At 42.8% G+C, this 288,358-nt stretch overlaps 1 protein-coding gene and 1 pseudogene across 2 annotated transcripts; one reads left to right on the top strand and one right to left on the bottom strand.

The window, feature by feature from the left end:
• Positions 1-78,694: 78,694 nt before the first annotated feature.
• Positions 78,695-218,874, bottom strand: LOC124801103. 2 transcript variants are annotated; one of them, XM_047263050.1, is made up of 8 exons: positions 218,778-218,874; positions 184,504-184,778; positions 183,417-183,767; positions 172,700-172,915; positions 167,226-167,492; positions 151,993-152,172; positions 130,161-130,338; positions 78,695-79,999 (listed from the first exon to the last, which is right to left on the bottom strand). In XM_047263050.1, the coding sequence occupies exons 2-8, from the start codon at positions 184,759-184,761 to the stop codon at positions 79,857-79,859; spliced, it is 1,593 nt and encodes a 530-aa protein (XP_047119006.1). In that variant the 5' UTR covers positions 184,762-184,778; positions 218,778-218,874; the 3' UTR covers positions 78,695-79,856. The 2 variants fall into 2 exon arrangements, with proteins under 2 accessions (XP_047119006.1, XP_047119007.1); XM_047263051.1 differs by lacking the exon at positions 172,700-172,915.
• A 42,116-nt stretch (positions 218,875-260,990) lies between these two features.
• On the top strand, positions 260,991-261,108 carry LOC124725040 (annotated as a pseudogene).
• The last annotated feature ends 27,250 nt before the right edge of the window (positions 261,109-288,358 follow it).

Genomic DNA, 288,358 nt, shown 5'->3' with positions numbered 1-288,358 from the left:
TCTGGCTTTTCAACAGACACGCCTCCGTTGTGGTTGCACCTAGGCTACGGCTATATATATCGCTGAGGCACACAAGCCTCCCCGCCAATGGCAAGATCCATGATTCATGGGGGAGGACTTGAATGTTGAATGTTAATAAATAATATTTTCGACATGATCTCTGTGCATTTCAATGCATAATTTGGTGCGCTTTGCAAGATTAAAGTGAACTCGATGGAAAAGATCTGAATTGCAGTAGATTTTAGCACACTGACTGGTGACGTATTCTGTCAGGTGGTTTAAATTTGTAATCTTCACCGAGAAAAGTTTTTCTTTCAGCATACTGCAGAAAAAGAAATCAAGGGCAGAAAGGTCTAGCGAACCAGGGGACCACTCCACATGACCTCTTCTCCCAGTCCAGTGAGAAAAATTGCATTCAACCAATTTCTAACAGCTGCAGCAAAATGGGTGGGGGCACCATCCCCTTGAAACCAGTCTGGAAGTCCCTCACTCAAACGCTCAATTTGAGGCATCAATTGCGCTCTCAGCATGTTCAGAGAAGTCTAACTCTTTACATGTTCACCAGAGAAGAAAGGTTCTAGCACATGAACTTTCCACAAATCACACCTTCTGATAGCCGTGCTGTTTGGATGGACTCACCCAGTATGGAGTACCTCGAGACCAGTGTAAAATATTTTGACTGTTCACTTCACCATTGACATAAAAACCAGATTCATCACAGTCTTTAGTAAAATTGAAATATTCATCCACCTTATCTGTAAACCATTCACACATCTGCATGCATCTATCGGGGTCATCTTCCTTTAAGTGATGCAATGTCTGTAACTTGTACCGATGAAACGTCTCCTCTGCCAGGATTTTATGGAAGGTTGACCTTGGATTTCCGACGAAGCAATTTCTTTGGGTTAGCATAAACCTTCACCAAGACATGCTCTTTCGTTTCGTCTGAAGTCTTTGGTCGACCAGAACGCTTCTTGTCCAACATACTGCCTGTTTCTTTAAACTTGGTGATTAATTTCCCGACGGCAGGAAAACAAACAGGTTGACAATGAGAGTGTCGAAGGTTAAATTCTTCCGAAATTCTGCGATACGACCATCCTTCTCTTCCACTTAGGAGTATGAACGCCATTTATTCTTCTTTTCACAGAGCCATCATTCAATCTGAAAAGAACAAAATTTATTAACATTATTAGAATTTATTTCATTATTATTTATTTATAAATATTTATGGAATATAGAATATTTATTATATTTCCCTACGTACCCAGACTGTGTGCATGTTTTTCTGAAGTTGGTCTTCACAGAAGGCAGACTGGGCGGCAGTAGAGATGCCACGCCGTGCAAACTCTGGCATCCCAAGAAATGCAAACCATTCCTAATTATCTGTGTTTGATTAGTTAGATTATGACGCCTGTTGCAATTTTAAATTGATATCTTCGTGGAGCAACCAGTTTTGGCCTAAGTGGAAACGGGGAGGCATTTTGTGAGTAGCTTTCGTTATCGAAAATGGCAGAGCCGACCAAGAAAACTTAGGGCCGACATGAGTTTGGTGTCCCCAAGTCTTTTTCTGAAGGTCCACGTGGGGAAGACAAGAAAACGATACTGCATAACCAAAACATCATCAGAAGAAGAAATGGGATACTTCCAAGAAAATAAAGAAACCATGGGTAACAACAAAGTGATAAAGAAAATGGAAAAAAGAAGAAAATATTAATTCGAAGGAGATGTTAATAGTCAGACAATGCAAAAAAGACTACATACAGGGTGGTCCACTGATCATGACCGGGCCAAATATCTCACGAAATAAGCGTCAAACGCAAGATAGCGCTATGGTTGGTCCGCTAGATAGCGCTGCCATAGGTCAAACGGATGTCAACTGCGTTTTTTAAAATAGGAATCCCCAATTTTAGACGAACGGTTGGTAACAGGTAGCTTTTTTAAATTAAAATACAGAACGTAGGTACGTTTGAACATTTTATTTCGGTTGTTTCAATGTGATACATGTACCTTTGTGAGCTTATCATTTCTGAGAACGCATGCTGTTACAGCGTCATTACCTCTAAATACCACATTAATGCAATACATGCTCAAAATGATGTTCGTCAACCTCAATGCATTTAGCAATGCGTGTAACGACATTCCTCTCAACAGCGAGTAGTTCGCCTTCCGTAATGTTCGCACATGCATTGACAATGCACTGACGCATGTTATCAGGCGTTGTCGCTGGATCACGATAGCGAATATCCTTCAACTTTCCCCACAGAAGGAAATCCGGGGACGTCAGATCCGGTGCACGTGCTGGCCATGGTATTATGCTTCGACGACCAATCCACCTGTCATGAAATACGCTATTCAATACCGCTTCAGCCGCACGCGAGCTATGTGCCGGACATCCATCATGTCGGAAGCACATCGCCATTGTGTCATGCAGTGTAACATCTTGTAGTAACATCGGTAGAACATTACGTAGGAAATGAGCATACATTGCACCATTTAGATTGCCATCCATAAAATGGAGGCCAATTATCCTTCCTCCCATAATGCTGCACCATAATTAACCCACCAAGGTCGCTGATGTTCCACTTGTCGCAGCCATCGTGGATTTTCCGTAGCTCAATAGTGCATATTATGCCGGTTTACGTTACCGCTGTTGGTGAATGACGCTTCGTCGCTAAATAGAACGCGTGCAAAAAATCTGTCATCGTCCAGTAATTTCTCTTGTGCCCAGTAGGAGAACTGTACACGACGTTCAGAGTCGTCGCAATGCATTTCCTGGTGCATAGAAATGTGGTACGGGTGCAATCGATGTTGATGTAGAATTTTCAACATCGATGTTTTCGAGATACCCGATTCTCGCGCCATTTGTCTGCTACTGATGTGCGGATTAGCCGCGACAGCAGCTAAAACACCTACTTGGGCATCATCTTTTGTTGCAGGTCGTGGTTGACGTTTCACATATCTCTGAACACTTCCTGTTTCCTTGAATAACGTAACTATCCGGCGAACGGTCCGGACACTTGGATGATGTCGTCCAGGATACCGAGCAGCATGCATAGCACACGCCCGTTGGGCATTTAGATCACAATAGCCGTACATCAACACGATATTGACCCCTTTCCGCAATTGGTAAACGGTCAATTTTAACATGGGTAATGTATCACGAAGCAAATACCGTCCGCACTGGCGGAATGCTACGTGATACCACGTACTTACATGTTTGTGACTATTACAGCACCATCTATCACAAAGCGAAAAAAGTGGTCCAACTAAAACATTCATATTTATTTACGTACTACCCGAATACGTAATAAAAATGGAGGTTCCTATTTTAAAAAAAACGCAGTTGATATCCGTTTGACCTATGGCAGCGCCATCTAGTGGGCCAACCACAGCACCATCCGGTTTCCCCTTTCAAGCTAGACAAGTTTCGTTCTTTGTAGTTTTTTCATTTGACGCTTATTTCGTGAGATATTTGGCCCGCTCACTATCAATGGACCACCCTGTATACATTTAGAAAGGACGCAGAGAAGTGAATAGTGTGATGATGTGGAGGACCTAGTGAGTAAAGGGCAATTTTACAGGATAGTGCAGAGGGTTAGTTTTGTCCGTATATACCACCTGTGGACGTGACTATATTTAATGCCGGGGCGTTAAACACTAATAAGGATACGGATCCTGTACACCTCCCGTAAACTCGACCCTCCTCACCTGCTCGTCTCCCCGATCCTCTCCCACCCCCGCCCGCTGCCGCGCCTGTATTCCCACATCCCTACCGGTCTCCATCTCTCCACACTCCTTACCCTCTCCCAAGGTGGCTTCCGCCAGCTCCCTCTCCCTGATAATGTCCTCCTCCCCTCCATCTACCCATCCTATCAACTTTGACCCTGCCCCACCCCCCACTTCCGGTATCCCTTCCTTTAGGCACCCTCCCTCCCTTCTTTTCCCTTCCCTTCTCTTTCCTTTTCCCCCATCCCCTCCCTCCACCCCTCTTCCCCCGGGCTTCCCCTCCCCCTTCCTCCCTCCCCCTTTCTCCCCTGCCCGTGGCATCTCTGCTCTCCCCTCTCGCTCTCCCACTCCCCTTCTTCCTCCTCCTCTCTTGGCAGGTCCCCGGACTCGCACACGCATAGTGAACATTCGCGCGCCGGAGATCATCACCGTCAGTGTCTCGTGTGTGTGCTTCGTTTTGTGTTTCGTGTTCTTTCGCAGTTACAACTCTACTGTTCACATGTGCCATCGCCGTTCTCCGTGTTTTGTGCGCCATGTCAACAAGTGTTAGTGTTTTTATCGTCCAGCTTGAATGGCTTCATGTTTAGTGTTTTTTGTATCTCCATTTTTTGCCCGCCGTTTTTTGCACTGTCTGTATCACCTCTATGTCATGTTATTGTTCCACTTAAGGCTGAAGAGCAGTGTAATATGCTGCTGCCAGCCCGGCTGTATAGGTGATTAAAATTACAATAAAGGGAAAAAAAACAAAAAAAACAATAATATTCCTTGCCTTCTTTCTTTGTATTCATTACACACAAAGTATGAGTAATAACGCCTCCAATCATAATCTTTTTCGTATTTTATTGTATTCCGAACGTGTGCGTCCGTCATTGGTGCAAATCGTTTTGATACGTCATTCATCCCTTGAGTGAGGTGATGCGAACTGTATGTTCCAGTTCTGAGCAGGTAAGATGTTCAGTTTCGAAATTCGAGAATCATATAACGGAAAATATGATAAACAATGAAAAACTTACCGAGAAATCCTGGAAGAACCTTTTTAACGTTTTATTGTCAGCAAACGTTGCTTTATCCGTTATGTGATTAGACATCACTACACTAAAGTGGCACATTTATTTATACATGTCAAAACACTCCACAGATGTAGTAGTTCAATATGAGATGACCGAAAATGATGTTTATTATGTAGCGTCAGAGGTACCAGCAGAATTTTAAATAAATTGACATGTGCAAGGAAATAAATTTAAAATTAGTCTTTAAAATTACAATGAGGATGACACGGCAGTCGGATGGTCCTGATGGGCCACTTGTGGCCTGAAGGCGGAGTGCTTTAAAATTGCTATAAAACGTAAAGCTAGCGAAATCCATCTTTTCATTTAAGATAGATTCAGGCTTTGTGGCTTTATGGAGTTATGCTTCCTGTTGTCCTAACAAATCTAGGTTCTTATCACTGGCTTCATTGTGTGGTGTTAGCAAATTGTTTTCTTTCTTACTGCTAATTTGTTTATTTTCCAGCATATGCTACACAATGATTTTTCATAGTGGTAATATCTGAAGGCATTCATGTGACCTTGGAAATGGATTTTGAAACTTCTGCCTGTTTTCCCTGGATATTAGACAGGACAACAGCGGCTTGATACTTTACACACCCCTCTATTGTTGAATTTTTTTGAATCTGTTTTTATTTTGTGGACCAATGAATGTCCTATCTTATTATTAGAGGAGAATGCAATTCTTATATGCATTTTTAAAATAAATTTGCAATTTTTTTGTAAAACGGGGCCTAGGTATGGGACACTAACAAATATTTTTTCTTCTTTCTTAGTAAGGCAATTTTGTCGTATAGTTGTTTTGGCAGTGTAGCCATTGTTTATAGTAATGCCTTCTATTGTGTCCAACTCTGCCTTAAAGCTGTTTGTTCTACTTTAAATAAATGTGTTCTGTGTAGCATGACTGTATGTGTGTGTGCTTTGGCATAGCATAATGAATGCTGAACTTACGTTTTTGTTGGACGTTAGTGAATGTAAGATCCACGAAGTTTATGCTTTAGTTGTCCTCATGTTATTCAGTGAATGTTATGTTTTTGTAGAAACAGTTGAATAATGTAAGCAATTCTTTAATCTCCTCTTTTCCACCATCATATTAGCAGCAGGCTGTCAACATATCACCAGTAATATAGTAATGATTATAAAGAATCCGCCTCGACTGCAAATTGAAACCTAGGTCAACATCCAGTTTCAATTTGCAATCGAAGCGGATTCTTTATAATCATTAAATTATTCACGATTGCTCACGCGCTGGGATGTTAAAAGTTCTCAGTAATATAGTACTTCACTTTTAGGCTTATTGTTTTCTTTACAAAAATTATTTTCCAAATAACTGAGAAATTTATCTGTCTGGAATCTTCATATATTACTGTCCACGGTAAGATCGTCTCTCTCTTCACAAACTTTCCCATTATAGGTAAATTAATTATTTGACATTTTTAGTTGCAACTTATCAGTGGCTTCTGATATTGCTGAAATGGACAACATTTTATGTTTTACTAAGTTAAACAGGTTAACTACGTCAACAGTATCAAAACCCAGAGTCTACAGGAATTTTTGTGTCTTCAATTTTAGTTCCTAAATCATTTGTGTTCTTTACTCAGTATGACTTATCGGAAGTGTAGAACTTTTTCCGAATTTTATTCAGTAGATGGAAATTTTGTGCTTCATAGATCCAGACTGGTTTCAGATTGGAAGAGGTGTAAAACGGGGTTGTTGTCTTTCACAAATTTGTTAATCATATACTGGGTAATTCAACTGCTCTTACTAATGGGTTTTATGCAACTTACAATGCCTTCTAATACCACATGCAAGATTTTTCATATTCCCTAGCTCGCTACGAACAAACTATTAGTCCTACAGAAAAAAGTACATTTTTGTAGTACAATGAATGAGGTTGAATTTTGTACTGGGATACATTCTCGCTAGACACAGTACTTTTTGAGTTATTAAAAAAAAACATACAAAATTCACCTTGAAGCTCACCATCACTGCCACACCCAGGCCCCACCAGTCAGGGTTTGTAGTATGTTGTTCACGGCATCCTCCCATCGCTGCACAAAAATTTGCGACTACGCGAATTAATTCACACATTCGACCTTTTTTGGTTTCGTTAACCGACCGTATTACGCTACCGGCTTTTTCGACCACTTACAAATGGTAAATTTGACGTTTGTGTAAATTTTACATAACAATTTTGTGTATTTTAGTGGTATAAAATGAACAGTTACATCGTTCTATTCGTCATGTCTTCTCACTACGAAACTACTGTGCTTGTGAGGTTATGTTTGTATCGAATTGTCAACGTGATTAGTTTTAGTGTAACGTTAATAAATGCGGTTTTTCGTTCATTATCTTCACAGGCACATTTAAATTAATAATGTTAACGAAATAGCCGACTATGTTGGTGGCGTAACAGGCCAATCAATAGATATCAAAATAGGATGAGTATCAGAAATAAGTCGTGTATCGGAAATTTTTGTACAGTGACAGGAGGGAATGCCACGAACAAGATATTAAAAGTCCTAACTGGTGAGGGATGAGTGTTTTAGTGAGAAAAAAAATATTTATTACGTAAAAATGAATGGATGAAAATGGGGAAGAAATGGCTTTAAATATTTTTGCTATTTACTCTTTCAGTACGAACTTTGTTGTAGAACCCCTTTTTTTTACGTGTGGTAATAAAAATTCATTTAGACAGACTTAAGCACATTTAAAATTACGTGAACTTTAGCAACCCTCTCATGCTGATAAATTCAAACTAACTGATTAATAACATTTATGACTTTGAAAATTATTTAAATTAAATTTTTTTACGTATTTCGGCATTGGCACATATTTTCTAGATGCAGTGGGTTTTTTAAATATTTACTGAATTCTTCTCGGCGTTAGCTATGGAACACAAGACTGTCTCTGTTAGCATAAAATGGTTAAATATTGCCAAGATGACCTGAACGTTTAATTATCATTGACAAAACACACTTCACTATACGTTTAAGTTATTTGCTTTAGAAATTGAAAGAACCAACAGATTAACAACTTCAACGTTAATTATCCGCCTATGAATGCACAAATGTAAAACCAGTAATAAATTCAGTCAGCCTCAGGATCGCTGTAAAAGAAAAATATTTCGTAATTCACTGCTAATTTTACCTGCTCCCGATTTACGGGTTTGGTTAATTTTTAGCGGAACAATTTTTTAAATGTGCCGCTTCTGCAAATCTTTCGGTCGCGGCACAGCCCAGCAACACCAACGATAATCGCTAAAAGTGCTGAAAATTCTTTAAAGAAATATTATAGATGACATGGGCAAGCTAATTTACATCAGTAATACACAATTTTGATAAATTATAATGTATTAGACCATAACAATAATTAAAATCACACACCTTTATAATTTCTCCTCTAATGGCGGCTAAAGATAGATACAGACAAAAGAAGTCTACTCATTCATATAATGCTAAGTCACAGGTTCCTCTCTCTCTCAGCTCTCGAGGAAGACGACAAAGAATGCACATTATGTAGTGCTTTTTATAGTATTGCTGATAATAAATATCTCTTTGTAATCTTACAACATTATTTTCCTCTGTGGCTATATTTTACATTTTTTCATCGCAGATATTAACATATTTCGTAATTACATTATGAGTAAAGAAATATTACAATCATAAATACATCGAGAATATTATTACAGAAAATATTACAATAATAAACAATTACAGTACATACGAATTGATTTTTGTTGGTATGAACTGTACGTAGTGTTCTCATTACCGTACACGTTCCTAACAGTCATGCCACAGTTGTTGTTAAGCATTTGCAAATGTGCACGCTCGAGTTCAGCAATTCTGTGTGCCATTTCATTTTATTAATAGTGTGTGTGCTGCCAGGGAACGTTACAGCGTGGGGGTAGAGATGTATTTGAAGATCCCTTTTGTGTATGTTTCTTAAATAATTCGAAAACCGTGACGGCCAACGTAAACGTGTCCCAGTACAAAATTTAATTAAATTAAATTTTCTAGTAAAAGGTCCTGTCCTTCTTTCTATAGGACTAAAAGTTTTGTGTAGAGAGCGACAGAATATGAAAATCTAGCGCATAGTTTTGTAGACGTTGCCGGTTGCACAAAACCCATCGGTAAGGGCAGCTGTGTGTAGAAGACCTCATAATGAAGAGCCTAAAAGTGTAAAAGGACGGAGTAGGAATAGGAGGCCAGACAATCAGCTGCAGATTTGCTGATGACATGGAACTGGTTGTAGATAAAACATATCTTCAAATAAGATTACTGAGACTTGAAGGAGGACTGCAAGGGCACAGAATGAAACTAAACAAAAAAATATATCTAATATGATGAGAGTACATGAGAAAGAAGAGATGAAAAAGAAAACTACAAAATGTTAAACTGAACACTTTATTATAGCACAGACTTTTCGGGAGTATGGGAATCATAACTAGAAAGGTGAAAGAGAAATAAGCAAGAACTGCATTCACAAAACAAGCTTTAAATAAGCAAGAACTGCATTCACAGAGCAAGCTTTCCAAAATAGAAACGCTTTTTATGCACCACATTGGGGTAGGACTTAAGACAATGGTTGGTTAAATGTTTCATTTGGAATGTTTTCTGCACAGCTGTGAAAGTTGGACGCTGAAGAACAGAGAACGTGACAGAACTGAAGCATGTATGATGTGGGTTTGAAGGAGAATGGAGAAAATAAAATGGGTGGATAAAGTGAAGAACTGTGAATTAGTGGAAGGATAAAGGAACAAACTGGTTAGGAAAAGGTTAGCAGGCGAGGAAAGGGTATTCTGACGGCAGCTACTGAATGTACAGTAGAACGATAGGAGAAAATAGGAAGAAAAAGAATAAAAATTCTGGATGGATTGAAAAGAGGAAGATACCAGACAACGAAGCTCTTGGCCTCGGACAGCGGCAGATGGAGACAGCAAACGTGTCAGGAATCTGCCAATAGGCAGTCTGATTTACAAAATAGCTTTTTAGATACAGGGTAATAAGATATTCAGTTTTCTTAGACGTCATCAAAACAACGAACTAATAGGAAGCAACTGTACCGGTTATCTGCCTCCTGATGAAGTAATTATCAGGGCGAAACGTGTACTACAACGCTTCTCATTTCACCACACGACGTGACATGCTGATCAACCTGCACAGTGTATTTTTCTAAAACGGCGAATGAGGATGCGTTGTACCTGCAAGTGGCGCTGACTTGGAGACCTTGCAAATAACCAGGACAGCAGCCCATTTTCCAGAGACCCTGGCGGGCAGACCAGGAAATGAACAGCTGCAGCTACCGCTCCAGCAGCTGTCTTGCACCTGCAATTACGTGCCAGCTGCGAGGAGAGACAGTGTTCCTGTCTCGCCGTTTGCCACTTGTAAATACACTACTGGCCATTAAAATTGCTACACCACGAAGATGACGTGCTACACACGCAAAATTTAACAGACAGGAAGAAGATGCTATGATATGCAAATGATTAGCTTTTCAGAGCATTCACAAAAGGTTGGCGCCGATGGCGACACCTACAACGTGCTGACATGAGGAAAGTTTCCAACCGATTTATCATACACAAACAGCACTTGACAGGCGTTGCCTGGTGAAACGTTGTTGTGATGCCTCGTGTAAGAATGGAAAATGCGTACCATCACGTTTCCGACTTTGATAAAGGTCGGATTGTAGCCTGTCGCGATTGTGGTTTATCGTATCGCGACATTGCTGCTCGCGTTGGTCGAGATTCAATGACTGTTAGCAGAATATGGAATCGGTGGGTTCAGGAGGGTAATACGGAACTCCTTGGTGGATCCCAACGGCCTCGTATCACTAGCAGTCGAGATGACAGGCATCTTAACCGCATGGCTGTAACGGATCGTACAGCCACGTCTCGATCCCTGAGTCAACAGATGGAGACGTTTGCAAGACAACAACCATCTGCACGAACAGTTCGACGACGTTTACAGCCGCATGGACTATCAGCTCGGAGACCGTGGCTGCGGTTGCCCTTAACACTGCTTCACAGACAGGAGCGCCGGCGATGGCGTACTCAACGACGAACCTGGGTGCACGAATGGCAAAATGTCATTTTTTCGGATGAATCCAGGTTCTGTTTACAGCATCATGATGGTCGCATCCGTGTTTGACGACATCGCTGTGAACGCACATTGAAAGCGCGTATTCGTCATCGCCATACTGGCGTATCACCCGGCGTGATGGTATGGGGTGCCATTGGTTACACCTCTCGGTCACCTCTTGTTCGCATTGACGACACTTTGAACAATGGACGTTACGTTTCAGATGTGTTACGACACGTGGCTCTACCCTTCATTCGATCCCTGCGAAACCCTACATTTGAGCAGGATAATGCACGACCGCATGTTGCAGGTCCTGTACGGGCCTTTCTGGATACAGAAAATGTTCGACTGCTGCCCTGGCCAGCACATTCTCCAGATCTCTCACCAATTGAAAACGTCTGGTCAATGGTGGCCGAGCAACTGGCTCGTCACAATACGCCAGTCACTACTCTTGATGAACTGTGGTATCGTATTGAAGCTACGTGGGCAGCTGTACCTGTGCACGCCATCCAAGCTCTGTTTGACTCAATGCCCAGGCGTATCAAGGCCGTTATTACGGCCAGAGGTGGTTGTTCAGGGTACTGATTTCTCAGGATCTATGCACCCAAATTGCGCGAAAATGCAATCACATGTCAGTTCTAGTATAATATATTTGTCCAATGAATACCCGTTTATCATCTCCATTTGTTCTTGGTGTAGCAATTTTAATGGCCAGTAGTGTAGGTGGAGACGGGATACCAGAAAAAAGTGCAGTCTGAGGCACCAGATGGACAAGGTGCAACATGATTATGTGCGTGCTTAGGTACGTTTCACATACATTTTGCTAAAAACGACGATGTCCCATCTCACGCTCGTCAAGTTGTAAGTAGCAGGTGCTGCAATTGAAGGATGAGGAATGGCGGGAATTCTTAGGCTACAGTTATTCTTGATGTCTGACAATGAATCAGACTGACAGGAATTGCGTACTTTCTGCATCACTCTCCTCGAAAGAGCTTCATCGGTCGCTTGAGAAGAATGATGTGAGCCGCCCGTTCAACGTACTCCTCATGCACGGGCAGTTTGTACACATCAAAATAAGTCAGAAAGACGTCCTTGTCAACTACCGTCCGACATCTTTACTTAATAGTTTTCAAAGGTATTTGAGGAGAACATTAAGAAAATACTGCGAACACTTCGCAGAGTTTCAGTTTTGGAGTGCTCATTTTGCGCAAGTTTTGGATTTTGTGGTCAATTACCTGCTGGCGTAAGATAGTATCTGCATGCAGTAATTCAGGGTTCCGTGCTGCTCGCCAGCTTCGAGATGGTTGAAAAAGATTGACTTCATGGCTACCTTTGGATCTCAATTCTGATCGGACAATAGCCGACATCTGATAAGTCTGCACATTTCTCTTGAGAAGTATTTGTGTTGGTATTTGTCGCCAGGCGAACTGTAAAACGTGTATTCAATGAATAATAAATGTAGAGCAAAAGTAATTCCTCACGTATGTGTACCTGATTGCATAAAATTCTGATACTTCATTTCAAACCACATCATGTTTTCATATTTAACGGAACATTGATTTACATATCCTGCGCTGTCAGTGCTATCGGGTGGAATTAATTTTCAGAAAAATTTTCGGTTATTAGCTTCTCTTACACTATGGAACCTGCACTTTGTCGACGAAACCTCATTTTCAAAGATTAAATTTATCGGCCATATCAGTATAAATGAAAATTTTTTTAAATTGTTACCATCTAAAAATTCAAGAAGTGTTAATCGTACTAGAGTATCCTGCTGAATAAATGAGTGATCTATTACAACTTCTCAATACACAGAACTCATTGTTACCATTTGACTTCAAGGAACGAACATGGACGTGAAATACAGTTTATTCTTTTGTTTGTGAGGGACTTACAGAAGTAAATGAGATGTTTGGAGCAGTAGGTGTGGTCTTCAACAACACGAATGTGGCTGTTTGGATCCTACTGCAGCCTTGTATTAGATGTGTAATGCATTCAGTCGATCTAATTTTTTTATCTAAAATGCACATAAATCGTTTTATACTTTTCGTTACTTAGAGTGGAATAGGTTCTGTCAAAGTGGCAAACTGTGTGTAGTTACCGCTGGTAGAATCATTTTTCAGCTGATAATCAATGTGAACTGTAGTGAAGGTAGAAAATCGTCTTTTGCTGTAGAACACAACACAATTTCATACGAAGAAAGGGGATATCAGGAGATTCGCTTGCAAAAATTGTCGCACAAGAGTAGTGTATCGCCGCGCGGGATTAGCCGAGCGGTCGGAGGCGCTGCAGTCATGGACTGTGCGGCTGGTCCCGACGGAGGTTTGAGTCCTCCCTCGGGCATGGGTCTGTGTGTTTGTCCTTAGGATAATTTAGGTTAAGTAGTGTGTAAGCTTAGGGACTGATGACCTTAGCAGTTAAGTCCCATAAGATTTCACACACATTTGAACAGTAGTGTCTCATATTACCACACATATAATTCTCTAACTTTTGTGCATCTCTTATCGTCAGCGTTCTGCTAAATAAAATTAAACTGGTGAATTTTGGTTCTGTTTGGATACATATTTTGAAAGAAGCTGTGCGGTAGCGTTCTCGCTTCCCGCGCCCGGGTTCCCGGGTTCGATTCCCGGCCGGTTCAGGGATTTTCTCTGCCTCGTGATGACTGGGTGTTGTGTGATGTCCTTAGGTTAGTTAGGTTTAAGTAGTTCTAAGTTCTAGGGGACTGATGACCATAGATGTTAAGTCCCATAGTGCTCAGAGCCATTTGAACCATTCTGAAAGAAGCTAACAGCGCTTCTGAAATGATGGTAAACAGAAATGTCGAAAAATTTAGAAATACTTGATCTCACCATCTAAATAATTTTGTTGAAAGTCATGTAACGTCATTTTGTTAACCTAGTTACAAAACAAGAAGTGGATGTTTTTTACACCTAAAAGTGGCGTAGTCTGATCAGCATTATGACACAAAAAATTTAGGAATTTGTGGTAAGGTCTTATGGGACCAAACTGCTGAGGTCATCGGTCCCTAAGCCTACACGCTACGTAATCTAACTTAAACTAACTTACGCTAAGGACATCACACACACCCATGGCGGAGGGAGGACTCGAACCTCGGACGGAGGGAGCCGCGTGAACCTTGGCAAGATGCCTTGGACCGCACGGCTACTCCGCGCAGCCTGACACACTATGGAGTCAAATAACACAATAAAATAAAATATAAACCAAATAACAGCTGGTAATACACTTCACTGAGGCATCAAGGGATCACCAATTTAGTATAGGAGGGCAGCGTGGAGGGTAAAAATCGTAGAGGGAGACCAAGGGATGAATACACGAAGCAGATTCAGAAGGATGTAGGTTGCAGTAGGTACTGGGAGATGAAGAAGCTTGCACAGGATAGAGTAGGATGGAGAGCTGCATCAAACCAGTCTCAGGACTGAAGACCACAACAACAACAACAATACACTTCACAGATGTTTAGAACAAACTTTACAAGGCTGTCCCATGCCAGCAGTGATATTGAAAATATACATAAATATTAGTCTGAGAAAATTGTCTGATAAATCTAAGAGAATGGCGTTAGAGCTTGCAGGTGCAACATATCTGCACCACTTACTATTTGCTGAATACCAAGTCATCATAGAACAACATCTGAAGGACGTAACTATCAATGCAATATAAAAACTGGTGATTTTAGATCAATTATCAAACATTAGAGTATCTTACTACTGATCTCGATGATCTGTACATGTAGGGGGAAAATTCAAAAAGGGCAACAATTTTTAATGCCTGGGGTTCATTTTGGGAAAAGAGAGAAATTCAAATTTAGAAAGTAATAAAACTCATTAGCCTGCTCAGTTCACTCTTATGGGACAGAAATGAGATGAGTAGAACAAAAAGACTCAGATTCAAGTCGAGACTAAAGAGTATAGTCCTGAATGGAGCAGAGTCCTGGACAACTAATCAGACATACTGGGTGGTTACAATTAAATAGTTGGTGATCTGAATGCAGCCGTGCGGGCTGTATACATCGCAGGATGCTGAAATATCGTTTAAGTATGTTCATTAATCGGCGCGCTCGTGGAGTGAGCTTAAGTCCTGGGAGTATGGTGGATGGTACAGTACTTCCCAGTCCCATCGACCGAACAGAGCAGCCACAGCTTGCGCCGTATGCGCCCGCGCATTGTCGTGCAGAATGATGGGTGGGTTGCGCAGAAGTGTCGCCGCTTCTTACGCAAAGCTGGTGGCAGGTGATGCTCCGAAAACGAACAATAGTATGACTTAAGTCCTTGTGACTTTGATTTGATGCCGAAGATGAAGGAGCCACTTCGTCACATTCGCTTCAGAACTGTTCCAGAGATTCGACAGGCAGTAGACCACTCCATTCGCACCATCAATAGAACAGGCTCTGCTAACGGTATACGACGCCTTCCACATCGCTGGCAACGGGTTCTACACAACGCTGGTGACTAATTTGAAGTACAGTAACAGGTGCAGACATGTAACTCTTTTGTATCGGTTGTGAATAAATAGTTGCCACTATTTAAGTTCCATCCCTCGTAATAAAAATTCTTCAGACTGAGAGCCTTATGTCCATGTATCAGGATGGTTTTAAAGAGCATCGTCACTGCGGAATACAGCTTCCCTTTTCTCACGTGTTCTACTGCGAACTACTGATGAAGGGCAACGGGCACATGTCATATTTCCAGATTTCCGGAAGGTGTTTGACGCGGTGCCCCATTGTAGGATGTTAACGAAGGTGCGAGCGTATGGAACAAATTCGCAGATATGTGAGTGGCTCGAAGACTTCTTAAGCAATGCAGTGCATTGCCCTCGACGGCGAGCGTTTATCAGAGACATGAGTATCGCCAGGAGTGTCCCAGAGAAGTGTGATACGACCGCTATTACTTCCTGTATACATACATGATTTGGCAGGCAGGATGGGCAGGAATCTACTGTTGTTTACTGATGATGTTGTGGTATATGATAAGGTGTCGAAACTAAGTGACTGTAGGAAGATACAAGACGATTTAGACAGAATTTCTAGTTGGTGAGGTGAATGGCAGTTAGCCCTAAACGTGGAAAAATACAGGGTGATTCAAAAAGAATACCACAACTTTAGGAATTTAAAACTCTGCAACGACAAAAGGCAGAGCTAAGCACTATCTGTCGGCGAATTAAGGGAGCTATAAAGTTTCATTTAGTTGTACATTTGTTCGCTTGAGGCGCTGTTGACTAGGCGTCAGCGTCAGTTGATGCTAAGATGGCGACCGCTCATCAGAAAGCTTTTTGTGTTATTGAGTACGGCAGAAGTGAATCGACGACAGTTGTTGAGCGTGCATTTCGAACGAAGTATGGTGTTAAACCTCCTGATAGGTGGTGTATTAAACGTTGGTATAAACAGTTTACAGAAATGGGTGTTTGTGCAAAGGGAAAAGTTCTGGACGGCCGAGAACGAGTGATGAAAATGTAGCACGCATCCAGCAAGCATTTGTTTGCAGCCCAGGAAAATCGACTCGCAGAGCTAGCAGAGAGCTGCAAATTCCACAATCAACTGTATGGAGAGTCCACATTGGCACTTATCTGTCCGTAACTACCTGAACGTCAACTACCCGAGGCGATGGATCGGCCACCAGGCAGCCCGTGACAGAGCACTTCATCACTGGCCTCCAAGAAGCCCTGATCTTACCGCCTGCGATTTTTTCTTATGGGGGTATGTTAAGGATATGGTGTTTCGGCCACCTCTCCCAGCCACCATTGATGATTTGAAACGAGAAATAACAGCAGCTATCCAAACTGTTACGCCTGATATGCTACAGAGAGTGTGGAACGAGTTGGAGTATCAGGTTGATATTGCTCGAGTGTCTGGAGGGGGCCATATTGAACATCTCTGAACTTGTTTTTGAGTGAAAAAAAACCTTTTTAAATACTCTTTGTAATGATGTATAACAGAAGGTTATATTATGTTTCTTTCATCAAATACACATTTTTAAAGTTGTGGTATTCTTTTTGAATCACCCTGTATAAGTTAATATGGATGAGTGAGAAGAACAAACCCGTAACATTCGGATGCAGTGTTACCAGTGTCGTTTAAACATCTGGTCACAACGTTGCAAAGCGATATGAAATAGACCGAACACGTGAGAGTTGTGGTGGGAAAGGCGGATGATCGACCTCGGTTTATTGGGAAAATTTTACGAAAGAATAGTTCGCCTGTAAAGGAGACCGTTTACTGGACGCAGGTACGACCTATTCTTGATTGCTGGTCGAGTGTTTGCGATCCGTACCAGGTCGGACTGAAAGAATACATTGAAGCAATTCAGAGGTGGGCTGCTAGATTTGTTACCGGTAGGTTCGAACAACACGTAAGTATTGTGGAGATGCTTCGGGAACTCAAATGAGAATCCTTGGGAGGAAGGCGACATTCTTTCTGCGAAACACTATTGAGAAAATTCAGAGAAAACGCATTTGAAGCTGACTCCCGTACGACTGATTCTACTGCTGCAAACATAAATTGCGCATAAGGACCAAGACGGTAAGATACGAAAAATTAGGGCTCATACGACCATAGAGGCTGTTGTTTTTTCCTCCCTCTATTTGCGAGTGGAACATGAAAGGAAATGACTAACAGTGGTACGCACCGTACGGTGGCTGGCGGAGTATCTATGTACACTCTTTGACATAAAACTCGACCGGCGGCCGGCCGGTTCAGAGGCTAAGTCCGCGCCGATCGCGACATGGGACAATAAAACTGGCCAACTCGCTAATTCTGTAAGTCCATTTATCTGCATAATCTGGCAACACTGCAGACTGCGGCACTTCCTGGAGGAAAACTTGTCCCATGATAGAGAAACACTAGGCTGATTACGCCTGTGGTCTAGCGGTAGCGTGCGTTGTTTCTGTTCGTAATGTCAGTGGATCGAGAGCAGCTGGCATAAAATATTTTTATAGCCTCTTCTGTCTGAATGCTGAAGACGTGAATGTAATGGTACCGCAGATTCAATCTATTTCGCTTTCTGACACACCGATACCAAAATTTTATCCAGTAACGATTTTGCGGCAGATTTCCTGCAGACTGTCCTCCTCTGGACGCCGTATGCGGCAAAGCTCCGGGATCCATTTGCTGGCTACCGGCAGCGGCCGTGTCGACAGCAGCGGCGCTGCACTCCCCCGTTCTTTATCGAAAGCACCTGCTCCCGCTCATCGCTTTTGATGATTTAAAACGCTTTATTATTAAATGTTGCTCCACAGAAAATTTCTACGATTTCCATTCACGCTCAAAAGCAACGGAGACAGACGCCCTGATTAGTAGGCGGGTATTATATTACATTAATCGGCAAGAGCTGAGTATGGCCCGAAATTAATTTTATAGACTGGAACGAAATTAAACCACCTCGCTACATTCGATGAATTTATAAATGCTTCATACCTCGTTTCTTTTCCTTTCAAACTCAATTATTTGTGCATCTTTTGGTCAATGTTCGGATGTTTTCGTCAAGCCGGGGTGAGTGTCTGTGGTGTAAAGTGTATTACAGTTCTTGTTTCATTCCTTATGGTAACTCTATGCGATAAACTGTGTGAATACCTTGCAATGCATGCTCTGTAGCAGTGCAGGAACACTGCACATTTGGAGTTCCATGTATGGGTTCATGAAGTATTTAATATTGATCGGAAGTGATAGTTAAGGTCATCAGATTTAGACCAGAAAAATTTGTCGTTTTGGAGGTTTTAGAGAACGGAAAGGAATTGCTAACGCCGGTGTTAGAAAACGTCTACAGTTAAATGCTATTGCAAAAATTTAGGAGAGGGGAGCTATATTAATCAACATGTGCACTTCATAAACAACCTTCTGACATGTTAGACCTATATGACGAACAAAACTCAAATTTATATCGTTGACAGTCGCTTTGAATCTTTTCAGGATCTATTTTACAGTGAAGCACCTTGGCATTTGCAAAGCAGACATCCATGATATTAACTTAATTTACTAAGTCGAATCGGACAAAGATTGATGTTTAAAGGCATTCTTCAGATTTCGTATAAAGAATTTTTACTAGCCGTTTGCAACTCCATTAATTAAAATGGAATATAAAAGGTTGTAGTCAACGGCTTCCACCGAGATTGGAACTGCTTTGTCATACAGTACGACCACCTCTTTTTTTTTTCTTTTGCTTTTTTTCTTTTACTTTGTTTGACGATTACCCCTTTTTTTCTCTCTTATTTTAAAGACCCTTAGGAAAATGGCAATAAAAAAAGAAACTAAGTGCCACCGCCACTTTCCATCCTATAACAACAAAAAAAAAATCTGGTCCACTTTAGGCGTTGGCTTCTGACTAAACCTACCCCAAGAGCTGCCTGCCTATATACCAGGGGAAATATGGGAATTCAAGGTTAGGGCTATCATTACAAACAAAACAAAATCTTCCTTTTCCTGAATTTTATTTTGATTTTGATTTTTGTTTTGTTTATTTTTGTTGTGTAATTGATCAGACGCCTTCTGCGCCCCACTGGTAATATGTTGAGTCACGTCTTCTCGAAATTGGTGTGTTCCGTTCAGTAGTTCAGAAATGTTCATTGGTTCAAACTGGAAACCTTCTTCACTCTTGGCTTAACACATTCCAGCTGCGAGGCGGGTCGTGGAAAGCACTCCCAAGGAAGTTCGAGAAAAATTGTCTGTATTTTGGATGGCGGACAACGACATAATGACGGTCGTTGAGGTATGTCCAAAAATCGAGTACAGAGTCTACAGTTTGTCCAACTATGTAGTGAATGGCATGTCCGCGAATCCAATTCACAGCACTGGTCTTTGTCCGAGGAAAATAGTCACGTCTCGGAACTAATAATGGAAGGGGAGTAGTCCGATTCAGAATGTCCCGCGTTAGAAAAGCCACAATACGACGAATAACCTCTGAGCTATCGACACACTGGCGACCACAGACGGACTATAGTCACCGCGATGTTGCCTGAGCCTCAAAACGCAACCTTAAAACACGCAAACAGGTGTTACTTATGTGAAGAACGCCGTTCTTGGAGTCCAGAAATTAATTATACTTTCTAAGTGTCTCATCTTACAGTGGATTCTATCGCACGAGTCTTCGATGTGGAAAACGAATGTCAAGTGAATTTAGCGAGGTAACGCCGGCCTACACCCGGAAGCAAATGCACTATCAGAGTGTTGACAAATACTTGCTACGACGCTGCCATTTCTCGGTTCTCTTACGAGGCAGCTCTTCAGCGAAATGCTTGCCGTGATTCTCCGATACGGTCCTTCAGAGTGGAGACGCGCGCGCACGTTTGGTTTTTATGCGGCGTTCTCCCCTGATGGTTTCTGACGTCGCCTTGTGGGCTATGTCTACATTTGAGACATTCAATTATCATTAATCCAGAATGATACAACTTTCAGCTTCCGGCGTGGAAGAAGGCTGTTGACGCCGACATTATATCATTTCAACGTAGGGAAAGCAAAACGGATCATTCAATGTTTCTCATTCAACATAAAGCATGTGAGATAATTTTCCGTAACGTTCATAATCATCTAGAAATACAAACGAAGTAAAAATACATCTGAAGCTTATTCGAATTGAATATAATGTAAGATACCAAACGCTTTGCACCTCGATGTCGAATTTGTCCACGTGCAATCTTTTGCAGCATACAAAAAGAATGTCATGATTACCACGAGAATGAAGAAATATGTTGGTACGGATGGAAGCAAGGAGAGACGCAGTCAACAAATATTCGATTCCTCAAGGCATTCATTTCATTTGAGACGTAAGAAGAGTTAAAGCGGGATATTACTTTCGTTAACACGAAAGATATGCCGCACATATTGATAACGAGGAAGTCTGCGTCTTCATACGTTTCCTCCCTGAAATCTGTATGCTCTCTTACGTATATACTAAGTAGCCTGATTATTGTTTCAGTAATGTTACCCTCTTGTTTGACCCCGTAACGATGAACAGATTCCAAATGCATGTCTCTGCATGAAAGTAGCTGTTCGAACCCTTCCTGGGTTGCTTTTTGTGTTTTATTGCTTGGAATTCCTGAAGCAGACCACTGTGCCTTCTCCCCTTGTGGGTTAGGTCTCAAAACTAAACCGCTTTTTATCCAATGGCATAATTTATTCAGACAGCATCAGCACAAGACTGTCAAACAAAGCCTTCCATTTACAGTTGCAACACTCTAACCAGCACTGACCGAAGTGTAATCCACGGTCATGGTCCGAAATTAGCAGGTGTCTGCTACTGTGCCAAAGTCCGTACTACACTTCCGATTCCGCAGCACCATTTTATCTGGTAACACTGTGTAGTTGCAGAGTTGTGCCAGCATGTCTGTCCTCACACTGTCAACTTTATGTATCTCACTTCTCCTGCAGCGTTGATCACGAGGAGCAGAAGTAAATGAGTGTATTCTGCATGACGTAACATTCAGTATTCCCTTCTTTCATAGCCACTCTTCATGTGCGTCGATACCAAATAGGAATGTGAAAACTCTTGCGAGTGAGAGGATGACAATAACAATCGTAACAAGAACAATCAAACAATGAATGATGTTTATTCCAACGCAGAACGTGGCTTTAAATATAAAAATCTGTCTCTATATCCATATCTATTGATCTTTGAGTTGGCACACTGCAAATATATTCTTAGCATTTAGTTACCGAATTTAGTTTGGGATATTTGCAGAAAAAAGGAAAAGTCGGTACTTCTCGCTAGTGTGAACCAGCAACTACCCTTTCCTTAGAACACGACTCAAGCAGGTCCCCAAGTAGGTACCAAGGCACTGCTGCATTCTGTTCCCTGACATTGCTCTGATGACGGTTAATGCAGATAGTTCCGATTATGAAATACAAAACGTATTGCATGTTAGTTCCTAGGTTGGTAACATTAAATTTGCGTTGTAGACGGCACATGAACGTGACGACTATCCATATTACTCATCAATATAAAAAGACAATATTATGGGAATTTAGCAGGATTACTCAACATGAATTCTGAAATTGGTTGACTGACCGCACAGGTGCTAAACGTCGTCAAGAGTATACGATGTCCTAATCGCAGTAGGAATATGAAAATCGTCTTCGACAGCTCGCAACTTTCACATTGCTATCTCCACCCTACTCCAGACAGCCCTCGGTGGAGTTGCACTAAGTTGCCGATGCAATGTAAGGCCTTCAAACCGACAACAGACCACATATTGAAAATTACAAGCGAGTTCTCTTGCAGCGTAAGCTTATTGTGACTAATCTAAAAATTATTGGACAGGAACATTGTCCTATTCAAAAAAAGCTGTCCAGCAGGTCCTCTAATCGCTCCTTGGTACAGTCGTTTGACTATTGAAAATGGTTCCAACAAGTCACCACTAGAAAACATTGCTCTGTACCGCAATAACTCAAGATGTAAAGTAATACCACGGTACTACAAATATCAGGGAACACTTTATCACAGATAAGACTGTCCTTAAGGCTTGTAAGCTCACATTTATTACAATAAATGACATACCTGAAATGTTACCACTCTCATTATTACGTCAGATTGGTAATGCACGTAGTAAGTTCGTCGTATTCATGATTTCCTCTTCAAAGTAACATACCGTACTTATTATTTAACACAAAATGACATTAAAAATTTAAGTTATTCACGAGCAGCTAGTTGAGAATATGTATGAACTTCAAATGACACGACGAACCGTCTTGTTCCGCATATGGATTCAAACCCAGCTCATGCAGACTAAGCAAAGATTTCGTTACTGACGGAAACTAACAGTCATTCCTGATTAAGCATACAGAGAGTGATATACCTCGATTTTAGACAGTATCAGTTAGCAAATATCAACTTTAAATTACATAACGCAAACATGTTTAACAGACGCGAATTCCTACCCGTCATCTATTGTCCCTGTTAACGAACTACGAGAGATGTTAAATATTGCTTCTTCACAAGTAACTTACTTGAAATGCCGTGACGTAAAGCTTTGTGTTGGACACGGATTCGAACCCAGAACCTAACCGGATTGCTATCGAAGCACAGTCAAATGTGACATATCGGATTCTCGCGGCAGTAGCTAGATGTTTTAACTGAAATGACGAGACGAAACATTAATTTCTTCCTTCCCAGGCACCAACCCGGCACCTATCGCTGTTATATTCTAGAGAAAACGAACGTTAAATATGGGTTTGTTGCACCAGCAGTGACATGTGAGCATGTTTGAACTAGAAATAATATGACGAAGAGTTCAGCGCTCACTGGGAATAGAGCCCCACATATATCGTTGTTGACTACACACAAAGAGACGTCAGCTACCGAATTTTTCTCCACCAGCTGCTCAGAATAACATCTTGAACTTACAGTCATCTCGCAAATAGTTCTGTGTCTCACTGGGAGTTAAAAACGTCAGATATCGTTAGAGTTGACAACGAATGAAAACACATTAAAAATCAAAATTCTTATCCACCAGCAGATAGGTGTTCTCATGCTAGAGCTTGATAATACATAATTAAATCTTTAGTGCGGGGCCAGGATTCGATCCCATTCACGCGTAATATGTGGAGACGTCAGCTACCGAATTTTTCTCCACCAGCTGCTCAGAATAACATCTTGAACTTACAGTCATCTCGCAAATAGTTCTGTGTCTCACTGGGAGTTAAAAACGTCAGATATCGTTAGAGTTGACAACGAATGAAAACACATTAAAAATCAAAATTCTTATCCACCAGCAGATAGGTGTTCTCATGCTAGAGCTTGATAATACATAATTAAATCTTTAGTGCCGGGCCAGGATTCGATCCCATTCACGCGTAATATGTGGAGATGTGGAGGAATCTGCAGTTATGAACAAACAACAAATTGTAGCCGAGCTGCATTGTCATGAAGGGATCAAATTCCGCTTTAAGGGCGGTCTGAGTTGCATTCCCAGTTCAGAACGAATCTTATCGACATACAGAAGCTCAGATAAAAGATGGAATAAGTGTCCTGTGACCATACATAGCGTTTGTTTCGTCACTTGAAATAAATAACTAGTATAAGAAAGGTTACTGGTGATAGAGTTTCTACATGTCGCCACTCCAGACTTTATTGTGGTTCAACCTACCGTCTACTTGGTAGAGAAGGAAAATCATCTATAATGTGAATTTTCAGACCACGCTGCCATTACACCTTCTTCACATGGTGTAGCCAGGAGAGAATGGACTCTGCCTCTCCCTCTCTAAAATCATTGACAGAAGTGGGAATCCAACCCAGACCATAGGTATAACAACCTACCATCCGTCCAAGAGATCACGAAATCCTCTTCTCTCATTTTTCTATCGTAACGCCGTTGCGCCACACTGGATGAGAATTCTGACACACAGGCGTCCTGTAGTAATTTGCACCATGTTCAGTAAATTCATTTACTTGGTTGACCGAATCACCATGAACTAGCTGCCTCGGCTACCCAGTGCATACATTCCACTCTATATTTTGTAATCACCGAAATAAAATCACGTAACTGCCACCTACACAGAACTGCCAACAGTGTAGGATGCAGAAGTTTAAATAGGAAGTGTTCCTTTCCACTTGAGCTATTCTATTGCGCTATCAGTTTGTAGAAAACGTCGTTCAGTAAAAAAAAAAAGAATAGCTGTAACTGTTTGTCTCTCAGAAGTCAAGACCTGGCCATATGCCTAATCTCACAGTGCTGTGGAATCAAAAAGTTCTGGAGGAATAGTTGTCGAGCTCTGGAGCTGTTGTAGCTACGTGTCAGCTAGTAGCGTAGATAAGATGTCGCGAGCTCGAATACATTCAGTGCTACATTTTTTAAAACGCAATTCTGCAGTCTGCTGAAGTTGTCAATCTAATGGAACTTTGAACATACTTCCCTTCACTTCTCAACCCAAAGTAGTCGCATGTGGAAAAAGGGCTAACTACTGTGACATTTTGTTCTGTTCAGGTTTAATAGACAGCAGGCAGCAGATGCATCTCGAAGATGTGTAGGGAGAGCGCATCATGCTATAATATGTCAGAAAAGTATTTTCTACATTAGCTGTCGTGTGGTAGTGAGATTTTATTCTTCTTCAAACTTTGTTTGACAGCTTTAACTCAGAACAAGTTTTCTACATGCTTGTAATCAATAAACTGCACGTGCATTGTCATACTGTCATAGATAACATCACAGAATTCGCATATATGGTTGATGATTAATTTCTCTCTCATGTTTACTATTGTTTTAACAACACTAAAGGAAACCTTACGAAAATTGTGCACTATATTATAAGAAATGAAATAAAACTAACCACGATAACCTTACGACGAAAGTATGTTTTAATAAAACCGAGTATCTGTACACAAATGTGCCTCTATCGACACGAATTAGTAAAATACTACTCACTTAGATTTTGATTGGGTCTGTGTTTCATTGGTATGCTGTGTCGTACTCAAGAGGTATGCTAATGTGGCATTTCATAAATATAGTTACGTATTCCTAGAAACCCAAAATTCGCTTGTCAGCAGCGGAAAGAGGCGTTGCCTGTTGTGCAGCATTGTAAGTTTTTCAACATTGCACTATGAGCCGAAAGTATTTTCTTGCGATTTCCTTATTGATTTTTGATCCGACTCCTTGTAGCTCTTTCACAGAAGGGATAAAAACGCTGCAGTCAGTGAGACTGGAACTGCAAACCATAACAGACGCTTTTCCACAGGTCAGCACGTTACCACAGAGCTGCTGAACAGGTATGGGTCTGAGCTTCCTCTAACGGGGGCAATAGTGCCTAGAACTCGTAAACCGCTATTTAATGGTCGAGATTAGTTGAGATTTCCACCTGCAACGACTTTCCTTGGCTGAAAAACGTAAATTTACAATCTTTTGTTACCCTTCAAGCGATAATAACTCAGATTATTCAATGGAAATGACAGGTAAAATCAAGTGAACTTTGAGGCTTAATTCCGTGCACACCAGGAAGTAACTCGTCGATCACAGAGTTGCCAAACATACGTTGCCTTGTTGCCAAATCTCAGTTACAGTACCAGCAGGAAGAAGACGAACCGATCTGATCCTACAGCGGGCTGGGAAGTGGCCATAGCTGGTGTCTCCAAGTAGCGGCTGCTACGGCCTGGAATACGTAATGCGTCTGACTCGCTTACTGTAACTAGGTTTAGGGACTGGAGCGTAGTTACTAATAATACTCAGAACTGACTGCAAACGAAGCATCATAAATCAGTAACTCTCATTGTTGTTTTTATATTTCTTTAGTAAGTGAACTCAAAACCAAGAAACTCATTCACAGGCGTTTTCGTGCCTCGCCGATAGTCGAGCACAACAAACAAATAAAAATAAAAAAGAATGTTTATGTGTGTGTGTGTGTGTGTGTGTGTGTGTGTGTGTCTGTGAGAGAGAGAGAGAGAGAGAGAGAGATAAAAAAGAATGAGAGTGTAAAAAATTGTTGTAAAGAAATTGAATCATGGTATTTAAGGAAATCTTCCTTTGTAATGACACGTTCCACATCATTACGAAATGTCGTATTCATGATCTATGGAACAAGAAGTAATCTAATGTAATGTAATCTAATCTAAATACATCATATTGATGACTAGCCATAAAGAGTCATGAATTACCGAAATTTTTGCCAATACCAGTAACTAAATATAAACTTGAAAATAAAAGACGACAAGTTTTGTAATAAACCGTGACTCCTATCAAGACCCTTTCGTCCCTGTTATCTAACCACGAAAGATGTCTGATATACCTCCATTCTGAAGTAACAAAGTGTGCATGCATTTAAAGATGAAGTGCATGATGTGAAGTTCTGTGACGGAGGTACAAACCCAACACGTAATCGGATTGTTAAGTAAGAAAAATGAAATGTTACGTATCGGTTTTTCTTACGAGCCGCTAGGTGTCTGAATCTAAAATAAGGATACAAACTTTTGTGCCTAAGAGACAATCGAACTGCACACCTACCGTGCATCCACGAATGTACCTTAAGTATCTGTTTCTTACTCACGAACAGTAAGATGTGTGCGTGTTTGACCAGAAATAACGACACCTGTTGCGATTGTTGGCAACACATGAACAGACATTAAAAATGCGCGTTAATTTTCACTAGCAGGTGGGTGTGCACTTGATAGAGCTGGAAATGAAATTATGAATATTTTTGCACTGGATCAGGATTCGGACCCACATATTTACCTTTGGAGGAGACCTAGAGAAGACTGCAGTCTTGGGAAAAGGAACGAAATGATTGAACTATACTGTTCCGAGAGATTCAGATCCTCGAAAGAGGAGATACGAATGCGAATCACAGTTCAGCACCAAATTTTTCAACGTCTCTAGTTCAATCAAGTACAAGTAAACTAAGAGCCCTGTCCCTTTAAATGGCTATCGGTTCATCAAATAAAATAAAATTTGCTAATCTAAGTAAGCTTACTGGCGACTGTATTTCTGTTTACAATGACTTCCGCTATGTCTTTTCCCAATGTAAACTGGCTCTGCCCAGTTGGTAATGAAGGAACGTGATGCTTAATGCTGATTCTGGATTATAACGTCTTTCTCTTGAGGTTACCAGAGGTAAAATAAATCTGTTTGTGCCTCTTAAAAGCAAATGCCTGAACCCACGAATTGCACCTGTGATAGTTCGTTCCACCAGACCATTGTGGCCACATTTCCCAGCCCCTGGAGTGTGCTGTAACGGGTGATGTGCTTAGCTTACAAAATTAATCACGGTGGAAAAAATGCGAGTCTATTAAATGGTTAAGTAGAAGCATGCTTCTGACGCAGAGATTATGCTATTCACATGTCAGCAGGATGTAAAGACTCTTCTAGGCATCATAGGCTGGATGTGAAGCCCTTTTTGATTTTTCACAAATTCAGCAAATTTCTTAGTTCGAGAAAATCCACTGTGAAGTGTGAAGTTGCCGGATAATTCGATTATTACTGTTATTAATACAATCATTTAATTCATACCGCTGCTGGAACACGACCGTAGTCTTGAGGTAAAACGCGAGACCAGCTAATATGACGTCTGGCGACCGAAAGCACATATCGACAAAATTTTTATCGCCCCTTTCCTCTCGGTGCTGAAGCTATGAGTGTAATTCAAGCGAATCTACTATATAATATTATCTGGTCTCCCGTTTTACCTCAAGACTACGGTCGTAGTGAAGAGTAATGTACTAAGACTGGAGTCAAGACTTCCTCTGGGAAGTGCCGCAGTCTACATGCTGCCAGATCGAGCATGTTGCCAGACATAGAATTCTGAGAGGAGCACGACTTTATTGTCCACCTTACGTGAACGACTCGGCGGTCAATTTTTTGGTCTAAGACTGTATCTACAACACATATTGCACGCTGGAGACCCAGAAGAATTAAAAAAACAAAAGTAGTTTACGAGAGCAACGTTAACCATAGCGTTCGAAGTATTCATAGTATTGTATACGTGTGTGTAAACGCCTTCCAATGACCACTCAAGGAAGACAAGGATACACAGTCTAGCTTCAATATTATAAATACGCCTCAGTTTGTGGATGAACTCAGACTTAGGTTGATAATAATTTTGAATATTTAGCAGTACTGTACCAGTTGGTGTTAAACTCGTTTTCAACCAATGATTCCCACAGCTACAGGAACAATACTTGTGAAACCTCTTAGACAAAATACTTAAGCAGTGTTATCAGACGAAAAGATCAACCTGACACAAACTGTGGGAAGTTTGTTTCACAACCTTCGTACCTAGGTAATGAGCTTTTTCCTATTTGAGATATCTGTGAACGTTGCTGCTTAAGACGACTTAAGCAGAAACTAAATTCCCTCAGCTTCGATAATGTTTAAAGAAATCGTCTTATCGGCACTAACTCGTGGTTTGTGAATTGTTTACCGGCCGCACTCTGGCGTATTTCGCCGGTTGGAAGGCAAAAGGTTACTGACAAATTTCAGACAGAAATTACTGTTACAGTGTACTTATGGAGCCAAATGAGTGGATTGCGTATTTTCCGGTGAGAAAGAGCACTGGCAAACAGTCTTCGCTACATGAGGTTATTTAAATTGGTGTCACTCTGAGCTAGAATTTATGGTCAGGTCAATGTTTGGGATGCGAGTTTTGCAACTGTAAAATACTTTCCTACATTATAGAAGCGAATATTAAATTTGAACTAATATTGCGAAAATTTTGTACTTGGACAGCTTAGAATGAAAATACTTCTGTTTATTTCAAAGGGAAACAATAGATTTTCTAAAACATTGTCTGACATACACAACTTGAAACAGGTCATGTCGACCAAATCATGTGGAAGAACTGACAGCGACGTATATCGGAAGGCAGTAAGATCTCTTGCCTTTTGGTTTGTCAGTACTCGATAGCCATTTCTAGGTGCAAGTAAATGACGAAAGGCAGCGCGTTTTTGTCATCAAGTAACGTCTTCGTCAATTACTTTAGTTTTAATGTAATCTAAGAGTAATTGCTGATGTTTGATATTAACATGAAAAGGATTCCGTAGACAGGGAAAGAACCTGTTCTTGGGAAACTACCTCTATAGTAACCAAAAGGCATTAAATGATCTTCAAGCACTTGTGTTCCAGCAGCGGTATGAATTAAATGATTGTAATAATAACAGTAATAATCGAATTATCCGGCAACTTCACACTTCACAGTGGATTTTCTCGAACTAAGAAATTTGCTGAATTTGTGAAAAATCAAAAAGGGCTTCACATCCAGCCTATGATGCCTAGAAGAGTCTTTACATCCTGCTGACATGTGAATAGCATAATCTCTGCGTCAGAAGCATGCTTCTACTTAACCATTTAATAGACTCGCATTTTTTCCACCGTGATTAATTTTGTAAGCTAAGCACATCACCCGTTACAGCACACTCCAGGGGCTGGGAAATGTGGCCACAATGGTCTGGTGGAACGAACTATCACAGGTGCAATTCGTGGGTTCAGGCATTTGCTTTTAAGAGGCACAAACAGATTTATTTTACCTCTGGTAACCTCAAGAGAAAGACGTTATAATCCAGAATCAGCATTAAGCATCACGTTCCTTCATTACCAACTGGGCAGAGCCAGTTTACATTGGGAAAAGACATAGCGGAAGTCATTGTAAACAGAAATACAGTCGCCAGTAAGCTTACTTAGATTAGCAAATTTTATTTTATTTGATGAACCGATAGCCATTTAAAGGGACAGGGCTCTTAGTTTACTTGTACTTGATTGAACTAGAGACGTTGAAAAATTTGGTGCTGGACTGTGATTCGCATTCGTATCTCCTCTTTCGAGGATCTGAATCTCTCGGAACAGTATAGTTCAATCATTTCGTTCCTTTTCCCAAGACTGCAGTCTTCTCTAGGTCTCCACCAAAGGTAAATATGTGGGTCCGAATCCTGATCCAGTGCAAAAATATTCATAATTTCATTTCCAGCTCTATCAAGTGCACACCCACCTGCTAGTGAAAATTAACGCGCATTTTTAATGTCTGTTCATGTGTTGCCAACAATCGCAACAGGTGTCGTTATTTCTGGTCAAACACGCACACATCTTACTGTTCGTGAGTAAGAAACTGATACTTAAGCTACATTCGTGGATGCACGGTAGGTGTGCAGTTCGATTGTCTCTTAGGCACAAAAGTTTGTATCCTTATTTTAGATTCAGACACCTAGCGGCTCGTAAGAAAAACCGATACGTAACATTTGATTTTTCTTAGTTAACAATCCGATTACGTGTTGGGTTTGTATCTCCGTCACAGAACTTCACATCATGCACTTCATCTTTAAATGCATGCACACTTTGTTACTTCAGAATGGAGGTATATCAGACATCTTTCGTGGTTAGATAACAGGGACGAAAGGGTCTTGATAGGAGTCACGGTTTATTACAAAACTTGTCGTCTTTTATTTTCAAGTTTATATTTAGTTACTGGTATTGGCAAAAATTTCGGTAATTCATGACTCTTTATGGCTAGTCATCAATATGATGTATTTAGATTACATTACATTACATTAGATTACTTCTTGTTCCATAGATCATGAATACGACATTTCGTAATGATGTGGAACGTGTCATTACAAAGAAAGATTTCCTTAAATACCATGATTCAATTTCTTTACAACAATTTTTTACACTCTCATTCTTTTTTATCTCTCTCTCTCTCTCTCTCTCACAGACACACACACACACACACACACACACACACACATAAACATTCTTTTTTTATTTTTATTTGTTTGTTGTGCTCGACTATCGGCGAGGCACGAAAACGCCTGTGAATGAGTTTCTTAGTTTTGAGTACACTTACTAAAGAAATATAAAAACAACAATGAGAGTTACTGATTTATGATGCTTCGTTTGCAGTCAGTTCTGAGTATTATTAGTAACTACGCTCCAGTCCCTAAACCTAGTTACAGTAAGCGAGTCAGACGCATTACGTATTCCAGGCCGTAGCAGCCGCTACTTGGAGACACCAGCTATGGTCACTTCCCAGCCCGCTGTAGGATCAGATCGGTTCGTCTTCTTCCTGCTGGTACTGTAACTGAGATTTGGCAACAAGGCAACGTATGTTTGGCAACTCTGTGATCGACGAGTTACTTCCTGGTGTGCACGGAATTAAGCCTCAAAGTTCACTTGATTTTACCTGTCATTTCCATTGAATAATCTGAGTTATTATCGCTTGAAGGGTAACAAAAGATTGTAAATTTACGTTTTTCAGCCCAGGAAAGTCGTTGCAGGTGGAAATCTCAACTAATCTCGACCGTTAAATAGCGGTTTACGAGTTCTAGGCACTATTGCCCCCGTTAGAGGAAGCTCAGACCCATACCTGTTCAGCAGCTCTGTGGTAACGTGCTGACCTGTGGAAAAGCGTCTGTTATGGTTTGCAGTTCCAGTCTCACTGACTGCAACGTTTTTATCCCTTCTGTGAAAGAGCTACAAGGAGTCGGATCAAAAATCAATAAGGAAATCGCAAGAAAATACTTTCGGCTCATAGTGCAATGTTGAAAAACTTACAATGCTGCACAACAGGCAACGCCTCTTTCCGCTGCTGACAAGCGAATTTTGGGTTTCTAGGAATACGTAACTATATTTATGAAATGCCACATTAGCATACCTCTTGAGTACGACACAGCATACCAATGAAACACAGACCCAATCAAAATCTAAGTGAGTAGTATTTTACTAATTCGTGTCGATAGAGGCACATTTGTGTACAGATACTCGGTTTTATTAAAACATACTTTCGTCGTAAGGTTATCGTGGTTAGTTTTATTTCATTTCTTATAATATAGTGCACAATTTTCGTAAGGTTTCCTTTAGTGTTGTTAAAACAATAGTAAACATGAGAGAGAAATTAATCATCAACCATATATGCGAATTCTCTGATGTTATCTATGACAGTATGACAATGCACGTGCAGTTTATTGATTACAAGCATGTAGAAAACTTGTTCTGAGTTAAAGCTGTCAAACAAAGTTTGAAGAAGAATAAAATCTCACTACCACACGACAGCTAATGTAGAAAATACTTTTCTGACATTTTATGGCATGATGCGCTCGCCCTACACATCTCGAGATGCATCAGCTGCCTGCTGTCTATTAAACCTGAACAGAACAAAATGTCACAGTAGTTAGCCCTTTTTCCACATGCGACTACTTTGGGTTGAGAAGTGAAGGGAAGTATGTTCAAAGTTCCATTAGATTGACAACTTCAGCAGACAGCAGAATTGCGTTTTAAAAAATGTAGCACTGAATGTATTCGAGCTCGCGACATCTTATCTACGCTACTAGCTGACACGTAGCTACAACAGCTCCAGAGCTCGACAACTATTCCTCCAGAACTTTTTGATTCCACAGCACTGTGAGATTAGGCATATGGCCAGGTCTTGACTTCTGAGAGACAAACAGTTACAGCTATTCTTTTTTTTTTTTTTTTTTACTGAACGACGTTTTCTACAAACAGATAGCGCAATATAATAGCTCAAGTGGAAAGGAACACTTCCTATTTAAACTTCTGCATCCTACACTGTTGGTAGTTCTGTGTAGGTGGCAGTTACGTGATTTTATTTCGGTGATTACAAAATATAGAGTGGAATGTATGCACTGGGTAGCCGAGGCAGCTAGTTCATGGTGATTCGGTCAACCAAGTAAATGAATTTACTGAACATGGTGCAAATTACTACAGGACGCCTGTGTGTCAGAATTCTCATCCAGTGTGGCGCAACGGCGTTACGATAGAAAAATGAGAGAAGAGGATTTCGTGATCTCTTGGACGGATGGTAGGTTGTTATACCTATGGTCTGGGTTGGATTCCCACTTCTGTCAATGATTTTAGAGAGGGAGAGGCAGAGTCCATTCTCTCCTGGCTACACCATGTGAAGAAGGTGTAATGGCAGCGTGGTCTGAAAATTCACATTATAGATGATTTTCCTTCTCTACCAAGTAGACGGTAGGTTGAACCACAATAAAGTCTGGAGTGGCGACATGTAGAAACTCTATCACCAGTAACCTTTCTTATACTAGTTATTTATTTCAAGTGACGAAACAAACGCTATGTATGGTCACAGGACACTTATTCCATCTTTTATCTGAGCTTCTGTATGTCGATAAGATTCGTTCTGAACTGGGAATGCAACTCAGACCGCCCTTAAAGCGGAATTTGATCCCTTCATGACAATGCAGCTCGGCTACAATTTGTTGTTTGTTCATAACTGCAGATTCCTCCACATCTCCACATATTACGCGTGAATGGGATCGAATCCTGGCCCGGCACTAAAGATTTAATTATGTATTATCAAGCTCTAGCATGAGAACACCTATCTGCTGGTGGATAAGAATTTTGATTTTTAATGTGTTTTCATTCGTTGTCAACTCTAACGATATCTGACGTTTTTAACTCCCAGTGAGACACAGAACTATTTGCGAGATGACTGTAAGTTCAAGATGTTATTCTGAGCAGCTGGTGGAGAAAAATTCGGTAGCTGACGTCTCTTTGTGTGTAGTCAACAACGATATATGTGGGGCTCTATTCCCAGTGAGCGCTGAACTCTTCGTCATATTATTTCTAGTTCAAACATGCTCACATGTCACTGCTGGTGCAACAAACCCATATTTAACGTTCGTTTTCTCTAGAATATAACAGCGATAGGTGCCGGGTTGGTGCCTGGGAAGGAAGAAATTAATGTTTCGTCTCGTCATTTCAGTTAAAACATCTAGCTACTGCCGCGAGAATCCGATATGTCACATTTGACTGTGCTTCGATAGCAATCCGGTTAGGTTCTGGGTTCGAATCCGTGTCCAACACAAAGCTTTACGTCACGGCATTTCAAGTAAGTTACTTGTGAAGAAGCAATATTTAACATCTCTCGTAGTTCGTTAACAGGGACAATAGATGACGGGTAGGAATTCGCGTCTGTTAAACATGTTTGCGTTATGTAATTTAAAGTTGATATTTGCTAACTGATACTGTCTAAAATCGAGGTATATCACTCTCTGTATGCTTAATCAGGAATGACTGTTAGTTTCCGTCAGTAACGAAATCTTTGCTTAGTCTGCATGAGCTGGGTTTGAATCCATATGCGGAACAAGACGGTTCGTCGTGTCATTTGAAGTTCATACATATTCTCAACTAGCTGCTCGTGAATAACTTAAATTTTTAATGTCATTTTGTGTTAAATAATAAGTACGGTATGTTACTTTGAAGAGGAAATCATGAATACGACGAACTTACTACGTGCATTACCAATCTGACGTAATAATGAGAGTGGTAACATTTCAGGTATGTCATTTATTGTAATAAATGTGAGCTTACAAGCCTTAAGGACAGTCTTATCTGTGATAAAGTGTTCCCTGATATTTGTAGTACCGTGGTATTACTTTACATCTTGAGTTATTGCGGTACAGAGCAATGTTTTCTAGTGGTGACTTGTTGGAACCATTTTCAATAGTCAAACGACTGTACCAAGGAGCGATTAGAGGACCTGCTGGACAGCTTGTTTTGAATAGGACAATGTTCCTGTCCAATAATTTTTAGATTAGTTACAATAAGCTTACGCTGCAAGAGAACTCGCTTGTAATTTTCAATATGTGGTCTGTTGTCGGTTTGAAGGCCTTATATTGCATCGGCAACTTAGTGCAACTCCACCGAGGGCTGTCTGGAGTAGGATGGAGATAGCAATGTGAAAGTTGCGAGCTGTCGAAGACGATCTTCATATTCCTACTGCGATTAGGACATCGTATACTCTTGACGACGTTTAGCACCTGTGCGGTCAGTCAACCAATTTCAGAATTCATGTTGAGTAATCCTGCTAAATTCCCATAATATTGTCTTTTTATATTGATGAGTAATATGGATAGTCGTCACGTTCATGTGCCGTCTACAACGCAAATTTAATGTTACTATCCTAGGAACTGACCTGCAATACGTTTTGTATTTCATAATCGGAACTATCTGCATTAACCGTCATCAGAGCAATGTCAGGGAACAGAATGCAGCAGTGCCTTGGTACCTACTTGGGGACCTGCTTGAGTCGTGTTCTAAGGAAAGGGTAGTTGCTGGTTCACACTAGCGAGAAGTACCGACTTTTCCTTTTTTCTGCAAATATCCCAAACTAAATTCGGTAACTAAATGCTAAGAATATATTTGCATTGTGCCAACTCAAAGATCAATAGATATGGATATAGATACAGATTTTTATATTTAAAGCCACGTTCTGCGTTGGAATAAACATCATTCATTGTTTGATTGTTCTTGTTACGATTGTTATTGTCATCCTCTCACTCGCAAGAGTTTTCACATTCCTATTTGGTATCGATGCACATGAAGAGTGGCTATGAAAGAAGGGAATACTGAATGTTACGTCATGCAGAATACACTCATTTACTTCTGCTCCTCGTGATCAACGCTGCAGGAGAAGTGAGATACATAAAGTTGACAGTGTGAGGACAGACATGCTGGCACAACTCTGCAACTACACAGTGTTACCAGATAAAATGGTGCTGCGGAATCGAAAGTGTAGTACGGACTTTGGCACAGTAGCAGACACCTGCTAATTTCGGACCATGACCGTGGATTACACTTCGGTCAGTGCTGGTTAGAGTGTTGCAACTGTAAATGGAAGGCTTTGTTTGACAGTCTTGTGCTGATGCTGTCTGAATAAATTATGCCATTGGATAAAAAGCGTTTTAGTTTTGAGACCTAACCCACAAGGGGAGAAGGCACAGTGGTCTGCTTCAGGAATTCCAAGCAATAAACCACAAAAAGCAACCCAGGAAGGGTTCGAACAGCTACTTTCATGCAGAGACATGCATTTGGAATCTGTTCATCGTTACGGGGTCAAACAAGAGGGTAACATTACTGAAACAATGATCAGGCTACTTAGTATATACGTAAGAGAGCATACAGATTTCAAGGAGGAAACGTATGAAGACGCAGACTTCCTCGTTATCAATATGTGCGGCATATCTTTCGTGTTAACGAAAGTAATATCCCGCTTTAACTCTTCTTACGTCTCAAATGAAATGAATGCCATGAGGAATCGAATATTTGTTGACTGCGTCTCTCCTTGCTTCCATCCGTACCAACATATTTCTTCATTCTCGTGGTAATCATGACATTCTTTTTCTATGCTGCAAAAGATTGCACGTGGACAAATTCGACATCGAGGTGCAAAGCGTTTGGTATCTTACATTATATTCAATTCGAATAAGCTTCAGATGTATTTTTACTTCGTTTGTATTTCTAGATGATTATGAACGTTACGGAAAATTATCTCACATGCTTTATGTTGAATGAGAAACATTGAATGATCCGTTTTGCTTTCCCTACGTTGAAATGATATAATGTCGGCGTCAACAGCCTTCTTCCACGCCGGAAGCTGAAAGTTGTATCATTCTGGATTAATGATAATTGAATGTCTCAAATGTAGACATAGCCCACAAGGCGACGTCAGAAACCATCAGGGGAGAACGCCGCATAAAAACCAAACGTGCGCGCGCGTCTCCACTCTGAAGGACCGTATCGGAGAATCACGGCAAGCATTTCGCTGAAGAGCTGCCTCGTAAGAGAACCGAGAAATGGCAGCGTCGTAGCAAGTATTTGTCAACACTCTGATAGTGCATTTGCTTCCGGGTGTAGGCCGGCGTTACCTCGCTAAATTCACTTGACATTCGTTTTCCACATCGAAGACTCGTGCGATAGAATCCACTGTAAGATGAGACACTTAGAAAGTATAATTAATTTCTGGACTCCAAGAACGGCGTTCTTCACATAAGTAACACCTGTTTGCGTGTTTTAAGGTTGCGTTTTGAGGCTCAGGCAACATCGCGGTGACTATAGTCCGTCTGTGGTCGCCAGTGTGTCGATAGCTCAGAGGTTATTCGTCGTATTGTGGCTTTTCTAACGCGGGACATTCTGAATCGGACTACTCCCCTTCCATTATTAGTTCCGAGACGTGACTATTTTCCTCGGACAAAGACCAGTGCTGTGAATTGGATTCGCGGACATGCCATTCACTACATAGTTGGACAAACTGTAGACTCTGTACTCGATTTTTGGACATACCTCAACGACCGTCATTATGTCGTTGTCCGCCATCCAAAATACAGACAATTTTTCTCGAACTTCCTTGGGAGTGCTTTCCACGACCCGCCTCGCAGCTGGAATGTGTTAAGCCAAGAGTGAAGAAGGTTTCCAGTTTGAACCAATGAACATTTCTGAACTACTGAACGGAACACACCAATTTCGAGAAGACGTGACTCAACATATTACCAGTGGGGCGCAGAAGGCGTCTGATCAATTACACAACAAAAATAAACAAAACAAAAATCAAAATCAAAATAAAATTCAGGAAAAGGAAGATTTTGTTTTGTTTGTAATGATAGCCCTAACCTTGAATTCCCATATTTCCCCTGGTATATAGGCAGGCAGCTCTTGGGGTAGGTTTAGTCAGAAGCCAACGCCTAAAGTGGACCAGATTTTTTTTTTTTTTGTTATAGGATGGAAAGTGGCGGTGGCACTTAGTTTCTTTTTTTATTGCCATTTTCCTAAGGGTCTTTAAAATAAGAGAGAAAAAAAGGGGTAATCGTCAAACAAAGTAAAAGAAAAAAAGCAAAAGAAAAAAAAAAGAGGTGGTCGTACTGTATGACAAAGCAGTTCCAATCTCGGTGGAAGCCGTTGACTACAACCTTTTATATTCCATTTTAATTAATGGAGTTGCAAACGGCTAGTAAAAATTCTTTATACGAAATCTGAAGAATGCCTTTAAACATCAATCTTTGTCCGATTCGACTTAGTAAATTAAGTTAATATCATGGATGTCTGCTTTGCAAATGCCAAGGTGCTTCACTGTAAAATAGATCCTGAAAAGATTCAAAGCGACTGTCAACGATATAAATTTGAGTTTTGTTCGTCATATAGGTCTAACATGTCAGAAGGTTGTTTATGAAGTGCACATGTTGATTAATATAGCTCCCCTCTCCTAAATTTTTGCAATAGCATTTAACTGTAGACGTTTTCTAACACCGGCGTTAGCAATTCCTTTCCGTTCTCTAAAACCTCCAAAACGACAAATTTTTCTGGTCTAAATCTGATGACCTTAACTATCACTTCCGATCAATATTAAATACTTCATGAACCCATACATGGAACTCCAAATGTGCAGTGTTCCTGCACTGCTACAGAGCATGCATTGCAAGGTATTCACACAGTTTATCGCATAGAGTTACCATAAGGAATGAAACAAGAACTGTAATACACTTTACACCACAGACACTCACCCCGGCTTGACGAAAACATCCGAACATTGACCAAAAGATGCACAAATAATTGAGTTTGAAAGGAAAAGAAACGAGGTATGAAGCATTTATAAATTCATCGAATGTAGCGAGGTGGTTTAATTTCGTTCCAGTCTATAAAATTAATTTCGGGCCATACTCAGCTCTTGCCGATTAATGTAATATAATACCCGCCTACTAATCAGGGCGTCTGTCTCCGTTGCTTTTGAGCGTGAATGGAAATCGTAGAAATTTTCTGTGGAGCAACATTTAATAATAAAGCGTTTTAAATCATCAAAAGCGATGAGCGGGAGCAGGTGCTTTCGATAAAGAACGGGGGAGTGCAGCGCCGCTGCTGTCGACACGGCTGCTGCCGGTAGCCAGCAAATGGATCCCGGAGCTTTGCCGCATACGGCGTCCAGAGGAGGACAGTCTGCAGGAAATCTGCCGCAAAATCGTTACTGGATAAAATTTTGGTATCGGTGTGTCAGAAAGCGAAATAGATTGAATCTGCGGTACCATTACATTCACGTCTTCAGCATTCAGACAGAAGAGGCTATAAAAATATTTTATGCCAGCTGCTCTCGATCCACTGACATTACGAACAGAAACAACGCACGTTACCGCTAGACCACAGGCGTAATCAGCCTAGTGTTTCTCTATCATGGGACAACTTTTCCTCCAGGAAGTGCCGCAGTCTGCAGTGTTGCCAGATTGTGCAGATAAATGGACTTAGAGAATTAGCGAGTTGGCCAGTTTTATTGTCCCATGTCGCGATCGGCGCGGACTTAGCCTCTGAAGCGGCCGGCCGCCGGTCGAGTTTTATGTCAAAGAGTGTACATGTAGATGTAGATCTCGCGGCGCATTTTACACAGGTATACCTACAATGTTCAGAATTTGCACCAAATGAAGCCCAAAGATATGCTACAACGCTGGTTTTTTTTTTTTTTTTTTTTTTTTTTTTTTTTTTTTTTTTTTCCACGCATGATGGAAATGGATGCCATGTGGCCGGGGAATATTTTTCGGCCGGATGAGACACATTTTACTCTGCACCATACCGTGAATCCACAGAACTGTCTTATATGGGGTTCTGTTTCACCACACGTAGTGCTGGAACATCCACTGTCCTCAGCTTATGTGACTGTGTGGTGTGGTTTCACAAGCTCCTTCATTCCCTGTCCGTTTTTCTTCAAGGAGATGGCGCCTAGCGGGCCTGTTGGGTGTACGGTAGCACCTACACGTTATAAGGGTCTGCTTGTGCGACACGTGATACCAGCTTTGCAAGAACTCAACTGTGTGCACGCCACGATTTTCACGCATTTTGAAACATATACTGTTTCAATATTATGGAATACCTCGACGGAAACGGTCTACTGACGCACAGTCAGCACAGATTCAGAAAACATCATTATAGTGAAACCGCAACTGGCGCTTTATTCACACGAAATATTGACTACTGTCGAGAGGGGATGTGAAGATGATTCAATTTTTCTAGGTATTCAAGGCTATCGACACAGTTCCTCAAAAGAGACGTCTAATGAAATTAAGTGACTATGGAGTACCGTCACAAATGTGCGACTGGATTTGTTATTTCCTGTCAGAAAGGTCACAGTTCGCAGCAATTGACGAAAAGTTGTCGAGTGAAACAGAAGTGACATCTGACGTTCCTAATCTATGTAAATGGTTTAAGAGATAATCTAAGCAGCTCTCTTCGATTGTTTGCAGATGATGCTGTCGTTTAACGTCTAGTAAAGTCATCTTAATATCAAAATAAATTGCAAAATAAATTAGGCAAGATATTTGTATGTTGGCGATGGTGCCAATTGACTCTAAATAACGAAAAGTGTGTGGTGCTCCGCAAGAGTACTAAAGGGAATCTGTTAAATTTCGGTTACACAGTAAATTATACAACTTTAAAGGTTGTCGGTTGTGGAAGAACCTATCGCTGGATACCTAAAATCAATCAAACTCTGAGTCCCTATAATGTAACGACACAACAAATGGATCTTATCGGTTAAAACGATGATTTATGTTGGCTGCGGTCCAGTCTAGGAGATTGATTCCTGGGTTCAGTTGTGCTAAAGGTGCTATGTTTTACATATTAATAAATTCAGAGCATGTGCTTTAATAATAAACACATTTCACATAAATCACAATTCACAATATCCGCAATAACAAACTTTGGTCATTTAGTTTTACTGTTGCCAACTTAATTTTGATAGTCACGAAAAATACACGAATTTTAGATCACAGGACCCACCCCAATGGTATCTCCTCTGCAAGCGCATTTGGAATCTTTGAAAAATAAGGGTGTTAGGAGAATAAGTGCAGATATGTTTACTGGTGACTAAGGACAGTGTACTGAACAATATTATATCTGAATTTGCCTCATTTGCAGACTGGTAATTTGTAACTGTTAGGAGTAGTATGTCTTTCTTTAGGCTAGTTAGCACCTCCGCATACATGTGGCGAGAGCAAGCCATTAATGTTGATTTTCCCCTGGGCAGCAGATCAGGTATTGAAATGTGGACACATGAACGCAAAGTGGTTAGTCTATACTGACACGTGTAGCCTACTTAGCGATGCGGTTACGACTGTGCAGAAAACATCAGGTAGTAAATTATGTGACTTGTTCGCCAGAAGACTGTTAGGTGGAGAGAAAACGCAACTAACATACTGAAGTGTGTACATGTTACGGCACCAATTATCACAATATCTGCACCTATACCCTAACATTCTGTGTATTTACAGAGCTGCCTCTCCCCACGAGGTTAGAGGACATGAAACCACAAGAATAAAGTATATTTACTACTTTGTAGTAGAAGTTAGCTGTCTGGTGGCAAGCAATATGTTGATTTATTATACTTTTAGCACAAAACAGGCTGTCAATTACATATTAAGCGAGGTAACACATACAAATGTGGTAGCATTTATCCTCTTCTCAAATCTTTCTGCCATTGCAGCAAAATAAAATAAATGTAATTTTTATGAAATATAAAAGACTGCAAAATGTTGCTTGAAATGTCTCGTCTTAAAGCTTTTCTTATGCTGATTTCAAAACTAGTCTTAGATTTTGCCTGACAGCCATATTTTAAAAGTTATGGTAATTTAATATTGAGGTTAATATTTTGTTAATATTAATTCACCTGGTGTGTTTGGGATCAAGTCGCATTATCCTTTGCCCTCTAAGATTAGTTGAATGATCTACACTTTTGAAAACATCGTTTAATTAGTGTCACATCGCGGATTCCTTTGTCGCTACGTAATACAATTTTGTAATTAGACAAATAATAGGTCCCCCATGTAACCTGTAACCCTGTCGTGGTCTTTAGTTGTTATAAATCCTTAATTTAGGCTAGCAAAATATGTGGTAACGCATTTAACTGATTTCAATATTCGAGCATGGATTTCTTACAGGGGTCAGAAAGTACAATTTCAGAATGTTTGTTTGATATCTACGGAATCAGCAAGCAATCAGCGATGATGTGTTGCCGTCAAAATCATGTCCTGTGTATAACAAAAATATAATTTACCCAATATCAAGTTAAGTTAGCATCAAAGAATCTTTTGCACGGTCTTGCTATCGTCTTTACTACTACAATCGGTAATCAGTTACATAATTATATCTCTAAATACCTAGGGGTCACAATTACAAACAACTTAAACTGAAACAGCTACAATGAAACTGTTTTAGGGAATGCGAACCAAAGACTGCCTTCTTTTGCCAGAATACTTACAAGATGCAACAAGTCTGCTAATGATACTGCGTACACTATGCTTGCCCAGCCTGTTCTGGAGTACTGGTGCACGTTATAGGTTCCTTGCCAGATACGATTGTCGGAGGACATCCAAAAGTTCAAGAAGTGGAGCTCGTTTCACATTAAACTGAAAAAGGGCAGAGAATTCACGTATATGCTACCTAGTTGGCGTGGCAATGAATAAAGCAAAGGCGTTTTTCGACGCGGCGAGATCATTTACGAAATTTCAAATACCAATACTCATCTTTTGTATTTTCAGATCTTGTATTTTTTCCGTGTTTGCAGGTAAAATTATTGTATGTAGGTTCCACCTTTTACGCAAAACACTGTTTTTTCTTGTTACCCAAACAAGTTATGGTACCTCTGGCGGGTCATCAGTGTGGTTAGGATGCACAACAACAACGTGCACACTGCGTTTGGCGACGCGAAAAAGCGTCTGTAAAAGCGAAATTACACAACGTACATAAAAATGTGTGTGTGCCCCCTCAGACACTATAGAAGAAGGATCAAACATACACAACAAATTTGATAGCTAATAGTAAAGGACATGAAACAGATGGTCCTGCAAAGCCATGTAATGTAAAAGCAAGTTTTTCAATAAACAAAACCCACTGATGATGATGGCCCAGAGGTGCCGGAACATGTTTGGGTAAGAAGAAAAAACAGTGCTTTGCATAACAGGCGGAACATTTGTCCAATAATTCAAATACCAAGTTCCTTCTCCGAATGTGAAACCATTTTGTTGACTCCCACGTATATAGGTAGTAATGACAATCGTAATAAAATAAGAGAAATGAGAGCTCGCGCGGAAAGATTTAGGTGTTCGTTTTGCCACGTGCTATTCCATAGTGGAGAAATAGTCCAGAAGTGGTTCGATGAAATCCCTGCCAAGCACTTCAGTGTGAATTGCGAAGTAGTCGTGTAGATGCAGATGTAGGTATTAATCAAAGCCGAGTGCTCTCTGAAAAATTTTAAACGAGTGGTCGTAGACATCTACTTCCTGAATATCTTAGATTTAACACGAGACAGCTATTGTTTACCTCTTTTCGCAGAAATTAGCATAGTCAGATGATTACTTTCCGATACGTCTTGTGATCCTAGTACTAGCCTACTGAGGGAGAAAAGGTTCCAAAAGACGCAAGCAACGAAAGAAAATTTTAGACGTTTCTATACACAACCACAGATCGCTAAATCTAATAGAGAAGATATTGTGACGTACTCGGTGGCTGACGTTGCTCAACCCGCAAACGGCTGTCGCTGTTCCCTCGTACCTGACCAGGACATCTGCTTTGAACAGATGGCATCGATGCTTCTATCCAGTTGTGACCTGTTTGTCACGCAGCTGCGCCACACCTGTGTCGCAGATGTCGACAAAGTAATGCTGCGCATCACGGAACAGACAACAGAAATCTAGAACTGCGCAATTGGTAAGCTCTACTTGAGGAAACGGTGTCACCGTAAATCCTCCATAATCACTTCTGGACTCCTACATCTAATTATGTACCTCATGCTTAAAACTATTTCAACAAATCAATATTTTCGTGTGTTTTTCTCATATTAAAGTTGACATTGATATCGAAGCGATATCATTAAAACAACCCTCACTGTCTGACAGTGACACCTACAGAATTTTTTTGTTAGCTTGATTCTATCAATGTGTTACGTCCCTGATTTTGTGATTCAATTTATGTGCGGATATAAACATATAGCATTGTAATAAAATAGGACCCATATCTTTGATAAAGCGTCATCTCTGATCGTAATGTAATTTCATTAATTGTGTAAAGGAAAAAAAAATCCTTCTCTAATCTGTTTTCACATGCTACGTATGTTTAGGTCCCCCATTAACTTATCCAGACACAGATGTATCAAATTTATCTGGGAAAGAGTTTTAATGTGCAAGAACAAATGACACGCTGCTGAATTACAATCATGAAAAGCTCATGCTAAACAGCGTTTTCGGAAAAAATTGCAGTTATTTGTGGCACAGCTATTGCGTGGAGAATAACTCGCCGACTTTACTCTCCTATACACACGTACAGATGTATCCAAACATGCACCTAACTTTCATATTTTTAGCGGGGGCATGTTGTCAGGAATAAATTCAACATAGCTTACATTACCCGTTCAGAGCAATGCTTTCAGGAGGTTTTCGTTGGTCGTAAGGCAAATGCGGAAACTGGGAAGTTCCTCACGGACAGTCGCAAAGGGATTCACACTGCAGGCATGTCTGATATTTGCCTGAGGAGAACAGAACCCTGTAACGAACCGAATCTCAAACAAATAGAAAAACGATATATTATTATGTCCATTGTGAAAACGGAATATTTTCAGTCATAAAAAACCCTTGGACACTCGTACCACCTCACCGTGGCGTTAAGAGCGGTTTTTTTGCTACGCAGTTGTTTTCATAAAGCACAGTGGTTGGTTCAGCAACGTGTTGCTGGCAGGTTGCCGTGTAGAGGTTGGGCCTAGTGAGTGAGCGGCCGTTGATCAGCGTTCAGAACCAGTGCAGCGAGCTGTGGCAAGAGATGGACCAGCTGTTTGGCTGGCCACAGTCCGCTCGCTACTCGGAAAACCAGTGGCGGTTGCGTTAAACTGTGCCGCCGCACTCAAAGAAAGTTGACGTGGATCTGACTGCTCAAGAATTGAAACTTCAAATATTCGGTATGAGGCATGGCGCCTTGGAACGAGTCTATGTAACTAGAAGGCAGCAGCGGGCAGCCACCTTCACACATGAGTCATGTCTCGCATGACAGATGCGCTCGGATCAGCATCTGCATCTCCGTAACACTTACGTGTTGTTCGAACCCACCGGTAACAAATCTAGCAGCCCGACTCTGAACTGCTTCGGTGCCTTCCTTCAGTCCGACCGGGTAAGGGTGTAGTATTACTTTTTAATTAGTATTATTTGTTCTGTTTTTAAAATTATTTCCGACGTTTACGGAGTTAGAGATTCCATATTACATCATGTCTTATAGTTTCATCTGTGTGTACTTATCGATGTATCTGCTGACGTACGACCTCTGTTTAATTTCGTTAGTAATTTTTATGTCTAATTATTTTATCTAGCGTCCGCTTATTTTTGTTCTGTTCTGTTCCTGCTCTGATTAGTACGTTGTACTTCTAACTTCCCACGCCAGATGGTGGGTATTATGTTTTTTAAAAACCTGTGTTATACCTCATTTCATGTTATTCATATATTATTCTTTTTCATTGTCTTTTTCTCTTTTACCTGTCCTGCACTCTGACAACTTATTATCGATCTGTTTTATGTTTTGTAAGTTTGTTTTAAAAACAATACGCCAATGTATTTAGGATGTTTCCTTCCCCTTTCGTCTGCTATGTGTTTTACGTACATTTTAAATTTGAATTACTTCATGATTCACAAAGGCACATGACTTATTTTATGTGAATATCTCGCAAACCCAGTAATATTAAGTCTTCACGTGACACATGTCACATAGAGGGCGTTCCAAGCCCTGTCACATCGAGGTCTGCTGAACAGGTGCATGTAAACAGCGGCCTCAGTTTATGTGATCGCTATAAGCTTGTTGATACCAGTGCCTACTAATTTTAATTGTATATTACAGGTATGTTCCTACCAACTGTTACGTTCATACGCAGTTGTAGTTGTGATTTTCTGTTTTATACTCTGATCGTTATGTGAGAAAATTTTAACTTCTAGCACTGAGGAAACCGATTTTGCGGATAATAAAACAAAAAAATACGACCAATGCTGTTTCTCCTTGCAATTATATCCATTATCTGATCGTGGTGCACAGAACACTCCATGGAGTCACCAATCAATAACTTCTCAGTATGTTACAAATGGTTAACAGACCATTCTAAAATAAATCTCTGCATTTTCGGCGAAATTCTTTTTAGATGCTAACCAAACAAGAGGAGACATATTTTGGAATGATCACCTTGTAAGTGTGGGCGTGAAGGGGCCCTCCTTAATACTTACAGAAAATGTGAGTGTAGGCTTTATTTTAGACGGCACTTCCCCTTCAGCGCCTCGACACTTCCCCTACAGCACCTGCCCACAGCCCCCACCAATACTGTTCTCCCCACTCTACCAGCCATGTATTCTGCGTGCACTATAAACGTCCCTTAACATCAAGAGATCTGAATGGCAGGTGAGCTTCTCGAAAACGTATGATACATGTGAGAAATAGCAAGGCCACACTACAGTTTGCTAAGAAGTACACGTTATGGACCTCTGAAGACTGGTCAAAAACTTTGTGGAATGATGAAAGCAAGTATAAGCTCTTCTGCTCAGATGGGATATTGTACAGTCAATGCCCCAAAGAGAAGAGGAATGACAAGAAGTACAAAGTACCCACCAAGAAGCACGTACGAGGAAGTGTCATGGTGGGGGCTATTTCTTACAAAGTGTTATAGGCCCTCTCATCGAAATTAATGTGCTACTGTAGAGTCTGAAGTATGGTGAAACGTTAACAGGCCACATGATACCGCTTGGAAGACGAAATGTGCCTCGTAACTGCCAACAGCAGTATAACAACGATCCAAAGCACACTTCTAGCCACATGTAGGCAGTTCTGAAGCAGCGCAAAGTAAAGATATTGGAATGGCCAATCCAAACTCCAAACTTAAACCGCCTAAAACATCTTTAGGCCGAGCTGGGTAGAAGCTATCGACAACAAAACCGGACCAACAAGGAGGCTTTCTACAAAGAATTGTGAGAGCAATGGAAAAAGTTTTCTCAGGTGAGGTTTTTGTATGTCCATCTTTCTGACTGAAGGTTTGTGGGACTTCGGCCGTTTACTTACGTAATAAAATGAAACACCAGCATCCATCCTTTCGATGGTATTTATTACATAGCAACCTATTTCGGTGACTCAATACGCCATCTTCAGCCTTAACTGACGCTGAGGTGTTGAACTACAATCATACACACGATCACATCGCGTATACGATTGGTGTTCAGCCCTCAGCGTCAGTTAAGGCCTGAGGATGGTGTACTGAGTCACCGAAACTGGTTGCTGTATAATAAATACCATCGAAAGAACGGATGCAAGCGTTTCATTTTATTACCTCAGGCGAGACTGGCCAAACCTGTGGATTCTATGCCATCCAAGTGTGCTACCGTAATAAGCGCAAAGGGCTATGAAAGCAAGTAGTAAGCCAAGAACATCACGGGTCAAGACTTCGTTGTTTGTTTTTAACAAAATACTTTTGAGTCTATTTAATTTGTTTATTTGTGTGTTACTACTGATGTAAATATTAGAAATGTGTAATATGTGTAAGAAAAGAAAGTACACATTGTAAATCGTTCGTAATTAAGATATTCCATTTGATGTTTCTCCTAAAGAATCACTTTTGAGTGATACTGTATGTAAATCTACCTGTGTCTACGGCTATCACTTGGCACTTGTCGTGTACTGTCCGTGCATCACTTGTTTACTGTGTCAATTGTTGACTTGGGTGTGTGCATGATAACTGCAGATTGGAACTGTTGCTAACGAACTCATCAGCCAGAAATTCTGCGAAATTGAAACTGCGCGAACGTGTCCGTGCGTCTCCGTTTACCTGCGATCAATGGAATTATCCCCATCTGCGCTCCACTTTGCGGAAGAGGAATGTAGTCCAGTTGTCAGCGCTCTATGTGGAGGCTGACGTCACTAGCAGCGGACGGATCTGACGCTCTAAAGGACCTGCGGCGGAAGCATAAATTAGTTCCAGTCTGAGGGCGCCATCCGAGTGGCGACAGATCAGGACTCACCGGCGCCTGCTGTGAATAGCCTCATGATGATGACGCCGTCTCGTGATACTCCTGTGTACCATTCGGCTGTGTACACAGCAGACACATTGCGACTGCATTTACCCGGTGCATACTCTGATGTCACACAAAACGTAGTCAGTGCAATGTGTTGTGACTGACAATCCGCAATTTTTCACAAAAACAAATTTTATTGATGTAAGTTCACAAGGTTGATGACTGAACAACAAACGAAAGGTAACAATAACGATGCCAGTAAGAGTCACCTAATTGAGGCAAACAGAAGTTCACTTCCAATTTTCGCAAAGGTTCGTGGTAACACACACACACACACTAGTAACAGTCCAATGCAGAGACGAAGACGTAATCTTCAACGGTTGCAGTACATGGCGTCGGCATCCGGCGTGAACTGAACTTCAGGGCTGGTTCTAGCCCCTAAAGAGCTGTCTCCAGCCAATCAGGTTTTGGCGTAGTGATACTTCCTGCTGGCCGTGGTTCGAGCTCCCCCTGCAGGAAGTAGTGCTCAGAATGTCTGTTTCCATTATCTTGTATGTAAATAGCTAGTGTTTACCATGGTGCTTTTGGTACACCTTGGGCATAGACAGCCTCGTCCTCTGTGGTGTAATATGGGTTTCTAGCTCTCAGGGGCTACCTTGGCTCCGGTATAACATAGTGTATGATGAATTCTGAACAGAAAATAAATTCCCAACAGACACATCTCCAGAATTTCTGTCTGGGCTGGGTCAATCTTTTCAGCCATGCATCTCACAAATAGAGCTTGCCAGCATCCTCACTTTTAACATACCGCTTTTCCATAAATTCAATATAATAATAACAATATATGTATGGACAAAAGTTCAGATCCATACATATTATATAAATGAAATTTTATTTGTATGTTCCACATCGCCTCCTAAGCCACTGGACCGCTTTCAACCAATCTCGGTCCACATATTACTTGCTGTCTGGAAGTAATCGCTGCGGAGACAGGACTCAACCTTGGCAAACTTTTTCTCGTTGGCAACCGCCACAAGAAAAGGAAAAAATTCATCGCTTACTACATTTTCACAGTTTGTGCAGAAAAAAATGACTCATCAGGCATGACGATTACTTCCTGACTACTAATTCTTTGCTATACATTTTGCAGACAGTATCCACATACAGTACTGAATGTACCTGTAAAATATGCTATCAAACATTGAAATGTGTAAAAATAAAACTATAGGGTGAGATTCGCTAGAGATGAAATGTCTGTGCAAATATGTGTCAAATAGCATAAACATATGAAGGGCTTATTTCAATAGTGGTACAAGTCCATTATTTATTTATTTATTTATCGTATGGCAATACAGACACATAAGAAAGAAACAGACAAATCGCTAATATAACAAACGTTAATAATTGCAAACAAACATTACTAATATCACAAAGTTTAAGGATTACAAACAAACATCAAGTCTATTAATATTATCTATCGACTCTGGAGTTGAGAGCAGGAAGTCGTCGGGGCTCCCATTACAGGCTCTTCTGGAACACTCTTCAACAATGTGGCTGATGGTCTGACTTTCTCCGCAGTCACACTGAGGGGATAGTATTTGCCCCATTTATACAGGGAGTCCATTATCTCCACTTTTCTGTCTATAATGCTTCTGAAATTGAGCCAAACAAACAGACAGAAAGGTTCATCTCTAGCAAGAAGCCATATGCGTGAATATTTCTGGTATCTCAACTGCAGATTTTTCAGCGCTCATTTAACTTTAGGACTCTGTATCTCAATATGAACAAAAATGGACTTGCACCACAATTGAAATATGCCCTTCATATGAGAACTATACGTAACCACTGTGTATGTTCGCACAGCTGTGGGTACAAAACTCCGCCTGAACTCCTGGATAGATGTCAGCAAAAATTGGTACAAATATTACTTACTATCTGGAAATAAATATCGTGAGGATAAAAACTGGCAATTTTGTATTAGGGTGGGGGGGGGGGGGAGTGATAAAAGGGAGAGAGGAAAGGAGAGGAAGAAATGAGTTGACAGAGAGAATGAAGGAGGAGATGTGCACAGATATGGTGGCGGAGGAAACTGCCAGAGAGAGAGAGAGAGGTGGGGGGGGGGGGGGGGGGGAGCAGAAAATGGCGGGCCGCAGTGGCCGAGCGGTTCTAGGCGCTTCAGTCTGGAACCGCGCAACCGCTACGGTCGCAGGTTCGAATCCTGCCTCGGGCATGGATGTGTATGTTGCCCTTAGTTAGGTTTAAGTAGTTCTAAGTTCTAGAGGACTGATGACCTCAGATGTTATGTCCCATAGTGCTCAGAGCCACTTGAACCATTTTTAACTTAAATATATTCACGCGCAGATGAGTCCGACAGAGTTTGATGGGCTACGAGTTTTTTATAAAAGTCCTGCAGCGATGGAGTACTGACGGTGAGGCAAGAGTCTGGTGTGCCCGAACCTTAGTTGGTGCTCTGTACGTTCGGCGGTCAGACGGTGATGGTTGTTCTGGAACTCGACAGGGACGGGAGGACTGGTTCGGCAGCTCGTCAGACGATAGAACAACCTTGTTTAGGATCGCTCTGCTTTCTCTAATCCAGGGAGGGGCCTAGAAAAGGTGGCCTAAACATAGCCCAATTCAACTCAGTACCGGTGGTAAACCGCGGTCACTTGTTCACCAAAATCTGCGGTCGAAAAAATAATAAAGGAAATACTCGCATTAAACACTTTATGTCTGGAACATGGAACGTCCGTACTTTACTGGATAGTGATCATAATCAATGTCCAGAGAGAAAGACTGCACTTATTACTAGAGAGTTGGCTAGATATAACATCGACATCGCCGCCCTAAGTGAAACACATCTTAGTGACTCCGGAGAGCTGTGTGAACAGCTCGGAGGTTACACCTACTACTGGAGTGGGAAACCATCTTCCGAAAGGGCGGAAAGTAGCGTAGGCTTTGCCACACGCAGTAAACTGGCGTGTTCATTGACGGAACTTCCAAAAGGCATCAGCGACAGAATCATAACGCTCAGACTTCAACTAACATCTAAGAAATACATTCACCTGATCAGTGTCTACGCACCTATACTGCCATCTCCCGATGAAGAGAAGTACAAGTTCTACCAAGATCTCCGATACGTACTTCAGGGCATTCCTTCTGCGGATAAAGTCCTGTTGTTCGATTTCAATGCTAGGGTTGGGAGTGATTTCAATGTCTGAAATGGAATCATTTGTCGCCATGGAATTGGAAAATGCAACTCAAATGGTCTTGATCTTTTAACTTTAAGTGCCGAATTTGAACTCTGTTTGACAAATACATATTTTCGGATGCCCGATAAATATAAAACGACGTGCATGCACCCAAGATCTAAGCACTGGCACCTTCTAGATTATGTGATAGTACGGAAAAAAATGAGGGGCGCTCATCCGGCCGCTGTGACCGAGCGGTTCTAGGCGCTTCAGTCTGGAGCCGCGTGACCGCTACGGTCGCAGGTTCGAATCCTGCCTCGGGCATGGATGTGTGTGATGTCCTTAGGTTAGTTAGATTTAAGTAGTTCTAAGTTCTAGGGGACTGATGACCACATAGTGCTCAGAGCCATTTGGACCATTTGAACCAATCATTTGAAGAGGCGCTCAGGGTTGGACAAACCATCGACTTGTGAGGTCCAAATTAAACAAAACTTTGAAAGCACTACGCCGAGTGTCACACAAAATACCATCAAAATTATCCTGCAAAATCTTGGTCCACGATCAGACTATGAGAGCAAAACTGGACGATGCATTCGGTTCTGATGGGCTTTTGATACCCGAGTCTGCCTATGTAGATGAGCACTGGAATGTATATGCTACCAAAATGCGCAGATGTGCCACATAAGTTTTGGGAAAACCTCAGAAAAAGAACCAAGATTGGTTTGACGATTCAGATGCAGAGATCAAAAAGCTTGTTAATGATTTCAGAGCACCTCTTCGCAGTCCTTATCTTGACAAGAGTGAAGTAGCACATGACAACCTGAAAGTGAAGGCGCGCGCCCTCAAAGACAAATGGTGGCTGAATAGAGGCAATGAAATGCAATCATACGCTGACACTAACCGAACAGGCAGATTCTTCGAGTGCCTGAAAACTATCTTTGGTCAAAAATCAAGGAAGATAGCACCTGTTTATGACAATGATAAAACCTGTCGGCTGAGCAACAGATTGATATCCTTGCTCGGTGGGCAGAACATTTTGATGACGTTCTTAATCCCAACCATCAGACGATTTATATTCCATACATAGAATCACTTGAAGGCCTGCCTGTCGCTGAACAACTTGTTGATGCCCCTTCGTTCAGTGAATTCGTTTCAGCATTGGCTAAACTGAAAATAACAAATCAGCAGGATTAGACAACTTACCATCAGATCTTTATAAATATGGTGGACCAAACATTACAAACCCACTGTTTGTTCTAATTTCAAGGATTTGGGAGTGCGAAATAATTTCATAAGGTTGGAAAGATGCCTGCATTTGCAAGATTTTCAAAGGCAAAGGTGACATTTCTGACTGCAGTTCTCACAGGGGAATCTCTCTTCTCTCAGCAGCAGGGAAAGTTCTGGCTCACATACTCAACAACCGGCTAGCGCACCTTGCAGAAAAAGTGCTACCAGAGACCCAGTGTCGCTTTCGCCCGAACAGAGGCACAATGGATGCCATATCTGTGGTCAAACAAATGCAAGAGAAAAGCTTAGAGCAACATCAGCCTCTGTTCGTGTGCTTTGTAGAGCTGGAAAAGCATTCGACTGAGTCCCACGGGAAGCTCTCTGGATTATACTAAAGAAAACCGGCTGCCCTGACAAAATTATTAACTTGATTAGACAGTTTCATGACAACATGATGGCAAAAATTCGCTATGAAAACGAGCTTTCAAACCAGTTTCCCGAGACATGCGGTGTAAAACAAGGCTGTGTACTGGCTCCCACACTCTTCTCACTTTGTTTTGCAGCTGTTATGAGAGACGCGACCAAAGCCTGCAGTGGTCAAATGGGTCTTGACTCGAGAACAGACGAAAGTGTCTTCAACATCTCTCGCCTCAGAGCAAAAAGTCGGGTGAATAAAATATCTATCTTAGAAATTCTCTACGCAGACGACGTATGCATGATGGCTAATTCTCCTGAATCTCTCCAAACATACATGAACCTGCTAAATGACTCCTGCAGAAGATTTGGTTTAGTCATAGGCATCACCAAGACGCAAGTCCTTCAACAACCACTTAGGGGTTCCAATACAGACGATTGCAGTACTAAGTTGGACAACAAACATTTCGAAAACGTCGTCATATAAATGATCCAGGTGATAATCTGAGCAGCCCCCTTACATTGTTTGCAGATGATGCTGTAATTTACCGTCTAGTAAAATCAACAGATGATTCATTCCAATTACAAAATGATCTAAAGAATATTTCTGTATGGTGCGAAAAGTGGCAAGTAGCACTAAACAAAGAAAAGTGAGAGGTCATCCACATGGCTACGAAAAGAAATCCGATAAATTTTGGCTATACGATAAATCAAACAAATCTAAGGGCTGTCAGTTCGACTAAATACCTAGGAATTACTATTACGAGCAACTTAAATTGGTAAGACCACATAGATAATATTGTGGGGAAGACGAAACGCCGGCCGGTATGGCCGAGCGGTTCTAGGTGCTTCAGTCTGGAACCGCGCGACCGCTACGGTCGCAGGTTCTAATCCTGCCTCGGGCATGGATGTGTATGATGTCCTTAGGTTAGATGGGTTTAAGTAGTTCTAGAGGACTGATGACCTCAGGTGTTAAGTCCCATAGTGCTCACAGCCATTTTTTTTTCTTTGAAGGCGAAACAAAGACTGCACTTTGTTGCCAGAACACTTATAAAATGCGACAAACCCACTAAAGAGACATCCTACATTACACTTGTCCGTCCTCTGCTGGAATATTGCAGGTAGGATTGACGGAGGACATCGAAAAAGTGCAAAGAAGGGTAGCTCGTTTCGTGTTATCGCGCAATAGGGATGAGAGTGTCACTGATATGATACGCGAGATGGGGTGGCAGTCACTGAAACAAAGGCTGTTTTCTTCGCGGCGAAATCTATTACGAAATTTCAATCACCAACTTTCTCTTCCGAATGTGTAAAGATTTTGTTGACACTCACCTACGTAGGGAGAAATGATCATCATAATGAAATAAGTGAAATCAGAAAGGAAAGATTTATGTGTTCCTTTTTCCCACGCGCCATTCGAGAGTGGAATGGCAGAGAAGTAGTATCAAAATGGTTCGATGAACCCTCTGCCAGGCACTTAAGTGTGAATTGCATAGTAACCATGTAGATGTAGATGTAGATGTAGAACTACCCAAACTATATTCATCCAGTATTTGAGAGTGCGAGCAGTTAAGACACTTCCAAAAACTTTACACATAATCGCAAACATTTTCGAAACTTTTTGTCGCTGGCAGCCCCGATAAAGTAATGAAATGAAAAAGATTTGTCTCGTACTATAATTTTGCTATTCTTGCAGTGAAACTTAAGTGTAAGGAATGAGCTTTAATTTATTACTGCTTTACTTCTAACTGTATTGGCAAAACATTTTGCAGGCAGTCTCCACATGTACCACTGAATGTACCTGCAAAATTGTATCATTGTATTCGGGGTACATAACTACATAAACTTAAGATATGTGAGAACTGTCTTAACACAGTAACTCGTCTGTGAAATAATCAGACGTGGTAGTAAACAATTGTGGGCGGAGGGAGTTGGGTACTTGGTTTGGAAAGAATTCGTCAGAAAATTTGAGAAGTATGAGTATGTTATGCAACTGATTTAAGACCCATGACACTCCCCCTACCCCAACCCCTTCGAATCTGCACAAATTTCTAAAAATTTGGTTTTCTAAAAGTGTGTCTGAAATGTTCCATCATACAGCCGAAGAAGTTCCTCAGTATTCCACTGTCTTTCCGTGAACGCCGGTGAAATTGTAGCAATTGTGGCACTCCGAGCCACAGAAACACACTCTGTGTATAAGCTTCTGAACAAGCTTACACAGGCGTCACTCACGTTTAACGAAGCCTTGCGCTATGCAAACTAGCCCAGCCTTTTCTCTTTTCACGTGCAGACATGCCGACAGTCTACATTGTTTGTAGTCACTCTTCCATACCAGCTGTCGTCTCAGAGTACGACTACGTGGTCCTCTCAGTTGCCTGACGAATTTTTGATTCAAATGACTCTAAGCACTATGGGACTTAGACATCTGAGGTCATCAGTCCCCTAGACTTAGAACCGCCTAAACCTAACTAATCTAACGACATCACACACATCCATGCCCGAGGCACGATTCGAACCTGCGACCGTAGTAGCAGCGCAGTTCTGGACTGAAGCGCCCAGAACCGACCGGCCACAGCGGCCTGCCGAATTTTTGAATGTAATTTGTTTACATACACTGAGGAACCAAAGAAACTGGTACACCAGGCTAAAATCGTGTACGTCCACCACGAGACGCAGAATGCCCCCAAAACGACGTGACATGGACTCAACTAATGCTTGAAGTAATGCTAGAGGGAACTGACGCTATGAATCCTGCAGGGCTGTCCATAAATCCGCCGGAGTACGAGGGAGTGGAGCCCTCTTCTGAACAGCATGTTCCAAGGCATCCCAGCTATGCTCAATAATGTTCATGTCTGGGGAGTTTGATGGCCAGTGGAAGTGTCACTCAGTAGCAATTCTGGACGTGTGGAGTGTCGCATTGTACTGCTGGAATTTCCCAAGTCCGTCGGAATGCACAATGGACATGAATGGATACAGGTGATCAGACATGATGCTTACGTACGTGTCACCTGTCAGAGTAGGATTTAGATGTATCAGAGCTCCTATATCACTCTAAATACCTCTCGGATCAATTTGGAACTAGACTCGTCCGACCAGGCAACATGTTTCCAGTCATCAACAGCCCAATGTCGGTGTAGGTGGGCCCAGGCGAGGCGTAAAGCTTTGTGTCGTGCAGCCATCAAGGGCATACAAGTGAGTATTTGGTTCCGAATGCCGATATTCATGATGTTTCGTTGAATGGTTCATACGCTGACACTTGTTGATGGCCCAGCATTGAAATCTGTAGCAATTTTCGGAACGTCTGCACTTCTGTCACGTTGAACGATTCTCTTCAGCCGTTGTTCGTCCCGTTATTGCAGGATCTTTTTCCGGCCGTAGTGATGTCGGAGATTTGATGTTTTACCGGATTCCTGATATTCACGGTACACTCGTGAAATGGTCGTACGGGAAAATCCCCACTTCATCGCTACATCGGAGATGCTGTGTCCCACCTATCATGCGCCGACTATTATACCAAGTTCAAACTCCTTTAAATCTTGATAACCTGCAATTGTAGCAGCAATAACCGATCTAACAACTGCGCCAGTTACTTGTCTTATATAGACGTTGCCTAGTGTAGCGCCTGTGGCGCTTCAGTGTGTAGTGCCCGTTCAAATTTTTTTGCTTTTCAATATTTCTCATGTAAATAACCTCGACAGTTTATCTGCAACGATTTTATGTATGCTGGATCGTTCGTCCTCCTTGCCGTCCCGTTATCTCCATTCGGGATTGAGCAGTTCATTTCCCTCCTCGCAGTAGAACTCTCTTAACGGCACCTGAGGGACTCATGAATTAGCTGCACTACTGCCTCCTCTTGTCAGGGTTAATGCGGACATATCCTCTTCCAACAGACAGCGACTAATGCCGAACCCATGAAGGAAGCATGACTTCTTAAGTGTAGTTAAATTTAACCAGATACTAGGGAAATGAACAATGGAAGGCAGAAGGATGAGATGTAATTTCCATTGAAAATGATCAAGTAATAGATAACAATAACATCAACAGTTATTTTAAGTAACAACATTAATAATGTAAGTGGTATGTTAATTTCACAAGAATGTTATGACTCAGTTCCAAAGAAAAGTATAGCTAAATATATCTTTCAAATGCAGTTCTGTCAATCTGTCACAGCTATCCAGACAGTAGCAACTGTAATGATATAAGAAAAGTATTAAAGTAGTTAATGCAGTTCCATTAGGAAAGTCTTCAAACCTTTGTATTATACATGTACAGGGTGGTCCATTGATCGTAACTGGCCGGCCGGGGTGGCCGAGCGGTTCTAGGTGCTACAGTCTGGAACCGCGCGACCGCTACGGTCGCAGGTTCGAATCCTGCCTCGGGCATGGATGTGTGTGCCGTCCTTACGTTAGTTAGGTTTAAGTAGTTCTAAGTTCTAGGGGACTAATGACCTCAGCGGTTAAGTCCCATAGTGCTCAGAGCTATTTGATCGTAACTGGGCCAAATATCTCACGAAATAAGCGTCAAACGAAAAAACTACAAGAACAAAACTTGTGTAGCTTGAAGGGGGAAACAAGATGGCGCTATGGTTGGCCCGCTGGATAGCGCTGCCATAGGTCAAACGGATATCAAATGCGTTTTTTTAAATAGGAAACCCCATTTTTTATTACATATTCCTTGTAGTACGTAAAGAAATATGAATGTTTTAGTTGGACCACTTTTTTCACTTTGTAATAGATGGCGCTGTAATAGTCACAAACATATGGCTCACAATTTTAGACGAACAGTTGGTAACAGGTAGGTTTTTTAAATTAAAATACAGTACGTAGGTACGTTTGGACATTTTATTTCGGTTGTTCCAAAGTGATACATGTGCCTTTGTGAACTTATCATTTCTGAAAACGCATGCTGTTACAGCGTGATTACCTGTAAATACCACATTAATGCAACAAATGCTCAAAATGATGTCTGTCAACCTCAATGCATTTCGCAATACGTGTAACGACATTCCTCTCAACGGCGAGTAGTTCGCCTTCCGTAATGTGCATATAAATATGGTACGGGTGCAATCGATGTTGATGTAGCATTCTCAACACCATCGTTTTTGAGATTCCCGATTCTCGCGCAATTTGTCTGCTACTGATGTGCGGATTAGCTACTTGGGCATCATCATTTGTTGCAGGTCCTGGTTGACGTTTCACATGTGGCTGAATACTTCCTGTTTCCTTAAATAACGTAACTATCCGGCGAACGGTCCAGACACTTGGATGATGTCGTCCAGGATAGCGAACAGCATACATAGCACACGCCCGTTGGGCATTTTGATCACAATAGCCCTACATCAACACGATATCTAGCTTTTCCGCAATTAGTAAACGGTCCATTTTAACACGGGTAATGTATCACAAAGCAAATGCCGTCCGCACTGGCGGAATGTTACGTGATACTACGTACTTATACGTTTGTGACTATTACAGCGCCATCTATCACAAAGCGAAAAAAGTGCTCCAACTAAAACATTCATATTTCTTTACGTACTACAAGAGTATGTAATAAAAAATGGGGATTTCTACTTAAAAAAACGCAGTTGATATCTGTTTGACTTATGGCAGCGCCATCTAGCGGGCCAAACATAGCACCATCTGGTTTCCCCCTTAAAGCCAGACAAGTTTCATTGTAAGATGGCAAGAACTATGCCCCTTACATGAAGTCATCAAAGATCACCGAACTCACATTGAGCTAACAGTAGGGCTGAACAAAAATGACTGACAAGGCACAGTGCATCTTGTAGAGCGCATAGTATGGACGTATTGGAATAATTTATGTTTGGAGATGGTTTTAAAGTAATTCAAGCGACGTGAAAACTTTGTGGAAACGCGTCGATTTACTGGAGGCTAGTTTATCCCAGAGAAGTATTCAGAGTTGACTGGCGGCGCGCGGCTGGGGAGCAGCGAAGGGAAGCGACAATAGGCAGCTTAGGGCATTGGTCGGCGCTGGGAAGCGACGCATAATTAACGCGACTTGCGCTGCAATTGGCGTAAGTGATTTTGCTGGAGGGGAAACCGAGGCGAAGAGCGGACTGGCAGAAGTCTCCGTAGAGGTTTTTTCCGTTCCCAGCTTGCCTAGAGTGCGAACGTGGCATTCTTTACTTAGCTTGCCCGAGAGAGAGTGAGCATCTCTGCAGTTTATGACTTAGCAAACGGAACGATTGAGCTTGGAGATAGAAAGTTTTCGTTCAGCTATGTACTGAGCAAGATAGCTAGGAGCGAATAGACGAGTGCAGCCTTGCAGTACCATGAGGCCGGCCGAAGTCCGCACAACGACGCCGCCACGCCATGCTGAATTCGGTGATATTGGGCCCGCTCCGGCTTGAGTTAGGTCTCATTAATTTGTTGGATCACATCGGCAAAGTTTTCATGAGGGTTTCATGGGCCGTGTATTGCATAATTCTTCTCGCACTTCGCATTACACCTGGGTCAGTCGATAGGAATTAATTATGATTTATCGCGCTTTACTCCACGTAAACGCATATTATTACCACTGCCTGTTAGGAGAGTCATGTAATGTCATGATTGAAGGTCGTGAGTTAAAATAAATTTGTGCTAATCGACTGCATCAGTTTTCAATCAAGTAGTTGAAATCCCAAATCACTTTCTTAATTAATTTTATGTTCAACATTTGCATCTAGTGTTCAATAGTTGAATATAACATCAATGTGCACCCCTTTTTTGATTAACATAGATCAATTCTGAACCAATTAATGTCAACACTGCCACTGCAGTTCAATCAGGAGTCACAGAGCCTTATTACTTTCTTGCGTTATCCGATATTGTGGCAGTTTTGCACTCACTGTTGATCTGTTAGTCAACTAGCTGGGGTGAACACACACCAAAACCAGATAAGTGACGGGTGGGGTGTTACATATGGCTGACCCATACTTCGCGATTTGCTAGGAGGTAGTCTTGAAAAAGGAAATGTTTCCATGTGATCCATTGCTTAGCCATTTTTAACTGAAAAACGGGAAGCATTAATTACAATAAGTTACATTGTCTTCTTCCTGTGCTGTCCTTTCAAATTGACATTTATAGGTGCCTCTGCATTGTATTTGTGATTTGTTGGAGTACTTATGATGCGCAGTGCCGTAATCAGCCGATGCTGAACACACAGAACACAATCATTGGTACTAGCCTTTTTGCCTTTTTGGAGGAATTCTTCATGAACTGTTTGTCGGGTCACTGCTCACACCCAGTGTATCAGTTTGTGTCCTGATATATGTTTTGTGTTATCTAATTATTGAGTGTAAGGGGTACCTGGGTTTTGAGTTTTCGTGTAACATAAAAGTGCAAATGATAACAAGGGGAAAAGCCAAGACAACGGCAGAATATAATCAGATTGTTACTCGGGAGAACATGGGTGATAGTAGGGAAAGCTCTACTGATGAGCGTGACGAACGCGAGTTGCAACTTCCTGAAACTGGGTCTCACGACCGGTTTAGTCCGCTGAATAGCAAGGACATTGATTCAGGCAGTGATACTGAGGGCTCGGGGGACGCAGGGAGTACAGGATTAATCCATAAGTATGAACGATCCAGCCTAAGAAGCCAGAGTGTGTTGGAACAAAACGGTGTCCGACCATTATCAAACGATTCATTCACAAGTGATCCGACGGGGGCGCAGAGACGGTACTTGTCTAGACATCGAAGGGTTCCTCAGAACAGAGGAGAAGAGTCCCATTTTCAACCACGAAAGAACGAGGATAAAATGCGGCTACTCTCAAAAATATTGCGGACCTGTTGCAACAGATGCAATCGGTGAACTTAGAGCAGAGCGCCAACCTTAATGCCGAAATTCAAAAGGCGAATTCGGAACTGAAAGACAACCTTAATGCCGAAATTAAAAAGGCGAATTCGGAGCTGAACTATAGCCTCACAGAAGTTCAAAGGGAAGTGAAAGAGGAGGTAAAGAATCTCGGCGTCAAAATAGAGAAAGAGATTGCCATCATCAAACGAACAGCAATTGAAGCCAAATTAATTGCGAAAGGTGCAAGGAAAATAGCGAGAGAAACTCGGGACTCAACGCAAAGCACGGCAAAGGTAGGAAAGGCTACAAAGCCGGATAAAACGTGTCGAAGAAAAGCAACAAGAGCAACCGGACATAGGGCCTAACGAGATGTTGAAAGAGGAGGTGGCGATATTAAAAAGAAATTTAGAGGACGAAGTAAAACGTCTCATTACAGAGACATCAGGAAAGGAGAAGGGTGTAATTACTGCGTCGACTGAACCGTCACTTGCCGGAACGCAGATAACTGCTTCACGGTGTGACAAAGTTGACACTATAAGCAACGGGAGTCACGCCTTGATTCACAGCTCTGAGGCAACGACCGAGGTAAACACGACCGGCGTGCAGCAGTCCAGTGAGCACAACTGCTGTCGGCTGATTAGATGTACCGAACAACTGTCGAACATACAGAGGGGGAGAGATGACGATAGCGTGTCGGAACGAATTAGTCCACGTCCCGAAGTTCATACGAATCGTAAGAACGGTCGTAATGATAACTGGAATGAAGACCGGTTTGACTACAAGCATTTTCTATCAGTCCGAAAGTTCCATCACTACAAGGACGAAGGTAATAGCTTGCATCCAAAAGCTTTTATGGGACAATTCGAGTTTTCTTTGCCCCCACACTGGCCATTGATGTAATAGCTGGTTTTTGTGTGCTCCCATATGGAGGGCGCGACAGCTGAGTACATGAGAAATGTAGCGAAGATGAGCGTCTCGTTCGGAGAATTCAAAAATGCCTTCTTGGGCAAGTATTGGTCTAAAGAATGTTACGTGATACCACGTACTTACACGTCTCTGACTATTACAGCGCCATCTATCACAAAGCGAAAAAAGCGGTCCAACTAAAACATTCATATTTCCTTACGTACTACACGAACATGTAATAAAAAATTGGGGTTCCTACTTTAAAACACGCAGTTGATATCCGTTTGACCTATGGCAGCGCCATCTAGCGGGCGGACCATAGCGCCATCTTGTTTCCCCTTTCAAGCTAGACAAGTTTCGTTCTTTGTAGTTTTTTCGTTTGACGCTTATTTCGTGAGATATTTGGCCCGGTCACGATCAGTGGACCACACTATATATATATATATATATATATATATATATATATATATGTGTGTGTGTGTGTGTGTGTGTGTGTGTGTGTGTTTTCCACTTCTCTCCATAAATCACTCGATCTGTTTCAACCAAAGTTGAGCACATACTATTTATTATGTGGAAAGAAGTACTGTGGGGGTAATAACCATCTGGCTCCCATAAGTATGAAGAATGGAGGTAAAAGAGTGCTGGTAATCCCTTACATCTAAGCTGCCCTGTGTGACAGGCATCTTGTGCAGGTAGAATTGGAATGTGTTCCAGGGCCTATATATGCAGTTAGACGTGGCTGATGAGAGACATGGGGGACAAGGAGATGGACTCTGAGAGGGATGGGTATGAGATCGAAACAGAAAGGAGCAGGAGGACACTCAGAGGTGGGAGAAGGAAACAGAAAGAGAGAGATGAAGGAGGAGATGGACAGACGTATAGGGAGGAGAATGAGCTGAACAGATAGATTTGGGAGGCTGAGATAGGCAACTATAGGGAGGAGGAGTATAAGGACATAGTGAGAGAAAAGGAGGAGGTGACAAAGAGAGGGAGGTGGAAGATGAGAGGGACAGAGATGGAATGGATAAGAACATGGACAGAGGGGGTGGGGGGGGGGGGGAGAACGAAAAGAAAGGGGGAGGGGGAGGTGTTGTGCAATACATGGGACATGCACATCTGAGAGTAAAAGGATATCTTAGCATATTGACAAGTTTCATATGCTTCAGAATCTGCCACCTGGGAGTTTTGGAACCCAAGACGGAAAGAACTTGTGGTTCCATCATTTTTCAGTCACGATCTCAAACAAAACAAATAGCTGGCTCTGAGCACTATGCGACTTAACATCTGAGGTCATCAGTCCCCTAGAACTCAGAACTACTTAAACCTAACTAACCTAAGGACATCACACACATCCATCCCTGAGGCAGGATTCGAACCTGCGACCGTAGCAATCGCGCGGTTCCGGACTGAAGCACATAGAACTGTTCGGCCACCGCGGCCGGCTCAAGCAAAACACCCCGAACAACCTAAGGGAAGTCGCCCAACAGTTGCTATTACACGAAACTCTGGTATTTACGGATTTTTTTTATAAGCTTTCTGCATCTGTCTCGCTTCTGACTATAAAACCATCACGAAGTTTTTCGCTCTTTCACTCTTAAGCAAACGACAACATAAACGTGCAAGACCTTGATTCAGCACATTCGCTCCATACTTAGCAGAAATTTCGCGCTCACTGTCAATAGCTATCCAGCTTTCACCACTAAAAACTGTTACGGAACGGATTTAACGTTCGTCGGGATTTTCATGTGTAACGCCAATTTTGAACAGCTAGTGTAGGCGAATGAGGAGCAATATCGTTTACCGCTATCGCAGCTCTGAGCACGTTGACCTACTGCGTGTGTTTGCCGAGTGACTTTTCGTCCTCTCCAAAACTTCCCATACTACCTGAAAATGGCCGACTTTCCAAATAGCCCTCGTAACAAACGTAAAGCAGTGCTAGGAATCGTCTGTGGACGTATATAGGTAAAATACTGGAAAACAACTGGCGTCATAATAGTTTACATAAAAAAGGCTCATTTTGTTTCCTAAGATGGAGTGCTAAAGCTGAGAAAGTCTTGACTGTGTGAATAATACACTGGAAAGTTATCGATTCCACATACGTTCTGATTCTTCATCTCCTTCAGCCCCGTTTTTAAATCTGTTTCCGAGATGCTGCACCCCTTTCATCTTCCATGGCATATTCCTCTGCAAGTTTGATTTCACTTGGCATTTGAACCATCTTATGTAGACATTCTATGTATTCTTGCCATCTTCTCAAATCCTCCTGTGGTTCTTCAGCTAATATACCGGCTGTTCTTTTTATTTCCATGTTAGTTTTCCTTCTTTTACTTTCAAAGTCTGTAAATTACTTCATACTTCTCCCCTCTTTCTATATTCTCTATTTCTTCACATTTCTCATTCATCTATGTCTCTCTTGCTTTTCTTGCTTCTCTTCTTAATTCATTGTTCAGTTTCTTGTAGCTCTTTGTGACTTCTTTATTTTCCACACTTTTCCACTTTTACACTCTTCCTACTTTGTTTTCGTTACTCATTCTTTCGCGATACTTGTGGATGCTGTAACTCCTAGTATATCTTTGGCGGAATCCATGAGCCCTTCCCTCATGTTTATCCATTTGTTATTTACACCTTCTTTATTTCTGCCTACTTCCCATTTTGATAAACCTGTATTCCAAATCTGAAGCTTTACCTACCTCCTTGAGTATCTCCATGCTTAATCAGTCTTTTCCTTCACCTCTCCACAATTTCTTCAATTTCACTTGTATTTCCCCAACAATGAGGTTGAGGACTGAATTTATGTCTATTCCTTAACATGCTTTGGTATTCCTCAGACACCGCGAGGAGTGGCGGCGCTGTTTGAGGTGCCATGTAACGGACTGCGTGGCTTCTCCTGCCGGAGATTCGAGACCTCCCTCAGGCATGAGTGTGTGTTGTTCTCAGCATCAGTTAGTTTAAGTTAGTTTAGGTAGTGTGTAAGTCTAGGGACTCATGAGTTCAGCAACTTGGTCCCTTAGGAATTTACAAACTTTTTTTTTCCTCAGACAGTTACAGTTCCTTAACCTCTTCTGTAATCCAACTGATAACTTTCTCTATTCCAATTAGGGTTCCATGTGTAAGTCCTTCTTTCAAAAAACGTTGTACCCACTGAAAGTGAGATCTAGCTACGTAGTTTTGCGTTTACCATAGCCTTAGGTATACTTAGGATAAGTTCCAATCCAACAAATGGACTCTACGAAACTGGCCTGGCCTACCTATCAGCTTGTTCATTGCCACTGATTCCTGAGTGAGCAGCGACCCACAGCAGGTTGCTGCTGCTGTCCCATAGCCGCAAAAGGGCTTCAGGACATTCTACAGCGACATCTGACCTTACTGCAGGGGCTGATACAGAGCCACTTGGCTGTCTGATGAGTGTAGGTACCACAATCCTTGTAGCGCCTACACAGATTGTCTTCCTCACATACTCTGATAGCAGATATTTCCGCCTGAAAGACCACAACCAGCTTCCCTTGAAAATCTGTTCTTTGTATCTATGCTGGACCTCATATGTCCTGGACCTGGCTCCTTGATCTGGTTTTGATCCATCAGTAAACCAGAGCAGTACTGAGGTTCGCTCTTTCACTGCTGCCCATTTTCAATTACACTACTGGCCATTAAAATTGCTACACCAAGAAGAAATGCAGATGATAAATGGGTATTCTTTGGACAAATATATTATACTAGAAATGACATGTGATTACATTTTCACGCAATCTGGGTGCATAGATCCTGAGAAATCAGTACCCAGAACGATCACCTCTGGTCATAATAACGGCCTTGATACGCCTGGCGTGTACAGGTACAGCCGCCCATGCAGCTTCAACACGATACCACAGTTCATCAAGAGTAGTGAGTGACTGGCGTATTGTGACGAGCCAGTTGCTCGGCCTCCATTGACCAGACGTTTTCAGTTGGTGAGAGATCTGGAGAATGTGCTGACCAGGGCAGCAGTCGAACATTTTCTGTATTCAGAAAGGCCCATACAGGACATGCAACATGCGGTCGTGCATTATACTGCTGAAATATAGGGTTTCGAAGGTGTCAAATGAATGGTAGAGCCACGGGTCGTAACACATCTGAAATGTAACGTCCACTTTTCAAAGTGCCATCAATGCGAACAAGAGTTGACCGAGACGTTTAACCAATGGCACCCCATACCATCACGCCGGGCAATACGCCATTATAGCGATGACAAATACACGCTTCCAATGTGTGTTCACCGCGATGTCGCCAAACACGGATGCGACTATCATGATGCTATAAACAGAACCTGGATTCATCCGAAAAAATGAGGTTTGGCCGTTCGTGCACCCAGGTTCGTCGATGAGTACACCATCGCAGGCGCTCCTGTCTGTGATGCAGCGTCAAGGGTAACTGCAAAAAAGGCTCTGAGCACTATGGGACTTAACATCTGCGGTCATCAGTCCCCTAGAACTTAGAACTACTTAAACCTAACTAACCTAAGGGCATCACACACATCCATGCCCGAGGAAGGATTCGAACCTGCGACCGTAGCGGTTGCGCGGTTCCAGACTGAAGCGCCTAGAACCGCTCGGCCACCAACGGCCGGCGGGTAACTGCAGCCATGGTCTCCGAGTTGATAGTCCATGCTGCTGCAAACGTCGTGGAACTGTTCGTACAGGTGGTTGTTGTCTTACAAACGTCCCCATCTGTTGACTCAGGGATCGAGACGTGGCTGCACGATCCGTTACAGCCATGCGGATAAGATGCTTGTCATCTCGACTGGGATCCAGCACGGCGTTCCGTATTACACTCCTGAACGCACCGATTCCATATTCTGCTAACAGTCATTGTATCTTGATCAACGCGAGCAGCTATGTTGCGATACGGTAAACCGAAATCGCGATAGGCCACAATCCGACCTTTATCAAAGTCGGAGACGTGATGGTACGCGTTTCTCCTCCTTACACGAGGCATCATAACAACGTTTCAGCAGGCAACGCCGGTCAACTGTTGTTTGTGTATGAGAAATCGGTTAGAAACGTTCCTCATGTCAGCACGTTGTAGGTGTCGCCACTGGCGCCAACCTTGTGTGAATGCTCTGAAAAGCTAATCATTTGCATATCGCAGCATCTTCTTCCTGTCGGTTAAATTTTGCGTCTGTAGCACGTCATCTTCGTGGTGTAGCAATTTTAATGGCCAGAAGTGTAGATATTAGTGCAGTACTATGTACCCAAATATGCTCCTGGAGCATAGGCCCTCGTTATAACAAAAGGCTCTTCTAGGCACACAAAAGCAACTCTCGCCTTGGAGTATATACTCTATGTGTCGAGTCCAAGATAGTTTCGTATAGAGGAGTACCGCTACAGACTTCGCAACCCCTTTTCCGGTAGAGTTTTATCAAAGAACTTGAGATTCCAATATGTGGCTTGGACGCGCTTCCTCATGAGCGATAATATAACAGTCTTCTTGGGACTGACCCTTAGAGTCTGTCTCCTGCACCAGTTCTGAACAAATGTTCGATTGCATTGTGCTGTTGTTTAACGATAATAGCAAGTTTGCCACGTGTTACTATGACTAAGTCATCTCTGTATCCTTGGCAAAAGTAACTTCCAGTATTGAACTGTTCGGTAAATTCGTTCACCACTAGGTTCCACTATAGCGGGGACAAAACCCCTGCTCGCGGACGCGCTCTGGTGGTGTTTATCACCTTTCCTCATTCAAATGGTATCTCTTTCCACCGTCCTAACAAGTTGATGAAGTGTTCTTCCATATGATTTGTGTGGTTATCATCTAGAGGAACCTCAGTTAACCTGCGTTCCCTAGCATGCATATTAAGCAATTTTTGTAATGATTTTAGGAGAAAGGAGGACAGACTGAATAGCTTCAAATCCTTAGCTTTGGTATGATCAGTTCTACCGCGCTTTGGAATGATAACAACATTCACTGTCTCCCTAGCACTGGAAATGACTCTTGATTCTACGCTCGCTCTAAGCAGTCTGCATAGCAATCTAGTTAATCCCTCTCCTGCTTGTTGCAATAGAGCCAAAACATTTCCATCAGGGCCTGGTGACTCAAACACTTGAGACGTTCCCAATGCCCACTACATTTTTTTGAAATCAGCCTTTTATCTGACAGGTTACCAGTTCTCCCTTTGGTTACCTCTAAATCAGTGCCTCTCAGGGACTGAATCTAGGTCAACGTTATGTGCCCGAGTGCACTGACAGAAGCGAATCTTGAGGGGCACGTGCTGTGTCTCACATTCTGCCCTTGTGTACTCATCATCCTTCGACTGCCTCCTGGATTGGATGGTACTCTAGTGAGGATCTAATGAAGTATGGTGCATGTGGCTGTACTTTCCACCTTCTCACAGAATACCTTTCAGGATGATAGTTTCGCTTTCGTAATCGTAAGGTTGTGTCTAGCAAAGGTTTCCCGTTTTTCGCCCATTGCCCTTCCCTCCTTAGAGCATTAAGCAGTTTTCTTACCTGTTACCTTTGCAATTCCAGGTTATTGTTCCTCCAAGGTACATTCGTGTTCGTGCACTTATTGGTGACAGGCCAGTTTGCTAATTAAAGGGTCATAATAGCAGACATCACTTCGTTTGACATGTCTCCCATGATCTATTTGATTCCTTATTGATGATCTGACTTCAGAAATGCGTGAGCGTACATCTTCCCTATACCAGCACCAGTCTTTCTTAAGATTCCTATAGGCCATAGCCTGTTTAGCACTCATTTCAACCTCAAACGTGTTATACATGCGGTTAGGTAAGGGTGGCTCCACCGCCACTTGCCATTGTTTGACATAACTACCCATTAAGATAGACCCAAAAGTTATGCCGATTACTTCTTCCTTTCTTATGTTCCTGAAGATAGGTTCTTTGCCTCTGTTCACGATCTCCAGGTTACACCTTTTCTCTCTGTCTTCTTTCATCACTGCCTTTCATTGTGAATTGACGTATATAAACATAACAGAAGTTCTGCCGGTGGATTGTGAAAACACACAGTTTAAGTGACACATCGAAATAAAATTTCATCAAAACACGTCCTCCTTTCCTCCCTAAAATAGTGTATCGCCAGGTTGTTTGTCTGTTGTCTATGTTATTATTAGACGCTGGTGTTATTTAGTAGCTGATTATGAAAATACAGCCTTGGTACCATAGTTCATATTGGTAAATATTGCAGCATTCTTCGAACTTGTTTTTGTACATAACCCATACTAGGCCCAATCAATTGTAATGAAAAGCAGTAACTGCCGATCAGTGTCATCAGTTATATTGTTCTAGTGCAGAAAACGATATATGGTCCACTTCAGCTATAGACTGGTGCTTGAGAAGGTGATTCGTTCTATGAACCATCACTAACATACCTCACATTGAAAGGACAACACGCTTTACGTATTTTAAGTGTGGACAGACCACTGTACCACTTGGCAAGCATCGCGGAACAGTTTAGAATGGAAATATGTAATTTGAAGGCCAAGCGTAGTCATATATATTACCTGCTTAGGATGTTATTTTGTACCCCCATTGTGTTTCATAACTATTTTAGGCGTGAAAACAGAACTGAGAGTTTATAATCACATTAGAAATTTGACAGGGGTGTGTGTGTGTGTGTGTGTGTGTGAGTGTGTGTGTTTAGACTTTGAATTAACACTGTAACACTTGACAAGCATCATAGAACAATTTCTATGTGGAAATTTCAGGTACAGTTGTGTCTTACATCAAGTGTCAGTCTAAAGAATGGGATTAAATACATTGTTCCACTAGCTGCCAGTAATTCAGATCGTCTATTTGTAAGTTTGTCTGCTTAGTATATTATTTTAACCAAAATGTTTTTTCTGTAGTTATAAGACTGGTCAGGTTAGCTTTGCTACATTGTTCTTTTGGGCATAACTTCGAATGTCAAAACAAGTTATTTCTAACTAAACATGGAAGTATCAATAGTGTGTGGGGGGGGGGGGGGGGGGTTGTGTGTGTGTTTGTGTTTTGCTGACGTATTTTAGTTGTAGAACAACTACAAGATATATGTTGTTGTTGTTGTGGTCTTCAGGTTCAAATGGTTCAAATGGCTCTGAGCACTATGGGACTCAACTGCTGAGGTCATTAGTCCCCTAGAACTTAGAACTAGTTAAACCTAACTAACCTAAGGACATCACAAACATCCATGCCCGAGGCAGGATTCGAACCTGCGACCGTAGCGGTCGCGCGGTTCCAGACTGAAGCGCCTAGAACCGCTCGGCCACCAACGGGCGGCGGGTAACTGCAACCATGGTCTCCGAGTTGATAGTCCATGCTGCTGCAAACGTCGTGGAACTGTTCGTACAGATGGTTGTTGTCTTATAAACGTCCCCATCTGTTGACTCAGGGATCGAGACGTGGCTGCACGATCCGTTACAGCCATGCGGATAAGATGCTTGTCATCTCGACCGCTAGTGATACGAGGCCGTTGGGATCCAGCACGGCGTTCCGTATTACACTCCTGAACGCACCGATTCCATATTCTGCTAACAGTCATTGTATCTCGATCAACGCGAGCAGCTATGTCGCGATACGATAAACCGCAATCGCGATAGGCTACAATCCGACCTTTATCAAAGTCGGAGACGTGATGTTACGCATTTCTCCTCCTTACACGAGGCATCATAACAACGTTTCAGCAGGAAACGCCGGTCAACTGCTGTTTGTGTGTGAGAAATCGGTTAGAAACTTTCCTCATGTCAGCACGTTGTAGGTGTCGCCACCGGCGCCAACCTTGTGTGAATGCTCTGCAAAGCTAATCATTTGCATATCACAGCATCTTTTTCCTGTCGGTTAAATTTCCCGTCTGTAGCACGTCATCTTCGTGGTGCAGCAATTTTAATGGCCAGTAGTGTAGATATTAGTGCAGTACTGTGTACCCAAATATGCTCCTGGAGCATAGGCCCTCGTTATAACAAAAGGCTCTTCTAGGCAACTCTCGCCTTGGAATATATACTCTATGTGCCGAGTCCAAGATAGTTCCGTATAGAGGAGTACCGCTACAGACTTCGCAACCCCTCTTCCGGTAGAGTTTTATCAAAGAGCTTGAGATTCCAATATGTGTCTTGGACATGCTTCCTCATGAGCGATAAGATAACAGTCTTCTTGGGACTGACTCTTAGAGTCTGTCTCCTGCACCAGTTCTGAACAATGTTCGATTGCATTAGCTGTTGTTAAACGATAATAGCAAGGTTGCCACGTGTTACTATGACTAAGTCATCTCTGTATCCTTGGCAAAAGTAACTTCCAGTACTGAACTGTTCGATAAATTCGTTCCACAGTAGTGGGGACAAAACCCCTACTTGCGGACACGCTCTGGTGGTGTTTATCGCCTTTCCTCATTCAAATGGTATCTTTTTCCACCGTCCTAACAAGTTGATGAAGTGTTCTTCCATATGATTTGTCTGGTTTTCATGTAGAGGAACCTCAGTTAACCTCCACTCCCTAGCATGCATATTAAGCAATTTTTCTAATGATTTTAGGAGAAAGGAGAACAGACTGAATAGCTTCAAATCCTTAGCTTTGGTGTGGTCATTTCTCCCTGGCTTTGGAATGATAACAACATTCACTGTCTCCCTAGCGCTGGGAATGACTCTTGATTCTACGCTCGCTCTTAGTAGTCTGCATAGCAATCTAGTTAATCCCTCTCCTGCTTGTTGCAATAGAGGCAAAACATTTCCATCAAGGTCAAGTGACTTGAGACGTTCCCAATGCCCACTACCTTTTTTTGAAATCAACACGTTATCTGACAGATTACGAATTCTCCCTTTGATTACCTCTAAATCAGTGCCTCTCAGGGACTGAATCTTGGTCTAAGTTATGTGCCAGAGTGCATTGAGAGAAGTGAGTCTTGAGGGGGCACGTCCAGTGTCTCACATTCTGCCCTTATGTATTCACAATCCTTCGACTGCCTCCTGAATTGGATGGTATTCCAGCGAGGATCTAATGAAGTATGGGGCATGAGGCTGTACTTTCCACTTTCTCACAGAATACCTTTCAGGATGATAGTTTCGCTTTCGTAATCGTAAGGTTGTGTCTAGCAAAGGTTTCCCGTTTTTCGCCCATTGCCCTTCCCTTCTTAGAGCATTATGCAGTCTTCTTACCTGTTTCCTTTGCAATTCCAGGTTATTGTTCCTCCAAGCTACATTCGTGTTTGTGCACTTATTGGTGACAGGCCCAGTTTGCTAATTAAAGGGTCATAATAGCAGACATCACTTCGTTTGACATGTCTCCCATGATCTATTTGATTCCTTATTGATGATCTGACTTCAGAAATGCATGAGCTTACATCTTCCCTATACCAGCACCAGTCTTTCTTAAGATTCCTATAGGCCATAGCCTGTTTAGCACTCATTTCAACCTCAAACGTGTTATACATGCGGTTAGGTAAGGGTGACTCCACCGCCACTTGCCATTGTTTGACATAACTACCCATTAAGATAGACCCAAAAGTTATGCCGATTACATCTTCCTTTCTTATGTTCCTGAAGGTAGGTTCTTTGCCTCTGTTCACGATCTCCAGGTTACACCTTTTCTCTCTGTCTTCTTTCATCACTGCCTTTCATTGTGAATTGACGTATATAAACATAACAGAAGTTCTGCTGGTGGATTGTGAAAACACACAGTTTAAGTGACACATCGAAATAAAATTTCATCAAAACACGTCCTTCTTTCCTCCCTAAAATAGTGTATCGCCAGGTTGTTTGTCTGTTGTCTATGTTATTATTAGACGCTGGTGTTATTTAGTAGCTGATTATAAAAATACAGCCTTGGTACCATAGTTCATATTGGTAAATATTGCAGCATTCTTCGAACTTGTTTTTGTACATAACCCCTACTAGGCCCAATCAATTGTAATGAAAAGCAGTAACTGCCGATCAGTGTCATCAGTTATAATGTTCTAGTGCAGAAAACGATATATGGTCCACTTCAGCTATAGACTGGTGCTTGAGAAGGTGATTCGTTCTATGAACCATCACTAACATACCTCACATTGAAAGGACAACACGCTTTACGTATTTTAAGTGTGGACAGACCACTGTACCACTTGGCAAGCATCGCGGAACAGTTTAGAATGGAAATATTTAATTTGAAGGCCCACTGTGGCTTACGCCAAGCGTAGTCGTATGTATTACCTGCTTAGGATGTTATTTTGTACCCCCGTGTGTTTCATAACTATTTTAGGGCGTGAAAACAGAACTGAGAGTTCATAATCACATTAGCAATTTGACAGGGGTGTGTGTGTGTGTGTGTGTGTGAGTGTGTGTGTGTGTGTCTTTAGACTTTGAATTAACACTGTAACACTTGACAAGCATCATAGAACAATTTATATGTGGAAATTTCAGGTACAGTTGTGTCTTACATCAAGTGTCAGTCTAAAGAATGGGATTAAAAACATTGTTCCACTAGCTGCCAGTAATTCAGATCGTCTATTTGTGTGTTTGTCTGCATAGTATATTATTTTAACCAAAATGTTTTTTCTGTAGTTATAAGACTGGTCAGGTTAGCTTTGCTACATTGTTCTTTTAGGCATAACTTCGAATGTCATCTGCCTGCATAACAAGTTATTTCTAACTAAACATGGAAGTATCAATAGTGTGTGTGTGTGTGGGGGGGGGGGGGGGGGGGGGGGCGGGGGGGGGGGGGCGTGTGTATGTGTGTGTGTGTGTGTGTTTGCGTTTTGCTGACGTATTTTAGTTGTAGAACAACTACAAGATATATACTTTTCGTAATTTTTTGTATAAATATTTTTGAACATGGTGCAAAAATTCAGATCATTCAAATACTTTTAACCACAACCATAAAGCCTCCGATAGGACTACATTGTGATTTCATTTTAATTGTCACTAAAATACTGCACTGAGATTGTTCACATTAATACTACACCGTTATTGGGTAAATAGGGTAGGGGAGAGGATGGGGATAAAGAGGGGAAGGCTTGCAAACCACAGCTAGCTTAGTTCCGCCATCTTGGATTTCTGAAGTTTTTTCTAACTTTACTTTTTAAATTTGTTTCTCAGTTTACCGCCACCTTGAATTTTCAAATTTCCCTCAAGGCCAACTGGATGACATTATGCACACAATTTCATTACCACTACCTCTGCATATGGGCAACTGGCGCTAACACTTGCACTATTCAAGGACATTGAGTTTAAAATATGTCAGAGTCCTCATACATACACTACTCATAATGCCACTTGATATTATATTCCTTGTAAATAAAACCGTTTCGTAACAAATTAAACGCACTCTTTCTTTGTTTAATTCAGTAAATAAATACTGATTTGTTCATCAGACTTGAAATGATGTGCCTTGCGTCGAAACTATTCTTTTCTTCTTACTATATTCAGAAGTCGTAATCACTTCAGTTTTACCCAGACTTGAAGAGAGCTGGAAAACCAAACAATGCATAGCTTATCACTATTAGACAGTAATCATAGACTGAAAGCTACTTTGTCAGTATTGTTGTTGTGGTCTTCAGCTCAAAGACTGATCTCATAGTGCTATCCACACCAGTCTATCCTCTGCATGCTTCTTCATATCTGAATAACTACTGCAGACTACAGCCATTTCACACAGCTTACTTTATGCATGCCCAGTCTCAGCCCTCAATATTTACCCCCCCACGCCCCCCTCTAACACACACACACACACACACACACACACACACACATTCATACACACGCTTCCTTTGTCGCCAAATTGACTATTCCTTGATATCTCAGGATGTGTTCTATCGATGAATCCCACCTTTCAGTCAAATTGTGCCATAAAATTATCTTTCCAACAATTCGCTTTAGTACTTCCTCATTAGTTAATCTATCTATCCATCTAATCTTCAGCATTCTTATGTAGCGACAAGTGATGTTATTCAGTAGGTGATAAAAATTTTGTGAAAATTGGTCAGTCTAAATATTTGTAAGAAGAAGCAAGTATTTATCAGAGCAACATAACTGTGCTTTTATTCAACAAACACAGTATAATCATTGAAAATGTCATAAATCATTACTAGAAGGAAAAAGTGATTCCTTACGATCATTTTTTGTTACCTTTCCGAAATGGTTCTCTTCTCTTGTTCTGACGAAACGGGTGCGAGCTGTACAAACCTCTTGATTTGTACGAGAAAACGGAACAGTATTTTGTACAGTTCACATGCAAAATATAAAGTACGAAATATACAACTGTTTGTGAGTTAGTTAGTCGCCGAGTGTTTCAGTCCAAGGCAGTCCCAAACCAAGAAGACTTACCAACATTAATGTCCTACTCTTCTCCATTACGGCTAATACAGGAACCACTATTGAAAGGAATGGCGACATAAGAGACTTCACAGGGATCACAGAAAACCAAAAGGTAAAAAGTCGAGCTTTTAGACTGTGTGAGTGCGTCAACGAATTAATATACAGTGCCTCTCAAAATAGACGATTCATAATAGCTCCGTAGTGTTACGTAAACTTGACACTCCAGTTTTTTTCCTTGTAATGCTGTCCATCAACCTTTTTATTATTTCATTAATTTGTTATAACCACAATTCAAATTTTCTACCCTCTTCTCTTCTGAACTGCTTACCATTTCAGAAGAAACTGCCTTACCCTCAAATTTATAGTAGATGTTAACAAATTCATCTTTTTCAGAAACTCTTTTCTTGCTGTTTTCCGTCTATATTTTGCATCACCTTTACATCGGCCATCATCAGTTATCTTACTGCCCAAATATCAAAACGAATCTACTAGCTTTAGTATTTCTTTTCCTAGTATAATTCCCTCAGCATCGATTGATTTAATTTCATTAAAATAGATGCCCTTTTATTTTTATTGATATTCATCTTACAGTCTCTTTCAAGACAGTATCTATTACATTCAATTGCTGTTTAAAACCGTTTGCTGACTCTAACTGAATTACAATGACATCTGCAAACCTCAATATTTTAATTTATTCATCCTGAACTTCATTTAATTCCCTTTACAATTTCTCCTTTTTTCCTTTGCTGTATTAATGTACAGATTGAATAACATCAAGAAGAAGCTACAACCCTGTCTCACGTCCCTCTCAATCATTGCTTCCCCGTCATGTCCTTCGACTTTCATAACTGCATTCTGGTTTCTGTATATGTTATAAATGACCTTTCGATCCCTGTATTTTACACCGACTTCTTCAAAATTTCTCAGAATGTAGCTGAGTCAACATTATAAAAAACTTTTAGTAACTAACACATGCTAGAAATGTGACTTTTGCCTTCCTTCAACCTCTCTCTAAGATAACACACAGGGATCAGTATTGTCTCATGTGCTCCTAAATTTCTCCAGTACCCAAATCTCGTCTTCCTCAAGGTCACCTTCTACCAGATATTTCCATTCTTCTGTAAGTAACTTGCGTCAGTATTTCGCAAAAATGACTTCTTAAACTGATGGTTCGGTAATATTCACTCCTGTCAGCATCTGTCTTCTTTGTAATTGGAATTATTACATTCTTCTTGATGTCTGAGGGTATTCTCCCTGTCTCATATGTCTTGCACATCATGTGGAATAGTCCTGTTATGATTGACTCTCGCATGGATTCTGTGGGAGTGTCGTCTGCCCCAGGGACCTTGTTTCTTCTAAGGTGTTTGAGTACTTTGTCAAAATCTTCTCAGAGCATCAAATCTCCAATCTCATATTTATCTGCTTCCTCTTTTCTGTCGGCACTATTGCCCTGAAATTTGTTTCCCTCATACAGATTTCCCTTACACAGCCTCTTGACAATGGTCGTCAAACTGTGGTCCGTATCAAGTATTTGTGCGGCCCACAGTTCTCAGCCATATTTTATAGCAATAAGCGTCTAGCAATAAAAGCCGAATCCAAAAGGTAAACTAAAATTACGAGATTCTGCTGAGTAGTAAAAAAAAAAAAAAAAAAAAAAAAGCACTTACAGAGATAGTTATATTTTCAATATGTGCTTAATTTGACTTCGGCCGCCGGCCGGTGTGGCCGAGTAGTTCTAGGCGCTTCAGTCTGGAACTGCGCGACCGCTACGGTTACAGGTTCGAATCCTGCCTCGGGCATGGATGTGTGTGATGTCCTTAGGTTAGTTAGGTTTAAGTAGTTCTAAGTTCTAGGGGACTAATGACCTCAGAAGTTAAGTCCCATAGTGTTCAGAGCCATTTGAACCATTTTTTTTTTTTTACTTCGGCCCTGGGCTAAGGAACACTGACTGCTTGCATCTGGGGCCACTGTGCAGTTTAGCAAGGCCACTGTGTGTTTAGCGGATGTGGGGGGTGGAGGGGATGTTTTAATTTTCTTCTGCTAGTACTAAAAACTCACGGGCGTTTGCGACTCGTGCCTATGAGCTGCTATGGTACAAATTTTGACACGGAAGGAAGACGAATTGCTTGTCCTGGATTTGTCCTCTAGCCATTTTCCATTAACTATATTTTCTGTCACACTCAGTTTTTGGCGATTATATTCGTTTTCGCCTGGTTCATTTGCTTCATTTTTATATTCCCTCTTTTCGTCGGTAAAATTCAGCATTTCCTGAGTTATCCAAGGATTTCTACTAGACCTTGTCTTTTCGTCTATGTGTTTTGCTGCCTTCACTATTTCATCTCTCGGAGCTACCCATTCGTCTTTTTATTGTATTCATTTCCCCTGTTTCTGTCAAACGTTGTATAATGCTCGTTCTGAAACTCTCAACAACCACTGATTCCCTTTTCTTAGTTTCCAAACTTTGTGCGATTTTTTCAGTTTTAATCTGCAGTTCATAACAAATAAATTATGGTCCGAGTTCGTATCTGCCGTTGGAAATGTCTTACAGCTTAAAATCTTCTTTAGACATCTCTATTTTATCACCATTATACAATCTGCCTGAAACCTTTTGGTTTCCCCGAGTCTCTTCCACATATACAAGCTTCTTTCATGATTCATAACCTAAATGTTGGAGATATTTAAATTATGCTTGTGCAAAATTCCACTAGGTGGCTTCCTCTTTCGTTCCTATCCCCCCAGCCTATGTTCTACAACTATTTTTCGTTCTCTTCCATTTCCTGCTGTCGAATTCCAGTATCCTTTCACAATCAAATTTTCGTCTCCCTTAACGACCTGAATAACTTCCTTTAACTCATCATATATTTTTTCACTCTCTTCATCACCTTGTGGGACTATAGTGGGTGTAGGATTCCTATCTATCTTGACAACGATGATGCATTTATTATGCTGTCCATAGTAGTTTACCTGCATTCCTCCGGCCCGTAGAACGGAAGTTTTGTTTTTTCCTTATGAAAACATCGTCCTGGGTAGTCTCGGCGTGGAGGCCTATTTTACCTCGGGAATATTTCACTCAAGAGGATGGCATCATCATTAAGTCATACAGTAGAGCTGCATATCCTCGGGAGGAGAAGCAAAACAGCTGCAGTTTCCCCTTGCTTTCAACTGTTTCCACCACCATCCCAGCAAGATCATGTTGACTAATGATAAAATGTCTGATTACTGAGTTGTCCAGACTGTTGCCCCCGCAAGTACTGAAGAATTTGCAGCCCCTCTGCAGGTTTGGTCAGGCTTCTTCACAGCTACCCCTCCGTTATCTTGCTTCTATGGCATGAAACATCCAAACATTATTTAAGATTGAGAAACCAGACCACTTTATGTTGAAAAGCTATCGAGCATTCAACAGTGAACGGAAATATGAAGAACTAGCGACTTTTACTGAACATGTCGGTGCTTTGCAAATTCAAAGCAGGTCCTATAAGCACCTAGTTTTCCTTTGTTCATAATTTAAAGTTCTTAAACCTTTTGGTTAGACGCAGTTTTGGATTTATGGAAAAATCCTCTGTGTTACATTTTATGATCCTGGAAACTTCTGATGGCCTCAAATGACCTTTATGCAAGCCACATGTGGGCTATGTATTGGACATGCCTGCTGTGCAATGTACAAATCGTTTAGTATGTGAATGAAACATGGTTTATGTGTGATAATGGCTTCAGGGGTTTTCATTTGTGTTCCTTGCATTACTGGTATAAGAGGGGAATGGAAATGGAGTTTGTTTTCTTTTTAATCTCATGTTCTATAAGACACACGGACATACGTACAATAAAAACACAACATTCAAAAATAGTATTTTTTACTTTAAAATATGTTTACGATGACATTTCGCTACTACACTTTGTACAAACACTATTGAAATACAAAGTTTGGCTGCAATGTGACTAAAAGCTCCTAGGACATCATCTTAGGATACAAGAATGTTTACAATCTTTTACTGGTTACTTTAGTGTCTTTTTTGTTACTTTTCCCATATTGAAAAACAACGTGCTTTAATAATTATCTGATTACGGAAGTCTTTGGCACTTAATGGACAAACAGAATGTTGCCTATTCATCTTTAACCATTTTTTTCTTAGTTTTAAGAAGTACCGACACTTTCACCACTTAATCCGAATCAGCTTTAGCTTTTCACAATCACTGTCTCAAGTGAGACAAAAACTGATCATACGATTCAACACGGGTAACTACTTCCCCACATCTCCTACATAAAACACACTAAATTACCAGTTACTGTGCGAGGTATGAAGAACGGACGTTCAGATTCTCAGCCACTGCATTCCGTAGTTCACAGTCAATTTCCATGGCACTTTAGCTTTAGCAGCACCAAACGTGACGTAAGACGAATCTCGTCAAAAACTGTCGAATTACGCATGATTAGCACTCAGTATAAAAATATATTCCTTTGCGAAAGTTACACGAACAATATGTTCATTATGTCAAATACTGACTTGCTAGAACTCAATATAATTTGGTTCCAAGATATCACATATGTAACAGTCACCTGGTCATTAATCAGGTACAGCGTATAAAAAACTAGCTCTTTGGTATAAGGCACAGTAATGCCAATGTCCTTCGTTGATCGAAGGCAGTCGAGTAACACACGCTATTTGCACAGTCCTCCCACGTTCTGGGGTCAGACGTTCTACTGCTGATGATGACAATGACGTCTCCGGCAGCAGGATACTTTTAAATTTGACGAAAATAAAACAGCAAAAATAACACCGACGTGAGTGCATCGAAGTGACTGTCCAAACCGAAAAATGTCCACAGGAACGAGCCGATGAACTCGTCGACTCTGTCTGCCTACTTCCAATGGCACGGTAGCGATTCGAGCGATCACAGCAAGAACTGTCCACAAGATCGATCCACTAGACACGCCCTGAAACTGATCGATTGGAGTCGACGGCGACGATGCCGCCTACGTAGGAGAAACAGCGACAGGTCAGCGAGCGATCACTAGGCTGGTAACGGCGTCAGTGATGGCGGAGAAGGCCGCGGTGGCAGCGGTCGTGACCGCCTCCTCGTGCTCCTCGTCGTGGTCGTGGTCGTGGCCGTGGCTGTGTCCGTGGTCGTGCTCTTCAGAAGCTGCAACACAAGACAGGGAAGAAAGCTATTTAGTCCAAGTCCGTACAAATGGCAACTTCATACATCACACCGCATTCTTCCCAATGTGCAGTTTTTGTCACGAAAGTATCATGAATTTACCAAGAGAGAGGCTGTGGCTGTTATGAAAACTCTCCATTTCGTCGGGTCACCACGACTGAACGACTTCTTGGTCGCATCTAACACGGTGCTCAGCGCCTCAGCAACACCGAAAGGCGACAACGTTCGTCTTGTTAACATAAGGCAGAAGTTGGATGAGCAACAGCAGAATGATTTTCGGTGCTGGCTACTTGCGCACCAAAGCGTTCAACAAAATTAGCATGTGAACCTCCTCACAAATAGTGCATTGTATTATCCACGATTTCACCGCAATTTTCCACATCCCACATATTAAAGTTAAAGCGAGGGCAAATCCACCTTCGCAACTATGCGGTCACCTTATCCTGGCAGTCAGGCAGGGAACCCGGGTTCAAGTCACAGCACCGTCACAAACATTTTAGTTGGTGGAAATAGTATAATGTGGTTCAGTCAGCCTACCGAATCCACCTGAGGAGTTACGTTCCAAGGTATGGAAAGCAGAGAAAGGCCGGAATTGCTCTGTGTTGACACGACGCCCCTCGATACTGCATCCACATTATGCCATATGGCAGGGGATGACACGGCGGCCGGTCGGCCCCGCCTTGCCCTCTGAGTCTCATCTGGCCCAACCAGCCAATCGGGGCCATCAACCGCCATGTTACCCTCTGCCAGTGGTGTTATTCAGATGCAGTATGGAGGGTCGTGGGGTCAGCAAACGGCCCTCCAGCCCGTTGTCTGCTTTCACGACGCTGGAGCCACTACTTCTCACTGAAGCGGCTCCTCATTTGGCATCATGAGGCTCAGTGATCCCCGATCCATTCCTCCCACCTAGAAAAAATCGTTGGCAGTACCAGGAATCGCTCTCGGGTCCTTCGTATAACAGCCAGACAAGCTGACCACCAACCTCTATCCATCTCCCTTTTCTTCTCCCCTCCCCGTAAACGCCCTCCCCACCACCACCACCACCTCTCTTCTCTCCTCTCCTATTCATTCGCCAGAAAATCGTGGTTTACTGAGATTTTGTACATGAAACCTGACATCCATCATAATGATGCCCACCCACAACGGCAACTAATAACTGAATCACTTCCACAGGATGTCTCAGATACTCCCCCCCTCCCCCCCCCCTCCCCCGTTTGGACCAGTAAATCACCTTTTGCAAGACACCGAGCATGACGAAACACTAATTTCCCACTAGTGTCACCCCTACCCTCGCAAGGAAATAGACAACAAGTTACAGAATCATCATGGACTAAAGATATAAAAAAGGGCACATATAACTGAGTGTCTGTTCCCACAGAGAACTTCTAATTAATTGTCAGGCGCTAGTGCTATATGAGGGGCTTATTTTAACAGTGGTACAAGTCCAATTATGCTCATTCTGAGATATAGAGTCCTAAAGGTAAATGAGCGCTGAAAAATATGCAGCTGAGATACCAGAAATATTCAATTATATATATACTCAATATTTTTGGTATCTCAACAGCAGATTTTTCAGCGCTCATTTAACTTTAGGAGTCTGTATCTCAGAATAAACAAAAATGGACTTGTACCACTATTGAAATAAGCCCTTCATATGCAAGTTGCGGTAATCCTGTCGTCTAGGGCGTAACACGAATCCTCGCATAAAGTCCAGTCATACCATCCGATATCTTCCATTGTTTGTAACATAAAGTAGATGAAACAGCTACAGGCGGGCACAGCTAACAAATCACAGACGAGTGCTAGCTTCTGATTTTAAACACTCGTTTATTCACATTCAAAAATCAGTTTTAATGTATCATCGGTTGGAACATCCCTCAAAGCTTTCAAACTCGTGCAGCCACTACATAACAACAACGCTGAAGTCCACCCGTGTGTTAACAGTTTGAACGACACCTTCCACAAACACTGAGTTATTGAACAAACACTCCATGAAAATGTCAGCCGTTCTAACCGCAAGCATTCATGTCAGAACGTATTCTTTAATCTTTACCTCGAGAAATCCATCGCGTAAAGAAAGAATTATATGTTAATATCATATCACTACATACGCATATTTATACTATTCTTCACTTCTTTCCCTCAATAATTAAACACCTGTATTTTTTTGCCAGTTACCACCATGTTAGCTATTTAGCTATTATATGCTCCGTATGCACACAGTTTCTTTATTCATCCGCATTCGGGAGGACGACAGTTCAATCCCGCGTCCGGGCATCCTGATTTAGGTTTCCTGTGACTAAATCACTCCAGGCAAATGCCGGGATGGTTCCTTTGAAAGGGCACGGCCGACTTCCTTCCCCTTGTTTGCCTAATCCAATGAGACCGATGACCTCGCTGTCTAGTCTCCTTCCCCAAACACCCCAACCCAACCCTTCATTCATCGGATGTACCATCTATGTCACAAATGGTGTGTATACCAGCAGCTAATCAACCAAAAAAGTTAAATAACGTTATAACTTGTCATTCTCGGTTGTTACCGACTGATATTTAAGTACGGTACATTCAACAAATCTCGGGAAACCTTAAACCTGTAAGTCGATTAAAATAACTTTCTAACTGGCGTTCCAGCAAGCGGAGTGAAAGGGTCGGACGTCACCCATCCGCAGCTCTTTCTCGAATGCCACGTGCTCGCCGTGTCGGCGCTTCTCCAGGTTCGTGCAGACCACTGGCAAGTGTGGTGGTCTGTATGCCGGCAAAACTGCCAACCACAAAGTGGTTGTATTCGAGCCACTGCGAGGCAGTACTTGCAACAAAAATATAAGTAAGTGAGATACTTCCAAAAGCATACAATTTATCTAACAGATTTGAAAGAAAAGATACGAAACAAACATATTTTGAAAACCAGAAAAAGTTACTGGGGATTATAAAGATAATGCTATGAATAAAAATGGCCACCATTCTACATAACTTAATCGGGCACAAGGAGGTTGTGACAGGCCCCAGTCATATTTCTCTCTCTCTCTCTCTCTCTCTCTCAATTTTTAGCACTCAGCGGGGCGTACTGCTAAAGGAGTTTTGTCGGAGGATGGGCTGTAAGCTTGAGGCTCTTGGTGGAAGAAGAGTTTAGCGGAACTCTTCGGCCTAGCTTGCTCATAATACCATAGAGTGTAGCACCGAACCAAACGGTTACACGTTAAGACAGTTCACATTAATTCTTAAACCAAGATGCTAATAAAAATCTGCTGAAGAAGTGGGTTGCTGTAATACTTAGTGTAGTACTTAGTAGTAGTTAGTGGAAGGCAACCAAAGCTTTAAAGAAACGTGACAGTTCTAACAGGTGGGGATTGCACGTTATATGAATATATACTTTCACTGGGGAAATACATCATTTACGGAAACCATTTTCCACGTTCCACATCGCAGCGACTTGAACACAATCCATTAACACTATTACAGCTAACTAACTAATATTAACGATCAGTCGACGTCAAGAACGATAGGGACGGAGGATGGTGGGAAAGGTCTTTTATGAGAAACCATGCCGGCATACTCTTCCAAATATTTTATGGTGATCATAAAGACCCTATGTGAGAGTGGTCGAATGAGGATATGGAACTTGTCCTGTCAAATACGTGCCCTGTGCTTTAAATATTGACCTCTTCTACATCTACATCTACATTTATACTCCGCAAGCCGCCCAACGGTGTGTGGCGGAGGGCACTTTACGTGCCACTGTCATTACCTCCCTTTCCTGTTCCAGTCGCGTATGGTTCGCGGGAAGAACGACTGTCTGAAAGCCTCCGTGCGCGCTCGAATCTCACTAATTTTACATTCGTGATCTCCTCGGGAGGTATAAGTAGGGGGGAGCAATATATTCGATACCTCATCCAGAAACGCACCCTCTCGAAACCTGGCGAGCAAGCTACACCGCGATGCAGAGCGCCTCTCTTGCAGAGTCTGCCACTTGAGTTTGCCAAACATCTCCGTAACGCTATCACGGTTACCAAATAACCCTGTGACGAAACGCGCCGCTCTTCTTTGGATCTTCTCTATCTCCTCCGCCAACCCGATCTGGTACGGATCCCACACTGATGAGCAATACTCAAGTATAGGTCGAACGAGTGTTTTGTAAGCCACCTCCTTTGTTGATGGACTACATTTTCTAAGGACTCTCCCAATGAATCTCAACCTGGTACCCGCTTTACCAACAATTAATTTTATATGATCGTTCCACTTCAAATCGTTCCGCACGCATACTCCCAGATATTTTACAGAAGTAACTGCTACCAGTGTTTGTTCCGCTATCATATAATCATACAATAAAGGATCCTTCTTTCTATGTATTCGCAATATATTACATTTGTCTATGTTAAGGGTCAGTTTCCACTCCCTGCACCAAGTGCCTATCCGCTGCAGATCTTCCTGCATTTCGCTACAATTTTCTAATGCTGCAACTTCTCTGTATACTACAGCATCATCCTCGAAAAGCCGCATGGGACTTCCGACACTATCTACTAGGTTATTTATATATATTGTGAAAAGCAATGGTCCCATAACACTCCCCTGTGGCACGCCAGAGGTTACTTTAACGTCTGTAGACGTCTCTCCATTGATAACAACATGCTGTGTTCTGTTTGCTAACCTCTTGCGGCCGACAGTATAGCGGTAAATACTTCAGACTTTTTATTACTTCTCCACGAAGCCCCAATCCAATGAAAACGACGAATTACATTTTCCAGAGTCCAAAAATTATCCCGCTGAACTTACTTGCCGCCAACAAGCACTTTTCTAGTCTTCCAGTGCCGCAGAACTAACAGTAAACTTCCAGTCCTAAAGGTGAACTAAGGTTTCTCATTGAAGCGGCACGACAACTCAGCGTGTTCGGTCAGGGGACTGGCCACCTTCTGCAATTAAAATAAATAAATAAATAAAATATAAAAAATCCTGAGTAAAATTCCTCATCGATGTAATTGGAAAGATGTCATGCGACTTCTGTGCACGACAGCTGACTGAAAAAGACAAAAGATAGATAAAATAAATACGCGGGTGATTGCCGATTGGGGGACCAGGGTTCGATTCCCTGTGCTACTAACGATTGTTCCTTCGTAGGAAGATTTGATCGGGGGCGCATTCAGCCTCGTGATGCCAATTTTTGGATCTATATGAGCGAGTCATAGCAGCACCAGATCTGCTAGACGGGCATCGGCTGGGAATGCTGTGGGCTGACCCCCACCGCTCCATTACCGCATCCAAATGAGGCCATTGACGGTGGTCGGTCGGGCCCGATTGGTTCGTCGGTGGCCATTGCTCCATAAGGTAGCTAGAAAGGCAATAATATACTTTTTCCTGCAAATATTTTTAGAGATTAAAATAGCCAAGATCTATCTTTTCGCGTTGCTGCCATTTAAAACGGTAACCGATCTGACGATAACGGTTCTTGAATGAACATTAGAAATTATTTACTATCAAAATAACATGCTTCAAAAGGGTTTATAATTTTCCAGTAAATTAGGTGATTTATATCTCGTAACGTATCTTCTAATGTCATAACCAACCTTCCTGGTGAATACGAAACCCATCGAAACGTCGTAAAATATTGACGAATGTTCCTACTAGATTTGGGAAGGAAGAACATACTGTTAGTTCCTCACGATGTTCAGATGCTTATAGGTTACGCGAAATACACAAACAAGCATTATCTGAAACTTGCTCTCCATTCAGCGCCACGATGCTAATCAGTCTCAATCCCCGGCGATAACAAGTACTGAGCCAGAGAGGCTATGACGTAGCAACGACGTCCTGCTCCGTCCGTGGCCAATCCGCAGGAAGGCCCTCCTTGTCCGGAAGAGCTGAAGCAGACCGGTACAAGCGAAGGCACTCCGCTTGCGCCAAGGACCGAGTCGCCCACGAGGATCCTCCAAGTCGTGTTCCGCCGGCTTTGTGTACCTGAGGTGTCTCAAGCACTTGCGAGGACCTGACCTCGGCGGTGATCCTGTACACTCTGCGTTTCGCTTGTACAACTGCTTCTTACCAGCTCACAGAAGAGAATATGGTGGAACGGTAAGCACTACGTCTTTTTTTTTTTTTTTTTTTTTTTTTTGTCATCAGTCTACTGACTGGTTTGATGCGGCCCGCCACGAATTCCTTTCCTGTTCCAACCTCTTCATCTCAGAGTAGCACATGCAACCTACGTCCTCAATTATTTGCTTGACCTATTCCAATCTCTGTCTTCCTCTAGTTTTTGCCCGCTACAGCTCCCTCTAGTACCATGGAAGTCATTCCCTCATGTCTTAGCAGATGTCCTATCATCCTGTCCCTCCTCCTTATCAGTGTTTTCCACATGTTCCTTTCCTCTCCGATTCTGCGTAGAACCTCCTCATTCCTTACCTTATCAGTCCACCTAATTTTCAACATTCGTCTATAGCACCACATCTCAAATGCTTCGATTGTCTTCTGTTCCGGTTTTCCCACAGTCCATGTTTCACTACCATACAATACTGTACTCCAGACGTACATCCTCAGAAGTTTCTTCCTCAAATTAAGGCCGGTATTTGATATTAGTAGACTTCTCTTGGCCAGAAATGCCTTTTTTTCCGTAGCTTTTGATGTCCTCCTTGCTCCGTCCGTCATTGATTATTTTACTGCCTAGGTAGCAGAATTCCTTAACTTCACTGACTTCGTGACCATCAATCCTAATGTTAAGTTTCTCGCTGTTCTCATTTCTACTACTTCTCATTACCTTTGTCTTTCTCCGATTTACTCTCAAACCATACTGTGTACTCATTAGACTGTTCAATCCGTTCAGCAGATCATTTAATTCTTCTTCACTTTCACTCAGAATAGCAATGTCATCAGCGAATCGTATCATTGATATCCTTTCACCTTGTATTTTAATTCCACTCCTGAACCTTTCTTTTATTTCCATCATTGCTTCCTCGATGTACAGATTGAAGAGTAGGGGTGAAAGGCTACAGCCTTGTCTTACACCCTTCTTAATACGAGCACTTCGTTCTTGATCATCCACTCTTATTATTCCCTCTTGCTTGTTGTACATATTGTATATGACCCGTCTCTCCCTATAGCTTACCCCTACTTTTTTCAGAATCTCGAACAGCTTGCACCATTTTATATTGTCGAACGCTTTTTCCAGGTCGACAAATCCTATGAAAGTGTCTTGATTTTTCTTTAGCCTTGCTTCCATTATTAGCCGTAACGTCAGAATTGCCTCTCTTGTCCCTTTACTTCTCCTAAAGCCAAACTGATCGTCACCTAGCGCATTCTCAATTTTCTTTTCCAGTCTTCTGTATATTATTCTTGTAAGCAGCTTCGATGCATGAGCTGTTAAGCTGATTGTGCGATAATTCTCGCACTTGTCAGCTCTTGCCGTCTTCGGAATTGTGTGGATGATGCTTTTCCGAAAGTCAGATGGTATATCGCCAGACTCATATATTCTACACACCAATGTGAATAGTCGTTTTGTTGCCACTTCCCCCAAAGATTTTAGAAATTCTGATGGAATGTTATCTATCCCTTCTGCCTTATTTGACGTCCTCTTACTTACAGTATAAAAAACTGTTGGCTGTACACCAGAATCTGTAACTACTTAATTTACTGATCTACGAGAGCAAGTAAAACATAATTAAAACACGCTTTTTATTGGGAAAATAACATTCCAGTTTACAGCATTCCTCTACATAATCCCCCTCAACCCTACGCACTTAGTCCAACTCTTTTCAAGCTCCCTAATTCCATATTAGAAGAATCTTTGAGGCACCAGGCGCATCTACTGTTGCACTGCCTCCAGAATCTCGTCATCCGACAAAAACTCGAGTTCACGCAGTGTTCCCGCCTCCGCAACGAAAAGGTAAAAACGATTCGGAGGTAGATCTGTGCAGCGCGGTAGGTGCTCCAGCGGGTCAGAACCAAGATTTTGAACGCGTTAGATAGCCTTCCCAGCTGCGTGAGAGCGAGCATTATCTGAAGCAAAGTCCCACTTTTCAAAAGTTCCCTTCTATTCTTCGTTTATACGAGGGTGTGTCAAATGAAAACCTTATATATTTTTTAAATATTATTTATTGTGCAGAAGTGGTACAAAGCTGTATCACTTTTCAACATAAACTCTCCCACGCTCAATGCAAGTCCTCGAGCGCTTACGAAGTGCATAAGTTCCTTAAGAAAAAAATTATTTTGGTAGTCCGCGCAACCACTCATGCACTGCGTGGCGTATCTCTTCATCAGAACGGAACTTCTTTCCTCCCATTGCGTCTTTGAGTGGTCCAAACATATGGAAATCACTTGGGGCAAGGTCTAGTGAGTATGGTGGATGAGGAAGACACTCAAAATGCAGGTCTGTGATTGTTGCAACTGTTGTACGGGCAGTGTGGGGCCTTGCATTGTCATGTTGCAAAAGGACACCTGCTGACAACAATTCACGTCGCTTTGATTTGATTGCAGGCCGCAGACGTATCTGTGTATGATGCACTGGTGACTGTGGTCCGTCTAGGCATGTAATGCTCCAAAATGACGCCTTTTTCGTCCCAAAAGAGAGTCAGCATAATCTTCCCTGCTGATGGTTCTTTCGAAACTTCTTTGGTTTTGGTGATGAGGAATGGCGCCATTTCTTACTCGCTCTCTTCGTTTCCGGTTGGTGGAAGTGAACCAAGATTTCGTACCCAGTAACAATTCCTGCAAGGAAGCCTTCACCTTCTCGTTCAAAGCGCCGAAGAAGTTCTTCACAAGCATCAACCCGTCGTTATCTCATTTCAGGAGTCAGCTGCCGTGGCACCCATCTTGCAGACACTTTGTGAAACTGGAGCACATCATGTACAATGTGGTGTGCTGACCCATGACTAATCTGTAAACATGCTGCAACGTCATTCAGTGTCACTCGGCGGTTTTCCTTCACTATGGCTTCAACTGCTGCAATGTTCTGTGTAGTCACAACTCGTTGTGCCTGACCTGGACGAGGGGCATCCTCCACTGAAGTCACACCATTTGAGAACGTCCTACTCCATTTGTAGACTTGCTGCTGTGACAAACATGCATCACCGTACTGAACCTTCATTCGTCGATGAATTTCAATAGGTTTCACACCTTTACTACGTAAAAACCGAATAACAGAACTCTGTTCTTCCCTGGTGCAAGTCGCAAGTGGGACGGCCATCTTTATACTGATACTGCGACGGTATGTGTGCATCTGCACTATGCTGCCAGCTACAGGCCATTCTGCACGCTATTTGTAGCACGCTTAACAATTTAGAGGATAACGGCACGAAATTTCGATTTTTTATTACAGATTTAAAGTTTTCATTTGACTCACCCTCGTATTTTGTGTTTCAGCTCTCGCAGCAGCTGTCACTGTTGGCTTTAGCAGTGTAACACATCACCAGTGGACTTTCACATCTCGGAATACTGTGATTATCAACAGTCATTCAGCTTAGCGTTCGACCTTTTTGTGCAGTAGGCGCGAATGTATGTTTCCAAACTATGCTCTGTCGTTTACTCTGTGGTGCATAGTGATGGACTCACATCTTATCAACTGTTATGAGACAGAGAAAATATTCCCTTTGGTCTTCCACACACCTGAAATGTTATTTCGAAATTTCGAAACGTCCTTGTTCTTGTTATCAGTCTGCGTTACTTCAGAAATTCGTGGACAACTGCAGATACTTAACTGCTACAATGTCGGGCCCATGAGCATCACGAATCATTCGCTAAGTTGTCTCGCTGTCCCGGTCCGTTTTCGAAATGGATATCCTACTCCAGCCGGGCGCGGTGGTCTCGCAGTTCTAGGCGCGCAGTCCGGAACCGCGCGGCTACTACGGTCGCAGGTTCGAATCCTGCCTCGGGCATGGATGTGTGTGATGTCCTTAGGTTAGTTAGGTTTAAGTAGTTCTAAGTTCTAGGGGACTGATGACCACAGCTGTTAAGTCCCATAGTGCTCAGAGCCATTTGAACCAGCCTCCTACTCCAGTGCTCTGCGACACAGACAGACTCCCCTCCTTCTTTTTTAAAGCGATTTGTTCACTCGTAAATATTTCGTTCATTGAGGCAGTTATCACCATTCTGCAGCTGCAGTCTGCGAATAACCTTCGCAGTTTTAGACCATTCAGACACAGAAAATGATTCACCTCTACCGTTTCCTCCTTGGCGCTTACAGAGAGCAAGTCACTCATGGTAAAATGCTATGAAATCACAATGAATAGAGTTGCTCACTGAACCATCATACCTAACGCACAGGAACAACAGTGAGATTAAGTAGTGTCATTGTGCTATAAGTGCTGCTAACCTGTTGAGCAGGAAAAATTCCCTGTACTTATTGCCTTGCCTTCTTACATCTGTACTTTGCTTGTCGTGCTTCCGGTACGACTATCGCTTGTCCCCTTTCCTGTTCGATTCACGAATGGTGCATGGGAAAGCGTCCGTACGAGCTCTATGCTCTCTATCTTCTCGTCGCGATGATTTATGTGGGAGGAACCGATACGTTGCCCGAATCTTCTTGACACTAACGCCCCCGGGCGCTTTACGCCATGTCTTCCAGTTACAGGGTGCCTCAGGGAAAAGGGAACTAATATTGGGAATGCTGCAGCGACAGCAGAAGAGGAGGAAAATGCGCCAAACTGTGAAGCAGTAGCGAACACGTTGTCTCTGAGCTGTGGACCGCAGCACAAAATGCTGGTGCAGATCCCGCCCTCCGATGGAACTCCATCGTTACACGCAGACTAAAAGTGTGTTCAGAATTTCGAAAAAACGCGTTCAGCTTCGAAGAGAAATAATAATGGCCGTGTACGATGTTTAGGTACTCCTGAATACACTAACGCTGCGTGAGCTGCCGTGTTAAGGGAGGCCTTGTCATAAGGTGCAAATAATTTCTGCACCACTGCAACATCCAATCGCGTCGTTATTAATAAATTTTAATTTTATTGACTAGTTATGGAGTGGTTTTTTATTCATTTAATGAGGAAACATGTATTAACTCTTTATAATGAACGTCAGAAACTCTGTTGATAGAGTAGGTAATTTTCTTATACTGGTGGTACAGATCAGACAATGTTACACAAGAACCTTGGTTCAAGTATTGCAATCTCGAAATTCTGCTGCTAACGGAATTCATCACACTAACGTAACTATCTGTGAGCCGGGGAATGCCACGAAAATATAGATAGAATGAGGTGTTACAGTGATTCAGCTACCAGACCCGCATAAAAGAGGATCAGGCTTCAAATCAATGTGGTTTCCATAAATCGATGAAATAAAGACTGAGATGTTTTCTTTGTAAAGGACATAGGCCATTTCCTTCCTCAGCTTTGTTCTAGTCGAGCTTGTGCTCCGTCTCTAATTGCCTCGTTGTCATCGAAATATTAAACCCTGACCTGCCTTCTCTTTGTTTTCAATACTATATTCATATGGAGGGAAATTGGCTATGACTAATATGTGGGTCGCATGACCAATCGACACACGCAGAGTGTGTGATTGCATTCTGTACCCTTTAACCCACTGCATAAACAAGTGCTTACTTGAGGGATATTTTCCTGATGAGTTAAAACTGTCTAGGATCGTCCCAGTATACAAAAAGGGAGATAAAGACTCTCCATCTAGCTACAGGCCTATTTCAATAGTACCCACATTCTCCAAGGTAATAAAATGTACCAACAATTATCACCACACTTTGAGAATCTAGGAATAATTAATGCTACACAATACGGGTTTAGGAAGAATCTGTCGACCATTGATGCAATCAACACGGTAGTCAGTTACATCCTCAAAGTTTTTGAGAACAGGTCTCATTCTGTGATCTAAGCAAGGCCTTCGACTGTGTTGAGCACACGCCACAACTAGAGAAACTAGAATTCTACGGCATCAAAGGAAACAGTCTCAGACTATTAAAAGCTTATCTCAACAACCGTTAACAGATAGTTTGTGTTGCTAAGGAAATGTCAAACATAGAAAATGTTAAAGTAGGTGTGCCTCAGAGATCTGTACTGGGCCCCTTCCTGTTTCTGATAATGATCAATGACCTCCCCTCGTTTATTAGATCCACCACTGTATTGTATGCAGATGATACGACTTTTCTCCATAGCAGTAACAATCTTAATGATCTTAAAACCTGTGCTGAAAATACACTCACTCATGCAGCATATTGGTTCAGAGCAAATGGTTTCCTGCTAAATGAAAATAAAACTCAGCAGATAATCTTCACTCTAAGAGACAAGCCATTATCTGATGACCCTAGTTCTGTTAAATTCCTAGGAGTTTACTTAGACGAAAATTTATCCTCGGACCAACATGTAAATTATATCAGTAGTAAGCTATCTAGAGCAATTTATTTATTAAGACAACTCAGAAATTGTGTATCTGAAACATACATCAGATCATCTTATTTTGCATTTTTCCAAAGTATAATATCCTATGGCATTATCTTGTGGGCTAACTGTAGTCACATACATGACATCTTATTATTGCAGAAGAAAGCCATTAGGATAATTACAAATTCTTCACATAAGGCTCACTGCAAACCCTTATTTACTAAACAAAAAATTATGACAGTAATAAACCTCTATATACACAATGTCTTAATCTTTACGAAGAAGAACCTACAAGATGTGAAACGTATAGAAAATGTACATTGTTACAACACAAGAAGCATCAAACACATATACACGCCTTACCACAGATTATCAAAATCAATAAATAGCCATGAAGTCACAGGGTACAAACTATTTAAAAGCTGCCACATGCTATACAGGATCTTCCTGAACATACATTCAAAGAAAGACTGCATGAATGGTTTACTGCCCACCCGTTCTATGATATCAATTGATTCTTCAACTGTAAAATGCAGTAATCCAACAGATGACCCACTGTACATTTATTGTAATATAAGCTTAAATATTTCAGTAGTTAATACCTTATCACACTGTATTATAAATTGTATCTTCATTTGACGTTGACAATTGCTGTAATGGCCTAAAGACAATAAAATCTTTATTATTATTACCATTTACGCCCACTTCGTATCGGGTACCAGTTATTACTGTGCATGCAAACCTATCACAAATATAATATTGTGAGGTACGGTCAATCGGCGCTATATGCGAGAGGTAAGGTAAGACTAATACAACCTCAATGAGGAACCGTTAAACAATCTGCTTGGGATGGCTTATTCGAACTATACGGCGTGAGTCTCGGCCATTGGTGGTCTCTTGCCATGAGGCTTCCCTGCGAGTGGGCCAATTATTTGTGCCGCCTTTCGAGGATACAGCAAGCATATCACCTGCTGAACTGGGACTGCAGACGCACCGGTGGGAACGCTGCGTCAGCCAACAGGCAGCTCCGCTCCAAGGACGCCCGCACGCATCGAGCGAACATGCGGGTCAGCCGAGCGTCACTCTCTCACACACACACGCACTTACACACGTCCTCCAGATATCTCTCGCTACGAGAGGCCACAGGCGTGCGTCACGTGTTTTGTTGTACTCCTGGGAACGGGGGAATGTCCTAGCTTTGTTCCACGCGGTGTCGCAATTCACTTTGTCGGGAGCGTGGAGAAAAATAACTTCAGAGTGAATCCCTCGCCGGTAAAAGGGCATCGCCCCACTTGGCAACTGAGTTCCCTGCAGGCCAGTCTCTACAGCGGGTATTACGAGGACGTCAACGGTACTAACAAGGGAACCTCCCCATCGCACCCCCCTTAGATTTAGTTACAAGTTGGCACAGTGGATAGGCCTTGAGAAACTGAACACAGATCAGTCGAGAAAACAGGAAGAAATTGTGTGGAACTATGAAAAAAATAAGCAAAATATACTAACTGAGTAGTCCATGCACAAGATAGGCAACATCAAGGACAATGTGAGCTCAGGAGCGCCGTGGCCCCGTGTTTAGTGTGAGCAGCTGCCGAACGAGAAGTCCTTGGTTCACGTCTTTCCTCGAGTGAAAAGTTTTATTTTTTATTCTCAGACAATCATCAAAGTTCAGGCACTCACACATAAACAACTTCGCTCTCCAAAATTCCAGAACATGTTCACATTTGCTTGGACATACGCAGGATTTGACGGTCTACACACGGAAAAATTTGAAAACGTTAAAAACATATGTTTTGACAGAGCACAGGGAAAACTGTGCGACTGTGAATCTGTTGCATTCATTTTTTGCAGTTTATGTGACAAACTCTTATGTTTTCATCACTTCTTTGGGAGTGATTATCACATCCACAACAAAACCTAAACCGGGCAAGGTAGAAGAATCTTTTTACCCATTCGCCAAGTGTACAAGTTAGGTGGGTCGACCACATATTCCTGTCATGCGACGCACATGCCGTCACCAGTGTCGTATAGAATATATCAGACGTGTTTTCCTGCGGAGGAATCGGTTGACCTATGACCTTGCGGTCAAATGTTTTCGGTTCCCATTGGAGAGGCACGTCCTTTCGTCTACTAATCGAACGGTTTTGCGGTGCGGTCGCAAAACAGAGACACTAAACTTATTACAGTGAACAGAGACATCAATGAACGAACGGACAGATCATAACTTTGCGGAAACGAAGAAAGTAAACTTTTCACTCGAGGGAAGACCTCTCGTTCCGCAGCTGCTCACGCTAACCACGAGACCACGGCGCAGCTGAGCGCAGATTGGCCTTGATGTTGCCTATCTTGCGCATGGATTACTCAGTTTGTATATTTTGCTTATTTATTTCATAGTTACACACAACTTCTTCCCGTTTTCTCGATTGATCTGTGTTCAGTTCTTCAACACCTGTCCACTGTGCCAACTTATAACTAAATCTGAGGGGGGTGCGATGGGGAGGTTCCCTTGTAAGCAGCACGGAAAACCTTCTTGTCCCCTCCCCCCCCCCCCCTGACCACACCGACACCACTTTCCGCGTTCCCACAGCATCACCGCCCTAGTCCCGCGGTAGCTAATTTCTAATTAAACGCTGGCAAGAACTCATTTCGCAGGGACATATCACGCGCGAGTCGCGAGAGCGTGCGAAATGAGAAAATTATTTTTTTTCCTGCGTCAGGTCTCTCGAGCTTCAGATGTAGAAGGTATCCATCACGTTTCTCCAACATATATCTAGCAACCTAAATTCTTGCTCTTTTACCACGACTCAGGCGCTGTTTTAGTCCAGGAAGATTTTTCAAAGAAAGGACGCCAGTTTAAAACTTGAAAATCACACTTCATTTGTGAATTATTTTGCGGCTGTAACACACTTCTTTTTACATCAACGTCACCATGCTGCGAACCGGTGCCGACTGCATGCCCGGTCGCACATTTTCACTCTGCTATTAAAGATTCCCTCTATACTTCAATAAAAGTGACTGTTTATGTGCCGTAACGCACTACAGTAATTAATCTTACTTTTGCACACAATGTACCGGGTGACTATAATTAAAGTATAGCGGAGGTGCAGTGTGGACTGTAACAATCGTATGCCAGCGAAACTTGGCAATCATATATAACAGCTCACTTGACGAAAGGTCTGTCCCTAAAGACTGGAAAATAGCACAGGTCAAACCAATATTCAAGAAAGGAAATAGGAGCAACCCATTGAATTACAGGCCCATATCACTGACTTCAATTTGAAGTAGGATTTTGGAGCATATACTGTACTCGAACATTATGAATCACCTCGGAGAAAATGACTTATTGATACATAACCAACACGGATTCAGAAAATATCGTTCTTGTGCAACACAGTTAGCTCCTTATTCCCATGAAGTAATGAGTGCTGTCGACAAGGGATCTCAGATCCATTCTATAATCCTAGATTTCCAGAAGGCCTTTCATACCGTTCCTCACAAGCGATTATTAATCAAATTTCGTGCATATGGAGTATCATCTCAGTTGTGTGGCTGTATTCGTGATTTCATCCCAGAGAGGTCACAGTTCGTAGTGATAGACGGTAAATCATCGAGTAGAACGGAAGTGATATCTATCGTTCCGTAAGGTAGTGTCATAGGCCCTCTGCTGTTCCTGATTTACATAAATGATCTAGGTGATAATCTGAGCAGCCCCCTTGGATTGTTTGCAGATGACGCTGTAATTTACGGTCTAGTAAAATCATCAGACGATCAATTCCAATTATAAAATGATCTAGAAAGAATGTCTGTATGGTGCGAAAAGTGCCCTTTAGCGCTAAACAAAGAAAAGTGCGAGGTCATCCACATGGGTACTAAAAGAAGTCCGATAAATTTTGGGTATACAATAAATCGTACAAATCTAAGGGCTGTCAATTCAACTAAATACGTAAGAATTACAATTACGAGCAACTTAACTGGAAAGACCACATAGATAATATTGTGGGGAAGGCGAAACAAAGACTGCGCTTTGTTGGCAGAACACTTAGAAGACGCGACAAACCCATTAAAGACACAGCCTACATTACACTTGTCCGTCCTCTGCTGGAATATTGCTGCGCGGTATGGGATCCTCACCACGTAGGATTGACGGAGGACATCGAAAAAGTGCAAAGAAGGGCAGTCGTTTCGTGTTATCGCGCAATAGGGGTGAGAGTGTCACTGATATGATACGCGAGTTGGGGTGGCAGTCACTGAAACGAAGGCGGTTGTCTTTGCGGCGAGATCTGTTTACCAAATTTCAATCACCAACTTTCTCTTCCGAATGTGAAAGTATTTTGTTGACACCCACCTACGTCAAGACAAAAGATCATCATAATAAAATAAGAGAAATCAGAGCTCGGACGGAAAGATTTAGGTGTTTCTTTTTCCCAAGCGCCGTTCGAGAGTGTAATGGTAGAGAAGCGGTAAGAAAATGGTTCGATGAACCCTCTGCCAGGCAGGGTAACCATGTAGACGTACATGTAGAACTGCAAAACCGATTTACGCTGGAAAAATTGGCCCCAATCTGCAAATCTGGCGCTATGCAGCATCTCGTCGATGTCCTCGATGCTCATATTGAACAAATTGTGTAAGCGGCAGTTGACAATAAACTTTATACTTTTTGCAATTGTTTGACCTTTTCTGCCCACGTCCCGTTCCTAATTCATTACATATGTAAACGTTTCTATACGTCTTTTTTGCATACATAGCGTCACTTTTGCCCTTGGTGGCCAAAACTGGAACCAATTGTTTTACATTGCAAACCGGTTCCGCATTAATGCACTATAATATCTACCAAGCTTCGCTGCCATACGAAAATTACAGCCCAACTTGGACCTCTGTGAGAAGCTGCACTTAAACTATAACCACCCGCTACAAATGGCATACGGGAATTCGTGATATATAACCAGACAAGTATTTGAAATAGTCTAACTAGACTCATAGCAGATTGGGTAATAGCAGGAGCTTACGCCTTGCTGCTGAATTTATTGCGTGAAACAAAGTTTGCTTTCAGCTGTATTCTTTATTTCGTTGTTCAGTATAAAACGACTCTTACCTCAGCCTTCTGCCACAATCGTAAAACCGCTTCAACCTATCATGGGTTCAACTGCGCAAGCACAGATTAATATGCCTACGAGAAACTTAAAACTTCAGCCTTGTCGAATCGAACCACCCAAGAGGTTTCTATGCCGTAATAGGCACCTTGTTTATAGTCCCTATCATTTCAGATTTTTCAACATTTCTGGCCACTATACTCTCCAGTTAGTTTTCTTTCATAGTCTCTAAGTCCAGTCAGAGGTTCAGAGGTACACGACGTCACGTCAGCAGTAACCCAGTATCCCAAAAACGAATAGTGACTGCTGCTTCCTTCATCACAACCTACTTGATCGCTCCATTTTGTTTCCACAATTACTGTAAATTATTATCATAAATTTATATGGTGCCTTGAACTACAAGTACAACGCATTAGACGTGAAGATAAAAGTTACTTCAGTTGGACGTTTCGTAGGGGCATAGCCTCCATTAATCTTCTTTTAGGAGAACTCTTGTGACTAGATTGAGAGCCTGTTAGGATGGTTCAAGTGGCTCTGAGCACTATGGGACTCAACATCTGAGGTCATCAGTCCCCTAGAACTTAGAACTACTTAAACCTAACTAACCTACGGACATCACACACATCCATGCCTAAGGCAGGATTCGAACCTGCGACCGTAGTGATCGCGCGGTTCCAAACTAAAGCGCCTAGAACCGCTCGGCCACGCCGGCCGGCGCCTGTTAGCATCCAGTTATATTTTGGAGATGTTTTCCGAATAATACAACCGTGTCAACTATGAACAGGTTGACGTGACATGTAATATAGACTGCGTCTAAATACAGATCTTCGACCTACGCCGGCCGCGGTGGTCTAGCGGTTCTAGGCGCTCAGTCCGGAACCGCGCGACTGCTACGGTCGCAGGTTCGAATCCTGCCTCGGGCATGGATGTGTGTGATGTCCTTAGGTTAGTTAGGTTTAAGTAGTTCTAAGTTCTAGGGGACTGATGACCACAGCAGTTAAGTCCCATAGTGCTCAGAGCCATTTGAACCTACGGTCGTTTTGACTTTTTTTCTGACGTTTTGCCAGCACGAGTGCCTAGCACTGTCAAGATTCACACTATCGACTGGTGTCGTGTCGGCGGCCGGGGCTCATATGTAGTCTGACGGCTTTTCACTGCTTATTACCTCGGTAATTTCCCTCTTATTACCTGCGACGGTCGTTTGCTGCTGCGGGGGAATCCAGGTTTCGTTTGTCTTCAGACTTTCCTCTTTCCTGCTTACTCAGTTATATTTGTGAATTCCGTAGAGTTCCCTGAACAAACGGACGTGGCAGTTCTTTTCCACAGTGAGAACGTGTCTCGGCAAATTTTATAAGGTGGTTGGTCTCACACAGGGCGTGTTACGCCATGGCCGATTTCTTCGTCTGTCCCAGCCTGTAAGGCCGTTTATGTTCAGTGATCCTGGTTTTGATGGGTCGTCCGGTTGTCCCATCATGCACTTATGTGCTTTTACTCGGTATGTGGTACACTCCCAACACTGCGACGTGGTGCTCGGCCGGTCAGAGACACACTGTGATCTTCTTGGTCCGTTTGAATACAGTGTTTTCGTCATGTTTGTATGATGTACGCCCGATTCTCTCTATCGCTCTGGGGATATACGCCAGAAACACCGTGCTCGACAGTACTTCTTTTCAAGTGTCTCTTCGCCAGGTCACAGGTTTTTAATACTAGCCGCTCTTGCTGGCAAAGCGTCAGAGAAATCACCAAACGGCTGTCCGCTGAAGATCCCGACACGATCACGAACAGGCAACACGTCAAGAGGACCGCACAATCTTTTGCAACTAAATTGCTTAGACTCTGAATGGAAACTCATAAAAATCAGCGCCTACCCATAGAGAGAAACACAGAGAAGCTCGGTGTAGCCCCGAATATGTGAAGCAGACTTATTTACTGCAGCCATTCGAGAGTAGTGATCGTGAAGGCAGGCCAGTCTCATACTACAACAGAGCATATTACGAAAAACGACGAATTAGACCCATGCAGTGTTGGTGCAAATATACTGCCTGACAAAAAACTTGAGTCCCCCAGACGGAGAGGAGAAATGTTTCAATCAGCCAATAAATATTCCAAAGGACGACTGATAGCTGAAATCTATTATTTACAACAGATGTTGCTGGTGAAACTAATTCAGTCGCTGCTGATTGCTCCTCCTTGCTGGAGACGCAATGCTAGAATGCTGCTTCCTCGCGTGGGTCAGCGGCGTGGCGTGCAGACGCGGGCGGGCGATTGCGACACAAAGGCAGGCGCGTCCTTCACCCGGTGAACCGGCCGCAGGCCGCGGTCCTCTCTGAGCCTCGTATTGTCCTTGGACGCCGATGCCGCCCCCCCCCTCCCCCCCCCCCCCACCACACCCCCAGGAATGCGGCTCGCGGCAGAATCTCCTCCGCAGACTGGTTCTGCCCCCTCCGCTGCGAGCGCCAGTAGCTCCTTCCACAATATACTGCAGCGCGCCCAATGCGCCAAGAGCGGTACTCCAACCCAATAAAACGTCACCGCAATACAACGACCCCATTTTCTTACAGCGGCAAGTCCATATTTGGACTCTACCCTGAAGCGCCAAGGCATGCATATTTAAATGCAGAGATATATGAACAAACAGAATACGGTGCAGCGGTCGGCAACACCTCTGTAAGACAAGTGTCTGGCGCAGTTGTTCGATTAGTTACTGCTGCTACAATGACGCGTTATTAAGATTTAAGTGAGTTTGAACTTTGTGTTATAGTCGGCGCACGAGCTACGGGACGCAGCACCTCCGAGGTAGCGATGAAGTGGCGATTTTCGCGTACGAGTGTACCGTGAATATCAAGAATCCGGTAAAACATCAAATTTTCAACCTCATTGCGGCCCGAAAAAGATCCTGCAAGAACGAGGCAAACGACGACTGAAGAGATGGTTCAAAATGGCTCTGAGTACCAAGGGACATCTGAGGTCATCAGACCCCTAGAACTTTGACCGTAGCGGTCGCGCGGTTCCTGACTGAAGCGCCTAGAACCGCTCGGCCACTCCGGCCGGCCGATGAAGAGAATCGTTCAGCGTGACAGAAGTGCAATGCTTACGCAAACTGTTGCAGATTTGAATGCTGGGGTATCAACAAGTGTCAGCGTGCGAACCATTCAACGAAACATCATCAGTATGGGCTTTCGGATCCGAAGGCCTACTCGTATACCCTTGATGACTGCACGACACAAAGCTTTACGCCTCGCCTGGGCCCGTCAACATCGACACTGGATTGCTGATGGTTGGAAACATGTTGCCTGGTCGGACGAGTCTTGTTTCAAATTGCATCGAGCGGATGGACGTGTATGCGTATGTAGACAACCTGATGAATCCATGGACCCTGCATGTCAGCAGGCGACTGTTCAAACTGGTAGAGGCTCTGTAATGGGGTGTATTGATGGTGACGACGAACGAATCGTCGCCAATGTGAATGACTGGTGGCCAATGCTAAATAGAAACATACAAATCTCTTCTTGGCATATACAGCAGGTTTGTCAGTGAAATCGATAAGGAGCTGGCTGCATGGTCTGGGTCTGCAACGACTAAAATAATTACAAGTCGTTGGTAAAAAATAATACATTGTACTTAACTGGTGGTACAGGAGTCATTATAGTCTGGAGGAATATAATTACAAACAGAGAGCTATAGAGGCATCACATAGGCCATAGCAGTGGTTAGCACACTGGACTCGCATTCGGGAGGACGACGGTTCAATCCCGTCTCCAGCCATCCTGACTTAGGTTTCCCGTGATTTCCCTAAATCGTTTCAGGCAAATGCCGGGATGGTTCCTTTGAAAGGGCACGGCCGATTTCCTTCCCAATCCTTCCCTAACCCGAGCTTGCGCTCCGTCTCTAATGTCCTCGTTGTCGACGGGACGTTAAACACTAACCACCACCACATAAGCCATACTTTAACTAAGCGCCTTGTTAGATGTTACGTCCTATCAGCTGAAGGCTATACTACTTTCTTACTTGACGTCCCAAACAAGAGTGGCCGAGCGCACGCTAGAGACTTGTTGCAAGCCGCGGGGCGGCGTTAGGATTGCGGGTCCAGCGATACTAGCACGGACCGCGGTCGATAACTGCAACCTCTAACAAGTGTGGTATCAAACATTGATACCACATGGGGCATGTGCAGTTGGAGTGATAGGGGACCCCTTATACGTCTAGATACAACTCTGACGGACGACACGTCGAGACGTACGTAAGCGTCCTGTCTAATCACCTGCATCCATTCATGTCTACTGTGCATTCCGACGGACTTCGGCAATTCCAGCAGGACAATGTAACACCCCACACGCCCAGAATTGCTACAGAGTGGCTCCAGGAACACTCTTCGAGTTTAAACACTTCCACTGACCATCATACTCCCCAGATATGAACATTATTGAGCATATCTGGGATGCCTTGCAAGCTATTCAGAAGAGATATCCACCCTCTCGTACTCTTACGGATTTATGGACAGCTCTGCAGGATTCATGGTGTCAGTTCCCTCCAGCGCTACTTCAGGCATTAGTCGAGTCCATACCACGTCGTGTTGCGGCACTTCTGTGTGCTCGCGGGGGCCCTACACGTTATTAGGTAGGTATACTAGTTTCTTTGTCTCTTCAGTGTATACTGTGAAGCAGTGAAAGTGTTGTGCTAGTATAGTTACGCGAGAACGACGTCTTTGGTGACGGCACTGTTGCATAAAACATTCTGGGACTTCTTGCCGCGTCAATTCAGGGTGAAACCTCGAGCTTTCGACAATTACCACCATCGTCTTCGTCAGGAGCAACTGACTGTCAAAATCGCTCATGTGGTGGCCTTATGTAGCCCATAGACGCCTTCTGCTTTGTCGATAATTAAGCACTGTTGTCGCAGATTGTGTCAACGTCTGCGTTGGTGGTGCCATGGACGTTATGCTAAAGCGATGTACAGTGTACTAACGTAAAAAAATATAATTATATTAAAACATGTATATTTTATTGTAATTATTATTAAAAACGTAGGCATCTGTAACACATTAAAAGTGGGACACGGTAAGTTACGTCTAGAGGCGCTGATCAATACACTGTGATCAAGTTACCTTCCATTAGGAACGTGGAATGCACTCAACGACTGTGATATGACTTTCAAAACGATGGAGCAACAAGTTACCTTCCATTAGGAACGTGGAATACACTCAACGACTGTGATATGACTTTCAAAACGATGGAGCAGAGCAATCAGTCGTCCTTTCCTTTCAGGCTTTATTAAAGCAAATCTACATTTCGGCTTCTACCTTGCCATTGTCAGTGCACTATTTTGTGTTTTCAACACATGTCCTAGTACTTTAGTCTCCTAGTTTTTGGGCTTCTGTCACAGTTCATTCAAGACCACTCTTGGATGAACTTTGACAGAAGCTCGAAAAACAGGGGACTGGAGTACTAGGGCATCATTGAAAACATGTAATAGTCCACTGATAATGGCTAGGCACTAGCCGAAATCTAGATTAGCTTTAATAAAGCCTGAAAGGGAAGGACGACGGATTGCTGTGCTCCATCATCTTGAAATAAACTGTGACTTAATTTCAACAAACGCTGTTTTAACTGCCATTGAGACACAGTGCATTCATTCTACTTACGTTAGCGTACTGAAGAGTATATACATCAGTACTATAACTTCCACAAGAAACCAACAAGACAGCAAGATATTCAGAATTGAAGGAGTCAGAGTCGTAATTAGCAGTGCTAGACAAAGTTTTGGTGCCCCTGAAGGGGGAACACGAGGAAAAAATACGTGTTAGCTAGCTTGCTGTTCAGATGACGTTGTAATATCTACGTCTGGTGCTGAAAACTTCGACAACTTAACGGAACACATTTGAAAGTAGTCCTGAAAATCACTTACAACGGGGCTAAAATAATGAACACCCAACATATCAAAAACAAAACAGCACAAATTAACAATAAAAGTGTACAATCTGTTGGGGAGTTTTTAAGTTTTGGATATTTATATACAGTATAAATATAACAGTTTTGAGAATGAGTTTCATAACAGTTTTGACTTACAGCACTGAGATATGGGCTGTTAAAGTGAAATCCTGTCGAAAGCTATGGTTTCTCGGTGAAGAATGCAGAGGTGCATATTGAAGATTAGTAGTAGTAGTCTTATTCGATCGCGGATCACTTTTATAAGGATTCTGGACGTGTCCTGCCATTGCCGGTCTATCCGCCTTTCCGCCTTCCCGGAGACGACCGTTCCAGGGCGGGTTGCAGCCCAGTCATTTGTCAGGGTTAAACAGCTGACGCACGCGTGACGCACACACGGCACCTTTGCGGCCGGCAGCCGGCGTGTGTCAGGATGGAAATCTCGCTTTCTACCGCGGCCGACTCATTCATAAGGGAGGCCGTTGCTGTGAGCCACGGAGAGACTCATGTCTCCGCCTAGTGAGGCTGCTGTGGTTAGGAAACGTCCAGGTAACGGTGGGAAAGACCATCCGGTGGAATTCGGATACTTAACACTCGCCAGTTTGGGAATACTTAACTCAAAATTCCGCAAGTAAGTCGTAACAAAGATACAGGCGAGACGAATGCGTCATCAGCTAACCCCTCAGTGCGTATGTGTTTACGATGGTAGGATTTCACAACTACATCTGCTTGCAGCGAGTTTCAAGAGGGAATGGACATACATAACAGTGGATAGTATGAGCAATTTTAAAATTGTCCATACCATCCACTGTTATGTATGTCCGTCAAATACACATTTCCTCTATTCTTTTTATTGTTTTCAAAGATTTCATCATTGAAAATTTCAGGTATAAAGACAGTTCAGGTGTTTTTAAATTAACTGGTTGTTGTTTTTCTTTTTCTTTTGATTTTAAAAAATAACGAGCCCGCTATAACCTATTTTGTAGATCGTGGTCAACATATGTTCCTTTTTCCGCTTGTGCAAAAGCATTTTGTATAACGTTTTCCTTTTATAATGTCCTGCACTATTTTCCTATTAAAAGAACCTTTCTACACATTGCAAGCGCTATGGAGGGTGCTTCTTTGCACCATTAATCTCTCCCTTTCCTCTTTCATTCGCGAACAGAGCGAGCAGAAAACCACTTTTGTCCGCACTTTAATATCTGTTATCTCGTCCTCATTGCGCGGATGCGAAATAAATGAAGAAAGCTGTTTTGCTATCTACACGAAACAACGGTTCTCTAAATTTATCCAACAGTGTTGCTCGAGAGGACTGTCGCCTTTCACATTGCAATTCTTAGTTATGTTTAGAGCATGTATTAACTTGCCTTGGAATGTAGTGTATTAGCAGCATCTCTCCGCATTTTTCTACCTTTTCTTTCTGTCTCACTTGGTGAGGATCTCAAACACTTCAGAAGAACTTAAAAATATGTCAAACGTCTTACACTTTTCTAGAGTTCACCGAACAATCTAAGTCATCATTTCATCTTTCTCATAGTTTTAGTACTTGCTCCACGTAATATCTCCTCCAAATGGTATCTATGTCAAAACACATATTCCGCAAGCCGATACATAGTGCACTGGGGAGGCGCAGTCATTTCATTCACATATGGAACAAGGGAAAATCTACTGTCTGTATGTCTCTGTACTAGCCCTAATCTGTCATTTTTTAATCGTACAATCTCTTCCCAAAATACAAAAACGGAGGCTACGTAATTGATAAATTGTTCACCTCGGAGAGCGGCCCTCTAAATTTACGTAAAAGAGTTTGAGGAGAATAATGTTTTCTTTCCCCCGAAGATACCCATAGCACCATTTTTACAGCGCTGTATGAGTTATGTCGACATCACGATCGCAGGAGCTCGTTATAAATTTCGTCGATGTTTGCTGACATGTGTACAGGATAATGAATCGAAAAGCTAGAGCAAACTCCAGCATCGATTGTATTAGTGTCTCGTAGGCTATTTTCGTAAGTGACACACTGCACTTTTCTAGAATTCTTCCAAATAAAGCTAAGACTTCCATTCGCCTTCCCTAATACCGAATTTACAGATTCGTTCTTTTAGTTTAAATGACATGACAAATTCCAGAAGTTCATCTCCATTTTTGCCATCAGATACTACTGATTTCATAACTTCACTGTAGAATGTTCGCCGAATTCATTTCTCCACCTCGTCAGGGAAAAAACTTAGTGGTACTTCGAGGTGGCATTGGTGTCGTAGCTCCAATAGACCCATTGCTAGGGAACAAAGGACATTTGCAAGTGATTTCTCTGTGGAAAAGAAGTGACACAGTACACAGTATAAATCTTGGACGCATGCGACATTTTCGCTCAAGTGCTCAGGGAGGAAGGCTATACGCTCTGTTAAAGCACAAGGTCAATGTGATTTGTATTTGACTCTGTAGGATCAAGGAAATGTGTGGAAGGAGACATATGACGGCATATTTTGGAACCATTCGCTACTCAGTCAACCAGGTACAAGTTTTCCATGATTTCCGTAAGCACTTAAGGTACTTTGTTCTTTACCGTGGTACAAGGTGCCGCTGCGCCAAGTTCGGGACTGGGCGACAGTTGTTTGGTGAAACGCACCGATAGAGATATCGAACGCATACAACCGTTATAAAATCAAGCTCTTAAACTCGGTTTTCACCCGTCCTCATTGGAGGAACTTCATCAGGTAGCCGGAATATCTTATCATTGGTTGAGCGATAGGCAATTGATGAATGAATTTTGCGAGAATTATCGAACGTAGCAGAATAGACACATTTGGAACCGGAGCACCACGGTTCATTAGCATAACGATATTATCCTGCCGCGCCTGCTGGCGAGCTAGACTCATTTTCCACCATACCAATACCAGACTATCTTTCTCTTTGTTTCAAATTAAATATAGAAAGGTTCACATAGAGAAAACAAGCAGCGACACGTGAACTAGCTGTTCTGAAAAGTAAATACATCGAGTTAAGCCTTCACAGAATAACAAGAGATAGTGATTCTGGCAAACATAGATCTCCAAACGCGGACAAGGGGTGGTACCCAGAATGAGATATTCACTCTGCAGCGGAGAGTGCGCCGATATGAAACTTCCTGGCAGATTAAAACTGTGTGCCGGACCGAGACTCGAACTCGGGACCGTTGCCTTTCGCTGGCAAGTGCTCTACCATCTGAGCTACCCAAGCACGACTCACATCCCGTCCTCACAGCCCGCGAAAGGCAAAGGTCCCGAGTTTGAGTCTCGGTCCGGCACACAGTTTTAATCTGCCAGGAAGATTCGAGGGCTGGTATCATTGCTTGAACAGAACCTCCGCGAACTAGCTCTCCGACTCGAAGGGCTTCTTTTGAATGATTTGATCTCGCCTGCAGCGGTCGTTTTTATCTTTGTTTGTGTACTACTGCAAAATTCCGGCCTTAGACAGTTTTCCAGTATCCCGATAACGGAAGCACAGGACTTCCGTGTATTAACAACCGGTTAAAAGGAAGTAACAAATAGATGACAAAATGTGTTAACGCACAGTACAAAAATTCTGGGGCGGCATATTATACCACAATGGTCTCTCCAAATGTTGTTTTTGAATACGGCCCACTGTTATTGTGCTTGTGAGTGCAAACGGCGTCATTGTCATAAAGGCTGGAGCACCGTTAATACAGGTCCACGTCGTACATTTAAAATTATATTTATTTGCAGGTACTATCGCTCTCGACTTTCCCGTTATGACCACTTATTGGCTACGATAGGCATGGCACTATGGAAAATGCTGTTTCAAAGAGCTTATGCTAAACTACACAGCAGACGTGCAGAGATCATGTACTCGATATACAGAGTGGATGTACGTAGGTGTCATATTAGTCTAGTCTATCAACTCCCCTTCATGTAGAGTTAGGAGTGATGGGATACGTTAAAAAAATGGTCAAGGAGTATAATTTACCAGTCGAGTATAGTACACTACTGGCCATTAAAATTGCTACACCACGAAGATGAAGTGCTTCAGACGCGAAATTTAACAGACAGGAAGAAGATGCTGTGTTATCCAAATGCTTAGCTTTTCAGAGCATTCACACAAGATTGGCGCCGGTGGCGACACTTACAACGTGCTGACATGAGGAAAGTTTCCAACCGATTTCTCATACACAAACAGCAGTTGACCGGCGTTGCCTGGTGAAACGTTGTTGTGATGCCTCATGTAAGGAGGAGAAATGCATACCATCACGTTTTCGACTTTGATAAAGGTCGGATTGTAGCCTATCGCGATTGCGGTTTATCGTATCGCGACATTGCTGCTCCCGTTGGTCGAGATCCAATGACTGTTAGCAGAATATGGAATCGGTGGGTTCAGAAGAGTAATACAGAACGCCATGCTGGATCCCAACGACCTGATATCACAAGCAGTCGAGATGACAGGCGTCTTATCCGCATGGCTGTAACGGATCGTGCAGCCACGTCTCGATCCCTAAAGAGTCAACAGATGGGGACGTTTGCAAGACAACAACCATCTGCACGAACAGTTCGACGACGTTTGCGGCAGCATGGACTATCAGCTAGGAGACCATGGCTGCGGTTACTCTTGACGCTGCATCACAGACAGGAGCGCCTGCGATGGTGTACTCAACGACGATCCTGAGTGCACGAATGGCAAAACGTCATTTTTTCGGATGAATCCAGATTCTGCTTACAGCATCATGATGGTCGCGTCCGTGTTTGGTGACATCGCAGTGAACGCACATTGGAAGCGTGTATTCGTCGTCGCCATACTGGCGTATCACCCGGCGTGATGGTATGGGGCGCCATTGGTTACACGTCTCGGTCACCTCTTGTTCGCATTGACGGCACTTTGAACATTGGACGTTACATTTCAGATGTGTTACGACCGGTGGCTCTACCCGTCATTCGATCCCTGCGAAAACCTACATTTCAGCAGGATAACGGACGATCGCATGTTGCAGGTCCTGTGCTGGCCTTTCTGGATAAAGAATATGTACGACTGCTGCCCAGGCCAGCACATTCTCCTGATCTCTCACCAATTGAAAATGTCTGGTCAATGGTGGCCCAGCAACTGGCTCGTCACAATACGCCAGTCACTAACTCTTGATGAACTGTGGTATCGTGTTGAAGCTGCATGGGCTGCTGTACCTGGACACGCCATCCAAGCTCTGTTGGACTCAATGCCCAGGCGTATCAAGGCCGTTATTACGGCCAGAGGTGGTTATTCTGGCTACTGGTTTCTCAGGATCTATGCACCCAAATTGCGTGAATCACATGTCAGTTCTAGTATAATATATTTGTCCAATGAATACCCGTTTATCATCTGCATTTCTTCTTGGTGTAGCAATTTTAATGGCCAATAGTGTACAATGCAATTAAGATTACTGTTACAGCTTTACAATAAAATAGAACGCCCGCAACTTATTATTACACAGCTATACCTTTCCCCCGTACTGGGACCGCGTATTTCTGTCGCCATAGCGGTCACTAAGCGCCCTGTGAACCTGCACGGCCACGGCATAGAATACGCGCAAAACTATCGCAACTGTGGACCCGAGCTTAGTGCTAAGGACTTCTTTCTCTCTCTCTCTCCACCCACAACATATGTGACATCTTTAAATGTCATTTAACGCAACATGGTGCAATGTAGGTTTTTTCTCAGGTGGCTCATCCAAGCTGACGTATTTTTCTGAGTCATGTACAGCTGACGGTATTCACAAAGCGCAAAGACGCTTCAGCGCAATATGTGACCCGGAGGGGAGTCCCCGAACAGGACTGCACGACGGGTGAGGGAAGTCCCGGCGCGGCGCGACCTCCGCATGCTACGGAAGGTGAGTGCGAAGGCGGCGCGCCGGCGTGGGCGGTGGGCGGTTGCAGCGGCCTGCACTGCACCGGCTGCCAGGAGCACGCGGCCCCGATCCGCGGAGAACGCTGGCGATACCGCGCCCGTTAATCAGGCGGCCATTCCGCTTTCACAGCTTTGTGTCTCGCAGTAAAGACGGTGACCACAAATACCGAGACGTACTTCTTCCATTTTATGAACTTCTTCCTATCAACAGAGGCATCAAGTCCTCCGGCAATCTTCACGACTATTTTCCGTAGCGCAGCCTTTGAGAATGAGTGCAGCTATCAAACAAATAGGTAACAAATACCCACAGCGCTTTAAGGGGGGTCGGACGTCAAACAGGCCGACTTGAAGCAGGAGAGGCACCACAGGACATTTTAATTTCCACTCTCTATACTTTTACAAGTAAATTCATGAAACTTTGTCAGCATGACCAGGAAGGATTCAGGATTCACACTCGTAGCAGCGGAAGTTCAAAAACATAACAAAATAATTTTTTTCATGTGAAATTTCATCATTTTTTCACCTGCTATTTGTTGCTATAGGTACACTTTTCTTCGTAAGTAAGAGAGACTGTTCGGTGAATTTTGCACAGCATACGAACCATACTGACAGGTGTCTGAAACTCTAGAATCTATTTAGTTTATGAAAAAATGAATGAGCTGTTACGTTTTAAACTTTATGTTTAGAAAAAAATCTAATTTTGTAGTTCATTATCTCAATTTCTACCACAGTTTTTTAATAGATTTGGAAAATTCTAGAGTTTCATACACCTGTAAGTATGGTTTGTATGCTGTGCAAAATTCATCGAAGAATCTCTCTTACTTGTGAAGAAAAATGTACCTATAGCAACAAATGCAGCCAACAGTAAGTGAAAAAATGATGAAATTTCATATCTAAAAAAAATTTATTTTGTTATGTTTTTGCATTTCCACTGCTATGAGTGTGAATCCTGAATCCTTCCTGGTCATGCTGACAACGTTTTGTGAATTTATTTGTAAAGGTATAGACAGTAGAAAATAAAATGTCTTGTGGTGCCTCTCCTGCTCCAAGTCGGCCCGTTTGATGTCCTATACCCCGTAAGAATCATGGAATTAAAGAGATGACTTCATACACAAACAACAACTCTGATTCTTTAATATGAGATTGAATTAACAAATGGTTCAAATGGCTCTGAGCACTATGGGACTTAACATCTGAGGTCATCAGTCCACTAGAACTTAGAACTACTTAAACCTAACTAACCTAAGTACATCACACACATCCATGTCCGCGGCAGGATTCGAACCTGCGACCGTAGCGGTCGCGCGGTTCCAGACTGAAGCGCCTTTAACCGCGTGGCCACACTGGCCGGCGATTGAATTAACAAAAAAGGAAATACACTCCTGGAAATTGAAATAAGAACACCGTGAATTCATTGTCCCAGGAAGGGGAAACTTTATTGACACATTCCTGGGGTCAGATACATCACATGATCACACTGACAGAACCACAGGCACATAGACACAGGCAACAGAGCATGCACAATGTCGGCACTAGTACAGTGTATATCCACCTTTCGCAGCAATGCAGGCTGCTATTCTCCCATGGAGACGATCGTAGAGATGCTGGATGTAGTCCTGTGGAACGGCTTGCCATGCCATTTCCACCTGGCGCCTCAGTTGGACCAGCGTTCGTGCTGGACGTGCAGACCGCGTGAGACGACGCTTCATCCAGTCCCAAACATGCTCAATGGGGGACAGATCCGGAGATCTTGCTGGCCAGGGTAGTTGACGTACACCTTCTAGAGCACGTTGGGTGGCACGGGATACATGCGGACGTGCATTGTCCTGTTGGAACAGCAAGTTCCCTTGCCGGTCTAGGAATGGTAGAACGATGGGTTCGATGACGGTTTGGATGTACCGTGCACTATTCGGTGTCCCCTCGACGATCACCAGTGGTGTACGGCCAGTGTAGGAGATCGCTCCCCACACCATGATGCCGGGTGTTGGCCCTGTGTGCCTCGGTCGTATGCAGTCCTGATTGTGGCGCTCACCTGCACGGCGCCAAACACGCATACGACCATCATTGGCACCAAGGCAGAAGCGACTCTCATCGCTGAAGACGACACGTCTCCATTCGTCCCTCCATTCACGCCTGTCGCGACACCACTGGAGGCGGGCTGCACGATGTTGGGGCGTGAGCGGAAGACGGCCTAACGGTGTGCGGGACCGTAGCCCAGCTTCATGGAGACGGTTGCGAATGGTCCTCGCCGATACCCCAGGAGCAACAGTGTCCCTAATTTGCTGGGAAGTGGCGGTGCGGTCCCCTACGGCACTGCGTAGGATCCTACGGTCTTGGCGTGCATCCGTGCGTCGCTGCGGTCCGGTCCCAGGTCGACGGGCACGTGCACCTTCCGCCGACCACTGGCGACAACATCGATGTACTGTGGAGACCTCACGCCCCACGTGTTGAGCAATTCGGCGGTACGTCCACCCGGCCTCCCGCATGCCCACTATACGCCCTCGCTCAAAGTCCGTCAACTGCACATACAGTTCACGTCCACGCTGTCGCGGCATGCTACCAGTGTTAAAGACTGTGATGGAGCTCCGTATGCCACGGCAAACTGGCTGACACTGACGGCGGCGGTGCACAAATGCTGCGCAGCTAGCGCCATTCGACGGCCAACACCGCGGTTCCTGGTGTGTCCGCTGTGCCGTGCGTGTGATCATTGCTTGTACAGCCCTCTCGCAGTGTCCGGAGCAAGTATGGTGGGTCTGATACACCGGTGTCAATGTGTTCTTTTTTCCATTTCCAGGAGTGTATTTTTAACGTTGTTTATTGAGCATAGGCAGATCATAGCTGTATCGTTTTCCAACACAATCTCTCCTATCCTGAATGCAAATTAGCCATCGTTCACAAAGTTCCTAAATTCTGAGAGAAATAAATTCGTTTGGGAGCCTCCGTATCCGCTCTTCTGACCCGGAAGTACCTCTTCCCCATACCGGAACAGCTTGCCATGCAGCTTTCGGTGCCCTAAAGACCTGAAACACACTCGGGGAAATGTCTGGTGCGTATGATGGATGCGGAAGACAACCAACGCTACTTCTAGCACTCCGGCTTCAGGCCACAATTGGCCCATCGGGACCATCCGACCGCCGTGTCATTCTCAGCTGAGGATTCGGATAGGAGGGGATTGTGGTCAACACACCGCTCTCCCAGTCGTTTGACCGGAGTCGCTACTATTCGGTCGAGTAGCTCCTCAATTGGCATCACGAGGCTGAGTGCACCCCAAAAAATGACAACAATGCATGGCGGCTGGATGGTCACCCATACAAGTGCCGGACACGCCCGACAGCGGTTCACTTCGGTGATCTGACGGGAACCGTTGTATGCACTGCGGCAAGACCGTTGCTGCTACTTCTAGGACATCCTCTTTTTCATGTCTCAACTATTTGCTTTAGGACTCTGTTATTAAGGAGTACATCCTCCAACATTTTTATTGTATGACTAACCTGGCTGAGGCTTCTCATTCGTAGACTGAGTTCCCACAAGTTTCTGTGAGCCAGTTCACAAATGCTGCTATTCTACATAGAGTGATCGCGACGCTACAGCATCGTGGTGAAATGTAGGAAGACTCGAAAAGGTAGACGCTTGCTGCATAGATTGCCAGTTGACACTCGGCATAAATAAATATAACGTACTGCACATAAATAAGCGGATATATTCGTCATGGTATAATAAGACGATCACCGAACAGTCACTGGAAGCATTGGAATCCATTAAGCAGACGTACGGACCGATCTGAAGTGGAACGACCACATAAAAATAATCGTAGTAATGGTGGTGGTGGTTAGTGTCTAACGTCCCGTCGACAACTAGGTCATTAGAGATAGGGAAGGATTGGGAAGGAAATCGGCCGTGCCCTTTCAAAGGAACCATCCCGGCTTTTGCCTGAAACGATTTAGGGAAATCACGGAAAACCTAAATCAGGATGGCTGGAGACGGGATTGAACCGTCGTCCTCCCGAATGCGAGTCCAGTGTGAATCGTAGTAGTGGCAGACTGAGATTCATTGGAGCAATTCTCAGGGCGTCTAGTCTGTCTATGAAGGAGGTAGCTTACGAAAACCTCGTTCGTTCCAAAGAAGAGCTGCGCGATTCGTCACACGCTCGTGTAGTTAGCGCGAAAGCGTCAAGATCAGCCGAGTCCAATGGCAGACGCTAAGTCACGCGTACGTCGCTAGAAGACCGAACCGATATATTGATACCCCCTCGGCGTATTCGCGAAAAGACAAGATGAGATCAGAGAGGCTCACCAGTAATCAGTTTTCCTACGCACTCGCGACTGTATGACGTTTAACAGACGGACGAAGGGAAGTGATGACAGTGGTACAGCCACAAGGTGCTTTGCAGAGTATGGATGTAGTCCTATATTTTTAATTTCCAATCCTCCGTTAACTGCTATCTAAGTCGATTACACGTACAAACATTTCTCTTAATATTTTCTTTTGGAATGTTAGTCTTTCCCCATATTCTTTTACTAAATGTTAAAGCTTCACGTCCACAGAATATTTCTAAAATTAGACTAACACTGAGGCAAGGAATGATATTTCCTTTACCATTTAAATATAACAGTAAAGTGTTTCTTTGGCTGCAGCTATATGTAATTAATATCAGTATACATTGAGCTTACATACAGCAGCTCATAGCACATACGTATTACCCCAACAAGACAATACATAACCGACGTACATGAAGTAGGTAGGACCATATTACGTAATTAACTAACACTCAAGGTGAAAGCAGTCAATGGCAATGGCAAACCACCTCCGCTAGAACTTTATTTACACGCAGAGCGGGCTATTACGTTTTCTCAACACTCTCGGTCACTCAGGACTTCAGCCATCTTTTCTTTTACTTGAAGATATACTTGACGTAATTCCTACAACCGTTCGGTGAATCAAATGCCTAAACGTGCCCGTTAACTCTGTTCGTGGAGACGCAGAGTGTCAGGGGAAGTTGGCCCTGCCGGCGGCCGGCATCACGCCCAGCGCTGAGTTAATTGGGACGGGCCCGTTCTTTGTAGTGCCACCCGATCGCGAATGCCCCACAGCGAAAGGCTGAATCCGGATTTCGCCCGTCCTGGCACGAGCTAATTACGATTTTTGTCTTCCGATGGTCTGCCGTGAACACCTGCAGCGCTATACGCAGGCCAGAGCGCCAGGAAATCGCCATCCACAGGAGACCGATAAAGTCAGCCGTCTCCATTGCCGCTCGTAGTGCTGTGGCAGTCTATATTATGCAGCAGCGCTAGTCTAAAGGTATTTTTCTATATTCACTTCTGTACCACATTATTCTGTACAATATCGTACAAATCACTGCGAAGTGCTTAAAGCGTAGCGACAAATATTCATTGTCAACCTGCCGCGGCTGTAGTATACCCTTGATTCTCGCTTGTAAAGAGATATCCAAATTCTGTAAATAACTTTTCGTAAGATGCCTGCCGCTTTCTCCTCGACCGAGCGAGGTGGCGCAGTGGTTAGCACACTGGACTCGCATTCGGGAGGACGACGGTTCAATCCCGCGTCCGGCCATCCTGATTTAGGTTTTCCGTGATTTCCCTAAATCGCTCCAGGCAAATGCCAGGATGGTTCCTTTGAAAGGGCACGGCCGACTTCCTTCCCCGTCCTTCCCTAAACCGATGAGATCGATGACCTCGCAGTTTGGTCTCTTCCCTCAAAACAGCCCAGCCCAGCTTTCTCCTCGTATCTACCAAATTCGATTGATCACTAGTTCGGAAACTCAATCTTCCGATTGTCTCCGTAAGCGAAATGTTGCCATCTCTGTTTGTTAATCTGATAAGTCTGACCCCAGCCACTATAAAGATTTTGAGTGCCAGTGCCGATATGTATTGCTAAAAAATTATTTGTCATGAACAGTGAGCTCTTTTAACGCAGTAAGTAATATTTAGTCCACTGAGCTTATCTCCTACATAAACAGCCCTTTGCATTGTACCAGTGGGCTTGTACGAGTAAATACAGGGCGGAGAAATGGATGGAAGTCTAGTGCCCTCTCTAGTCCATAGATGTAATAATTCTCGTAAGAATCGAAGAACTAGTACTGGCCAAACCAACGCAAATGGAATTATCAAACCAGTCGTAAGACCGAGAACACCGTCCTTGTACTGGATCGAGAAACACGATCGTCGTACTAAGAATGGTGTAAACTGTTAACGTTCACATCTTGATTTGGTAAGTCTGGAAAGAACAGTAATTAATTCAATGCTATTGTTTGGTATATTACCCACGTCACTGATGGTAACCTACAATGGACCTGGAGAAAATTAGAGGTGACTGAACCAAACGTCACAAAAACTTATATCTATGACAACTAGAGTTTTGATTCTTCTAACATTATAAAAAAAGACACAGTACTGATAATAAGAGAGAAATAAGGAAGCATAAGTGAGTAATCAGTTCCCAAACAGGAAGATGCTCTTAGCTCGACTACATTTCATATCTTTGTGTTTAACAGAACGTGGAGATAACTGAGCTTTTATGTTAAAGCCTATAATGATGCGAGAAATATGGAACATTAGAGTATGAAAAAAGAGCTGCCATACGAAAACAACCCACAAATGCTGTCATTAACACTGATCATGGCGTCTATGTGAGATATATGATAAAACGTTGTGTTGCCGCAGAACGCACTGAAACTTACGAAATATTAGTGGAAATCTGCAAATACGTACTATAGCCGAAACTGTACAGATGCCATAGACTAACTGCAGGCAAGAATTACCACTAGGTTATGGTTAAGGCCTTTAAACGCGTTGCACTATATTATCGAAGCCATTTGTGATTAACTATGAACGACAGTTTGTTTCATCATCATCATCATTTAAGACTGATTATGTCTTTCAGCGTTCAGTCTGGAGCATAGTCATTTTGCTCTTATTGTTGCCAGCATCATATTTAAAGTACCAGGGAAGCAGGTTGCTAGCCTTACTTGCCCTGGGTCCCAGTGAGTTTTACTCCTAATGGTTGAGGGACTAACCGGTGGATATGGTAGTCTTTGCCATCTGAGAACAAAGGTGACCACGACTCAGAATATGTCTGAGATGCCCAGCCTTATTCCAAAGTAACTGGTATCCCGACTGTCAGGACCACTTACTTGGCCACTGATACGTTGCCCGTGGTTCATGAACTAGGACATGACAACAGGAACCCACACCATGAACCACAGTATCCTGTATATGCAGATATAATTGTCTGGAAGATTAATCAAATATTTTGGCGCACCATGCCATCTGATGGCAAAAAACAAGTAAAGATCCTGAGTAGCTGCACACCACAGGAACTACTCAAAATTACCAAGGAAAATTATTAAAAATCAAGGAACATACAGTTTATTTTACACAATTATAGGCCAAATGTAAAAATATCTGCTTTCAAAAGTATTCTCTAGCTGAAAGATACTAATAAAGTCTTCATAACTTTAGTAGTTCATTGATATATGTGTCATCATCTGTCAACGGCATAAGTAATGCATTTACTGAAGCTAAATGCAGTTTGCGAAGAACTTTGAGTCTATATAACTGCACAGAATAAATACAGGCAACGAATTAAGTGCTGTATAGTGTTTACGTCGGTGTGGATGCGTCAGGAAAGGCAAGTAAAGGAGGAAGTGGAATGCGCTGCTGGCATGCGAGCCAACAGCTGAGGGCAGCAACGCGGCTGCTGCCAGGTCTGATATCTTCACTCCACGACGAGACAGTTTGTACTTTTAGTCGCTCCACAGCATTCCTGACCTCATGGTAAAACAGGAATCATGAAAATACTTTTTTACTGCCGGCATTCGAACTGGACTGCTTCATAGTATTCGGTAATTACGAAAGCTTCGTATCAACCGTGAAAACACGCACACGAGCACACCAGAGGTGTACGACCTCCGTTTAGCACATACACTCGCTTGGACGCCGAGAGCGAGGATATCTAACGCGACAGTGTAGAAAGTAATACGCTTCTCTGGTCGCTACGGGCGTGTGACCTACAAACAGAAGGCTTTTGATTTTAATGACCTATTGTGATCGACCGCTGCGCGTTCACACGCTTCAGGGAACGGGCTGCCGTGGTCTTCATTCCGATAGCTGAGCAGGTGCTTAAACCCAGGGAAAGTCTTCCATGTAGGTCGTGGCCATCCAGTTCCTTGACTCCTCAGCCGATCCCGGCACCGCTACATTCTTCAACCGGCAATGGAGTTGCCCAACGGCAGGCAGATTTTGCCCGAATGGACTTCGGGCCTCCAGTTAACTAGGAGGACGGCTGCCCGTGCTGTCCCCGGCAGCTGATTCGCTCTTCGGGCGGCTCGGTGGCGCGGTCGCGCTTCACTGGTGTCCGTGAACTTTGTTGTCGCTCGGGATGACCAGAGGAACCAGTCACGACGCAAGGAACTACTGTGCCACATCGCGAGAGGCTATGGGCGACCACTTTTCCTCAGCTGCTCCGCGTTTTTAACGCCTCTGGTCTGTTCTGTCTTCAGTGAGTATCAGCCCTTTTGTCTAAGGCACGTTATGTGTCTTAAGTTTCGTCTCGTAATGCTGGAGACATCCTCAGAGGCAATAAAAACGTCATCAGCTGATTTCCGAACTCAAACAAGTTCAGCAATCGAACTATTTATATATGATATGCAACGGTTGGGTCATGACGTCACCCGACGACCGATTAACATTGTGGAGTCGCGCCGGCATGTTATGGAGCTTGTACCACTCACGAGTTCGTGCTATTTACTTTATTTAGTACTCAGACACACAACTTGGCTAATTTCACTCCTTCCTCTTTTCTGATATAGTTCTTTTTGTGCTTCTGAATTCCTACGGCCTCTTGTACATTCTACCATAGTAATGACTGGACCTTGATAAGACAAGATAGCACATAATCGAACTTGCTGGTTCACTGGACCTAATTTACCTCGTACGATTTGCTGTTGCCTAATTATCCGTGTTGCCCAGACGGCAATATCTCTTATTTAAAAAACGCCATAGTTCACCGACAACTACTGATAATAAATACCTCTTTGTTATAACCGATTTCAGTCCTGAGACGATCATTAAGTATCTCAAGATATTCAAAACAGCTTTATGGCGGCGATATAAAACTTACGACATCAAATAGCATAAAATCCATTATAACTCACTGTTACCTAGTAGTAAAATACATTACACAGTATATATATATATATATATATATATATATATATATATATATATATATATATATATATTGGTTTAGCCTATCGAGACTATACGTACATAAAATGAAAATTTACAGTGTCTGGTACATTGCATTATTGACCATGTAATATATTTTGCAACTTGAGAACATTGACTTGCGATGAATTTTACGCTATGTTTCATACTGCCTTGCAGGCTGTTGCAAATAATTTAAGATGAGCACTGAAGCCGATTAGGATAATGAAGTACTTATCAGCGTCTCTGGCGGTGGAACTATAACGCTTTTCTAAATATTTACGAGCATCATCTCCACAAAATACGACTCCTCGTGTGTTCTTTAAGACGGGTGACACGTTTTAGTAGTTCCTTAATTGTTTTTGTAGACTCCTGCAGTGACAAGCGGTGGACTTAAGTCCTTCGCAGTAGTCAATACCGTAAATTCTTAGCACTCTGCTGCTACGATCTGTGAGTCATTTTACGAATGGAAGGAAAACTTTCGCTTTACCTGATTGTTTTCCGCATGAAGCTCCAGATTTTTTTAGCATATATTGTTCTATTTATCTCTTCGTCAAAGTAGTCATTTTTTCTTAAAGTAATTCTTAAATGACTGAGCTTGTCCCCCAAGTTCTGTGACTCACACATTCTCCTGTACCGGCCCTCCAATGCCTTAGACCACAGCCTAATGCGTATATAACTAAAATCACTAGGGATGTAAACACCGAACCTGAAAGCGTCTGTTGTATACTGTATATTCTGTATGGTGGAAATGGAAATGAGCGTTTGGCGTCATTGGCCGGGAGGCCCCTCGCGGGGCAGGTCCGGCCGCCATATCGCAGGTCTTATTACATTCGGCGCCACATTGGGCGACCTGCACGCCGGATGGGGATGAAAATGATGAACACAACACAACACCCAGTCCCTGAGCGGAGAAAATCTCCGACCCAGCCGGGAATCGAACCCGGGCCCAGAGGACGGCAATCCGTCACGCTGACCACTCAGCTACTGGGGCGGACATTCTGTATGGTTGTACTCTGCATATGCTGATACTCCGCCGCCAACAAACCAGACCCACAGCGCGAAATGCCCCAATGTCGATCTACTCGACTGTTGAATCTACATAGATGTTCAATACTTTCGTCTCAACTGAAACAAATAAGGGATAAGCTGTATCTCGTGTGCTTTGCAGGCGTTTTAATTTATAGATATTGGTGAAAGCGTCCGTATGCGACAAATGTATGGAACGAACAACAAAGCAGATGATAACAAACTGCCCCATATTCCCGTGATGAGTATCAAAATACAGAAGCCTTTTTGCACACAGCACCTACGTAACAGATTTACACTCTAAAAGCTATAAAGACCAAACAACTTAATGGGAAGTTAGAATGCGGAGAACCAAGCCTGCGTATACGAAGTAGCTGTGTCGCTCTTCCGTATAGAATTCTTCTGATGAAACGAGAATCGTCGTCAGAATTTATAAGGCAAGAGGAGGAAATGTGATGGTTTCGGTATATTTCTTCAGAATGGCGAGATGGTTCCTTCAAGAAAACCACTGTAGATTCCTTCCCTATTGTTGTTTAACGTAGCTGTTAGCATACTCAAGCTAATGGCTTCCTCGTACTCTTTCTTGTTTACCTTGTGTAAAGATGACGCAAATAGCTTCACAAAAAAAGAAGAAAAAAACAGATCTTGAATGACTAGAGATAGGACGTTCATATTCACAGGACTTGTATATTAATATGGTCTGCGGCAATGATTAGCATTTTAGTCAGCTTGGTTCAGCATGCGTCCTGTTGCCTATTCGGCACAGGGCCCACCATGGGCCTGATAACTTGTTCCATGCGTGATGGCATCGACGCGTACAAGGAGGGAATAGCGTACTGTGTCGTATAGCCGTCCATTCTGCATTCACCTGGTTCCAAAGTTCATCTGTGGCGGTTGGCATTGAATCAGAGCGCTGCAGCCATCGTTTCCCCATATTCCACACATCTTCGATTGGTGACAAATCTGGTGACCTGGCGGGTTACGGCAAAAGGCTGACATCCTGTGACACCAAGGAGGCACGTGTTCGTGCAGCAACATGTGGTCGTGCATTGTCTTGCTGAAAAATCGCGTCTCGGGTGCTGTGCAGAAAGGGTATGGCTACGGGTCGCTGGATCACATTGGTCACAGTGCCCTGGAAACACACCAACTGTGATTTGTGATTGCACCAAATAGCACCTCAGATAATGAGGCCTTGAGTCGACGCGGTACGTCTAGTGCGAATGCAGTCACTGTGATGCCGCTCCCCCTGCCTGCGGCGAAACAAAATGCGGGCATCATTTTCAAACAAACAGAACTTGGATTCTTTTAAAACACTGACTGATGCTATTCTCGACCCCAGTGATGTAGTTCCATACACCATAACCATCTAGAATGTTTCCGCACATTCGTCAAAGCTAGGCGGAGAAGTGGACGACGCGCACGTTCAAATGGCTCTGAGCACTATGGGACTTAACATCTCTGGTCATTAGTCCCCTAGAACTTAGAACTACTTAAACCTAACTAACCTAAGGACAGCACACAACACCCAGCCATCACGAAGCAGAGAAAATCCCTGACCCCGCCGGGAATCGAACCCGGGAACCCGGGCGTGGGAAGCGAGAACGCTACCGCACGACCACGAGATGCGGGCGACGCGCACGTAATCCATGCCATAACGAAAGGCGACCATCACCCCTGGTAGTGTACGATGAGTTACACTGTTTCACTGTTGTGTTCTGCTTCTTCCGAATATGACAGCACATTGAAATTCCATGACTTTCTATTTATGAGCACGGAAAACCGACAGTATACCGTGCCAGCAAGACATCGGGACAAGTGATAAGACAGTTCCAAACAAACCGGCCCAGAACAATTTCTATGGCCTATCCATCAAGTCGGATCCAGTTTTGAGCTCTGACAGGAAGTCATTAAAGTCTGCAGAAAATATGAAGCATGTTGTCCTACGATATCTACAATTGCTAAAACTCTAAATACGGCAGTAATCGCGTTAGATACGCCATCTGCATTTAACTTTCACGTATGTGTCGGTGATGTCGCTGCCAGCCAATCCGACACACGGCAGTGAACTACCATAGACACTAAGAGTGGTTTAGTATTTTCCATATAGAGCATACACTTGAAAGCAGATATTAGATGAATTAGCCTACCGTGAATGTATAACTGTGCAAAGCCAAAGCATACAACTAACTGAGTCCGTAAGCAGTCACGAATGACTTGATTAATACTGTACGACGCGTTGAAGGTTTTAACTCTCGTCTGCAGATACTTCTGGACTGCAGTTGTCGTACAGATGCAGTTATTATAATTTAACTTAAACCACAATTTCGACTCTATTTATAATTACAGTCAGGTATCCATTTACATTTCGTAATATTTAGCGCATTCTACGTGAACAGCGCAATGAAATCCCCCACGTAAACACTATCGTACCGCACTGATTACACCATTTGTAGCTCGTTTCCGTGTGTCAGGTCATTTTATTCTCCGATTGTACATTTTCTAGAATCATAGATTTTAACATAAAAGCTCAGTTATCTCCAGGCTCCGTTATGAATAAATTAAACATCTGCACTAGCATGTATTTTACTTCGCATTCAAAATTCAAAATTCGTGACATTTACTCCAGCATAGTGCCCATCTGATAGTAACATATCAAGAAGTATTTCAAAGGAGTCGTTTATTTAAGGTCTTAGGGTCTGCCAACGTTGAAGGGAAAGCAGATGCGATACTTCTCACATTTGACAAATATGTGGAAGAGGATTTAACGCGTACACCCACACAAGGAAGCATTTCTTCTTTCTATTAGGACTTTCAGGAGAAATGAGGAAAACTTAAATCTCTGTGGATGCTGCGCACTTCGGAGCGACGTTCTCCGAAATACTACGTTAGCGCCTCGAATATAAGTCGGTTGTATATTCCACTGCTGAAAATAGAAGAAAAATGATATCTGAGAAGCTACGATTTCAAAACGTCAATTCTTAGAAATTCTAGTACGAAAGGTTACGACGTATCTGACATCGGCTCGTGGGTGGAACGATGTGGTTTATGCTACATGCAAGGTCAAGATCGCTGCAAGCTTGAATGACAATAGGTGTTCGAAGAAATTGCGAGAACCGTCCGAGCAGCGTACAGTGTGCAGGTCGTCTCTATCCATAACCGACCATACATCACACTGCACGTCGTGTCTGGCCTTGAATGAAAGAAGCGGCAGCATGAGCACGACTAAAGAAAATAGGAACGCAAGAGGAAGTGCGCGTTTCCACTCACTTATTTGCTATGCAATATTACTGGGTGTAATAGGTTTTACGAAGGCAAATACTATGAACTATACAGGGAAAACTGGCAGCTAGAGAATAACTGACTAACCAATACCGTGCGGTGCTCACATCTTATGTAGGCACCCGGGGCAAATTATCCTCCCATTATCGCAGATGAGTAACTCAAAGAATTCACGGAAAAGCCTGCGACTTAATAATAATCCTATGGATTATACGGGCCAGAGAATCAAAATCCTTGGTTCAGGATTATACAAGGCCGGAGAATCAAAATCATTGGTACATTTTGGACTACAGAATGTTCTGGACTATAGGTGTTAATAATTGAAACTTGTGCTGCTCAAACACCCGAATCAAAGGAGGTACCTCAGTGAGTAAGATGCTGGACTCACATTCTAAAACTAAAACTAAACTCCGCCTGAACAGGCCATGAAGGCCCAACGGCATGGACCAGCCGCAGTGTTATCCTCAGCCCACAGGCATCATTGGAAGCGGATATGGAGGGGCATTTGGTTAGCACACCGCTTTCCCGGTTGTATGTCAGTTTACGAGAGCGGAGCCGCTATTTCTCAATCAAGTAGCGCCTCAGTTCGCCACACAAGGTCTTAGTGCACCCCGCTTGCCAACAGCGCACGGCAGACCGGATGGTCACCCATCCAAGTGCTAGCCCAGCCCGACAGTGCTTAACATCGGTGATCTGACGGGGCCGTTGGTTATACCCACATTCGGTCGTCCTAATTCGGGTTTATCGCGAAACGCTTAAATCGCTTACAGAAAATGCCAGATTAGTTCTGTTGAAAAGGATGCCAGTCCATCTTGATGTATAATTTAAGTCCTATCCACAAATTCCATAATGCCAATGTTGGAACTGGTTCTTTGTGAAGACTAAAACTAATTTCTTGCCAGGTACTTTATATGGACGGGACGTAGAACCGTAAGTAAATAACGTATCACGAGCGACACTATAATCATCTGGCAAACTCAGCAAGACTTCCACTGATCAGCCAAAACACGATCACGGACCTCCGCGTGACTGAATGTCTCTTTGTCGCGTTGTGGACACGTGATAAGTGGAGCAGAGACGAATGGGTGACCATACTAGTGACAATACGGGCCGCAAGAAAATCGGGTAATCCAATAACATAACAGACCTTGACAAAGGATAGATCGTTACGGCTAGGCGTCTGGGAACAAGCATCTTGGAAACGTTGAAGCTGGTTACCTGTTCGCGTGAGCCTCTACTGAACATAGTTGAAGGTCGGCGAAACCACGACTATGCGACAAGGTATTGGACATCCAAGCGCCATCACAGAAAGTGAATGTCGGATGCTTGTACGCTCTTTAAAGCAGGATAGGTGGACATATGTGACTGATATGACGACACAGTTCAACAGTGCTGGTTCTGGATCGCACCGTTCAGAACACTGCGAACCCTACGAACTCCAATGTTGACCGAACGACATAGTCAATTATGGCTGCAGTGGGCACGGGATAATCGAGACTGGAGCGTGGATAAACGGAAACGTGTCGCATGGCCGGATCAATCTCCAGATCGACTGTCACGTCCAGGTACGCCGTCATCGAGACGAACTGCTGGTCGAAACAAACACTGCGCCACAGACGCAAGTCGGTCGGTGCAGTATTATGATACGACAACATTCGCCCTCGGCTCTATGGGACCTGCGGTAGCACGGGATGATCGAGACTGGAGCGTGGATAAACGGAAACGTGTCGCATGGCCGGATCAATCTCCAGATCGACTGTCACGTCCAAGTACGCCGTCATCGAGACGAACTGCTGGTCGAAACAAACACTGCGCCACAGACGCAAGTCGGTCGGTGCAGTATTACGATACGACAACATTCGCCCTCGTCTCTATGGGACCTGCGGTAACACGGGATGATCGAGACTGGAGCGTGGATAAACGGAAACGTGTCGCATGGCCGGATCAATCTCCAGATCGACTGTCACGTCCAGGTACGCCGTCATCGAGACGAACTGCTGGTCGAAACAAACACTGCGCCACAGACGCAAGTCGGTCGGTGCAGTATTATGATACGACAACATTCGCCCTCGTCTCTATGGGACCTGCGGTAGCACGGGATGATCGAGACTGGAGCGTGGATAAACGGAAACGTGTCGCATGGCCGGATCAATCTCCAGAGATCGACTGTCATGTCCAGGTACGCCGTCATCGAGACGAACTGCTGGTCGAAACAAACACTGCGCCACAGACGCAAGTCGGTCGGTGCAGTATTATGATACGACAACATTCGCCCTCGCCTCTATGGGACCTGCGGTAGCTGCTGGCTACGTGAACTTTACTGCAGACTAATTGCATTCCGTGGCACCTAATGTCTTCCTCGACGCCGATGGCATCTTCCAGAAGAATATCTCCCGTGTCACAATGCCAGAACCGTGTTACAGCGGTTTGGGGAGCATGATGGTAAACTCAAGTTGATGTACTGTCTACCAGACGTGCCTGATCTGAACCCAGTGGAACACATCTAGAACACTACACGCCAACTCCACGCCCACAGTCTACCAGTCCGTAATTTACTGGAATTACGCGACCTGGTGCCGAATACTTCCGCGAACCTACCAAATACTCCCCGAACCCATGCCACGCAGAGTCACCGTTGTATTGCGTTCCAAATATGGACCACCACGCTATGAAGAAGATGCTTATAATCTTTTAAGCCTGCCCCGTTACTCGGTGCGCACTGAATTAGCCAAATGCCCCATTTTTCTGCTCACAAAAACCACTCATACATTTGCAGGAAACCTGGGAACACTCTAAAAATGATACTTTTCAGTGTACCGTAAACAAGAAATGCTATACTTAAGCGGAGACTCTAAGCTACTGCATTCTGCTGATGTAACTCTTCAGCGTTGGCGGAAAAAAATGCAAATGACCGTAACTGCGCACATTATTCACTCGCCTAAATGTGAAGGCCAGTCGAAATAAAGTGCGGCAAGTGGACGTACATTTTACTTTATATTTCTTGCTTTACATGTTGTAAACTTAATGAATCCCGTAAATAGCAGTGGTGTTTCATTTTCTTTTTAACCTTCATTTCTTGCTCTTGTAGGTATGGAACGCCCGAAAAGTTCTGGGCATGTCTTCGTGTTCTAGAAGGAGAGCACGGGGCATTCTCAATCGAGAGTATTTGGGTGTGGATTCAGAGTTCCGGCATTTGTCTTATGACCAAGAGAAGCCACCCGAAAGCCTTGATCGCTGTTGTTGGGACAACATCCCAAGTCAAAAACATGCTTGACCGCCTTGTAAAACAGGATACGTGGACATCTGTGGCAGATATGTGCATGTAGCTGTTAGTATACGTTCTCGTGTGGGACGCCGACGAATTGTATTACAATTTCATTTCTTATTTGTAATGTAATCCGCAGTCAAGGCTTATTCTTGGCGGTGCGATCCATTTCAAGGCACAAATCTGTACAGCCATATCCTAAGCAGCTGGGAGTTAGGCAGAGAACTTCCCCGCTGAGAATATTTGGAAGGGTCTTTCCAAGCATGGTCGAAACTAAGTGATTGGAATATTTTAACCGTGTTTCCTGACTAGTATAGGCCAGAGAAGCAGATTAACGCCTGATACATGTATACGTGTCTAACGGGGTAGAATCAGTGACCAGTTCGACAAGTAAGGCAGTGTACCTCGAACCAATAGATTTGCGTGCGGCTGAAAATGTAAGTAAATATTCGAGGGTTCATCTGTGAGTTTCCGATTATCAACATAACACAATAAACGCCATAAAAAACAAACAGGAAAAGCACTTCGGTAATTTCTCGATGGTAAAGGGCAGACAGAGGAACATTTCACTATAGAAAATGCACAATTGCAGCTTCTCTGATCTTTTACTTAGGAAATACATTAGCACAACGCGTTCGGAGACACTCTGCTGACAGATGCGTACGCAGAGAAGCACTTGCTATCGTATCGTTCTACGAAACAAAGCAAAAGTTAAATATCTAATGAAATCTTTACTTCTTCCTCCAACGTGACTCATGCTCCGAAAACAGTGTTCGAATTTAGTGATATGCCCAGGTAATTAAATAAGCCCACGCTGACAATAGAGGAGGGCAGAGCGTCGGTGAAACGAAGGCGACAATTCGTTTGATTAACACCACACGACAGAAACAGAACTTTTATGCCATATTAACGACAGTATAAAGTATAGCCACGGACGTATTCTTACGTAGTATGGCAACTTGGTGGTTTCTTTGCCTGTATTTTGCTTGGCTGCAAAGAAAGTGGGCTCGAGGAGAGGAGGAAGATTAATTGGCCTATTATCACGGAGACAACAATACATGAAAAAGTAGTTAGCTTAGAAATGGTGGATGTCTTGCCTCCATTTTTCTAATACCGTGGGACTTGCTGGCCTCGTTCCATTTGCTTGGTGTAGGCCTTCTGCTTCTGTTGACATCCTAAAAAGCATCAAGGATATCCGGATTCATGTTTGCGAGGTGACAAAACAAAACCTTTTGTGTGTGTGTGTGTGTGTGTGTGTGTGTGTGTGTGTGTGTTTGACGTGCTCCTGACGAAAGGCACTTTTATGGAACGATGATGAAAGGCTCTTCACTGAGTAATTGTAATTACCAGTACAACACACACAGTGCTCCTGTAATAGCTTCATGCGTAGGGATGTCACGTTGCAGCACAAGAGCTACAAGGCCCAAAACATAGGATAAGACTCTTCTGGAGATATCAAACTTTCGATTCAAAGTGAAATTTTGCAATCTTGGGTGATCCAGAGCCGTACAATCTGGCGTTTCATATGTAAAATGCAGCGATGAAAAGAGAAACGAAAGAAAAATAACGTTACGGTGAGGAGATGGCTGTTACCTATCTTATGTGAAAAACGAGCGAACATACAAATGTGTGGAGAGCCAGTTTCAAAGAGAATAAAGAGACGATCTACTACTGTCATTAAATTCTTCATTTGTGTGGCCATATTGTCTGTAATTGCTTTATAATTCTTGAGGGTGTTTTTGTTCTCTCGCTGCAACGACAAAAATGCATTTTTTTTCCACCAGACGCGTTTCTCTTTATTGAGGTATAGCATCATCAGTGGTCTGTAACTGAGTTATATAGATTTTGATTTGTTGCGGGATCGAAAAACAGTTCGTTAACAATATCTTGGTTTGTACTTACGGTGATTTTCGCTTGCTTTCTCGCTTACATCGGGAAATGCCGTCTGCTAGCACATCGTTGATGTTTTTCTGCCGGGCGGGATTAGCCGAGCGGTCTAGGGCGCTGCAGTCATGGACTGTGCGGCTGGTCCCGGCGGAGGTTCGAGTCCTCCCTCGGGCATGGGTGTGTGTGTTTGTCCTTATGATACTTTAGGTTAAGTAGTGTTTAAGCTTAGGGACTGATGACATTAGTAGTTAAGTCCCATAAGATTTCACACACATTTGAACATTTTTTAAAAATGTTTTTCTTCTTTGGTCACTGATTCTCCAATGTAAGCGAGACAACAACCGAAAATCAACATACTATTAACTAGTTGTTTTTCGATCCAAAAGCAAATCTAAATGTAAATAACTTTTATTACAGCCCTCTGATGATGCTTTACCTCAATAAAGCGAAACGCGTCTGGTGGAACAAAAAACAAAAAACAAAAATAAACAACACGCATTTTTATAATTGCAACGACAGAACAAAACTACCCTCAAGAAAATATGTCCTATCGATTCGTTCTCGTCTAACAAATTTTGTTGTTCGATCTCTTTCATCCAAATTTACTCTCACCCGAAAACCAAACACAAACATATATTCATCATTTGGATTTCCAGCTCCTTATGTTGACCGTGATTGCAGTTAAAATTGTAGGATGTGGGGTCCGCCAGTTATGCAAAACACCGTTTTTCCCAAGTACTCAAACATGTTTCAGCACCACTGTGCTATCATGAGTGGGTTTCCGTTTTATTTACTCTTTACACTTGGTGTTGTACAAAAGACGTGTTACATTTACGTGTGCATCACGGCACCTCACCATGATGCGCAGAATAAAACGGCTTGCCGCACGAAAACATGACAAGCTACCTGTAGTAAATAATACACAAGTGATCCGGAAAAATCATACACATCTAGTGTAAAGAACAAATAAAACGGAAACCCACTGATGATGGCGCAGTGGTGCTGAAACATGTTTGGGTTCTGAGAAAAAAAGGTGTTTTGCATAACTGGCGCGCCTCACATCCTACAAATTCAAACACAAACAGTTTGCGCAACAAGCTTTCAGTAAAAGTTCTCGCGCGGTATCGGCAACTGGACGACGCTACGGACGTTGAAGATAATACGTATATATGAACTGCCGGTGAAGTTCCTTCAGAAGATACTAAGACACGTATCTCATGTTGTTGTTGTGGTCTTCAGTCCAGAGACTGGTTTGATGCAGCTCTCCATGCTACTCCATCCTGTGCAAGCTTCTTCATCTCCCAGTACCTACTGCAACCTACATCTTTCTGAATCTGTTTAGTGTTTTCATCTCTTGGTCTCCATCTACGATTTTTACCCTCCACGCTCCCCTCCAATACTAAATTGGTGATCCCTTGATGCCTCATTATATGCCCTACCAACGGATCCTTTCTTCTAGTCAAGTTGTGCCACAAATTTCTCTTCTCCCCAATTCTATTCAATACCTCCTCATTAGTAATGCGATCTACCCATCTAATCTTCAGCATTCTTCTGTAGCACCACATTTCGAAAGCTTCTCTTCTCTTCTTGTCCAAACTATTTATCGTCCACGTTTCACTTCCATACATGGCTACACTCCATACAAATACTTTCAGAAACGACTTCCTGACACTTAAATCTATACTCGATGTTAACAAATTTCTCTTCTTCTCAAACGCTTTCCTTGCCAGTCTACATTTTATATCGTCTCTACTTCGACCATCATCAGTTATTTTGCTCCCCAAAGATCAAAACTCATTTACTACTTTAAGCGTCTCATTTCCTAATTTAATTCCTGCAGCATCACCCGATTTAACTCGACTACGTATCTCGTAGTACGCCGAAATGTGGTGTACTGCTACCTGGATTCTCTTCGACAGCATGTGGAATGCTATCTTGCAAATGGGCGTACGGGTAAATTATCCACTTCCACCCACCGTTTGTGGTGTTCCTTCCCACGGTTGTAAACAGGAGCCCTGACACGCCCTGTGTGTCAAAATGCGTAAGAGACATTGCTCGTAAGTCAAGTCCGGCAGCGCTACAGGTTTCACACTGGAAAGTCTGCCGACTGATATGTCTCTGAGAGCTAACTTTGTTGTGTTATTGCCTGACTTCAGAGACACAAAAGAGAAATTTCCTTGATGTAATCAAAGGTGTTGGAGGAGACAGAGTGGAGATACTGCTGTACGAATACTGGTGGCGCAGTTGGAGACAGACGTGGTGGGGCACTCACTTGTGATGAGGACGGCGAACATGATGAGGAAGCCGGCCGCCGTGGCGAAGTACTGGCGGATGCCCTTGGCCTCCCGCTGGAGGATCTCGAAGAAGACGACGTAGAGCAGCGTGCCGCACGCCAGGCCCTGCAGCGTCGCCGTCGCCGCCGACGAGCCCACGCTGGAGCCCTCCTCCGTCTGCAACAGACACATCCCGTGGTCGAGACACGTCGTTCACCCACCACAAATAAAAGTAAAATGGTGTGGCACTGCTCTCTGAAGGGCTCCAAGTGATAAGCGCAGCCGCACTAACGTGAAACGTTTTCACTCTACATCTACATCTGCATTTATACTCCGCAAGCCACCCAACGGTGTGTGGCGGAGGGCAATTTACGTGCCACTGTCATTACCTCCCTTTCCTGTTCCAGTCGCGTGTGGTTCGCGGGAAGAACGGCTGCCGGAAAGCCTCTGTGAGCGCGCGAATCTCTCTAATTTTACATTCGTGATCTCCTCGGGAGGTATAAGTAGGGGGAGCAATATATTCGATACCTCATCCAGAAACGCACCCTCTCGAAACCTGGACAGCAAGCTACACCGCGATGCAGAGCGCCTCTCTTGCAGAGTCTGCCACTCGAGTTTGCTAAACATCTCCGTAACGCTGTCACGCTTACCGAATAACCCTGTGACGAAACGCGCCGCTCTTCTTTGGATCATCTCTATGTCCTCTGTCAACCCGACCTGGTACGGATCCCACATTGATGAGCAATACTCAAGTATAGGTCGAACGAGTGTTTTGTAAGCCACCTCCTTTGTTGATGGACTACATTTTCTAAGGACTCTCCCAATGACTCTCAACCTCGCACCCGCCTTACCAACAATTAATTTTATATGATCATTCCACTTCAAATCGTTCCGCACGCATACTCCCAGATATTTTACAGAGGTAACTGCTACCAGTGTTTGTTCCGCCATCATATGATCATACAATGAAGGATCTTTTTTTCTATGTATTCGCAATACACTACATTTGTCTATGTTAAGGTTCAGTTGCCACTCCCTGCACCAAGTGCCTATCCGCTGCAGATCTTCCTGCATTTCGCTGAAATTTTCTAATGCTGCAACTTCTCTGTATACTACAGCATCATCCGCGAAAAGCCGCATGGAACTTCCGACACTATCTACTAGGTCATTTACATATATTGTGAAAACCAATGGTTCCATAACACTCCCCTGTGGCACGCCAGAGGTTACTTTAACGTCTGTAGACGTCTCTTCATTGAGAACAACATGCTGTGTTCTGTTTGCTAAAAACTCTTCAATCCAGTCACACAGCTGGTCTGATATTCCGTAGGCTCTTACTTAGTTTATCAGGCGACAGTGCGGAACTGTATCGAACGCTTCCGGAAGTCATGGAAAATGGCACCTACCTGGGAGCCTGTATTTAATATTTTCTGGGTCTCATGAACAAATAAAGCTAGTTGGGTCTCACACGATCGCTGTTTCCGGACTCCATGTCGATTCCTACAGAGTAGATTCTGGGTTTCCAGAAATGACATGATGCGCGAGCAAAAAACATGTTCTAAAATTCTACAACAGATCGATGTCAGAGATATAGGCCTAAAGTTTTGCGCATCCGCTCGACGACCCTTCTTGAAAACTGGAACTACCTGTGCTCTTTTCCAATCATTTGGAACCTTCCGTTCCTCTAGAGACCTGCGGTACACGGCTGTTAGAAGGGGGACAAGTTCTTTCGCGTACCCTGTGTAGAATCGAATTGGTATCCCGTCAGGTCCAGTGGACTTTCCTCTGTTGAGTGATTTCAGTTGCTTTTCTATTCCTTGGACACTTATTTCTATGTCAGCCATGTCTCTGTGCCGCATACACAAGAACCGCAATCCGCAGCACGACGCACCAAACAAACATATCTGTGTCTAACGAAGAACAGCCAGAAAAATCATCTAGAGGAAATTCAGCGTCATATAAACTGGAATATTATCTGGACACATTTACACAGCAAAGTTCTATCGAAGTTCTGTCATATGATACATGATCGTGAACGAAAAAAATACCAACAAACGAAACATCATAAAACATTCACTTCAGCACTACTTTCACACGTGAAACATGTGGTCTCTTTGATACGCTTACTCCCGGGTTCACCTGCGGAACCACATCTGGGATCTGGTCTTACATCCCAAGGAGACTTGCGAGTACAAATCGCACAACAGCAGATTGCACTGACGTAAGGAAATGGTAACGCCGCAAAAGCTGCGATACACACAATCAAAAAGCAACGCGGCAATGTCAGTGGTCGAGCACACGCTACTTACAAAATTCACAATCGCCCAGCCGTTTCCAATGGTTAATTATTACTCATATGTGCAACTATGACGTTCCTAAAGAACCATGCTGAATTATTTGGCTGTTAGCTGAACACAATGATCACATCATCTGAGTGAAGAAGAGGAAGGGAAAAAAAGGAGTCTGTAACAGTGGTCAGATAAAACTGAAATGTCCCAAAGTGTACAGATTTTATTCACATGATATAAGATAACCCAGACACACCACAAGGAAATATTTGTATTATACTTCCAAACTTTAATGTTTTCTTGTATTATCACTATGCACAATAGTTTCTGAAGTTATTAACACTAAATTTCCTTTAAAAAAACGCCGTCCGATACCTAACGTAAAGTTGTGTAGATCATAGCATTCTGCTAGAAAACGCTTAAGTTCTATGAAATTAATGTTACTGGGAACAACTGATTTTTGTATTATTCTATCGTCCTGAGTGGGATACAGCCACCTCTTTCTCAATCTTCCAGGTATTTTCTCGGACTTAACAGGATAGGATTACATTTATTCAAAAATTCCATAGCTCTTTTTAAATCAATGTTTGATTTCGATGAATGAGAATTAATGGGTAATGGTTGATAATATTTGATTGAATGTTGTAAGAAATCCGTTTGATGGTTAGCATACAGCTTACACAAGGTGCGTCTGAGAAGTTCAGTGAATGCTCTCAGAAAATGAAGGAAACAAAGAGTTACGAACAATACACTTGTACTGGCGTTCTGAGTAACCACCATTAGCTACTACACACTTCTGACATCGGCTGTGAAGCTGGTGGGGACCGTCAGAAAACGCTTCTTGTGGAATCACTCGAAGCACCGTCGTCATAGGCTGTTGGCTATCTTTACTGGAAATGAGACCTGGTGTTACCAATACATCCGGAAACCAAGCGACAGTCAGAGGCATGTTGTTCATCGTCTTCCCCACCTCCCAAAAAAACTCGCCTGACAAAATTCAAGATTAAGGAGATGTTGATAGGCTTTTTCGATAGCAACGGCTCGATCCGCCATGAATTTCTAACTCCGGGTGGAGGGGGGAGGGAGGCGGGGGGGGGGGGGAGAAGGGGGGAGGCAATACACATGCCAGGACAGTCGCTTGGTCATCGGATCGTACTTGTAGCACCAGATACCGTCTCCTGTAATGATGCGGATATCCAACAACGCATGACCACGGTGATTCGAGCGATTCCCCGAGAACATTTTGCTAACACTTCCCAACAGCTTTACAACCGCAGCTCATGGTGATTACTTTGAAGGCCAGTACAGGCATTTTGTTTGTAACTCTTGTTTACTTTATTTTCTGATTCTATATACCGAACTTTCCTGATATCTCTTACTTTTACACTGTCACATTCAAGTAATGGGTAAGGGATGGTGGGTTAAGGTGGCCACTCTATGGTAAATTGTATTTCCACCACACCATGTCTATCGGTAGCAAGTCGTCGTTTGCATACTCTGAATTTACATATCATAAGGTATCACTCTAAACATTTGCAAGTACAAAAATACATAGTGAACAGAATGAACATTTCGTAGGCGCCAGTCTTCCGAAACTAATAGGGTAAAGCGGCCAGTCCAGTCATACATACTCGGAAAGTGGACATCAATCCTCTCTCAGCTGAAGTAATGCCATATTGGCTGGGCGTCTTCCTTTAACAGGAAACACTTTGGTGTTCTTGACCTTCTTGTTCTTGTTCTTTATTGAACACGCTTCATAAGTTTCCCGCAATCTTTTTTACCACCTACAGCATCTCTATTTTTCCTAGAGCTCTTCTTCTCAGCGCATGTAATACCTGAAATTGCTTTCCTGCTATAGAAGAACGCATCTAATTATTCTTTAGCGACTCAGTCGCATTTTCCATCGCAACGCGGTCACATGTTTGTTGCTTCGGTTTCTGGACATATTTTCTACGCACCATGATGCTCTAGTATCTCAAAGAATACCAAGTAGCTAAATCAGACCGTTTTCAATCATATTTTTGTATTACGGGAAATATAAGAGAACAGAGGTGGTTTTGTAGTTTTAAATAACATTAATTTATTAATCCAAAATCGTCACAAAGGGGTGCAACGATGGGTGGTAGTTTTGAATGTAATAGGATTTAGAAATCGGTCTGTAGTATTATGTGTGATGCATTTAAGTAACAAACTCTCAGTGGGGTAAAGAGATTGAAAAAAAAATTTTGCAAACAATGCCTGACTCGGCCACTTTTCTCACCGAGTAGCGTGGCCATTTTTTCCCGATAGGATGCCATGTCAGCCATTAATGGTTCATAGATGAAACTATCAATCCGAAAGAAACAACAAGGAACCACATTTTCACACCAAAAACAGTGTTTACACACTCATATTGCAAACAAGTGTTGCTCTAAGTTTAAATGAGGTAACAAGAATGGCTTGCCTGAAAATTTTTACTTGAAAATAACGGAACAAGCTTCCTCTGTGAAACTCACTGATAACGATACTGGTGTATACAAGAACTGATGTGATCCCTTCTGGACAGGCAGCAACGCTGTTTAGGGTAAAACATAGGAAGTGGCCACTTCCGCCCCCTCGCATCCTCTGACCACTTACCCCACCTTCCCCGTTTCATAGTGTGGTTGGTGAAGATGGTTAGGGAACGTTCAATTAATACGTCTTATGCTGACGATTATTCGCATTAAATGTGTGGAACCAGGACTTCGAGAGAATGTCCATCTCTGAAAGGCTGGAATTTCCGTAGCGTTATTCTCTATCTACATCCACACTCCGCAATCCACCTGACGGTGTGTGGCGGAGGGTACTTTGAGTACCTCTATCGGTTCTCCCTTCTATTCCAGTCTCGTATTGTTCGTGGAAAGAAAGATTGTCGGTATGCCTCTGTGTGGGCTCTAATCTCTCTGATTTTATCCTCATGGTCTCTTCACGAGATATACGTAGGAGGGAGCAATATAGTGCTTGACTCCTCGGTGAAGGTATGTTCTCGAAACTTCAACAAAAGCCCGTACCGAGCTACTGAGCGTCTCTCCTGCAGAGCCTTCCACCGAAGTTTATCTATCATTTCCGTAACGCTTTCGCGATTACTAAATGATCCTGTAACGAAGCGCGCCGCTCTCCGTTGGATCTTCTGTATCTCTTCTATCAACCCTATCCGGTACGGATCCCAAGCTGGTGAGCAATATTCAAGCAGTGGGCGAACAAGTGTACTGTAACCTACTTCCTTTGTTTTCGGATTGCATTTCCTTAGGATTCTTCCAATGAATCTCAGTCTGGCATCTGCTTTACCGACGATCAACTTTATATGATCATTCCATTTTAAATCACACCTAATGCCTACTCCCAGATAATTTATGGAATTAACTGCTTCCAGTTGCTGACCTGCTATCATGTAATGAACAACGAGAGGGACTCCCGCATCATTTCTCACGAATATTATCTGTATTAGTTGGAACAGGGCCGAAATTTAGAACGAATACGTGAAAACCGCCCACTAGAGTTCCCTGCTCCCAGAAAGTACCAAATACAGCTGGCATTGATAGATGGCGCAGAGTGAGGGCCGCGCTCATAAACCAGCGTTTGCGTCGTAACGGGAGCGCTGGCGGCTGTAAAACGGAGGGGTAAGCAAAGGAAATGGGGGGCGTCGACCGTAAAGGCTGGTATGAAGCGCCAGCGTGCTTACTCAGCGATTACACTCGCGTAGCCAGCCGACGGACCCGGACTAATCCAGAGGAGCGGGTTAGGGCTTAGCTCATTCTATACCCGACTGCCATGAAATGGTGAGCACGAGGAAAGAGGCAGGGGGCGGAAGGCGCGGAAGATTTGGAGGTTGGTTCTCGAATCCTTGACGCATATCAAAGAGGCTCCGAATCCCTTCTCAGCGGGTCTCACTGCCACCAGTTTCCAGACTTTTTCCATTTTCGTAGAACTACAGCATGATCAGTCAGCCTTTTGACGAGTTTCTCGAAGGTGAAACAGCTGCTCTGGCTTGAAAAATCCGGCATAAACGGACGGGTAGTTGACATGCTAACATTCCCCTCAAAAAGCATACAATGACGTCATTATACACTGGTTTGTTCGATACCGTCGATCCTGGGCTTGATCTGGGATATTAATTTATAACGACTTGAATAATAGCGTCGCATTTATGTTATCGCATTTATGTTATTGTTGTGGTTCTTCATTGCAAAGTGTCTTGGTCTCATCTCTCAAATTTCCCCCTCCGCCCCCCCCCCCAAAAAAATCACATACACCTCCCTCCAGTACCAAACTGACGACTCCTTGATCCGTCATGATATGTCCTATCAACCGATTTCTCATTTAATCATGTTTTGCCACGAATTTCTTTTCTCCCCAGTTCGATTGAGCACCCTGACATTAGTTATCCGATTACGCCGCTTATCTTAACCACATTTCAAAAGCTCCACTTCTCTTCTTGTCTGTACTGTTCATCGCCCATGTTTCATTTCCATACAAGGGCTACATTACAGACTACCACCTTCAGAAAAGACTTCGCAAGATTTAAATTTATACTTCATATCATCATTTTTCACAAATACCATTCCTGTTACGGTATCTACAGGGATAGACAAAAAGACAGAAACGCCAAAAACACAGCACATAACCATGGGTAGTATGCTGTAGGAAACCCTTAGCGTACAAAACAGCGTCCTGTCGTCTGCGAATGGACAAACACGAGGCCTGTATGGTTTTCGAGGGAATCTTATACCATTCTTACAGCACAATGGTGGCTACTTTAGGTAACGACGATGGAGAGTCATAGCGATCAGTGACCTTTCTCTCCGAAGTAGACCTCAAAGGTTCGATAATACTGAGATCTGGTGACTCTGGCGGTCAGGGGAAACGCGATAATTCATCCTCCTGCTCACAAAACCACTGAGTGAACGGAGGCTCTGTCTTCTCGCAACACAGTATGACCTTTGAGGAACAAACATTTGTACCATGTGATGGACCTGATCAATGATTACGGTCACATAATTCTTGTCAGTTGTGAGACTATACATAGTAACCATACGGGCGCCGGCCAGACTGGCCGAGCAGTTCTAGGCGCTACAGTCTGGAACCGCGCGACCGCTACGGTCGCAGGTTCGAATCCTGCCTCGGGCATGGATGTGTGTGACGTCCTTAGGTTAGTTAGGTTTAAGTAGTTATAAGTTCTAGGGGACTGATGACCTCAGAAGTTAAGTCCCATAGTGCTCAGAGTCATTTAACCATACGGGCCATGGAATACAACGATGTGGCTGCCCAAATAAACACCGAGCCGCCGGCATGTTTCGCTCTACGGGCGTAAACGTGGCCATAAGTTGGGAATAGTGTGGAACAAGACTCATCCGATCAAATGACTTTCTTCCATCGCTCCAAAGTTCAGGTTTTATGGCTTCGGCAGCACGTTTTCCTATTACAGACATTTGCATCACTGTTGAGTGTTTTGCAATCACGGCTCACCCTCTAATTCCCTGCTGATGGAGCTTCCTAAATGTTTCGTGCTGACAGGCTGCGCGAGTGTGACATTCAGATCTGCAGGGTTTATTCGGCTGCGTTACTCTTATTTTGCGTCACAGTGCTGTTTAATAACCATCTGTCACGATCACTCACACACTTTCGTCTGCGTTCTGACTTGGCGGATGATGTTTTCACGCTTTCCTTTTATGAGCTATAAATCTACAAAACGGTGCCACTTGAAACACTAAACACTTTGGCTCCTTTGGTTAAGGAGCTCCGATATAACGGACTCACAACCACACAGAACACTGTTCTGACCGCGACTGACACATGCTCCGTATTGACGACTTTGGTTCAAAAAAATGGTTCAAATGGCTCTGAGCACTATGGGACTTAACTTCTGAGGTAATCAGTCCCCTAGAACTTAGAACTACTTAAACCTAACTAACCTAAGGACATCACACACATCAATGGCCGAGGTAGGATTCCAACTTGCGACCGTAGCGGTCGCCCGGTCCCGGACTGAAATTCCTAGAACCGCTCGCCCACACCGGCCGGCTTGACGACTTTGCACAGGGGCCGTTCGTAATCAAATATGACAGCGCAGCCTGCAGGCTTCCCTGGCACCTGCATTTATTTTCAAGCGTACATTTCTCACAGTGTTTCCATATTTTTGTCCACCCCCTGCATATGTGTGTGTGTGTGTGTTTTCCAAGATAGCTCTGGAACGTCTACATCTACATCTACATCCATACTCCGCAAGCCACCTGACGGTGTGTGGCGGAGAGCATCTTGAGTACCTCAATCGGTTCTTCCTTCTATTCCAGTCTCGTATTATTCTTGGAAAGAAAGATTGTCGGTATGCCTCTGTGTGGGCTCTAATCTCTCTGATTTTATCCTCATGGTCTCTTCGCGAGATATACATAGGAGGGAGCAATATACTGCTTGACTCTTCGGTGAAGGTATGTTCTCGAAACTTTAACAAAAGCCCGTACCGAGCTACTGAGCGTCTCTCCTGCAGAATCTTCCACTGGAGTTTATATATCATTTCCGTAACGCTTTCGCGATTACTAAATGATCCTGTAACGAAGCGTGCTACTTTCCGTTGGATCTTCTGTATCTCTTCTATCAACCCTATCTGGTACGGACCCCACACTGCTGTGCAGTATTCAAGCAGTGGGCGAACAAGCGTACTGTAACCTACTTCCTTTGTTTTCGGTTTGCATTTCCTTAGGATTCTTCCAATGAATCTCAGTCTGGCATCTGCTTTACCGACGATCAACTTTATGTGATGATTCCATTTTAAATCACTCCTAATGCGTACTCCCAGATAATTTATGGAATTAACTGCTTCCAGTTGCTGACCTGCTATATTGTAGCTAAATGATAAGGGATCTTTCTTTCTACGTATTTGCAGCACATTACACTTGTCTACATTGAGCAATTCCAGACAAAACTCGTACGTATATGAAGTAAGGCAGGAAGATTACGGCATAACGTGCCGTCGACGGCGAGGTCGTTAGAAGCGCATCACAAGCCCGGATTGCGGAGGGATGGGGAGGGCGTCGTCTGGGCCTTCTGAAAGGAACCAGTCCGACATTTGTGTTAAGTAATTTACGGAAATGACAGAAAAAGCTATATCTACATAGTCTGACGGGGTCTTGAACTGCCTCCTCCCAAAAAAAAAAGAGTGGCATGTACAGGGCTATTACAAATGATTGAAGCGATTTCATAAATTCACTGTAGCTCCATTCATTGACATATGGTCACGACACACTACAGATACGTAGAAAAACTCATAAAGTTTTGTTCGGCTGAAGCCGCACTTCAGGTTTCTGCCGCCAGAGTGCTCGAGAGCGCAGTGAGACAAAATGGCGACAGGAGCCGAGAAAGCGTATGTCGTGCTTGAAATGCACTCACATCAGTCAGTCATAACAGTGCAACGACACTTCAGGACGAAGTTCAACAAAGATCCACCAACTGCTAACTCCATTCGGCGATGGTATGCGCAGTTTAAAGCTTCTGGATGCATCTGTAAGGGGAAATCAACGGGTCGGCCTGCAGTGAGCGAAGAAACGGTTGAACGCGTGCGGGCAAGTTTCACGCGTAGGCCGCGGAAGTCGACGAATAAACCAAGCAGGGAGCTAAACGTACCACAGCCGACGGTTTGGAAAATCTTACGGAAAAGGCTAAAGCAGAAGCCTTACCGTTTACAATTGCTACAAGCCCTGACACCCGATGACAAAGTCAAACGCTTTGAATTTTCGGCGCGGTTGCAACAGCTCATGGAAGAGGATGCGTTCAGTGCGAAACTTGTTTTCAGTGACGAAGCAACATTTTTTCTTAATGGTGAAGTGAACAGACAGAATGTGCGAATCTGGGCGGTAGAGAACCATCACGCATTCGTGCAGCAAATTCGCAATTCACCGAAAGTTAACGTGTTTTGTGCAATCTCACGGTTTAAAGTTTACGGCCCCTTTTTCTTCTGCGAAAAAAACTTTACAGGACACGTGAATCTGGACATGCTGGAAAATTGGTTCATGCCACAACTGGAGACCGACAGCGCCGACTTCATCTTTCAACAGGATGGTGCTCCACCGCACTTCCATCATGATGTTCGGCATTTCTTAAACAGGAGATTGGAAAACCGATGGATCGGTCGTGGTGGAGATCATGATCAGCAATTCATGTCACGGCCTCCACGCTCTCCCGACTTAACCCCATGCGATTTCTTTCTGTGGGGTTATGTGAAAGATTCAGTGTTTAAACCTCCTCTACCAAGAAACGTGCCAGAACTGCGAGCTCGCATCAACGATGCTTTCGAACTCATTGATGGGGACATGCTGTGCCGAGTGTGGGAGGAACTTGATTATCGGCTTGATGTCTGCCGAATCACTAAAGGGGCACATATCGAACATTTGTGAATGTCTAAAAAAACTTTTTGAGTTTTTGTATGTGTGTGCAAAGCGTTGTGAAAATATCTCAAATAATAAAGTTATTGTAGAGCTGTGAAATCGCTTCAATCATTTGTAATAACCCTGTATATGACTTACTGTCTTGTGGAATATTCTAGTAAGATATGACTAACGAGGTAAAATCCACAGTGCCCTTCGACGCGAAGTAACCGGCAGCACAGGGTCATAAACTAGTTACACAATATTCTCCTGCACTGTGTCACATTTTAAAGTATCTTATGCAAGAGAAGACGACGATCGAATTCGAACTTCTGACAATGGTGTTATCACGACAGAATCAGCTCTTATATCTTTTAAGATAGCGTCAAAATCCGCCAGTTAAATGTCCAGATTTCTGTGCAGTCGCTGTGATTTGCAGATCTCTACTGCCCACCTCAAGTGTTACATTTAGATACAGTATCTCCCCACATTGTGAATTTATATTTATGGCGTCAGAGATGCGTATCTTGTGACCGTAACGCCGCTGATAAAGACGGCGCCTCAAGTTCAGAACGGTCCCTGCCTCCGCAGAAGCCCTTGCCCCAGTTTTATTTCAGGTCGCTGTTAAAGAACGGAGACCAGCTCAACAGTTAATAAATCCAGTGGAGGAATGTGGCAGAAAAGGAGCATCTTGCCAATACCGAAGTGGAACGCAAAACCTTTTGTTTTTTAGTCAATCATAAAAGAAATGTAACGAATATGTCCGAAGGAAAAACTTTGCGTCATACCGCAAGGAATTGTACGCATAAAATAATATCGGAGGCAACAAGAACTGAAAACGACCAAGAAATTAAGAGAGCAGCATAAAATAGAGAAGGATGGTAGCACTGACAAGGCACAGCCTCTAAAGTTGAGGACCTTTCCCGAAGAATAGAGATATCAAAGCATGAAAGTGTACATAAATTAAGTAGGCATCGTCGTTAGCCATTTGATATGGATAAAAAACTGGATTTCGACATGCTTTACGTTCAACAGCTTTACGCATCCGCGAGTATCATGCAAGTTCCATAGTATCATCTGCCCTCTTCCATTACGCCGTCGTCTCCGTGTTGCGTTTTCTTTTATTATCTTATGTTTTACAATACACACAGAACCGTCTTCGTTCATCAACCGTTCATCCACCTGGCTGCATGCCTCCGTCACCCACACTTCGTTTACACTGCGGGAATAATTACGCCTTCCAATTTAGTCTGTTACCTGATATATTTGTCTCTCCTAATACTTACTAGCCTGAATCTTTATACTGTTCGCGAATAGCCCTCACTTTTTCACAATGGTTATATATATATATATATATATATATATATATATATATATATATATATATATATATACGCAGCGGAGTGTGCGCTGATCTGAAACATCGTAGCAGATTAAGACTGTGTACCAGACCGGCAGACCGGGAAACGAACCCGCTACTTTTGCCTTTCGCGGGGCAAATGCTGTACCGACTGAACTATCTAGACAAGAATGACGACCCACTCTCACACGTAGAAATCAGCCAGTATCTGCTACCCTCAGCTACTCCACAAACTGCACGAAAGTTCTCCGGCATTTCTTTCGGGACTAGCACGCTTGGAAAAAAATATGTAGCCGAGAACTGGCTTATCCACAGCCTAGGGGATTCGTTCGAGGATGAACCTTTCTCTCTGCAGCGGAGTATGCCATGGTCTGTCCCGGTATGGCACGCAGTTTTAATCTGCCCGGAAGTTTTAGTGCATCAACTTGTTAAATGACTTCACTGTCAGTCGGTGCCTTTCCCTCGCTATGTTAGATACAGAAGTCGCCTTTCAATCCTTCCGTTCGTTAGCTTGTTTGCTCTAGAGACTGTGTCGCCTGGCCACCAAGAGCTGTTGCAGGACGATTGACTCACGGATCCAGTTATATGGCTCCCTCCGTGTATAGCGATTTTACGACTATGACGAGGGGGGTCTGAAGATGGCAACAATGTAATGCCGAAATTGGTAGCACATAGAAGTTAATAAAATAAAATAAACTTCTGTAAATCATACGGCTGTTGGTAAATTATTGCATCAAGAAGTTGATGCTAGCCGTCGTCCCACGTTCCGTAATGGTTCAACGAAGATACAGCAGAAAGGTCTAACAACACACGCAGCCCGCATCTCGTGGTCGTGCGGTAGCGTTCTGGCTTCCCACGCCCGGGTTCGATTCCCGGCGGGGTCAGGGATTTTCTCTGCCTCGTGATGGCTGGGTGTTGTGTTTTTTATTTCTTCTCCATGGATTTTAATACCTACTCCGAATTTTTCTTTTGTTTCCTTTACTGCTTTCTCAGTATACAGATTGGAACCGCACGACCGCTACGGTCGCAGGTTCGAATCCTGCCTCGGGCATGGATGTGTGTGATGTCCTTAGGTTAGTTAGGTTTAAGTAGTTCTAAGTTCTAGGGGACTGATGACCATAGATGTTAAGTCCCATAGTGCTCAGAGCCATTTGAACCATTTTTGAACACACGCAGTTTTGTCGCTGGTATGTAAACTCGTATCGTGCGAGACTCGGCACAGAAATGAAACGCCAGGGACGCTGCGGTAGACGACCTTGCCACAAGCAGTCTACAGTAGCTCGCGTGAAAGTGGCTTTAATAGTACAGTGCCTGCTATTTGAGTTGGCGGATCGTGGGCGCGGGCAGGGCGCCCTAGTACGGGCGTTAAGTAGCCGCGACTTGCACCACTTTGCTCAACAGCCAGCTGGCTCCTTTGTAAACACAACGGTAGTCTCAGGGTTGCCGAGTCAGCGCAGCTGCAGCCGGAACGGGAGAAAGGCGACCACGAGTTCCCGTCCTGGCGTGTACTGGGAACGCCCTGTCACCGGGGCAGGCGCTGCCCGCTCCGAGGAACAATTGGCGGGAGCACCACGGGGTTGGCGCCAACAAATCAATCTTAAAAACAAGGAACTGCGGCCTGTTGCACTAACCGCCAGCGTTACTTGTCCGCAACGCTCTGCTCTTCTGTACACTCGACGATTGAAGGTTAACGATTCCAGAGAGTGCCAGTAGCATATGTCGGTGAACAAACAATACAATGTATTTACATTTACATTTATAGTCCGCAAGCCACCCAACGGTGTGTGGCGGAGGGCACTTTACGTGCCACTGTCATTACCTCCCTTTCCTGTTCCAGTCGCGTATGGTTCGCGGGAAGAACGACTGTCTGAAAGCCTCCGTGCGCGCTCTAATCTCTCTAATTTTACATTCGTGATCTCCTCGGGAGGTATAAGTAGGGGGAAGTAATATATTCGATACCTCATCCAGAAACGCACCCTCTCGAAACCTGGCGAGCAAGCTACACCGCGATGCAGAGCGCCTCTCTTGCAGAGTCTGCCACTCGAGTTTGTTAAACATCTCCGTAACGCTATCACGGTTACCAAATAACCCTGTGACGAAACGCGCCGCTCTTCTTTGGATCTTCTCTATCTCCTCCGTCAACCCGATCTCGTACGGATCCCACACTGATGAGCAATACTCAAGTATAGGTCGAACGAGTGTTTTCTAAGCCACCTCCTTTGTTGATGGACTACAGTTTCTAAGGACTCTCCCAATGAATCTCAACCCGGTACCCGCCTTACCAACAATTAATTTTATATGATCATTCCACTTCAAATCGTTCCGCACGCATACTCCCAGATATTTTACAGAAGTAACTGCTACCAGTGTTTGTTCCGCTATCATATAATCATACAATAAAGGATCAAAAAAATGGCTCTGAGCACTATGGGACTCAACTGCTGTGGTCATAAGTCCCCTAGAACTTAGAACTACTTAAACCTAACTAACCTAAGGACAGCACACAACACCCAGCCATCACGAGGCAGAGAAAATCCCTGACCCCGCCGGGAATCGAACCCGGGAACCCGGGCGTGGGAAGCGAGAACGCTACCGCACGACCACGAGATGCGGGCAATAAAGGATCCTTCTTTCTTTCTATGTATTCGCAATACATTACATTTGTCTATGTTAAGGGTCAGTTGCCACTCCCTGCACCAAGTGCCTATCCGCTGCAGATCTTCCTGCATTTCGCTACAATTTTCTAATGCTGCAACTTATCTGTATACTACAGCATCATCCGCGAAAAGCCGCATGAACTTCCGACACTATCTACTAGGTCGTTTACATATATTGTGAAAACCAATGGTTCCATAACACTCCACTGTGGCACGCCAGAGGTTACTTTAACGTCTGTAGACGTCTCTCCATTGATAAGAACATGCTGTGTTCTGTTTGCTAAAAACCACGTAACTATGGCCAGCAGATTCGTAAATCAGTTATTATTTGGCAAAAAGCTTAGCGTCTGCTTGAGACAATGCGTGTTAACTGGTGCAGCACATCTTCTTTTTCGGTGTACGTATCTTACAACCCTGAATAAAAAAAAGTGCGAAGTTATTCACATGAGTACAAAAAGAAATCAGCTAAATTTCGATAACGCGATAAGTCACACAAATCTGAGGGCTGTAAATTCAACTAAATACTTAGGGATTACAATTACAAATACGCTACATTGGAACGATCACATAGATAATACTGTGGGTAGAGCAAACCAAAGACTGCGATTCATTGGCAGAACACTTAGAAGGTGCAACAGGTCTACTCAAGAGACTGCTTACACCACGCTTGTCCGCCCTGTTCTGGAGTACTGCTGTGCGGTGTGGGATCCGCATTTGGTGGGACTGATGGATGACATCGAAAAAGTATAAAGAAGGGCAGCTCGTTTTGTATTATCGCGGAATAGGGGAGATAGTGTCACAGACATGATAAGTGAATTGGAGTGGCAGTCATTAAAACAAAGACGTTTTTCGTTGCGACGGGATCTTCTCATGAAATTTCAGTCACCAATTTTCTCCTCCGATTGCGAAAACATTCTGTTGGCACCCACCTACATAGGGAGAAATGATCATCACGATAAAATAAGAGAAATCAGGGCTCGCACGGAAAAATGTAAGCGCTCGTTTTTCCCGCGTGCCGTTCGATAGTGGAACGGTAGAGAGACAGCATGAAGGTGGTTCATTGAATCCTCTGCCAGCACTTTATTGTGTAGAGTAATCACGTACATGTAGATGTATCAGTGGACCCCCTCCAATTGCCACTGTCCTGGTATTCATCCTTACTCTGCTGCCAATTTCGTCCAACGTTGAAGTCATCTTCGTCTCCTGTTTCTTGTAATCGTTCCCTCGATGACATTCCGCTACAAGCAAATTCTTTGCAATACACGTCTGAGACGAGAAGTTTTCTTCATCCTCATCATTGCCACTAGTTGTCTTTCCTCTCTTATTCCTAGAAGTCTTTCTGTAAGTCCACTTTGATTTCAACTTTTTCCCCACAACCTCATTTCAAAACTGTCCAAGTATTTTTTCTCTTTCTGTTTAAATATCCATGGCTCGCTGCCATACAATACTAAACATCAGACAGAACGCTTAGCGAATCTGTTTGTAAATTTCATTACAATTCTCTTTTTACTGACAACGAACTATAAACCTCAGACTCTTCCGCATTGCATCATCTACACGCGGAGAGGCCTCGTAAGCTACGTCGTCTAGTCCCTTACAAAAGACGAACACCTAAGTAACTGAATATTAATATTACCTACCATGGACTCATAACGGGAGCAAAATTACAAATCCAATTATAATAATCACTGGCCGATTACGTGGATTTTTAACTAGTCGGAAACCGTAAAAGCAAATGACAGTGTAATATCTTTTTTTTTTTCAACCTTCGGAACCAACCGATGTATTGCCTTAGATGCAGGACCTTCAGATGGCCAGGATGAAACAGTTTTCAGGCTTTGACTGCCATGGGCGCATGTGTCCCACGATAGGTTATCGGAGAACTGCTGCATGTTATTGTTACGTATCAATGTCCCATTGGTAAAGGGAGGCCTACTAATGGTTAGCAAAATTCTTACAATTACAGACTGCACCTGTAGGTTGTGCTGTCCTCAAGTTTCATTGTTAGTCTTTGTCTCCGTATTGTCATATCGAATTAGTTCGCACTTGCATATAGGCAACCTAATTAACAGATTCGCAGAGCGGCCGCTCTTCGCGCGTTCCCAGACAATGACACTTGCGACAGTACAAACGAAGCCCATACTGAGCACTTTGGGTGTGAATTTCAGACTTGTAGAGATACCCTGTCCACTGATGTGTGTCTGTTCTCAGTATATCTTGTAGTTTTTGTGCAGCCATTCTCTGAAACCCTGGGGGTACTTTCGTCTTGCACCCCGCCCCTCCTTCCAACCCCCTTGGAGAACGATTCAGGGGGAAACGTTCTTCTCATGTTGTTACTTCCAAGACATTAATTAAACTAACCAACCGTTAATGTTTTGAAATAAAATTGGTAGTTAGAGTGTTAATATCATCCAAAGCTCGTTTCAGAAAGGCACAAGATTGGGTAAACTGATAAAAGGCACAGCCATTGCATTACTTTTTTCCCTCAGTTCCCACCCCCGCGGAAAGGATGGCTATAGGAACTGTTTTTGTCCAGAGTAGGCAGGCGCTCTACTGTGTTAACTCTGAGACAATAAAACTACAGAGAACTGTTCTGCGACCTCAGTCTTATGCAGACTTCAAACGGAGCCCAGTCAGCGGCAGATTCACGCCAATGTTGTTCAGTAGTCGCCATCTTTGATTAACATTAACTGGTTTCCATTATTTTGGAATCAGTCTAGTGTAAAATCACATCTGTAGAATTCTGCTCGTGCCCCAAGAGTACGAACAAGGTTCCTTCGCTTGCTGCAATGATGTGCACTCTGCAAACTGCTTGCACATCATTCACAGATGCAAATGGGCTAAAAGTTGCTGTGTTTACTGCCCTTTGTACCCGTTGTATTCAAATCTCTTGTCTCTCATGGTCAACGACAACACCTTGCATACATTTCTTAAGAAGATTGTTCACATTCCATCAGTTAGGAATGTCTAGGTAATGAGCAAACAATTATTTTTTGTTTGAATCTATGTCCTTTGTCACTTTTATTCCCTACGGATGATTCGCTATCCAATGAGTAGACCCGAATTTTGGATTAGTATCACCCCATGCTGTAGCAAGCTACCTCGCATTAAAATTGTTTTTGCGTAAAGGTCATTCACTACATGAATATTCCACTGATTTAATGCTTGTCTGAGTTCTTGGCCTTCCCATTGTCCCTTATTACATATAACACATTTCTGGCTGGGTTACCTGCTGTCAGGTAAAAACTCTAGCACTGCCATGATCAGGTGACACAAGATCTATAGGTGAGACAGCTTTTGTCTTGCGATTGGACAGTGTAACAAATAAGATGACCAAGTCTGTGTAACTTGTCTCCACTTTGACTTCATCAATGATTTGTACACACTACAAAACTTTGCACCTTGTGATAAGTTTCATTTTCTGACACTAAACTTCCACAGTACCAAAAGATTTTACTTATTTCAAAGTCTTCCCTTCCAATGATATTTTGACACAGCCTTCACATTTGCTGACTGTCATCATTTTGGCCTTTCCCATATTTATTCGCATTCACTACTCTTTTACAATCCTGTCCACCACAAACTGTAGTTCCTTCCCTCATACAGGCAACACTGATTAATCATGTGCACCTTTAATTGTCTTTCCTCTCCGTCCTCCAATAATTATGCCTCTTGTTTTCACATTAATGGCTTACGTGTTGAACTCTTGCTGATTCTGTGAGAGAACACTAGTTCTTTGAATGCTGTCTCATGCAGAGACCAAGAACACTACATGTCTGGTCCACAGGACACGGCAGTCATCTCGTTAGCCCCGCCCATCCACTGACTGACTGCCAACAACATGTACAGATCTGAATGCATCACGGTTACACACTACCTCAGATGGATCTTCTCTCCTGATGATGTTCTGAACTGAAGCAATAGGGGCAGTACCTTATCGACATGGACACACCTGTGATTCAATTGATTAATCCTGTATCTCACTAAGCCATTTTGCAAGAAAGAATTTGAGAAAAAATTCTAGCTTGCAACCTGTCTCAGCATAAACTTGGTTTTTGTATCCATTCCTTATTTTAATTCCAAGCCTGAATGAAAATACTATTGCTTTTTTATTTTTGTAAATGTGAAGTTCCACCTGCTAACATCTACAATGAATTACAGTATTATGAAAGTAAGATTATAAGTTCATTTGGACTTCATGTGATCCAGCAAATGACCGATAACAGAGTTATGTGAAAAATATAGACTTACTAGTCATGTTATCTGTTACAGTATCAATACACAACTAAAGGAATGACAGCTATTGAGGCTACTGTTAACAGAAGTTGTAATCTCTCTGACAGCTATTGCCATAAATCTGAGAGAGAATTATACTTGACATCTCAAAACATATTATTACCTGTTAGTGGATCAAGCACAGTGGAGAGAAAAAGAGAATGGAGTGAAGGTGAATATCAAATGATATGGTAACCAGCAGGAAAGTTCAGTTGAGAACTCATTAAAACAGGTTGCACAGTGTGAAATACCGCAACATTGAAACTTTCTGAAAGAAAGGCTATTGACATTTCTGGAAGAGAGTAAGCATGGTTCACCATTCAGTACATACTGTTGGAAAAGTAGTTCCACACTAATAGTCAAAATTATTTGAACTCCCTGAAAGACTTAACAAAAACAATAAATTTATGGCTCACATTACTCATGGTGTTACTAATTAATGATAGAGGGTGAAGCTAACACATATGGTGATTTTTTGAGTAATGGGATGAGATATGAGTAAGAACATGTAGCAGCCACAGACTACATGAAATATTGTGGCAGATTAAAATTGTGTACCAGATTTGCAGCCATTCGTCCTACCAAATGAGCAACCCTAATATGGCACATGTTCAGCCTTCACAGCTTCAGCTCTGGTGTAGTACCTGTCTTCTGCTTTCCAATCTACAAAATCTTTCCTGCATACCTCTGGGAGAAAGAATACTACAGAAAGGAGGTTTAGCTATCGCATAGGGGTTGTTCCTAAAGTGAATATTTCATTATACACAGAAATGTGCACTGTTTTGCAGTTCTGTGACAGATAAAATGTGTGTGCTAGACAAGGACCAGAACCTGGAACAAAATCCAGTAGTGTCACATCAAGTTATCAAATTTTAAAATAATTGGGCATAAAAGAAAAAAAGGCCAATTCCAGTCAAAAAGAGATGGCACAAAGAATAAACAGATGCTGCAAAGGAAGTGTGTTTATAGACTACCTTCCAAAAGGAGACAAACAAGGTGAGTAGAATACGCACTCTCTCAATTTCGATACTGAAAACTGACGTGAGAATGTGTTAACAAAATACATAAGTAGTGATAAAGTAAAATTGTTTTCTGTTACACTAATGTAATTGTGTGTTTTATATCTGACATAAAATTTTGTAAAGGAATAAAAGGAAAAAAATAAACAGAGGCAGATGACTGGTGAAATACCAAGTGGAAAATAATTCAAAACGTTTTTGTTTTTACAGGCATATGAGGAGTGAAAACGTCAAAGAATGGCAAATCCAGGATGGGAGAATGACAATATTATGAAAAGTATAGTGGAGATGCTGAGTCACAGACGGCACAACAAAAAGATTGTCAAACAAGTCAACTTTTGGCCAAAAAGGCCTTCATCGGAATTAAACAATAAACACACACACACACACACACACACACACACACACACACACACACACACACACACACAAATACAAATGCAACTCACACATGTGACAGCAGTCTCTAGCTGTCAAGGCCAGACTCAAGCCTGTATAAGTGTGTATGTTGACTAATTCTGAGGAAGACTTTTTTGGCCAAAAGTTTAGTTGTTTTACAGTTTCTAGTTTTGCCTACCTGCGACTCAGCATTTCCACTATACGGTGAGTGGAAATGTCAAATATTTTAAGTGCCAAATGTCACATTTGTACGGAGAACCAAAACACATCACAGAAATATGCTGCTAACCTCATCACTGAAATAAATAATGAGTCAAATCAGAAAATAAATAATTTATTAAGAATTTTCTAGGTGCATACCAGGGAATTGACTGGTTCTAAGTGCCATTAACATCGAGACACAAGGTTTTATTTGTGGTAACATGAGTGCAGTACAGAAATACGGCAGTATTGTTGTAAGTGGTAAAAGTGTAGTCAACAGAGGATCAGATGTTGAACTCCCTGTATTGTTGAGGGAGAAATGGCTTTTACACAAAATTTTCTAGACACAAGTTGTTTTGGTACTTGACTTCTACACATAGTTTTACTGCTTTTGAAATGCAAATTATCCTTTTCCATTATAAAGATGTTTTTTTGAAACAAATATTACCTCACATGCACTCTGTGTACCACACAAACTGCGAACCAACTAAGTAGAGAAGACCTTGATGCAGGGTATTTGGAACTCATGAGCGAAGCAGTGGCTGCCATGACGACCAATGAACACCCAACAATGGCCATGTTTTGGCACTTGGAAGAAGTCTAGGGACATGCAACCAAGAAAACAACTGCACTGAAAATGGTGTTTGTGGAAAGAATGGCACTTAGAACATATGATATTTCCATCACTCTTCATGTCTTAGAAGGTTGTTTTTTTTAACTTTTGATCAACACTATCTGCTGTAAAAGTATGGGACCTATATTTTTATCAGATCTCAAATAATGGCACGACCAGTCTAGCGTGTTCGCATGCCGGCAGCCAGGAGTCATCGACAAACTGCACCAGGATAGATCATCAAGAGAGGAAACACCATCACACACCCAGCAAGGAACAGGAGGCAAGGCTGTAACAAGCTACAACACCACCATCCTCGGGCCAAGGATAAGGCCCGTCAGTACAGCGTCAGTGTCGGCGTCAGACCAGTGGCAATGACTCTGAAAATTCTGCACAAAAATGAAATCATCTAACTGACCAAACACGTGGAAGCATTTGGCCATTGGAGCTCCTGAACGTACTTATGCGTTAGAATCAAGAGCAAATCAATCTGTGCACTAATAAATCAGTATGTGCTGGACGTTATTTCAGCTACAATGCTTCCGTCTTGCAGTAGACCGTATGCTGGTGCCTTGAGATGGGGCAAACCGAGATGTTCGGGTGCCCAGGCGACAGCGTGGCAGCAAGCTCCAGCTGTTACTCACCCCCAGAGCGAGCCCGACGCCGATGCCGATGGGCGAGACGAGCGCGAACGTGAGCACGTAGCAGACGATGTAGCGCGGCCGCGTGCCCGCCGCGATCAGCTGCACGCCCACGCAGAAGGCCAGCACCAGCTTGTGCGCAGCCACCGCCCCCATCATGTAGTACACCAGGTTCGCCGTCTCCTGCAAAACGCCGGCACGCCGATTGGTGTGGGGCACACTCCCAGGGCACAGGCAAACACCTACCAAAGCTCGCATAACACGAAGCATAACAAGTGAGCGACCGCCTAGCCATGGCGCCAAGGCGGGCCTACAGCCGCCCTGAGTCCTAGCAAGGCTGGTTGACACACTAAGCATACTCCCTACCTTCATTCCCTCGTTTAAAGCAACACAACAGACATCATTAGCGTACCACAAAAACGATGGGATTCAATCTAAGCTGCAACTTGTCCATTCTGTATTCTACAACTATACTATTGGCCATCAAAATTGCTACACCACGAAGATGACGTGCTACACACGAGAGATTTAACCGACAGGAAGAAGATGCTGTGATATGCAAATGATTTACTTTTCAGAGCATTCACACAAGGTTGGCACCGGTGGCGACACGTACAACTTGCTGACATAACAAAAGTTTCCAACCGATTTCTCATACACAAACAGCAGTTGACCGGCGTTTCCTGGTGAATCGCGTTGATCGAGATCCAATGACTGTTAGCAGAATATGGAATCGGTAATACGGAACGCCGTGCTGGATCCCAACGGCCTCGTATCACTAGCAGTCGGGATGACAGGCATCTTATCCGCATGGCTGTAACGGATCGTGCAGCCACGTCTCGATCCCTGAGTCAACAGATGGGGACGTTTGCAAGACAACAGCCATCTGCCAAACAGTTCGACGACGTTTTGCAGCAGCACGGACTATCAGCTCGGAGACCATGACTGCGGTTACCCTTGACGCTGCATCACAGACAGGAGCGCCTACGATGGTGTACTCAACGACGAACCTGGGTGCACGAATGGCGAAACGTCATTTTTTCGGATGAATCAAGGTTCTGTTTACAGCATCATGATGGTCGCCTCCGTGTTTTGCGACATCGCGCGGAACGCACATTGGAAGCGTGTATTCGTCATCACCATACTGGCGTATCACCCGGCGTGATGATATGGGGTGCCATTGGTTACACGTCTCGGTGACCTCTTGTTCGCATTGGCGGCACTTTGAACAGTGGACGTTACATTTCAGAGGTGTTACGACCCGTGGCTCTACCCTTCATTCGATCCGTGCCAAACCCTACATTTCAGCAGGATAATGCACGACCGCAAGTTGTAGGTCCTATACGGGTCTCTCTGGATACATAAAATGTTCGACTGCTGCCCTGGCCAGCACATTCTCCAGATCTCTCACCAACTGAAAACGTCTGGTCAATGGTGGCCGAGCAACTGGCTCGTCACAATATGCCAGTCACTACTCTTGATGAACTGTGGAATCGTGTTGAAGCTGCATGGGCAGCTGTACTTGTACGCGCCATCCAAGCTCTGTTTGACTCAATGCCCAGGCCTATCAAGGCCGTTATTACGGCCAGAGGTGGTTGTTCTGGGTACTGATTTCTCAGGAGCTTTGCACCCAAATTGCGTGAAAATGTAATCACATGTCAGGTCTAGTATAATATATTTGTCCAATGAATACCCGTTTATCATCTATATTTCTTCTCGGTGTAGCAATTATAATGGCCAGTAGTGTAGATCCACAAGGTGTTGAATATTTTCAGAGATGGCAGTACTAATCCAAACAAGATTAAGAAGCTCAGTAAACATGGGTCCAGAAATGTATGCTTCCTGACATACGAGGATACTTACTCACAGAGAGGAACAATGCCGGCCGGAGTGGCCGTGCGGTTCTAAGCGCTACAGTCTGGAGCCGAGCGACCGCTACGGTCGCATGTTCAAATCCTGCCTCGGGCTTGGATGTGTGTGATGTCCTTAGGTTAGTTAGGTTTAATTAGTTCTAAGTTCTAGGCGACTAATGACCTCAGAAGTTAAGTCGCATAGTGCTCAGAGCCATTTGAACCATTTGAGAGGAACAAAAAACGTTTGGCTGCGGATGAAAGCACTGTCAACAGCGTCAGCAGAGTTTTTTCATGTCTCTCTGTGTCAAAGTACTCTCGATACACATTAATCTGTGCGTTAGCTGGTCTGTACATAGTTGTGTGGGTACAGCTGTGTTGTGCTCAAAGCAGTAATAATTGCGGGCGGCTCGAGGATTGGGTGCAAGTCTGGACTTGACGCCATTCCGGCGGCTTGCGTGTCCTTAACACCCCAATTATCTAACCGGAATTCGAACCACGTGTCATTCCTGACGAATCTCTACACCGATCAGACGTGACCGCTCCCCAACCATCTTCCCCAACTACATTATGAAACACGGTAAGGTGGGGTAAAGTGGCCATTGCGTTTTTTTCCCCTGAACAGCGCCTCTGCCTGGCGAGAAGTGGTCAAAATAGGTCTGACACACACCATCGCTGTTGCCAATGAATGTGTCGGAGGAATCTTGTTCCGTTATTTTTTAGTGTAGAAACTCTTCTAATTTTCAGTAGTCTGACATGTATTTTCCAATATCAATGTTTAAAAAACGTCTTTGGGAGGGGAGGGGGGGGGGGGGGAATGTTGTTTCTTTACCCCGTTAGGCCGGCCGCGGTGGCCGAGCAGTTCTAGGCGCTTCAGTCCGGAACCGTGCGTCTGCTAAGGTCGCAGATTCGAATCCTGCCTCGGGTATGGATGTATGTGATGTCCTTAGGTTAGTTAGGTTTAAGTTGTTCTAAGTTCTAGGGGACTGATGATCTCAGATGTTAAATCCCATAGTGCTCAGAGCCATTTGAACCCGTTAGGGTGGAGAAAGTAACCATTGGTTATGGCTTCGGAAAAATGTGTTTAGGTCCTTTTGATTATACTGTACATTTTTAGTTGCAAATATATAGTGTGATTCGTTATGACATGTAGATTCAAGATATGTAAGCAAACATGCTGAGCGTCAGTCAAACGTTTCCTCCTAACACTCAGAAAGTGCACTTTCCCAGACGAAACATTCCTTCTTGCCACATACACCTTGTGGAATAATTCTGACGCTAAAAACTAGATAACTTCTTGCTGATGATGAAGCGAATCGAAAGTTTGTCTTGTTACACGGCATCTTTGAACACATCAGGAAGGAGGTAAAATGATATTTAGACATTATATATATATTCCGCCACGCACATGTACTACGACTGGCAAAGATGTAAAAACAGGAGTCCATGAATTCTCCAGATTTGTGAAAATGCGCAGTCTCACAATGACTGACCGACTTACAGTGTAATCGTTGAACTCCGACCATTTGGGTAAGCTGCGTTTGACATGCTGACTGGTCTGATCGAGGTGAAAACCGTATTACGTGCCACGAGGAACCCTCTATACTTTCCAGTGGATCGAATCGCAAGCAGCTGGGTTTCTATTCCGACAGTCACGCCAGCCGCCCACGCCTTGCATATGGACGCATCATGCGAAAAACGACCGAGTGGACCATCATCTAGAGCTTATTTGAGTGGCATGCCTGCCGTGTGTGTTGTCGGCTGGTAAATTGGCAACTGTCGAATTACAAACGGCTCGGTAGCTAACTGCATAAGTGTCGAACTGAAAATGGTTTGGTAGCCAAGTGTACGAATGTCAAACTACAAATGGCTCAGTAGATAAGTGGGTAAGTGTAAAACTACACATTTGTTCAATCATCAGTCGCTCCTAAAATACTTTGTTGTTCACTTACAACTTCTTTTACCTCCACCAAAGATCTGCATATGTGAAAAATGTCAAACTGCGTTATGGTTTGATGGCCACATTTCACCTAGGACGGAGGAAGGTAACGGCATACTGCCTCCACAAGGTTCACGACTAGTGACGTAATTTTGGTGTTCAAAGCAACTTTCAGATTAAAGATTCAATTTGGCGTGTAAACTGTCCAACAGATGCAAAGCGTCTTCCACGTATCTATTTTTGCAATGGTCAATGCATTCTTAAACCAAACAAATACAACAACGCAGTTCCTCGCTCATCGCTTATGCACTATTTGCTCGCACGCACAAGCAATGGAAGATTACCATTCTGTGTCGGAAGGAGTTGGCTAGAGGAGGGGGAGAGGGGAGGAGGTTATTAGGTATTTTGCTCACAACACACTCAGCCAACGACGAGTGCTCTCACAGAATACGGAGGAGCGGCCAAGATGGACAGATAAGAATTACACAGTAGCGAGGTGCGCTGTTACTTCATCGGCGTCAAGTGTGCCGCTCACACGTTGCGTCTTTTCTTTTTGGGTGTGTGTGTGTCTCCTGCACCTCGGTCGCTTGCAGTCCGTCTCGTGCAGTGCGGGGAGCCTTCGGCGTCAACATGCACACAGATGCAAATGAGAGGGAAATGAGCAACAGGTGCGGCAAGGTCGCGGATCGCGCGAGACCAGCCGCGCCGCCACGCGGCCCGGCCTTGTACTTCCGCGGTGACGCCACTCACTGCCGCCATGGCGAGGTCCCCTCACCTGCAGCGCGGAACTGCATCGGAAGTCGTGCCTACTCACCTTGTAACGTGCGCCACCGCTACTCTATCGCTCCCCAGGCTATGTGTACGTCTATAATCGGCAACCCGTTGTACGGTGAGTTGCGGACGGTAAACACTTACATCATCGACACCCCCCCCCCCCCCCCCCCAATTGTGGTCACTTGTTCATCGGATGCCGGCCGGTGTGGCCTTGCGGCTCTAAGCGCTTCAGTTTGGAACCGCGTGACCGCTACGGTCGCAGGTTCGAATCCTGCCTCGGGCATGGATGTGTGTGATGTCCTTACGTTAGTTAGGTTTAAGTAGTTCTAAGTTCTAGGGGACTGATGACCTCAGAAGTTAAGTCCCATAGTACTCAGAGCCATTTGAACCATTTTTGTTCATCGAATGAACGGGAAACAGTGCGGAAAGAACGTCTCGGGGCCTTAAAGGTGTCATTATAAGCTCTACCTCTGCAGATCATCTCGTAGAGGTAAACCACCACCCAAATACCGCTGAAACTGATTTGGAGGTCTTCAAAGAAAGCCTTAAGACTCTAATGAAAACACGCGATGACTTTCACAAACAAAAAAGTAATAATACAAGGAAACAAAATTTTCAACGAATACCGAATACCATTCGGTCTCGTAAACTGACAACTGTCGGAAGAGCGGTGAATTGATCACATGCCTCTCCATATCCGCATCCAGTGACTCTTATGAGCTGAGGATGACACGGCGGACGGCCGGCTCCGTCGAGCTTTCAAGGAGTATTCGGAAGGAGTTTACAGGATATCATACAATAAAACACTGCCTCCCAAACTTAATCAATTATACAAAGACACATGTTTTTAGGCAAGATAATACCTTTAAATATAATTAATATTATTTACGCAAGATAGGACTTTTAAATATAATTAATATTTTAAAGTTCTATATTGCCTAAAAACAGGTGCTTTTCGACCTTACTTTCTCATTCTCTCCCTACGTTCACGCACACAATACACACTCAAATGGCTCAAATGGCTCTGAGCACTATGGGACTCAACTTCTGAGGTCATCAGTCCCCCAGAACGTAGAACTGCTTAAACCTAACTAACCCATGGACATCACATACATCCTTGCCCGAGGCAGGATTCGAACCTGCGACCGTAGCGGTCGCGGGGTTCCAGACTGGAGCGCCTAGAACCGCTCGGCCACACCGGCAGGCAATACACTCTCACATCAAATATGTTTACATTAGCTCTCGCACCATAAAAACTCCCACCAGCCATTCAACACTAACGCCACATTGGATAAAAATAATACGATGAACAACAGAGTAGCGACAGTAACCTAATATCTCTCGAAGAGTATGGTGACCACACGTTTCCCTAAATTTCGTTTTCTGTCTGAAAACTTACGGTACAAGGTGAGAATGAAATGAAAAAGGTGAAAGAAACAGTGCGTACATTTACAAGCACAAAGACAATATATCAAGAAGTACAGTAAGATGGAAAATCTAAGTTGCTCTTGGGAAAACAATATAAAAAGAGATTACTCTTTGGCACTTTTTTTCTGCCTACTTTGCTGATGACATGCTGTCAAGCCATATAAGGCATGAAAGCAAGAAAATGCCATCTTTTAAAATTCATGCGGAGACTAGTGAGCAATCACAACAAAATAAAATGCGCGTTTTTTGGCCTAAAATAGAGAACCAACATATTTTGTAAAATATGCTACAGAAATAAAAAAGAAAATGGCACGTAGGTGTCGAAATATGTTTGAGTAAAGAATAAAAGAAGGGATTACATTGTATTTTATAAAAGGAAGGGCTTTGAAAACCGAACTTACTACATAAACACGGGAAACGGCAACAGGAACTTCCGCTCCAGGAAGATGACTTTAAGTTTGGAATATGATAAAAAAAACGGGAACACTGGCAAGAAGAGCCCTCTGCTATGCTCTGTACAGACGTCTGAGGATATAGAAGTGAATACAGATTCCTTATTCGTTTTTGCAAAGAACCTTTTCGCAAATTGAGAGGCGGAGGACGGTGAATGTCCTAAATGTAAAGTCCAAATTTGCTGGCGCAGCGCAATTTGCACGATGTGGCACGTAAACGTCGCATAACGAGGCGAATCATGCACTGTGCTGGCGGTCATGAGATTAATATTTAGGTAGCGCGGTTTACTCCGGTCCTTTCAACGCTAATTAGATTTATAACACTAAAATCACGGTAGCAAGAGATACCGAATGCCGCTTGCAAAATGCCGTTCCATTAAAATAACTCCCAGCTACCCATCAACTCTGTATTCATTACCTATTGCCGAACAGTTACTGGAAGCGTTCACATCCACTAAATATTTAGCAGTATCAGTAGGGGCGATATTAAGTGGAAAACCACAGTGTAGTTTGCTGTTAAAATTCCAAGAGCGTATGCTCCACGAAGAATCGACCACTATATTGCTTCCACCTATGTACAGGGTGGTCCATTGATCGTGACAGGGCCAAATATCTCACGAAATAAGCGTCAAATAAAAAAATTACAAAGAATGAAACTTGTCTAGCTTGAAGGTGGAAACTAGATGGCGTTATGGTTGGCCCGCTAGATGGCGCTGTCATGGGTCAAACGGATATCAACTGCGTTTTTTTTTAAAATAGGATCCCCCATTTTTTATTACATATTCGTGTAGTACGTAAAGAAATATGAATGTTTCAGTTGGACCACTTTTTTCGCTTTTTGATAGATGGCGCTGTAATACAAACATATGGCTCACAATTTTAGGCGAACAGTTGGTAATAGGTAGGTTCTTTAAATTAAAATACAGAACGTAGGTGCGTTTGAACATTTTATTTCGGTTGTTCCAATGTGATACATGTACCTTTGTAAACTTATTTTTGAGAATGCATGCTGTTACGTGTGATTACCTGTAAATACCACATTAATGCAATAAATCCTGAAAATGATGTCCGTCAACCTCAATGCATTTAGCAATGCGTGTAACGACATTCCTCTCAACACCTAGTAGTTCGCGTTCTGTAATGTTCGCACATGCATTGACAATGCGCTGACGCATGTTGTCAGGCGTTGTCGGTGGATCACGATAGCAAATATCCTTCAACTTTCCCCACACAAAGAAATCCAGGGACGTCAGATCCGGTGAATGACCAATCCACCTGTCACGAAATACGCTATTCAATACCGCTTCAACCGCACGCGAGCTATGTGCCGGACATCCATCATGCTGGAAGTACATCGCCATTCTGTCATGCAGTGAAACATCTTGTAGTAACATCGGTAGAATATTACGTAGGAAATCAGCATACGTTGCACCATTTAGACCGCCATCGATAAAATGGGGGCCAATTATCCTTCCTCCCACAATGCCGCACCGTACATTAACCCGCCAAGGTCGCTGATGTTCCACTTGTCGCAGCCATCGTGGATTTTCCGTTGCCCAGTAGTGCATATTATACCGGTTTACGTTACCACTGTTGGTGGATGACGCTTCGTCGCTAAATAGAACGCGTGCAAGAAATCTGTCATTGTCGCGTAATTTCTCTTGTGCCCAGTGGCAGAACTGTACACGACGTTCAAACTCGTCGCCATGCAATTCCTGGTGCATAGAAATATGGTACGGGTGCAATCGATGTTGATGTAGCATTCTCAACACCAACGTTTTTGAGATTCCCGATTCTCGCGCTATTTGTCTGCTACTGATGTGCGGATTAGCCGCGACAGCAGCTAAAACACCTACTTGGGCATCATCTTTTGTTGCAGGTCGTGGCTGACGTTTCACATGTGGCTGAAAACTTCCTGTTTCCTTAAATAGGGTGATTATCCGGCGAACGGTCCGGACACTTGGATGATGTCGTCCAGGATAGCGAGCAGCATACATAGAACGCGCCCATTGGGCATTTTGATCACAATAGCCATACATCAACACGATATTGACCTTCTCCGCAATTGGTAAACGGTCCATTTTCACACGGGTAATGTATCACGAAGCAAATACCGTCCGCACTGGCGGAATGGCTCTGAGCACTATGGGACTTAACATCGGTGGTCATCAGTCCCCTAGAACTTAGAACTACTTAAACCTAACTAACCGAAGAACATCACATATATCCATGCCCGAGGCAGGATTCGAACCTGCGACCGTAGCAGTCGTGCGGTTCCGGACTGAGCGCCTAGAACCGCTAGACCACTGCGGCCGGCGCACTGGCTGAATGTTACATAATACCACGTAGTTATACATTTGTGACTATTACAGCGCCATCTGTCACAAAGTGAAGAAAATGGTACAACTAAAACATTCATATTTCTTTACGTATTGCACGAATATCTAATAAAAAAGGGGGTTCCTATTTTTTTAAAAAACGCAGTTGATATCCGTTTGACCTATGGCAGCGCCATCTAGTGGGCCAACCATAGCGCCATCTGGTTTCCCCCTTCAAGCTAGACGAGTTCCGTTCTTTGTAGTTTTCTCGTTTGATGTTTATTTCGTGAGATATTTTGCCCGGTCGCTATCAATGGACCACCCTGTACGTCCCACAAAAAGACGGAGAAGGTAAAATCAGAGAGATTCGAGTTCACACGAGGCGCTTTCGGCTTACAGTTCGTCACTGGAACAGGAGAGGGGGGAGAATGACTGGTACAGAAAGTATCCTTCTCCAGACTCCATAAGGCAACTTGCGAAGTGCAGAAGTAGGGATAGAAGTTGCCTTCTCTGTACGTTCGCGGTGGTAAAGTGCGCGTCATTTACGATGGCGGCCGAGTTTAGGTTCGTTCTGCGCATCTGACGTCACAAAAGACAGTCAGCCAATGAACAGAGAACGACGTGGCCAGAGCTCGACTGCAGTGTAGAGCACGGACGTCTTCAGTTTTAGAAACGTTTAGTCATAAATAAAGTAACTGAACAAAAGCAATGTCTTGATAACAGAATTTCTTTTATAGAAAGTTTGGAAAAAACGTTCCTTACACCAATTGCTTCATATTCTAATAATTAATTAAACCAAACAAGCAATAAGCCTCCTAATTCAGGCGATAGCAAGGAAAGGTGTTTGTATCATTCTCACTAACCGATTTTTCTCAATAAAGAACAGCGGTAACTGTTATTTCTTATTGTACTTCGGACGAAACGTGAGTAATTCATAGTCATACCAACAGTGTTTATCGATATTTTGCGTCATATTTTAAAATCCTCCTGGAAGTGTATTGGACGACGAGCTGTGTTAGCTTAATGGTTAAAGTGGTTGGCTGCTAAGTGAAAGGTTCTGAGTTCAAACCTTGTTTGGGGTTTAATTTAAAACAATATCGAAGTGTCTTACTTTCTGAATTTTATTCGTTTGAATGTAATTTTTTAACATTTCTAGTGGCAACTAAAATCCACCATGTGGAAAGTATACGCTATGGACTTTTTTTACCTCTGCAAACTCTTCAAAATTTCGTGTAATGGTTTACTACATTTAATGCTGCACAATAACAGCGTTGAACATCGAAACAAAATTAAGTCATCTATGGGGGGAAGGTATCAGTCAAGAAGATGTGTAAAAATAAAATTTTTGGACCAAATAATTTTTGTGTAATCGAATGATAAGTGTGTCAAAGCAGTCGGAACACCACGTGTCTGCACAGGCGAGCAGCGCAGTGATGTCAAAATCGCGCACATGGCGGAATGCAGGGAGCACGTCTCTGTAGCAGCGAAAGGGTTAATGCGGCCGTGGTGGCTTTACTTCATAAACTACGCTCTCCCCCCTAAACGTAAGTTTGCTTGGCGCGTGCAACTGGCAACGCAGCAATCTCCCGCGTCTGGGTGGGCATGCGCGAACCGCCAAGATAAAGGAATTGAACTATAGTAGACCCACAAGCGCTGTAGGGCTCCCACATAGGCGGACGGCGCCAGAAGCAAGTCTCCCCTTGTTTACGGACGCCAAGCGTGGCCCAGTGACCCACACTTTCTACTGCCGACATTCACAGCACAAAGAGCAAGCGTCGGGCACGCACCGTGGGAATGAAGCCCAACTGCAGGAAGAGGTCGCCAAGTTCATTATAGACGGGTTGTAAATAAAGCCGCGACCTCCGCCGGACCGGCAACGGCTCTGAAATAGCTGCGCGGTCAGGTGGTCAACTGGACACTTGATCCCTAACCACCGGAGTGGAGCGTCCGTTGCACAATGCGTGCTTCTGGCTGGACAGCTGCACTGGCGGGCAGCAACTAAAACTGGCGCCAGTTGTGTTGCAAGCGAGAGTCAGCTTGTCTTACTGCTCTAGCAGCCATGGAAAAGAGACACTGTGACCAATTTATTTGATTAAAAAGCGCAATAAGTAGAAACCTAAAATCAGTGGGGGATCGGTGGCCGGATTAATCTGAAAGGGCGGGTTGACCGATGGCCTCATTAGAAGAACAACAGTGGCATGAGCTGCTACGCCCAAACAGTGATGAGAGAGACACGCAGTAAAAAAAAGTAACAGTGTCTCAGAAAAGCGGCCGCGAGAATATATAGAGGGATGGGAAAGGATAGCAACGAGATGGGTGGACAATCTCAAGATAAGCTGCTTTATTTAGGCTGCTGCTCTTCAAGATAGGAAAACTCGGAGGCGTTTCGATGAGGGCTGTTTTCAACAGGGCACTCGAATGTGTGAGTGGTGAAGCTGCTGCGGAGGATGATAATGACTGGTTAACTTACTCGCATAGTCGCCTTCGCGAGGAGATCTCAGCTTCAGATAAGTGAAAGTGCTACAGCATAGGTGAACTCAGTGCATTTTTTCTAAAAAAAGTTTGAGGGTATTCCGACATGGGATATAATGCAGCGAAAATTAGTTATAACTGAAACATGGGATACTACCCGTCTGCTTTTAGCCATGACGTCATCAACATGTCGAACTAAAAATAAATGGTATCAGACTCTTCAGTTGACTTTGTTCAAATGAAGCAAGCGATACCGAGAAAAACAAACATACAAGAGAATGTGGTTTCGAACACTTCAGTTTACATCACCTCAAATGAAGCATGCAATTTGAGCGTACGCATATCCGTTTAAATGGTTCAAATGGCTTTGAGCACTATGGGACTTAACATCTGAGGTCATCAGTGCTATAGAACTTAGAACTACTTAAACCTAACTAACCTAAGGACATCACACACATCCATGCTTGAGGCAGGAGTCGAACCTGCGCCGTAGCGGTCGCGCGGTCCAGACTGAAACACCTAGAACCGCTCGGCCACTCCAGCCGGCTATATCCGTTTAGCACTACCATCGCCCACAATTAGTGGGCGAGGGTACTACATTCTTGTCGAACTGGTTGCCACTGATTCAATTGTCGAGAACGGTTGCCGCAGCTTCGAAGTGCTTGAAACAGTCAATGATATCGATTTTCCCACCAAAAACTGCACTCGTATTATTCGTATTGCAATTACCAACACGAAAAAAATGAAATAAAAAAATTACGTCCGTGAAATAAATCTTTTGCACTCTTCCATGTTCTCAACACCGTAAAAAAATTACTTTGTCGACGAAAAAGTTTAGGGGTACGCATCCCAGCGTTCCCCCAGAAAAACAGCACTGGGTGAACTGGATTTCATGTTGTAAGACATATGGAGGAGGACATGAAGATGATTTACCGTCGTTTTTCCCTGACCACTGTTTAAACACGTCACCTGTGAAGACTAGACTGTTGTGGTGGGTGCAAAATGATAGAAACAAAGAGAATGAAAAGTGATAGCTGTATGATTCCTGCTTCTGTCTAAAAGTGGTTACAGGGACCTTGAGCGTGATGTTCCCTTGCAACAAACGGACCACCCAGAACATCGACTTATCTACCTCGATAGATAACCAACTCAAGGCGCTGGAGTCTAATATGGGGGCCATCAACTGTACGCCAATATCTGCGCTCCCACTGTTGGTCAAATTCACGTTAATTTATTAATGTTTTATTGTTTACAATTTCGACAGCCGGCACCTGGAACCTAATGCGAGTAGTATTTTCATATAACTACAGAAAGTTGTGTACAACTGTTACTAAACATTCGCTTCAAGATTTGTAATGGAGTTTAAGCATTTGCAATAATTGGTGGAATTCACTATTAAACAAAAAAGGAAAAACACCATGAACCATTAAACAATAGCGCTGTATTTGTTGTCATCTACACTACCATCGCAGCAGGTGGCTTACTGGCCTTTCCTAATGTTAACGCCGGCCGCTGTGACCGAGCGGTTCTAGGCGCTTCAGTCCGGAACCGCGCTACTGCTACGGTCGCAGGTTCGAAGACTGCCTCGGGCATGTATGTGTGTGATGTCCATAGGTTAGTTAGGTTTAAGTAGTTCTAAGTTCTAGGGGACTGAGACCTCAGATGTTAAGTCCCATAGTGTTCAGAACCATTTGTACCTAATTTTAACCAGTGGGATAGCTCAGGATTAAGGAACATACATTAGTCAGGAAGTGCCTGTTGCAGAATTCTGCATCTACGACCCATGTTAACATTGCGCGAATAAATCGCCGACTTCTGATGACAAAATCCTAAATCTCAAGAACCAGAGTTCCAGGAACCCGTACCATATCCAAACAATCCTGAACCCGCCACACGTCAGCCTTGAGATAGGGCCACAGTTGAGCTAGCACCGTCGACCATAGTCCCAGTGTGCTCAAAAAGATCTACCACTCCACTGTCCGCAGCATGCTCTTGCTGGGAGACCCATGTACGTTACGTAGAAGTTCTCATTCAATCTGCTGTTTCTGTGTTTTGGCCACACATCCACAGCCCTTGATCATCATCTGTGTAGAAATTAATTCCGGGGTCAGTGAACGCCCAGTGATTCACAACACAACACATTTTTGTCCCCTCATGAGCTGAACTACTTACTTCATGGTCGACTACTGAAGCGAGGCTGCAATTCAGCGATGTCGCCAGAGATGTCAGGTTTCCTAACGGCAGATATTACGGTTACAGACTTCGTACAAACTACACCTGCTGTACTGGATGAAACAGCTCTGTGGTTACGAGACTAAGTTGTATTTGGAAGGAGTAGGGTACAAATCAACTATCATTAGCATTTACGTTTTCTGTTCAGGCGAAAGGTGTGATTGTTCCTTTGAAGAACCTAATCCATAGCCAATATCCTTCGCATCTGTATCCAACATGGGGAAGTCATTCACTGGTTACTGCCATCCAGCCATAAATATGACCCATCTACAAGATTTCATAGCAATCCGTGTCACCAACAGGTTGTTGCTCATGGCAGTTGCCTCTGGCAGAGAAGGTTTACCCCAAATCGAGGTATACACGATAGGGCCACTCCCTTGACGTACTGGCAGATGAAAAGCTGAATGCCTCCACTACATCGAACACGGAGGGTCCCATACGTTAGGGACTCACAATATGATGATACCGCAGATATCCTGTGTACGACTTCCACTCCGATGTCTGACTACATCCAAGAGTAAAGACGTGCGCCCTCTCACATACAGGTGATCAAAAGTCAGTATAAATTTGAAAACTTAATAAACCACGGAATGATGTAGATAGAGAGGTAAAAATTGACACACATGCTTGGAATGACATGGGGTTTTATTAGAACAAACAAAAAAAAAAAAAACAAAGTTCACAAAATGTCCGACAGATGGCGCGTGAAAAATCTCTTGCGCGCGTCGTTTGGTGATGATCGTGTGCTCAGCCGCCACTTTCGTCATGCTTGGCCTCCCAGGTCCCCAGACCTCAGTCCGTGCGATTATTGGCTTTGGGGTTACCTGAAGTCGCAAGTGTATCGTGATCGACCGACATCTCTAGGGATGCTGAAAGACAACATCCGACGCCAGTGCCTCACCATAACTCCGGACATGCTTTACAATGCTGTTCACAACATTATTCCTCGACTACAGCTATTGTTGAGGAATGATGGTGGACATATTGAACATTTCCTGTAAAGAACATCATCTTTGCTTTGTCTTACTTTGTTATGCTAATTATTGCTATTCTGATCAGATGAAGCGCCATTTGTCGGACATTGTTTATAACTTTTGTATTTTTTTGGTTCTAATAAAACCCCGTGTCATTCCAATCATGTGTGTCAATTTGTACCTCTCTATCTACATTATTCCGTGATTTACTCAGTTTTCAAATTTATACTGACTTTTTGATCACCCACTACACGAGATAACTCTGATTCAGTTGCTACAGAATACAGAAGGACGGGAAAAAGGTAGTTTCAAGTGAGGAAGTAACTGTGTCGCCTTCAGCTTGATGCTGTCTTAAATGCACGTGATGGTAATGTCCAATGCTTGTCACGGTTTCTCCTCTTTTTCTATGAAGTGCAGTCAGCGTGCACAAAGTGTGCAACCAGTTCTAGTTGACGAGACGAACAGAGGAGGGAACTTATGTCCACCTTCGCTACCTGAGCGGCACGCCAGCTCAGAGCTGGCAGACTGCAGTGACTCACTGACCTGCAAATGGAAATGGAAATGCCGTGTGGCTAGGGCCTCCCGTCGGGCAAACCGTTCGCCTGGTGCAAGTCTTTCGAGTTGACGTCACTTCGGCGACTTGCGTGTCGATGGGGACAAAATGATGATGATAAGGACAACACAACACCCAGTCCCTGAGCGGAGAAACTCTCCGACCCAGCCGGGAATCGAACCCGGGCCGTTATGTATGACATTCCGTCGCGCTGACCACTCAGCTACCAGGGGCGGACACTCACCTGCAGGCCGACGGCCAGCCCCTCGAACAGCTCGTGGACAGAGAGCGCCAGGACGATCAGCAGGCCACGCAGCGACGACAGCACAGAGTCGTCCCCGTCGACGTCATCGACGTCCAGGTGTACGTGCACGTGCGCCTGCCCGTGGTGCACGTGCTTGGCCGGGTGATGCACCGGCTTGGATGGATGGTTGCTGTTGGTGTCTGCCCACGTGTTGGTACCGTTTGATAATTTCTTCTCGTCCGCACTGTTCAGCCCGACTGGCGACACCTAATAAGGAGGGAAGGAAAAAACACTTTCTTTACTTTTAAGTGCTGCAAAGAGTGAATATGATTTATTATTTTCGCTGTGGCAAAAAGACCAGAGGAAGATTAAAAATCAACGCTCACAAAGACAAAACAAGAACATGGACACTGATACAGGATATTGTTAATGGGACATTGTCTGCTCAGATCTGATTACCGACGAGTCCCTTGGCCAATTGGTAAACTGGAACACTATCTCCGAAGACTGCATCCAGCACCTCACTATGTTTCGTTGCTGGATTCCACTCTAGCTAGAGGAAGCTATCAAGATAATGAAATTGTTGCCCAAGACAATCATTCTATCACAGGTGCCGACCTGCAATTATATATACGGTGTAATCTATGAATAAAATTTCGTTTCTGCGGGGTTACAAGGGTATTGTTCAAAATGTTCAAATGTGTGTGAAATCTTATGGGACTTAACTGCCAAGGTCATCAGTCCCTAAGCTTACACACTACTTAACCTAAATTATCCTAAGTACAAACACACACACACCCATGCCCGAGGGAGGATTCGAACCTCCGCCGGGACCAGCCGCACAGTCCATGACTGCAGCCCCTTCGACCGATCGGTTAATCCTGCACGGCTACAAGGGCATTCATTTATAATGTTGCAATACTGTGTGGTCTCTTTAAACGGTCAGGTAAGTTAATCTTGACTTCACTATTATAGAATCCGTTCACTTTTACGAACAGTAGTGTAAGACATCAAAATAACATAACTAACGAAAGACTCGCAAATAAATAATGTGACACAGATTCAGGTTTAGGAAAATCACCATGATTGAAGCAACCTACTGTCCTATACACACACATCAAAAAGAGTTTTGCATCGCCCAGGTCCCCAGAACTCTTGAAGATAGACGTTGGCTGTGGACATTGTATCACAGACACAGTCCTTTGACTGTTCAGAGATGTCACTAAACCCGCCCAAAAGATGTAAACAACCATGCATGAGCAGCGCCTATTAGACGGAAGGGGTCCGACAGCCGATCACTTCCAGTCATTCCACCAGGAAGGAGGTACACGGCTCGTGTTGTCCGTAGTTCAACCATGCCTAGACTGTCAATTCCGCGGTTCCATCGCGTCCGCATTGTTACTTTGTGCCAGGAAGGGCTCTCAACAAGGGAAGTGTCCAGGCGTCTCGGAGTGAACGAAAGCGATGTTGTTCGGACATGGAGGAGATACACAGAGAAAGGAACTGTCGATGACATTCCACGCTCAGGCTGCCCAAGGGCTACTACTGCAGTGGATGACCGCTACCTACGCATTATGGCTCGGAGGAACCCTGACAGCAACGCCGCCATGTTGAATAATGCTTTTCTTGCAGCCACAGGACGTCGTGTTACGACCAAACTGTGGCAATAGGCTGCATGATGCGCGACTTCACTCCCGACGTCCATGTCAGGTCCATCTTTGTAACCACGACACCATGCAGCGCGGTGCAGATGGACCCAACAACACGCCGAATGGACCGCTGAGGATTGGCATCACGTTCTCTTCACCAATGAGTGTCGCATATGCCTTCAACCAGACAATCGATGGAGACGTGTTTGGAGGCAACCCGATCAGGTTGAACGCCTTAGAAACACTATCCAGCGAGTGCAGCAAGATGGAGGTTCCCTGCTGTTTGGGGTGGCATTATGTTGGGCCGACGTATGCCGCTGGTGGTCACGGAAGACGACGCAACGGCTGTACGATACGTGAATTCCATCCTCCGACCGATAGTGCATCCATATCGACAGCACATTGGCGAGGCATTCGTCTTCATGGACGACAATTCGCGCCCCAATCGTGCACATCTTGTGAATGACTTCCTTCACGATAACGACATCGCTCGACTAGAGTGACCGGCATGTTCTCCAGACATGAACCCTATCGAACATGCCTGGGACAGATTGAAAAGGGCTGTTTATGGACTACGTGACCCACCAACCACTCTGAGGGATCTACGCCGAATCGCCGTTGAGGAGTGTCTTGAAGAACTTGCGGATAGGATGCCAGGACGAATACAGGCATGCATCAATGCAAGAGGATGTGCTATTGGGTTTTATTGGTAACGGTGTGTACAGGAATCTGGACCACCATCTCTGAAGGTCTCGCTGTATGGTGGTACAACATGCTATGTGTGGTTTCCATGAGCAATAAAAAGGGAAGAAATGGTGTTTATGGTGATCTCTATTCCAAGTTTCTGTACAGGTTCCGGAACTCTCGGAATCGAGGTGGTGCAAAACTTTTTTTGATGTGTGTAATTGCGGTAGCGTGGTTCTGTCCTTCCCACAATTATTAAGTCACAGTCACCCAGATAGATGGTGGCTCTTAAGGGCTACTTACGCTTCGGTTAACCAGGTATATAGCCTTGAGTTGTTGATCGACCCCTCCCCAAACCCTTACTTTTCCAACTCCGAGCCTACACATTCTGTGAAGGCTTGTAGGGCTACTCTCTACCTCTACCAGAGGGTGTGTGTGGGAGAGTGCCAGAGTGCCAGAGGCTGGAGAGGGCATGGTGGGGGGGGGGGGGGGGGCGGGGATTAGTGAAATCGCACGCACTCCTTTCCACTGTAGGAGATATCAGATTCAGATAAATTGTTGCTTCATTCACAAATGCTTTCGTTTTGCAATGACATTAAGGAACAGCGAGTGCTACTCATGCAGATTAACCTGTCTATTTAATCTGCACGCGGTTTTGGAATCCTTTTGAAATAATCTCACAGGTGAAGATAAAATGGCTCTGAGCACTACGGTACTTAACTGCTGAGGTCATCAGTACCCTAGAACTTAGAACTACTTAAACCTAACTAACCTAAGGACATCACACACATCCAAGCCCGAGGCAGGATTCGAACCTGCGACCGTAGCGGTCGCGCGGTTCCAGACTGTTGCGCGTAGAACGCTCGGCCACCCCAGTCGGCACGGATGAAGATAATTCTGCGCAAAACACTGCCGGAGATTCGATAACTCTTGACATCAGTGACGTCAAGAAGCCAGCAAAATGCCATTCAAGGAAAAACCACGGGAAATTGCACGAAACAGGTTGCAATTCAAAGTAAAATTTTGTGTAACAGCAAGGATCTGAAAGCGATTGTTGTACACTGATCTGCCGAGCCAGTAGCAAAAGCAAAATCGGTATGGCGCACATAAAAAAAATGGTCAAAGCCTTGTATGTATATATCAACTTGTTACCACTGCCAGTCCTGTATCTTATATAATCTAAAAGGAGGAACTTACGAATGGCACGTGTCGAAGGGGTTGGTCCAGTGACGTTTAGCTTGAGGGTACAAGAACTGAAAGGGTGAGGAGCGTCCATGATACAATGAAGGCATATACCGAGAAAGATAAAGCACTGTCTGGACAATTCGGTACGGTGAATCTCGAATTCAGTTGGAATACCTGCTAATATACATCAAATAATCGGATTTTTCCGAGATGTCAGTGCATCTTCTGCTTCAGGCAAGATGGTAGGCAACTGATGTGAAGAGAAATTTGAGATCAAATAGAGCAGAAAACTTAAGACATGAACTCCAGTCGTCACCAAGGCACCGTGTAAAACTGCAATGACTCGGTTATGATAAGATAAATAAGGAATAACTGCCATCACCCGCAGGGCATCTCGGCATTTTTCACATTTACAAATTTGGCAGAAGCGAGAGAAGTCGTAGGCGACACTCGTTAATCCTCGGGCAGCCAGGGGACCGAACTTCAGAATTTTCAATTCATAGTCCGCAACGAATCACAAGGGTCTAATTCCAATTTATGAACTCCGTCATCTCGCGGAAGTGAAGTAGTCACTGGGAGAAAGTAGTATGTGTGGCTGCCTAGATAAATGGCTGCTATACTTTATGGATTTCACGTCTGCAACTAAGACGGGCATTTTCCCAGGACCACAATTCGCAATTATAGGAATCTGCAACAGTTTCACCAAATGATTTGGCCATCAAAGTCGAATTGACTACCTGGAGCATACAGTGTGGGAGATTAGTTGAAGCCCAAAATAATTATCATATATGATACATATATTCAGTCTGAAGCGACAAATGAAATTTTTACCAATGGCGGGATTCGAACCCACGTCTCCCGCTCACTAGGCAGATGCGTTAACCACTACGCTTTGTATACGTGCTTTGCATAAGTGCTAGCACGTCTCCCTCCTTAGTTCAAATTCTCATTCACACCGTCGCCTAAACTCCAACCACATTACAGAGACTCACCAAATGTATTGGAGTAGCACCTCAGCATCGAACGAAATGGGGGATCCTGCCTGAAACCCTGGCGTAGGTGTTTTAATCAAATGAAATTATGTGGTCCCAGAGCCCTTTCAAGTCTCAAACATCTATGATCTATACACGCTGACTGAAGCAACGAATGAAAGTCTGTGCCAAGGCCAGGATTCGAACCTGGGTCTCCAGCTGACTAACCATATGCGCCAACCACTACGCCATCCTGCACAGTAGCCATGCACAACTGCACGTACTGGCCAGTCTCTGGAACCACATAGGTTCATTTAATTAGCTTTTAGTTAACTAGCTCTTCCGTCGCTTCTTCGTAGAACAAATTCATAATTGTATACTAAGAAATTCCACAATTTTATACCGTTAATTTCTAATTATTATTGAGGCTATCAAGCCTTCTCGTCTGACCACCGCCGGCCGCTGTGGCCGAGCGGTTCTAGGCACTTCAGTCCAGAACCGCACTGCTGCTACGGTCGCAGGTTCGAATCCCGCCTCGGGCATGGATGTGTGTGATGTCCTCAGTTTAGTTAGGCTTAAGTAGTTCTAAGTCTAGAGGACTGATGACCTCAGATGTTTAGTCCCGTAGTGCTGGGAGCCATTTGAACGTCTGGCCATTTGCTAGTCGTAGGCTGTTCCAGCTCGCTTGCCTAATGCCGGGCAGCCAGACGCCCACAGACACAAGTGGGCAAGGGTGGTCAAAAGGCTGACGGGGGCAACCAGACAGCTGGACCGGAGCACGGAGCCTGCGCCACAGTTCTGTCTGGCACAGTGTACGCGGCAAGCTCGGCCAAGTGAGTGTACTGGCTCCGCCTGCCCGTGAGATAGTTGAGGAGTGCCCTGCAGTGCTGGAGCAGCTTTTGTTAGTGAATGGGGTGGCGACAGAAGCTGCTACGTTAACAGAGGTCCTCTAAGACAGCCGAGGCAGAGTACGTGTTATGCACACCTTCGGGTCGCTGCCGCTGGAGCCGCCCAGCATGGCGGGCTGCGGCTTGGGCACCTCCCTGATCAGCTGCTGGCTGCTGCTAGACAGCAGGTAGGGGTCGTCCTCCTGCAAGGACGGCCTCTTCGTCTCCCCTGCCTGCTGCGGCGCGCTCAGCTTCTTCTCCAGGTCGACCGCCACCACGCGCAGGCCCTCCAGGACCAGCACACGTTCACTCTCCTGCGCAACATCCAGACCTACGCTGTGACGCGTCGCACCTCACCAGACTATTTGTTTCGCTACGAAGACTGAGAGGTGGCATGAGCCCCCTCTCATATTTCTATCTTACTCTGAGTAATTCGATTTTCCTCTCTAATTGCATGCGGTGAAAAGTTGCTATTCCTTCACACACGGACTTCCCACGCAGCGGCTCTCGTCACCCGGGTGGTCCGGTGACAGGCGGGGTCTGCTGAGCTTGGAAGGGTTAAGCCGATGGGTGTGAGGAAGTCGAGTGGATACTTTCCAGACGCCGACATTGTCGTAAGAGCGGCGGCGACACGTCCACAGGGGCCTGACGGAGCGGCTGGGCTAGAGATTCTGATACTTCACAGAAACTTAGTGAAAACACTTCTGGCGGGCTACCAGCGAGGCGTGGGAATGACTTGTGTTCCCAGGCAGTCTTGGCGGGCAAATTCCCGCGTTTTCTGCAAAATCATAGCTGTGATTGGCTTGCTCAGGGAATAGCTCCGTGACGTAGCAAAATCGGCGCAGAAATTGGCGTCATGTATCTCCATTGGTGGACTAGTAGTGCGTCGGCAATAGAGTGGAATTTTCCGCCGGTTTTCGAGTTGCTGATTGGAACGTTTAACCACGGCCACTGTCGTGGGGGCGGGAATGTTCTGTGTTTGGCTTGTACGGGGGCTCTTGAGAGAGTCGGCTCTCGCCTTTCGGTCAAAGTAGGTTACAAGACTGAGCTCTCGCTGCTCTGGACAGCCTGCCTTCCGTTGGCTGTCTAATATACTTTCATTTAATTGTAACTGTTTGACGAAGGTGCTGAAGTTTCGACTTCAACGTAACTTTCCGAGTACAGTTGGCAACTGAGCGTTCTGCATACAAGCGGCCTATGTTGTATGTCTTTGGCATTTTTGGCTAAAGTTGGTTGTATCGGAGTTACTGTGTAACTTCGCTTGCTAAAATCAATCACTGTACCGTCAGTGATTGTATGGCGGGCCTTCTTCGTCTCCATCAGAGGCGTATTTGTGTTGCTAGGAAGTCTTAGTCTGGAATAACCAGACCAGGAGAATTTGTTTCGGGCTATACTCACGACATTATCATCACCACGACGGGACGTCAAAGCAACCAGCCATCGCCTCTGGTATGGCAGATCGTATCCTTGCAGTTAAGAAGACAGCTTGGTAATGTATGTCCGCAGCACCGGCAAAGCAGGCAATTTTGCTAGGTGATAATCAGAGCTCAGCAGAGCGCGCCTGTTCGTCTTTTCTAACTTTGTTCTGTCTTGGGTGTTCATTGTCTGAGTTATCACTACTGTAGCAGCAATTAATGTTGGGTTGGCTGGGTGTGTCTCTTAAGATTTGAGTTGCAAGGAATTGGCTCCACATACCACTTGGTCATAAATGTCACAGTCTAGTTTATGGACAACTTCACCTTCACAGCCTTTATTTGAGTATCCAATTTGTTGTATTGTAAATGTTTTGTGTGTTTTGTTTATTATTTTGAGTTTAGTCATAGTAAATCAAATTGTTATTTTGGACAGAACTTTCATTCTGTTAATCGGTAGAGCAACCCTTTCATTTCTCACTACGTTAACGAGACTTTCATTAATTTCTATCAAATTAAATTATTGCAGGTGCCAAACTCTTTTCTACCCCACTTGCAGGGTCGATTAGAGTCAGTTTGGGTTCCTTCTTAATCCATGTGCAACAGCAAAAGTCGGAGTTAGAAAAGGGGGGGGGGGGGGGGCTTAGAGCATCATTTCCATATGAAGATTCTAGAAGAATTTAGTGTTAAATACACTGCTAGCCCCGGCACCTCGCAAGACTACAGGAGCGACCAGGGCTACAGTGCTCGAATACTGTGTTGAGGAATGTTTCGTGGCAGGCAGGCATCAGCCACGTCTAGTAGGGGCACGCCATAAAATGGCCTGCTGTTCAGAGGGACGAAAGGCAATGTGCGCAGCCGCGACGCGAGTATCGAAGTCCTACCAGCAAACCTACAGGGGACAGGCAAAATAATGTGAACAGTAGTGGTAATGGGAAGGTTGTTTTTGATAGTCAACAACGCAGGTAAGGTACGTGTCGAGCTCGATCGCACTTCATTCACCATTCAGTGCTCGTATTTCATATTTCTAATCCCAGCATTCTGGTATTCGGTAATACACTCCTGGAAATGGAAAAAAGAACACATTGACACCGGTGTGTCAGACCCACCATACTTGCTCCGGACACTGCGAGAGGGCTGTACAAGCAATGATCACACGCACGGCACAGCGGACACACCAGGAACCGCGGTGTTGGCCGTCGAATGGCGCTAGCTGCGCAGCATTTGTGCACCACCGCCGTCAGTGTCAGCCAGTTTGCCGTGGCATACGGAGCTCCATCGCAGTCTTTAACACTGGTAGCATGCCGCGACAGCGTGGACGTGAACCGTATGTGCAGTTGACGGACTTTGAGCGAGGGCGTATAGTGGGCATGCGGGAGGCCGGGTGGACGTACCGCCGAATTGCTCAACACGTGGGGCGTGAGGTCTCCACAGTACATCGATGTTGTCGCCAGTGGTCGGCGAAAGGTGCACGTGCCCGTCGACCTGGGACCGGACCGCAGCGACGCACGGATGCACGCCAAGACCGTAGGATCCTACGCAGTGCCGTAGGGGACCGCACCGCCACTTCCCAGCAAATTAGGGACACTGTTACTCCTGGGGTATCGGCGAGGACCATTCGCAACCGTCTCCATGAAGCTGGGCTACGGTCCCGCACACCGTTAGGCCGTCTTCCGCTCACGCCCCAACATCGTGCAGCCCGCCTCCAGTGGTGTCGTGACAGGCGTGAATGGAGGGACGAATGGAGACGTGTCGTCTTCAGCGATGAGAGTCGCCTCTGCCTTGGTGCCAATGATGGTCGTATGCGTGTTTGGCGCCGTGCAGGTGAGCGCCACAATCAGGACTGCATACGACCGAGGCACACAGGGCCAACACCCGGCATCATGGTGTGGGGAGCGATCTCCTACACTGGCCGTACACCACTGGTGATCGTCGAGGGGACACTGAATAGTGCACGGTACATCCAAACCGTCATCGAACCCATCGTTCTACCATTCCTAGACCGGCAAGGGAACTTGCTGTTCCAACAGGACAATGCACGTCCGCATGTATCCCGTCCCACCCAACGTGCTCTAGAAGGTGTAAGTCAACTACCCTGGCCAGCAAGATCTCCGGATCTGTCCCCCATTGAGCATGTTTGGGACTGGATGAAGCGTCGTCTCACGCGGTCTGCACGTCCAGCACGAACGCTGGTCCAACTGAGGCGCCAGATGGAAATGGCATGGCAAGCCGTTCCACAGGACTACATCCAGCGTCTCTACGATCGTCTCCATGGGAGAATAGCAGCCTGCATTGCTGCGAAAGGTGGATATACACTGTACTAGTGCCGACATTGTGCATGCTCTGTTGCCTGTGTCTATGTGCCTGTGGTTCTGTCAGTGTGATCATGTGATGTATCTGACCCCAGGAATGTGTCAATAAAGTTTCCCCTTCCTGGGACAATGAATTCACGGTGTTCTTATTTCAATTTCCAGTAGTGTATAATAATTCAGGCCCTGTTAATAATTTCTATGGGTTGTCTAATTTATTTGACGATGTTTGCAGTTTGTCTCACACTGATCTGTGAGAGGAGCTTGGCGCTAGGAATTTTCTTTATTGACGGGCGAGGGCAGCAGTCTACCTAGCAGCCATGATAGCTTCCCGTTTCCCATCCCTTTTCCGATCGCCAGGGTAGCACGTGGCGTCGTTTGAACGTTCAGTAGTGGCCCAAGTTTCTCCTGTTCTCTATTCCCCAACCTGCCTTACCAACCTTGTAACTGCTATTTCCGCTCGATTTTAACGTCGCGAGGTCGCCTCCCTGTGCGATTCCGGCCCTCTGATTAGCCAGTTCAGGTGCGCGCCCGTTTTTCGCGGGTGGGCGCAAACCGCCCTTCGCGGGTGGATAGTGGACAAAGAGGCATTGGGCAATTCTAGTTTGACCGTGCCTACGACTGGAGGTACTGCTTCCAGAAGATGAAGTTCGGTAAGCATGACCGCCGACGTGCACTGTAGCTTCCTGCCTTGCGGCCCAGAGGGAATTTTATAGGTCATTTTACTGATGTGCGTTCCTTAAATTACGGTCTATGCAATTTTTCTGGGTTATAAGACTGTAGCCGGCCGGTGTGGCCGTGCGGTTCTAGGCGCTACAGTCTGGAACCGCGTGACCGCTACGGTCGCAGGTTCGAATCCTGCCTCGGGCATGGATGTGTGTGATGTCCTTAGGTTAGTTAGGTTTAAGTATTTCTAAGATCTAGGGGACTGATGACCACAGATGTTGAGTCCCATAGTGCTCAGAGCCATTTAAACCATTTATAAGACGGTAGGTTTGCCTTGTACAGTTGGTCAAAATGTGCGCGATGTGTTGGTTAGTCACAGTAGCTTGCAGTTCGGCACTAAAGTGTATACTTTCATGCTCACTTTTCCGCTTCGTCAGGCAGTAGCTCTTTCAGTTCTCCCGTGCAAAATTTGACTCAGAATTTAGGTCTTCCTAGTTTGAAACCTTGTGCCCTTTGTCCTACGCCACATGGTGAGTGTCTGGCGCCCCTTCACGTTTCGTTAACGTAGTCGGACCGCGAGCCAAAGTCATCTAGTATCCCCTGTATGAATAATTTCGCGTCTTGCTGGTTTTATTCCTTTAGTACCAGAGGCTACCGTTAACTCACGCGCAAGAGTAAATTCGAGAGGGTACAGTTGCAGGACCTTTTTGGCACTGTTCGACAAGAAATCTCTTAGTTCCCACTTGGACAGATAAACGACCTCGAGATTTCGTCGTACTTTGCACCAGGTTCTCTTTCATTTGAGTAATATTTTCCAGTGTTGGAACGGCTTTGGGATAGTTAACCTCTTTTATTCGCTACGAAGTCCGTTTCGCGCCATTTTGCCACAAAGTTTTGCGTTGCAGACTTTTATGGCTGTTCTTCAAGACACTTTCAATCTGAAACTCTTGCTCAGACTGTTTCGCACAGTTTTCCACGAATTGTGGTTTGTAAACACTCGACAATCAATACGCATTGTTTTATAATGAGCACCGTTTTGCGTTGCATTCAAGTGCCGATTAAACACGTCCCCTTCTAGAATGAGATTTTCAGTCTGCAGCGGAGTGTGCGCTGATATGAAACTTCCTGGCATATTAAAATTGTGTGCCGGACCGAGACTCGAACTCGGGACTTTTGACTTTCGCGGGCAAGTGCTCTGCAGAGTGAAAATCTCATTCTGGAAACATCCCCCAGGCTGTGTCTAAGCCATGTCTCCGCAATATCCTTTCTTGCAGGTTCGAAGAAGAGCTTCTGCCAAGTTTGGAAGGTAGGAGACGAGGTACTGGCAGAATTGAAGCTGTGAGGACGGGTCGTGAGTCGTGCTTGTGTAGCTCAGATGGTAGAGCACTTGCCCGCGAAAGGCAAAGGTCCCGAGTTCGAGTCTCCGTCCGGCACACAGTTTACATCTGCCAGGAAGTTTCACGTCTCCTTCTCTCACACAGTGAAAAGTAATGACACATCGAAATAATCGGGACACAGCACGCGTGAGATGCGCACGCGTGAACGTGTGCCTCTAAATCACCGTTTCCATTATATTCTGATGTGTGCAGTTCTCTTGTTCAGTAACGAGAGTCACTTCCACGCCAATCTTACAAATATCTTACAAGCCAGTTTTGTCTCGCCCAACCTGCATAATGGGATTCTCCTGTGGTGTGCTGCCCGCTTCTTATCTGCCTATTTTCTCTGTGACTGCGTGTCGTCACTCACTACCTTGACACAGTATTAGCGGACAAGAGCTCGCTGTTTCCTCTTGCATCGCGTTTGCTGATTCAGCTATCAGCTGCACGAGAATGGGACTATCTTATCAGACGAGTCCGTAATCGAATTCTGCGCAAAGCGTCGGTGCAAAGTACTTGTGTACGAAAAAGGGGTTTATTTAATCTCTTGTAATCTGGAAACGCGGCCATAATGATAAACCTGTGTTCCAAAGCTCTCAAAATCAGAGATGAAATGGCAGCACAATATTGATAACACTGAATGGGACTAAACTTAAACGTTTTCAGCTGCAGCGATGTCATTTCTAACTGAATTAAAGAGCGGTTGGAATATTCGATTTTTACCTCGAGTAAAGTAAAATCATCATCAAGTAAAGGCTGATTTAGATATACAGTGGTATTATGTCTCAAGTTACAATCTAGTTACCTCTGACTGGAATTTCTTCTCGGAATATCGACCGTGGAAACTGACTAAAGTCCAGGCAAGTTTCCTTCTAAGCATTTTCTGGTGAAAAAGATGTTAGGAATGGAATTGGGCGAAACTTCGCTACACATCGGTCTGTTTACTCGACTGATATTCCGAGAAGCACTCATCAGTATATTCTTCTGAGAAAGCATACATTCACGTGCGTGCCCAAGTGTATTAAATCTTTATTTACGCTTCTTTTACGCATCTAATTCTTTATTTTAACCCCTCTTGTGGCATTTAAGTGTATTCTGCAGGTGGTTTCTGAGGGAAATGGAATCGGACCGTTTGGATCCTCTGTTTTTCGGTTTCTTCAGATGAGATCTGGTTCAACTTGCGAGGGCTTTGAACTCACAGGATGTGCGCCATTATGCATCAGAAAATCACTGTAAATACTTTGACGAACCGTTGCACAATCTCAAGACTGGCGTTCAGTGTGCAATGTCCGTGTCCGCATCGTAACACGATTGTTTCACTAAACTGTTAATGCTGAGGGGTATATCCAGAACCGTTTAATCCATGTGTGTGTCAGCTCAAAGATGATGAAAGACTGTATGAATATTTTAAGCAAGACGGAACAGCAACACTCACTACCTTGACAGTGTTCAGTCACGAGTTCGTGAGGTATTCCGTGAGCAGAGGGCAATCAGCAGAGGCAGTGAAATTTCTGTCCACCCCGATCGCCTGAGCTCTCACCCTCTGGTTTTCACGTCTCATAGAAAGTTTGAAGTGGGACACACTTGCAGACAGACGACGCGCTAAATGGAAGGGGCTGTTCACTAAATTCCAAAATCCGATCTTCGCCGAGGATGTAGAGCATATACGAGGGTAATCCCAAAAGTAAGGTCTCCTTTTTTTTATAAGTACAGAACTCTGTTTGTGTGGCAGTTGGTCACACTGTTATGAAGAGTGCTTCACGCGCTGTGTCTTGGCTTGGCAGCCGTTGTGAATGGAGTTCCCGTTGGATGCTACCGCCTAGTGCGAATTGCGCGCAGTTATTCAGTTTTTGAAACCAAAGGGCACTGCGCCGATTGAAATCCATCGCCAATTGATGAAACTGTATGGTGAGTCGTGCATGGATATCAAAAATGTTCGTAAGTGGTGTAGAGAGTTTGCAGCTGGTCGGACCGAAATTCACGACGAACAAAGGAGCGGGAGACCGTCAATTTCTGAGGAGACAGTGTTGAAGGTTGAGGAAAGCATGCGTGAAGATCGGCGGATCACCCTGGATGATCTCTGCACGTTGGTTCTTGAGGTTTCCCGAAGCACCGCTCACAGAATTTTAACGGAAACATTGAACTACTGGAAGGTGTGCGCAAGATATGTGCCACGCATGCTGGCTGAGGACCACATGCGGCAACGAGCTGATGCTCCCCGCACATTTCTTCACCGCCTTGCAGCCGAACAGGACGACTTTCTGGACTCAACTGTCACGGGTGACCAAAACTGAGCATACCACTTTACACCTGTGACCAAGCAACAATCACGCCAGTGGCGGTTAATAACTTTCTGAACAGCATGGCGGCGAGCTGGTATGACATGGACACACAAAAACTGTCGCTGCGTCTACAAAAATGCATCGACAGAAATGGTGATTATGTCGAAAAATAGCTAAACGTTCAAGCTGTAAACCGATGTAAACCACTGTAGAAATAAACAGGTCTATGTACTCATAAAAAAAAATAGGAGACCTTACTTTTGGGATTACCCTCGTATCATTACCACCAACTTTCAAATCGCGCAATGATCACCATTCAAAGCTAAGGGAAATCAGAGAGCTCATACTGAGGTGTTCAGACAGTTTTTCCCACGCGCGAAACGCGAATGGAACAGAGTGGTGGAAATATGACTTTGGCGCGAATAGTGCCCTATGCTGCACACCGCTTGGTGTCTAGCTTAGTATATATGTAGATGCAGATGTTGTTGTTGTGGTCTTCAATCTTGAGACTGGTTTGATGCAGCTCTCCATCCTACTCTATCCTGTGCAAGCTTCTTCATCTCCCAGTACTTACTGCAACCTACATCCTTCTGAATCTGCTTAGTGTATTCATATCTTGGTCTCCCTCTACGATTTTTACCCTCCATGCTGCCCTCCAATGCTAAATTTGTGATCCCTTGATGCCTCAGAACATGTCATACCAACCGGTCCCTTCTTCTTGTCAAGTTGTTCCACAAACTCTTCTATTCTCTTCTTGCCCAAACTGTTTATCGTCCATATTTCACTTCCATACATGGCTACACTCCATACAAATACTTTCACAAATGACATCGTGACACTTAAATCTATACTCAATGTTAACAAATTTCTCTTCTTCAGAAACTCTTTCCTTACCATTGCCAGTCTACATTTTATATCCTCTCTACTTCGACCATCATCAGTTATTTTGCTCCCCAAATTCATTTCATTTATATTTCATTTTATCTGTTCCTAAAATCGTGTTATAATGTCATGTATTGACTCGTTCCATGACCGTGGAGACTTCTCCTTACTTTGGTGCCACGGAACAATAAATAAATAAATAAATAAAATAGCAAAACTCCTTTACTACTTTGAGTGTCTCATTTCCTAATCTAATTCCCTCAGCATCGCCCGACTTAATTCGACTACATTCCATTATCCTCGTTTTGCTTTTGTTGATGTTCATCTTATACCCTCCTTTCAAACCACTGTCCATTCCGTTCAACTGCTCTTCCAAGTCCTTTGCTGTCTCTGACAGAATTACAATGTCATCGGCGAACCTCAAAAGTTTTTTATTTCTTCTCCATGGATTTTAATACCTACTCCGAATTTTTCTTTTGTTTCCTTTACTGCTTTCTCAGTATACAGATTGAATAACATCGGGGAGAGGCTACAACCCTGTCTCACTCCCTTCCCAACCACTGCTTCCCTTTCATGCCCCTCGACTCTTATAACTGCCTTCTGGTTTCTGTACAAATTGTAAATAGCCTTTCGCTCCCTGTATTTTACCCCTGCCACCATTAGAATTTGAAAGAGAGTATTTCAGTCAACATTGCCAAAAGCTTTCTCTAAGTCTACAAATACTAGAAACGTAGGTTTGCCTTTCCTTAATCTATTTTCTAAGATACGTCGTAGAGTCAGTATTGCCCCACGTGTTCCAGTATTTCTACGGTATCCAAACTGATCTTCCCCAAGGTCGGCTTCTACCAGTTTTTCCATTCGTCTGTAAAGAATTCGCTTTAGTATTTTGCAGCTGTGACTTATTAAACTGAGTGGCCGAGCGGTTCTAGGCGCTTCAGTCTGGAACAGCGTGACCGCTACGGTTGCAGGCTCGAAAACTGGCTCGGGCATGGATGTGTGTGATGTCCTTAGGTTAGTTAGGTTTAAGTAGTTCTAAATTCTAGGGGACTGATGACCTCAGATGTTAAGTCCCATAGTGCTCAGAGCCATTTTTTTTTTTTTATTAAACTGATAGTTCGATAATTTTCACATCTGTCAACACCTGCTTTCTTTGGGATTGCAATTATTATATTCTTCTTGAAGTGTGAGGGTATTTCGCCTGTCTCATACATCTTGCTCACCAGATGGTAGAGTTTTGTCAGGACTGGCTCTCGCAAGGCCGTCAGTAGTTCTAATGGAATTACTGATGCAGATGTTGTACATATCAAAAGAAACTTATACCTATAAAATGACTCAAATTGTTGTCACACAGAGTAGAAGAAACCTACAAAACGACATTAATTCATTCGCTCCCGCCTTAAGTGGAAAGTGGCGCAAACCACAACGGATTTTGAAAGATTAACAAAGGTCTGCTAAATCATTTTCGAGCTGACAAAATTTCACTCTGAAACTTCCTGGCAGATTAAAACTGTGTGCCGGACTGAGACTCGAACTCGAGACCTTTGCCTCTCGCGGGCAAGTGCTCTATCATCTGAGCTACCCAAGCACGACTCATGCCCCGTCCTCAAAGCTTTACTCCTGCCAGTATCTCGTCTCCTACCTTCCAAACTTTAAAGAAGCTCTCCTGTGAATCTTGCAGAACTAGCTCTCCTGAAAGAAAGGAAATTGCGGAGACATGGCTTAGCCACAGCCTGGGGGATGTTTCCAGAATGTCTCATTCTGAAAATTTCAATCTGCCAGACACAAGAAACCGTCTCCGGCGTCCAAAAAAGCCAGGCCACCGAGAACGAGATGCTAGAAACCACAGTAGACCCTGCCTAGTAACCCAGTCAGTGGCGGTCCTACTTACGGCGGGCAGTCCGGCCGCGGCGCCGTTGGAGACGGTGACGCCGGCGCCCTGTGCGGGGGCGTCGCAGGCGTCGGGCTGGTCTGCGAGCGACGGCGGGCAGGAGGCGTCGGCGCGCGAGCAGCGCCGCTTGCTGAGCGACCGGTGGAGCGCAGAGTCGGCCGTCTGGGCGCCGGGCCCGCACTGCAGCCGGTGGGGCGAGGCACGGCGGCGCCGGTGGTGCAGGTACAGGTGCACCAGCTCCTCCACCAGGTACATCGCGAAGAAGCCCGAGCACATCAGCAGCTCCGGCAGGTGGAACTTGGTCTCCACCAGCGTGCCCGACTCCTGCAGCTCCTCCACCGCCTCGCGGACCTGTGCCAGGGGCCACCAGTCAGCAATTTGGGAGATTAAAAAGTCTTTGCCCGACAGGGAGTCCGACCCGGAACCTCGTCTTACAAGTTTACTTCAGCCATCGCCTACGAGTATCTCCTGCTCCATAAACTATAGTTACTGGCAGAACTGAAGACGATTAGTGTTTCATACACCTGCAAGTATGGTTTGTATGCTGTGCAAAATTCATCAAAGAATCTTTCTTACTTCTGAAGAAAAATGTACCTATAGCAACAAATGCAGCCAACAGTAAGTGAAAAAAATGATGAAATTTCATATCTAAAAAAAAATTATTTTGTTACGTTTTTGCACTTCCACTGCTGAATCCTTCCTGGTCATGCTGACAAAGTTTTATGAATTTATTTGTAAAAGTATAGAGAGTAGAAAATAAAATGTCCTGTGGTGCCTCTCCTGCTCCAAGTCGGTCCGTTTGATGTCCTACCCCCCTTAAGGAAACTAGCATCTTGTTGTATTGCGGATAGAAAACGTCCTGTGGCCAGTTAATAGTTTAGGATATCTGCAATTGAGCTACTCTAAGATGTCCTAGATCTGAACGTCTGGAATAAGCTGTACTATCTGATAACACGTTGGACAATTTAATTTAAATGGGGCCCCCGATCTAGAAACAAGCAATATTTTTATCTACGAGACAATAGGCGTTTGATGCCAGGCCACCTAGTGCGGTTACGGTAGCATCGGCTTCGCTGTTGGGGCTCACCTCGGGCAGCAGGTGGAGGAACGTGGTGCAGAGCAGCGCGCCGCCCCCGAAGGCAAGCAGCAGCGAGATCAAGAGCGCGGCGCAGGGGCTGGAGCCCAGCTGGTACCGGCCGCCCCCGCCGCCCCCGCCGCCGCCCCCGGCGCGCCGCCTGTGCAGCCGGCTGAATATGAGCGGCGTGAGGCCCAGCAGCGTGGAGGCGCCGCCCAGCACCACCATCGCCACCACCTTGGCTGTCACGATTCCCGTGTCCTGCGACATCTCGGCGCGCTCGCGTCCTGTAAACCGAACGGGCAGAATCGCCTTGATTCTCGCTGGACACGCCAGAAACGATATTAAACGTGTTTCGGTGGAGGAACAGATGATGCTTCGCAGAAATGTTCAACAAACTGCTGTGTGAGACCCTACAACAGAGGCGTCAGACTGTGAGAAGAGCCGAACTCCCAAAATTCAAAAAGATCACGTTCCCAGAGTAATTCTCGTTTATTGTTGCCCAGTACAAGAACATCAACACATGTGAAATGCACTAAAATACCTTGATGCGTCAGTGTTACCACCTTACATTAAGCAAAAACAATACAGCTATATGGTGGCTTGTGACGTCATTCTGTCAGAAGCAGACAAATCCTATCTCAGAATTACGACGTATCTTATTAATCAAATTAAGTTCCATAAAATTCTGTAATGCTGATGGCCAGCTATTCGAATAATTCAATCATTTAAATGACATTGTGAGTCCCTCACAATTTACCGGTTCTGTACTCATGCAAATAGTCTTTATAGTTTATTAACTCAACTTTGTTGAAAGGGAGTGCAAGAGCTAAAAAAATACGAAAACAAGAATCGCTAGAAAACTGCCAAAATAAAAATCAAACAGAATGTTATTGCGGCATATATCAAACGACTGCGTTTGATAACAGTATTACGAAACTGAAATTTTTTCCTGACCAAATATTATGAGAGTTATCGATTTATATTTAACGGTGTTTCAGTTAATTAATAATAGAAACTAATTAAATAATCATCTTTTAAGTGAGACTGGTTATCAGAATCAAGGTAGTTTGACCTCATGATTCGATTGAAATACGTCAGTTTGCTTCAAAAGGGGTTTTCAAAAAAATAAGAGGAGCAGTTTTCTCACATCAGGCTTCGCGAGACTTGTTGATGGAAGCCATTCCCCACAAACCCTATTACGTCAATGTCAATAAGAGGTGGTTTTAATTTCCAATACATACTAGTAAAGTTGAGTATAATTTCTAAAAGAGAAACTAAGTATGAAAACTTGAACCACATCAAGAAAGCTAACAAACGAAATATAGTTAAAAAATTTCTGGACGGGTAATCCCATGCAATTTTATGTAGTCGCTGAAAGTGTGTTATGCTATATTAGAACCACCTTTTATAACGCAAAACTTTAGGTTATACTTTAAAAAGAAGTTTTTAACTGGAGCACTTTATTCGGAATAGATCATATGTTCCCAATCCAACACGGATTTCTGATAAACACAGCGAGTGCAATATAATTATATCATAAAAAGTGCAGATGTAGCACTCCACTGTCCTCACGACCGCATGTACATCCAGTACTGAAGAAGTAAATTTTGTTATTTTACTACGATCTTAACGAAAATTATAATATTATCAGCTCCGTCTTCCAAAATTGAAATTCTCGCATGCATTGGATAACTGCATGACGTGTCTAGGAGCAATGACACTCGTTGACTGGTTACCAAAGTCCAGTGATTTGATTCCACTCAAGATGTGGGTTGTGGGAGGAATTATTTCGATCTTGAGTCCCGTAGACGTAGAACTTTGTTGAGTCTTTGCCACAGCGATTCTCTACTTTTTACCAACTATCGTGAATATAGTTTGTTCCATGTCCGGCGCCGAGTTTCCTTGTTGGGAAGGGGGGGGTGGGGGGGGGGGAGAAGGTACGGGTATTTCAGGAGGCAAGCTCCGACTACAGACGTGCTTACTGGTTTGACACAGCACGATCATCGCTTTGTAACGGCTCGGTATAGACGGGTACTGTATTGTTAAATCGGTAGCGGCTGGCCTCAGAACACTCGTGGCAGAAAGTCGACGACTTCCAGCATCAACTGATTCAGAACTAGGGAGACCTCGTCAGTGATGTTGTGAACAACCTATATGTGTTAGTCCGTCAGTAGAGAGGTACGTAAAGTTTTGTCCAGTTAGCTTACTACCGATTGATGACCAAAGTATAACCTCTTGTGCTTGAAAACAAATGGGTGGTCGTCTGCAGAATGCGTGACTGCTCAGCGCGGTGAATTCGCGCCAACTTGGCAGTTATATTTTCGCTTGCAGCTGCAACAGACGGCGGTGTCTAAGGAAGTGCGTCAGTATTATTAACATTTGGCTCGGGGAACACATCATTGCATGACGTGTTCATGCACATTGTCTTGCACTGCTTATGGGTGGAGGGAATACCTCCGCAGACAGCACATGCAGAAAGAGTATGGCGAAATCCTGTGTAGAGTTCCGTCTAGGCAAGTCAAAGGCGTCCACTAGAGAAAAGGCTACTCTCCACGAAAAAAAAGTCCATTACTTGACTCATTTCTCTTTTTTTAACATTTAATGCCCTCAAGTATTACGTATTTTTGTGTACATGCCTTCGAAAGATTATATGATATTCACAAAATTTTCTGGTTGCATCTACCAATCATCTAAACTTGCTCTCTCGCCCGCTTTATGCTATCCTGCAATTAATTGCATCTGCTACTTTTGCAAGAGGCGTGTTCCTACTCTGCTGAGAAAACTGCCCTTCTGCCTCCTCCTCTCCCCCCCCCCCCCCCCCCCACACACACACACACACAAAACACACACCTATCTCTAGTTTTGCTGACCTAAGATGATATAAAAAAAGGAATGAAAACAGTTTTTACGGCCCGTCGACACCGAGGTCGTTAAGAGAGAGAAGCACTAGCTCAGAATGGACAAAGAACTCAGCCGTGGTCTTTTAGAGACCATCTCAGCATTTACCTCAGGTGATACAAGGAAATCACGGAAAGCATAAATTTGAAAGGCCGGGCGAGGATTTCACACCTGCTTCTCCTGAGTATGAGTGTACAGTCTTAACTAATCGGCAATAAAATTAAACATCTGGTTCAAATGGCTCTGAGCACTATGAGACTTAACTTCTGAGGTCATCAGTCCCCTAGAACTTAGAACTACTTAAACCTAACTAACCTAAGGACATCACACACATCCATGCCCGAGGCAGGATTCCAACCTGCGACCGTAGCGGTCGCGCGGTTCCAGGCTGAAGCGCCTAGAACCGCTCGGCCACACTGGCCGGCTTAAATATCTGATTGTTTGTGGTTGAGAAAAATACAAGTAATGTGTGTCCTATAAGAATGCACAGAAACCGAACATAATTTCCTGTCCTTTGCCTGTGGGATCATCATGCATCGATTTGGACTCGTATCTGATGCGTCTTTCTTCTTGGTGGATTTAGCATCTGTGTCTGTCCTCACACGCTCTTCTTCTGAAATCATGTCACAACAGTCCAATTAAATCATCTGTGTCTCCCCGAAGGCTGGAAACGCGTTAGAGCGGAAGAATAATAAACGTCACCGAAGTTCGTAAATTAATTGAATTCAGGCTATCATCAGCTACAGAACCAAAAAGAATGCCTCCGTTATCAACAGATTTCATACCCTACGTGCAGTCTTTCGTACATAACTCCGGTAGTGCGGGCCGCGAAAGTGGAGTAAGCGTGATCCAGTTATTTTTCTATTAGCGCCATTAAGAACAGCTCCATAACCAAGTGCAGAAGACACGCTAAGTGGGACGGCGCCATTGAGTTAGGATGGCACTGTAATGCACGTTGGGCTCTCCTAGGAACAGAGTACTCACCCTACAGTCGCGTTTCAAAAGTTCAGTATTTACAACCTAGTCTAAAAATAAAAATTTCTGCAGCCACAAATTTTCGACAGAAAAATTAATCAGTATATTCATCAATCCGTTGCCTAACAGCATACAGAGAACGGGTTGCAGCGATTTCCCCCAGAAAATTTTAGCATCTCAGGTCTTTGAATCACGCTATTGTAGTGGTGTCAGATCGGGAGGTAGTTGCTTCGAACCCTGGCGGTGAAATACAAATCCATTGACAGTAATTAGCCGAAAAGGAGAGAACTATTGGTGATGTACACCTGAAGATCACCAGTCTGTATACATTCGTCAGATATGTACATTGCTTTACAAAGAAAGTGAAGCAGATATCAGTTCATGGGTTCAGAGGGTACGTGATGTTATTTAAAGGATTACAAAGTCGAGTCAAATTTATAAAGAACTTGGCAGTATGAACCTATTAATTAGTAAGATGTTGCACCTTCTATAGTCTGGGTGTATGCGCTAATTCCGTTGGGAAGGCTGTTATGAAACCGTTGTATTGTCTCGTATGGAAAGCAAGTCCACAACTGCTGCAACTGGTCCCTGATATCCTTGAGATGGAGATGACGTCGGAGCTGGTACCACATATGTACACATCGTGTAAAACGGGCTTGACAGTGGACGTGAAAAGGCAGTTGATGAAGATAGCAGTGTATAACCATGAATGCGCACAAATTCAGATTGCATGTAGAATATGAGCCAGATTCCTAATTGAAAACAAGGATCTCAACGACGGATAAGTAGCGAAGCAAATACGTAGTGAGAGACAACACTGTTGTGAGCGATGTGCGAAACTGGTCACTTCGACTGCCCGAGTAGGTTCTCTGCGAAGAGGGGGGAGCCAGCTGCCTGCGTGCCCGACGCGGGACAAAGGACTGTCGGTAACGGTCGGTTCCTGTGTGCCGCGGCCAGTCGGACAAAAAGACAGAGGGGTGCTGGGGGAAATGAAGGTACGTGACGGAATTTTGCAGGACAACAGAACGAAGAAAAGCAGTACACCTCTCTATAACAGCAACACCAAGCAAATCAAAAGAGACAAAACCGTAACATGACCTAGGAGAATGGATCGCAGATTATCTCAGTGAAACTGTAGCTCCCGAACAAATGAAAATCAAACTAGATAGGACATACTATCCTTGCCAGGAAAATGCTCAGCTAGAAACCTTTATCGATGAAGTAGGAGACCGTCAGTCCTCGATCCTTAGCCAAGAAGGCTCCAATAAGACAACTCGAATCACAAGAAAGGAAATTCCTGCGAAAACGGAGGGAACAAGGATTCTACCAGATGGGAAACGATAGTACAAACGTCACACTGAACTCCACTAACGCCAAGAAAAAAAAAATGGTTCAAATGGCTCTGAGCACTATGGGACTTAACTTCTGTGGTCATCAGTCCCCTAGAACTTGGAACTACTTAAACCTAACTAACCTAAGGACATCACACACATCCATGCCCGAGGCAGGATTCGAACCTGCGACCGTAGCAGTCGCGCGGTTCCGGACTGAGCGCCTTAACCGCGAGACCACCGCGGCCGGCTAACGCCAAGAAAACCTCACTGATGCCACCAGAAGAAGCTTCCTAGCCACTTATACAGAAGGCATCCCATAGGTTTTCACTTCAGATCTTCTAAGTACCCAACTACGGTAAGGCCATTGTTTCCATATGGAGCAGGCAAACAGAAAAAAATCTTGCAGAACTTAATGTTAGGCAAGTCATAGTAACTAACATGGATGACTTATCACTTAGCTATTTTAAACAGACCCTTCCTTACTAATCCTGACAGAGAGAGGCCAGGAAAAAGTCCAAGGATTTGAAGGTAGAGTTCAGCAAGAAAATGAAGGAAGACATGGCTAAAAGAAAAGCTCAGTGTACTAAGCAGAAAGCTGTTACTAAACTTCATCAAGAACACCAGAAGTGGCGGACGACAACAGCACATCACCGTGATCTTCTGGTGAACCGAACGAAATAAAAAAAATAGGCCTTAAGAAATGACAATCTAAGTGCACAGAATATGTGCAGAGAAAAGCAAGGAAGACGTTACATTATGATATACCGTCACCTGAAAGGAAGTTCAAGTTTCTGATTTATTCAAATGGTTCAAATGGCTCTGAGCACTATGGGACTTAACATCTATGGTCATCAGTCCCCTAGAACTTAGAACTACTTAAACCTAACTAACCTAAGGACATCACACAACACCCAGCCATCACGAGGCAGAGAAAATCCCTGACCCCGCCGGGAATGGAACCCAGGCGTGGGAAGCGAGAACGCTACCGCACGACCACGAGATGTGGGCTCTGATTTATTCACAAGCGTAAATAAAAAAAGAACAGCAGAAAAAATTTACGAAAAAATTATGACAACTCAACAAAAATATATCAAATGAAGACGAGATCAGTGCAACACATAAGAGAGTACAATTTAAAGGCCTTGTATTAATTAACGAAATCTTTGTTGCGATCTTCCATCAGAAGACTGGTTTGACCTAACTCTACATGCTACCCTATCCTGTGCAAGCTACTTAATCTCTACACAACTACTGCTACCTACGTCCATTTCAAACTGCTTACTGTATTCATCTCTTGGCCTCTCTCTACAAATTTTAGCCTCCACACTTCCCTCCAATACCTGACTGGTAACCATTTGATATCTCAAAATGTGTCCTACAAACCGATCTCATCTTTTAGACAAATCCTATTCAACACCTCAACATTAGTTACGGATCGACCCATCTAATCTTCGGCATTCTTCTGTAGCACCACATTGCACGAGCTTCTACTGTCTTCTTGTCTAAACTGTTTATCGTCCATCTTTCACTTCCATACAAGGCTACACTGCATACAAATACTTTCAGGAAAGACTTCCTGAAACTTAAATCCATATTCCAATGTTAACGAGTTTCTCTTCTTCAGAAACGCTTTTCTTCCTATTGCCAGTCTATATTTTATTTCCTTTCTACTTCGGCCATCATCATTTATTTTTCTGTCCAAACAGCAAAACTCATCAACTACTTTTAGTGTCTCATATTCTAATCTAATTCCCTCAGCATCACCTAACTACATTCCATTACCTTTCTTTTACTTTTTTTAATGATCATCTGATAATCTCTTCTCAAGGCACTATTTGTTCCGTTCGTTTGTTGTTCAAGGTTCTTTACTGTCTGACAGAATTACAGTTCAGTTAACTTTTGTTAATGATCATCTGATAATCTCTTTTCAGGACACTATTTGTTCCATTAGTTTTGTTATTCAAGGTTCTTTACTGTCTGACAGAATTACAATGTCATTGGCGAATCTCAAAGTTTTTATTTCTTCTCCCTTATCTTTGACTCCTTCTCTAAGGCCTTCTTCGGTTTCCTATACTGGTTGTTCAACGTAAAGATTGGGTATAGGCAAAAATTTTGTTTCACTCTCTTTCCATCTGCTTTCTTTCATGTCCTTCGACTATTATAATTGCTGTCTCGTTTCTGTACAAGCTGTAAATGGCCTTAGACTCCCATCATTTTATCTGTACCACCTTCAAAATTTCAGAGCGTATTTCAGTTAGCATAATTAAAAGCTGTTCACAATTAAATGCAGAAAAAGAAAACAATAACAGAGAAAAAGTTTATACATAAATCAGTGAACAATAAATGAGAGAAACTGTTGAAAACAAAGTGAACAATAATTTTGAATATTTTAATGCTAATTAATGAAAAAAATTTGGACAGCTGTGTTTGTCTAACATATTTGATGTGACCGATGAAGCTGGTGTTTTTCTTGTGACCAGACACTCATTAATTCAGACAGAGAGACTTCCACGTTAAATATCTGTCGTCACACGAAAGAAGCTGTTAATCTACCTAGGGTTCATTGCCATCTCTGACATCAGAAAATGGATGAAATATGAAAATCGCTCTTCCCGTCTCAACGATAACACATCAATTATGGATCATTTGAGAACAGGTATGCCTTGCGTGAGTGAGCGTGTGTGTTTGAAGCAAGGGCGGACTGTGAAGCACGCCAAAAAGAAAAATAGAAAAGGTTTAACTCAGTCACATTTGAAACATCCTATGCGAGTTCTGGGAAGCTGTCACCAAGAAGGAAATGCAGCTACCTACTCCTTTCTACTCTGAAGTGCTTCTAGTGATTCCGGTCCTGTATACTTTCTTATAGAAATTTTCAGACGCTCAAAATAGATAGATTTCTAGCCGAACACTTCCTTCTGAAAGAGCAAGCCTAACATGGATAGTAGGCTGGCAGACACACCTAACGTGGATAAAGCAATAAACACTGTCAAGGACAGTTTTACTTACAGAATATACAAGCGAGAAACGAGAGAATGTGAAATCGTCTCGGCAGTTGGCCCCAGATGTTTTGCAGGCCAGCAGCGATCCTTTTAGCACCTGAACAGCAGCAGAGGCTGGTGAACAATGAACCGCAGTCACACGTGAAAGCGTGTAAGGAAGCCTGACGTGAATGGGAACACCTTGTAGCCCATGCTTCCTGGATACGTACGGGGTGACGCGCGCACACGACCGGAAAACACGAATGATTTGTCACGCTTCCGAAAACGAGAGGCTGGTGTCGCAGAAGAGTCAAGGACGTTTTTACGTGCCTTGTAGTGAGTAAGGGTGGGAGAGGAGGTAGTGGGGTGGGGGAGAGAGACCGGATTGCCGGTAGGGGGGGTGGGGAGGGGGGCGGGGGAAGCAGACGAGGAGAAAGGAAGGAGAGCGGCCTTGCGACGTCTCGGAGTCGGCACACACGGCGTGTCTGTTCTGCTCTCGGCGCAGAACGACGCGCGCACTGCGGTCGACAGCGAATGGCCGTGTTTCACGCCCGCACGTCTCTCCAGGGAAAGTAAAAAACTGAGCAGTCGCGCCGCAACGACAGAGTCACCTGCCCCACGGCAGTATGTCGCTCTAGGAAGACTTGTGCAAAACAACATTCTTGCCTGGCCAAAGACATTCTTATTCAGCTATCATTTCGTAGCGTTGCTCGGCAGCCGAACTAATAAAACGTCATAAATGCAAAAAAAAGCAGACTTTCATCTTCGCTTCAGCCTAAGATAATTTGCTTAAGTGAAATCCTTCGATCGTACCACATCGCAGAAAACACGTCTGTTGTTTCCAGAATGAGATTTTCACTCTGCAGCGGAGTGTGCGCTGATATGAAACAGAAGTGAAGCTGTGAGGACGGGGCGTGAGTCGTGCTTGGGTAGCTCAGTTGGTAGAGCACTTGCCTGCGAAAGGCAAAGGTCCGGAGTTCGAGTCTCGGTCCGGCACACAGTTTTAATCTTCCAGGAAGTTTCACGTCTGTTGTTGTTCAACAATGGACACATTTCTTCCTTCGGTCCACTTTATGCGCAGCTTGTTGCGCCAGCAATATATCTCAAAGGCGTCGATATGCTGCTTGTATCTGGTCTCATGTGTCAATGTTATGCCACCATAAGATAAGGCGGAAGATACGAGTTTTTACTTCCCGTGTTGCAGATGGTTAACCCAACATAGATGAAAGAATGTACGACTTCCAATAGCTTTAATCAGTATCTCCAGGCGCCTTTCTCCTCGAGTCAACCTAAAAAGTCTCCAGTTCTTGTGAGAAGAGATGGAGAAAATCTAGAGAAAGTAATCATGGAAGATCGAGGGCAAGAGCCTGGGGGGAAGAGCAACAAGCAAGTGGATAGATCAAGTCAACATCTCCGGTCTGCCTCTTCAGCAGGCTATAAGAGTAGCTGATAACCGACTGAGGTGGAAATGCTTTGTTCATGGGATCACGGTGCCCAGCAATGAGCACAATAACTTGTGATGATGGCAATGATGATGATGATGATGACGATGCCGATGATGATGATAGTGATGATGATGACGCTTGTTGTTGCTCGCTAACTCAGAGGGTAAGCATCAGAAAACAGGTACTTGATTCAGTCCTCAGTAGGTCTCAGATTTTTTGTCACTTGCCTACATCTAAACACACACTCTGCAAACCACAATGAAGTACGTAGCAGAGGACGCCTTCTTCTCGTTCCAAACACGTATCGAGAGGGGAAAAAACTTTGTGCAAACTGTAATTAGTCTAAACTTGTCCTCGTGCTCCCTACGGCGGGTTCCGGTACATTTCTAGATTATTCACTAATATTGGTTCTTGAAACATTGTTAGTAGTCTGTCGCGGGATAGCTAGCGTCTCAAAATTTTGGTTTTTCTTCATTTCCATTGGGGGCCGAACCGCACAATAAGCCTGGGTTCGGTGTGGGGCGGCGGTGGGGTAAGTGGACTGCTGTAGCCGGTTGTTGGGTTGTGAACCACTGAGGACTACGGCGGGGACGAAGCCTCTCCGTCGTTTCTAGGTCCCCAGTTCCACACAATACAATAGAATACAAAAGCTACAATTGACTACAAGTACTCGTAGTTCTGCTCCGATCGTACTATAAAACCCACGTGGTCTGCATATACTGTACGTTTTATTATGCTTCAGTACAGGTTTAACGAAAGACTCTTGAAGATAGACGTAAACTATACCGAGAATGTGTATTAACAAAATTTCAGAAACCGTATTCAAATGATTACTGTAGGAATATACTACAACCCCTTACGTATCGCTCACATAGGATTCGTGAGGATAAGTTAGAACAATTACTGCACGCACAGAGGCATTTCATTCAAAAAATCATTTATCCCGCGCTCCAGGCTCGAATGGAACAGGAAGAAACCCTAATAACTGGTACAATGGGACGTACCCTCTGCCAGGTACCTCACGGTGATTTGGAGAGTACAGATGATGTTTCAAATTTGTAATTCATCATACCGCCTAGTGGCTCAATAGCTATAATAAACAGCGGTACTGACGTGGGGCAACGATGTCGAACCGACCTGTCAATAGGTACCTGTCGGGTAAATTGTCTATTGATGATAACCCTGGAACTCGTGCTGTTACACATAATTTTAATCACTTCACTGAAGTTTTTCCAAATTCGAGATGGTTCAGTACTCGGAACAAGAAATGGTGAGAAATCAAATCGAAGGTCTGTCACTGGTCTATAGGCAAAATTGCTGCTTCTGGTCGTGATATTGCACTATAATAACGATTAGGGTTGTTAAAACTCGCATCTACGTCTATATTCCGTAAGCCACCTTACCGTATGTGGCGGAGGGTACTTCCAGCACCACTATCTTATCCTTTTTTTACCCCATTCAATTCGCGAATGGCGCGTGACAAGAAAGATTTTCGGTAAACCTACGTATTAGCTCTAATTTTTAGGATTTTCTCGTTGTGGTCATTTCTCGAGATGTATGCGGGAGAAAGTAGAGGGCTACGCAAAAAGAAGGAACAGATTTCGAACATAATTTCAGACTACAAAAGATAGAAACACAATTCCAACGCTCCTGGAAAGACAAAAGTTCAAATTTTAATGCGTTCAGTGTGAGAATCATGTGTTACACGACAAATATCAAAACGGTGGCTTATTTCCTGCCACACACGAAGCAGGTGGCCTCTCGTTATCGCATTCACAGCTTCAACAATGCGATGTCGCAGAGTTTCCAGAGAAATTCTCTAAGCACGTCCGACGCTACCTGGATGATGCCATTCCAGGACTTTGGGTTGGAAGATGAACTTCATCGCCGGTGGCCTCCCATGTCTCCAGGCCTCACATGTTGTGACTTTTATCTGTGAGGTTACGTAAAAGACCGCGTTTTTATCCCCCTCTATTCCTGACACTCTTGAAAGTCTGCAACATCGCATTGCTCAAGCCGTGAATTCTAGATACCAGCTGCTTCGTGGGTGGCACGAAATGAGCCACCGTTTTGATATCTGTCGTATAAAACATGATGCTCACATCGAATGCGCATCTTTTTCTCTTTCCAGGGACGTTGACATTTGTGTTTCTATCTTTTGAAGTTAGGAAGGAATAAATGTTTGAATGCTGCTCCTATAACGTGTTGCTAGGTCTCTTCCCGGAAAGTACTCTTACCGGAATTTGAATAACACACCTTTCCGTGATGCACAACGCCTTTCTAGTAGCATCAGCCACCGGAATTTGTCGAGCATTTCCGTAACGCTCTCGCGCCAACTCAACGATAGCGTGACGAAAGGCATCGCTGTTCGTTGGATTCTCTCTACCTTTTCTATTAACCCAACCCGGGAAGGATCCCAGACTTGTGAAAAAGCCGGCCGAAGTGGCCGTGCGGTTAAAGGCGCTGCAGTCTGGAACCGCAGGACCGCTACGGTCGCAGGTTCGAATCCTGCCTCGGGCATGGATGTTTGTGATGTCCTTAGGTTAGTTAGGTTTAACTAGTTCTAAGTTCTAGGGGACTAATGACCTCAGCAGTTGAGTCCCATAGTGCTCAGAGCCATTTTTTTGAACATTTTGAACTTGTGAAAAATACTCGAGAATCGATCGAACAAGTGTTATGTTAGCCATTTCTACTGTGGATGAATTACATTTCCTTAAGGTTCACCCCATCAATCTCAGCCTCGCATCTGCTTTTCCTACAGTTTGTTTCATGTTTTCATTCCACTTTAGGTCGCCCCGAGCGGCTACTTCTAAGTACTTTAGGGCGGCAGTGACTGTTTACAGTGATTTTTCACCAGTAGTTTGGTCCATGAAATGTATTCGCAGTTGCGACTATTGACAACCATCAGTTGTATAGTGGAATGACAAGAATAAAAATTTGCGCCGGACCGGGTCTCGAACTCGGGTATCCTGCTTATCGCGAGCGTTCGCCTTCTCTTTTCTCTCTCTCTCTTCTTCTCTCTTTCCATTTTGTTCGGTATTGTTCGTTGCGTTTTGTCTCAGCGGACGTCACAAGACATCCGTTCGAGTTGATCGTTGATTCTTTTGCTCAGTTTTCTTTATTACAGAGAGCGAGCAGCCGTCTGTCCAAACACGCTGAGCTACCGTGCCGGCAAAGATGATGATGGACACAAAATAGCCAGTCCCCTGCGGGGAATCGAAACCGGGCTCCCCCGCTTCTCATTAGGCTATCCGAGGACGACTCAAAGCCGGACCCAAACTTCCACATGTCGTCAGCCACGTGTTTACAACTTGCACTTGTACATTCATTATGTATTGTATATTCCAGTACAGGGGAGGCACTTTAATTGAAAGTCGCTTGCCTGTTGTCGGCGGATAAATACGGTATTCCAGTGTGCTGTTCGGGTGTGCGATGCAGTATTCATTCGGACATGCTTCACTGTGATACACTAATAGTACAATCGCACACTAGCGGATTCCTAGCCTATTTATGTGCACCACGCTACATTTATTTTCGTTCAACATCAATTTCTAATCCCTGCACTAATCATTCATCCTCAGGAGGTGTTCCTGCAATTCGTTATGGTCTCCTGACGTTGCTACCATGTCATGGACAACTGCATCATCTACGACAACCTCCTGGAACTTCCGACGATATCCAGTAGATGATGTTCATACAGGATGAACCAGAATTCCACCGACAAACTGTCATAGATGACAGCATGGACAAAAACAAGGAAAAGACGTGTAGTAAACATGGGTTTCAAAACGCACACCTTAAGAGATACGAGCAGTTCTTCATCTTCGCTAATCTGATATGCAGCTCTTCTACTAAATGCTCTTAGCTTTCGGTATTTTGAGAGGTGGTAAAATTAACCAAAAACACAAAACAAATGAGTGGTAAACACGGACCCTAAAGCGCGCACGTTAAGAGCTGTGGGTACTTACAAGTCTTCGCTACCATTACGAGCATCTATTCTACTACTCACAGCTCTTAAGGTGTGCATTTTTGAGCCCACTTTTACCACTTTTTTTTCTTGCTTCGGTCCATACTATCGCCTCTAAAAGTTTGACGGTGGAGTTCTGGTTCACCTTATATGACGTAAGCAGTAGTGGTCCTATGACACTTCTTTGGGGTACTCCTAAAATTACCTTTACGTTTGTCGATTTTGTTCCGCTAAGAGCGACCTGCTGAGTTCTTTCTGCAAAGTCAGCCTGAATCGTCTAACAAGTCTGGTCTGATGCTCGCTAAACTCGTGTTTTGTTCACTAAACCTCAATGTAGAGCTGTACCACACATCTTTCTGAAGTCAAGGAACACGGGATCAACCTGGGTGTCCTTGCCTTTCGCATCTCAGTTACTACATTTATACGGGCCTACGAAATCCGGTTTTCATAAATAGGTTTTCCAATACTGCTTCTGGCTGTCATGTAACACACACACACACACACACACACATATACACACACACATACATTCACACAATCAAGCACACCTCACGCACACATGATCACCATCTCCGGCAGCTCGGCCCATCATGTGTGCACAACCCACGCACACATGGTCACCATCTCCGGCAGCTCGGCCCATCATGTGTGCGTGAGGTGTGCTTGATTGTGTGAATGAATGTGTGTGTGTTTTCTTTTCTGCCGAAGGCTATGGCCGAAAGCTAATGTCTAAGTGTCTTTCAGTTGTGCATGTCTTCAACTTACCGTGTCGTCTTTACTAAAGTAGCAACGTTAACTTTTCTTTATAGCCGAGCGGTCTCAGGCACCTTGTTACGTGCCGTGGGGCTGCCCCCGTCGGAGGTTCGAGTCCTCCCTCGGGCATCGGCGTGTGTGTGTTGTCCTTAGCGTAAGTTAGTTTAAGTTAGATTAAGTAGTGCGTAAGCTTAGGGACCGATGACCTCATCAGTTTGGTCCCATAAGAACTCACCACAAATATCCAAAATTTTCTTTATATTGTTGTTATCCCAACCAGAAGTTTCCATTATATAATTTTGTAAGCTGCCATATTCAATCTATATTTTACTGAAGAAGGCCCTCGCACGCAACCGGTGGCTAGTGACTGAACATTTGCCAAATCTGTGCGCAGGAATCTGACTGCGTCTTTCCTCGTCATGAAGTCTTCTAACCATTCTAAATCTCTAGTACCCCGAAGCAGAATAATACTTGAAGAGTGATAACTTGGCATTTCCTCAACACCATTAATGTCGCCGAGTCAATAAAAGTCTCGAATGCATTAATCGGCGTGGATATGACATTCAGACACCTCTTCTTGTACAATCTTATCGTCCTTACGAGTTCTTTGACGTCCGTGGTACTCTTGCCTTATTAAAATCTTTGCGAAGGTACTGATAACATTAATTCATTGCGCTGACGTAATAGGAATTGCTGGTTTGCGGACTCCATCCGAGTAGAATAACTGACGCACGTGACCCAGATATTCGATTACGCTACCAAAATCAATTAATGTAAATGCGGCACCAAATAATTGGCTCCAAAATTCTGTTTTCGTCACATGTAGCACGTAAAAGAGTCGAGTCTTTTATTGATAAGGCACATTACACTATTTCGCGTTGAAGACGAGCACCGTATTTCATCGCGGTGGGCTGCAAGATCATTTTGCGGACAGGGCGGCTGATGTGGCCCTGTGGTCTGGTGTCTCCCCATAGCGAGCGCCCCTGGAGGAGGTTACAGAAAAACAACTGCTGGAAAAAGACGCTTTCCCCACGGCTGGAAAATCCAGCCAGCCGCGACCACTGGCACGTATCCGGTGTCAGCCCTGAAGATTGCAGCCACGCAGGGAAGTACCGCATTACACGGGGGTCTTGCCAGTGGATGGTATGATCATTTCTGTCACCCCAGCAGACGTTTCCGTTTGGAGTCCTTATTAATTACGGCGGTGGCTCAATCGTACAAAGGAGGAAATGTTGTTCTTGGTTAATAGGACACACTGTGTACTACATCCTCCTAAGTACACAAGACAAAAAAAGGATGTATATGTTATTTACGTGACAGTGCAGCACCACATGATCGAACGGGCTCCTACATGGGAACTTTTGCCAATTTCTTGAGTAAAACCCGTATGTAAAACGTATAAATCTTAATCCAGCAGCAGTTATCAACGCCAGGAAAGACATACACGCCCGGTAATATGTAACACTGTTGAATTTTACTCATTTATTTTTATATTTATTTTAAACAGACCTTTAGAAGAAACACTGGAACGCCGACGACGACAGCGATTAACACTAGTACCTACGCGCGAATATTTTGCGATTTTACATTCTTGACTTATATTTGCAGTTATGAGAAAGCATGTTTTAGTCTCCTTTCAAGCAGATTAATGCTAAAGGCGAAGAGGCGTTTACGTTAGGTGCTGTATGTAAAATGTTGCGAATTCAATTTTCTTCCAATCCTTTACTCATTTTAATGGACATACTTTAATTAGGGATACATAAGAAGCGAAAACCATGCATAAGAGCGTATGAAAACAATTTATTTATTTCTTCCGTTGTATTTCCGTGATGCCAACCTCAAGAAGAATAAAGATTTTCATTTCCATCGAAGATGAATGCACATGAACAAGGACGACGACAAAAACTGCATCGAAGAAAAAAAAAAGACAAGAAAAATTAGTTGTAAAATGTTTCAGGATGTTTCGGGTCTGCAGCCGTATTACATAGACTTCTTGCTACGATATTTCGGCTGACAACCAATCAGTCATCTTCAGGTCTTCAGGTGAGTGTTCTGTACTGGTTCTCATCGCAAACTTTATACCAAAAGTTGGGGCGGCGGCATATGAGCAAAGGCAACCGCTACATGAGAGATTTCTGTCGAGTTTTGCGCGCTGTGAAGACATTCTATGGCTTATTCTGCCTTGGAAATATTAGCCTCGACGAGATCCTTCTGCGAATCAATTATTAATGAATCGCTGAAAATAACTTTGGCGGAAGATCTTATTAATCATGGTGGCGGCTTTCAAGTGTATAACACGTGGACCTGCTGATTTCTTTAATTTCTTCAGAAAGAACACTATTTATCACTAACGTCCATCTAGCGACAGTTGATTTAATCAATTTTGACATCCGAATTTTAACTCGGCGAGCCCGCATTCCGACAGAGAGCGCGCATTTAGTATGACCATCACGCATGCGCTTGCGTGCCATAGATGAAGCAATATCGGGTGTGGGCGCGAAACTCTACAGAGGTCGATAATGTAGCGGCTGCCTTTGCGCATGCGTATCCGCGCCAATTTTTAGTATAGAGTTAGCGATGCGAACTAGCAATCTCCAGTGCTAATCACTCATCTGAAGATGGCGGAATGCCTGTGACCCCAAATGCCGTGGGAAGAGGTCGACGAAATCCGGCTGCAATCCCGAAACTTCATGGAATGCTCTTTACGCGGGGAAAACTTCAAAATATACGAAGTTAATGTATTTCTATATTCTTAGGATTTGCATCTATCACTTATCGTTTCTTTCACCTCTGGCAATGTTTGTGGGAGTGAATAATTCCGAGAGTTGCACCGTGGCTCGGAGTCCCCATCAAATTGTTTCTTCCCCCTATAACTGGCTGGGCAAGTTAGTTGAAAAGTCGTATGAAGGCAACAGCATACAACGTCCAACAGGATCATGCCCAGTAAAGCACTGCAGTGTTCAAACCGATCTTGGGACTGATGCCAGGTTCACGTTACTATCAAGTATGCGTGACATCAGACATGGTACAAATTCATAGGCGCGCTGCTAGGATCGTAACAGGCCGGTGTGGCCCATATGGTGGTGTAAGAGAGATGCTTGGGAAATTTAAATGGGAATCGTTAGAAGAAAGACGACACAATTCCCGCGGAACCTTTTTGTGTAGAGAACCCGCATTCGAGGCACATAGTGTGACGATTCTGCTGCCAACGTCGTACCTCGCGTAAGGATCATGGGAATGAGATGAGAGACATTAAGGCCCAGACAGAGCCATATAGTCAGCCATTTTCCGCCGTTCAGCACCCCGATACAATGGAACGTAAAAATATCTAATATTGATACGATATACCCTCTGCCACGCACTGCACTGTGGCTTGCGAAGTATACAGGATGAGCAAGAACTCTACTGACAAACTTCAGAGATACGGACGAAAACAAGGAAAGAATGTCTAGTAAACACTGGATTCAAAGTGCGTATCTTACGAGCTGAGTGCACTTGGTCATCTTCGCTGCTGTAAAATACCGGCCGTATCAAAATGAATATCGGGCTTTTAAGGCTTTATAGCATTTATTACATTCAACTTACGCATGCGCATGCATTGTATTCTGTGTCTTCCATTAAGCCGTCGGCACACGGACCGTGCTGTCGAACGATAGATAACGTTGAGCGTGCCAAGTTCAACGTGCTGCTGAACGCTCAGGAACGATGCGACTTGTGCATACGGTACGTGGGCCCCACCGTGGCATACGCGATCGCAACGCGCTCCACCGGCAGTTGAGGGATGTTTCTAGTTCGTAAATCACATTGTTCACTCAAGGGGTGCGCGTAAAATTCTTACGTTAGCTCTATTAAAACGCACATTTCCTCCTTCGTCCACGAAAAGGGAAGTACCATGTCCAATCAATAAGGACACAGGCTTATAAAAGTTCCATTACAAACAGTGCGGTACAAATTTGGAATACGTCTCCGCATAAGATAAACATTATTTCATCATTCCCACATTTTAGTAAAACCGCAAGGTCAGTCTTACTTGATCACTGTTCCTACCCAGTAGCAGAATCTTTGCAACATGTGAATTACGAAGCGTAAAGGATAAAGCTGTGTACAAGTAGCTGTCCTGTAGATTAAGCCAATCGAACAGTCATTCCCCAAAAAAAACGTGAACTTATATTTACATAATATCAAACATTATAGTATATATTTATATTAAACTAATAATAAAGTACCAGAACCTAATAAAAACGCGAACGTTAGGAAAAAAAAATTCGGTAGCGGCAAAACGTGAACCACCGCCCTAACACATATTGCAACACCGGACCGGGGTGCTAGACATTACACTACACCAGCAACCGCCAAGCTATATATATAACAATAGTATCTTCCCCCTTGCTGAAAACCTTAATCGTAGATTTGTTACTAATTGAAGTTTAATTATAACAAATTGCACCAAGCACACTGCGTTTTGGGTCGATCTTCAGTGTGTCGCTGCCTGCAAATAGCTTACTCTCATAATGCGAAAGTTACAATAATTCTTTTGCACGAAAATGATATTTCTCATTATTTTATGGGAACGAATCACACAGTTAACAACGGGTTTTCCAGTGATTCTCAATTTGCTTGTGCTCAGAAACGACATATATACATATAGGCTTGAAATGAATGCCAATATGGCGCCTCACGACTCTGTACTGAAGGGAGACGGCGTGCGTGTGACGTAGGTGGCGTTGTGCCATCTCATTGGTCAACGCTCAGAGGCACGCTCAGAATATCTGATACGGCAGATATTGCTCTGCACGTTCGGAAAGACTCCCGAACGTGCTATTCCACGCTATAACGTCAGAAACTCGGCACGCTCAACGTTCGGATGCATGGTCCGTGTGCCGACGGCTTTAGGAAGCGCTAGTAGCAAAGATGGCGACTAGTGATGATGGGGTCCCATACTGCGAGGAGCGTAGGGGACGATGCGGGACACCCACACCGCTGTACTAGTCAAGGTCCTAGCGTAGGTGGTTTGCCTCCGACCGTAATGGGGATGAATGATGATAATGAAGACGACGCAGCAGCACCCAATCATCTCGAGGCAGGAAAAATCCCTGACCCCGCCGGGAATCAAACCCGGGACTCCGTGCTCGGGAAGCGAGAAGCTATTTGTGTTTTATAGCTTGCAAGGGCTGAGTCTGTTCTTATAGAGCAACGTCCTTTCCGTATTATGTTCCACTGCACTCCTCCAAGTGGTAATAACATCTGGAAACACCGGCTGTGTTTGGAAAAAGAAGAGTGTGGGATGAGTGTTCAGCGAGTGGGATAGTCTTTAATGCGTAGCCCCAAGAAATCAGTTCGAAAGGCTAGTAGTGAATTAACAGTTCCAGTGACGTCTGTGTGGAGACTTAAGGAGTCGCTAACAACTACGTCATTATCGTTTGCAGTTGCTACAAGCTCTAAAGCCTAGAGACTACGGTTTACTTGTGCGAACGAAACGTTGCTGCATTAACACGAAATTTTCTGGAGCGCGTCGTCTTCAGTGATGAATCCACCTCACTTAAGTGGGAGTGTGAACACACATAATATAAGCACGTGAAGTCAGCAAATACGCTCGAGATGGTACAGTTGCATCGAGACTCCCCTAAATTCAATGCTTTTCGTGCTATATCTCGGCGGAAAGTTTATGGGCCTTTCTTTTTCGATGAAGCAACTGCAACTGGTGTTTCTTGTCTTGACACACTACAGCTATCGCTCTTTCCTCAGTTGGAAGAAGCTGAACTACAGTACTTTGCCAACAAGATGTGTGCCGCCTCGCTGGCATACCTCAGTACGCGAATGGTTAAACGACGTCATACCCAACCGCTGGATCGGCCGCAAAGGGCTGAATGACAAGAGCTTCATTTGCATGGCCTCCACGTTCACCGATCTGACGCCATGCAGTTTTTACCTTTGGGATTCACAAAGGATTAGGTGTACGTGCCTCAACAACCAGCTGATCTGGCCCTCTTAAGAAACAGAACTGAACCAAATGTTGCAACAGTTACTCCAGACACACTGATCAAAGTTTGGGAAGAATTCGCCTATCGATTCGGTGTGTGCTGTATGACGAATAGCGCCCACACTGAACACTTGTAAGAAAACTCTTTGAGTTGGTCTTTGCTGTGTTATTAATAATTGTAAGTTGAATGTAACAAATGCTACAAAGCCTTAAAATCATTTTTTCGGTTTTTCGGTCCACCGTACCTCCTCCCAAAATGTGGGAAATGAAGAGCTTAGATTAATAGAAATGTGTTTCACACTATCCAACATGAACAAGTGCTCATAGCTCTTGACGTTGACTACACATTTTACAGCCTATATTTACTGTGCTTTTTTCCTTGTTTTGGTCCATATTACCATCTCCGAAAATTTGTCGTTGGAGTTCTGGTTTACTGTATATAACTAATCTTTTATCACAGTACCGAGCGAGGTGGCGCAGTGGTTAGCACACTGGACTCGCATTCGGGAGGACGACGGTTCAATCCCGTCTCCGGCCATCCTGATTTAGGTTTTCCGTGATTTCCCTAAATCGCTTCAGGCAAATGCCGGGATGGTTCCTTTGAAAGGGCACGGCCGACTTCCTTCCCCATTCTTCCCTCATCCGAGCTTGCGCTCCGTCTCTAATGACCTCGCTGTCGACGGGACGTTAAACACTAATCTCCTCCTTTATCACAGTAAATATGGCCATTAACGATGAACCAGTAGAGAGAGAAAGTGATATTTCATTTTCGAGAACTGGTGCCGTAGACCTGCTGTGTTAGAGGGTTGGGTTGGGTTGTTTGGAGGAAGAAACCAAGCAGCTAGGTCATCGGCCTCATCGGATTAGGGAAGGAAGTCGGCCGTGCCTTTCAGAGGAACCATCCCAGCATTTGCCTGAAGCGATTTAGGGAAATCAAGGAAAACCTAAATCAGGATGGCCGGACGCGGGATTGAACCGTGGTCCTCCCGAATGCGAGTCCACTGTGCTACCACTGCGCCACCTCGCTCGGTGCTGTGTTAGAGAAAACTCACGCTATCACGAATGTGTACCTAGTAGGCCACCTAATTTATTTCCGTTGACGAACACTAATCATAAAAACATTATTCCAAGGCCATCGCACGCAGCTGTTGATCATTAACTGATAGAAGCCCAAATGCCTCGCGATAAGCTCTCTCCTGCGTACCGTAGTGCTCGCGCCCGCTGCTAGCTGGATGGCTGGCTGAAAGATTCATCACTTTCCTCATCGACGCGGAGAAGCACGTTGGCTTGCGATCCGCGTGATCAGGGTTTATAAAACAGCGAGAGCCGAGAGCTTGCGCAAACACGTATCCCGAACAGGGTAAAGGGCATTAAGAATAGGACAGTCAGCAGATCCCCCTTAGCAGTCTATGTCCTGACGGTGATAATGAATTGTTATTCGTAGCGTAGCGGTATAACAGAAGGCGAAGACTTTTATAGGATTTCGGAAATCGACTTCGTAAGCGGCAACTGTGTCTTTTGGCATAGTGATGTGCAGAAAATATTCCCTTGGAAGATGTGAAAATGACGCAAGCCAATGGAAAATAATATTTTTAGATTGCTTTTTGTTTCGTATATGGTTTTTTTGCCACTGAATAGATACCTAAATTCAGATGTCTTCTATTATGTACAGTTTTGTCTCTATTGGACTTCGTTATTAACTAAAAATTTGACAATAAACTTGTAACTGGCAATACATGGAAATCAAAACAATCTTTGATCGCAAATTTGTTTATTCAATTCAGTAACCGGTTTTGATCGTTACGATCATCACCAGATTGATTTTTCTCCTTAAACTTAGTAAAACAATCAAATAAAATATTTTTCTATAATTTTCATCGTCACAAAATGTAAAAAACACAATAAAAACTGTGATGAACACTCATGGCGATGATGTAGGGCCGCCTTTAGCACACTTATCACTCTGATGACCATCATAAGGATGGAAACAGGTTACTGAATTGAATAAACAACGTTAATTTTATCAATATTTTGCAGATTGAACGTGACGGTATTCAAAAGAAAGTAAGTATAAAGAAAAATGTCTTGAGTCTTCATTCACAATTGTTTCGTGTTTTATTAAATTACAAGTGTAATTTAATAAAACACGAAAAAATTGTGAATGAAGGCGTTTCATTAAATTACACTGATCTGATTTAATAAAACACGATCAAACTGTGAATGAAGCCGATTTTATTCACATTTCCTATGTATTGATTAAACTGACTTTCGATCAAAGAATGTTTTGGTTTCCACTTACTCTCAAACAATGTATTGCGGTTACCTTCAAAGTGATCATGTCACTTCCTTCCCCCCCCCCCCCCCCCCCCCAAGTCTTGTGATTGGAACGTAAAGTGATCTAATTTTTCATTATAAACTAAAGTTATATTGAAGCATAAACATGAAACTGCCTCTTTATTACATAATGGTGGTGTATCAATTGGCGTTTCTCTCCTCTATTTAAATCATCAGAACGTTATTGCTCCCTGTGCTCAAGTGACCAACAGTAGTCTCCCATCACACCACCGGCCATCATCAAGTCATTCCATCCCTTTTGAATCCTGATGACTAGATAAAAGCGCGCACCTCGTTCTTCATAGATATCACCCAAATTTGCAAGGAAAAGATGCAAGTTAATCGATCAAACAGTTAATCTTGGGGTTTACCAAACAACAAAACTTCTAGAATTTTCCAGAATGTTGTCTACAAAAGATATATAATGTGGGTCCATTTTGTCGCCCCAAGAACCTTGAATAATATCTAAGCTTCCGTCTCACTCACAGTCATATTTTATTCGCAGGTGAATTCCGACATCATTTTTCGAATGTAGAGTCCAATAAACATGCATCCTTTCAATTTCGTTTCTTATAGATGAGTAAACTCCTCGCAGAATTACTAGAAATTTCCTCCATCTTTGGGTAAAGATGTCACAAACTGTTTCATTAGGCCCACCTTAACGAATGGAGACGCTAGCAATTTTTTTTTCCGTGGATCCATAAGGCTCCTGCACATAACACTCTTCTCTCTACGCTGCATAGATTTTCTCGTAGGCCAATTTATTTTGAATCGATGTTGAAAGGTTTGCTATCGCGTTAAGACTTGTCAACTAAACAATTAAGAAAACTTTATGAATCATACATATTAGATCACGAAACGAAGATTTGGATATTTAAAACTATTGTAGAAAGTGTGGCAACGCATGGAGCAGAAACGTGAGGAATAACTAAAGGAATTAAGAGAAACATATCGTCATTGGAGATGATATTTTGTAGGTGTTGCTGTAGGCTGACATTGAGGGGTAAAATTAAAAATGAAGACTTACGTATGAGACTGAACCTGGGTTGGGGTTGGGTTGGGTTGTTTGGGGAAAGAGACCAAACTGCGAGGTCATCGGTCTCATCGGATTAGGGAAGGGAAGTCAGCCGTGCCCTTTCAAAGGAACCATCCCGGCATTTGCCTGGAGCGATTTAGGGAAATCACGGAAAACCTAAATGAGGATGGCCGGACGCGGGATTGAACCGTCGTCCTCCCGAATGCGGGTCCAGTGTGCTAACCACTGCGCCACCTCGCTCGGTGACTGAACCTGGGCACCGCTGTCGTGAATGCAATCGAATGAAAATAACTGAGATTGCATGGGCATGTACGTCAACTGAGTGAGGAGAGATGGCCTAAGATGATGAAGGAGTGGATTCCAACTGATAGAAGAAGAAGAAGACGTCCGATAATAACACAGGAAGAAGAACTATGTCAGTGAGGAATTTGCAGAGGGAAGATTGGGAAGGCAGAAGGCTATGATTGAAGAAACAACTATAATGATGTATTAAATCGCAATAAAACGACAATAAAAACCACAAGAATAAATTTTTCGTCGTTGGCGTATGTAAATATGTGACTGAATGATCAAATATTTCGTAGACATCACTGTAATCCAATATCCCCACTACATGCATTGGTAGCATATGCAAAGAGAAGTCCAGCGCTCCCAAGAAAGGAGCGAGTAGGTGAATCAGCAGCAATATAAAAGAAGCCATCTGCAAAAATCACGGATGTTGATTCTTTTTAAATATAATGAAAGAACCGCGTTTACGTAATACATAAACTGAAAATGTCAGTCGAATAGCAGACGATAACAGAGTTCAGTGCGTTATTACTGAGGACCAAGCCGAGCAGAAATACTTGAAAGCATAGCTTGACATGTCACCAGCAAGCTGACGCCCGATAGCGGATAAGGGCTTCCTGTATGAATTACATGGTGAGGGGAGGGGGGAGGAGGGGAGGGGAAACTGTGGAGGACCTTGTGCAACTTCAGTCAACCTTCGTTCATACTACTTGCAATATGGAAAAAAATTCTCTGAACATCGTTTGTATCCACGAATAATACACACTCGATCATTTGACGTTAAAGTATCTGGAGTAGAAACCCGGCGATCTAATATTCCATTCTATCAACTTGAACTTTAATCTCTTCGAAACTGTAGTCAAGTAGAGTGGAGGCGCGGTTGTTAGGGGGTTGTATGTGAAAATGAGCATAACTCGGGAAAGTGCAGATCATTTTCAACCCACGTTCATTAACATATTACACACTGTGAGGAAAGATATGTAGGATAGCAGAAAGGTTGGGAAAGAACTGAAGCTTCAAAGCAAGTATAGTTCTGTAAGACTTGGAGCATTTGTAACCTAACTTAATTCAAATAATTATGACACTGGTATATTGAAACACACTTTACCACTCCTAAGGATGCTGTTTGGGCGGGAGAAGGGAGGTGGTGAGAACGGAGAAACATGTGAAGATCGTGATCGGTGCAGTAACACTCTGAAACTACAACGTTGTGGATTGATGGGCTGCTTGACGACAATTTCCATGAGATTTAAGAGAAATTCATTCAAGTTGAAAGAATATCATGGAAAGTTAGGTCGCCGCGTTTCTCCTACAGGTAGCTCAAAGTTAAATGCTCAGGAGTGTGTTAGTCTTGGATACAAACGAGTTTATTGATAAGATGTTAAATGTGACTTCATGATTTTTTTAAACATTTATTATACTCGACTGGTCGTTCTGTTTCCTTTTTCTGTCTGTCAATACGCTAGGACAGATAAGAAACTGTCGGCCACTGCGGCCGAGTGGTTCTAGGCGCTTCAGTCTGGAACCGCCCGAACGCTACGATCGCAGGTTCGAATCCTGCCTCGGGCATGGGTGTGTGTGATGTCCTTAGGTTAGTTAAGTTTAAGTAGTCCTAAGTTCTAGGGGCTAATGACCTCAGATGTTAAGTCCCATAGTGCTCAGAGCCATTTGAACCATTTAGATAAGAAACTAGACAACACAGGAGTCGCTAACCGCCAACAAAGACGGGTACCACAGTGCGGGGTGCAGCGGTAATATAAAAGCTGTTCAGGAGACTTCCACAAGGAACTCTGATCGAATATAGTGAAATGCATTTCAAATCAAAGATCGCGATGTGGTGAGGCGCGAATTCTAGCATATTCATACTGTTTGTGCTTAAATTCAGTGGTTATTTACTGTAAATGAGTGCTAAACCAGGTGTAGCTAAATAGCGTGTACGTGTGAATAAGCTGGAAAAGTACACTGTCAGAGTGACTTTGTCGTGGATATCAAGAAGAAGTGCAATGTAACTAATATCATAAATGTAACGATGCTTTCGTTTCATAAACTTTTCATTAAACACATTTCCGTTATTTTCGCTAGTACCACGACGCCTGCACTTGGTCCAGATATTGTTCTAATAACACCTGCATCTGATGAAAAGACTGCAGTGGCTCGGAAACTAGTTAATGGTAGAATAAACCATACCAAACAAAAAAAGAAAAAGCGATTGGTTGCATATTCTACCCACATGAATTGTCAAGCAAAAGAAGGAGTTTTGACGATGCTGCGTTGATATAATACGGTTCCCAAAAGATTTTCGTACGTCATCGTTCTCGCACCAAACACACACTACAACAGCTCCACTTCAGATTCCTGCTGGCTTAATAAATGTCGCTCTACTGACCATAACAAGAGGCACCACTTACGTCAGGGACGAGACGTCGTCCTGCCCTGTAGTGGGAACAGCTGCTGTAGTATTGCCGGGACCCTGTGTACCGTACTGGTCAGGTGTAGCCACGGACAGACCCTAAACACAACTAACTTGTCACAGCTCCCAGGACGATTTGCAGTCGCCATTAGCTCGCCTTAATGGCCTGTGATGGTGTTTGTGATGCATGACGCACAGTGATCAGAAGACGACCAGAGAAAGATTTTCCGCGTTTTTTTGGAAACGACGTCATCTGTAAGGGACGTCTGCTTGCGGGTCTTCCGCTTTCGACCTCGTATTTAGTTGTACTATTATTCCAGTGCGGGTGAAGAGTATCCTATACATTACCTAGAGACTAAAAGTTATTAACAACATTTTTCCATAGTCCTACAAGCAATCGTTTTTCCCATACTTCCCTTCCGTGAACGGGAAGCATTAACACGTGTAAGTCAATTAGAAGCAACCAATGTACTTTTCACCTTCAAAGAATGTATCTATAGATATTCTATGAAAAACGTAAGGCTGCACGTGTCATCTACATCCATTGTACGCAAGCCACCTTATGGTATGTGGCGAAGGGTACTTTGCGTACGACTCTTACTTCCCTCCTGGCCTGTTCCTGTCCTCCGTTTGAATTTGAATCTCTCTAATTTTACTTTTCACGATCTTTTATCGAGATATACACGTGACTCTTTCAATAGCGTATGCTCACCAAATTTTAACGGTAAACCACACCGTGGTGCAGAATGCCTCTCTTGCAGCCGGTGCAGTTGGCTGAGCATCTCCGTCACGTTTCAACTTGAGCTTCGTTTCACCTACGTAATTTACGATCTACGAGGGCAATCCGAAAAGAAAAGTGCATACACCTGTTTATTTCTATAATGGTTTACATCAGTTTACAGCTTGAACATTTAGCTATTTTTCGATATAATCACAATTTCTGTCGATACATTTTTGTAGACGCTGTGGCAGTTTTTGTATGCCCACGTCCTACCACCTCGCCGCCATGCTGTTAAGAAAGTTATGAACCTCTTCTTTCGCCTCCTCGTCGCCGGCCGTGGTAGCCGAGCGGTTCTAGGCGCTACAGTCTGGAACCGCGCGACCGCTACGGTCGCAGGTTCGAATTCTGCCTCGGGCATGGATGTGTATGATGTCCTTAGGTTAGTTAGGTTTAAGTAGTTCTAAGTTCTAGGGGGCTGATGACTACAGAAGTTAAGTTCCATAGTGCTCAGAGCCATTTTTTACACCTCGTCGTCGGAGCTGAATCGCTTTCCGGGCAAATGTTCTTTTAACCTAGGGAACAGGTGATAGTCACTGGGAGCTGAGTCAGGAATATAGGGTGGATGGGATGAGAATGTTCCACTGAAACTGTTGCAGGAGAGCAACGGTTTGCCGAGCGATGTGTGGGCGAGCGTTGTCATGGAGAACGTGTACGCCCTTGCTCAACATTCCTCTACTCCGGTTCTGAATTGCCCGTTTGAGAGACTCTGAAAAAACTGTTCCCTAAGTTAAAAGAACATTTGGCCAGAAAGCGATTCAGCTCCGACGACGAGGTGAAAGAAGAGGTTCATAGCTTTCTGAACAGCATGGCGGCGAGCTGGTATGACATGGGCATACAAAAACTGCCACAGCATCTACAAAAATGCATCAACAAAAATGGTGATTATGTCGAAAAATAGCTAAATGTTCAAGCTGTAAACTGATGTAAACCATTGTAGAAATAAATAGGTCTATGTACTTAAAAAAAAGTGGGAGACCTTACTTTTGGGATTAACCTCGTACATTTACATTCACACTACGCGAATCACTGTGAAGTACGTGGCAGCGGGTACATTTTGTATCACACATTTTCTCCCTTTGCATTCACGGATGGAAAATGAAAAGAAAGACCGCTTGTATTTCTTTGTGCGAGCTGCTACGAGTATTTACCTAATATTATCCACACGATATCTCCGGGATAGATATGTCGGGGGCTGAGGAATATTGTGGTTTCTGTCCTCGAAAGTTGTTCTTGACGTTTTCTAAACACTTTCTCGAGAGCTGTTTGATGTCTTTCATCGAGATTTTCGACATTTTGAGTTACACTCCTTCGTTAGTCGAATAAACCTTTGATCATTCGGATCGTTATTCTTTTCATACACTCGACGTTCTACATCTACGTGACTGCTCTGCAGTTCACACGAAAGTGGTTGGCAGAAGGTTCATCGAACAACTTTGAGACTATTTCTGTAACGTTGCACTTTCGTACAGCACTTGGGAAAAGCAAATACTTTTAAATTTTCCCGTGCGAACTCTGATTTCTCTTACTTCATTACGATGGTCCTTTCGTCGGTCCTATGTAGACAGGAGTCATCAAATATTCCCGCATTCTAAGGAGAAAGTTGGTGATTGAAATTTCGTCAAAAGATCTTGCCGCAACGAGAAATGCTTTTGTTTTAATTATTGCCATCCCGACTCACGTATCACATCCGTAACACCCTCCCCCCCCCCCCCCCCTTTTACCGTGATAATACAAAACGAGTTGCTCTTCGCTGAACTTTTTCGATGTCCTCCGTCAGTTCTGTCAGATGCGGATCCCAACACGCGCACGAACACACCAGAAGAGGACGGACAAGCGTAGTGTAGGCAATCTCCTTAGTAAATGGTTCAAATGGCTCTGAGCACTATGGGACTTAACATCTGTGGTCATCAGTCCCCTAGAACTTAGAACTACTTCAAACTACCTAACCTAAGGACATCACACACATCCATGCCCGCGGCAGGATTCGAACCTGCGACCGTAGCGGTCACGCGGTTCCAGACTGAAGCGCCTAGAACCGCACGGCCACACCGCTGGCATCTCCTTAGTAGATCTGTTGTGTCTTCTAAGTGTTCTGCCAATAAAACGCAGTCTTTGGTTCGCATTCCCCACCACTTTTTCTGTGTGGTGGTACCAATTTAAGTTGTTCGTAATTGTAAGGCCTAGGTATTTAGTTGAACCAATAGCCTTTGAATTTGAGATATTCATCGTGTAACCGAAATTTAACGATTTTTTTTTTTTTTTTAGGTTTCATGAAAAGGACCTCAGGCTTTTTTTTTAACTGTTTAGAGCCAATTGCTCCTTTTCGCTCCATACAGACATTTTGTTTAAATCGTTTTGCAACTGGTTTTAATCTTCTGATGACTTTACTAGACGGTACATGAAAGCGTAACCTGCAAACAACCTAAGTAGAGTGCTCGGAGTCCCTCCTAAATCGCTTTTAGAGATTAGAAACAGCAGGTTACCCATAACACTACCTTGCGGGACACCAGATATAACTTCTGACTTACTCGATGACTTTGCGTCATTTAGTACGAAGTGTGACATTCCTGACAGGAAATCACGAGTGCAGTCGCACAACTGAGACGATATTCCTTACGCATGCAATTTGATTATAAGCTGCTTGTGATGTAAGCGTCGAAAGCCTTCCGGAAATCTAAAAATATGGAATCTTCGTGTGAATAAAGAACTAGTTATGTTTCACAAGAACGATATTTTCTGAATGCGTGCCGACTACGTGTCGGTCGATCATTTCTTCGAGGTATTTCATAATGTCCCTAAACAGTATACGTTCCAATACTGTACCGCAAACTGACGTCAGTGATATGAGACTGTAATTCGTTGGGTTACTGCTAGACCGACCTCATATGCATCCCATACACTTGAGAAGAATTCAGGTACGAACCATTCATTTGTTTTGTACGCAGTTTCATCTGCAGATATCTGCACTTCCTCAGTATCTTACCAATGAATCGTAACCTGCCATTCTTCTACCAACAGCTGTGGCACTTCGCTTCATACCTCTACATGTTGTTACTTGCCAACGTTTCTATGGTATCACTTGGTTTAATTGTCACTTATTAATCCTGTAGTAAAAGGATACCACACGTTAACATTTCGTGAAATGCAAAACTTTGCAGTTCTGTGAAATGAGAGCTATGAAAAATAGTTGCCAGTCTTTGCGCCTTTCTGATATTTAGATAAGATGATTTTCAGTCGAGATACAGGATATTACTTATAAGTTTTCTAAGTGGACAACCGCAGCTTAATCTATGCATAGTTAAAAATCTTTTTTAAAAATTTTGTGGTAAAATCTTCTTTAAAAATTTGCAAGTCCGCTTGTAGCTGCTAATCCTCGGTTATTGTGGAATCAAGGTACAACCATTTTCGCAATAACGAATCTAAGCTTCAGGTTAATTTTGGGTGGATTACACTAAGCCATTAAACCAATACGATCTCCCACCGTTCTATAAGGCACCCATCCTGGCATCATGGATCTTACAACATCCATCAATAATCTTAGATTAATTACGGATCGTCACTGAGGGACATTCTAATTTGGACCAGTGTTGGAACTTCATAAATTTAGACAACACTCTTAGTGGGGCGCAGTGATCTGGTGCTATACTTAGGTTAAACCAACAGTCGAGATCCTAATAAAATTTGTTTATTACAACCAGTTTCGGTTTATATTAAAGAAATCCTCAGATTTTTTTGGGTGCCCCATCGCTGGTGTTGGTGGCTCCTCGCTTTTTCACCTGATACCACGATCGTACCGTATTGAGTGTACGATCGTGGTATCACGTGAAAAAGCGAGTAGCCGCCAGCACCAATCAAAGTGGGGCCCAAAAAGTCTAATGACGGCTTTAACGTAAACCGAAACCGGTCGTAATAAACATATGTTATCGCCATCTCGACTGTTGTTTTAACCTAAATAATATTGGAACTCCTGATAGTACTTAGAAAAACGGCTATCACGGCTGCGATGAAGAAATGATGGTAACGTGTGCAGAGGCAGTCGCTAGTAAATCATGGGCACCATAGTGGTCAGTTTCCGTTATGACTTACTATTACTAGCTGCTGCTTCGGCACACGACGTTACCAGCCGTGATAGCTGTTTTTCTAAGTACTATCAGGAGTTCATCTTTGGTCCAAATTAGAATGTCCTTTAGTGACGATGCGTAATTACCTATGCTTTAATTACTTATGGTCTTTTCAACATCCATTGAATATTGCATTTGATGATGCAAGAATATGTGTCTGATAGAACGTTGGTAGATCGCACTGGTGTAATGGCTTAATGTAATCCCGCCAAATGGTACGATGATTATCGCGAAACCGGTTGTACCTTGATTCCACAATAAACGAGCATTAACAGCTACAAAAAGACTCCAGAAAGTTTTTGGAAGATTTTACCACAAAAAAATTTTAAAAAGTTTATTAACTATAGGTATTACTTAACGTTTTACCGGATAGACTTTCCTCTCAGTTATCATCTACGATATAGAGAGATTGCAACTAATACTACACGCGAAAGCATTAAGTTTCGATGCAATTTTGTTTTTCCAAGGGAATGTATTTTCGTTAGAAGGCGTCGATGTGGAGTTGAATCAAAAGATTCATATTACAAGGGAGGATAGGATTAACTGAACAATGTTATGATTGCAAGAGAAACAATCTTAACTGATTAACAGTTGTTAAACTGCGATGAGATCCTAGGAAAATTTCGTTTCTAATACACTAAATTTTGTAGAGCTGAAATACTTGAGTACAACACTGCGACCATCTGTAGCAATATTTGAGCGAAGGTAGCACCAAAAAAATGATTTAAGAGCATAACTTTCCAACCAAAGAAGCCATTTTCGTAGCGCTGCTAGTTGTTCGGCAAAAAAAAGAGCTGTCAATGATTTATGGAAGGGGAACACCAGAACTCGACAAGAACCTTAATGGCGAGAGGGCAGGAGGGGGGGACATACGTGGAGGGGACACACATATGGTGGTGCATGGTCGTCATTTCTTTCTGCTATGCAGCAGTGTTGCACTGTAAGATACAATCTGAACTGCTGCAAAAAATATTAGCGCCCAGGCAGATAATATTGAACTGTTTCTCACAGGCAAATAGCATACTAATGCACATGATGGTAATCGCTTGCAAGTAATCTCTCTCTCAAATCTGAAGGATGAGCACATGCAGTAAACGTAAAACCGATCTGGATCGACGCGTACAAACACTGAGCACAGTCGCAGGTAATTCTGACTCTTACTTTCAATCAACAATAAAGAAAAAACTAAACTTTTGAAGCGCGAGAAAAAGTACATTTTGTCTTATCTACGATCAGATTCTACTAAATGCTCTAACTTCATATTCTAAGCACAACTTGAAGCCTCTCCACTTTGCGTGGCAGCGTTCTATGTCACTCGTGTCCGACATTCAGAAGATGCTTCGCGACAAAAAAAGTCTGTATGACATGAAGAATGTGGTTCTCTTAGCCTCTGATGAGTATTTTCCTGCGAAAGTGAGCTGCCCGGCGCGACAGTATTTCACTAGTATAATAATATCTCAATAACAAACAAGAAAAACAGAACACTTCTCTTAAACGACCAAAACGCTGTGACACTGGGATGGTACAATCTTTAAAAAGAAAATCATCTTTATTAGGGGCCAAAAATATAGTTCAGTGAGTGTGACGGAAAAATAATTACTAAGTAAAGAAGGGAAAGTCGTTCTGATGTTTCCTCGAGTTACATAAATTCGACACTAGATTTACCGAAACTGATTATTGGACAACACATTTCGAAAGTATCGTGTCGATGGCTAATCAGCGCGCTACTGAAGAAATGCCGAATGCATTTAGTCGTAATTTGTTCACCAGCGACAAGATGAAAAAAAAAAAGAAATATGACCCCCCGCCCCCGCTTGTCACCTCCTTCCTCCTATATTATATCCTATACATTAGTATTGCGTCAGAAGTGACTTCAACATTCCTGCATACGTCAGCTGTAGTCAAAATGTTTTCCCTCAGAAAGGGGAATGCGTAACAACCTCCCTACCAACACTTCTGGATAATCGATCTCTGGTACGAATTACCTCAAATGGCTTCAACAGGTACTCAGATTCACTGTAACTCTGAAACGCCATGCAGACTGACACATTGTCGTTGATACAACAATCGATGGTGACATCTCAGACGCTGCCTGCATCCCTCTAGAGCACAGGTTTCCAAACTTGAGGTAAAGGCACTGAAAATACTGTTACTTTGAGGGAACACATTGTTTATTTTGAAGTTTAGTAAACTTATAAAAAATGATAAAAACTAGTTTCATTCAGTGAACACCAATGTTCCACGGAACACAGTTTGGACAACACTGCTGTAAGAGTCTAGACAATATTAACAGAAACTAATATGCAAGAAAAACTACGTAATACAATATTATTAAGAAAAAATACTAGCAATTGTGGACAGAAAAGTTCGTAAAAATCAAGTAGGCCTACCATAATTTTAATTTATCGTGTAATATTTAAAAATTGTCTAGTTTCTAACGTTGATGGAATATATTAACTTGTTTCCTCAACATGTTTATGCATGACCACATATTTTGTCATACGAGATCTAAACATCGCCCGTATCGGTTTATGAACGTTGATGACAATGCAGGAGTCCATCACAGATCGGTACGATCCCGTGCACAATAAACCGTTCTTCACGAACATAATTAAGATTGACGATTATAAGAGACAAGCAGATAAATCGCTAAAATCATTTTTCCTCCCAGTATTCGACACTGGAAGCTAATCTGGAATCTAACCCGGCACTTTGGAATTTACCGTGGTAATAAAACACACCATGCGCTACTTTTTCCTCCCCTTACCAGCGGAAACTGACGACGCAAATTCTCCTCATTAAATGAGTTCGAACAACCCACCTGCCGTTTCCGCCCCCATCACACGTTTTTAAGTACCGCTTTTCCGTTCAACACAAAAAACGCAAAGTATGAGAAGTAGGAGCCGCCTGAGAGAGGAGCTGACCCTTGCCGCCGCATTATGTGATCAATTCGGACAACTTGCGTGAAGAAGTGCGCACTTACTTGAAAATGTGCTGTTGCAGAAACGAAGACACTGACAGTCTTCCCTATGTTTCTTCTCGAATTAGCGCGCCACTATTGTGTGGTGCCGTGCGCAGCGCGAGTGAGGCGCCTTGCCGCGGCGAACTTTTATAAGTAACTGAAAACTGACGCGGAGGAAGTCCCTCGGTCGTCGCTCATTGGCTGACGGTTCCGCCGCCAGGTGGCACCACGGTCGTTGCGTAACAGCTAGGCGCCAAGAAAAGCTCGCACTTGATCAGTGGCAGAGTGACCGTTAACATCGCGCTTCCCGAGAGATACCGTGTCAGCCTCCGGTGCGTTCAGTGAACCCTGCTCACAGCGAGCTTAAGAAACTGGAGTCTTTCTGTGAGGTTCAGTGCATAGCGATGCCACACAATATTCCGAAAGAACAGTGTGTTGTACATGTTTAAAAAGAGTTAAGAAAAGACTACTTAGTTTTATGCTTGAGAAAAAGTGTGCCAAAAACTTTTTTTCCCGTGCTAGGTGCTATTACTGTTGTTACGATATATACGGACACTGTACTCTGTGACGAAAACATTGTACCGGTATTCTACTCGACCACGTTGTGAAGCTCGGTGTAAGCCGATCCGCAAGCACGAAGGCCATGGCTTTACGGAAAAATGATCCTGATGTGTAACGTAGTGTTTTTCATCGCTCGGTTGTATTTAAACAAAGGAAATGACCTTTGCACTTTTTATATTACGTTATATGCTTGAACCCACAATATCATTCATTAAAAACAACTCCCATTTGACTCAGTTTTGTGTGATGCATGATCCGATTTTACATATTAATAATTATTTATGTTCGATTATTCCAAACCTTTACGAAAGGAGATATTCGTGCATAAGCCAAACACGCTTTCGAGTATGTAATTTGTTTTCGTTGTGTGTTTAAAAATATTTGGACCCATGTATCTCCTACGCGAGGTCATTGATCAGTGATAATTTAAAATTCTGCAAGTGACAGGGGGCTTCCGCCACACACCGTTGGGTGGCTTGCGGAGTATAAATGTAGAATGTAGATTATAGGAAGACCTTTTCCGCCGTTAAGGCCGGTATTAAACTGGCATATTTCTTTGTCAAAGTTGATATGTCAAATATTTATGTCAAAGAAATTTGATGGTGTAATAGGGAACTTTGTCAAAACTCGCCTGTCGTCAAATAAATATGATCAAATCTAGGGCCTCGCCGTAGATTTGATCTTAAAAGTCGTTTGTCTTCTGTTCACTGCAATGTGAAATGTAACCGCTTGGAGCGCTGGCATCACTACAGTTATTTGACGTCTCGTGTTTGTAAACATGGCTCAAAAGTTTGTGTGTTCCTTGGACTCTATTTTTTTATGAATTTGCTTCGACTATGGGGGGGGGGGGGGGGGGTGAGCAAGAGGTACAGTGCATGCTATTAATTGCGTGTTGATGGACAAGTGGAATATGCTGCAGGCGACATATGTCTACAGTCACTTAAGAGATTATGGTGCAAGGTCTGCATTAAGCGTTGTGCTTTAATAGCTATTATTGACATCATCCAGAAAATGTTTTATAAAAGTGCACATTAAAGACCGGTCGTTGTGCTTACCTGCTTACCAACGCACTAGGAGAAACGGGCACATTTAGCTATGAGGCTAAATAATTCTAATGCAGCAACAATTCATCGTAACGTAGTTCACACCATCATCTCTTAACTCAGATGACAGTCTAACATACAGAAAATCAAGGAAGAACTTCAAGACGCACGTACAGACCACTAGGATCCATCCAACTTGTCCATTACTTAATACCTATGCCAATTTCGACAAATTTCTACATTTTTTCTGAAAAAAGTTTAATTATGAGGTGAGCATGAATGTCTGTCTGGGGAAACTGCTGGTTAGTGTCAGTATTTCGTATAATTATTGACCAAAAGTAAAACTTTAAAATGGTGTCCTAATTTACTCATTAAGAGGTAGAATCTAGGGTTAAAGGTTTTGCACAGTTAAGACAGTTATTACAGGTTAAAACTGTAAATATGTTTTGAGGCAGCGTAATTCACAGAGCACATACTGCATAAACTATATTTGTCCTGTATTCGAGAATGAGAGTACTCAGCGAACACAACAAACTTTTCACACGGTTTTGTATTTGTTTTACACAGTTCGATTCTTTAAAGAATCCTTGGGAGGGGGGAGGATTTACTGCTTATGTCTCCATTACTTCAAGTGCGTTAACGCCGTGATCTATCTGTGGTGGAAATGGTTCCCACCCGGATTTAACACGGACACCGCCCTGCTATCAGAGGTAGAAGAAAACGAAATTGGCCAGTTCATTACATCTAGTTAATAAAACTGTAACCACAGGAAAATAAATAAGAAAATACGGTACACGAAGAAATAAACTGACGACTTCATTGAGTTTACTCAGACGTAACAAGCTGCTGTTAAAAGAAATATTCTGCCACAAGAATATAATGACTGAAGAATGAAACTGTATTACAAAAAAAGAGTACTAAAAATTAAACTGAAGACTACAGTGAGTTCTCTAAAGCTTCAAAATTTAAAATTCTGGTGTAAACATACAGGGCAGTAGTGATCCTTGCAAGAATTAATCTACAACTTTGATCTCAGAAGAAAAGCGTAGGCCATAGATGTGAAGCTTGATGAGAATTTGGATGTTTCCCCACCAAACATAAAGACGTATCAGCTCGATATACTTTGAAGAAAGCCAGGAAATGTAATGGATACTGACTAGTACTCCTTGTACCATGAAATCTCAAAATTATTTCGTCGTTCACACTTAAGCTTCCCCCCCCCTCCCCCCCCCCCCCCCCCCCCATCACCACTAGCCGCGCTGTTCTGTAGGTCTCTCCTGGGCGTCCCCTCGTGGTGATTGTCTTAGTACGATAGATATCACAAAGGTGGACCAGAGGTAATCACACATGCATGTGTTCTCCAAACAGTATATGGGACTATTATGTTAGACCTACTACCTTAGCAGTTGTCTGCTTCTTTAATACACTTTTTTGAAGGTTAACTCTGTTTTACCAATTTCGGCTGTTTAAAATTGATAATCGAATGATTCTTTATTTCATCATTCACTTGTGCACTATCAACTGGTACTCGAGTGCACTTGATAATGGCCATATGCTGGAAGTAGTCGATAGTGCACAAGTGAATGATGAAACAAAGAAACTTACTTTCTCGAACTTTTAATCAGGTGAGGCTGACAAAATTTTTTTAACCTTCAAGAAGTTTAATGTGTTTGTGGACCGATGACAAGAAAATTAATGATATCAGGTTTGTTTCATTTGCAGTGCAATAGAAGCCTTTGGAAAGTTTATTATTGTATCTTCGTACTATTTATATACCCCTTTTAGAAGGCCAGCCACATTAACGTACCGTCGGACAAAGTTCGTACAGATTTAAACTAGTTCCATAACTTTACTCGCTTTATGTCAAGAATAATAGTGGTGGCCTTTCAATGTGAAATCTGTCTCAGTTACGAAATGGAACACTTTTAAATCCTGTCCATACCCATTCGTTCGTTTATTTTTCGTACGATCCTGAGCAGAACAATCGTGACAATTATAAGAAATATCGTAAGTGAAATAATTAATATTTTAAATCAGGATAACATAAGCGACAAAAATATTTACAACCCAAAACGGAACCTAAATTCCAAATTCAAAAGTAAAAAAGTTTTTAAAATAATGACAAATACCAGTTATGAATTACAGGCCACTGACAATGCTTCGAAAACAAGTGAAGTATAACTCGTCTACTTAACTCTTAAAGGTCTTTATTTAATCACAAGAAGAGCCCTTGGGGTAAATGCAAAACCTGAAGGATTTGCTTGATGGACTGATTTTATTTCATGGAAATGTTGTTCCCGACTACCACCCAGAAAATTAGCTAACAAACAGATTACAAGTTCGCGAGCAATTTAAAATCCTGTGCCTTGAAGATTAGCAAAATATGTAAACAGCTAAACGGAAAGCAGTTTGTTACCTCGGGAACAACGAGATCCTCACACAGAACTCTTGAAAAGTCCTGGTTTCTTCTAAGGCATTAAAATTGTTGCTAGAATCTATTACTAAATACTATTGTTTGAGGAGTAGGTGCATAGCTTTTATTCAGGAAAATATTTTCTCACAGCACACTATAGCTCTGAGGGAGGACCATTGCGAGTCCTATCTGGATTTCTCAGTCGACTAAGGCAGCTTTCGTGAAAGCTAAGGTTCCGGCTTCGAGTCCCCGTCTGACATGCAAGTTTAACTTACCTGGAATTTTCACACCCGCTGTATAGTTTCATTTATGCGTCACAATTTTACAGAGACTATCTAATTTTCATTTATGCGTCACAATTTTACAAAGACTATCTAATATTCAGTTCAATTAATTACATATTTAAGCTGTAGTCTAATTGAACAGTAAATGACTGGGCCTAACGGAAAACTAGGAAAGGTTAAAACTCATGTCGGTTCCCAAAGTCAGACCTGTCGTGTTCGTCGCTAACAGTAACACAATAGCGACAGTTTATACAGTTCCCTACATTTGTACCTACACGCTTACCAACCGAACAGATTTTAGCGCTGCTCGAGAAATCACATATTTTTTATCGTTTTAGCTGTGTTCTTCACTATGAAGACCGGTTTGATGCATCTCTCCATACAAGTGTATCTTGTGCAAGTCTCTTCATCTCCACGTCATGGCTGCAACCTTCGCTTGAACCTGCGTGGTGGGATCAACATTTGGTCGATCTCCATAATTTCTACCCACCTCACTTTCGTCCATTATCAAATTGACGATTTCTTGATCCCCCGGAATCTGTCCTGTGAACTGGTTCTCATTTTAGTCAATTTGAGGCATAAATTTCCTTTCTCCCAAATTCTATTCAGCACACCCTAATGAGTTACCCAATCGAACCGCCTAATTGTTCAGGAAACCCTGAAGCTGTACATCTGAAAAGCCTCTGTTCTCTGTTTGAAAGAGAAAAAATGCAAGATTCCCTTTTTGTATGAGGCTACACTCCAGGCAAACGCCTTCAGAAAAAGACTTTCTAAAGCTTAAATTTTTATTCGATGTTAAGAAATTTCTAGGCTAGAGGTAAGTTTATTATATAAGTTATTAGGTGCTTGCTGGCGTGTTTTCGTAAGTACGTTGTATCTCAAATATTTATTATACTCTACCAACCTTTTACATTTTTGTACTTTATATTGCTTTAGAAATAATATACACTCCTGGAAATTGAAATAAGAACACCGTGAATTCATTGTCCCAGGAAGGGGAAACTTTATTGACACATTCCTAGGGTCAGATACATCACATGATCACACTGACAGAACCACAGGCACATACACACAGGCAACAGGGCATGCACAATGTCGGCACTAGTACAGTGTATATCCACCTTCCGCAGCAATGCAGGCTGCTATTCTCCCATGGAGACGATCGTAGAGATGCTGGATGTAGTCCTGTGGAACGGCTTGCCATGCCATTTCCACCTGGCGCCTCAGTTGGACCAGCGTTCGTGCTGGACGTGCAGACCGCGTGAGACGACGCTTCATCCAGTCCCAAACATGCTCAATGGGGGACAGATCCGGAGATCTTGCTGGCCAGGGTAGTTGACTTACACCTTCTAGAGCACGTTGGGTGGCACGGGATACATGCGGACGTGCATTGTCCTGTTGGAACAGCAAGTTCCCTTGCCGGTCTAGGAATGGTAGAACGATGGGTTCGATGACGGTTTGGATGTACCGTGCACTATTCAGTGTCCCCTCGACGATCACCAGTGGTGTACGGCCAGTGTAGGAGATCGCTCCCCACACCATGATGCCGGGTGTTGGCCCTGTGTGCCTCGGTCGTATGCAGTCCTGATTGTGGCGCTCACCTGCACGGCGCCAAACACGCATACGACCATCATTGGCACCAAGGCAGAAGCGACTCTCATCGCTGAAGACGACACGTCTCCATTCGTCCCTCCATTCACGCCTGTCGCGACACCACTGGAGGCGGGCTGCACGATGTTGGGGCGTGAGCGGAAGACGGCCTAACGGTGTGCGGGACCGTAGCCCAGCTTCATGGAGACGGTTGCGAATGGTCCTCGCCGATACCCCAGGAGCAACAGTGTCCCTAATTTGCTGGGAAGTGGCGGTGCGGTCCCCTACGGCACTGCGTAGGATCCTACGGTCTTGGCGTGCATCCGTGCGTCGCTGCGGTCCGGTCCCAGGTCGACGGGCACGTGCACCTTCCGCCGACCACTGGCGACAACATCGATGTACTGTGGAGGCCTCACGCCCCACGTGTTGAGCACTTCGGCGGTACGTCCACCCGGCCTCCCGCATGCCCACTATACGCCCTCGCTCAAAGTCCGTCAACTGCACATACGGTTCACGTCCACGCTGTCGCGGCATGCTACCAGTGTTAAAGACTGCGATGGAGCTCCGTATGCCACGGCAAACTGGCTGACACTGACGGCGGCGGTGCACAAATGCTGCGCAGCTAGCGCCATTCGACGGCCAACACCGCGGTTCCTGGTGTGTCCGCTGTGCCGTGCGTGTGATCATTGCTTGTACAGCCCTCTCGCAGTGTCCGGAGGAAGTATGGTGGGTCTGACACACCGGTGTCAATGTGTTCTTTTTTCCATTTCCAGGAGTGTAGAAATACCGAACGCAATGCAAGCAAGTCGAAACAAAAACTTTGTATACTTTTTTGGCCAAAAAGTAAGTGACAAAGAAATTCTATAGATTCTGTATGACAACGGTGACATGTTACCTAACGCAGAAAGTGACAATGATGACGATGACTTCATTGATTATCACAGTTTTCAGTCTGTGAATCGTCTGATAGAGAGGTTGAGGACCAAGTGCCATTTTTCAGAGGTCGATATTTCCGTACAGAAACCGGGTTATTACCAATACGTTGTGAATCAAAGAGTAGCTAAGTCAGAGAGAAATTGCAAACCTGGGTCTCAAGAAACATCGACCACTCCAGCGCGGAACTTGATAACACAGATGGAATTGTTGAAGAGATGGAAACGGATAACGAAAAAAAGTTGTTACGATTTGCTTTTTAAAGGAAAAATGTGGGTTGGATTCTGAGTTCTGTTTGCAAAGAGAGAAAACGCTGAGCCAGTGAGAAAGGAAAATTATGGTAAGATGTCACCACGCTAGGACAGTGAGCACTTGTTGCGATTCTGATCACGTATGAAACAACCACATTCAGTGGATGGGATCATACACTGGAAGGAAGAAGGGAGGGCAAATAGAAAAGGACCTTTGCAGAAAAGTTGTTCTATTACATACTGCACGCATTCAGGAAGAAATTAACGTTAAATAGATGAGTAGATTACATAACTAATGAGGAGGTATTGAATAGAATTAGAGAGAAATTTGTGGCACACCTTGACTAGAAGAAGGGATCGGTTGGTAGGACATGTTCTGAAGCATCAAGGGATCACCAATTTAGTATTGGAGGGCAGTGTGGAGGGTAAAAATCGTAGAGGGAGACCAAGAGATGAAAACACTAAGCGGGTTCAGAAGGATGTAGGTTGCAGTAGGTACTGGGAGATGAAGAAGCTTGCACAGGATAGAGTAGCATGGAGAGCTGCATCAAACCAGTCTCTGGACTGAAGACCACAACAACAACAACTACTTTAGTGGTGTTCTTCTTCCTGAGGGACTATTACAAAAGACGACTGGCATCAGTTACAACAATAAAGCACAACATGCCAGAACCATTGATCCTGCGAGGCTTTGTTCACAGAGCATGTGTGACAGGATGCCTAACGAAGGTCAAAAGTGCATAAGGACTACATATATAGAAAACTGAAAGTGGTTTGACTAGGTGCCAAAAATAAAGTTCTAAAGATCATAGTTTTCTTTGCGATGCGAGAGCGTGAAGGGCCGCAGTTTCAAAAACTTGTTATGTAATGTGCACTGTGCTGGTTAGGATTACATTAAATCAAAAATTATACAATTAAGAAGAATACAATTCAATACAAAATGCTTTTATTACTGAAAATGTAGTTCGTTACTGATCTGATGTCAACATTTCCCCTGCAACACTAAACACTAACATGGGCAGTGTTTAGTAAACAAGCCTTATACACTCACTGTTTAATCACACTTCAGTCCCCTTCCCCTGTCTCTTAATAGAATTACCTCTTATCATAGATTTTCCTTTTTCCTGACAATGGATTTCATAACGTGATTTAATGAGTCGCAAAATTCCATTTGGAAAAAACAAACATGGTCATCTCTTACGTCCTGCTCGAACATTCGACGTCGTAGTCAGACGCTTCGTATTTTACCAGACTTTTTTCGTTAACATTAACCTGACAATGGCAATGTCACCTAAAATAAAAACCCAGAAGAAGAAACTTCGCCTTTTGCATCAATGTACTATCATTTTGCTGGAATTAAGAAATGGGTGAAGTAATAACTCATCTTAAATTGACTGCTGGAATAAATAAAAAAGAATAAGAATAAATAATTGGAAAGAAAACAGAAGCTAATTCCGGTACTACTACCGACACAAGTCAGCCATGAAAGATGGGAGTCCACAGAAATCAAAATTCTGCCTTATTGTCAGTGGTTTCTAAAGTTAACATGGCATGAAATAAAAATTTCTGCAGTATATATTCCAGCATGCAAAGGGGAGTTTCATCTGTTTTCACATATAGGTCAGTGGACTTCAATAACAATCGATATTCCACTGCCTACTAGCTGTCAAGTCAGGGAAGGATTTTTATTTGTTGAACACTGAAGAGTGCGTGGACACTGATTACTTTGCTTGGCCGTTGCCCCGTTTTAATGTGCCGCATATTCAGGGTGCGGCGCGGGAACTTCCCTTATTTGAAACGCGGGTCACACAGAGGCTGTTTACTCATTGTTGCGTGGGTTTCAGTGCAATCAAAACTGCGAGACATGACTTTTTTAAGGTTTAGTAGCCATCATGCAGTGAGCAAGAGAGGAGCGCGCGTTCGCCGTTGCGGCTTACTTTTCGAATGGACGTTCGGTCATGAGAACTCAGCGGGCATTCAGGAAACAGTTCAACATCGCGCCTGGAGGTCGTGTTCCTGATAGGAAATCATTTGTTATGTGGGTAGACACCTTTATGGATACTGGAAGTGTGCAGAAAAAGTAACCAGGACCTTCCAGAACCACCAGAACACCTGAAAACATCGAGAGGGTAAGGATGTCGATTTTGAATGCCCCCAAGCGATCTGACGCAAACATGCTGCTGCCCTTGCAATTTCTGACGTAGAGTGAGACGAATTCTTCATGAAGAGTTGATATTTCATCCGTATAAACTGTCAGTGGTGCACACATTTCATCCACGGAATTCTGATTCACGAAAAAATGGGTGTGAAGCGTTGATCGATGAGCAGTCTCATCACGCATTACTGTTCTTCAGCGATGAGGCACATTTTCATTTGTGTGGCTGCCTGAATAAACAAAATATACGGTATTGGAGTGGCACGAACCCACGAGAACTTCATGAGCAGCCCCTGCATACAGAACGTATGACTGTTTGGTGTGCACTATTTAAAGTTGGCCTTATTGGCCCATGGTTTTTCGAGGCAGTGACGGTCACTTCTGAGCGTTATGTTCAGATGATTGAACAGTTTTTTCTTCCAGAACTTAAGAAACGGATGTGAGTAACGTCCGGTTCCAACAAGATGGCGCCACAGCTCACACGGCACGAACATCGATGACCGTGTTGCGCGAACACTTCCCCGATCGTCTCATCTCTTCGAGGGGGGATCTCCAGTGGCCAGCACGCTCGCCAGATTTAGCGTCGTGCGACTTTTTCTAATGGGGCTATCTCAAATCGTTGGTGTACACCAATCGTCTGCCGATCCTGGCATGGCTACGGAACAGTATTCGTGTCGCAGTAGCCAACATCGACAGAGACATGTGGGAAAAAGTGGACCGAAACTTCAGATTACTACTCTCCAAATGCATTGAGCAGAACGGAGGCCACCTTCAAGATATCATTTTCAAAACGTAATAGAACAAAAGTTTAGATATTACTCTTTGTAAAATTGATGTCATTTTTTCCAGTGAATCCAGGTTCTGTTTACAGCATCATGATGGTCGCATCCGTGTTTGGCGACATCGCGGTGAACGCACATTGGAAGCGTGTTTTCGTCATCGCCATACTGGCGTATCATCCGGCGTGATGGTATGGGGTGCCATTGGTTACACGTCTCGGTCACCTCTTGTTCGCTTTGACGGCACTTTGAACTGTGGACGTTATATTTCAGACGTGTTACGACCCGTGGCTCTACCCTTCATTCGATCCTTGCGAAACCCTACATTTCAGCAGGATAATGCACGACCGCATGTTGCAGGTCCTGTACGGGCCTTTCTGGATACAGAAAATGTTCGACTGCTGCCCTGGCCAGCCCACTCTCCAGATCTCTCACCAATTGAAAACGTCTGGGCAATGGTGGCCGAGCAACTGGCTCGTCACAATACGCCAGTCACTACTCTTGATGAACTGTGGTATCGTGTTGAAGCTGCATGGGCAGCTGTACCTGTACACGCCATCCAGTCTCTGTTTGACTCAATGCCCAGGCGTATCAAGGCCAAAATGTAATCTCATGTCAGTTCTAGTGTAATATATTTGTCCAGTGACTACCCGTTTATGATCTGCGTTTCTTCTTGGTGTAGCAATTTTAATGGCCAGTAGTGTACATGAACGTGTGGTTCAAATGGCTCTGAGCACTATGGGACTTAACATCTGTTGTCATCAGTCCCCTAGCACTTAGAACTACTTAAACCTAACTAACCTAAGGACATCACACACATCCATGCCCGAGGCAGGATTCGAACCTGCGACCGTAGCATGCGCGCGGTTCCGGACTGCGCGCCTAGAACCTCTAGACCAGTACGTGTGGTGTCTGTTCTTTTGGACTCATTAAATGATTCGCATAGATGGGCAATGAATCCACGTTCTTCAGTGTGGATGCGCAAGTACGTCCGACCTCCTCAGGGAACCTCAGAGTAGCAAGCGTGGAAGAAATGGACGGACAGGGACTGGGGATAGGTGGCGCTAGGTGGGAATGTGAGTCGGCCGTGAAGCGTGCTGAGGCAGTTTGCGCAGTTGCAATGACAGTGTGTTCCAAATGGTGAAGTGCTTAACGTACCTGCCTAGTGAGCAGAAGATTCCAGGTTCGAATTCTGCTCTGGCAAGCATTTTCACTCGTCACCGCTGATTCCGCGTAATATCCCGGTGCAGCTGAGATCGGTAATACTTTTCCTTTCCCTTCTCCCCCCCCCCCTCCCCCGCCACCTTTGATTTACATATGATGTATAAAATGTCCGAAGGATAGACACCATCCATTCACATAAGGGAAATAGATTAACGTATTGTGGCAGTTCTTCTAGATTATTTCGAAAGCATGCTCAGATGGTTTCTTCACCCAATCGCTGTTGATTTCCTTCTCATCTGTGGCAAACCGACTTCGTTCTCCGCCTTTAATGAACTCTCTCACGACTGGACGTTAAACTTTTCGTTCTACCAGTAAACATATCAGTACATAGCGTTTATGGCTAAATAACGGAAAGCAAATTTATATTCCGTTGTGATATGTCGATTAAAACAAACTCACCTGATGGATCAAATGGGGCACAAAGTTTAGGCTATCGATGAGCCATTGTGTGCCAAACACATCTCGTCGCGATGCCATTTCTTCGTACTCCGACAGGGAGAGTTTGTCGAATCTGGAACGGTAGAACATAGAAAGGTAACTGTTTTGGTATAGCTGAAGGTAGAGGTAATAGTTCGAAACTCTGCCAAACACATTGTTCCCCATATTACTACGGTTCACATTAAAATTAACCATCGCTTAGCACTGATTGCGTACTGAAAACGAATACAGATAGGTCGCACTGCTTATGAAAATGGAAGCTGTAGTTTGAATTTTAACATGCAAATTATTTTAGGTTCATTACAATTTTATGGTCAAATTTTAAAAGTTTAATTACGCTGGACTGAGCAAGGAGAGCTATCAATAACATAATCAGTTACAGGAATCACCGCACCGTAAGTTTCAGCTATCCCTGCCAAAGGTGGACATAGCGGCTATTAGGTAGGTGGTCATAATGTTCCGACTGATCAGCATATGTCGAGAGTTGAGTTCTTCATCAAAGGTCTCATTCTTGCTAGCCTCCTTTGCTCTTTCCAACCATTTATCAAGTCAAGTATTAGTCTTACAGAGCGGTAAAATGTCTTCTTCATGTCATAGAAGATTAGGATCGGAAGCTGCGATTCTTCGGTCACTACTTAACTTGCGATAGGGACAGGCCCTATTTTAAATTATTGATTAGACTTTCTGTTAACGATTCCCATGAACCATTACAATGTAATACGTGTTTTGTGCAGGACAGTAGGGGAGAGTGTTGTAATTTGGTACACTTTTCAGAGTTTCACCTCTAGCCAGCACTGTACTAGAATTTTGATACATTTTCGTATTCCAGTTTTAAATGATGTCATGCACTTTTCATGTGATACAGTATTCTTCCGGAATTAAAAAAATTACTCCGAAAGATTATGGTTTTTCTAAATCTTAAAACATGTTTCAAGGTACAACGTAATTCTGTAGCTAGGAACAAATGTTCTATTGACATTTTAAAACATCGCAGTCGAGAAAATCTTGTCATTATGTATTTAGTGGTCTGTCTGTTACATTATTACCCTACTACACACTAATAATCAGTAATTGAAATCAAACTACGCAGAAGTATTATCAGAAACCAGTTACAAGCTAAACACATTTTGAAATTGAAGCTACTGCAAACTTACAAAATTTTAAATTTTCAAGACAGGCTAAAATGATAAAACATTAACGAAACTCAGTTCATTAACAAATATCAGATTTGCTAGTTTAAAAAACCTTCTTTTGTTGCAAGGTACAAGATGGTGCACGACTAGCGAAGTACGGCTTAACCGACCACATGCTATATAACTGTTTTCAAAACATAGGGTTTTACTTGCCATACAATTCTGTAACTGAACAATTACCAACATATTCCAAATAGCATTAATACATTATATTCGTTACAGGTTGGTTTAATATACTGCATATGTAGAACTCGAAATATTTACAGATGCTAAACAAAACCCAACTTCATGTCTAGCAACAACAAAACCTTTAGAAAACGGTGGAACTGCTTATGGTGATCTCCAGTTGTCATTCCTTCATATGTTTTCAAAATCTGTTACTACACTGAAGTGCCGACCAAATAAGATCATGTGTTTCTGTGTACATTATTCTCTGGGTACAACACTATCCCCTTATACATTTTGTCACTGTATAAATGTAACCGTTTATTGAACAACAAAACCGCGTTAATTCCATATGTCTGTCTCCTTATCCTATTAGTTTGTTGAACCTGCTATCCTGGTGTTCGCATATTTCCTACAACCACATATGAAAATAAATTACGGATCCGATTGTAACCTGCGAGCAGTTTTTACAAATAGCTGCCGCTGCCAGCCGGCCTAGCACGTTGGCAATAACAGCGTTATTCATTCAAGCAATGCCAGTTCAATATTCTCTGTAGAATCATTCTACAACAAAGATCGCACAAAATATTTCTTATTAAAGACAACCTGTTTCAACAAACTTTGTGTCTTTCTGAAGCCTGGAACTTTTCGTTGTATAACATATTAACTTTACGTTGAAACTCGCGCACAAGGCATAATGTGGATAAAACCCAGCACATTATAAAGGTTTGTCATCGCTGAACTATTTAAAAACGTAAAACACTTAGTGCAAAAGGCCATGTCCATATACATAATGCTCACAGATGCCTATTACTTCATACAAATACCGTACACAATAGCACATCTGTTTACGTATGCTGGACATATTATAAATAGTGCTAATCAACTTTAAATGGCGTACAAGGAACAACTGCTATTTATCGACTTGAGGTCTTGTGCCAAGGTTCACCGTAAAACGAAAACGTTTTACAACAAAAACTTTCAGCACTGAAGATGGCAGCAAAGTCTGTCGAAACCGGTTGTCTTTAATAAAGAAATATTTTATGCCTTCAGTACTCTCAACGCCAGAAGATCCAATTCTCTGTATGATGTTATAGAAGTTGCCAGTAACAGAGTTTGAATAAATAACAGATCCACTTGTACCGGTTGCGAGAATAAATACGTTTCAGTCAACTGCAGCTGCTATTTATCCAAATGGATAGCAACAATAGCAAATACCACTCATGTCTCATTGCATGTATTCACCTGATTTGTCGCCTAAAAGTTTCTTTTTCGTCACAAAAAAAAAAAAAATGCTTGGACGTCGATTTTCGTCACCTCATGAAGGTTTTGAAGCCAACCAAAGCCTTGTTTTCGAGGTACCAACATCAAAACGTGTGATTTTCAGTCATCATATCTAGATTCAAGATTCTTTCCTCAGAGCAGTAGAAATTGCAGCATTATACATACACTATGTGATCAAAAGTATCCAGTCACCTGGCTGAAAATGACTTAACAAGTTCGTGGCGCCATCCATCGGTAATGTAGGAATTCAATGCGGTGTCGACCCACCCTCAGCCTTGATGACAGCTTCCACTCTCGCAGACATACGTTCAGTCAGGTGCTGGAAGGTGTCTTGGGGAATGGCAGCTCATTCTTCACGGAGTGCTGCACTGAGGAGAGGTATCGATGTCGGTCGCTGAGGCCTGGCACGAAGTCGGCGGTCCAAAACATCCCAAAGGTATTCTATAGGATTCAGGTCAGGACTCTGTGCAGGCCAGTCCATTACAGGGATGTTACTGTCGTGTAACCACTCCGCCACTAGGTCTGCGTATAGCACGGGAAGAACAGTTCGAAGTGAGAAAGACGGAAGTTATTTAACATCATAGGTAGAATGTGAAATCACTATTAAGTGCAAAGGAAAGAGCAGGCGGATGGCAAGAATACCCAGCAAAAGCCGTGCCAGGGAAACACTATCGGAGAAAGGAGACCAAGAGCTTAACGCGGAAATCGAACCACGTGTCGTTCCGGGTAAATCTTAATCTTCACATTGTTGAGAAGCGAAGTCTAAGTTACTTTGTTGCCCGAATATGAACGACGAGAGAATTGTCATCATTTTACCCAAGAACTGTAGTCGTCACACTGTTGAGATTACAATGTTAGCGAACGCTCTGAGATGAGAACTCTGAAATCACATTGTTCGAAGTCGTTAACTATAATAAGATAAAGACAAACGTAAAACAAAAGTTATAACTGACAATTCTGAGATCAGAAAAACCAGTGGTATCAGCGAAATAATGTAGGAAGAACTGATATAAACCAAGTAACAATACAAGTAATTTTGTGTCGAACTACGGCCAGGCGTGAGTCATCGGTTGGACGCCATTTCGCTGAGTTACTTTTCACTAACCAGCACCCTAATGCTACCGGAGAAACGGGACCTAGAGTTTAACGCAGAATTCGAGCCACGTCTCGTTCCTGGGGAACCTTGACATACTTGAGAAGTATGGGCTAGTTTAAAGGCAAACTGAAATATTCCGTGGTACGACCGGGATTCGATCTCGTGACCTATAGATTTCCATGCATACACCCCACTAGCAGACCCGACGACGTAAACCGAAAAGCGTACGTAAGAAGTGAAGGTCGATGGAAAATCTTCGACAACGCACAGTGGAATAAAATATTCAAACTACTGTAGTGAAAATGGCATGAACTATGGAGATGTGCGAGTAATATGCAGTACCCGTGAAAATGATGAAAACTGAGAGACAACAGATAAAAATTATGTGGGAGAGGTCTATTTAACTTTGTATGCCGAACTTGCAATGAAGCAAGTAAATATTTTAGTAGGTGACTGAAAAGGCGTTGCTAAAACTTACGGTATTTTCCAAGAAGCGGTGAACGTCGAAATCGTGGCCCCACTATACGCGATGTACATCAAACGCTCGACTATCGAGATGTTTACAAGAGAGAAATACATGTAGATACGACAAAAGACGAATGTATTGAAAACAGAAAGTAATTAAAAAAAGAGAGTAACAGCACTTTTTTCACTCACGGGAATTTATGAAAGAAGTGAGTAATATCACTCACATTACTCCTCAGGTATCTCGTCGCCGTGCACAGCATGCAACGGGCATCATTCCCTTTTCCCCGTACTCCGGGTACACTTTTGACATATCTTTTAGGAAAATCTGGAGAGTCTCACAGGAAAGAGTCGTAAGGTGTGAAAATATAAAAACTGAAATATTTACTCGAATGCGGTGTTCCGGTGTCAAAAGCAAAAAACGATATCCGTGTTGCCCGCTTCGTGAGTCGAGCGTTCGTTGTACATCGCTCGCAGTGAGGCTGCGGTTTCGATATGTACCGTTTCTTGGAAATTATCGAGGATTGCTCAGCGCAATGTTAAGTTTCAAAAAAATAAGCACAGGAGTAATAATGGGTAGACAGGAGAAACAATGGCAACCATCTCTGCAATATACAAATTATAAGCCTACAAGATATTATAAAAGACGCGCGGTGTAAAAAATAGCGGAAGAAAATGTGACTGTAATAACTAATAGTACAAAAACACTATGTCTTTTTCGTGATTTGTTGGCGTAAATTGCAACTGTAAACATTCATACTGCTTTGAAAGTGATCGATAGTGATATCATTGAAAAGCAATATCGGCAGGAAATTGCTAATTCACATACGCAGAATGTCTGATAAAAATATCATGCAGGAAAAAAAAATTAAAATGTCAGATAATGGTCACTGCTCAAATGATGCAACTCACTTGGCGGTAAGTGAGAAGGGTGACGCAATTACACTGCTGCACAAAAAATTGCTATTCCATTGATAAACAGGGCCTTCTGAGAATGGCTAATAATAGCATTTGTATATGCTTAATAAGTGCTAGAAAATCAGTACTTTGAAGCCACCACTAGCCAGAATGTAATGTATTGGTAACAACGCGAAAGTTATTGTTTCCGTAATGAAGCGATAGTTTCCATAATGTACTTCAAACGTATAGGTTACCAGAACTGTTTCCAGCTTTCGAGAATTATATTTTACTTACGTATACATTTTACATGCAAATCATCACAATATAATTAAAGCATATGGATTTACAAGTACGCGTTACAATAGTTCTTCTGGTCACGCATCATTTACGAATGAAATATAAAGGGGGTGAAAAATGGTGGTATTTTTGTACCCTCGATATGCACCTTACGGTGATGAGAATGAATCTATTCATTCTACAGGGACGAGTGCCTTGTTTTGAAATCCCATGGCAGATTGAAACTGTGTTCCGTTCCCGAACTAGAACTCAGAGCCTTTCTTTTGCCAGCACTGCTGCGACTAATTGCGCTGGTACAGCACAAGACCCACCCTCACACCTTTAGTTTTTCCAGTGACCGTAAGGTGATTTACAGAGTACATATCTATGTGTATATACCGATATAAAACAATTGGAGCAAATAACACGAACAATATGGATTCCGAAAAGCATGAGAAATGCTGGAAATCGATTCACATAAAACAAATTCTGGTAAATTGGAATTAATACTTCTCACAAAATGGATCTAAGTCAATAATAGATGATGGGGAAGATGGTAGGTCAGACGTTCCACTGTGCCGACTAAATAGTTCGACAATATCCAGACTTCGCGATTTTCATATCCACGTAAGACATTTTATTTAATTTACATGCTCGTCAAAATAGCGTTTGATGTTTTCAGCCTTGGGGGTTTATTTGCAGTAATATATCTGAGGATGTAATCCCATGCTGGCAACTATGCCGTGATTGAAATTAATGCATGCTGTCAACTAAATTACTTTAATAGACCTTGCCACTTACCTGTTCTTTCGGTGTCACCTTACGAGTGAATGAAAAACCACGATGTAACTATCGAAACCACTATAGAATCTCAATTGGTCTTCACAATTGGAAGAAAACAGTCTGGATCTAGGCCTACTTTCCGTTGTGTTATCTATATGTAAACATTTCCTGTCGTGAGAAACACCGTAACAATAGACTTATCGGAACACACAAGGAATGTTTCGTTACATGCTTGTCGTCAGTCGAGTTTTTGTGCTTCTTCCACCATTGAAATCCGTTCTTTGCATGTCTCTCGCTTACAAGAGAACTTGGAACAGATATACCTTGATTGTTAGGTTTAGACAGTTCCAATGGGACTGTCGTTGTTCATACTGTGCTCTTGCGCTCTGTAGATACATATTAATCTCAGCAATCACTTTCATTGTCTTCTTGTGACAGATAAAAATCTTCCTTAATGGCTTCTGCCTACATTTGTTTCTTTAGTTTATCTTTAACTTCGGCTAGGCTGACGACCTTTTTTCGTAAAATATGTACAATTTCATGGAACTATATAAAGTAGCTTTGACTACATAGCTGATCAAGACCAAGTAAAAATAAACAAATAATAAAAAATACACAATACAATTTGTTCAAACTCACAACGGTCACAGATATACTACTACATCAGAAATCTTCCACAGACGTAACGGTACAAAGTGAAAACAAGTGATGACTGGGAGCTGTAGAATAGACCAAAGATGCATATAGACCGCCAACATCACTACCTTTGCCTTGTAGAGGTTTGAAACGATCTTTTGTCGCGCAATACGTGGGAAATCTGTTGTGTCACTACGCCTTATGCGAACTGGGGCTGATACTAATTATTTTCTCTCTTATAATTGAAATCAAGCATTGATTGTAACAAGTGAATGATTTATTCTACTAGTATTACGCATGTAGTACTACAATTACCGCACTTCCTGCGGAGTACGCAATGATCATCATTTTATTAATCGGCCACGGGAAAACGTAGTAAAGTTTGTAACATTACAGTTACAGTTCTTTCTACTTTCTATAAGCACCAGAATTACAATTCTTCATCTGATTCCCTTTTTTCTACGCTGTGCGTCATTTAGTACACAGGACTGGAAGATAACGTATCAGTTTTGATAGTAAACATATACAGGATGTACATAAAGTCCGGGAACACTTTCAATTATTTGTTGTACAAGAACCAAACATTGTACAGATATCATACATATGTCATTTTGAAGAGAAACCCTGAAAGTTTTTGTTTTTTTTTCGCGTATACTGCCGCAGCGTAGTTTGGTAATTTGCCGATAGTCAGTGCTAGTCGCAAACATGGCGAGTTCAGGCGCGGAGCGAGCTTTCCGTGTGTTAGAGTTCAACAAAAACAAATGTGCTACAGCTGTTCAACGGTAAGAAGCCACCAACAAGGGAGGCCATTTACCACTGGCACAACAAATTCGTTACGACGGTTTACTTATGCCCGGCAAAGAGAAGCAGGCGTCCCAGTGTGAGTGAAGTGAATGTGGAGTGCGTACGAGAGACATTCATGAGTCCAAAGACATCGGAGCGTCGTGCATCCGGTGAACTCGAAATGGCTCCAATGACAGTGTGGAAAGTTCTGCGACAGAAGCTCCACCCCATTTTCATCGTGAAGTTCGTGGCTACCTGAACGCGGAGATGCCGCATCGATGGATCGGCCGTGCTACAGAAGGGGACAGATATTTTATGAAATGGCCTCCCCGACAACCAGATCTCCGTGTGACTTTTTTCTGTGGAGACACATTAAAGATCTGGTGTATGCACCGCCCCTACCACGTGATGTAGCAGAGCTCCGGGAGAAAATACGGGAAGCGACAGCCACAGTCGACGATGCCATTCTGGGACGGATATGGCAAGAATTCGATTACCGTATTGACGTCTGCCGTGTCACTCTTGGTTCGCATATCGAATGTTTGCAAAAAAAACTTTCAGAGTTTCACTTCAAAATGCAATATGTATGATATCTGCACAATGCAATAAATAATTCAAGGTGTTCCTGGACTTTATGTACACCCTGTACTTTCAAACGATTCCTTAAAAATACAATTGACAGTTTATATGCCGTTCTAAGAAGGACATTCAATCTGATAGGGAATGTTTAAATTTTATGCCGTTTACGAAAGTCATAATATCACATTACGTAGCAGAGTATTACAGAACACTGATTGTTAAGGGAAGTTGTAGTAAGACACATTACCTTACCGGTAAGCTATGTAATCTGCGTAAGAGAATAAGGGCTGTGGCTTTATTTGTTGAAACGTCACAGAGAAGTGCATGTCGTATGTCTGGAAAATGTGACTTCTAGGCCCGGAACCAAGAGTTCAGCAGATCTCTTGATTAGCGGCAATGAACACAACACAACGTGATTCTGAAAACAAATTAACAAATTCTGCTAGTCATTTCTAAGTCGCTTTCAAATACTGAAGTTTTGATCTTAGTATTAACGTTCTGATAATAGTATACCTTATTCAACAGCACTAGTCATAGTGTATAAATTTTCATACAAATTAAATCAAACTTCAACTACTTGTTGTTGTAGACTAAATGGAACAGTAAGCTTAAGGTATTGTAAATTGTAAACAACTATTTTCTTTATAGTCATATTGATAAAAGTACGAATAGAACACATTTTATACCAAATTTTATGATGGAGAAGACGTTTTCTGTGTATTTCTACGAAAAATGTAATTTCTCCTTTTTATGCAGGCACTAAATGCGGGGGAAAAATAAAACATTGACAGTGCAGCATCAGGTTTAAGTTTCTTCCAACACTAAAAGCTGCAATCTCAAACAGTGGGTGAAATTTTGCTATGTTAACTTTATGTGGGTTTTTAATTAAAATTCTTTCATAACATGGTGAGAGTTCAGGCATCTCGTCGTCCTTCACCGATGGAAAAATTGTTATCAGTATTGAGATAACGTAAAAAGAAATATAAAGTTCGCAACATGAGCAGAAAACAATAAAAATCATGCAATTAACATTTGATAAATTTCCGAATGAATTTTTACGAGACTGATATGTAATGGCACTTATAATGAAATTCATAATATGCAAATAAATATTCTCATAGAGTAGGCCATTAATATCTGTCCAGTAATGAATCACTTATTAGCTTCAGCCCATAACTCATTGAGTTGATTCGAAAAATGTGTTTGCAAAATTTTAGCATTTTTAATACGATCTTACCAATGGAACGAAATAATACTTCTCTGATACTTTCTTCGGAGCAACCAGTGGTTGTACAAGACTTCACCACTGCAATGAAAAAAACCTTCACTGAAGCTACCACAATAAAAAATTAACGTTTACTTCAGAAGCTGTCTACATCTGGAGTTCTCTCGTCAGCTGGTGTTAATACTGTTTTCAAAATAATGACGTCATGCGCAGAGTATATTATCTATGGTCTAAGATTAGGATGCGCCATGGAGGTAGAAGAAGATGGGAGGAAGCACTACAAACTGACGCTGTACGTTGTTTTGAAGCCAGAGTGGACGGGGCCTGCCGCCATTGTAAGTAGACCAAAACATTAGCAGACTACTGTTTACGATTGCTTCTTGTTCAATATTTCTGTCGTGTGTGCGCAACAACTGTTTTAAGTACTAAAAATTATAGAACTTACACGAATAATATAGTGTCCAGAAGGCAAATTCCAACGTTTTTTCTGTTTATGAATGCGTATTTGCTCTAGTAGTACGACAAGTTTGGCCTCGTTAACGCAACTTACATTTTGCTGCTATATTTCAGTTAACCAGAACCAAGTAGACTTGGTGTAAAAACCATGCTTTCGTAATCATTTGATTCCACTTTCATTGCATTTGTATCGATAGGAAATGAAATTGGAACTCAGAAAGCAATGCTTCTTTGGTTAATGGTATCGCTACTGCTTGTTTCTCGTTACACTTTCAGCGTTAAACTCGTATGCACAACATTTTTAGTGTTCACGTTTGCAAAAAATTTACCTACATGTTTTTTGGTAGCCCATAAACGTGTGCAATGAGGAAAGAAGAAGGCATGCTATCGTGTCTTGTGCATGTCAACAAAGTGAATGATTACTGAAATGTCAAAGAAACAGAAATGCGTAGAGGTATACATCCATGCAGAGTAGAGTAATTGTATCAGATCGTCAGTCTCACTGTTGTTTACCTATCTTCTCACTTTGAAATCTTACCTATGATGTGTCATTCAGCGTGTGGCCAATCATAGCAACTTACAGAGTAAAAAAATTGACATAATTTGTTAAACATCTTTCAGCATTGTGGAATGCTATAAATGCGTGTACGAGATGGTCTCAAACGCTTAAAATACCTTAATTTTGATACTTTGCTTTAACAAGTACGTGAGCAACTTTTTAGTAATGGCAGCATAACATGTGCAATATGTAGGCCTACCTATCCAACAGGAACATAATAGCTTCTTTTCTCGTAAGATTTCTCGCCAGTAACTCTGTCAGCTTTTCAGGAATAACCAAACAGCACAGCTGGAATGTACATCCACTTTGATCATTTGCTTCATTTTACTTTTGAATTTCATTTTGAGGTTTTCAGAGTACATAAATCTACACCATGCTTTGTGATATACCAATAGGTAGTTACTTAGTTTCACGTTCCACGTATCATTTGCGTGATAAATCGTAATGATATGGAATGATTCACTGTACACCGACATAAATTTTTTATGTAAATATGCCCCCATGTTAATCATTTATTAGTTTCTTAGTTAAAGGCAGACAGATGTTGGCCAGTAATTCCTAACTGTCACCATTTACATAATCTTCTGTGGAATAGGAGAGTTGTCAAAGAGGAACGTTTTCAGTTTAGTTTCAAATTTTACTTTTCTGTGTGTCAGGCATTTTATGTCAATGGGTAAGTGATCAAAACTTTTGGTTGCAGCATTGTGAACTTCTGTTTGTGCTACAGACAACCTTAATGTGGCGTAATGAATTTCATTTTTTTTTTCTTCTGATATAGTAATTATGTATATCATTGCTCTTGTTGAAGTGCAGTGGATTATTTACAACAAACTTCATGAGGATTAACTGTACTGTGAAAAGGGTTGATTGCCACCTATACGCCGAGCACGAGGCGAGCATGACGAAAAGCGTGTTTTTCAGCCAGTCCTCTTCAGAGAGGAAGCACAGCACACATACAAATTCATGCAGTCATACACACAAAACTCACACATACATGTCTGCCGGCTCTGACTGTTCTAGCCACGATCTTTTTTAAAGTGGGAGGAAATGCGTACAGTGAATAATAATTATCGCTGAGAGGAATTTAGGGTATCAGATGCTACTCCAACAATTAGCGCGGTTACGTAGCCGTGTGTTTTGCGGGGACGAGACCATTGATAAAGTGTGGCGTTTGCGACTTGGAAAGCAGTGAAAAACAAAGGTAAGAAGAGGAAGAACGGACACTGAGCAAATTAAGACAAATCTAAAGTCAAATCACAGAAATAAACTCATTGCAATAAAAGAAAACAGTGGAACAATAATTCATCTATACAAAAGAAAATATTGCTCGAATTGCTCCACATGCGAACGAAATGTGATTCCTTTGAACTTTAGGTTACCATCGGCTCGATCAGTACACCCGTAAACAGTGCAAGATGGCATTTTAGATGAAGCAACTACGTTTCCACACAATCAAAGTACCCAACACGGTAGAAACTGGGGAAGGGCACGTTAGAGTGACGTCACGGGAAAGTATCAAAGCGGTGAACTATGGATGTACGATTACGGTGAACCTAATGTTTTCGGCTAGTTAAGGTGGCGGACATCGGCTTCAAGTTTGACAACTCACTTTTTTTACCCCCATAGGTTGCGCAGACTATATTATCTATGTTCCAAGATTAGGTTACACAAACCAATCTCCGCATCATAGAGCGGAATTCTGCGCTCCGCATGTGCGATGTTATTACCTGGATGTTCATATAACTTTATCAAACAAGTGTATAGTTTTAAAAGATGTACCATTTGTTGCACAGAGAATATATTACTAAAGGTTGAATCATATTACGTCGTCGAGAAAACTTTGCAGCACAAAAACAATGATCGAATACACCTGGTAGTCAAATCTGTTATTTAACCATGTGCTGTAAAGACCAACAGCATTCTGTTTTCAATTTCACTAAACAGTGTGTATTTGCTGAAACCAGTCGCAAAAGTGACACAAGTAGTAACAATATCTGAATCTAGCCTATTAACAGTTGTTTGTTGTGGTCTTCAGTCCAGAGACTGGTTTAACGCAGCTCTCCATGCTGCTGGAAAGGACACATAGAACATGTTGTGGGTAAGGCTAATCAAAGGCTGCGTTTTATTGGCAGGACACTTAGAAAATGCAACAGACCTACTAAGAAGACTCCCTACACTACTCTTGTCCGTCCTCTTTTAGAATACTGCTGCGCGGTGTGGGATCCTTACCAGATAGGACTGACGGAGTACATCGAAAAATTTTAAAGAAAGGCAGCGCGTTTTGTACTATCGCCAAATATGGCAGACTGTCACAGAAATGATACAGGATTTACGCTGGAAATCATTAAAAGAAAGGCGTTTTTCGTTGCGACGGAGTCTTCTCACGAAATTCTAATACCTACTATCTCCTCCGAATGCGAAAATATTTTGTTGACAGCGACCTACATAGGGCGGAACGATAACCACGATAAAATAAGGGAAATCAGAGCTCGTACGGAAAGATATAGGTGTGCATTCTTTTCACGCGCTATATGAGATTGGAATAATAGAGAAAGGTGGTTCATTGAACCCTCTGCCAGGCACTTAAATGTCATTTGCAGAATATCTATGTAGATGTAGACGTAGATGTACTCTATCCTGTACAAGCTGCTTCATCTCCCAATACCTACTGCAACCTAAATCCTTCTGAATCTGTTTGGTGTATTCATCTCTTGGTCTTCCTCTACGATTTCTACCCTCCACGTTCCCCTCCAGTACTAAATTGGTGATCCCTTGGTGCCTCAGAATATCTCCGATCAACCGATCCCCTCTTCTGGTCAATTTGTGCCACAAATTTCTCTTCTCCCTAATTCTATTCAATACCTCCTCATTAGTTATGTGATCTACCCATCTAATCTTCAGCATTCTCTGGTGTGAAAGTTATTACTGTTTAGCGATATTAGCGCTCCAAGCGGTGAGAAAGCAGATAGTCACATACGTCATTAGGATAATGAAAGTTTTATGTTTTTTCTACTTAATTAATGAAATAATTGTTATATTTTTGCGTTCCATACATTAGTTGATTACCAAGAGATATTAATTACATTGAAATAAATATAAAAACCTCCGAATTTCACTTATTCAGTGACATAAGATACAACTTATTCATGAAAAAATGCTTTCGAATATGTTCACAACTGCGGATTACTTCGCTAACAACAAGAGGAAATGAGTCATATTTCATGCATGAACAGCATACATATCTGTTGTTGTCTCTTATTGTGCTGGCACTTTCCTTGAGAGGTAAAAAAAAAATTATGGAGCGAAATGATTCGCCTATTCTTACACTTCACGCGGCTTTCTGTTAGACGAATATTTTTGTAAATGTAATTACTTTTTTTCAAAAGCGAATATATTGAAGAGTCTCGTCGTTTGTGGCTCAGATGTAGAAACAACTGTGGAATTGGTTTCTTCCGTGTTACGAAACATTTTTATTGTTTTTTAACGTTTCATTATGACGTCCATGCGGTTTTCCCTTCAGCTACATGTTTGGTGACTTATGTGGCACTTTAAACGATATACGCATTACATTGCATGTAGGGTTCGTACGTTCTACATTCAGTGAATTCGGCTGGATGTGTAGCGAGCAAAACTTCGCGTTCTTGGGTAGATATATGACGTCTTTCTGCAAAATATCAGGTCTTCTGGGATTTACTGACAGTTTTTTTGTTGTTAAAGGTAAAGTCATTCTTCAGTAAGCAGCCGTATGTTACAAGAGGGTAGTACATAAATTAGCATGTAAACTACCGTTTTGAGCCTCCCATGGTCGTTAGGAAACTAGATAATGACAAATTTGGTGTCATGCTTGAGTTACTGTCGATTTTTATGGCAGTACACACGCTCCTTATTGTTAAACCTACGTTAAGAGCAATATAAACGATAGTATTCGCAACCATCCGATATCGTACTCATAAGCGTCACTTGCTGGGCGCTTGGCGCGATGCTATCGTTGGCTAACAAAAACCCAGCGGCGTTTCGCGACTGTTATATTCCAAAATACCGCAACATCAGAGGGTTCTCCGTTTTAGATGATTTATTGACAACAGAAATTTATAGAAGGTTGAAGAAGGTTTCTAAGGAGTAACCGCCGTATTTTTCAACAATTAAGACATGGGTGGCTCAATTCAAACCGGCCATGGTTCTGTTAAAGACTGTCCACGCTCACGGCGACCAGAAATTGAGGTCACAGATGAAATTAACGATATATTGCAAAAATTTTTATCCTTGCTTCGTCTTTCATTTGTTATTTTGTCTTCAAGGCAGCGGAGTTCCTTCACTTCATCTACTTCGTGGTCAGCAATTTTGATGTTAAGTTTATCATTAATCTCATTTCCGCTACTCTCATTACTTTCGTCTTTCTTGGTCTACTCTCAAACCATAAAGTGTGGTTATTAGATTCTCCAGTCCATTCAATAAGTATTGTAGTTCTGCCTTACTTTTACTGAGGACAGCAATGTCATTATCGAATCTTATCATTGATATTGAAAGGTCTCTGTTGGATTCCTTTCATGTTAGTTTCTTAAATCTGTTGTCATTTACGGCATAAATTCCTCTTCTAAATTTACTGTGGTTTTTCTGACTATCTGGGAGGAGACTGAGCAGTGGAGCGTGTAATGTCTCTTCAAATAAACAGGCTAACACGGTCTTACCAGCAGATCTCCGGTCTTCCCCATGTGATCACCGAAAGTTAATAATTATTACAAATGTTTCCAGGAGATCGACTGACAATTTTCGTCGCACCGAGACTTCGAAATTGCTTCACTGCCTTATGGAATTTAAGTTAAGCTTAATTTAATCAGGATAGAACATTATTGAACTGTGTGAATTTGATAAGCCTGCTTTGTCAATGAAAATTCCCTTAATATACGCATGTTTTTTACTATCCTGATCAGTGAAGCTAAATCAGGCCGGTGTGAGAGAGGTTTTTAAATTTTAGATCCCATACAAAATATATTAAAAGCGTGTTACTTTTACACATAATCAAGAACGATCTGCACGTTACCACACTTTAAAACACAGTTTATATGTAATTCATGTCACACAGTCTCATACGGAACCTACATCCGCTTTCTTTTATATACTGTGTAAGAGGTCCGATGTATTGCTCATGTGCTGCCTGCGATATGCAAGGTCTCTGACCAGAGAGCAGAGTTGACTGCAGTAGGAACTGTGTAGCTGTAGCAGTAAGTTGCTGATAGTATGGAGTCTGCTCTGGTCTGGTATGGTGTATCGTGTTGGCTGGCCCGGTCGCGGTGCAGCGATGTCGGAGCCTGAATATTATTGTATAAGGTAAAAAGCAGCCTCGCGCATATGTATTAATGTTATCTCAAGTCGCATGTAAATTTTTTAAAACTCTCGTAATAATAATCGTCTTCATAAAAAATAACTTTTAACAACCATTCATTTCAATTTAAACAATTTACTAATTTCTCCCATCCATGATCATCCCGATTATTGCAACAGAAAAATCAGTTGCTTCCTTTCATAAATGACAGATAGGTCGGCGACTTCATTGAGGTAAGAATTTTTCCTTTTTTTATTCAGAATGATCTTTCAGGGCCATGACGCAGCACTGCTGTCGTCCAAAATTTACCAGGTTAAATTCACAGTGAATTATTGAAAAGTCATAAGTGAGCGACAATTTAATTGAGAGGTTAGTTACATTGTTTTATTACCAGGTTATTGATTTTTTTTTTATTGGGACGTTACACTGAATGTGAACGACATAATTATAATTTTTACTGTTGAGAGGTTTAGGAATTTTTCTGTTTTGAGGTTACGCTAAATGTGAATTAATTTTGAGCTTAGATTAAATCAGAAAGAATTTTGTGGGGAGATTAAATGTAAACGAATTTTGTGGGGAGGTTACACTTGGCGACAACCGGCCAGGATCGTATTTCTTTGTGAATCTCTGAGAAGTAGTCATATATCCGCTCTTATTTACTTAAATGTAGTTTGCATCTGGCGCAACACATTTACTCATTTGACACTCTTTCTTTCACAGATCAATGGCAATTTATTGCTCTTTGTTGTAATTGTGTTTGTTCCATTTTCTTCTTTTTCTTTGTTTCATTTTGTGCTTAATTTTGATTAGTAAAAAATGCCGCGAAAAACTGTTAACACTACATCGCGATATGCAATGAGTGAAATAGCCGACTCGAATAATTTGACCGATAATACTAGCGACACTCAGTGCAATAGTGATAATCCTCTAATTACAGATAATCAGTGCGTACCGACCACTAGTAATGACTTTAATCCTAATGATGAGCAAACACATTCAATTATGTCCACACTTAATTTAACGACAATTGATGACGCGGCACGTTCCTATACAATGAACGCTGCGCAGTTTGACGCACGCGGTTTGCAAAATTTGAACTGTGAACATATAAATTTTTCTCACGAAGATGAACAATGTAGTCAAAATACGTCAGATTTATTTGATTCGGAGGTAGTGACTAACAATGCACATCCGATAAGCAAACATTTTCAAGAATCAGAGGATGACCTAATGGTTACACAAAACGTGACAAACGCACATACACCATCACACAGCACAGAAAATACAGCAGCTAATTTTGGCATGGATCAAGTTATGGCATTATTACTACAACTCAATGAAAAATACGATAACCAGCACAAACAACTTAATGAAAATTATAAACAACTAAATGAAAAACTAGACAACAATTCCAAACAGTCGAATGATAAGCAAGATATAAATTTCAAACAACTTAATGAACAGAACAAACAACTTAGTGAACAGATTACAGCCGTTGCCGCGCAATGTCATGATACTAAAGAACAATTACGTGTGGAAATTAAGGCTTGTGCTAGGAACAGTAGTAAAGTAATTAGATCTGTTGCACAAGAATTAAGTAATACACATGCAGCCACAACTAAATTACTTAGAGATGAAATTAGTGCAGTCGCTAAACAATGCTCTGAAAACGCAACACAGTTACGCGACGAGTTTAAATTAATGTCAGCAGAACTTTCACGCACACTGGATGCGAAAGTACACGCGAAATTTGACCAACAGAACAGCCAAATTGACGAATGTTTTAATCACCACCTACAAAACAGTGAAACGCGTTACAGTAAATTTATACAGGAACAGAATAAAGTAAAGCAACAAGTCATGGAAACAATTACTGCACAGAGACGGGAAGATAAGCGTAAATTGTTTACGAAAGCAAAAACATACGTAGACAACAATATTGCTACAATATCGGACGAAATCAAACAGTTGAACACCGAATTGCATGATGAAATCTCCGATCTTAAAACAAAAACAGACACAAACACATTAGACTTTCAGACAATGACCAACAGACTTGAAAAGTTGGAACTAATGCAGGATCCCGATGCCATCAAAGCAGACGTTAAAAAATTGAACAAAACGACACGTAAAATACAAAAACAAATTAATGCTTGTGATACTAAAAACGATGATTATGTAAAAGTACTGACTGAAAAATATGATGAATTGGCCAGTCGTATTGACGTTATCGAAAGTAATAATGACACCAAATCAGACGATACGTCACCTGTTTCGTTTAATCAAACACCCGAATTCCAAAATTTACAGCAGACAGTCAGTGAGATGGGTTCGTCTAATAATACATTACGTAGAAAATTGTCATCTTTACAGAACAAATTGACGGAGATGAAAAATATTTCAGCCTTTAACACATCACAGCATACGCCACTTTCCGAACATTTGTCAGACTCACACAACCAGTATAATTTAGGTAATTTACAGAGAGTACGTGAGTTAGATTCCGAACAGTCACAGACAAACAGATTATCATACAATCCTGAACCTGTTCAGACATTCAGAGACGATAATTTTGATTATAAGCACTTTCTATCCTTAAAAAAATCTACCGTATTTAATAATGACAGAACACAGATTCACTCTTTGTACTGGATACAACGATTTGCTTTTGCATTTTCACCAGCTTGGCCTGTAATGCAGAAACTAGAATTGGATTGGATACAACAACTTGCTTTTGAATTTTCACCGGCGTTTCCTGTAACGCAGAAACTAAAATGTATTTGCAGCGCGTAAGTGACCTCAGGGGATTCATTACACTTCGATGAATATGTGCCGTAGTGTGCACAGGGCCCCGAGCCGTAGTAGTGCTATTTCATCTTTAGTTTTCTGCACTGCTGGCTTCTCTTTTACTATCCTTTATATCTGTCAAAACCGATTTTCAGCTATCGATCTATCTAGGATTAAGAATGAATAACGAAAACCTGATATGACAAATTTGACCGAAAGTGACAGTTTTCTTTAGACACGCCCGAAATGACAACTACCGCCGTAATTTTAATAACAGATAAAATTGTAATCATCAGTACGTACAACATTTTCAGTAATCGTCAAAATTATCAGCAACAGCATTTTGGTAACAATAGAGATTTTTCCCAACAACAGCAACAAAACCAACAGGTTAGAATACCTAACCAACAATGTAATGTGCAAGGTCAACCAAGCTTTAATGTTTCGCCGCCTACACGTATAGCGTCGGCTCCGCCAAATAGTAACGTACAGAAAACACACCATTTCAACTCGTATCGCAATTTTCAGCGTACGTTTAATAACAGTCGGTCTTATCAGCAACAGAATCATCCGCAACAACAGATTATCATGAATGAACCAGACAGTAGATATCATCCCGAACGTAATACGTCAGGACGAAATAATAGAACAGTACAAATAGTTGAAATGCCACAGCATCCTCCCGCAAATAACGGCACGTCAGAAAGAATTTGAATAGATACAGTGCAGAATGAATCTTCCAGCAACGTAAGCAGTACTTCAGATACACAGAATCTTGTTCACGAAAATGTTATTACTTTTGACGACATCCGAGACACTCTTTTGCAGGAAAAACCAGTTATTGAAAAAACCATTTCGCACCCTGTCGTTGAAGTAAAGATTGGATCATCCAAATTTTCAGCAGTAAACGATTCTGGATCACCTATTTCAGTTATAAATGAGGAAACTTTCAACGAATGTAACAAAGAGAATACCTATCCTACGTTACCATTAGGCAAAACTAAAGTAAAAGGAGCAGTATCTGGTAAAGGAGTAGATGTAAAATTACAGACACACTTATCGTTTTGTATTGCATGTCATACGTTTCACTCAAATTTTTGGATTGTTCCTTTACTGACAACAGACGTTATTTTAGGTACGAATTTTCTGGTACAACACGACGCTGTTATTGACTTTCAAAATTCCTATTTAATGTTAAAGGATGAAAATGTACAACTGGCTTTAGAATTTCAGCACTCTTTATCTGCAGAAGAACAAACAATTAATCGGACAGAGGTCGTTTCTGCATCACGTAACATAGACTGTCATTCCACATTGTTCACAGATACGCACGTACACAACTATAATACTCCAGACGAAGCCGACTATGACGTTATACGGATGATTTCTGATAAAGTTAAACAGAGCAGTGCAAATACAGACGACGAACGCACGCAACTACGCAAAATTCTTTTACAGCAAGCTCCAGTTTTTGAAAACATCCCTGGTACTGTGTCCGGCTTTATGTATGAATTTCAAGTTAAATAGCAAGACACATTTAAAGCCAAACATTATCCCATTCCTTATATTTACACAGAACAAGTTAAGAAAGAATTGCAAGCTATGCTTGACCAAGGAATTATTGAACCGGCAGTTAGTCCGTACATAAACCCGCTCCATATTGTTAAGAAAAAGGATGGTTCACTTCGCCTCGTACTTGATTCGCGTCACATCAATGACCTTATTATTAATGAAACAGATCGCCCTCAAACACTAGAAGAACTTCTACAGAAATTTCATGGTACTGCTATTTATTCCACATTAGATTTGAAATCGGGATTTTGGCAAATTCAGCTCCATCCGAACTGCAGACAGTACACAGCTTTTCTCTGTTTTGGTGAATGTTATAAATTTTGTAAATTACCGTTCGGTTTAACTATTTCTTCAGCAGCATTTATTCGCGGTTTGAATACTATACTTCCGACAGAATTAAAAGACAGAATCACAACGTATGTAGACGACCATCTTATTGCAGAAGCTAACTGGTCTGAACACATTTTGATTCTTGAACAACTGTTACGAACTTTTCGTGCACAAGGAGTCACAGTTAGTCTCAGTAAATCGCACTTTGGCAAAACTTCCATAAAATTTCTTGGACATGTAATTTCAGCAGAAGGCATTGCGCCTGACCCGGAAAAACTTCAAGCTTTACGTGACATTACTGTTCCTACGACGAAGAAACAACTACGCAGCTTTCTAGGTTTAATTAACTTTTTCCGTAAATGTATTCATTACTCTGCTTTAGACACCCCTAGATTATGTCAATTGACGGGTAAAAACACTATTTGGTCCTGGGATGGCCAAGCACATTCTGAATTTGTCAATCTGAAACAAGCTTTGTTGAATGCACCACTTTTATCACTTCCAGATCTTACTAGAAATTTTTCAATTGCCGCCGACAGTTCTAACACCGCTTTAGGCGTACACATTTTTCAGGAAATCGAAGAAGATGGTTCTACAGTAATTAAAAACATCGCCTTTGCGAGTCGCATTCTGTCACCTGCTGAACGCAATTATTCTGTAACAGAACTTAAAACATTATGTGTTGTATGGGCATTTACGAGATTTCGGCATTTTCTTCATGGAAGACATACGACCGTTTACACAGATCATAGAGCTATCCAGTTTTTACTTTCAGCAAAATTTACACACGACAGGTTAAGCAGATGGAAACTCTATTTACAGGAATTTAATTTTACAATTGTTCACATTCCCGGTATACAAAATGTTCTAGCAGACGCACTGTCCCGTTCTCTCAGCAACAATCAGCAAGACATCGCAACCAACTTCTGCCAAGCAAATTTTAGCGTCATGTATATCCAACAAGTTGCATTTGAAAATTTCGTTTCGTCATCATTACGAGACATAGCACAAGAGCAGAGTAATGACAATGTATGGAAAGAAATTAAACACCTTTGGTAAGATAGGAATAATGTTACCACCAGAAGCCATTACACTGTACGCAATAACATTCTGTTTCGCCGCTCTCACCCTGACAGCAACAACTGGTTACTATGCATTCCTGACGAACGAGTTAACAAATTAATTTGGTATACTCATTTAACTTACGCACATTATGGAGCCAGAAAATGTTTTCTTATACTGAGACAGAACTGTTACTTTGCCAACATGGAGAAACGTATTCGACGAGTTTTAGCGCCATGTAAAATCTGCCAGAAAGCTAAGTCTGACACGACTTCACATATTCCTCCGTTACATCCCATTGTACCTGTTAAATTGAGACACATGGCCGCTGTAGACATTTTTGGTCCGATTCCCAGAACTAATAGAGGTTTTTGCTACATCTTTGTCCCTGTTGAACTCACTTCAAAATTCGTTACCTTCACTCCGTTACGCAAAGGTACTGCTAAATCTGTTTCGAAAGCATTTGTAAAACATTTTCTATTTCATGTAGGGCATGTATTGAAAGTAATTTCCGACAATGTACCACAGTTTCGATCTGCTATATGGACACGTAAGTTACGTGCAAGAAACATTTCTCCGATCTATATGTCCAAGTACCATGCTTCTTCGAACCCTTGTGAACGACTAATGAAAGAAAATACTGCCATAAAAAACATATTGATTGGGATACACACATACTGTCACTCCAAGATGTAATTAACTCAATACCAAATGAATCTATGCTACCTCCGACTGTTATACTGAAAAATGTTGAACCACCTAACAAAATTAAAGAATTAGTATCCTTTCCTACATCTCGTCGACTACGACACCATGAAATAATTGACGTTGCGCTGAACAACATCAAACGTGCCGCAGAGTGCCGGAGAAGACAGCAAAAACAGGTTTGTACACACCGTGACTTTCACATTGGACAGAAGATATTAGTACGCACACACTATTTATCCAACAGAGGAACGAGTAGATGCAGTAAATTTGAGCTTCTATACGCAGGTCCATATCGAATTCGCAGCATTCCTCACCCCAATGTAGTACACGTCGAAACTTTGAGAAACAGAAAAAGCAAAGGCAATCACCATGTCTCCACTATTAAACCCTTTATTGAATGAACATACTTTATGATTTGTCGCAGTGTAATGCCATTTGCAGATATTTATATGAACACTTACTGATGATTATCGTATTTTCTTGGCAGGTGCCCGGCAAGGTAAGGTTAGCAGGTCGCTTTTCTTGTCGTTACACATCAGACCGTGCACATTTTTCCAGATAAACTTGCATATTTTATGACCGATTATGCAATTCTATCTAGTGACATATTAATTTTATCAAATTCTTTCTCCATTAAAGTCTTCAACTCTCGCCTCTATCAACTACACAACATACAAGCTGAACCCAAAGAAAGTCATTTCTTGTCGTTATATATCAGACCGTGCACATTTTCCATTTTTCGTGTATGTATGATTGTTTTCCTGTTTTGTTTGTATGCACTACGAAATCTTTAAGATATAACAAACACCAGTTCACTTTGACATTTTTCCTTATGATATCTCAATATCTTGACTATTCTACACTTTTGGCTACTGCGTTATGAGACTGTGTGTACATTTTTGCACCTGAACACTGTTTATGTTTTTGACATAATACGTTATCTGTCATGCTATGCTGTATGCTTAATTATATCACTAGAAACCAGTTTTTATTTAATGGGTATATGATTTAAATGCAAGATATTAATCCTTATGCATCATTTTCAGAAAGCAATAACGTGTAAAAGAAATAAATTAAACAAACCACAGTGGATTACTATGAAATGGGAATTCCACCTTCGGAATGAACGAAAGAAAATGGAATACGTTGTGATGAAGAGTAAATGGATCAGAATTAACAAGCATTAACAAGAATATACTATACACATCGTATGGTAGCAGTCTCAACTAATTATTTTTCTTTCAGAATACGAGGCGATTGATGCAAGCTGTCAGACAGAACTACACATCTTAGTTTTAGTGATGAAATATGTTAGAAATAAGAAACTCTATACTATGAATAGTTGTATGAAGTAAATGGTAATATGAATAATGAATAATGAAGAGTCTTTTTTGCAGATGATAATGAATGATGATGAATAGTTATATGAAGAATAAGCTAATATGAATAATGAGGTTTTTCTTTGCAGGTGATGATAGTAATGAAGTTATGGTAATATGAATAATGAAGTTTTTCTTTGCAGATGAGGATAATGATGAAGTTTATATATTTACTGTTAGTTAAGAAATGCTATGTAGTTATTTAAGTATTTGTTGCAGTTCGTTTTGACAGTATGTCTTATGTCGCATGGTATAATGACCGAATGTTTTGGAAAGGACAACTAGAGCACATACATATTGAGTACACGTTTCATTACCTGTTAATTCGAAGTTCACGACTTTCAGCATAATATGCGTTTCTTCTTTCAGCTTAATAATCCATTTTGTATTTTTTCCAGGAGAAGCTATTCGTGAAATTAATGAGCTATAAGTTATTAAACCTGTTCTAGTACGTGCATTTTTTTTAGCCATTTGTGTGTGTAATTCATGAATGTGATCACATATACTCTACTTGTTAATAACCTTGCTACAGCTGACTCATGACGAATGACATTATTAATCGTTATTTACAGCAATAAGTCAAAAGCAAATATTTTCATGCCCTAGCAATTAATTATCGATCCCAACACAATGCATTGCTAGCACACAAAAAAAATGTATTACCAGTCCCAAATAATGCTACTAGTTTAAGGGATATTTAAAGTACTAAATATAATGCAGATTTGTCAGATGTATTGAATCCATTATATCTATGTATTATTGGACCATGGACCTTGAGTAATAGTTTCAGTGTGTTGCTTTTTGGATGTGTCCTATGTCACTCGAATGATGAGTTCTGAGTAATACTGAATGATGTTTTGTAATAATGCATAAAAGCTATGCCGGTGATTTCTGTAAATAATATTTTTGTTATACTCTATAAATGCTATGCCAATAATTAACTCTCATTTTGAATGATGACTTCTGCATAATACTGAATAATGTTTTATAAAAGTATATGAATACTTTGTAACTGACCAATGACTGCCACTGTTCTTTATATTTTAAATATGTCTTATATCACTTACATGATATCATAAATGAATACCAGTAGCTTAATGCTACACTCATTAACTCCTGTTTTGAATGACGACTTCTGAACAATGCATAAAAATGGTTTGTAACTGGCCAATGAATGCCAATGATTGCTATAACTAGATGAATTATGTAAATGCTATGCCATTAATTAACTCTTGCTTTGAATGATCACTTCTGAATAATGCATAAAAATGGTTTGTAACTGGCAAATGGGTGCCAATATTTAGTGTAATCAGATGACTTATGAATAACGTTCTGTAATACTCCATACATAGTACAGAAATGTCTAGTGACTAGGCAATGAGTGCCAACAATTACTCAAATCGGTTAATAGACTAGTGTAATTTTCTATGATGACTAGCATAAGAATTAATGTCCTTCACCTTATTACTAGAAATTACTGCAATATCCGTTTGTCCTGTCTATCCTCATGATCATGGAGCACTATATTTGGTTTTTGCACTAATTCTATGTTGGTGTACCTTACAAGAATGTGGCGTTGACACATCATGCTGTCCACCACCTTGAACGATGGAGATGTTATTATGATCCCACTGTTTGGTGTACCTAATATACACTCCTGGAAATTGAAATAAGAACACCGTGAATTCATTGTCCCAGGAAGGGGAAACTTTATTGACACATTCCTGGGGTCAGATACATCACATGATCACACTGACAGAACCACAGGCACATAGACACAGGCAACAGAGCATGCACAATGTCGGCACTAGTACAGTGTATATCCACCTTTCGCAGCAATGCAGGCTGCTATTCTCCCATGGAGACGATCGTAGAGATGCTGGATGTAGTCCTGTGGAACGGCTTGCCATGCCATTTCCACCTGGCGCCTCAGTTGGACCAGCGTTCGTGCTGGACGTACAGACCGCGTGAGACGAAGCTTCCTTCAGTCCCAAACATGCTCAATGGGGGACAGATCCGGAGATCTTGCTGGCCAGGGTAGTTGACTTACACCTTCAAGAGCACGTTGGGTGGCACGGGATACATGCGGACTTGCATTGTCCTGTTGGAACAGCAAGTTCCCTTGCCGGTCTAGGAATGGTAGAACGATGGGTTCGATGACGGTTTGCATGTACCGTGCACTATTCAGTGTCCCCTCGACGATCACCAGTGGTGTACGGCCAGTGTAGGAGATCGGTCCCCACACCATGATGCCGGGTGTTGGCCCTGTGTGCCTCGGTCGTATGCAGTCCTGATTGTGGCGCTCACCTGCACGGCGCCAAACACGCACACGACCATCATTGGCACCAAGGCAGAAGCGACTCTCATCGCTGAAGACGACACGTCTCCATTCGTCCCTCCATTCACGCCTGTCGCGACACCACTGGAGGCGGGCTGCACGATGTTGGGGCGTGAGCGGAAGACGGCCTAACGGTGTGCGGGACCGTAGCCCAGCTTCATGGAGACGGTTGCGAATGGTCCTCGCCGATAACCCAGGAGCAACAGTGTCCCTAATTTGCTGGGAAGTGGCGGTGCGGTCCCCTACGGCACTGCGTAGGATCCTACGGTCTTGGCGTGCATCCGTGCGTCGCTGCGGTCCGGTCCCAGGTCGACGAGCACGTGCACCTTCCGCCGACCACTGGCGACAACATCGATGTACTGTGGAGACCTCACGCCCCACGTGTTGAGCAATTCGGCGGTACGTCCACCCGGCCTCCCGCATGCCCACTATACGCCCTCGCTCAAAGTCCGTCAACTGCACATACGGTTCACGTCCACGCTGTCGCGGCATGCTACCAGTGTTAAAGACTGCGATGGAGCTCCGTATGCCACGGCAAACTGGCTGACACTGACGGCGGCGGTGCACAAATGCTGCGCAGCTAGCGCCATTCGACGGCCAACACCACGGTTCCTGGTGTGTCCGCTGTGCCGTGCGTGTGATCATTGCTTGTACAGCCCTCTCGCAGTGTCCGGAGCAAGTATGGTGGGTCTGACACACCGGTGTCAATGTGTTCTTTTTTCCATTTCCAGGAGTGTACTACCAAAATGATAACATTGAATATTAATACAACATTTCAGTGCCTTGGCTACACTGATTAATACTTCAGGGAAGAGAACTTCAGATTGTCTCACTTGGTGTTGTGCTTCTGTAGAAAGATATGGACTTTCAGTGCAGCTACGTGCAACCTACTGTGCTACAACCATGATGCAATTCTTCCCTTTCCTTTCCTAGTTCTTATAAAATGGTAAAAAAATATATATATACAGTGCGTGTGCACTTTATGTCATTTATTAATGTTTTGTACTCATTGCGTATCCTAGTTCTTGTAAAATGGTAAAAAATGTATACAGTGCGTGTGCACTTTATGTCATTTGTTAATGTGTTTTGTACTCATTGTGTATACATTTTGTCATTGCTTGATATGTTCTGTACTCAATGCATGTGCACTCTATTTCATTTCATGTTCTGCACTTATATATATATGTATATGCTCTGTGTCTGTAAACTTAGTTAATTAAGTAGATTTTAGAAAAATTTGTTGCTCATGGCAAGTCCAGTTGACTCACCATCCCTGCCAAATTTTTGCCCCCCTGGTGGAGTGTTATGTAAGAGGTCCGAGCAGATGTAATTTCGATGTATTGCTCATGTGCTGCCTGCGATATGCAAGATCTCTGACCAGAGAGCAGTGTTGACTGCAGTAGGAACTGTGTAGCTGTAGCAGTAAGTTGTTGATAGTATGGAGTCTGCTCTGGTCTGGTATGGTGTATCGTGTTGGCTGGCCTGGTCGTGGTGCAGCGATGTCGGAGCCTGAGTATAATTGTATAAGGTAAAAAGCAGCCTCGCGCATATGTATTAATGTTGTCTCAAGTCGCATGAAAATGTTTTAAAACTCTCGTAATAATAATCTTCCTCATAAAAAATAACTTTTAACAACCATTCATTTCAATTTAAACAATTTACTAATTTCTCCCATCCATGATCATCTCGATTATTGCAATAGAAAAATCAGTTGCTTCCTTTCATAAATGACAGATAGGTCGGCCAGCATTGCACAGAGCTGTGCCGGAAAAATCTATTGTAAGGGCACATATACCCGGCGACTTCATTGAGGTAAGAATTTTCCCTTTTTTTATTCAGAATGATCTTTCAGGGCCATGACGCAGCAGTGCTGTCGTCCAAAATTTACCAGGTTAAATTCACAATGCATTATTGAAAAGTCAAAAGTGAGTGACAATTTAATTGAGAGGTTAGTTACAGTGTATTATTACCAGGTTGCTATTTTTTTTTGTTGGGACGTTACACTGAATGTGAATGACATAATTATAATGTTTACTGTTGAGAGATTTAGGAATTTTTCTGTTTTGAGCTTACATTAAATGTGAATGAATTTTGTGGGCAGGTTACACTGTGAAAGAATTTTGTTTTGAGGTTACACTAAATTAGAATCATTATTCATAATATTTAAAATATTTTGTGGGGAGGTTACAACTGTATATGATAAGATACTGTCATCCCCCTTCCCTTCTGTGTGAAAGGATGAATGAGCAAATGTATTTCTAGTTGCATGCTTGATGGTAGCAGACAAGCCTGTCTGCTAGAGAACAGTAGGGCCAACGTTGGAACAGGTAGCTACACTTTCTAAAAGCAGAGAGGTTTCTATTCTTAGTATGGTCCTGTCCGTCCCTTGTCATGTAGCTATAGGAAGCTGCCTCTCTGGTCACTTCCGTTTGTATCTGTAGGGGCACAGGTCAGTCTGTCCTCGGCGAGCGTCTGAAGTGGTAAGATCTCACGGCTAAGCGCGTGTCTGCTAAGTGCGTAGGACAATGGATTTCTTAAGTTCAGCCTAACTGAAAATTTAATCACCTTTATTTCAGGTTTAGATTTAAAATATCTAATGTTATCTTAAATTGCGACACAGTGTAATTCGAGTGTGATGTTCAGAATATCTTCCAGTAGTTGCTTTGTCAATGCTTTGTGAGTAAAGTGGAACCACGTGTGGATGATCCGTAACTCTAACTAAGACCATCAATCTTAAATGCGAATGTGGGTGAGATTATAACGTCTCGTCTTGACAATATTTTTCGATATAGCAACTTTTCTTTATGTTCAACCCATGTGGGGTGTACTTTGTGAGACCACTACCACATGCTTATGCAATTGTTTGACCCATCAGGTCAATAGTAAGACGATAGTAACCAGTTCGAGGTTTTTTTTTGTAATTTGTGTTTCGATGTAGTTTATTTTAATTATCAAAATTATTGTGGAGTTACTCTCTTCGTGTAAACCAAGTTGACCACGTGAAGCATGTAGTCTAACCATCAAAGTAGCTCTCAGCTATTCTTTTCGGGAAGATTTCACAGAGAGTTAGTATGAATTTAGTATACCAGTGTGTGGTAATTTGATGATGGACAGGATTGCGCTACGAACGTAACTTCTTTGGGTGAAAATAGAATCGGTTGGTTGTGGTTAATTTCCTCTTGCATATGTTTCAACGTTCTTCATGTGTTATTTTATGAATGCAGTGTTGTATGCAGTCTCCCAATCTTGGCTCCCTATTTGATGTGTTCCATAAGATTACAAACTCACATTTTCACAATCCTAAATAAGGCACCAGTTTAGTTATGAATCAAGTTTAATATGCTGAAATTTCAATGATCAATGTTAAAATAAATTTCCAAATATAAACTGATTTATTTCTTTTTATTTAAATTCTCTTTATATATATATCACCGGTTGTCGTATGACAATTAAAAGATTATAATTAATGTTAGTCTGGTTGGGAATTTGGTAAGCTAGACTGGATACCTGGTGAAACAGTTGCTCAGTAATGCAAGGTTAAGTTCCCCAGATAGCTCACAGCTTTTAACCCGTTTTTATTGTCTTGAATGTCAGCACCGCTTTCAGAACAAATTAATGCATCAACATTACAATATCATTTCACCCACAATGCCATTTTTGAACTTTTTTCCGTCACAGCTTCTTTGATGTATTGACTGAACAGTTAAGAGGATTGTGTCCCTTTGTTACACACTTTTTTAATTCGAATGCTACGTATTTGGTCTTCTATTCTTATTTTTCGCTCTTGGCTTGTCATGTGTATTAACCGCCTTTATCTATAGCAGACATCTGTTGTTCTGTGAATTCCGAACTTTACTCCATTTTACATTGTCGAACACTTTTTCTGTGTCAAAAAACACCAATAATACGTCTTTATTTTTCTTAAGGCTTGCTTCGATGAAATGAAATGTCATGTGGCTAGGGCCTCCGTGTGGTTGACCGGGTGCCTGGTGCAAATCTTTTTAGTTGACGCCACTTCAGCGACTTGCGCCTCGATGGGAATGAGATAATGATGATGATACCCATCTCAAAGCCAAACTGATCGTCACCTACGAGATCATCAATTTTCTTTTCCATTCTTCTGTGTATTATTATCGTCAGCAGTGTGGATGCATCAGCTGTTTAACTGATTTTAGGATGTTTCCAGAATGAGATTTTCACTCTGCAGCGGAGTGTGCGCTGATATGAAACTTCCTGGTAGATTAAAACTGTGTGCCGGACCGAGACTCGAACTCGGGACCTTTGCCTTTCGCGGGCAATATTTTAGGATAGTTCTCGCACATATCTATCCTTGCTATTTTCGGAATTGTGTGAATGACATTTTTTTGTAAACTTTGATGAGACATCTATAGTATCATAGGTTATACACACAAACTTGAATAGTTATTTAGTTGCCAGTTCTCCCAATATTTGTAAAAATTCCGAAGTGATGTTGCCTATTCCTTCCGCTATATTTAATTGCACGTCTTCTAAAGCTCTTTTCAGTTCTGACAGGACAGTCCCTTCTCCTCGTAGTGTCTTGAATATACTTCTTTCAATTATCCATTCTCTTCTCTGCATTTAACAGTGGAATTCTTCTTTTAATTTGACGCCTTGGCTTTTATTTTCACGGACTGTAGCTTTGGGCCAACGGCCTTTCCGCAGTGGTAACACCGGTTCCCGTCAGATCACCGAAGTTAATCACTGTCTGGCTGGGCTAGTACTTGGATGGGTGACCATCTGGTCTGCCGAGCGCTGTTGGCAAGCAGAGTGCACTCAGCCCTTGTGAGGCAAGCTGATGAGCTACTTGATTGAAAAGTAGCGGCTGCGGTCTCGGAAACTGCCATACCGCCGGGAGAGCGGTGTGCTGACCATATGCTACTCAATTTCCGCATCCAGTGACGCCTATGAGCTGAGGATGACACGGCGGCCGGTCAGTACCGTTGGACCTTCATGGCCTTTTCGGGAGGACTTTTAGTTTAGTAGCTTTGACTTTCTCAAATGCTACATCTGCCCCTTAACCAATATTTCTTTTCTGATTTGTTCACATTTCTCCTGCAACCATTTCGCCTTAGCTACCCTTCGCTTTCTATTTATTCCATTTCTAAGTAACTTTACACTGATGTGGGAAAAGTCATGGGATAGTATCACGGTATAAGTGTATATGTATATGTGCCTGTGTGTGGCCGCTTATCACGGGATAATTATATATTTTTATTTTTATAATTATATATTTTATGATTTTGGTTGGGGTGGTTTTAATTATTGCGGGCTCGCATGAGACTTTTGATTAACTTATACCGCGATAACACTCGTACGGACATCGGCTACCCCGAAGTACGTACGATATAATATTTTTTAAACACAACGCGCGACTCACCGCCTTCTAATAAATAGTTTGCGTGAGCGTTGCTATTTAGAAAAGAAAATATGCGTATTCTTACGCAAACTGTAATTATTAATATGGGTCTCATGGGATAATGGTTATTTATGTATCAAACTACACAAAGATTAACTGAGATAGTGCGGAATGTAATGATTTTCAATATTTCTTGTTGATTATTTGCAAGGCAAAACTGGAGAGAATCTCATCTGCCGTTAGGCGGCCAAATTGAAACATACTGAACTCATTCAGTGCTGTGAATTTTAGTAAATGAAATTTGTCACTACTGTCTTTAACTTTGAAATTAATGAAAGATCAAAATTGAGAAGTCTCTCGCATTTACATTTAACATTATGATATGAAATTTTAATTAAATAACACAGTCAGCGTAATGGCCGACTAAATCCTGCTAGGGGAGATGAGCTCTGCACTACGAAGTTCTGTAAAAATTTTGATAATTATAGTTAATGGTTGCGATAATGAGAAGTGACAACTAAATCAATAATACACACTTTCCAATAACAATTATAAGTATATTTCACTAAATTACAACCAAACTTACATTAAATATTATCCAGCGCTACAATGGCGAAGCCGTCTTTGTAGTCTGGTGATTCATGTGAAGAGGTTCCCGTCATGATTATGGGCGCACGACGGAAATCAACAGACTTTGAACGAGGAAAGGCAGTTGGAGCTGGGCACATGGGACATCGTTAGGGAAAATCGTTAGGGAATTCAGTACTCCAAGATCCACAATGTCAAGAGAGTGCCGAGAATACCAAATTTCAGGCATTACCTCTCAACACGCAAAACAGGAGCACTTTCCATAAAGCAATAGTCTCTGGTCATGTTCATTTTCATTTCACAGACAAAAAATGTTCCTTTTTTATATCACATCGCTGTTTGTGATTTTTGGTGGTATTATTTAACTTTTTGCTCGGAGCACAATGGGACTTAACTTCTGAGTTGATCAGTCCCTTAGAACTCAGAACTACTTAAACCTAACTAAGGACATCACACGCATCCATGCCCGAGGCAGGATTCGAACCTGCGATCGTAGTGGTCGCGCGGTTCCAGACTGTAGCGCCTAGAACCGCTCGGCTTCAACGGCCGGCTTTAACTTTTTTTTTAATCTTTCTTATACATCGCGCACACGTACACAGTCTTGAAATAATTTACAATTCACATGTCGCACAGCAAAAACTTCCTTTCCCTTTCTCCAAATGTCCATTTATGTGACGTACCGTCACAATAGCGATTGCACATAAACAGATTGCGGGCAGTGCGTTGGCGAAGCCGTCTTTGTAGTCTGGTGATTCATGTGAAGAGGTTCCCGTCATGATTATGGGCGCACGACGGAAATCAGCAGACTTTGAACGAGGAATGGCAGTTGGAGCTGGGCACATGGGACATCGTTAGGGAAAATCGTTAGGGAATTCAGTACTCCAAGATCCACAATGTCAAGAGAGTGCCGAGAATACCAAATTTCAGGCATTACCTCTCAACACGCAAAACAGTGGTCGATGGCCTTCACATAACAACCGAGAACCAAGAGCAGCGGCATTTGCGTAGAGTTGTCAGTGGTAACAGGCAAGCAAGACCGCGTGAAATAACTGTTGAAATAAGTGTGGGACGTGCGATGAACGTATTGTTAGAACAGTGCGGCGAAATCTCTGTTAATGTGCTGTGGCAGAAGACTACCGACGTGAGTACCTTTGCTAATAGCACGATGTCGCCTGCAGCACCTCTCCTGTTCAAAATGGTTTAAATGGCTCTGAGCACTATGGGACTTAACATCTGAGGTCATCAGTCCCCTAGAACTTAGAACTACTTAAACCTAACTAACCTAAGGACATCACACACATCCATGCCCGAGGCAGGATTCGAACCTGCGACCGTAGCGGTCGCGCGGTTCCGGACTGAAGCGCCTAGAACCGCTCGGCCACACTGGCCGGCACCTCTCCTGTGCTCGTGAGCATATCGGTTGGAGCCTAGACGATTGGAAAACGGTGGCCTGGTTCGAGTGTAACGCAGGTCCCACGAAGCCATGGAACTGACTTGTCAACAAGGCACTGAGCAAGCAGGTGGTGGTTCCATAATGGTGTAGGCCGTGTTTGCATGGAATGGACTGGGTCCTCTGGTCCAACTGAACCGATCATTGACTGGAAAAGGTTATTTTCGGCTTCTTGGAGACCACTTGCAGCCATTCATGCACCTCATGTTCCCAGATGACGATTTCACGTCACCGAGCCACAACTGTTTGCGATGGCTACTGGGGCAGCATGTCTCAATACTTCTACAGGGTACTTCCAACGACTTATTTAGTCCATTCTTCGTAGAGCTGCTGCACTACGCTTAGAAAATGGAGGTCCGACACGACTTTTGTCGCCTCAGTATATTGTTGTAATCTGGTGTTTTTCTAAATGTTTTTGTATTTCATTCTTCTGTAGATAATGTGATGTGTTACAGTGTTACCCAAGGTTTTTTCGCAGTTACCTTCCTTGTATCTATATTTATCCGTCCTGCTTCTGCGACTGTCCATTTCAAACATTTCTATTCCTTTTCAGCTGGACTGCTTATTTTAGTATTCATTACCTCAGCATCTAGAGCCTTAGAAAACTTAGAACACCAGTCATTAATTCCTCAGTGCTTTAGTATTCAACATCTTTTGACACATTCTTTCAGACGATTCTCTTAATATTCACTCTGCTCTTGATAATTACTAAATTGTGATCTGCGTCTACATCTCCTCCTGGGCACGCCTTACAATCCAATATCTGATTTCAGAATCTCTGTCTCACTGTGATATTGTCCAGCTGGAAACTTGTGGCGTCTCCAGGCGCTTTCAATTTCCTCCTCTTGTCAATTTTTAAGTGTGTTCGCCATTACTAGGTGCCAGTTACTGCAAAACGCAATGGGCCTTTCTCGTCTCTCACTGGTAGTGTCGACCCCGGATTGTCCAGTAAATCTGTCTTCTGTCCATGTAAAACTACAGCGGCTCATTCACCTATAATTATTAGATTTTCATCTTCCTTTATATACTGAATTACACGTTCAATATCTACATATATTTTCTCTATCTCTTCATCTTCTGCTTATGACTTTAGGATATATACCTGATCCATTGTTGTTTGCGTAATTTTACTGTTATTCTGACTAGAATAATCGCATCACTAAACTGTTCACAGTAACTCACTCTCTGATGACGTCCCCATTCATTAATATTCCCGCTATACCATTTTCTGCTGCTGTCGATATCACTTTATATTCGCCTGACCAGAAATCCTTATCCTGTTTCCATTTCACTTCACTATTCCCTACAACATGTATGTAGAGACGCTGCTTTTCGCCTTATATATTTTCTACTTTCCTAACACGTTCAAACTTCTGACATTTCAAGGGCCGACGAGCAGAATGTTGCCCTTTCGTTAGCTTTTGAATCTTCAGCTCATGGTCAACTCCCCCTTGGAACTCCCTCGCGGAGATCAGTATGGGGTACTAATCCGGAATTTTTGCAATGAAGGGGACATCATAACACTTTTTAAATTACAGGCCACATGTGCTGTTGGTACAAATAGTGTGGCTTTAATGGAGTTTTTTTATTACCTTCTGCAACCTAGTGGCGATGATCGTTGTTAATTCCTCCAGCTTTCAGGGGCAGTTTCCCACCCCAAGGGCAAAAGGATGTCCCAAACTTCTGGCTTACTCTCCAGCCTTTTTGACTCTGCGATTGGCCGAATGAAGGTGACTCCTTGTACAGAATGTCTTGATGATTTTAACTCGGAATTTGAGCACTAATTGTGATTGAACCCGAGATCCAGAACTTTTTGATTATTGGTCAAAGACGCCAGCTCTAGACCACGGCCTCTTTGATACAACAAGTGAATGAATTATCGACGTCTGCGGACAGCCTAGCGCTGTCGAAGTCGCGCGATACTCAGTTAGCAGTTCACAGCATGTTGAATCTGTTTAGTCGGCTTTTGACGAAAGGAGAAGTCGTAACTCTGCAGCAGTGTACACCGAAAATACTGATGTCTAGAACTTCGGAGTGCTACAGAACTGTGCTTTCCGTTCGGTCAGGGAATAATAACAAACTAATGTTTAGCTTAGATTATAGTCTGCCATTGAGCAGAAAAGGCGTGAGTTGCATCTCGATTTTGTATTCGGAGCGCCACTACTTATTATCTACATCCTAGTACGACCATATTCATCAAACGGCTCCAGAATTATCTATTCTCTTCAAGGAAACATCGTATAATTTTGGTTTCTATAAGCAGCACATGCTAACCTCAAGCACGATGAGAGAACATTTCACAGAGGTGTCCTTTAATCTTCAATCAACTGCTCTCCACATGTGAATGTAAAAGGAAGAAACCGTAATAACTGATACAATGGGACGTACCCTCTGCCATGCACCTATTGGTGGTTTGCAGAGTATAGATGTAGATGTAGGATCTGAAACTTCACGTTCACACGTTAGAAGAAAGCAGTGGTGAATTATGCCCGACACAGCTTTACTATTTTTTTATAGGAAAACAAAGGCGCGTTGTCACCTTCCTCACTTACTAAGATTACATATTCTCCCATTTACATAATTAGCTTCTGTAACGCCTCTTGGTGTTCAGCCACGTGCCCTTCTCATGATTGTCTTCCGTTAAGGTGTTCGTGTACGTCATGTGTGAGTTACGGCCATTAGAGCCCAACAATATGAATATGCAACATCATTCAGTTACGTAACGTTAGATGAAGGAAGTAGTTGTAGTGCAGTTAAAAATTAAAGCGTCTACATTTGAATGGGCGGGAAGAACGTGTAACAAAATAAAATGGCTTGTATTTAAATCGCACGTGCTGGGAGCAAATAGGAATTAAAGAAAAAATTAAAGACGTAGGGTTTGCAAGATTAGAGAGCAACAGCTCTTCGATTATGGTCCATATTGAGAAGAAAGAAGAAGGGAGGAAAATCAGGGCCCAGAAAATTATGTTCAAATGTTCAAATGTGTGTGAAGTCCTATGGGACCAAACTGCTGAGGTCATCGGTCCCTAGTCTTACACACTACTGAAACTAACTTATGCTAAGAAAAACATACACACCCATGCCCGAGGGAGGACTTGAACCTCCGGCGGGAGGGGCCGCGCAGTCCGTGACATAGCGCTTCAAACCGCTTGGCCACTCCGCGTGGCAGAAAATTATGTATCGTCGGCATCAAGGTCATACGAAACAGAATGATAACATTCGTCAACAAGCACTTGACTCCAGAACTTAAGTGAAACCATGCAAGAGGAGATGACCAGGCGGGTATCAAACACCTCGTCATTCCCGAATAGATGTCGAATGTGTTCATGGCTTCACCATCTCACTTGATGACGCAAAAGGTAGCCGCCATATTTTCCAGATGCAGCACATGATGGTATGGTTGCTCCTAGTGTAGTTACAGGCAGGAGAAAGTTAGCGATCACACCTGAAGGGGAAAATATCTGTGTATTAGTCGTGAGCGTCTGATTTCGTATAACAGATCTAACAAAGTTTTACAGTATTAATAGCATCAGTAATGAAATACAGCGCATTTAATACAAATGAAATTACAAAATTTAGTTTAAGATCAAGAGCAGAGCAAAACCACACCAGCCTAAAAGCGTCGTATTAACTTTTAATCGACAACTTTGTGACTGAGGTATTTCTTTAAAATAACAGCGTGCTCCAGGTTTTTTTAAAATACGGTAATACTGCAATTCGGGTCAAAATTCAATATATAGCTCTGCTGCAGTCTGTTGTTGCTTAGCGATGCCATTAGCGATGTATGCTGCAACTACTTACATTAGACTTGTGGTGACCAAAAAGCCATTTTGTTGTAAGATGGGGAAACGTGTTTGTAGATTTCTTGGAAACTTTTGCTACTGCAGATAAGTTTGAAGATCTGACTAATTGAAGGTAGTAAGTTGATATAAGTAAGTTATATGTACAGGTTATTCTGTATAAGACTGAAATTCTACAAAAAATTTATTTAGCCATCGGAAAGTGAAAAAAGTTATTTACATAAATTACGGGGTAACTTTGTGACAGCACACATACCTGCAGAACCAGTGTAGCACTTGACATTGCCGAAAACAAGTATCATTAATGAAATTAGGGACATTTCTGAATGGTTTAGCAAAAAGGACAAAGTTTTCTTTAGCATTTTAACTTTGTTTCAAAGTATAACACAAGTTGCTCAGAATGTTGCGTTGAATCTGCCATGACTTAGGTTTTGCTCATACCACTGAACTTGTAAGTGTTAAAAGTTTGAATTAAGTACCTTGCTTGGATGTTTTTGGGTTAAATGTAATGCATGGTCAGAGTGGAGATGGCAGAGTGTAAACTTGACCATGACAGATTTTTGTATAATCGTCATTTGGCCAAGATCGCAATAGAGAGAACACTGATTACTAGTTTCAACAGACTGAAGAGTCATCTTCAGAGCAGAATACAAATATGCGGTATCTAAATGGAGGGAATAATTAAGACACTATGTCATTACAGTGTTAACATACTTAAGGAAATGTCACTTACAGTCGTATTTACATTTCCGTAAGGATGTTAATACTATAATGACAAAATGTCTTACGAAGTCCATCGATTTAGATACCGCATGTCTGTATTCTGATCTGAAGATGACCTTTTAAGCGGTTGAAACTATTGATCAGTGTTCTTTGTAACGAGATTTGACTAAATAATTGTTTTAATAAAATCTGCAACAGTTTAATGTAAAAGTTGTAGAACATGTTTTTTGTCGTAGGGTTCCTGTGAACAAATACGTAAATAAGTGTTTAAAGGATTTGTCTTATTACTTTTCTTAGAGCAGTTTACTATTTTCTCTTATTTAGTTTCAGTGAGAGTAGGCCTACAAATAGTTGGATTTCAAGCAAAATTAGAAAAATAAATCTTACTAAATCGGCAAACTTTCTAACAAAATGTTTTTGTATGTACAAGTAAAACAAAACTAATAAAGCACGGCTGATTTGTAAGAAAATTATAACCGGATGTTACAAAGAAACACCAGGTCGGTCCATCGTTGACACAGATGAATTTAGTTCTGCTTTCCCTGTCTGGGATTTCTTTCTCACAATGTTTCCCTGTGCTGGGAGATAACGCTGTGACAGTTTAAAATTCCACATTCCTCGTATCTCAAAGTTACAAAATTCAATGTACGTGAAAATTAGGGTCCCAGTTCATAATTGTACAAGTCATATTACAAGAAGTGCTTGAGGTGTCATAAAATTGCCGACTGTTACGGAATTAAATAGTTTTAAATTTGATTTAGAATGCTCCATTTAACTCTAGAGAAATCTGACTATATTGAAGAAGTACACAAATATCATCTTGTAACGACAAGAATTGTCATGCATTATAGGAAACACTTTCTTTAAATATTGAAAGAGAAGATACTAAATTTATAAGCAATTAGGAGATATACACAAAAATAGGTGGAACATGTGGTCATTAGACGGAATACATTTTATTCAGTCGGTTCAGTAAGTCGTAAGACAACTGTTGAATGGGAAAAAAGGGCCTTTGTTACAGGAGTAGATCGGCACTCTGTAAACTTAAGTTTCCTGTATAAACATTATTTTGTTCACATTATAAACGAAAACACGCACTATACTAGTGTAATATTCTGTAATATTTATTATTTTATTTTAATAATAGTCAAATTCTCCAATATTTATTATTTAATCTTAGTAATAGTAAAATAAAATAACAAATATTGTAGAATCGCCAATATCGTGTGTGATTTGATCCATAATGTTTAAAATAGTCTGTGAAGAACCGATGGAACGGTCAATCAATGCAGTTTCTTTTACGGTTGGTGACTGTTTACACTTTGTCATTATTTTCTGCCCCACAGTAGCGTTCTTGTACGTCAGTTTTTGTGTAATGGATTGATAATAATCATCGAAAAGACCTGCCCGTTGTCCTGATTTGGCCTCAACAATCTGCGTCCTCTTCCTCAAACTTAAGTCTGCCATCCCGGTGGAGCAATTTTCAGATATTGAATCGTTTCAACAGAATGTAATGGCAATTCTGAACAGATTGAACTGTTGTCGTTGTGTTCCTTAGAATCTATTATCGGTGCTGCGGCTGAACGTCAATACGATTGTTGCCTCTAACAACATTTTTATTTTATTTCGAGGTAGTTGCTAAGGCGCCACAGTAAGTATTAGCCCGCGGACAACAGAGTAAGCAGAAACAGCCTTCTCTTTTCATAAAAAAAGTATTGACGAAAATTAGCTGCGTCGGACTGGGGAAAAAGAAAATGAAAATTATTTAAGTTTTCCAGAAAGGAATGTTCCTCACACAAGAGCTGTGTTATGAATGGCTGACGGTGAATAGAATTGCTGGACAACTGCTGCTCACGATTTACGTTAGATGGTTAAGAGACAAACAAATGAGATTTTCACTCTGCACCGGAGTGTGCGCTGATATGAAACTTCCTGGCAAATTAAAACTGTGTGCCGGACCGAGACTCGAACTCGGGACCTTTGCCTTTCGTGGGCAAGTGCTCTATCAACTGAGCTACCCAAGCACGACTCAGTGCCTGTCCTCAAAGCTTCACTTCCGCCAGTACCTCGTCTCCTACTTTCCAAACTTCACAGAAGCTCTCCTGCGAAACTTGCAGGACTAGCACTCCTGAAAGAAAGGGTATTGCGGAGACATGGCTTGGCCACAGGCATGGCGTTTCCAGAATGAGATTTTCACTCTGCAGCGGAGTGTGCGCTGATATGAAACTTCCTGGCAGATTAAAACTGTGTGCCAGACCGAGACTCAATCTCGGGAGCTTTGGCTTTCGCGGGCAAGTGCTCTACCATCTGAGCTACCCAAGCACGACTCACAGTTTTAATCTGCCAGAAAGTTTCAAGAGACAAACATGTTGGATTAATATCGAATGAACAGGAGAATGGTATGGCGGATGAGCCACAGAAACTTCCGCTGAGCGTGAAATGAGGAGCTGTGGATTAAACTACGCAGTCGCATAGTTAAAATATGCGAGCAGACCGCCATGGTTGCAAAGGGGGTGTGTCTGACACAGGCTGGTTCTCCTACCACAAACCTACCGCCTGCGCTGAGTAGACAGAGTGGAGATGAACCATTTGTCTAGTAGTACGCTGGCCTTCTGCATTACCCGTAGATGTCCTTGGAGTCGCCAGCGCAGAGATCTCTCAGCACATACTTCCTGGTTTACGTCGTTCACATCGCCCTTTATTCGCTGGCCACGAGGTCTCGAAAAAAATTCTCTGTAATTTTGTGACCTTCTATTGCGAAAAAGAACGGGTGGCGTGGCGCAGAGCGTAACAGAGAACAGCATTGAGAAGCAGTATACAGGGTGGTCCATTGATCGTGACCGGGCCAAATATCTCACGAAATAAGCGTCAAACGAAAAAACTACAAAGAACGAAACTTGTGTAGCTTGAAGGGGGAAACCAGATGGCGCTATGGTTGGCCCGCTAGGTTAAACGGATATCAACTGCGTTTTTTTTTTAAATAGGAACCCCCATTTTTTATTACATATTCGTGTAGTACGTAAAGAAATATGAATGTTTTAGTTGGACCCCTTTCTTCGCTTTGTGATAGATGGCGCTGTAATAGTCACAAACATATGGCTCACAATTTTAGATGGACAGTTGGTAACAGGTAGGTTTTTTAAATTAAAATACAGAACGTAGGTACGTTTTATTTCGGTTGTTCCAATGTGATACATGTACCTTTCTGAGAACGCATGCTGTTGCAGCGTGATGACCTGTAAAGACCACATTAATGCAATAAATGCTCAAAATGATGTCGGTCAACCTCAATGCATTTGGCAATACGTGTAACGACATTCCTCTCAACAGCGATTAGTCGGCCTTCCCTAATATTCGCACATGCATTGACAATGCGCTGACGCATGTTGTCAGGCGTTGACGGTGGATCGAGATAGCAAATATCCTTCAACTTTCCCCACAGATAGAAATCCGGGGACGTCAGATCCGGTGAACGTGCGGGGCATGGTATGTTGCTTCGACGACCAATCCACCTGTCATGAAATACGCTGTTCAATACCGCTTCAACCGCACGGGAGCTATGGGCCGGACATCCATCATGTCATGCAGTGAAACATCTTGTAGTAACATAGGTAGAACATCACGTAGGAAATCAGCATACATTGCACCATTTAGATTGCCATCGATAAAATGGGGGCCAATTATACTTCCTCCCATAATGCCGCACCGTACATTAACCCGCCAAGGTCGCTGATGTTCCACTTGTCGCAGCCATCGTGGATTTTCCGTTGTCCAATAGTGCATATTATGCCGGTTTACGTTACCGCTGTTGCTGAATGACGCTTCGTCACTAAATAGAACGCGTGCAAAAAATCTGTCATCGTCCCGCAATTTCTCTTGTGCGTAGTGGCAGAACTGTACACGACGTTCAAAGTCCTCACCATGTAATTCCTGGTGCATAGAAATACGGTATGGGTGCAATCGATGTTGATGTTGCATTCTCAACACCGACGTTTTTGAGACTCCCGATTGTCGCGCAATTTGTCTGTTACTGATGTGCGGATTAGGCGCGACAGCAGCTAAAACACCTACTTGGGCATCATCATTTGTTGCAGGTCATAGTTGACGTTTCACATGCGACTGAACACTTCCTGTTTCCTTAAATAATGTAACAATGCGGCGAACGGTCCGGACACTTGGATGATGTCGTCCAGGATACCGAGCAGCGTACATAGCACACACCCGTTGGGCATTTTGATCACAATAGCCATACATCAACACGATGTCGACCTTTTCCGCAATTGGTAGCGGTCCATTTTAATATGGGTAATGTGTCACGAAGCAAATACCGTCCGCACTGGCGGAATGTAACGTGATATCACGTATTTATACATTTGTGACTATTAGAGCGCCATCTATCACAAAGCGATAAAAGTGGTCCGACTAAAACATTCATATTCTTTACGTACTACACGAATATGTAATAAAAATGGGGGTTCCTGTTTTAAAAAACGCAGTTGATATCCGTTTGACCTATGGCAGCGCCATCTAGCGGGCCAACCATAATGCCATCTGGTTTCCCCCTTCAAGCTAGACGAGTATCGTTTTTTGTAGTTCTTTCGTTTGGCGCTTATTTCTGAGATATTTGGCCCGGTCACTATCAATGCACCACCCTGTATAAGTCACACATCTTGGGCTCTGCGCGAACTGCCCTTTTCCTAAATTAATCCATTTGATGGTTCATATTCTTACGAAATCTTAGCATATCGTTTCTTTAGGAATACGCAGATGAAGAAAGTACACCCTTTTAGAGTTTTTCATTTCCCTCAAGATTTTATTTTTGCAACAGTGCATGTGGAGTGCATAAATTATTACATTTATAGATCGGTAGCACAAGCGATTCAGAGGTATCAATCATCGACACATGCTGTAATATCAATATTAGTTCGTGGTGTAGCCTCCAAGGACGGCCATGTGGGCACTGACTCTGGCATCTGGTCGATCAAACACATTACGAATACTTTTCTGAGATACGTTGTGCCACGCCTGCTCGATTTGTTCACGTAGTCCTACAATACTTGTTGATTGAAGATTCAGGCGAGTCACTTCTCGTCCCACCATACCCCTCACGTGCTCGACTGCAGACAAGACCGAAGATCGTACAGGCCAGGAACGTTGCTGCGCGTCTTGCAGAGCTCGTTGAGTTTCACTGGCAGCGTGTGGGCGAGCATTTTCCTGTTGGAACATCACATCTACATCTACATCCATACTCCGCAAGCCACCTGACGGTGTGTGGCGGAGGGTACTATGAGTACCTCTATCGGTTCTCCCTTCTATTCCAGTCTCGTATTGTTCGTGGAAAGAAGGATTGTCGGTATGCTTCTGTGTGGGCTCTAATCTCTCTGATTTTATCCTCATGGTCTCTTCTCGAGACATACGTAGGAGGGAGCAATATACTGCTTGACTCCTCGGTGAAGGTATGTTCTCGAATCTTCAACAAAAGCCCGTACCGGGCTACTGAGCGTCTCTCCTGCAAAGTCTTCCACTGGAGTTTATCTACCATCTCCGTAACGCTTTCGCGATTACTAAATAATCCTGTTACGAAGCGCGCTGCTCTCCGTTGGATCTTCTCTATCTCTTCTATAAACCTTACCTGGTTCGGATTCCACACTTGTGAGCAATATTCAAGCAGTGGGCGAACAAGTGTACTGTAACCTACTTCCTTTGTTTTCGGATTACATTTCCTTAGGATTCTGCTTTACCGACGATCAACTTTATATGATAATTCCATTTTAAATCACTCCTAATGCGTACTCCCAGATAATTTATGGAATTAACTGCTTCCAGTTGCTGACCTGCTATATTGTAGCTAAATGATAAAGCATCTTTCTTTCTATGTATTTGCATCACATTACACTTGTCTACATTGAGAATCAATTGCCATTCCCTGCACCATGCGTCAATTCGTTGCAGATCCTCCTGCATTTCAGTACAATTTTCCATTATTACAACCTCTCGATATACTACAGCATAATCCGCAAAAAGCCTCAGTGAACTTCCGATGTTATACACAAGGTCATTTATCTATATTGACCTTCCTGTTGCGAGAACGGCAACAACACTATGCACTTACCGAGCGCTGGCTAGCGCCCCCTTCAGAAACACCAAAGGTGAACGAGGGTTGTAGCTTATCGATACCCAGTCCATAAGACCTGACGTGGGGACAGTGTGTCTTGGACTAATACACTCTGCGAAACGGCACTCATCAAGCCAACGACGTATGCGCCAACGATTATCAATCGCGCGCAGGCAGAATCTACTTTCATCGCTGAACCATGGCGTGCCAATCCGTCTTTCAAGCCTTCTTCTGACGGCACCAGTTGAGCCGTGCATGTTGACGCTCTAGCACGTGTGGAAAACGGGCTAGCGGTGTGTTTGCCGTTATTCCCACTGCTGCTAACCGTTTCGCAACGGGTTCTGTTGACACGTCTGAGCTCACGAACGCTCTCATGTGTCCTTTGGTAACTGTACGATCTGCCATTGCCCCCCTTTAAATACGACACTCCTGGCGGGTGTCTGTGCAGCGTGGACGTCCAGAATCTCGTCTACAGGTGTGGGAATGTTCACGTGACCACTGATACCAGCGTCGATGTTCAGCTGAGACAGCGCGTCCAACCTGTGTGGCGATTCTCCCAGAGTACAATCCCGCCAGTCGGAGGACCACAATTTGGCCCGTTTCATACTCACTGAGTTGGCTGTAAAAAGCATGAGTGCGTCTCCGTTGCACGGTTGTCTGCCTGCTTCACACGTTTGCACTACAATGACCATCTGGCTGTCAGTATTCCGTACTAAAGGGTAGACATAAATGGCGCTCTGGTGGCTATGCTACTACACTATCTGCTGGCGGACGACGCTCAAACCATTATCTGTACACCTACGAACCCCAGATGGCATATGTCGTCATCGCAGGTGTACTGACTTTTTTTCGACAGTGTATAAATCATTATATTGTGATCTATTTATAATTACCAATAATGTAAATGTTTAAGACAATAAAGACAGGATCGCAGGTTACTTTGTTTCCAAATGTTTCCGCCAATTTGCCAAGTTGCCTCAATTGTAAAAATTAAACCATTATTTAACTGTTTAGTGTTGTTCACCACTATGTAGTTCCGGCACCGTAGCTATTCTCGGGTGTAAAGTACAACCCATTAAAGTCACATACTTGGCTTGCAGTCAACATACTTGCCTGCGTCACACACTTTTAAAAATAGAGCGCGGTTGGCCAGAGATTATACACCTGGTGTTAGAAAAAACTGTAGCTACACAGCGTAGTCACTTGCAAGTGTGAGTATTGTGGACCCATTTCAACAAAAATTTTGGTTTGAGTGAAGCTGACCCCACTATTTTTGTGTGTGTTACGCAAAAGACTCAACCACGTCCATAATAGTACCTCTTACATGCAAATACACTGCAAGCCGCTATACAGTTCATGACGATGTTGTGTAATGTTATCTAAGGAAGATTTTTTTAACATTTTGTCATTATACCAGATTCGTTACATTTGCCCACATTTGTTCACATCGTTATCCAAAGAATAAAAGACAGGAATATATTTAGGACTGGCAACTAATTTTGTGTCAAAAATTGTAAAAATGCAACCTTTAAATTCTTCTCATATTCCGCTTTTTTCATTCACTGTAGCTGCTTTAATTTCTGATAGAGACATTAAGCAAAACACGGAAGACGTGTTCAGAAACGTATGACAGTGTAACATTCACATAAACGTGACGTTATTAAAAACGTAATACAAAACTGTCTTTCTCTCCTGTAGGCCTAATAGTATACATTGCAGGTACTTATTGAGTTTGCCGCCCGCGGTAGCCAAGCGGTTCCAGGCGCTTTAGTTTGGAACCGCGCGACTGCTGCGGTCGCAGGTTCGAATCCTGCCTCGGGCATGGATGTGTGTGCTGTCCTTAGGTTAGTTAGGTTTAAGTAGTTCTAAGTTCTAGGGGACTGATGACCTCAGATGTTAAGTCCAATAGTGCTTAGAGCCATTTGAACCATTTTTGAACTTATTGAGTTGACAGTAAACCAATGGAAACACAAAGTAAACGCACACCCTTCATTCAGTCAAGTGTCTTCAGGTCAATTTCTGTGTGAATACAATGCTTACCAACAACGAGAACGTAAAAATACAGGAGAATCATTGTCAGTTTTGTGTTAAACGTTTTTAGCAACCTTATGTTTAACTGAGTGGTACAATGTGGTACGTTTTTGAACAGGTCTTGTCGAGAGGAAGTGGATTAAAGAATAAAAATTGGCCGTTATTTAAAAGAAGACTTACTTATGATCATGTCTTCCTAATGAACAAAGTAACAACAAAGGCAATCATGCTGGTTAATGTTCTCATGGTAGCTAAACAACATTTTTTTGTTTTCTTGTGCTGTTGTGTTGAATAGCCATCATAAATCTGTGATCTAGTATGGCTGTCGGTGATGCAAGATTTTTCACCGTCCTACCTTAGCAATCGGTACACTAAATCCACATTGACCTGTTGGCTCTACACCATCAGTAGCATTCCATCACCTGAATTGCAACGCAAAGAAACAACCAGTCGAGGGTAGGGGCACCTGCGTCACTCCGAATACCCCCAAGACCTTCCAGTTTATACAGTCTTAAATGACCCTCGTTCAGGTCGCTTGATATCATTCACTCTACTGTATCATAATGGAAGAAACAACAAGAAGTTTGACATAGTGGTGCCAGAGATGGAATGCTAAAACGATAAAGCATCGGGTTATTCAAGATCCGTCTGCCAGTCCACCACGATTTGATCTGAAGAGAAGAGAGTGGACAAGACTGAACAGGACACGAACCGGTCACGGCAGGTGCAATGCTATGATACATAAGTGGGGCCTCCGAATCTCTCCAGCCTGCGACTGTAGTGCCTAAGAAAGCCCGTTCAGAATATTGTCAGAGATAGCCCTCCGAGAAAGTACGCAGTATTATTCAGTGACTTTATTAAGGGTCCTCCCTCTGCTGTCAATAGGCTTTTTTCACTAAATGTTTAAATCTGAATTTTATCTGTTTTAATTAGCAGTCCTAATTTTGTAGTTTAAAAGTGTAAGTAGGCTGTTTAGGTTTTTATGTTGGTAAATCTCGCGTCCGTCGTAATTTAATATATTATTATTATTATTTTGATTGTTGCCGACTTACGTGGTGGGCCTTAATAAAAATGATATTTCATTTAATTTTGATTTTACGATTGAATGCTTTCCTGAAGTTCTCCTTTTTACAATATTAATTTCAAATTATTTGTTACGTTAATGAATGTTAGACTCGCTGAATCTTAAAACATGAGCATATAAGCTGAACAATGTAATAAACTTTTCATATTAATTTCCTCGGCTAGTCAGCTCACTTTAAAGCAAAAGATCTTTAGTTATTAATTACAATTGCTGCCCACACACGCGCGAGAGTATTTTTTCTTACCCCCGTTAACCATTGCCACGTCGTCGGAGTCCTGGCTCTGGCTGTTGGCTATGGTACTGAAAATTAGAATCTTAAAGTTACGTATTTCTGCAACTTCGTGCGGCTGTGGAGAAAAATTAATATTATGTTAATAGCGGGCGAGTATTTCGCTTCCGCTAATTTTTCATAAGTTAATATCGCCACGTAATGGCGTCGTTGGCTGCATCGGCCGCTGCGATTGTTGAACTGTAAATTACTTGAATGCAGGTTAATTCAAGGAAGGTGGACATGAAATCGGGATCACCTCTTACAAATTAAAAGTGCACAATAATATTAAATTAATATATTATCTGATTATCTCATACAAATATGCTTGCATCTGCCAGCACTCCAAAGATGTCCGTCTACACGCAATCAAGACAAGAGAAGAAGTGAAAACGACTAAAAAATTAGCAAAAGAGCGTGTCTTGTCATAAATTGTTTCTCTGCAATCGTAACCTACCCAGAGAAATTATTATGTTACGGCTACATGATAAAAATATATTATTCAATTTTTAAATGTCTCTTCTTTATAAATACTGTTTTTTAAGTCTTTTCGTAATATAGCACTGGGGACGCTATATTGCCCCCCCGAAATGTTTATGTCATAAAGAATGTTCGTGTTTTTTGACATAAATATTTCCTTTTTCATGTCCACAGTGTCCACACGCAGATTTTTCTTTCACAGTCTACATATGTCACATCGTATGTTTAAACCGTTGTAATTACTGAGGTGTGTTGCACACAAAGTGTAATACAGATGAAGTTATCTACATAACAATATAATATAAAATTGGTTACGTATACAGTCATGTACAAAAGGACATAGAATACAATTAGTTTCATTTTGGCTGCTTTTTTTTAGGGTTGCAACTTTTGCAGTGTTCAAAGATATACAATCACGAGTTAGTCCGTAAACTTGAAGTCCCAGGGGTGTCAACTGTTCGCTCCCCATTTGGCGCGGCCGTAGGGAAACCCTGGGGAAACCTCGGCGGAGCGACAGACTAACTGCTTTGGTCACTTTCACTTAATTAGTTCTGGGATGTCATTGGAGTACAGGAAGTGCATACATTACAAATATTTTTTTGTTGCACTATGCAAAGAAATGAGGTCATTATAACAATTGATTGTGGTGTCGTTGATGATCTACGCCGCGACGTTTAGCTCGCAACGGCGTCGGTTGGTGTGTTCGGTGCTCGGCGTTCGCGGCGGCTGCAGAGAGGTCAACGCCCGCCCGACGCCAGTGTGTCTCTCGCCGTCGCGGAACGTCAGAATCAGCTGATCGGCTGCACGGTTGGCGTTCCATTGTGGCGCTGTGTTTTGTTGCCACTGTGGTGTCGATTCATTACTACCACGCCACTGGTTTCGGTTGTTCCGCCATTGCGGATTGCCGTTACCATTATATCCATTAGTCATGCGTCCATCATGATGTCTCTTTCGATTTTGACGATTATAACCGTTGCCGTTATAACCATTGCCATTGTTTGTGCCTCGATTCTGTTGCCGGTGCTCTTGCCTATTCCCGTTACCATTTGGTACTAAGTTACTACCGTTACTGTGGCTGCCATTGTAATCGGCTTTTTGTTGATTACAGCCTGCATGGTTCCACTTGTTTTCGGTTTTCATATCTTCGATCAATAAGTCACCAGAATCCACTATTTCCATGAATTGTTTATATCGTATTCCGGCACATTGATGAAATATCTTTTAATTTCACTGGGCAACTTCATTTTTATTAATCTGATTATGTCACGATCGGACATTGGCTCGTCCCAGTACCTGGTTTTGTTTATATACTTTTCGAAATATTTGCGTAACGTTCCCATCTTAGGATTGTACATTTCTGGACTGTACAACTCCTTGCGTAGTCTTTCTTGGACGCTATCGGACCAGAATTTTTGCAAGAATGCACCTTCAAACTGTTGCATCGTTAGACATTTTTCGGACACGTCGGTGGCCCACAGTGCCGCGTCACCTTGAATAAAGGAGACCACGAACTGTATTCTTTGTCTTTCCGTCCATGTCCTGGAAAAACATTCCTGAAGCTCTTAATAAATACAACAGGGTGGACATTTCGTTTTTCGCTATTGAAGGGTTGGAATGTCCTGTGTTTTATTACATTGTCCTCTTTTTTTACACATCTGATTGCTACATTCTGTGACACTCATTACTTCGTGATGTGCGCTGCACGGTATCGCATGTTGTTCGTGCTCATAATTCGCATTAGGTTGCGATTGCGCACTCGCACCCTGCCTACCGTCAGCGTTATTATAGTAATCAGTACGCGGAGTCGGATTCATTATCTGTCCGCCACTGTTTACATTGCTTTCCAACACAGACAGCCTCCGCGCGACCTCCTGTTGCCAATTTGGCAACTCCGCTGTCACACGAGACTTGATCTGTGTTAATTCGGCATGTAGCGCGGCAGCGCTAGCGTCAATATTTACACTCGCGGCCGCAGTCGCTTGTTCTACAGCTGTTTTTACGTCGCTTTCAATCTTTGCAGATATCTCGCGATCCTTTACTTGTAGCCACTCCTTTAATTCTTTTTCTACTTTTTGAGCTTGCTCTTCCAAATATGCGTCAATACTTTTCCGTGCATCTATCTCCACATTATCCACGCGGTTGGTTAAAGTCTGGACATTGTCTTCAAGCCTAGCCTGCGATATCTGTAATTTTTGCATCTCGCCGGCTAAGCTTTGCACAAGATCGGGGATTTCTTTGCAAGCGTCCCGCATCTCGGCAAGTTCGCTTTGGATACTGTCTAGCTTCGCTTCACTGCGCTGTTCTTGCTCACTGAGCTTTTGCGTAAATTCTTTCCCTTGGTCACGTAGCATTTGCATTAATTTTTTCTCCTGCTCATGTAGCATCTTCGCCAGTTTTTGGTCTCTTTGTTTTTCCCTCTGTTCTGACATTCTTTCTTTTTCCCTTTCTTTCTGTTCTCTTTGTTGCTCTTGCTCATAGAGCATCTGAGCCAGTTTCTGATCTCTTTCCCTATCACTTTCTTCTAACCTGCGCAGAAATTCTGCAAATGGGTCTGCAGTCGGTGAGCATACTGGTGCCCCGCTTAATCTAGCACTCGATTGGCCCCCCTGCCCAGGCAGTGGAGTTGTTATTCTATTCCCATTCTGCTGTGGAGCGTCATTCACCGTCCACAGATCCTCGCCCCCCGCCCCGGAAATTATGTTATCCGAGGCGGTGGCTTAGGATTCGTTTACGTTTTGCAACAAAATTTTGTTCGTCTGGTACGGATGCTTTAGCTTGTCCTATCTTACCCATAATAAATTCACTTTAAGCCACTGACGAATCTTTAACACTGATACACACACGATTAATTATCCCCCCCCCCCAAAATAAACACATAAATTCGCAAAACGAATAATTATCCCCTCCAAAAATAAACACATAAATACACAAAACACCGAAGGTATCTCATGTGCACATGGGTTCGATATTCCGCACAGAGCTACACAGGATGCTTGCACAATAGGCCTTACCTTTATTTTTCTTTCTCGTAATCCCTTTTCTTTTCTACACCTTTTTCTTCTCCAGATCCGCCGGCCGGAGTGGCCGTGCGGTTCTAGGCGCTACAGTCTGGAGCCGAACGACCGCTACGGTCGCAGGTTCGAATCCTGCCTCGGGCTTGGATGTGTGTGATGTCCTTAGGTTAGTTAGGTTTAAGTAGTTCTAAGTTCTAGGGGACTGATGACCTCAGATGTTAAGTCCCATAGTGCTCAGAACCATTTGAACCATTTGAACCATTCTCCAGATCTCCTCAGGGTGTGGTTTTGTTGTTGTACATGTAAAAGAATTCATATAGGCATTAATATTTTACAACAATTAGACACATACATAATTACATTCAGTACAATAGAATCATATTGATCGGGCCCCAAAGTTGCGGCGCCAATCTCGCGTCCGTCGGCCGTCGTAATTTAATATATTATTATTATTATTATTTTGATTGTCGCCAACTTACGTGGTGGGCCTTAATAAAAATGATATTTCATTTAATTCTGATTTTACGATTAAATGCTTTCCTGAAGTTCTCCTTTTTACAATATTAATTTCAAATTATTTGTTACGTTAATGAATGTTGGACTCGCTGAATCTTAAAACATGAGCATACAAGCTGAACAATGTAATAAACTTTTCATATTAATTTCCTCGGCTAGTCAACTCACTTTAAAGCAAAAGATCTTTAGTTATTAATTACAATTGCGGCCCACACACGCGCGAGAGTATTTTTTCTTACCTCCGTTAACCATTGCCACGTCGTCGGAGTCCTGGCTCTGGCTGTCGGCTATGGTACTGAAAATTAGAATCTTAAAGTTACGTATTTCTGCAACTTCGTGCGGCTGTGGAGAAAAATTAATATTATGTTAATAGCGGGCGAGTATTTCGCTTCCGCTAATTTTTCATAAGTTAATATCGCCACGTAATGGCGTCGTTGGCTGCATCGGCCACTGCGATTGTTGAACTGTAAATTACTTGAATGCAGGTTAATTCAAGGAAGGCGGACATGAAATCGGGATCACCTCTTACAAATTAAAAGTGCACAATAATATTAAATTAATATACTATCTGGTTAATTCATACAAATACGCTTACATTTGCCAGCACTCGAAAGATGTCCGTCTACACGCAATCAAGACAAGAGAAGAAGTGAAGACGACTAAAAAATTAACAAAAGAGCGTATCTTGTCACCTCTTTAGATCATTTTGTCATAAATTGTTTCTCTGCAATCGAAACCTACCCAGAGAAATTATTATTTTACGGCTACATGATAAAAATATATTATTCAATTTTTAAATGTCTCTTCTTTATAAATACTGTTTTTTAAGTCTTTTCGTAATATAGCACTGGGGACGCTATATAACGCCACGTAGCGCTCTGTATGAAAATCACTGTCTGTGCTGTGTGCAGTCTGTGGCTGTTTGGCATTGTCGGAATATTCGCTGTTGTAGTGTTGGGCAGTTGGATGTGAACAGCGCGTAGCGTTGCGCAATTGGAGGTGAGCCGCCAGCCGTAGTGAATGTGGGGAGTGAGATGGCGGAGTTTTGAGAGCGGATGATCTGGACGTGTGTCCATCAGAGAGAGCAAATTTGTAAGATTGGATGTCATGAACTGATATATATATATATATATATATATATATATATATATATATATATATATATGACTTTTGAACTCTATTAAGGTAAATACAGTGTTTGTTCTCTATCAAAATCTTTCATTTGCTAACTATGCCTATCCGTAGTCAGTGCCTTCAGTAGTTAGAATCTTTTATTTAGCTGGCAGTATTGGCGCTCGGTGTACTGCAGTAATTCGAGTAACGAAGATTTTTGTGAGGTAAGTGATTCATGAAAGGTATAGGTTATCGTTAGTCGGGGCCATTCTTTTGTAGGGATTATTGAAAGTCAGATTGCGTTGCGCTAAAAATATTGTGTGTCAGCTTAGTGATAATCAGAATAAGTAAAGAGAGAAATGTCTGAGTACGTTCACTTTTGCTCAGCTGTTTGAAAATCAAATAACGTAAAGGGTTTACCGGCACAGTAACTCATTAATTTTTCTAAGGGGACGTTCCAAAAGTTCTCATTTTAATTTTGTGAATTTATAATTTTCAGTGCGATGTGGTCTGCAGTTGCGATGACTTTTCTGAAAGATTTCTTGATGCCTTCAGCTCCCATTCTCTTTATTTCATGTACGATTGTACAGTTTAGGCCTTAGGCCATTTTCAAGTATTTTACTGGTGAATTTTTAGTAGTAAATTAGGCCATGTATGTCGTTGCTCCTATGACTTCATGTTTGTTGTTGTTGTTGTGGTCTTCAGTCTTGAGACTGGTTTGATGCAGCTCTCCATGCAAGCTTCTTCATCTGCCAGTATCTACTGTAGCCTACATCCTTCTCAATCTGCTTAGTGTATTCATCTCTTGGTCTCCCTCTGCGATTTTTACCCTCTACACTGCCCTCCAGTTCTAAATTGGTGATCCCTTGATGCCTCAGAACATGTCCTACCAACCGATCCCTTCTTCTAGTCAGGTTGTGCCACAAACTCCTCTTCTCCCCAATTCTATTAAATACCTCCTCATTAGTTATGTGATCTACCCATCTAATCTTCAGCATCCTTCTGTAGCACCAATTTCGAAAGCTTCTATTCTCTTCTTGTCCAAACTATTTATCGTCCATGTTTCACTTCCGTACATGGCTACACTCCATACAAATACTTTCAGAAACGACTTCCTGACACTTAAATCAATACTCGATGTTAACAAATTTCTGACCCCATGTTACGCTCGTAAGATAAATCCGAGATGTTTTACCCTATTTCAGGAGCACGTTACTTTCGAGCAGCTGTTGCGAAGCTCTTATCGTTTGACTCCATGTTATGCTCATAAAATAAATTCGAGATGTTTTGCGCTATTTTAGGAGCATGTCACTTTCGAGCAGTTTTTGCAAAGCTCTTATGAGAGCTTTGCGCCTAAATCTTTAAATGTATAATAGTACACTATATGTCTTTCTTAACATTTGCCGCTGTCGCAAAACGAAAAAGAAATAAATGAGTAATGTTTCTTTCTTCTGGACACAAAGTTACTTGGGGTGGTCTATAAACATGGGACACTCCGTATGTACGACAAATAATGAGGAAATTGGATGTCAGTGTTGTTGTGAGATGAAGGGATTGGCACTGGGGAAGACTGATGAAGAAAAAGAGAAACAGGGCGCTGCTCGCTGTAGCCTCTTGTAGCTCGCCCGCAGTATTCAGAGCTAAGTGCTCCGATCTCCAAGGCCGGGAATCCCTGTAACGGTGTCGAGGATGAGCTGTCGCAAGTCCAATGCAGCGACGAGTAACGGCGCAGATAGACAGAAATTTCTCAATGAGAACACAGTCTGTCAAGTAGTATGTTTGTTTCGAGGAGGACACGTCATCGGCTGACCTCTCAGCTCCGACTGTATCTCAGGTACCTACGTACTGCTTTCTACAAACCGCGTGTGACGTCCCAGACTGCCGGTGCAACGACGTCACGAGGAACCGGTTGTGTTCCGGAACCAGTTTCATTCAATGGTCGGCGGCCCTGACGCCACAGTTTCAGCTTGCTGCTTCCGAGTAATATGATCACAGATTAAAAGTACTGGCGTCACTTTCTGCGTAAAAGGCCAAGAATGTCGGGGTACCGTCGCATCTGCGGGAACATCGGGGAATACAGAGAATCGGGTTTTCCGTAGTTACAGAGAGCGAGCAGTTGTCACTCTGTCTTAACCAGACCAACCGTACGTCAGCAGCGGTAAACCACTGTACTACATTCGGAACAAACGGGTTAACCATCGTCCTGACTGCTGACTTCCGGACTTCCGGAAAGCGTTTGACCCGGTACCCCACTGCAGACTCCTAACCAAGGTACGAGCATATGGGATTGGTTCCCAAGTATGTGAGTGGCTCGAAGACTTCTTAAGTAATAGAACCCAGTACGTTGTCCTCGATGGTGAGTGTTCATCGGAGGTGAGGGTATCATCTGGAGTGCCCCAGGGAAGTGTGGTAGGTCCGCTGTTGTTTTCTATCTACATAAATGATCTTTTGGATAGGGTGGATAGCAATGTGTGGCTGTTTGCTGATGATGCTGTGGTGTACGGGAAGGTGTCGTCGTTGAGTGACTGTAGGAGGATACAACATGACTTGGACAGGATTTGTGATTGGTGTAAAGAATGGCAGCTAACTCTAAATATAGATAAATTGTAAGTAGGCTGTTTAGGTTTTTATATTGGTAACGCCACGTAGCACTCAGTATGAAAATCACTGGCTGTGCTGTGTGCAGTCTGTGGCTGGTTTGCATTGTTGGAATATCTGCCATTGTAGTGTTGGGCAGCTGGATGTTAACAGCGTGTAGCGTTGTGCAGTTGGAGGTGAGCCGCCAGCAGTGGTGGATGTGGGGGAGAGATGGCAGAGTTTTGAAATTTGTAAGACTGGATGTCATGAACTGCTATATACATTATGACTTTTGAACACTATTGAGGTCAATACATTGTTTGTTCTCTATCAAAAGCTTTCATTTGCTAACTATGCCTATCAGTAGTTGGTGCCTTCAGTAATTTGAATCTTTTATTTAGCTGGCAGTAGAGGCACTCGCTGTGATTTGTGAAAGGTATAGGTTAATGTTAGTCAGGGCCATTCTTTTGTAGGGATTTTTGAACGTCAGATTGCGTTGCGCTAAAAGTATTGTGTGTCACTTTAGTGAATGTTTGAGTACGTTCAGTTTTGCTCAGCTGTTTGAAAAGCAAATAATGTAAGAGGTTTATCAGCACAGTAATTCAGAAATTTTTCTAAGGGGACCTTTCATATGGCGACCCTGCCAGGATACCTCGCTGGAATCTTCTGATTTTTTCCTTTTAGTTTCTGTAATTAGTGTAGCTATTGTTTATTGCTAGCGCGTAATTGTAGAGAGAATTTCCTTTGTAGTTGTAGTTTTTCATTCCTGTACAGTAAAACAGTTGTGGCATGCATGTAGATTTGCACCAAGTATTTCGCAGCTGCACTTGCAATTAACTAGATATTATTTTCAGTGCTATGTTAATGTGTTTCCTCATTTTGCTCTTCAAATTGTGCTTTTCTGTGTTGTCGTGTGAAATATTGTGACAATAATGGCGTGTGAAAAACGTAACACTAGGCTCCAAAGTAAACAGAGAAATAATAGTGACGACGAGCATAGCTTATCAGCGCAGCCGAGTAATGAATTAACTAATGTTCAAAGTAGTAATTTGATAATTGTGCATACGGGGAGCAGGCTGCAAATAATGGTGTAGGCAGTGAAACAATTAGCGAACAGGGAAGCATTATCGATCGATCGGTCAGCAACAGCTCGCCTCAGGAATCCGAAATGACAGGACACAATCTTGCAAATACTGTAGATTCAGGTTTTGCATCCTCGCCGTTTTCTCAAATAAGTCAAGACACATTTTCTGCTTGTCAAAATGTGAATGTTACCGGTGCAAATGCACTGCCGAAAAGCATAGAGGAACAGATTCCAGACACTAATACATTATTATTGCAATTAATGCAACAAATGGAACAAAATCAGAGACAAACACAGCAAAAGCTTCAAAGGTTAGACACAATGGAACAAAAGCTTCAAAAGTTAGACGCAGTGGAACATACGCTTGAACAAACACGTGAAGATTTAACTACTGAGTTACATAAAATCGCATCGAAATGTCAAAAAGTCTGTAATGACGTAAAAACACAAATTTGCGAGCATTTCCAACCTATTTTTTCGTGGCATGAAAATACATTACAGAATCACGAATTAGCCATAAAAGAACTGCAAACTATTGTTCATGAAAATCATGAGACCTTACAAGCTATAATTGACTCAGTTGCATCTACCGATTCGGTTACGCAACTTGCAAAAACTCAGGAAAACTTAAAGGACACAGTAGATACGATTTCAACACAAATGGACACTCTGAAATTCGGTTCAAAAAAACACACTGAGGAAATAAGTACACTATCGGAGAAAGTAGCCGAACTTTCGGATCAGTTCACTAACTTATCTGCAAAGGTAGATGATTATCTGAATGACACAAGACCAGTAGCCTTCACTGACACAGAAGAGTATGAACAAATTAGAAAATTCAAACAAAATCAGAATCAAATTAATACGCAACACAAAAGAGAAATCCGGGAAGTACAAGATCAGTTGGCACAAGTAATACAAAAATTACATATTTCAGAGGATACTCGCGCTCCAACACGGGAAGAGGGACTTAGAAATACGGAACAACCACAAAATAATAACACAGGACACTTCGGAAATTATGAAAGAAATTGGCAAGGCACATTGGATTTTGAGATGGAACCGCCGAAACGAAGTAACAATGAGCGATGTGCGACTCACCGACACGATGATTTCGACTATAAACTGTTCATTACTACACGTACGTTCAAAACATATTAGAATTCTGACAACGACATTCATCCACAAGCATGGCTTCATCAATTCTCTCATTGTTTTCCTCCCAACTGGTCATTGGAGCACAGGTTAGAATTTATGTATGGCTACTTAGAGAATGAACCAGCTGTAAGAATGCGATCGGTCATTCACGATTGTCACAGTGAAGGAGAATTTTATCGTGCCTTCCTCTCAGCGTATTGGTCTCAAGCTACACAAGACCGAGTAAAACATAGCATCATAATGATGAAACGTTTCTAACAATCTGAATTTTCCAGTCTTATGAAATATTTTGAAGACATGTTGCATAAGAATCAGTATCTTTCAAACCCATACAGCCCCTCAGAACTCATCCGCATTTGCTTAATCAAACTGCCTGAACATTTACGACATATTATTTTAGCAGGACGTTGCAGAGACGACATTGAAGCTTTTCAGGGACTGTTACAAGAACTGGAAGTTGACACTGACAATCGCGGAACGCGAAAACAGGAGCACAACAATTACAGGTCACATCTGTCACAATTCCGCGATGACAGAAATAATACACGACAAGGCTATTCTTACAACGTAAATGGTGACCAAAACAGACACCACCCGTATGACAACCGTTGGCAGAGTAGTAATAATCACAGGGAAAGATCACCTCTCCGCGGT

The sequence above is a fragment of the Schistocerca piceifrons genome, chromosome 1 (assembly GCF_021461385.2).
Source record: "Schistocerca piceifrons isolate TAMUIC-IGC-003096 chromosome 1, iqSchPice1.1, whole genome shotgun sequence".
Classification (NCBI taxonomy): domain Eukaryota; kingdom Metazoa; phylum Arthropoda; class Insecta; order Orthoptera; family Acrididae; genus Schistocerca; species Schistocerca piceifrons.
This window is presented reverse-complemented; position numbering and strand designations above follow the sequence as displayed.

Bases quoted from the DNA above. Each gene is read 5' to 3' on its own strand.
- LOC124801103 (XM_047263050.1), bottom strand. From the start codon at position 184,761: ATGTCGCAGGACACGGGAATCGTGACAGCCAAGGTGGTGGCGATGGTG. The intron at 167,493-172,699 runs GTGTGCATAACA...CCTCCTTATTAG, and splicing joins CCAGCGGCAGCGACCCGAAG to GTGTCGCCAGTCGGGCTGAA. The intron at 80,000-130,160 runs GTGAGTGCCCCA...CTTGTGTTGCAG, and splicing joins GTTCGCCGTCCTCATCACAA to CTTCTGAAGAGCACGACCAC.